The sequence below is a fragment of the Nomascus leucogenys genome, chromosome 2 (genome assembly GCF_006542625.1).
Source record: "Nomascus leucogenys isolate Asia chromosome 2, Asia_NLE_v1, whole genome shotgun sequence".
Lineage (NCBI taxonomy): Eukaryota > Metazoa > Chordata > Mammalia > Primates > Hylobatidae > Nomascus > Nomascus leucogenys.
In genome coordinates, this window is record NC_044382.1 from 32,583,388 (window position 1) to 32,834,342 (window position 250,955).

General features: G+C 41.8%; 2 protein-coding genes and 1 pseudogene across 3 annotated transcripts; 1 reads left to right on the top strand and 2 right to left on the bottom strand.

Annotated features, from left to right (window-relative positions):
- Positions 1-415: 415 nt before the first annotated feature.
- Positions 416-141,158, bottom strand: SH3RF2 (SH3 domain containing ring finger 2). Of its 2 annotated transcripts, XM_030827105.1 has the most exons (11): positions 141,043-141,158; positions 139,401-139,884; positions 77,999-78,268; positions 74,172-74,267; positions 66,187-66,501; positions 30,865-30,956; positions 29,477-29,647; positions 22,465-22,697; positions 18,573-18,931; positions 16,063-16,371; positions 416-500 (listed from the first exon to the last, which is right to left on the bottom strand). In XM_030827105.1, the coding sequence occupies exons 2-10, from the start codon at positions 139,776-139,778 to the stop codon at positions 16,096-16,098; spliced, it is 2,190 nt and encodes a 729-aa protein (XP_030682965.1). In that variant the 5' UTR covers positions 139,779-139,884; positions 141,043-141,158; the 3' UTR covers positions 416-500; positions 16,063-16,095. The 2 variants fall into 2 exon arrangements, with proteins under 2 accessions (XP_030682965.1, XP_030682963.1); XM_030827103.1 differs by lacking the exon at positions 416-500 and having other exon boundaries at positions 16,027-16,371.
- Positions 80,316-81,263, bottom strand: LOC115836991 (annotated as a pseudogene).
- A 71,297-nt stretch (positions 141,159-212,455) lies between the features above and the next one.
- Positions 212,456-225,648, top strand: GRXCR2 (glutaredoxin and cysteine rich domain containing 2). The gene is made up of 3 exons (XM_003266575.2): positions 212,456-212,791; positions 218,657-218,884; positions 225,466-225,648. The coding sequence occupies exons 1-3, from the start codon at positions 212,456-212,458 to the stop codon at positions 225,646-225,648; spliced, it is 747 nt and encodes a 248-aa protein (XP_003266623.1).
- Positions 225,649-250,955: the final 25,307 nt, after the last annotated feature.

Below are 250,955 nucleotides of genomic sequence, written 5' to 3' on the forward strand. Positions count from 1 at the left end.
AGGGACATTGTGCTAAAGCATTGGCCTCTTCAGATTGAACACCAAAGAGAATATTATGTCATCTGCTGCATCACTCTAAATCTGATCTGGAGAGACAGGCCAGACCACAGAGCTCGAAGGCATTGGATGTCCTGCCTTGTCATTTGTTAGGTGCCAAGCTGTGAGAAATTAGCAAGATAAAGTTTGGCTTTGACAACAGCAGTGAGTAACAGAGGGATAGGAGTCTGGTGTAACCTGTAGCAGCACATGACTCACTTGCTTTTCTCCATGCTGGCCCACCACCCATTAATACTGCAGGTGAAGACAGATTTGCTCTTCCTCCTATTACTCTCTGTCTTGGAGGCCAGACTATTGGTATCCCTGTACCATCCCTGGTGTTCAAGGAATATCATGCTGTCCACAAACTCTCCACTGAGCAGTTTCCATCCTGGCAGATCGTTTGCTCTCTTCTGCATCCCAGTTGTCATGAGCTCCTCCTGGGAAGATGACCAAGGCAGGCTCTGTAAAGTACAAAGGATTTCAGAGTCTGTTGTGTGCGAATGCAGCTGGGAAGAACTATAGTTCTTCAGAATTCTTACACCTTTTGGGCAGAAATTTATCTTCTCACAGAAGAGATGCTATGTTCTTCTGAGTACATCATATCAGGAGGTACACAGTATCTGTTTCCCCATTGCTGGTGATGCTAACTTTGGTGTTTTGGTTAAGATGATTATCTACTGTAAAGTTGTGATTTTTTTTTTCCCGTCGGTGACTAATAAGTATCTTGTGAGGAGATATTCTGAGACTTTTCAAGCTTTCATCCACTAGTTTTAATATTCATTCATGATTATTGCCTGAACCAATTATTACTGAGTGGTTGCCAAATTTTTTTTTTTTAATTACATAATTCCTTCTACACTGAGAGGTTGGCACTTGACCATAAGGGAGAGCTTTTCCTTCTCCTACATTTATTTATTTATATCAGTATAGGCTCAGGGATTCCTATTTCATTCTACTGGTTATCATCCGTTACTGCCAAGCCCCCTACTCCTACTCTAAACCCTGAATCTAATGATGAAGAAATAACAAACACAAATTGAGAGACATTCCATAAAATAAATGGCTTATACTATTCAAAATTCCAAGACCGTGAAAGAAAATGAATCTTGAGGAACTGTTCCACATTAAAGGAAACTAAAGAGGTATGACAACTATATGCAAGATGTGGTCTTGAAAGGGATTCTAGAAAAGACTTTTGAAATAATTTTTCTATAAGGGAAAATAGGACAATTAAAAAATAGTAGGGCAATTGAATAAGACCTGTAGACTAGTTAATAGTACTATATCAACATTGATTTCCTGATTTTATTATGGTTATGTAAGAGCATATTCTTATTTTTAAAAAATCCACACTGAAATGTTTGGGGATAAGTGGGCATTTAGTCTCCAACTTACTCTCAAATGGTCCAGAAAAAATAAAAATGAACCTGGTAAAATGTTAACTTTTGGGGAACCTAGTGGGAGAATTTACAGGAACTCTGCACTGTTTTAGCAAACATTTATAAAAGTCTGAAATTATTTCAAAAATAAAAAGTTAAAATCCATGAGCCCCCAGAATTTCTCTGAGGTCTCAAATATTGTATTTTGATGACCAAACTCAACCTGCATTCCTATGATCCTCACACATGTAATCAATATCCTCCCCTCCCTGGCCAATCTCTTGCCTCCTTTCTCTTCCTAGGCTGAGGATGCTCCAGAGGAAAGTGCAGCCAAACTCTCTGGCAGCCCCTTGTGAGGTAAGGGCAGGTAGTTTGATTGCACATAACAGGAGGTCGCTCTTTATGACTTTGTTGCATGGCTGTTGGCCCTTCTGATTATGAATAAAGTCCAAACTAACCACGCTGGAGGAGGAAAGGAGAAAGCTAAAAGGATGATGGGAAATTGGTTCGATAATTTTCTATCTCCTGTCCAATTTTCTTTCATCTAGACCCTGATTTCTTTTCTGTCCAGGGATTCGTGCTGATGTAACAGGCTAGTTTTCTCTTTGGGGAAACTTTAATAATGATCACAGCCTCATTCTTTGTGGGGGTGGTGTGAAACAGTCAGGTCTTACAAGCCGTTTGTGGAAGTCTTATCACATCAATTTGGGGAGTCTTACCTAAACTCCCAACTTACAAAGGCAGAACTAAGATCTGTGGCTCCAGAGACTGAATATACCAGAGGAGCCCCAACTTTCAAGCAGACAACCACATTTGGGCTCAAAACTGAGCTGCTCTGAGCTCCCAGGGCCTGCAAATGCAATGCAGCACTTCCTCATTAGCTAATGTGCTCCACTCAGCACAACAGCAAGTAAGAGCTGTCAGAGGCTCCAGGTGGCTGCTTTGCATTCAGTGGGAGAAGCAGGCATTCCGTGATTACGAGGATGCATTCTGTGTCTCACCATGTCAATAAATTACACAGGATTTGGAGTTATGCTGTCTTCACTACATACCACTGAACGTGGGCGGGGGTTTCATTTTGTTATTGACCAATTTTAGCCCTCAAAAGGAAGGCGGTCTGCCTTAGACATATCCTGCCTCTCCTCCCTGTGCCTAGGTTGGTGCCAGTGCTGATGCTGGGTGTCCGCCTATGGAGAAGGTTCAACCTGTTAATATCACAATGGGCCCAGAGATGGCCGCTTTGAGCTGTATTTGATCAGTCTTGGTGTCGGCAGCTGTGAGAATGTCCCTCCCAGATTACAGCATCTGCATCCCAAGCAAGTAGCAGTGGTTTGTTTGCTCTTTTTAACTACATTTATTGTGATGTAACATTTCTGAGAATAAGTGCGGGGCAGGGAAGTAACTGCCAAGGGAAAGCTGGCTGCCACATTAATCTGACCTTCCAGGTTGTGCTAAATGATGTAGAAAGAACTTCTACTCTAAGATCAACTGGCATTTTAATAGGCACCCAAAAAATCCCATCAGTGGTAGGAGGTGTGACTTTTCTTAGGCTGGCATTGTGCAGTATGAAGTAGCAACCCTTATTAGCACTGTCTACAGGCCAGGGGTTTTAGGATGAGGCAGGTAATAATTCTTTGTTTACTGAGCACTCAGAAACCAAGTCTATTTGAAGTAAAAAACAAAAACATCACCAAAACCCCCTGATGTCTGGAGATAGCTTTTTCATCCAATTCCAATTTTTTTTTTTTTTTACATGGAATTTCACCCTTGCCCCTAGGCTGGAGTACAGTGGCGCCATCTTGGTTCACTGCAACCTCCGCCTCCCGGGTAGCTGGGATTAAAGGTGCCTACCGCCATGCCCAGCTAATTTTTGTATTTTTAGTAAAGATGGGGTTTTGCCATGTTGGCCAGGCTGGTCTCAAACTCCTGACTTCAGGTGATCCACCCGCCCAAAGTGCTAGGATTATAGGCATGAACCACTCTGTCTGGACTTTCGCTCAACCTTAACTGAGGTGGAAAGCAGTTAGCAGCCACAGACTGGAGCCAGATTGCCTGGGTTTATTTCCAAACCCCACAATTCCTAGCCTTGTGACCCCATGGACGTTTTTTAATCTCTCTAGGCCTTAGTTTCTACCAGTAACATGGGGGTAGTAATAGTATTTATTTTGTCTCTTTGTGGGAATTTTAAATAAGTCGATGTTTGATATAAGTAAAGCACATAGAATAGTGTCTGATGCATAGCAGGGGCTCTATAATTGTTGGCTCAAAATTATTATTATAGATTAAAAGACCTCCTGAAGGATATTTCTTGTGATCCTGCCTCATAATTATCTTAAAGAATAGAAAATCCTACAGGTAGAAACAGGTCATTAAATAGTGGCTGTCACATTTGTTACTAGAGTTTCTTCTGCCCTAAACACCTGTCTCAGTTTCCTAAGTTGAGTTCTTTAAACTTTACTTTCCTATCTATCAAAGGATAATAATGGATAGTAACAAAGATAATAATACCTTAGTGTTTATTTTGTATGGTGTTGTGAGATGTCTTCTATTATTATTCCCTTTATATAGATGAGAAAACTGAGACTCAGATAGGTGGAGTGACTTACCTAAAGTCACACAGCAAGTCACACTTTAGGTACAACTCAGGTGTTCCAAATCTGTAGACTGGGCTCTGAAATGCTGTGCCAGAGAAAGGTTGGGGGAGTGAGGGGGAGAGAGAAACAGAGAGAGAGAGAGAGAGAGAGAGAGAGATGGCAGAGGGCTGAAGGGAGGAAGAGAAGAGACTCACAACTAGTAATAAGTATTTTCTGAATGAGTAAGTGGGTGCAGAAATTCAATAACTATACCCTAATGATAACAAAGGAAATTATATTTTATGTCTCATGTATACAATTCCAAACAACCATTTTGGCTGGTTTTTTTTTTTTTTTTTTTTTTTTTTTTAAATGTCAGTTTGCTTTTTGTTTGCTGCATAGTCACTGCTTTAAAGCACTGCGAGGGCCAGTTCCTCTGAAAGGTGAGTTCTTAAGATCTCACAGTCCTGAATGCTAGTGCCTAAGCCAAGTCCCTTGTTGTAGAGATGGGGAACAGGGTGGAGAAAAGGGCGGTAATTTGCCTTTCCGCTTGTAATAACTCCAGTGGCATCTTCCCTGTTTATCCTTCCTATGAAGGGACTTCTTGTCAGGATAAAAGGGGATTCATTTATTCTCCAATTGTTAATTCAACAAATACTTATTGTATGATCAAAAATGTTTGATAAATGAAAAAGTGTTAATGGCGGTGAAACCCCGTCTCTACTAAAAATACAAAAAATGAGCCGGGCGTGGTGGCGGGCGCCTGTAGTCGCAGCTACTCCGGAGGCCGAGGCAGGAGAATGGCGTGAACCCGGGAGGCGGAGCTTGCAGTGAGCCGAGATCGCGCCACTGCACTCCAGCCTGGGCGACAGAGCAAGACTCTGTCTCAAAAAAAAAAAAAAAAAAGAGTGTGAATGGAACCTACCCCGTGGAGAGTTTCATGGACAGGGGACAGGTTGAGCTTGTTCCTGCTGTTCCCACTATGCTGCGTGTCTGGTTCCTTCTTAGTCTTCGGGTCTCAACTCGAATGTCATCCCTTTGCAGAACCTTCCCTGGCCACCCTACGTAATATAGCTCCTGCCCCTCAGCCATTCTCTGTCTCATCACTTTGTTTCTTTCATAACATCGGACATGTAGAAATTCTCCTGCCTGTTTGCCATTTACTCCCCTTCCTGCAGGTAGGAACCTTTTCTGTGTTGTTCACTGCTGTATCCCAACTGTACGGAACAACACCTGGCATATAGCCCATAGTAGATGCTCAGTTGATATCCGTTGAAAGAAAAATGAATAAGTGAATGAAGTGACATTGATTTTTGCCCGGGAAGAAAACATTCTGCGACTTTAAATGGAGATGGAGTGAGAGCAGCACTTGCCTGGAGCCCCTAGGTCATAATGGACGCCCAGCGGGGGTTTAATCAGCATTTTCTGAATTACAAAGTGTGCCAGGGACATTTAATTTTTGTTAATTGGCACCAAGGAGGAGAGGTTGTTATCGAAATCACCAGCCAGCTGGAAGCATGTCCGTGTCAGACCTATTTGCAAATCTGAATGGACGTTTCATAAACTGTGTCAACCTTGGGAAGCTGCAAGTGCCCAGAGGGGCAACGCTAATGTGCTTGCTGGCTGCATTGTGGGGTACACACAGCCCTAAATCTGAAACCTTCAGCAGATGAGGTGGTGAGGTGGTGGGGACCACCAGATGAGAAAAGACTGTTGAGGATTATGGCATAAAATGCATTTTAAAATAGTTGTCATATTGCCCCAACCCTGGCACCATTGACCAGCTTATCTGAAAGGTCAGAGAACAAAGAAGCTGAGATTTCTCATCCTTCAGAGCTGGCCCTACCTTTGCTAATGGTTGCCCTGGACAAGGGGACAATAACACAACTCATGGGGGCTTGTGAAGATTAAATGAGAAAATGAATGTAAATAATGATAATGGTAGCAAACATTACAGTATTTTCTTGTGCTGGGCACTGTGCTAACGACTATTTACATTGTCTCACTTAATCCCCACCAAACCACTTGAGGAAAGCACAATTAATACCTGCATTTTAAAAGGGAGGGAACTACAGGTTGGAAAAGTTAAATGACTTGCCCATGATGACACAGCAAGGAAACATGGGGCCTGTATTTGGAGCCAGGTCATCTGACTCCACTGGGCTCTTAGCAACCCTGTAGTAACAAACCCTCTAAGGGATTCACTAGGTACCTGGTATTTAGTCCACAACTAATGAATGGCAGCTAGTAAGAGATTCTGTTCTTTTTTTTTTTTTTTTGATACGGAGTCTCGCTCTGTTGCCAGGCTGTAGTGCAATGGTGCAATCTTGGCTCGCTGCAACTTCTGCCTCCTGGGTTCAAGTGATTCTCCTGCCTCAGCCTCCCAAGTAGCTGGGACTACAGGTGCCCGCCACCAAGCCTGGCTAATTTTTGTATTTTTAGTAGAGACGGGGTTTCACCATATTGGCCAGGCTGGTCTCAAACTCCTGACCTTGTGATCCACCCGCCTCAGCCTCCCAAAGTGCTGGGATTACAGGCATGAGCCACCATGCCCCGCCTGAGGTTCCATTCTTATATTCAGCATTCTTCCTGCTCATCCTGCTTTCAAGCCTATGTCATCCTGCAAATTTCTCCAACAGCTACCACTTCTGGGTCCCCTTCTGCATACCAACATCTGGCCTTGTGTCACTTGATTTTCCCAATCACAGTGTGAAGTGCTGATTATTGTTCCCACTTTTCTGATAAGTAAAGAAAGGCTTGGAGAGGTTTGTTAACTTGGTCCAAGGTCAGATAGCTGACAAGTGTGGTCAGGATTGGAACCCAGGGATGTATGACTCCAGAGTCCAGGCACTTTCCTCTTCATGTCACATTTCTCTGTGCTGCTCATTTTTCAAAATCTTTCTTCTTCACAAAGCTCTCTTAACAACTAAAACACTCTCACTGTTCTCTCCTCTCACTTCTGTCTAATAGAGCCTAGCTTGCTATTGTACTCTTTGTTTTGAATTGTGCCTCTACATCCAATAAATGGTAATAGCTACCATTTATTGAACACTTCTATGTACCCAATACCATCCTCAGAGCTGGACATGCCTGAACTTGCTTAATCCGGCTGAGACCTCTACTAGGAGGTGCATGGTCTGATTCTCATTTTACAAATGAGAAAACTGAGGTCTAGGGACGTGTAACTTTTCCAAGTTTCTTTAGTTATTTGCCAAAGGAAACATAGCTAGTAACAAAGCTGTGACAAAGCCCCAGGTGATCTGGTTCCGAATCTCATCATCCCAGCTATTGTATTAATTACTTCTCCAGATCTTGTGACATTCTAGTGGACTGGGAACATAGCTGGTCCTTGACTGATGCTTTTAGTTCTCTGTTGGAGGCCCCCATAACAAAGAAGTCCTAAGCTCCAAAACTTGCCAACATCTAAAAACAACTTACGCTTAAAAAAGAATTCAGATTATAAATAGAATGTGCAGAACAGAATATTTAGAAATGTGGTTCTGATATCTAAAATTAGCCTTCCCTTCAAAACAGTATCACTCCTTCTGACTGTTTGACTGTTTTGTTCCTTGTCATGGAGGCTAGCGCTATCTAAGCTGTGACTGACATGTCCTCTTCGTGCAATGCAGTCCTCTACCCTCTCCTTGACAGAGACATAAGACATCTCTTATGGAATTGGAGAGGTGGTGGTGGTGGGGCTTGCAGGAATCTGGGTACAACCTTTTGAAGGCACTATTTATTTGAATTCCTTTTTTGGACCTCCAGGCCTGTTTTAGCTGCCTCCGTACATTTTGATTCAAGCTTCCTTTCTACTTATTTGTGAGGGTCTCCTGAATGCAAATAGCCTTCACAATCCTCTTGGATGGTCAGGGAGTTGTGATTCTCATGGGAAGGTCATTAGGTTAGTGCTAGCCGCCAGGACATGTGTGACCTACAGCAGTCAAACCCTGACATCGAAAATGGCTCTCATCAAGTCGGTCGGTCATGCTAGCACTGATTCCAAGAGCATTAACACAAAATGCACACAATGCACAAAACAGCCTCTGCAGATGTCTTTTGCCTTTCTCCCTAGGTCTTGGCTGGCATCCTTTTAGTCCTTATCAGGCTGCAGCTCTTATCCATCCAGCGGTGACCCCATTTGCCTAATTAGTTTGCATCTGTGGGTGTGTATCTACCCCCAAAAGAAATTGCATTTGAACTTCGGATAAACACCAGCAAGGAACACTGGAAGAAGATGTCAGCTCTCTGAGCCCTTTTGTTCCTGCAGAGGAGATGGAAGTGGGGGTCATTTTGAAGATCATATCCCTCTTCTTGTGGGACTCTGCTCTGTATCATTTAGAGTGAGGACAGGCAAAACCAGAAATAATCTCATGAAGAGAGAGCGACCTGGGGAATGCAAAATGATCATTGTGTTTTGATGTCAATGATCCAGAACCACATTGTAAGCTTCAGTTCTTTTTCAAGTGGCTTGGCTGTGTCTGGCAACTCTTGGAGCAGGGGTAGATTTGCTTTTTGGATTTCTCTGTGCATAAAACTCTCAGTTATCTTACTTCCCACCCCACTTGTTGGACAGCAAGACCTAACTTCATGGTTTTTTTTCTAGGAGGGCTTGACCCTGTGAGATAAACCCTCTTCCATCTCCAGCCCCATCCTAGCGAACTCAGCAGCACATCTCATTTGTCCATGCTCTCCAATCTCAACCATGTTGATAGTTGCCATTGAAGAAGAGGGATTAAGGTTTTGGCTTAGAGTCCTGGGTTCTAGTCCTTGTTGCCTTGGACAGGTCATTTGACCTCCGAGCCTCAATTCTAATCTTTAAAATGGGAAAACAGCAGTACTTCTGTCATAGGGTTGGGTAGAATTAAATGACACAATGTATGTAGCATGTAAAGTGCTTGGCATATAGTAGGTGCCTGATACATGATGGCAATTATTGCTGGATAAGGAGTCAGAGATGCTTTTTTTTTTTTTTCAGTTTCCATTACACCTCAAACTAGTTCTGTGATCTTAAGCAGGAATTGAAACATTCCGAGTCTCAGTTGTCTGATCTGTAGTCTGGAGACAAAAGTAGCATTTTCCTGGCCAGGCATGGTGGCTCACACTTGTAATCTCAGCACTTTGGGAGGGTGAGGCAGGCAGATCGCTTGAGCCCAGGAGTTTGAGACCAGTCTGGGTAACATAGCAAAACCCTACCTCTACAAAAAATACAAAAATTAGCCAGGTGTGGTGGCACATGCCTGTAGTCCCAGCTACTTGTGGGGGTGAGGTGGGAGAATCACTTGAGCCGGGGCTGTTGAGGGTGCAGTGAGCTGAGATTGTGCCACTGCACTCCAGGCTGGGTGACGGGAGTGTGACCTTGTCTCAAAAAAACAAAAAATAAACAAGCATTTCCCTGCATACCTCACAAGGTTCTTATGATAATTTATTAAAAGATTAATAGCAGCAGCAGCAGCAGCAAGATCTCATTTCAGTTTCAGATTCTGAGAAGCTGCTTTTGGTTTCTATGGTTGGCTACCTTGAGGTCCCAGGCAAGGCCCAGAGGAGAGTTACTTTAAAAGCCCCCAAATCACTTAAAAGCCTTCAAGCAATTTGGGCAGGGCCACAACCTGTATTTCCCCATTTGGAAGCAACAAGGTCTCCCAAAACAGGTATAGGTAGAAAAATTCTTGTCAAAATTCTTCCAAACCAGAAATTCTCAAAACTAGACATGTTGATGCATCAAAATCAGTTCCCAGCAGTGAATCAAAGCCTTAGAATCTCAGGCACAGAAGCTAGATGGGAGCTCAAATCTTTAGGCAGAATATCTATGGCCTTAGGTTGCAATATTTGCTTTGAGTAGTGTTTACCAACTATCTCTATGGGTTGCACTAAAAATTCCATATGGTATATGTGTGGGAGAATTACACGGGAAGGATAAGTGTGGGATGCAGGGTAGTGGTTGTGAGGGAGGTTGTGGGGAGGGGAAGAAAGAAATGGGATTGGGAGAGGCACACAGTGGACGTCAGTGGTATTGACAATTACTATTTTTTAAAAAGCTGAGTGCCAGGTATATGGCTATTTTTATGATCCTGTATAATTACATATGTGTATAGACATATATTTCATATGTGTGAGGCATTTAATAATAAAAAGGGGAGAAAAGCAGAAAGGAGGCCCCAAATCCAGAAAAGATCCCACCTCGCTGCCTTCTATTTGTCGAAGTGTAGATCAGTGGGCAGAGGGCCACCTGGGAACACTGTTTCTGCTTTGGTCTAGGACATAATCTAGGCCTGGAAAACAGTCTGCTTGATCATTTAACATTGCTCTATTTCAAGTAAAACGTCCTTGTATGATTTATTCTCCATGACACCAGTTTGCTACGAGGATATTTGGAGTTAACGTCTCTGGTTTGGTCCTGCCTGCCAAACACGTTCCCTAAGTGACTGTCTTTCATGGTCACCTGAGAGGTTGCTGGAAGTGCTAGTACTATCTTCTCTTAGCTAAAGAGAGAATCCAGGTCTTTTCTCTCAAGCTATAAACAAGAGAAGCGTCAGTGGCGGCAGCTGCTGGCCCAGCGCTGCCCCGTGCCAGCTCGCTAAGCACTTGGTCCCAGCTGGAGAGACTTGATAGGACTTTGCCGTTCTGCCTGCCACAGCTGTTCACTTCTCAGGAAGGGAGTCCAGAAGCTATGTGGCTGCCTGTGTGGTCAGACGTGGGTGAGAGGATGAGGATGGATGCTTGCTCCTCTCATGGAAACAGATAACTTCTGTACCTGCTAAACCAATGGCAGAGGAGCTGGGAGGCTCACAGGCATTGCTGAGGCCTTTGAAGGTGTTAGCTGAGAAAGGCAGACCAGCCGGCACGGAGCTGCCCTCCCTCCCACTCAGAGCCTTTCCTAGGCCAAGGACCAGGTGAAGGTGATTGTCAAGGGCTGGACAGTGGTCAGGAGTGGGCTGGGGGGAGTGCTGGGCTTGTTAGCAGAGCTCTTGGCTTCTGAGTGACCTCTCTGGGTCCTACGCTGTACTCCAGGGTCACAGTTAAGATATTTAGCAACCAGGATGGCATAGGCACCGGCCAGTTAGAATGGAGAAGGGCTTTATTGCTGGAGGTCTTAGCTGCACCTGGCCTGAGCTTTTAGGTGCTGGATGGTAGAGTGATGGGGAGGACCTGAGGGAAGGAACGGGGTGTGGGTGTGAGCAGGCTTTGGGGAGCTCAGAGCATCCACTGTTCACCTATCAGTACAAACCTCTTTCAACATTCTGCCAACCAGTGTGGCCACAATCCTGCTGGATGTCAGGGCTGAATGTTGGCTCTGCCATGCCGTATGAGAAAGGTGGATTGGAGCCTCACACTTTAGGTGAATCAGAATCACTTGGGGATATTGTTAAAAACACAGACACCCAGAACCTGCCTTCAAACTACTGAGTGAGACTCTCTAGGGCCCAGGCCAGGCTTACTACACTCCTAAGTCCTGAGTGTCCTGGATCAGCTGATCCCTAAGTATTCAGCTGTGACTTTCTAGGGGGTTATGAGGACTTGAGAGATGGGGTCCTGCACAGTCTCTGGGGGGAATATGCTTAATTCAGGGGCAGGTCACGTGGGTGAGTGAAGCCGGCTGCTTGTGGCGCAGTATGTTGAAGAATGAATGTTCATTTATTTGAAGCCGCCTTGACCCTGATCCAGCCCCCTGGGTTGCTGCTGCTGGAGAAGGCAGGCCTGGTGTGGACGGACCCCCTGACTTTTCAAGACACACTGGAGGTCACTGAGCCATGTTTTGAGTCAGTCCTGCATCTCATCAAGACACAGGTGGGGGCGCTGCTTTAAACTCTTCCTGCTCTGAAAGCCCTGTCTGTGGGATGGGTGAAGGGTGGAGGAGGTGAGGCGGGTTCCACACACAAAAGGAAGGAGCCACATCCTAAGTAAGGATCTTGATGCTGTTCAATGGGACCATTTCCTCAGGTATGGTCCTCAGAGTATGTCCCCAGCTGGGCATGACCCGCCTTCCCTACTCAGATGTGTCCCATTTTCCCCCAATCAAATCCTACTCTTAGCACTTTTCATAGCACCAAGATGCCAGAGTCTGACCACAGGGTAAAAGGGCACTCTTCCTAGGGACTGTCTGAACCTTAGTTGAGGGGTAATGCTCTCACAGGATGGAATTTTCACCTTCAGACTTGAGGGGCTGGTGTTCTACCTGGGATCTCTGGAATGTTCCACAAGGGAATAAATTCCTCTAAGTATTAAGTGAATTTGGGTCCATTGCTACATTTAAACCCAAAGGCTGAAGATCTTTTCCTGCTTGGAATACCCTTTTTCCCACCACTTTGTGTATCTGACTCTCTCTTTTCCTTCAGGACTCGGCTTAGACTGTGTTCTGACTTCCAAAACTAGTCTGTGTCAGTCTCCTTTTAGCACCACAGTCCCGGGCAGGCCCTTCTGTTAGAATTTCTTCACCTGAAATTTCAACAGCCTGCTTGCTTAAAAACATCCCAGTCTAAAATTTGTTAGGTGTTCATGATGCCAGCACTGTTTAAGTCACTTTGTATCATTACCTCAGATAATCCTCATAATAGCCCATTGAGGTTGGCACTACACTGTATTATTCCCATGTAAGAAAACAAGGCTCTGAGAGATTAAGTAACTTGCCTGACATCCCATGGTCAGAAAGTGGTAAATGAAGACCTGAATTGTGTTTGTGCGCAGCAGAGCGTTCTAGGCTCTTTCGCATTTGCAACCAAAAATGCACTCTGCTGCCTCCTGGCAGTCCAGAGTCAGCATCCTGAAGTCAAGGATGGGTTTTTGGTTCATGCAGCAAGTCCCAAGTTGGGCTCTGAAGTCAGACAGTTTGAGACTGTGTCCTTGCTCTGCCATCATCTGCGGTTAACCTTCAAGCTTCAGTTTCCTTGGCTCTGAAATGGGGACAATCTACCTGCCTTATAGGGATATGGTGGAAATTACATGATGGGATGTGTCTATCATCTTCCTTGCTGTGTCTAGCACACAGTAAATGTTAAAAACATGTTGGGGCTGGATGTGGTGGCTCACGCCTGTAATCCCAGCACTTTGGGAAGCCAAGGCATGAGGAGGCCAAGCCAAGGAGTTTGAGGCTAGCCTGGGCAACATAGTGAGACTTCATCTCTACACAAAATAAAACAATAAATTTACAAAGCATGTTGGTGGGATGAATGAGTTAAAGCTGCCAGTGAAGCCAACTTTTACTTGGAAAAAACATCCTTTGCCCCTTTCAAATCCTCTTAAAACTCCACAAAGATGGGATTTGCTTTGGGAGAGGGTGAGTTTGATGCTACACATGGGTGAAGAGGCTGGAGGGAGTGGAGGTGGCAAGTCTTGGAGTTGTTTGCATCTCTCAGAGAGATTATCCCATAGAGATAATAAATAGATGGTGGGAAGAATATTTCATTTCATTTGGAAGGCATGGACGTCTCCATTCCATCTAAGCACCCTGCTTGTACAGCCACGAAACTTAAAAATTAACTGGATACATTGCTACTGAGGAATAGACTAAATATTTGGTCATCCAGTCATGCCATATCTGTGCCACTCTGAGTGTAGAGTAGACTGCTAAACATGGCTAAACTCATTGAGAGTGCTTTTTGGGTAAAGATGAGGTATAGGTACTTATATTTTGACAAATCACACAATGCCTCCCAGCCCTTATGACTTTATATCATTTCTCCATCTGGATTATTATATTTAGTTCAATCAGGCATGGATTTGGGCATGTTGATTTTGTGGACCTAATGGGCCAATATCTCATGTTTGTTTGGGTCCACAAACGTCAGATATTGACCCAAAGTTTGTGAGATATGGACCCAAACGTGATTGAGATAGCTAGAACAATGTGCTGTCACGTTGGCTCTACCAGCCCCAAAGATCTGACACAATGGAAATATTTTATGGGAGGAGTATGGTTTTGTTTTGTTTTCTTTTATTAAGGTCTGGAAAAAGTCTGTGGACAATTCCATTTGCCGAGTGTATGAGTGGGTATGTAAAAGATACATGTTTTGAATCCCAGGACCTTCAAGAACTATCTAGGGTAAAGGTCTAATTAGACATGCCCCTTCCTCCCTCCCTCCCTCCCTCCCTCGCTCCCTCCCTGTCTTTCTTTCTTTCCTTTCTTTCTTTCTTTCTTTCTTTCCCTTCTTTCTTTCTTTTCTTTCTTTCTTTCTTTTTCTTTCTCTCTCTCTTTCCTTCCTTCCTCGCTCCCTCCCTCTCTCTTTATTTTTCTCTCTCTTTTCTTTCTCTCTCTTTCTTTCTTTCTTTTTTTCTATTTCACACCCAGCCTTAGTAGCAAATGTTATTTATGCATTGAAGTGCCCACATTGATGGGCATGCAATAAATGTTAAATCACAACAATTAAGTTTAATGAGAATTAATGGGTTGTCTCACAGCATTGCCTCGGCTTCCTGGGATGCCTCCTCTACCCTGATTACAAGGCTCTGCCTGGCTGGTCCTGCTCACGTCAGTTCCATCTTAGCGGGGTCATCTAGTTTTGCCCCATTATTCATTCGTAGGCTCTGTCCTTCTTTCCTCACCCGGTCGGGGAATGTAAGGTTGCCCCGCCCCTTGTCTCCTTTAGCCTCTTCCTGTGTGCTTTCCCTCAATCCTCTTTCACTCTTACTCTTATGCCTACTTTCTTTCCTCCATATTTTCTTTACCCCCCCTCGTTCTCCTTCTCCTCTCCCCCGTTTTCTTCTCCAGACTTCCTTGTCCTACCCTTTTTATAGCAGCTTTCCCCTAGGAAGCACTCCCGCCCCAGCCTCGGGCTGCCATGTTCGCACTGATGTTGCCTTGTGGGTGAAACAGCTCATCTGCCCCAAGTGAGAAGAAAGCAGGGAAAGTCAGGAATGTTGCAATGCAAACAATATATATCCAAATGTAGATTCTAACCCCAACCCCATATAAGGTTGTTTTTAAGCATGTTGTGCTTTTTTTTTTCTTTCTTTTTTCTTTTTTTAGACAGAATCTCGCTCTGTCACCCAGGCTGGAGTGCAGTGGTACGATCTTGGCTCACTGTAACCTCTGCCTCCTGGGTTCAAGCTATTTTTGTGCCTCGGCCTTCAGAGTAGCTGGGATTACAGGCGTGCGCCACCACGCCTGGCTAATTTTTGTATTTTTAGTAGAGATGGGGTTTCATCATGTTGGCCAGGCTGATCTCGAGCTCCTGACCTCAAGTGATCTGCCCACCTCGGCCTACCAAAGTGCCAGGATTATAGGCATGAACCACCGCACCTGGCCCACTTTGTGCTTTCTTGAAGTCATATTATATATCTAAACCCTAACCCCATATAAGATTGTCTGTAAGCACGCTGTGTTTTCTTGAAGTCAGACTATAGAGCCAGGATGAATTAATTGTCCATAATGCCATACATGGCCCTATCCACCGCCATATGTTTTCTCCTTATCTATTGCATAGGATTATATGTGGGAAAACGGATTGAGAAGCTTAAAGTATGATAATCTTTTGATATTTGGTACTCAGTGATCTCTCTGACCTTCTTAAGTGGAGCATACTCAGGAAGCTGACTCCTAGTTTTATTCTCAGAATGTTCAGAGTATCCACCTCAAACCCCTTGCAGAAATTCTCCCTTTGCAGCCAGGATTATGACTTTACAGAGGGAAAAAGATATGGCAGCTACTAGTGGCCAGTGTACAGGCCCCAGAAGATGGCAGAAGTTGTTCTAATGCTTGTTGAGGACATTGTAAGGTCAAAGAAGCAATGCCAACAATCCTACCATTGTCACACCCCTGCTGCAGCCCCCTTTAGGACACCATAGAAATTCTACACAGTAACTCAGGGACGACAAGAGGCCACATACTCCATGCTGGGCCATAATGGGCACGACAGTTTTTCACTCCTTGGTCTGAGTAAGCGAGCCTTGCGGCATCAAATCATTATGTTTGTATGTTTGGAAGGCTACACAATCTATCCTCCCACCCAGGGCAGGAATTCCTGCTCCCACCTTTCCTTTCCTGGAGTGAAATAGGAAGAACAAGGACCCATGCTCAAGTCCCCAAAGAATGGCAGGATGCCCTCAGTGGAGGCAGACTGTATTTAAATGCAATTCACCTCTTTGGGGTCTAGGAAAAGCCACCCGTAGGTTCATTTGCTGGGAAACACGGTCTGCGTGGCTGAGGCAGTGGACACCAGGGTTGTGGCCTTGCCAAGAGCTGACTTTCTCCGGAGATCTGTCTGCTGTCCGGAGTGGCAGCCGCTTCGGTGGGCAAATAGGATGGTCATCTCTGGGCCCAAGGATGCTGCTTCAGGCTGGGATGCCTTGAGGGTGGCTGGCTGTTCAGGCTTTCCGGAGGTGGGATGGGAGGTGCAATGTTTGGTGGGAGGAGGGCTGTAATTCTGAAATCTCACGGTTTTGACTTGCTGCACGAGAAAGGAGAGGAAATGGACACAGGTGAGGTGGGAGATATCTATTTCCCCATGCTTGTCCCCACTTGAAATGCCTCATTTATGTGTTCATTCTGCAAATATCTGTGCCTACGATGAGTGTCAAGTGCTATGATGGAGGAAGTACAAGATGCTGAGAATGCAGAGGAGCATCTAACTTCAGCTGGAAGTGGAGAAGCCAGGGAAGCCTTCCCAGAGGCTTTAAATTGAGAACCACAAAAGCATTAGGACTTATCTGGGCAAAATAGGGTAGGCCACCGCCTATGAAAACAGCCTGAGGCAAGAGGGTATGATCCCTTCTGGAAGATAAAAGAAATTTACCTTGCCTCTCTCCTCTCTACCTACTATTAAGGCCAATCTCAAGGCTTTCCTTTTCTTTGAGGCCTCTCTCCTGATGACTCCATTTAGAGATTTCCATAATGGCCTTATAAATCTTTAGAGCACAGTTTGTAAACTGGACACCTGCTGACTGAATTTAGCCTGCAGAATGTTTGAGGGTTTGATTGACTTGCCAACACATAAAAATTGGGAGATTGCATATAAAAATCAGAATGTCATATGTCTCTGAAAAAAAAAATCAAAGCTCTGGCACACTGGGCCTATGCCTCATTCTGACAATAGCTGGCTGGACCTGAGAAGCAATGCCCCCTTTATATGAGATGCAAGGTCTCCAATTTATGCCAATTCCCCCTCTTCCTCTTTCCTTTCACCTCTCCTAGCCTGTTATATATCTGCCAGATACCTATAGGTACATTATTTGCTTTAGCCAGTGTCTATCTTAGGGCCTAATAAAGTGTTCTGTGGTACTGCTTAGGAATGACGTCTTTCTTCCATGTAATGCAACCCTAGTGTCCCCCACTAAGATCTGAGTTTCTTCATATGTTTTGATCCTCATCATATCTAGCCAAGGTCTGGGCATTTATAGAATGCTTATAGTTGTATCTAAAAGCTTGGAGTAATGGGCAACTGGGGCCTAGAAAACTCCCAATTATTTCTATAATTCAGAATAAGAACTCCCAACCTTTATATTAGTCAATGCTTTTTCCAATGCCTTTCCCTATGAGCTTATAGCTTAGCAGTAAGAGCATGAGTTTTGGATCAGATCTGGATTCTACTCCACACATATGTGTCAACTGTGCAGTCTTGGGTAATGTTCTTTAACTCCCTGAGCTGCCATTTCCTAATTTTAAAATGAGGATGAAACTAATGCCTATTTGAGAGGGTTGTTGTCAGGATTAAGTAGATGGGACACATGAAGTACTCAGCACAGTGCCTGCCAGCTTGTTAGTATTCGGTAACTGATTAACTAATGGGGGAATTGCATCCTCTTTCCGTTCTGAGGGGAATGGACGATGATGGTGGACTGATGCTGATGGCGGTGGTGAGGGAGGTGGTGATGGCGATGATGTGATGATGGTGATGTTCTATAAATTAAGACAACAATAAGCATCACCTAACTTTCTTACTGTCTTCTCTTCCCACCATTCCTCCTGCTTCAAGGATATTATTGAGAACATAAGCCTTTTACAAAAACTCTCATGTCTTCTAGTGGGAAATGTCCTGGACTAGAAGTTAACAGATCTGACGTCTGCCACAGAGGTCACAATAAGGTAGTTGGAGTCATTATCATTCAGTGTGACCTCGATGTTACTTACATTATCCTGTGTCTCAGTTGCCTATTTTATACAATGCATAATTATGTGTCAAACCCTATGTAAGCACTTCACATATCTCGTTTAATCTCCACTCCATTACTGTGTGGCCAATACTCTTTCTACCTCCATTTTACAGATTATGCAAACTAAGTGTCTCAGAAGGGTGAAGTATTTTGACCAAAGTCACCCAGCTAGCAAGCAGCAGAGCTGGAATTCAAAGCAAGATTCATCTAATGCCAAAGTCATGCTTTTTTTTCAAGCCACTTTTGGGCCTCAGAAGATGTATAAAATATTCAGGAAACATAAAGGCGAATCAGTAACACATGTAGGGAGGGCGTGGGTGATGTGGGGATGTTGGCCATGGCTCGGTGAGGAGTTGGGGAGGAGGAGTGTTATGTGTGAGGATTCTTTCGAGGCTGCAGTTTTGGTTCCTTCTTCACCAACACTAAAATCTCCAAGCTGAGACACTACGCATAGTACAGGATTGAAAGAGTTGGGCCCCCAATGTCACTCTGATCCTACCTTTTCGATGCCATTTCTTGAGTTTTCTGGTTTCACCAGGATGGATGGTGGGGCAGACACGGGCGGTTTTGGCAGAGGCTCACTCTTGATGGGGATTTCTTTGTCTTCCATGATGAGGGAGCTGGCTGCGGAGTGGATCCGGGCCTCACTGCCCCTGCTGATGCACGTGAGGGCGGGCTCCCCCGTGAGGGCAGGCTTGGACCCCATCTCCACCACCATGGCCGAGGGGGAGGAGGGGACCCCCTGTGGCTGGTAGAATTGGAACTGCTGAGGCCGAACGACCATGGTGGGGCTGCGTCTGAGGGAGCCTACCACGAGAGTGGGGATCCCGGACTGGAGGGGTCTCTGCAGGGATCCATCTGGGGAATTATAGGACAGAGAGATCAGCAGCAGGGGTGGCCGGCAGTAGGTTGGGTGGGGCTGGGTAAGCAGTGCTTCCTGATATCCCAGAATAGACAAGCGCTTTCCTAATCTGACTGCACTCACATTCTCTCTGGGTCTTTCAAAGGTGACCTTATTCTTTTTTTAGTGCCGTTTGCTGATGCTGGCAGCAAATATCTCTCTGGCTGAATGGTGTGTGTGAGTGTGTGTGTAGCGGGGCTGTCAGAAGGTATATTGCTTCCATTTGCCTTGTGACACACACATGCGCACACATACGTGAAGCAGACACAGAGGCAGGCAGACCAAATAGGAAACAAATGACAGAATCAAAGATAGGAAATAGAAGAAATTGAGAAACACAAAGGAGAGGCAACTGAGAAGAATGAGAGAGAGGAAAAGGAGAAAGAGAGGAGGATAGAGGAAAACTCTGCCCAGCGACTTGCTGTGAAAATCTTGACAGAAGCTTTAGGCATGTGGCGGGTGGGGGTTGCTTTTTGTCTGGGGCTGCAGGGAGAAAGGGTGAGTGGAAATCACTGTGAGTGCTAGGCAAGCACAACAGCAGACAAAGGCAAATTTGGAAAGATTATTCCACAGTTAGGGCTGTGAGGATGGGCTTTGCAATGTCTCATGACAGAGGATCTGGAATCAGACCTCCTCCTGGAGAGCCTGGGATGAGTTAAGTCACGTCACCTCTCTGCACCTCAGTTCTCTCATTTGTAAGCTGGAGATAATAACAGTATATCATTGGGCTGCTGCGAGGATTACATTCTATTTGGTGTGCAAAGTATCAGGATAGTGCCTGGAATGTGATAAATGCTGCTTGTTTGTTAGCTATCATTATTTTTGGGTAAAGGATCACATATCCTAAAAATGCAAGGTCTAAGAGCTTGGTTTTGTCCCTTCCTGAGCTCATTCTTTTTCTTTTCCTTTTTTTTTTTTTTTTTTTAAATTGAGATGGTCCTGTCTCAGGAAAAGGTCATTTCTTCCCCTCAAATTCTCTGGAGGGCAGGAGATCCCCATCCATTGGACATATATCCTGTAGGTGACCTGGGGAATCAGGAGTTCATTGCATTCTGTGGGGAAGTGGAGGAGACACCCCTGAGAAACACACTGGGCCATTTCTCTATAAGGGTCCCTCAGCATTTAGAGAGCTGTAGGTTTTGTCCCAGCCAGCGTTGTTAGTCCTTTGTGACACTCCACGGACTTGAGTTTGAATCAGTCATCTGTGTCCAGCACAGAGGGTCTGAGCCAAGGCCACGTCTGCATCGTGACTTCTTATCAAGCCAGATGTGTACATGAAAAGCAGGACACTCGCTAAACACAGTGGGTGTCCTCAGCTGCTGCAAGCAAGCCAGTCACCATTTACACAAGTGTGACCCTTTCAATTTAGACATTTATTTTTCCACTGACGGCCCTGTGAGGTTCATGCAGTCATTTCTCCTGCCATTTCTCTTTGCTGTGGAGAGACTGATAGCTTGCCAGCCTCACCTTGGGAAAAGAGAGAAAGAGAAAGCCTCTGGGACCTGGGAAGTCAAAGCAGCACCAGGCAGACATGTCCTTAGGCTCTTGTAAATGTGTGAAAAATTGGCTTTATGCCTTATCTATTTATCTTGTCAATTCCTAATTTCCAAGAGATTTAATGCTTTCTTATTACATGTGCATACAATGCAAGCAGTCGAGGCTCCATGCCAATCAAGATTTTGCCAAGGTGGAGAGGGAGTATATTAAGGAAAGTGTGAGCAATTGCTTTTTCAGGATGCAACTCTGCATACCTAAGTGGTCTAGCCTGAGTGTGAACATTTCTCCTTTTTTAAATCTATCTATCTATCTATATATAGACACTAACAGCCCAGACTGGAGTACAGTAGGAGATTGTAGCTCACTGCAGTCTCAACCTCCCTGGCTCAAGCCATCCTCCCGCCTCAGCCCCAAAAGTAGCTGAGACCACAGGCAAGTGCCACCATACTTGGCTTGTTCTTTTAATTTTTTTAGAGATGAGATCTCACTATATTGCCCAGGCTGGTCTTGAACTCCTGAGCTCAAGTGATGTTCCCACCTCAGCCTCCCAAAGTGCTAGGATTACAGGTGTGAGCCACACACATTCAGCTGTGTATGAACCTTTCAATCTTAAGTGAGTTCATGCTCTGGATGGACCAAAGATGATCTTGATTGTAGTAGCAATGATAGTAATAAAAAAAACTATAAAAAAACTAATGTTTCCCGACAGATTATTATGTGCCAGGCACTGTGCTATCAGCCATATATGGGTTGTTTTATTAAGTTAACCCTGATGAGGTAGGAATTTTTATTTCCCATTTACAGAAGAGTGAACTGAAGGCAGAAGAAGTTAGTCATTTTTCCAAGGCTGTTGTGGTGGGATTACTTATTGTGTGCGTGTGTTGTGGGGAGAGGTGGAGGGGGGTACAGTTGAGTGGAATGCAGTGCCCAGAGTCATGGGACTGGTGGTCAAACAGGCTGTCAGATGAACGCACTGGACAGCAAAGCTAAGATATGTGCTTTCTTTTTAAGTGGGGATCTTTCCTTTAAAAGGGGCATATTGTCCCACATGTTACTCTTCTGCTTTGACCAATCATATTGCATTTTCATGTTAATTCATCTATAGAGATCACAGAGCTTAGTTTAATTCAGGGAACATAGAATAAATCATATTTTCTGGGCTTGGCTTGTTGTCTTCTTCTACAGAGGTATAAGAAAATAAAATGTTGATGTTTTGTAGAAGAATTGGGTTTCAAACACTTTTTACAATGCCTGAAAAGGAAATCTTATGCAGAAGTTCACTATGTGAAGAGAAAAAAGCATAGTTCTTAAGAATCTGTATGTACTGCCATGTGTGCAATGTGGATGTTATGATGGTAAAAAGCAAGGTATAGAACAATGCAGTGAGTATGGTTAACAGGTGTGTGTGTTTCCATCTATCTATCTATGGAAGAGAACTTGGGACTCAGGGTTAAGGATATGAGGGAGATTTGCTTTTGTCCAGTTTGTATACTGTAAACCTTTTAAAAAAAGTTCTATGCATTCATTACTTAAATAACATGGTGGGAATCGGGGCTCTGATCACTGCCTCCTTAATCCTCATTTCCTACTCCCACGCCCTGCCCGTCCACCCCATTCTTCCATTTCTCCTGTGGCACCCGCTGAGGGATTCCCTGGAGTACAGTTTGAGAAGCACTGACCTAGCAAATGCTTTCATCACTGTGTCTTAATAAGAGCCAGTGTCCACGTTGGCCATGTTCTAATTACATGTTGGCACTCAGGGCTGCCATCACCCCAGTCATTCAACAAGCATGTATGAAGTAACCTAGGGCCATCACCTTGAGTTGGTATGACTTCATTCAACAAAACTCATCATTTGGGAATTGTATAATACCCTTTGCAGGGGCTTAGTTTAAAGCCAAGATCCTGTTTTTGCAAAAAGCATCCTGTGTATCCCGGGGTCAGATCCCCCCATCACTTAGCTCTAGGCACGTACCTCTCTGCCACCACTTACTCTTTCTCATGCTGCTCCGCCCCTTCCGAAGAGACCCTTGTCCTAAAGTCCCAGGGCCGGCTGTGCTTCTCACAGGGTTGACTATGGCAGTGGGCACAAAGACGGATTTGAAGGGACGGCTTTGCCGTGGATCACCTTCTGAAATGCTGCCTTGGGAGGACACAGAGGAGGTGGATAACGTCCATGTGGCATAGAGACCAGGGCTCCGGGAGTCTGGAAAACTAGAGGTCTTTCTGGTTTTGGACATTTTTTTTTTTAAGAGAAGAAACAGAGAAAGAATATGTTCAGTCAAGAGTCCTATTTAAAAACCTATCAGCTCCCAACCACATACCAAATGTGGCTACTTCTCACCTTCTTCCCACCCATACACACCCATTTTGTGAACTACAGGCTTAACTAAAGTTGGCCCCACCTCCCTACACCCGGATAACTGTGAGGGTGTGCTGAGGGAAGGAAGGCGGGCTCATATCAAGGCCTTGGTGGAGCTAGAAGACTTGAATTTCGTCCTTTTTCACTCCAGTTCTGAGAGCGTCATTCCTCACCCCACATCCCTTTAGCTCTTAAGCTCAGAGCATAAGATCCTGTACGTGTTTATTTCATTTTACGGTGGCAATTTCTTGTTGAGTCAGTGACTTTTTCACAAATTCCAAAGTCTTTGAAGACAGAGATTTCATATGACTTATATCTCTGTGCTCTGCATATACTGTGGATCAATAAACATTTGTTAAATGGTTGCCATGCTGCTTTCAGCACTGACACGTCATTTTGGCTAACACATATAGAGGGCTTACTGTATGCCAGGTATTGGCCAAGTACTTTGCCCATATTTTCTCATGGGTTCTTTACAATAGTCCTCTAAGCTAGGTACTCTTAGTGCCACTATTTTATAAATAAAAAAAAAACAAAGACTTATACAGTTGGTTGCCCAAGCAGCTACTTGAACCCGGGTCTAGGCTGGCTCTCTGTTCTTACCAGTGAGCTACACCACCTCCTGGCTAGTTGGAGCATTCATCATTTGGTGGCAGGAAAAGTCCTTTATTCTGCCTGAAACAAATGAACTAAAGCAGCTGGTAGGCCCTACACATGCCTCCATAAGACTTTAATTCTTCAGCCTTGGGCTATGATTTTCAAGAATTGCATTAAAGTTTTATGAAACAACAATCCCTTATCCACTGTTTCCAGTCTGCAGCTCCCTGAACTCCATGGGGAGTGACTGTCATTTTACATGCCTTTCTTGCCCTTTTACCAATCCATTCCCAACATCACATTTCCTATTGAGCAGTCCATTAATCACCTTGTCACCCTGTTGATTAAGTAACCTCTGCTAATTTCCTGGGAATAACCAACTCAACTAAGACCCTGGCACAGAGATGCCAAGTGGTTTCCTTCTTACCAATGCCTCCAAGTTTTCCTTTAGGTCATTTACCCTCATTTGTCCTCTCTCTCTTTGTCTCTCCTTCTTTTGATTGGCAAAGTAATATGTAGTTTAACAACAAGCCAGTATTGTATGAAGATAAGTAAGACATTGTTTAATTGTGGTCAATGCTGCCCGAGAAGTATATTCAACCAAATGCTCTAGGAACTGATGCTCGCAGCAAGGGGACTTCTACCTATAGCTGTCAACCTGTTTCTGGTCCCTATGGTGGTGTAGTCAGTGAAAACGAGTAGGGCTGTTCATTAGAGAGAGGTCAGACTATATTCTGGGGACAAGGCCTGGGCAGTGGGAAGAAATCTCCAGCATTGGCTTCCATGGCAGAGTGCAACTGATCTGCCTGTCTTTTGAACAGAGGCCTCAAGGTGTTGGATGCTGCAAAGTGGATTGGCAACAGGAAAGACAAGTTCCAAATTTTTTCCCAGCAGCAGCAGTAGCAGCAGCAGCAGCAGTAGCAGCAGCAGCAGCAGCAAGGGCAGAATACAGCTAATTAGGCCCACACCAGCCTTATTCCATCAGTCCCCTTTTTGAATGACTCTTTATAGAACAAGGTGTGACCTCATTTTTCTGTGCTCAGCACTGAGCTGGATTCCAGGAACTCCTAAATCCCAAGTCTCCCATCCAACACTGAGTGCCTCTATGTCTTTTGGCAGAAAGCTCAGCACTTATCTAGCACTTTCTTCCAATGTCAAAACACTTTGCTATCATATATTAATCCCCATGACACCCCCAGACCTACAGACATTATGATCTTTGTTTTCCAGATGGAGAGACTGAAAGGCATTCTGGGCTTAGGTGGGAAGAGTGGATGTTGCCTCTGATTTGCTCCGCCGTGCAGGTCCCTGCGTCCTTTTCTCTAACTGGGATGTTAGCCCTTAAGAGCTGGCCCAATATTCAAAAAGGGCATCACAAACAGCAGCTCTACTATGTTCACCACTGGCAGCAGCCTCCCAGTAAGGAGAACAGTTGGAGCTTGACAATTTTTGTATAGCTCTGTGTAGAGTTAAAGGCAAATAAGTGGTGGCCCATTTGTCACTTTTCTCCACCCATAAGGCACCAGGTAGGCATATATGTCTGTGAAAGTTGCAAGAAAGAGGAAGATCCTGGCTAATTGAGCAGAAGGGAATTTAATAGGAGGAAAGGAAGAAGAGTAGAGGACTTGGAAACAAGATCCAAGGAGGCTACAGGGAGCTCAGCAGCAGGAAGAGTCCAATCATATGCTGTGGCTGCTGCTCTCACATTGAGTGGTCTTCAATTTTGCCCACGTCTTTTCCTCCCTTGTTCAAGTTTCCAAGTCCCAAGAGGGAATGTCATATTGGCTGAGCCTGACCCTTAGGTGTGGTGATGAGTTGAGGAGGAGGAGGATTGCATTTCTTCAGCCTCTGAAAAGAAAGGAAACCTCTGCCTCCCACCAAGACTACGCACAATAGAGGAGACCCAAAGGGATGTTGCTGCTATTAAAGGGGGATTTAGATGCTGGACAGATGAAAACTTGACAAATGTTCTGTATAACCTGAGCCAATGAAGGTCTCCAGGATCTGGGAAGAGGCAACATGGTGGCAGAGATTTAGTTGTGGTCAATAACAGCTGGACAGGTTGGTGTCATCATCTGGCACAGAGGGCTGGACCACAGAATAGCACAACAGCCTTTTCCTCTCCTGGTAGCTGAAAGGCTCACTTGCTGACTCTTAAATTGAAATCCTAGCATTCTAGTCAATTATAGTCTCGAGTTTATCCCCAAATTCTGGCTGGCTCAGTTCATTAGGTGATGATGTTAGTAACAGCATATGTTCAAATGCTCACACCTTTGGGCCCTGGCTATTTTATAAAAGGCTGCAGTATACAACAAGGGGGCTGGATGGCAGTGAAGAGCCATCACTATAAACAGGAGACAAAGGCTAGGGGGAAAAGGACCCAAACACAGAGAATCAAAGAGCAGAAAGGGGCCTTGCACATGTAGCCCAATCCACTCAGTTCTTACACAAAACTTGCTAATAGTAGTAGGAACTCAGCTGACAAGGACAGTATTATTCATCCCTGAGACATGGGAAGAAGTAAACTTCCCACCAAGGAAATGGTGGTTAAGAACAAGGGTCACGTGCACACAGATAGACGGACTGGGTATATATCATTCATGTCGTAGATTAGTGGGGATGGGAGCCTTTTTTTGCATTAGAGAGATCATCAAGGAAAAAGTATAAACACGGTGAAAGCATTGATCCTCTGCCACCTAAGAACCCTCAGGAGCATATCCTCTAATAGGCACTTATTCTTCTTGAGAATGTTGGTTCCCCATAAACAAAACCATGCCTCAATGTTAGTAGCACCTCAATATTTGCATATGTTCAGATTTCCCTGAACTGGGAGTGAGGGGAGAACTCAATGGCAATCTACTGTGCTGAAACTCTGTCTGTTTCCTGACATGTAGGCAATTCAGAAAGGGTGAGTAGAGATGCTCATGACTTGCCCAAGAACACAATAGACCGACCTTGGCCAAGGAGAGAAATGAAAACTGGAGCCTTGAAATACACTGGGATGAAATTCTGCACACACTCTATTTAGGATGACCACACGGCTTGATTTTCCCAGGAGAGTCTCAGCTGATACCTGCCCAAAAGTGTCCTAATTTGGATGATTAAGCATATGGTCACTCTTATTCTATTGAGTCTTTGATGGTATAACCAGGATTTGGGACTAAGGCCTGATGTATAAGCAAATGCCCTAGTCGTAGGGATGGGCCCTGGGGAATTCATTTTAAAGCCATGGAAGAAACCGTTCATAAATTAGGGTAGGTATCCTCCTTGCTCCTCGCTGTCAGTTCTAGGTCATTTCCCACACTCCTCAATACTTCCCAGCTTTGACTCATATTATCAGACTTGACTACCCACCACTCCACCTTCCTGCAGTCAGCATTTATTCTCCAAGTCTCTCCTCTCACTCCTTGAAGATTTCAGCTTCTGGCTCGTTGTCATTCTCTGGATACAACTCATCCCACCATGATGATCTCATCTCGTTTCAGGGCTTTAAATAGCATCTCAAGGCTGGAGCTCTCTCTTAAATGCTAAACTCATATATTCAACTGCTTACCAACATCTTTACTTGGATTATTAAGAGACATCTCAGGCTTAGTCTGCTGTGAACTAAGCTTTTACTTCCCTCCATACCCCAAAACATGCTCCTTTTATGGAACAGTCGCTATCTCATTTAAAGGCAACTCCATCTTGCAGTCACTCAGGGAAAAAACTTGGTCTCACCTTGGATCCTCTATTCTTTCACACCTGACATTTTATCTGTTAGAAAACCCTGTTGTCTAAGGTGTATTCAGAATCTAACCACTTCTCCCTACCTCCACAGCTAACACCTTGGTTCAATTCACCATCACCTCTCCCCAGGATTATGATATCTTCTTAGCTAGTTTTTCTGCTTCCACCTTTTCCTTTGTATAGTTTATTCTCAACCCAGCAAATACAGGGATTCTGGTTAAACACAGCTAAGATTATGTCACTCTTTTGCTCAAAACCCAGCAACAGGCTTAAAGCCAAACCCCTCATTATGACCTAGGAAATTCTTTATGACCTGGCTACCCCATTACCATTCTGGCTTCCTTTCTAATATCCCCCTTGCTTGCTCTCATCCAATCCTGTTGGCTTCATGTAACCTCTGCCCTCCCGGTTCAAGCGATTCTCCTGCCCCAGCCTCCCCAGTAGCTGGGACTACAGGCGTCCACCACCATGTCCGGCTAATTTTTGTATTTTTAGTAGAGATGAGGTTTCACCATGTTGGCCAGGCTGGTCTCAAACTCCTGACCTCAGGTGATCCACCCACCTCGGCCTCCCAAAGTGTTAGGATTACAGGCGTGAGCCACTGCGCCCGGCCTACTACAGGTCCTTTGTTTGTGCTGTTTCTTTAGCCTGGACATTTCCCTCAGAGATCCACATGGCTTGGCTCCTGCTTTCCTTCTTACTTCTCAGCAAAGCCATCCCTCACCAACCTATCTAAAATTGTAACCACCCCCCAAAATTCTATCCTCCTTTTCTGATTTTTTTGTTAGCCAGTATAATTAACGCATCACATAGATTACTTAAATATTTTGGTTTTAAAAAATTTGTCTCTCCCACTAGAATGTAAGCTCCTGTAAGCAGGAATTTTGTATATTTTGTTTACTGGTATTTCTCCAGTGCCTGGAAAAGTTCCTGCCATGTAGTTAGCACTCAATATTTGCCAATTAAATGAATTAAAGCATCAGTTATAGACCTCAGTTTGCCCTTGGACATTTCACAACTTTGTAACAAATTTCAAGAACTTTTCTTTGAAAGGCATAGCTATGATCTTTTATCCTGACTTTCTGCCATGTGAAGAAATCTTTTTATACAACTTTAGATCTATGAGGACTCAGGCCGATTTTGCGGGCACTCTTTCTAAAAAGAGAGTCCACCACCTCACCAGCTAGCCTGGTTGGAAAAATCTATAGGCTAGAAAAAGCTGCCTTTTATTGAACCAAGATGTTCTTGAACGCTTGGTTTACTGAACTAAGACCAGTTGCATACACTGGTCCACTCCACTGCCCCCCTCAGAACAAATTTACTGCCCTATTGACACAGTGTATTATGATCCCTCTGTCCCTTGTCTTCTACAGGTTAAATAACCCCAGTTTCTTTATCGGTTTCTCCTATGATACAGTTTGCTGTCTCCTCACCATTCTTGCTGCCCTCCTCTGGACGCGGCGCCTCACCTAAATGAAGGTCCCCAAAAGTGGGCATATGACTAGGTCTGACCCGCACAGAATACAATGGGGCTCTTTCCCTGTGATTGTGACCCTCTGGTATGTCATAAAGACAGTGTTGGATGTGTGGTGGTAGCCTCACTGCCTTGAGTCAGGGTTTGCTTGGGCTGATGGGGGGTGGAGGCAGGAGGAGTCATGGATAGTTTTGGGGTCTAGGTGCATTTGTGGCAGTGGTATGAGGTGGCAAGACAAAGAGGGGGTCAACGACATGAATAGTATGCCACACAATGTAAGAGATCGGGAAAAGCTGTGAGGGAGGAGGCCCTGCAGGGTGACTAGCATTTCATCTTGGGTGTGGAGGAAGAGGTAGGGGTCTGAGTTCATGGAAACTCTGATTAGGGGTCACTCTAGCAGCCTGAGAAGTTTCCCAAGGTGCTCTGGGAAAGTCATCTGACCACATTTTCCCATCACGCCACTAGATGGAGCATTGGGATAGAGGATGTGAAGGGGGGTTCCTGGGATTTGTGCAGAAGAAAACCTGACATCCAGGTCGTGAGCAAGTTGCTTAACTCTGCACACCATTTTCATCTGTAACGTAATATCTACCTTACAGGATTCTTGGGCGCAGCCAGTGAGCTAAGAGATACAAAAGTGCTTGTAAGCTGTGAAGGGCTACAAAAAAGATAACTAGTTTTGCTATTTTGTTTTAAAAGAGATAGGCGGGTTATAGAGCAAAAAGCGCTTTCTTGGCCTGTTTTCTGAAAGAGCACTGGGTCTTCCACCAGTTCAACCCACACAGATGGCTCCTGGCCTAGGGCGGCCCGACCTCCCGAAGTCTGGGATTGGAGGCGACGCACCTGAAAATGGGGATGACGTAATTGTTTGGGAAGATGCCAACTCGCCCGGTGACCAAGGAGACGCCCCTGAGCCAGCCGTCCTGGCACTTCCCCAGGACCCTGATGCCTTCTCCCTTTTGCAGGTCCAGCTCATCGGGTCCACGGGCTGAGTAGGAGTGCAGGGCTACAAACCTGGGAAGACACAGAGAACTGGTGAGGGAGGAAGGAAGACGTGCCTGATGGGGGGCATGGAGCGGGGGAATGGTGGAGAGAGACTGCCCAGTGGTTAGCAATAAGAACCTTCTTGGTCAAGCAGGTGCGGTGACTCTCGCCTGTAATCCCAGCACTTCGGGAGGCCGAGGCAAGTGGATCACCTGAGGTCAGGAATTCGAGACCAGCCTGGCCAACATGGTGAAATACCATCTCTACTAAAAATACAAAAAATTAGCTGTGACTGAAGTCCACACAGGAATCAGGCAGGTAATATCCAGTTATGAGTCAGAGGGGTAAAGACAATCAGGACTGATGAGGCTGTGGAGGTGAGAATAGCTACCTGATCAAAGGCATTCAGGAAACAATCCATTGGTTTGCCAGATTCAGGGGTCACCAGTATATGGCCCCCAGGCATCTCAGACATCAGAAAGTCCCTCCAGGCTCCACGGACTGTGAGACATTGGAGCGTTTTATCAAAGGGAATGGGGGAGTGTTCTCTACAAGGTTTTTCTTGTTTTGTTTTTTCTTTCTAAAATGCTATATTTATTTTTTGCTGTTTACTAAACAACATGTATTTATGACCCAACATTTTGAATCTAAAGCAAGACAATAGAAATTGCTCAATACCCAGTCTCCCAGTGATGTTGTGGTATATAATCTTCCAGTCTCTTTCTACTTTTGTAAAATAATGAGCTAAGAGTGATGTGGTTTGCTTACTTGTGTTGTCTTTTTTTTTTTTTCTGAGACAGGGTCTTACTCTGTGGCCCAGGCTGGAGTGCAGTGGGATGATCATAGCTCACTGAAGCCTCAAACTCCTGAGCTCAACCCATTCTCCTGCCTCAGCCTTCTAAGTAGCTAGGAAAATATATGTGCACAACCATTCCTGGCTAATTTTTAAATTTTTTTTGTAGAGATGAGGTCTCACTATGTTGCTCAGGCAGGTTTGGAACTCCTGGGTTCAAGCAATCCTCCTGCCTCAGCTTACTGAAGTGCTGGGATTACAGGTGTGAGCCACTGCGCCTGGCCCTAATTTCTGTTTTTCACCATTATTTCACTTGGAAGTGGTAAAGCAAGGCGACCTATTGTCTCTCTGGATGGGATGGTTTGGGAATGGTGATGCTAGATCACCACTGTACAATGGTAAAGATGACCCCTTTGTGCCAGGACTGGGGTGAAGGGATGAGCCTTTTACTCACATGTTCGCTGAGAGGTGTTGCTGGGAGCCAGGCAGACTGACCACGGCTGTGGAATGTCCTGGAGAGACAGGTGCGGGGTGATAAGTGCTGACCTGCACAGACAGAAAGGCAGCCAAGCAAAACCAGTGAATGCCACAACCCAGGCCCACAGCAAACAGAGCAGCTACACAGAAAGACCTGACACAGCTGAAAACCAACAGCCATGCCCGGTGCCACCCATTGTGCGTCCTCTCTGTGGTTTGTGGCTGTGGGCACAGGGAGGTGGGGAGGAGCTGGTTTATGGCCTGGTGGGGTGGCATGCCAGGACTGCATTCCAAAAGACTGCTCAGATAGGGTGGAAGATGAAGAGCCATCCAATTTACAGTCCACAGGGTACTACCAGGCTCCTCCTCCTGTCCCTCTCCCCACCCCACCCATCTCCCTCTATGAAAACCTGCTCTTGGAAAATGAAACGGTGGCTAATATTGATTCAGAACTGAGCAATTGCCAGGCAGTTTTAAGTGCTCTGTAAGTATCAGCTAAGTTAATCCTTATTAAAAAAACTATTATAATCCCCATATTTGGATGAGAAACTGAGACAAAGAGGGAAAGAAAGGTCACACAATTAGTATGAAACAAAATCTAAAATCAGGTAGTCTAAGTTCTGAGCCCATATTCTTATTATTGACTATTGCTAGAAACACACACACACACACACACACACACGCACACGCCTATCCAATTACTTATAGAAGTTGAATTTGAATCCCTTTCACTTTTCCAGAATAATAAAGGAAACAATAATGATAAAATGATAAAAGCTCCTAGAAGGCCGGGCTCAGTGGCTCATGCCTATAAACCTAGCACTTTGGGAGGCTGAGATGGGAGGATCGCTTGAACCCAGGAATTCTAGACCAGCCTGGGAAACATAGACCCCATCTCTTTTAAAAAATATTAGCTGGGTGTGATGGCAGGTGCCTGTCATTCCAGCTACTCAGGAGGCTGAGATGGGAGGTTCGCTTGAGCCTGGGAGGTCAAGGTTACAGTGAGACATGATTGTGCCACTGCACTCCAACCTGGGTGAAAGAGTGAGACCCTATCTCAAAAAAAAAGTACCTGTAAACCGCCTACTATCGTAGGGCTTTGGCAAACATATTGCCTTGCTTATTTCCTTCTGAGCACATATCACAGATTATGAGTGTTTCCTTGCTAGACTGTAAATTCCATGAGGGCAGGGACTATGTCAGTCTGGTTCATCATTGTATTTCTGCATGCTCAATATGTACTTGTAGCTTAAAGAACAAAGGAATGAGTGAAGGAATGAATGAAAAGGTCTTCCTACCTAGTACACCAAGGATAATGAAACCTTCTCCATGCCATCCAGAGTAAATACATTCAGTCTGTTTTCAGTCATCTACTGATAAATGATGGTAACTCTGTGTGTGCCTTTTTAGGACTATGCTTTTGTGGGTACAACTATTGTTTGTGTGTTTGTGTTTATGTAGTTGTGAGTGCATTATTAAATACATGTGTCCCTTTGTTTCGAGCAAACATGTATGTTTGCTCAAGGCCCATGGCAATTTAATGCACATGTGTGATGGCATTGGTCCCTTGCAAATCTTGTTTTGTTCACACAAGTGGACTGTGGATTGATGTGTGTATGCTGCATGGGCTGCATGGGATTGCAGACACAATTGTATAAGGGATTGTGATTATGAGATTCTGTGTGTATGTATGTGAACTCTAGAGGTGTGTACAGGTATGCCCACCAGGTAATTTTGTACATGTGTCTATGTCAATGATTGTGTAAATGTATGTGTGGTCATGTAGTAATTGTGACAGTCCAAAGATCAAGTTGTAGGATCAAAAAACCAGTTTAGTCAAATAATAAGTGTTGGTGAGGAGGTATAAAAATGGAAACCCTCATACATTGCTGGTTGGAATGTAAAATGGTACAGCCTCTTTGCAGAACAGTCTGGCAATTCCTAATATGATTAAACATAGGATTACCATATGACCCAGTAAATCCATTTCTAGTGTATGCTCAATAGAAAGGAAAATGTATGTCCACACAAAAACTTATAGGCAAATGTTTCAGCAGCATTATTCATAATAACCCAAAGAGGGAAACAACTCAAATGTCTACTCATTAATGAGTGGATAAACAAAATATGGTACAACCATACAATGAAATATTATTCAGCCATAAAGAAGAATGAAGTATTGATACATAAGAGAACATGGATAAACTTTGAAGACATTATACTAAGTGAAAGAAGCCAGACACAAAAGACCACATATTATTTGATTCCATATATATGAAACGTCCAGAATAAGTCAATCTACAGAGATAGAAAATAGATGATCATTTTCAAGGGTTGGGATGATGGGGAATATGAGGTGACAGCTAAACGGCACAAGGTTTCTTTTTGAAGTGATAGAATATCCTAAAATTGTAATGGTAATGGTTACACATCTGTGAATATACTAAAAACCACTGAGTTGTACACCTTAAATGGGTGAGTTGTATGGTAGGTGAATGATATCTCAATAATAAAGCATTAAGAAGAACGAAACCATTCCACAGTTACCCTCCTGAGGAACTCAGCACTGCATAAAGTGTTCTGAGTTTGTAATCAGATATTGTCACACTGGTTCCTTCAAAGAGACATGACAAGGAGCTGGCTTTGAGCTAGGCTGCTCGTTGCCTATGACTGGGGAAGGTTAAACCCCTAAAGGGCTTATGTGTGTGGAAACTGTTGGAGCACTGATTAAAAGGGATGGACTTCACTTAACACTCTTGGATTTCCAATATTATGTTTGAGTAAAAGAACTGCTATCCACAAACACCATTAATCCTTTAGGGAGGGGGGAAAAGGCCAGAATGCAAAGCCATCTTTTCATTACACTAGGGTCTTTTTACTTTTCTGGGCCTTTATCTGGGGAGGCCGTATTTCCCCCACTTGGAACAGTGAGCCTGGCCGGGACAGTAATCTGTGGGCTTGTGATGGCATTATTTCTAATAGGGAATGGGAAAGGATGTTAGCTTCTCAGGTTTTAAAGTGTCCTGGAGGAGAAGAGAAAGGACGACATGAGGAGGAAGAAGGAGACAGTGAAGAAGAGGGGTGAGGGGGATATAGTGGAAGACCCTGAGAATGGCATAAGGTAAAACTGGGACAGAGATACTGTGGGAGAACGATAGCTCCAAAGGGACAGAGGGAGGAAGGAAGGAGAAGATAGGGAGATAAAAACAGTTTGGAGAAACTCTCACAATACATTCATAAGAAGACAAAGAACCCAATAAAAATGGGCAACACATACCACAGAAGATGATATACTGAGTGGCCAATAAATGCATAAAAACATGTTCAACATCAATAATTACCAGGGAAATGCAAATTAAAAGCACCATGAGATACCACTACACACCTATGAGAATGGCTAAAATCAAAAATGACCAACCAGCACTCTGGGAGGCTGAGGCGGGCAGATCATGAGGTCAGGAGTTCGAGACTAGCCTGACCAACATGGTGAAACCCCATCTCTACTAAAAATACAAAAATTAGGCTGGGCGCAGTGGCTCACGCTGCTTGTAATCCCAGCACTTTGGGAGGCCGAGGCAGGCGGATCACGAGGTCAGGAGATCGAGACCACGGTGAAACCCCGTCTCTATTAAAAATACAAAAAAATTAGCTGGGCATGGTGGCAGGCGCCTGTAGTCCCAGCTACTCAGAGAGGCTGAGGCAGGAGAATAGCGTGAACCCGGGAAGCGGAGCTTGCAGTGAGCCGAGATTGCGCCACTGCACTCCAGCCTGGGCGACAGAGCGAGACTCCGTCTCAAAAAAAAAAAAAAAATACAAAAATTAGCTGGGGATGGTGGCATGCGCCTGTAATTCCAGCTACTCAGGAGGCTGAGGCAGGAGAATCGCTTGAACCCAGGAGGCAGAGATTACAGTGAGCTGAGATCATGCCCTTACACTCTAGCCTGGGCAACAGAGCGAGACTCTGTCTTAAAAAAAAAAAAAAACAAAAACGGACCAACCATACCAAGCGTTGGTGAGGATGTGGAGCACCTGCAACTCTCATACCCTTCCAATGGGAATGCAAAATGGTACAGGCCATGTTGGAAAACAGATTGGCCATTTTTTATAAAGTTAATCGTACACTTTTCATACTACTCAGCAATTGTACTCACAAATATTTACTTAAGAGCAATGAAAACGTGTCCATACAAGGACCTGTACATGAATGTTCAGAGCAACTTCATTCATTTTAACGAAAAACTAGAACCACTCCCAAATGCCCATCACCTGGTGAATCAAGAAGCAAATTGTGGTATAACCACAGCGGTGTACTCCTCAGTGATACATACAACAGCAGGATGAATCTTAACATCACCCTAAATGAAAGATGCAGGACACTGAAGACTATATACTATATAATGCCAATTATATAAAATGTTTTAAAAATAAGCCATAACTATAGTGACAGAAAACAGACTAAGGGTTGCCAAGATCCAGGGTGGGGAGAGAGGATTGATAGCAAAGGGGCACAAGAGAGCTTTTTGAGATGATGCAAACGTCTGGTATCTTGATGTTGGTAGTGATTACATGCTGTATATGTTTACCAAAAGTTATTGAACTGTATACTCAAAATGCTTAAGTGTTATTGTATATAATTAAACCTCAGTAAAGCTGTTAAAAAACATGAATATATTATCTAGTTAAGGCCACAGGAAACATCCAAGAGGCCTTAGCTTGACTCAGCTCGAGGTCTGGAATTAGGGAAGGGGATGGGAATCACTCAGCTTCATAGAGGGCAGCTGGCAAGTAACCCTCATGGTAGGGGGCCGCCCGAATAGGAGAGAAACCAAGAACAAGAACCTGTGATCAGAGGCTCAATCAATAAGGCAAAGGAAAAATGAACAAATGAATGACTGGAGAGACAGGAAAAGAGAAGAAGATAGACATAGGCAGAGAAGAGAGAAACTGGGTGGGAAAGAAGACAGGCAGAACAAGACAGAAAGGAAGGCCCCACCCGGTAAGTGAAGATAACCAGACAGATGGCCAGCTTCTGAGGAGGCAAGTCTGCTCCTGTCACTGGGATCGAAGAAGGAGGCCCAGCCTTTCTGAGTGAATGAGACTGGCCCTGGTTCCTTTCCCTGGGGTCAATTGTGACCTCAGGTGCCTGTGCCACAAGGAGTTTGTGAGGCTGGATGGGAGGTTCTCCACCAACTGATGCTCCCTGGCACAGGGTTCCAAGTACCGAGCAAGATTGGGGTAAGTGTGGGTGTGCGGGTGTGGTGGGGAAGGGCATTCTTGCTGAAATCTGAACACATTTTTTTCCCTCCCTTTTGAGGAAATGACTCATGTAAAAGAAGTCTTTATCAACCACAGCAGAATCCACAGCTATATGGCTTCTGGGAATTTCCAGGTTTTCAGGTGCTGAGTGAGGGAGGAAGAGGGTATGAAGCCTCCTGGCACAGAGTTGCTGGCAATGCTCTGCCCTGCTGGCCCTGCTGCCTTCACCATCAGCCACCCAGGTATAGAAAATGCAGCTACCTCTTAGGAGTCCAGAGAGGAGGTCTAACTTAGGACTCGGGCCGGTGGGTCTACCATCTACCAGAACCTGTGATCTTGGACAAGTGATTGAATTCTGTGGATCCTCCATTTCTTCAAAATCTATAAAATGAGGCAATAATGGTATTTCTGTCTTAGAGTTGTTATGAGGGTTAAAGTAATCCATATGAACTAAGCACAGAGTTTGACGCAATGTAAGTGCTCAATAGAGATTACTTATTTTGATCTGCAAAGAGATTAGTTACTGCGTAGGGTGGGGACAGAGTGGCTGGGGTGCCTTTTATGGGACAGCCTGGTAAGGTCTTGGACTGAAAGCAGGACCCAAGAATGTGGTGGGCATGGGGAGGAGTGTCTGTAGCAACCTTGCTCCTCTTTTCTAGCAGAAAACCTCTCCACCTTTCCAAATGTAAGTTTGTTTTTCTCCATCCCATGCCGTGGCTCTCAGCTATTTCCTCCAGGGCTCTTGCCTTTCGGTAACTTGGCGGGTATGGGGTGACTGTCTTTCCCAGCAGAGTGTGAACTACTCTAGAGCTGGTTATGGTATTACACTTGGTATTCCCCAAAACTGACAAGGGCCTTGAACCTACAGTGTTCACTCAGGGTTGAGAGAAGGGCTACATTTTATTTATTTATTTATTTTTTGAGACAGGGTCTTTCTTTGTCACCCAGGCTAGAGTGCCGTGGTGTAATCACAGCTCACTGCAGCCTCAACCTCCCAGGCTCAATCGATCCTCCCGCCTCAGCCTCCTGAGTGGCTGGGACTACAGATGTGCATCACCATGCCCAGACAGTTTTTTGTATTTTTGTAGAAATGGGGTTCCACCACATTGCCCAGGCTGGTCTCCAACTCCTGGGCTCAGGTGATATGTCCTCGGCCTCCCAAAGTGCTGGGATTACAAGCGTGAGCCACTGTGCCTGGCCTAGGGCTGCATTTTAGAGATCGAAAATTAGGTATTGGTAGTTTCTATACCCACCACTAGGGACAACCTGGAGTTGACCCTCTGACTTTATAAAAGTTAAAAGCTCATTCCCCTCTATAGACTCAAAACAAGTTAACAGCCACATTTGGTAATTGCTGTGTGTGGACCTTATTGGGTCCTAGGCACCATGCTAGGCACTGGGGTTACTGCACTAAGCAGGACACACAGGGCTCCATTCTCATGTGGAGCTCACAGTGTATGCCAGGAAGCTCCTGTAACATACTGTGTAACAGTATACTTTCATACTCAGTGACACCTATACCTATGCTGCGTACGCCTGCGCGTGTTGGGGTCGGGGAGGATCAGGATGCTCTGGGAACTAGCACGAGAGGCTTGCCTGGACCTCCAAGGGCTCCTTCACCCTCACATGCTATGACTTCAGTGCTAATTTATACGTGGGCCCCATGGTCATTATCTCCATTTTTACAGATGGAGAAACTGAGATAGAAAGATTTCACAATTTTCAGGAAGTGGCCAAATGGGTGGACAGCTTGATTCCAGAAGCAAGGACCCTAGGATCAGAGTCCTTTCTGTAGAGCCCAAGGTTAACATGTCCAGATCTCAGTGTGGCTAAAGGGGTCATATAGAGGAGGCATATGTGTTTATGCTCGTGGACAGGATGACCACCGTTCCTGTCAGGTGTCCCTAGTAATACGGAATAGGTCTGCAGGCAGGTGGAATATGAAGCTGTTCGTGCTTGTTTTTCTTTTCCTTTCCCTGGCAGGGCAGAGCTGAGGGAGTCAGAGCTCCGGCTGCCAGGAGGCTATCAGCCCTTCTCCATCTACGCCTATTTCAGAGCCAGACCTGCCCGCAACCCTCCCTGTTCTTGATGAGCAAGGAGCAGCCACCCAGAGCTATTTATTTGTCCTGAGAGTAAAAACACTGTCTGAGATAGAGAACTCATTTATGAGCTGTCAGCAGGTCCCTTTAGGTTCATCTCAAAAATACTTTTTTTTTTTTTTTTTCCAAAGTACACGGCTAGGTCTGCAGGGGTTATATTGCATAATGCTGTGAAGACTACTGAATTTACAGTTCACAAGTAGTCATCAAAATTTGGAAGATCCTCTGTGATCTGCTCCAGTTTTCTCTCCAGCCTCACCTTTCTCCATTCCCTTCCCCCCACCACTTCAGTGGGGTCTTTTCTTAGCTCTTTGAGCAGGCTACACCCCTGACCTTTCACCTCTCCTGGCCACCCCCCTACCCTGTTACTTCCCACTTCCCACTTCTGGTCTGACTGTAACTTCCCTTTGTTATTAAAATATAAAATTATAAATATATTTTGTATACAGATAAGTATATATATTTTGTGTGTCATTTAAAGAATAATAACATAACAGATACCTGCATACATACCACCCATAAAACAGACACCTGCATACATACCACCCAACTTAAGAAATAAAAATAGAAGTTGAATATTGTGCTTGGAAGCCCTCTGCATATTCCCCCCTAATCAAGTCTCTCTCCCAAGTTATCCTAGAAGTAACTACAATGCTGAAGTTTGTGTTAATCATTCCAAGCCTTTTCTATGTTGTTACCACCTTGGCATATATCCCTAAACAGTATGTTGTTTAGTTTTGTCTATCTGGGAACATTGTATGAATGGACTCACAATGTGTGTATTCTGTGACTTGCATCTTTTGCTTAACAGGAAGTTTTTGCATACATTTGTGGCTAATTTTCACTGCTGATTCTTATATTTCATTCTGTGACTATACCACCATTTAACCATTCCATCAGTTATGTGTCATTTGGGCAATTTTCAGTTTGGGGCTGTTATGAGTGATGTTACTATGAACATTTTTGTACATGTCCCCTGTGCACATGGGTAAGAATTTCTCCAGGATATACCTCTAGGAGTGGAATTGATGGGCCATAGGGTATGAGCCTGTTCAGTTTTATTGGGCAATAACACGCTGTTTCCCAACGTGGCTGTAACAATTTACACTTACACCAGCAGTGAATGACAATTACTGTTACTCCACAGTCTCACCAGCATGTGGTAAGGCCTGGCTTTTTCATACCTGCTGATTGGGTGGGTATGAAATGCTATCTCATTGTGGTTTTAAATTAATTTCTCTGAGTACGAGTGAGCCTTAGGTTTTTTTTCAAGTATTTATGGGCCATTCTTGTTATATGAAATGCCTGTTCATGTCCTTTGTATCCCGCTCCTCCATGGGGTTATTTATTATTTTTGTATTAAATTATGGAGTTCTAATATATTGGATATGAATTCTTTGTAGCTTGTATTTTTACTCTGTGGTGTCTTTTGATGAACTGAAGTTCTGATTTTTCATATAGTCAAATTCACAATATATTTCCTATGGTTCACGTTTTTAAACAGCCTTCAATAAGTTTTTTTCCTCCCAAGGTCATAAGGATATACTTCTATACTGTCTTCTAAAAGTTTTATAGTTTTGCCTTTCACATTTAAGTCTTTAATCCACCTGGAATTGATTTTTGACAAGGGAGGAATCCAATTTCATCTTTTTCCACATGGATACCCAATTAGCCCAGCACCATAGTTCATCCTTCCCTTCTGATCTGCAAAGTCTGCTCTGTCATAAATCAAGCCTCTATGCTGTGTCTGTTTCTAGGTTCTCCAGCATGTTCCATTGGTTTAATAGAATCTCTATGCTAAGTCCATGCCATCTTAATTAGCTTTGAAATAAAAATGGAAATCTGATTGGGTAAGTCCAATCAAATTCTTTTACCCCCAAGCAAATTCATCATTCCAATGTCTTCTTTCTTGTCCAGAAATGGTGTATCCTTGGCTCCTCTTGTGTTCCTGTTTTTTGTTCTTCCCATTGAGTTTTTTTTTTTTTTTGTTTTGAGAATGTTTTCCGTTTCCATGTCTACAAGGAATCATCATTTTTATGCTATATTCATGTTATTGTGCCACATTTTCTTAATCCAGTCTATCGTTGTTGGACATTTGGGTTGGTTCCAACTCTTTGCTATTGTGAATAGTGCCGCAATAAACATACGTGTGCATGTGTCTTTATAGCAGCATGATTTATAGTCCTTTGGGTATATACCCAGTAATGGGATGGCTGGGTCAAATGGTATTTCTAGTTCGAGATCCCTGAGGAATCGCCACACTGAATTCCACAATGGTTGAACTAGTTTACAGTCCCACCAACAGTGTAAAAGTGTTCCTATTTCTCCACATCCTCTCCAGCACCTGTTGTTTCCTGATTTTTTAATGATGGCCATTCTAACTGGTGTGAGATGGTATCTCACTGTGGTTTTGATTTGCATTTCTCTGATGGCCAGTGATGATGAGCATTTCTTCATGTGTTTTCTGGCTGCATAAATGTCTTCTTTTGAGAAGTGTCTGTTCATGTCCTCTGCCCACTTTTTGATGGGGTTGTTTGTTTTTTTCTTGTATATTTGTTTGAGTTCATTGTAGATTCTGGATATTAGCCCTTTGTCAGATGAGTAGGTTGCAAAAATTTTCTCCCATTCTGTAGGTTGCCTGTTCATTCTGATGATAGTTTCTTTTGCTGTGCAGAAGCTCTTTAGTTTAATGAGATCCCAATTGTCGATTTTGGCTTTTGTTGCCATTGCTTTTGGTGTTTTAGACATGAAGTCCTTGCCCACGCCTATGTCCTGAATGGTATTGCCTAGGTTTTCTTGTAGGATTTTAATGGTTTTAGGTCTAACATATAAGTCTTTAATCCATCTTGAATTAATTTTTGTATAAGGTGTAAGGAAGGGATCCAGTTGCAGCTTTCTACATATGGCTAGCCAGTTTTCCCAGCACCATTTATTAAATAGGGAATCCTTTCCCCATTTCTTGTTTTTGTCAGGTTTGTCAAAGATCAGATAGTTGTAGCTATGCGGCATCATTTCTGAGGGCTCTGTTCTGTTCCATTGATCTATGTCTCTGTTGAATCACCTTTTGAGTTTCATAAAAACAAACAGCAAACAGACCCACTGGGATTTGAATTCATGGTTAAATTTGGGGGAGAAGCAACATCTTTAAATATTAAGTCATCCCATCCAAGAACATTGCATAATTCTCCATTTATGTTAGAGCCTCTTTAATGTCTTTCGATGATGTTTTATAAATTTTCTCAATAAAGGTCTTGCATGTCTTGTTATATTTATTCCTAGAGATTTAAACAATTTAGTTGCTCCTGTAAATGGTACCTTTTTAAAAATCATTTTTCTATTTAGTGTACAGAGATGCAATTGACTTTCTTATATTGATTTGTATTCGGCAACCTTGATAGGCTCATGCTTATTCCCATTACATTTTTTCTAGATTCTTTTGAGTTCTCTATAAAGACAATAGTATCATCTGCAAATAATGACAGTTATGTTTCTTCCTTTCAAAGACTTAACCTTTTACTTCTTTCTCCTGCCTTACTGTGCTGGCCAGGCCCTCTGGAACAGTGTTAAGCAGAAACATGAAAATGGGCATTCTGTTCTTTTTTTTAATCTTAAAAGAATGCCTTCAACATTTCACCATTAAGTATGATGTTTGCCATTGATTTAAATAGATTCCATTAATCACATTAAGTAAGTTTCTTTTTATTCCTAGTTTGCTAAGAGTTGTTAATATATAATGAGTGGACATAAAATTTTATCAAACATTTTCTGTACCTATTGAAAATGTTACGTTTTTTTCTCCTTTAATCTGTTAATGTGATAAATTATATCAGTTAATTTTCTAATGCTAAACCAACCATTCAATCTTGGAGAAAAACCCAACTTGATCATGATATATGCCATTTCCCTACATTTCTGGGTTTGTTTTCCTAACATATACTTGAGAATTTTTGCATCTGTGTTCCTGAGTGAAGCAGAACTATACTTTTCCTTTCTTATGTTGTCTTTTCCTGGTTTTGATAGTAAGGCTATAATAATCTTATGAAATGAGTCGGGGAAAATTTTCTTCCATTCTTTGGAATAATTTGTATAATAGTTAAATTATCCCTTCCTTGAAAGTGTGAAAGAACTCACCAGTAAATCTGTCTGGGTCTGGAGTTTTCTGTATAGGAAGATTTTAAATTGCTGATTCTATTTCTTAAATGGTTACAGTGTTATTCTGAAGGGTTCCTAAGAGTTGTTTACCAGATATAAAATGTTTTTCCATAAGCCCTGTTTGTTGAAGAGAAGTTCCTGTGGGAACATTTGCCGGGTGGCCTCCCTGTTGGGGAGAAAAGGTGGTACTTAGAGTATCTGTATAGAGCCTTGGAAAACCCCAGCCAACGCGGACCCCCATACGTCATCAATTCAAGTCCTTAGAGCACCCAAGAGTCCCAGTGCCTTACTTAAGAGGAACCCCATGGGAGCAGTCACAGTTAGGAGGACTTTTGTAGCTTCTTGAGGCACTATTTAGCCACGGCTAACAGAATGGCATTTTGGGGGCTGTGTGATGTGGGTTTGAGTTTTGGCATTGTAACTTATTGGCTGTGGGAGCCTCAGACTTAATCCCTCTGAGCCTTGTTTCCTCATCTATGAAAGGGGGCAAGAATAGTGGCTACCTCATGAGGTTCTTGTGAGGGTTTAATCAGAACATGCAAGCAAAGTGCTTTGCATAATGTCCGGCTCACATGAGGTACCCAATAAGTGGTTGCCATTGTCACTATTACGACATAGGAGACATACAAAGCAGATGTCTGGGGAGAAGAAGCAGACAATAGGACTTCCTCAGTTGGACTGGATTTAAGAAGGAAAGATTCATTCCCTAGGATACAAAGGCCAGCCCCCATAGTCCAGATTGCCTTTGAGGAAGACCCAGTGAGGGGTGCCTTAGCCCAAGTGTGGGGACATGTATTTAGGAGTCTTTCTTCCTTTTCCCCGATGCTAGGTTGACCATTCTCATGGATCCTGAGGCTTCCATCCCTGGCACTTCCCCATAGCTATGCTCTGCATTAGCTTTTTGGGAAAAAGCAGAAAATGCAACCCACACTTCAAACCACAAAGACAAATATGCTTTCCCCTTTGGTTGGGCACAGAATGTCTGCTGCCCTGCCACTCCCCTGCTGTTTTCTTTTGTTTTTTTAGATAGAGTTTCGCTCTGTCACCCAGACTGGAGTGCAGTGACGTGATCTCAGCTCACTGCAACCTCTGCCTGCCATGTTCCAGCAATTCTCGTGCCTCAGCCTCCAGAATAGCGGGGATTACAGGCATGTGTCACCAGGTCCAGCTAGTTTTTGTATTTTTAGTAGAAATGGGGATTTGTCATATTGGCCAGGCTGGTCTCGAACTCCTGACCTCAAGTGATCCACCCGCCTCAGCCTCCCAAAGTGCTGGGATTACAGACATGAACCACCATGCCTGGCCATATAAAAACAATTTTTATTTTAAGTAGAGACAATGTCTCACTAAGTTGCCCAGGCTGGTCTCAAACTGAGCTCAAGCGATCCTCCTGCCTCAGCCTCCGTAGCTGATACCACGGTTGTGAGCCACTGCGTCTTGTCTCCGCTGCTATTTTCTACCTTATGCTTTCCTGAGCCCAAGGGTCCTGCTGCTTTCAAAGCAGGGTTTGGGCATCAAAGCAGAGTGTGATGGGGTGGGTACTGTTAGGGCTTTTTGAAATGCCAGGGTACACAGAAGTCTTAATTATAACCCTTGCCCTCCTCATCCTAACAGTCCACTTGAAGAAGTAACTGTTTGGCAGTAATTATGGTTAAATCCTCTCACCAGGCCTCATTAAAGGCCACGGAAACTTAAGTATGCAAAGTTTTTCTGAAGTCTGCTGCAGATCTGCTCATGACATTTACTCACAGAGGATGCTTGTTAAGCATCTGCCAGGTACCAACAACCGTGCTAGGCCTGGGGGATCCGTGATGAGGCCGCTGCACTCACAGACAGTGGAGACTGTGCCTGCAACCTAATATCCGTCCTACCCCAGGCTCCTGCCCTCACATTCCCCAGACAACAGTATCCCAAAGATGGGCAGTCTCTGGACATCTAGAAATTTCCATGCTCCACTCACCTCTCGTATGGACTAAAGGACCTACGCCCTTATAAAGTAGCTTTTTATGGTGGAGATATTGGTGATGGAGGTTATTTTCTGAACTAAGGAATGTGGACCCACAGGGAGTGGTGGATGAGGGAAAGCAGCAGACCAAAACAGGAGACATTGGAGCATAACTGTTAGGAACTTGGGTTCTGAATTCAGATGTCCCTGGGTGCAGGTCCCCACTTTGCTATGCTTTCACCGACTGTGTAACTCTGGGCAAGTTATTTAACCTGCCTGGCCCTAAATTCCTTCACCTGGTTTAGGGGAGCTTTAATAGCTTTTTTCCTAAGGACTTGTCAACTTTTTAAAATCTAAGGTGTCACTTCAGGGGAGATGGCTGGTGAAGAAAACTGAAGTTAGAATGAAAAAAAGTTAAAAAAAAAGTTATTAAAAAAAATCCCTCCTAAGGAATTTAGTGAGCCCAGAAATAATTTGGAAATGTCAAGTTCATCTCAGCATCTTCAGAAAATTTACTTTCTGCCATGTGTTTGTTGTCTCTTAATTTAAAATTTTCTCAAATGATATTATAGCGACAAAAATGAACATTTTTATTTTTAAAAAGAGAAAAAAATAATCACTTACCACCACCACCCATTATCAAAGAAGTTGTCTCTGTTCTTTTTTTTGAAACAGAGTCTCACTTCATTGCTCAGGCTGGAGTGCAGTGGCACAATCTCAGCTCATTGCAATCTCCACTTTTCGGGTTCAAGCAATTCTCTTGCTTCAGCCTCCTGAGTAGCCAAGATTACAGGTGTGCACTACCATGCCTGGCTAACTTGTGTATTTTTAGTAGACATGGGGTTTCACCATGTTGGCCAGGCTGGTCTCCAACTCCTGACCTCAAGTGATTCGCCTGCCTTGGCCTCCCAAAGTTCTAGGATTACAGGTGTGAGCCACCGCACCCGGCCTCTGTTCTTTTTTGAGTAATTGAGTGCCCTCGATAAATGAAGGATTTACATTCTTGGAAACCTAGGCTCCATTGCTCTCACTATTCCTTGAAACACCCCCTGATACCTTTTTGTTGGCGTGTCTGCCTTCATCTTCTGAATTATTATCACTGGATATCCTCGGGAAGACACCTCATACTGAGGCTGAGACCTTGGTTGGTCTCATAGGACAATTTTTCCTTCTCATAGGATTATTAGAATGTGGCCGCAAAGTCCACTAGGGGCCCAGTGAGACAGGCTCAGTGATCTCAGCAAGTGAAAAGGGCGTGTGTTTCCAAAGCCATCACTTATAGCTTCTTCTGGATGGCATGTTTGCTGGCTCTGTGTGGCTCTGCAGAAATCAGAAGTTGTCCTTCATGGTCTCAAATGAGATTTAAACAGTTTTAATTGGCTGTCCCCAGAGACGCACCATCCCTGCCCCGAGGGCCCAGCCTGTGGTGCCTGGAGAGGTTCAGCTACCCTGCAAGCAAGCCCTCTGCTGTCCTCTCCCATCACTGCGTGAGCCACACAAGCTCAGGACCCAGGCTGTTTGGACAATTAATGCAGCTCACTCTTCAGAGCACTGCATTTGATGGGAAATAAAGGGAGAATAAAACCCTTCAGATAATCTTTGTTTCCAGATGTCCTGATATTTTTATCTCATTGAGCTAAAAAGGAATGAAAATATGCATTTGCATTAAGAAGCGGAGAATTCCTAATTTTGGCCCATCCTTACAACAAACATAAATTTTATTTGTATCCCCACCTTTTAGAACAATACCTAAGTGGTCAATAAATGTTTGTTGAATCTGCTTTTAGGAAGATCAGTGTCTGCACCAACTGGGATGGATGTGAGAAAACCATGCTTCCAATTGTCTCTTCTTGTTGGTAATAAGACTTTCACAACAACAAACAATTGGGATATATTTGTGGGGGAGGGGTGTTACTTTTGTTCTTTACCTTTTCTCGAGATTCCCTAACTCAGAGTCTTTTTCCACAAAATGTGGGTGTCATTTTTCCCACAAAAAGGCTTAGGGCATGGCCAGGTGCAGTGGCTCACGCCTGTAATCTCAGCACTTTGGGAGGCTGAGGCGGGCAGATCACCTGAGGTCGGGAGTTTGAGACCAGCCTGACCCACATGGAGAAACCCCGTCTCTACTAATAATACAAAATTAGCTGGGCGTGGTGGCGCATGCCTGTAATCCCAGCTACTCGGGAGGCTGAGGCAGGAGAATGGCTTGAACCTGGGAGACGGAGGTTGCAGTGAGCCGTGATCGGGCCATTGCACTCCAGCCTGGGCAACAAGAGTGAAACTACAGCTCAAAAAAAAAAAAAAAAAAAAAAAAAAAAAAGAAGGCTAAGGGCTAGTGCTCACAGATTTTCACTAAGGAACTTCCTGTAACTTCTGGAGAGACATGATTTGGGAACATCTGGTCTCCTCCAATTGACAAATGCTCCTAGGTAAGACAATGTGAAAGACAAAAAAGGTTGAAAAGAAAGCATAGTCCCTGCCCTTAAGGAGTGTATAACCTCACTGAGATAAGATGGGAAAAATGAAAACAGAGTTCCAAAATCAAGAACTAATGTTTACAGAATACTTGTCAGAGGCTACACATTTCTAAACATTCTATTGTCTCATGTAATCCTCACAACAAACCAAAGGGCTAAATACCATTATCATCATTTTTTCCATTTGGCCTTGAGAATGTCAAGGCAAAAACATATGTTTAGTAACTTGCCCAAGGCCACAGAGCCAGCAAGGAAGCTGAGCTGGGATTTGAACCTACACGATGTGACTGTGACTTCAGAGCCTGTCCTCTCAGCCCTAACTACAGCACACAAGTCCGTGTGTACATTTTGGAGGGAGGATCAGGTGGTGCTGGCTCCAAGGGCTGGAAGGTTTTAGACGGCAGGAGTTGGTGAGGGCTGGGATTCTCAGAGAAGGGCTTCTTTAGCTCCCTGTGCCTCATTTGCTAGGCTAAGCCAGGAAGCGTTTGCCCCATTTCTGGGAACTCTGCAAAGATGCCAGAGAAGAGATTTCCCAGTCATTTCTGTGTTACCAGAGAGAAATGTGATTTATGGGCACACTTGTATAACTTTCCCAAGGCATGGGCAGTAGGATGTCAGGCTGGGCTTTGGCCCTGAGCTGAGGTTTGGTAAAGCCTGAAGGAGAGCCAAGATAGCATCTGGAGTGTCTCTGTCACCACACCTAGTGTCACCTGACCCCTCGGTCACTGGCCAGATGAAATTGCTGCCTCCTATGTAATAGACAAATTTTTTTTTTTCAAGAGTTGTGGTCAGGGAACTCAGGTTCATATTACCTATATGAATCTTGGAAAAATGTGAAGCCCCTTCCCCTGGCTTTAGGATCCTAGTATGTAAGAGCTGAAGATCTTGAAGCCGTAAGAGCTTCAAGACCACCTAATTTAATCCTCTGAGGGGAAGTGGCATGCTGAAGGTCATCACCCATGGGGCTTGGCCACAGAGTCAGACTTAAGTCCACCACTGGGAGAGGGTACCATGTCTTGGTAGCTGGTTCAAGAGGTTGGTTTGCTTGACTTGCTTTCCAGACTATGTTTCACTAATTTTCAACAAATATTTATTAGGCTTTCCATGTGCCTCATTCTGTCCTTATGGAACTTATATTCTAGGGAGATGGCAGGTAAAACAAGATACACATATACAAAACAAAAACCAAGAAAACAGACTAATAAAATATACACCATAAAGGAAGCAGAGATAGATGATGGGATACCTGCTTTGGATAAAATGTTTTCCATTCCATGCCCTCCTACCTGGCTGGGGGACCTTGGCTATGAAGTTCATCCAAACCCAACATGCTGCTTGTCTCTTGCCCCTGGAGCATGCATCATTGTGGGGTGCTTAGCTTTGGGGTGGATATTATATACCTAGGGCACATGGAAGGGATGGGGCTGGGGAGGCACCAGCCAAAGGTGTATTTTTCCATATATGGGAGGTACAGTCTTGGATGGTGGCTGCCTGGCCTCAAGCTTAGGGGTGCAGTTGATTTTATCCTTCTGAGAGTATCCAGCTATCAAAGCACTAAAGCATGGACACACCCTCCATGGGGAAGGGTATTGGTTACTCTCAAAATCCCCAGGCTGGCAGGACAAGAGCAAGCAAGGCAAAATGATGACACAGCAGAGCTTGGCATTGCTGCCCCTTATACCCTTTGTGGGCCTGTAGAGACCCCACGGCCTGCATTCACTTCTCACTCACCCACCCTGTTGATCCCTCCCTCCGTCATTCACTTACATACTTATTTCTTCATTAAATTCGTCATTATTATAAGAATTCCCTCACACACTCATTCACATCTTCTTTCTTTCATCAGATTCCTCCATCACTTAATCATTCATTCAGTCTATTCTGTTTATTGGCTCATGTGCATAGCTATGTATATGTTCACTGGATTTCACTCGCTTCACCACTCATTCATTCAACAAACATTTACTAACCATCTCTCCATGCCAGGCTCAACTGGGCTTAACCCTGGAGGGAGCAGGGGGACATCGGTTACCCTGTCTTTAAGGAGTTGAGGGCATTAAGGTACACTTAGGTAAATTCCAAAACAAGGTGGGAAGTGACAGAATTCCACCTGGGGGCATATGTCAATTGTTTGGAAGTGCAGATGGGATGGTGTCCTCTCAGGCATCCAGTGCTCCTTCTTCCCCACAGGGCCCAAAGTGACCAGGCACACACATTCTCACAAAGGCATTAGGGACCTCAGAAGTGGCTAGACCAGAAGAGCGTGTTTGCTTTTTAAAGGAAGAGGCCAATCTTTTAGCCCAGGGATCTGCAAACTCTCTAAAGGGCTAGAAAGTAAATCTTTCAGGCTTTATGCAAGGTCTCTGTCACTACTACCTAACTGTTTCCTTGTAGTGTGAAAGCAGCCATCGATGGTATATAAAGAGTGAGCCTGGCTGAGTACCAATAAAACTTTAGTTTTGGACAATGAAAATAGAATTTTATATAATTTTCACAGCATGGAGTTTTATTCTTTTGATTTTCACGCCCCACCCCTGCCCCCCAACAAATTCAAAATCACATCTGTAAAAACCATTCTTAACTTGCTGGCCATATGAAAACAGGCAGCAGGTGCATTTGGCCCATAGGCTGTAATTTGCTAATCTTGTTATAGCTCAAACAAATGAATGAACAGTGGATAATTTCCAGATGCCAATAGCAGAAATAGTTTAGGGGTTAGTCCTTCTCCTGGTGACCTGGTTACTGCTTTCTCTACAGACGTAGATGGGTGAGGGCCCAGCAAGGGCCTAATCCCGGGCACAGGGAATCGGATTTTGAAAATACAGGATAGGTATTCTCTGACCTCATCAGTGTCCTTTCTCCTTGAAACGAATGCAGACAAAGGATTAAAGTAGTAAACTCCCTCCGTGCTGCAGTGTGTCTGGTTCAAATCTGTTTAGGGTTTGTCACCTGAGTATATGCTCCAGGCCTAGCAAAGAATAGGGCCTCAGTAAATCTTCACCGAACGAAAGGACATGGGCACATGGTAGGTGCACCATATTTGTGAGCAGAAGCAAGGAAGCAGCAAGATTTCTCTCATCAGTACTGGCTCAGGTCAAGTCAAAGGCAGTGGGGGAAGGCACAAGGGCTCAGTTAGGCAGCTTGAGCAGCCCAGAGAGTAGGAAAGACTTGTTTTCATTTCTGACTCTGCCCTTTTTGTCCTCAGAGTTGCCCTATACTCAGGGTGAGAAAACAGGGCTTTCCTAGCTGAAGCGTCTTGGAAACAGACAAACTGGTGCTTGCAATATTCTTTGCATACGTAAGCAGTTTTTATTTTGCATTTAGTTGTGCAATTTTCCATCGGGCTTGATTGTTTTGGGATGGGAAGAGAGGGAGAAGAATGGATATTACATATCCCAAAGCTTGTGCATTGAGATACGATAAATGGTTTTTTTCTTTGTTGAAAGAAAATGGTCAATTTTCTTGGAGTTTTCTCTTTATCTTTCTTTTGTTTTCTTTTCTTAACACACTGTCGTTTATCAAAAATAAAGTTCCTGAGGCATTCACAGAGTGTTGTGATAGGGGCCCATATCTTGTTTTTCTATGAAAACAATGGAAGAACATGCCCCTTTTGTGCCCTCTGTAGAAACTCTTCCTTAGGAAGAAGGCCTGATTTTCAGCTTATGTGCAGAGAAAGCAAATAGCACAGAAGCTTGTTTGCTGAACAAATCCAGATGTACCCCGAGCCCAGCATGGCCCCCAGGGAGTGCCCAATAGAATGATATGGAATCACCGAGTCTTAGATGATCGGCCTGTGTGGGGATGGCAAACACACGGCACATGCACCCATTTCCTCCTCCTGGGCCCGCAACAGACATGGATAATTGATCCCTTTATTCCTTCCCACTGGGTCTGGTTGCTGTCCCAGAATCTCTCCTCAATCACCTCTGGGGACAATTGAGTTAGCATGTGAGATGCCCCACTACTCCCACTGCTCGGGCAGGGAAAGAGCATGGGCCCGGAAGACAACCAGACCTGGGTTCTGACAAAAACTCTGAAATGTACTTGCTAACTGAACTAGATACTTAGCCTCTCTGAGTCTCAGTTCCTCCATCTAAAACGGAAAGAAGTAACAACGATTAACAATACTCACAGAGGATGTAAGACTGTGGCACTGGGTCTGTCACAAAATGAGTTCCTTTTTTTCTCGGAGCTGAGCGGGAATGGAAAGTGGGCCTGAATTATGTATTTACTGTGCCTTTGTTTATTATTGTGGGGGTATGTTTCTCTGCACAATTTGTTTTTCTTTTCACTACATATGTATGTTTCTCTGCACAATATGTTTTTCCAACAATCCACTCAATGCACAGATCCTTTCAGCTTCTCCAGCCAGGAGCGCGTTCGTGTTTTGGCGCATTTCCAGGGACAGGGCACTGGCAAGTCTCCCCATCCCACCTGTGGAAAGTGTCAGGTTTCCCCAAAGCCCTTCTATTCTCCCATGTGTTTGGGAAGAGTGGTCTGCTGGGGCTATTCAGAAAGGGCATCTTTTTCACACAGCCCTTGACTTAACTGCCCTTTATTCTGCATTTACTACAAGCCAGACCCTATGCTACATCCTGCACATCAGCTGTTCTCAGTGGGAGGCAACTTTGACCCTGGGGAACATTTGGTAATGTCTGTTGCTGCCACAGGTGGGTGGGTGGTGGGTGCTACAGGCATCAGTGGGAAGGGGCCAGGGATGCTGCTAAAAACCCTACAATGCACAGGGTAGCCCCCACAACAATTATCTTGCTCAAAATGCCAGTAGTGCTGAGGCTGAGAAAGCCTTCTGTATGCGAGTATCTCATTCATCCCCTAACAGGTCTGTGTGGAAGACGCTATTAATTTTCCCATTTGAGATGGTGAAACTGAGGTCTTGCAAGGTTGAGCCACTTGGCCGAGGCCACTGCACCGTCAAGGTCTGTCTGTGCCTACATGTCTATATTACCCTCTTTTTTTCCCAGAATGCTACCCTGTTACATTGCTTTTCACTTTCTTTTGCCCTTCTGTTTTATTTTGTTTCTCTTGTCTTCCTTTCTCATTGAATTATCTCTGTGTGTGTGTGTGTTGCAGGCCCCAGTGGCCTTGGATATCAATGTCCCCTGCTCCCAGCTCCCAGAGCTATAGTGTCTATGTTAAAATGTCTGAGGTACAGGCTGGGCCGCTCCCTTTTTCACCCGGGCAGGGTTGGGTCTTCTCAGTGGCTCACCTGCCAGGATTAATTGGGCAAAACAATGATGTAAAGTTTAACCTCTTGCTGGAGAAATGCTGAATCAAGGAAGTAAGAAAGGTTAATTATCGAACCTACTTTAGTCACCAGAAACCAGAAAGGTTTTTTCCCCCGAGGACCTTGGGGAGGTTGGGCAGGGCTGAGGATCCAAGTACTGCAGAAATCACTGTGCCCCAGGAGTACTGGCACTTTCTGGAGTGACCTCAGTAGAAAGGCAGCTGGGCTGCAGCGCTAAGGAGAGGTGTATGCAGAACCTTAGCTCGCTTCCTTTTTTCACCTGGCTGACTGCTATCAGCTTCCAGGTTTTCACCTGAAGATCACTTCTTCCAGGCAGGCTTCTCCGACTTTCTAGACTAGGTGGACCCTCCATTACATACTCCCTTCATCTCCCATAATTGAACCTCACAGCACTTTGCACACTTCATACCTTGTAATCAAGTATGTTAATACTTTGTTTAGTTTTTGTCTTCCCTGCTAGCTTGGAGGTTCCATGACTGTAGTGACCATGTCTGTCTTGTTCACTGTATCACCTGTGCCCAGCTCAGTGTCTGGTGGGCATTCAACAACTCTGTTGACTGGTTCACTGACAGGCTGTGAAGGGCTTTGGCAACTAGGATTTGCAATGGGGTTTGGACACTTGCCAGGTGAGGACAGCGTTCACAGAAAAAACTGCGAGGTGTGTATAGGAAATGGTGGGCAGATGACTGGCTCTGCCTCAGTCTCTATCTTGGTCTTTTTTATCCAAAGTCTTTTTTTTCCTGCATTCATTTTTGGCTTCTCTCACATGGGTTCACAGGGAATTACAGCTGAGGGTCTGAACTAAGCAAGTGCAATTGTCCCAAGAGTCACACTCCTTCCCTAATTCTGGAATTGTCACTGCTTATCAAGAAAGCAAAGGGGCTTTTGGAAGCCTTTGAACTTCAAAGCAGGCTCCAACAGATCATCTCTGAAGCATGTGGCTGATCAAGCTCATTCTCAGTAGGGCCTGTTTGTATAGGCTGGCCCTGGGGCAGTGGGGTTGGGAGATAGTTTTAGCTTCCTAGCTTGACCCGATGATAATAATAATAACAGAATGAACATTTATTGAGCCATTTACCACTGCTAAACCCTGGCCATTATCTCATGTATAAGCATTGCCTTGTTTTATCCTCACAGCCATCTTATGAAAATTACCATCATTAGTCCCATTTTACAGATATAAAAACTGAGGCTCAGAAGGAGTAAAATATCTTGCCCAAGGTTATACTGTTTGGTAAGAAGCAGTGTGAGTTCCATCCTAGATCTAGCTGACCCCAAAGCCCATATTTTTATTTCCTTACTATACTGCCTGTGCTGAGAAGCTCTTTGCCTCAGAGAATAGCTCTACCCAATACCTGAGGGGCCTGACAGAACTTTGCACCAGCCAGAAAGAAAACAGGCCTCTTATGTAAATGTGTGCTTGGGCAGAAGACAGGAAGAATCACAACAATAACCATGATTCATTAAATCATAGAAACAGCTCTTCCCTGCGTTACCTATCTTCAGAGTATGCTGTTAGCCAATTAAGGCACATAATACTCTGCCAAGCCAATTTTGTCATTCCAGTGAGAAAATGGGACCCAGACAGGCAAAACCCTTTGTCCAAAGGGGACAGTTAACCCTTTGTTAACTGTGGGAGCGCTAGGATCACATTCTTTGAGGCCTCACTGGTGATGTATCTATCACCTTTCTTGTGCAAATAATGGTTACTGCCACCTGGGACTATGTGGCTCAAAGATATTATATATTGTAGGGACTGTTAGTTATATTTTAAATTATAATTCATGTATTTATTTAATTTTTGGGGGAAGACCTTGAGTCTGTTAAGGAAGTACCTTTTCCTGCCAGTGTTTTACATATAAGAGGCAAGATCACCCCCTCCTCCATATCTGTTAGTAGTTGTGAAAAACTATACCTTAAAACATTCAGATTGGAATGATCATTTAGATTTTAAAACGTTTGGCCCATTCCCTGCGTTAATTCAGGGGTTCTCCCCAGTCACACAAATGACAGATTCTAAAAGCTCCCCTTGGAGGAAAGAGGGAGAAGGTAATAGCAATGGCTGCAGCTTGAGTTATTGCTACCATTGCCAAGACCCTGCATGGAAGGAGTTATCCCAGTTTGCAGATGAGTACACTGAGGCTTAATGGGGTTAGATACTTAATTTCAATGTCATTTAGTTACCAGATGGCAAAGCCATGACAAGAAGCTTTGCCTGACTGAAAACCTTTTTGCTTGTACTAAGCTACCTTCCTCTATAGAATAAATACAAACCAAACTAAACACAGTAACAATAGAATCCATAGATTCCACTTCAGCATTGGCAGTACTTAGTTTTCAGCAGTCTATGCGATAGGAGAGATTTCTCATTGTACTTCCCCAAATCCCTCAGGTTTTGATTTATGTTCCTTTTCTCTTCAGAACACAGGAAAATAAAACTGGTATAGAAACTCAAGTTTGGAAAAATAAAGTCATCATTCAACCCCACATCAATCTTTTCTTCTCCAGGCTGAACAAACTTGGGCCTCTTTCTCCTGATCTTGGCTCAAGTGTGGGAACCAGACATCAGGAAGGCAAGGGAGGGAACACATGGACCAAGGAGGTCTGGACTGGGGGCCAGCCTAGGGCAGTGGCAAGGATGTAAACAAGGAGACTGCACAGGCAGGCAGTAAGATTAGCCCAGCTGGCAGCACCAGTGGAAAAAGGGTAGCTGTTCAGTGATGGCAAACATGCCATGTGGGAAGGTGGTGAGAAATGAATCTTGTCTTTGAGCTAGGGGAATGCCCAGGAACAAATGAGAGAGAAAGAGAGAGAGAAAGGTTAAGAATATGAACTTTGGACTCCCCAATATATGCTGAGGGATTATGATGTGTAGGTGTGGAGATCAATAGTGAGATAAAGCTCACAGTGCTCTGTCTTACACATAGCTCAATATTATAGAAGAATTATGGCATAAAAAAATTCAGGAGTGACAGATTTGGAACACCACCATTTTGCAACCCCTAATGAAATAATGTTCAAACCACCAGGTAAAAGGCTAATGGGGACCCATTTAATGGATGGAGCAGGCTGACACTTGAATAGAATCAATTTTAATACAAAAAGGGAGGCAATTAGGCATTATGTGCTTCCTGATGTGTTGCTATAAAAAGTACTTAATTTTTAACATGAGTGTAAATATAACAAAATGGGAAAAAATAGTCTTTTTCTGTAAATGATGCTGGAACAACTTCATATCTACAGGTAGAAGAATGAATCTGGATCCCTATCTCACAACATATACAGAAATTAACTCCAGCTAGATCATAAAATCTAAACATAAGAGTGAAAACTGTAAGCTCTTAGAAAAAAATGCAGTGGTAAATACTTATGAATTCTAATTAGACAATGGTTTTTAGATATGACAACAAAAACACAAGCAACAAAGGAAAGAGTAGATGTGATGAAAAACTTTTGTGCTTCAAAGGACACACCTAGAAAGTGAAAAGGCAACATGCAGAATGAAAGAAAAAATTGCAAGTCATATAACTGATAAGGGACTTGAATCTAGAATATGTAAAGAACTCTTACAACTCAATAATAATAAGAAAACCCGATGACAAAATGGGCAAAGGATATAAAAAAACAGTTCTCCAAAGAACACATGCACAATAAACGCATGAACAGATGCTCTTATTAGCCATGAGGGAAATGCAAATCAAAACCACAATAGGATAACATTCACACCCAATTGGATGGCTGCAATAAAAAAGACTGATAATAAAACAAGTGCTGGCAAAGATGTGGGGAAATTGGAACATACACCTGCATACACCAAGGCTGGGAATGTACAATGGTGCAATCACTTTTGAAAATCATTGGCAGTTCCTTAAACACAGAGTTACTATATGATCTAACAGTTCCACTTCTAGGTATATAATCAGATGAAAGCATATGTCTACAAATGTTCATAGCAGCATTAGTCGATTCATTGATGAGTGGATAAACAAAATGTGGTATATCCATACAATAGAATGTTATTTGCCATAAAAAGGAATGAGTACTAATACATACCGCAACATGAGTAAACCTAAAAACATATTCAGTGAAAGAAACCAGCCACAAAGATCCAAATATTCGAATACTGTGTGCTTCCACTTATAGAAAACATCCAGAATAGGCAAATATATAAAGACAGAAAGTAACTTAATGGTTTCCTAGGGCTGGGGTTAAAGGAAATTGTAGTTTGGGAGGTGATGGCTAAGAGGTGTGGGATTTCTTTTTGGAGTAAAGGAAATGTTTAAAATTGACTATGGTGATGAACGCTCAACTGTGTGAATATATTAAAAGCCATTGAATTGTACACTTAAAAAAACTCAAAGCAAACTAAAAAACAAGTACTTAGTACTGCCTATGAAGTATTCTTGACAAAAAATTGAGCCTGAAGATTTCAAGCCTCTAGTTCTATCAGGTTGCAGAAAGTATGGGGGAGGCCAGGCTCAGTGGCTCACACCTGTAATCCCAGTACTTTGGGAGGCCGAGGTGGGTGGATTACTTGAGTCTGGGAGTTTGAGACCAGCCTGACCAACATGGTGAAACCCTGTTTCTACTAACAATACAAAAATTAGGCAGGTGTGGTTGCGCATGCCTCTAATCCCACTTTCTTGGATGGCTGAGGTGGGAGGACCACTTGAACCTGGGAGGCGGAGGTCGCAGTGAGCCAAGATCACGCCACTACACTCCAGCCTGGGTGGCAGAGTGAGACTCTGTCTAAAAGAAGAAAAAAGAAAAAAAGAAAGTATGGGCTAGAGAGGAATGTATTATCACTGCAAAAATGCAACCAGTAATATCTAGAATTTGGAAAATTCAAAAGGGCAAGTGACTTTGTTTTTTTAATGTATAGATGGTTAAGGGAGAAGGAGGGATGTGTAGAATAAAGAAATTTAAGAGCCATATTAACTCAATGCAACGTGTTTACTTCATTTTGTTCCCATTTGAACAAACACTAAGAACATTCATAAGGCAAATATAAAAACTTGAACACTGAATATTTAATGTTTTTAAGGAATTGTGTGTGTGTATGTGTGTTTTTTTTTTGTTTTTTGTTTTTTTTGTTTTTTTTTAGACGGAGCCTTGCTCTGTGTCACCCAGGTTGCAGTGCACTGGCAAGATCTCGGCTCACTGCAACCTCTGCCTCCTGGTTCAAGCCATTCTCCTGCCTCAGCTTCCCAAGTAGCTGGGACTACAGGCATGCGCCACCACGCCTGGCTAATTTTTGTATTTTTAGTAGAGACGGGGTTTCTCCATTTTGGCCAGGCTGGTCTTGAACTCCTGACCTCAAGTGATCTGCTTGCCTCAGCCACCCAAAGTGCTGGGATTATAGGCATGAGCCACCATGCCTGGCCTGTTGTTCATTTTTTAGTGTGTGATAATGGAATCATGGGTATGTTAAAAATATTTTTAAAGAGACACTTGCTGACATTTTTCTGGATGAAATGATATGATGTCTGGACTTTGCTTTAAAATAATCCAAGAGGCAAGGTGGGCAGATCACTTGAGTCAGGAGTTTAAGACAAACCTGGCCAACGTGGTGAAACCTAGTCTCTCTTCATAACACAAAAATTAGCTGGGCGTGGTGGCACACACCTGTAGTCCCAACTACTCGGGAGGCTGAGGCAGAAGAATTGCTTGAACCTGGGAGGCAGAGGTTGCAATGAGCAAAGATTGTGCCACTGCACTTCAGCCGGGGCAACAGAGAGAGACTTTATCTAAAATAAATAAATAAATAATAAGTAAATAAAATAACCAAAGAGGGGAGCAGGTGAATGAAAGGAGATATATCTGAAATAAGATTGGCCCATTTGTGGATAATTTCTGAGACTAGGTGATGTGTACATGAAGGTTCATTATACTATTCTTTCAACTTTTAAATACGTTTGAAATTTTCTTTTATAAAAAGTCCAAACAATAACAGGATAGGGATTGAAGAGCAATCCAGCAACTGATCGCTAAGACATTTTGACTGCTAAAAAGTTTTAAAATAACAACAATAACAAAAGTGGTAGCCAAGTACTTTATATTCACTTTTTATTTTTGATCTTCCCAATAACCTTGTGAGTCAGAGGTTAATTCTCATTTTTTTGGTGGGAAACAAGCTCAGTATTGATTGGTCCTACATCCCATCATTGGGCTGGGGAAGAGGTGCCTGGGTCTAAGGCTGCCATGGTTTCTCCTGTACAACACTGTATCTCTGGGTGGCTCATGACAGTTCTTTACCCAGGGGGCTCTGGCAAAATAGAGAGAGAGGTGGGAGGCCTTCTGGTCCTTTCTTGCTTTCGGCCGTCTGCCTGTGAAACCCTGCTAAGGCCTTAACTGGTAATTTACGAGAAAGTTTAAGGGGTTATCTTTACCCAGCGGGTACATTTTCAAAAATTTAACAAACATATTTCAGACACTCAGCAGGCCCCATAAAGGGCGCTATGGGGGCAGATAATGATAACATGGGACAGAGCAATTGGAGGGGATAGGTGTTCATCTAATGGTGCCTCCTCTCTTTTCTACCCGCAACTCTTTGGGAATGCTCAGTGAGTTCTGGAGTGCTCTGACAACATCACTCATGAGTATGAATTTGTTGAGTGAAAATTGTAAAATAAAAGAAATATTTATCTTGGGAGATATCATCATAAGACTATAAACGTAGGGTTAATTTATCTCTGTAAATTACCTCAAGAAGGAAGATTAGCTAAGAATCTTAAATATAAATTTGAACTGGAAGGGTGTCCAAAGGAAAAAATATATATATTAGTGCTAAGTAAAACCATTTCTCATGGCAGCCCTGAGAACCATAAAGTTGGGTTGTGACTCCTATGAAAGACAGTAACGAAGGAGCACCCTGGGAGAAGATCTGGACTTATAGTAGTTCAAGCTCCCAGAAACTACTTTATTCAGACTATTTCAAATATGGGGTTAAAAGGACAGTCAGCTTTATAGACCTCAGAATTCCCCAAGGCATATGACAGCTCATCTTCCCAGATGAGGAGCCCAGGAAAGAAGCTTGGACTTGTCATTATCATCCTGGCATAGGATGGAGGACAGTGGGGGAAGGAATCACATTCCTTACACTGAGTTAAGTGACCCCCACCTTTTTCTCTCTCTCTTATCTTTTTTGTTCTGGGTAATCAGAAGAGGGGTTTGGAAACTCAAGAACACATACGTGAACAAAACACCAAGCCTGCTCTTAAAAGTTTTTCAATCTTACGCATGTTGGTAAGATACATATGTGGTATTTATAGTGTAAAGAGGGTGTTATATGTTCTAATATATATGTTACAACACAAGTATAAACAATGTGCTGTGAATACAAGAGAGATATATAGGAGAGAAATAATTCTGCGGAGAGCAGTGGCAAGAGCTTCCTTGAAAAACAATATGGTTATAGGGCCTTGGGGTATGGATATGAGTGCAACAGGTGAATGCAACAAAAATAAATTCCAGAAGGAACAGCAATTATTTATTCAAAAAACATTTGTTCATTGCCCAGAATAATGCAGGCATTGTTCTGGGTACAAGGACAAAAAGCAAAGAGGTGGCCTAGTACATGGTGTGTATATAGGAATGTACACACACACTGTACTTTTATGTGTATGCACGTGTGTGTGTCAGCAGACCTGGGAGACCAGGAAGTGAACTGTACCAGATCATGGAGAGTCTAGAATATCATACTAAAAACTCACTTAGGGAAGGGAGCACAGGTCTGCCCTCAAGTCTGGGCCCTGTTTCTACCCTTGGGACGTTGTGCAAATTACTTAATCTTTTTGGGAATTCATAGCCAGCACAGTCAGGCAAGAGAAAGAAATAAAGGCCATCCAAATTAGAAAAGAAGAAGTCAAACTATCTCTGTTTGCTGATGATCTTATGCCTAGAAAACCCTAAAGACTCCTCCAAAAGACTCCTAGATGTATCAGTGAATTCAGTAGTCTCAGGTCACAAAATCAATGTACACAAATCAGCAGCATTGCCATACACCAACAACAAACAAGCTGAGAATCAAATAAAGGACTCAATCCCTTTTACAATAGCTATTAAAAAAATACCTAGGTATATACTTAACCAAGGAGGTGAAAGATGTCTACAAGGAGAACTACAAAACACTGTTGAAAGAAATAATAAATGACACAAACAAATGGAAATATGTCCCACGTTCATAGATTGGAAGAAACAATATCGTGAAATGACCATATCGCTCAAAGTAATCTACAGATTCAATGCAATTTCTATCAAAATACTAACATCATTTTTCACAGAAGCAATCCTAAAATTCATATAGAACCAAAAAAGAGCCCAAATAGTCAAAGCAATTCTAAACAAAAAGAAAAAATCTGGAGGCATCACATTACCTGACTTCAAATTATATTACAAGGCTATAGTAACCACAATAGCATGGTACTGGTATAAAAGTAGGCACATAGACCAATGGAATAGAATAGAGAACCCAGAAATAAAGCCAAACACTTTTAAGCAAGTGATTTTTGACAAAGCACCCAAAAACCTAAACTGGGAAAAGGACATCCTGTTTAATAAATTGTGTTGGGAAAACTGAATCCTTACCTCTCACCATATACCAAAGTTAACTCAAGATGGATTAAACACTTAAATCTAAGACCTGAAACTATAAAAAATCTAGAAGAAAACCTAGAAAAACTCTTCTGGACATGGGCCTAGGCAAAGAATTTATGACTAAGACCACAAAAGCAAATGCAACAAAGACAAAAATAAATAAATGAAACCTAAGTAAAATAAAAAGCGGCCAGGCGTGGTGGCTCACGCTTGTAATCCCAGCACTTTGGGAGGCCAAGGCGGGCGGATCACAAGGTCAGGAGATCGAGACCACGGTGAAACCCCTTCTCTACTAAAAATACAAAAAATTAGCTGGGCATGGTGGCAGGCGCCTGTAGTCCCAGCTACTTGGAGAGGCTGAGGCAGGAGAATGGCGTGAACCCGGGAGGCGGAACTTGCAGTGAGCCGAGATTGCGCCACTGCACTCCAGCCTGGGCGACAGAGCAAGACTCCATCTCAAAAAAAAAAAAAAAAGCTTCTGCACAGCAGAATAAATAATCATCAGAGTAAACAGAAACCTATAGAATAGAAGAAAATATTTGCAAACTATGCATTTGACAAAGGACTAATATCCAGAATCTACAAGGAACTCAAATCAGTAAGAGAAAAGCAAACAATCCCATTAAAAAGTGGGCTAAAGAAGCTACACAAGATATATAAGCAGCCAACAAACATATAAAAATGCTCAATATCACTAATTATCAGGGAAATGCAAATTAAAACCACAGTAAGATACCACCTTATCCAAGTCAGAATGACCATTATTAAAAAGTAAAAAAACAGTAGATGTTGGCATGGATGTGGTGAAAAGGGAACGCTTAAACACTGCTGGTGGAAATTTAAATTAGTATAACCTCTATGGAAAACAGTATGGAAATTTCTCAAAGAAATAAAAGTAGATCTATCATTTGATCCCACTACTGGGCATCTACCCAAAGGACAAGAAGTCATTATAGCAAAAAGACAACTGCATGCATATGTTTATCACAACACAATTCACAATTGCAAAGATACGGAATCAACTGATGAGTGGATAAAGAAAATGTGGTGTGTGTGTGTGTGTGTATATATCTATATATAGATATATAGATATACATACATACATATATATACCATGGAATATTACTCAGCCATAAAAAAGAATAAAATAATGCCTTGTGCAACAACTTGGATGGAACTGGAGGCTATAATCCTAAGTGAAATAACTCAGGAATGGAAAACCAATATTGCATGTTCTCACTAAGTGGGAGATAAACTATGGGTATGAAAAGGCATACAGAGTGGTATAATGGAAATGGGAGACTCAAAGAAGAGAGGGAGGGTGAGGGTGGTTAAGGGAAGAAAAATTATCTATTGGGTACAATGTAGGCTACTCCGGTGATGGGTACATCAAAATCTCAGACTTCACCACTATACAATTCATGCATGTAACCAAAAACCACTTGTACCCCTAAAGCTACTGAAATAAAAAAATTAAAATAAAAAAAGACTAAGAAAAATACCTAATCTTTCACTCCCAGAGTTTTCCCGTTTGGTAAAATGAGCATACCAATACCTACTCTGAACAGTTTTGAGGACAGTCATATGTTTGTAAATCACTTATTATAGTTTCTGGCTTTTTGTGATCACTCAATAATGGGATCCATTAATGGTTTGGGGAAGAGAAGTGGCTGAAGGGATTTGGGTTTGCAAGAGGTCATTATGAAGCCAAGACTGGAAGTACGGATGGGGATGGGAGGGATTGGGCAGGGTGAGGCGAAGTAATTGAGTGTGGGTTCTAGGAGGCCAGTGAGGAGGCTGGAGCAATAGTCTAGGCAAGAGATGAGGACCCAGACTAAGGCAGTGAAATGGAATGGGCAATAGCAATAACTATTTAGGTGGCACAATGAGGTTACTGATTAGCTGAATGTAGGAGGTGAGGGAAAGAGAGCTTTCTAGTTGCGTAGCAGTTCTGCTACCCTGGATATGTGATACAGAAGGAGGGAGGCTTAAGGAGTAGGGCTGAAGGATTGGCAGTGGGACGGGGATGGGGAGGGGGAGGGGAAGGGGAGAAAGAGGGCATATTGAGGAGCAGAACCTCTTAGGAAAACAAGAATGCATTATTGCTCTGTGAGTGTGGGAGGCAGAGGGCGAGCAGGTTCCACATCCTGAACCAAGTCAACTTTAGAATCTCCAGGGAGGGCCCTGCACATGTGACTTTCCCCAAAGAGGCATTTCTGAAGGACTTCTTTCTAACTTGTGTCATGTGCAGTTGATTTTCTTTGTCTCCAGGACTCTCCCAGAGGCCAACTGCATTGGTTTCAATCCACCCACTTAACTTCCTCCACTGCAGTTTTCCACAGAACTTACTCAGTATCTTCAGGTCTAATCCTGAATTGTTTTCGAGTGCCATTGTTTTTAGTCTGTAGTGGCAGTTCATCTGTGAGGTCATTTCCTGATGTTCTACCCAGAAGTTTCGAGTGGTTTCCCACAGGTGGAAAGACACAATGACAAAGGGGAAAAAAATTCCTGGCTCTGGCTTCTCATTATGAAAGGGTAGCAAATGCTACCCCTTGGGGTTTGAGACTTGAGGGACAATCCAAGACTTGTCTCTACCACAGCAGGAGAATGAGGCAGCAGCTTATTCTTGGTGCCATCAGCACCATACACAATGTTTGGACACAACTGGTAATTCATAAAGAAACAAAGTGATAGTGAATGGAAGCCTTTTTCAGGTGCAAAAGACTTAGGACAAATTCTTTATTGAGGGGGTGGGTGGAGAAGAAAATGCTGGAAGGCCTTAGCATTCAAAAGGAGTCAAGTGATGACAACCAAGAAAAGGGAGGCTGCAGACATCCAGGATAAACTACATTGTCAGAATGTTGCCTAATGTGGTCTTGGTTGACAGCATAGTGTAGTGACAAGAGCTTATGTTCTAGAATTAGACAATTCTAAATTCAATCCAGACTCTACTAAATTACAAGAACTTAGCTTAATTTTTCTTTTGGGGCCTTAATTACCTTGCTATAAAGTGTTGATAATACCTCCCCTACAAAGGCTCTTATTACAGTTTTAGAATGGAGGGGAGGCTTAGGAGACTGGGAGTAAAAGACTTTTCTATTAGAGGATATCACTCTATCTATCTATCTATCTATCTATCTATCTATCTATCTATCTATGTATCAATCATCTATCCATCCATCCATCCACCTACCTACCTACCTATAGATCCGTCCATCTCATATTAGTTTCAATAAAGTTTGAGGTTATATTACTCTTCTTGCTTTGGTAGTAGAATCTCCAGTACTCATTACGGTTACTAGCACATCACAAGCATTCAACAGATGTTTATTGGCTGGAAGAGTTACACTAATCTGTAATCTTTCTTTAAGAAATTAATTCTTTCTCCAGTCTTCCCTAAGTATATGTCACCACCACCTGCCCAGATATTTACGTTAAAAGTCTTGATTCCTTGATTTATTGAGCACCTGCTAGGGTCTAGGCACCATGTGGGTTGCTGGAGTGGGGAAGGTAGGGGGAGTATGATGAGCCAGACCCAACCACAGCTCTCAAGAATGTTAGATAAAAGGGAAGAACTTGTCATTTGTTCAACTTTCTGCTCATCTTTAGATATAAGTCATAAGTGGGTCATTTCGAGTGTGTTTTTATGACCTTTGGACAAACATGTAGAAATACTTATAATCCACAGCCATCTGAATGGAGAGAAGGCTGCTGTGAAGTGATTCCCTGTTCATTGGATGTGTGAATGCAATGCCATACTGTGGAATTCTCACTATTTGTGAAAACTACAAAGGAATGATACTTGTTTTGAATCCTACTAAGCTTCTCCCACTCTAGTCCAGCCTCCGTAGATGACATAAATGCCCAGAATAAGAATTTTAAAAGCACACGGAAAATGACTCTTGGTTAAATCTTTTGAGAAGCCAACTTAGAGCTGAGTGAGCTAGCTTATTTCCACTGAGTGTGGGCTGCACTTTATATATCTATGACTATATATGAAGAATCGTTTCAAAAAATTCTGTGACTCTTTGGCTTAATTGTGAGTCACAAGGCTCCCATTTTAGAGTGTGTGTGTGTTTGTGTGTGTGTGTGTGTGTGTGTGTGTGTGTGTGTGTGAAGGAGAACTTTGGGCATAAAGCATCTATTAATATGTACTGGTAAAGAAGTGCAGTGTGGATGTAGAAAGTTTTATAGTTTTTGTTAAAGCAAGGGGAGTGAAATGGAGGAGAAAGAGAGAGAAAGTGTGTATGTGTGTGCGTGTGCATGTGCGTGTGTATGTATGTATGTGGTGCAGGTGGTGGGCAGAATTACGTGAGCAGCCAACTTCTTAGCAACCCAGACAGTGGTATAAGATATGAAGTGTTGTAGGAGGTGATTGTTTTCCTTTCAGAATAGCACACAGGTCTTTGAGGAGCCCTTGACTTTCTCTTTCCTCCTTGTTTGTTAAAAAGGGATTAGAGTCCAATTAAGCCTTTTAATCCCAAGGTAGAAATTCATGTTTAAAAACAAAATTTACAGCTCTTTAAAAAAAAGAAAAAACACATCAGTACAAGTTGAGTTTTGTCCTTTCAAGTTGCCACCTGCATGGTCCCAAAGAGTGTTTTCAGCTGAATACCCAACATGCAGCTCTTCTTAATTACTTTGCCTCGTACCTCCACTCCTTCATCTTTTAAAGTACCCTTCAACCTAAATAGCCATATGCTGCTAGAAATACTTTAGCTTCTGGATTGCCACGACCACCCCTAGGCATCTTCAGTTGGCAACACAGTGACCAGGGTTAACAACAATAGTATTAAGAGGTAACGCTTATTGGATGCTTAGTATATGGTGGGCATCATGGTGCTAGGCATTTTACATGCATTATCTTATTAGGTACTCCATCTGGAAACACCCAGGGCTGGCTTCGCCAGTTTGTGCCTTGCTTGGTTTAATGCTCTGCTGTTCCCATCTTGAAATTCTTGATCATTTTTGAGCAAAGGACTTGTATTTTCATTTTGGACTGGGTCCTACAAATGTAAGTAACCAGTCCTGAGAACATTCAGTAACCCATAGTTTCTTTTTGTTTCTTTTGCTTTCTTTCCATCTGATGTCTAATACATTGCCAGAGGATGGGATATTGAATCTCAGATTGTGATGCCAAAACTCTCTTGAGAAAATAGGTTCCGTCATCTCCTTAGAGGGAAGTTCTCTAAGGGACAGGAATGATATCATGGCACACAGCAAGGGAAAGAAAAGTATCTGTGAGAATTTGGATAAATTGTTTAACGCCTCTAAACCTAAGTTCCCTCATCTGTAAAATGGGGATAATAGTAATAACACCTAACTCGCAGGCTGTTTAAGGATGAAATAAAATGTTTATACAATTCTAACATGGAATACATATGGCATTAGCTACTAGTAGGGCATTCTGGGTGCTTAGCAAGTACTAAACAGCAAATATTGCTTGTGACATGGTATGAATCACTTGCCCAACTCCAAAGTGCCCTCATCCCAGGAGTTTCTTCCCTACCTGTCCCGCCGAGCTGGAAGGAACATCTGCTTTCTCCATGGGCTGGGTGATCACAGAGGGGTTGCTGGAGCTGATGAGCACTGGGGTGCTGATCTCTACCATATGGCGCCCCGAAGGAGAATGGACCATCCGGTTGAGAGTGTTCAAGGCTGTTGTGATGGAAAACTGCCCAGGCCCCTTCCTCCTGGACCCTGGGCCCCTACGGAGGGTAGACGTGTTGCTTCTGGAGGATGAGGGCACCAGGGACAGGTTTTTTGTGCGGGATGACTGGCGACCTTTGTTCTTCTCTAGAAGGTGTCTTGCAGTGAGGTTTGGCTGAAAAGACAAAAGGTCCAATAAGAAGTTTGTCTTCCTGATCTAATGTGAGTAGCCAGTTCCTACCCACGTCCATCTGAAGCCAGGTCAGGTGCCACCTCCTCAGTCACTGGCTCAGATGCTCATTCCTGGGTGAGCACAGTAACAGCTTCCATCTTTTATCAATGCATCCTCATGACTTCGCTCTATTAATACATTCTCACAACTTTCCTGCAAAGTAAGTATTACTCTTTTACTGAGGTCCAAAGTGGATAAAAATAAGCCATGATGCTCTTCCCTGGCTGAGAGTATTCTTTCTTCACCCATTTTCCCCAGTCATTTCTGGCTGTTTTCACCTAGTGGACTTCTCCCCTCTTCCTTTAGCCATCCTGGAATCCCCTGCTGGGTTGGCCACTTGCCCTTCCTGGTGCGCCCAGCAGCCTCTGTGCTTCCCGATCATTGTATTTTTTCACTCCAAACTGCAATCCTTTACTTACCTTTCCCCCACTAGTCTGTTAGCTATCTGGGTTGCAGGGACCTTCTACACATGATTCTCTCCTGTACCCCAGAGGAGATGCTTAGTGTTTGTGGAATAATGAGTGAATGAAGTTGCTCAAGTTCATACATTTCGTAACTGTTTGAGCCAGAATGTAAGTGCATTCAGGACCCTGAATCCTTATGCTAAGACTGACTTTTACTACTTCCTTTAAATATGTTCATGTAATCACCATTCTTCCTTGTTCTATATCTCTTAGTCAGTGATGTATTGGTAAATCAGCTGTCAAAAAAAAAAAAGTAACAAGAAAGAAAGAAAACAAATCCCTGATTTGTGGAGTTTTTCAAGCCACCAATGGTTAAACAACTGGCTGGGAAAATTCCTAAAAAGGTAAGAACCAGCTCTTGTGATCTAGTTCCAGCCACCTCCAGTATACCACTGTGTTATGTCTGTCTTCTCCACTGTATAGGTCCATTCTCACAAGAAATATATCATAATATTTTGAGTACCCTACCCACTTGAGTACCCCTGTGGGTTCATTTCCTTTGGAAATCTGAAACATGTTGACAAACAAGAGTTAGTGCAATAACTCTTAAATTTTAGGATGATTACCTAAATTTTCATTTTTATAATTGTTACCAGTTGCCCTCTAAAACCATAACTCATTCTAATCTAGAAATCCAACCAAGACGAAACCAGGAAGAAGTTGAATCCCTGAATAGACCAATAACAGGCTCAGAAATTGAGGCAATAATTAATAGCCTACCAACCAAGAAAAGTCCAGGACCAGATGGATTCACAGCCAAATTCTACCAGAGGTACAAGGAGGAGCTGGTACTATTCCTTCTGAAACTCTTCCAATCAATAGAAAAAGAGGGAATCCTCCCTAACTCATTTTATGAGGCCAGCATCATCCTGATACCAAAGCCTGGCAGAGACACAACAAAAAAAGAGAATTTTAGGCCAATATCCCTGATGAACATCGATGCAAGAATCCTCAATAAAATACTGGCAAACGGAATCCAGCAGCACATCAAAAAGCTTATCCACCATGATCAAGTGGGCTTCATCCCTGGGATGCAAGGCTGGTTCAACATATGCAAATCAATAAACGTAATCCAGCATATAAACAGAGCCAATGACAGAAACCACATGATTATCTCAATAGATGCAGAAAAGGCCTTTGACAAAATGCAGCAGCCCTTCATGCTAAAAACTCTCAATAAATTAGATATTGATGGGACTTATCTCAAAATAATAAGAGCTATTTGTGACAAACCCAGAGCCAATATCATACTGAATGGGCAAAAACTGGAAGCATTCCCTTTGAAAACTGGCACAAGACAGGGATGCACTCTCTCACCACTCCTATTTAACATAGTGTTGGAAGTTCTGGCCAGGGCAATCAGGCAGGAGAAAGAAATAAAGGGTATTCAATTAGGAAAAGAGGAAGTCAAATTGCTTCTGTTTGCAGATGACATGATTCTATATTTAGAAAACCCCATTATCGCAGCCCCAAATCTCCTTAAGCTGATAAGCAACTTCAGCAAAGTCTCAGGATACAAAATCAATGTGCAAAAATCACAAGCATTCTTATACACCAATAACAGACAAACAAGAGAGCCAAATCATGAGTGAACTCCTATTCACAATTGCTTCAAGGAGAATAAAATACCTAGGAATCCAACTTACAAGAGATGTGAAGGACATTTTCAAGGAGAACTACAAACCACTGCTCAATGAAATAAAAGAGCACACAAACAAATGGAAGAACATTCCATGCTCATGGATAGGAAGAATCAATATTGTGAAAATGGCCATACTGCCCAAGGTAATTTGTAGATTCATTGCCATCCTCATCAAGCTACCAATGACTTTCTTCACAGAATTGTTAAAAACTACTGTAAAGTTCATATGGAACCAAAAAAGAGCCCACACTGCCAAGGGGGAGGGGGAAGGGATAGCATTAGGAGATATACCTAATGCTAAATGACGAGTTAATGGGTGCAGCACACCAACATGGCACATGTATACATATGTAACAAACCTGCACATTGTGCACATGTACCCTAAAACTTAAAGTATAATAATAATAAAAAAATCCAGAATGAAGACAATGGAGAACCTCAAAATGGACAGAAAAGTAATATATGGTATTGTGAGAAAAAATGTGTCACTGTAAGTTCACAAAGAAAATGGGACCCAGAAGAACTAAAGGGAACTATCAGGGAGAGTAGGAGTGAAGTAAAATACCCAGAAAAAGAAGAATCTGCCCTCTTCACCTTCCAGACAAGTGAAAATCTACAGAATGGAGATGGAAAGCAAGGCTTACATAAGGATTGGAAAGAACACCATGCCTCCAAGTGATAAATCATTGATTATATCTGCATCTGATGGCTGAAAGTCAGGAGTTATACCCATTTTCTTGCATCAGGAAGAAATTGTTGACATTACCCTCTTTGCCAGTGATAGATCCTGCATATTTCAAACTCACATCTGCTGAATGGCCAGGGCACAAGAAAGCAGGAATTTTTCTATAAGGATCAGGTGGAGTCAGTTCTTCTACCTTAATAGAGCTGTAATTTAGAAGTGTTTGTCTTGCTTTATTTTTTAAAGAATGCTTTAAAATTATCAGCCCCCTAAGCAGATAATCTGAAGCAGTTGAATTATTGAACAAAGTATGAGTGGCTATGGAATCACTGGGAATTTTTTTCTGTCAATGAAGAATAAATTACTACCTGTGAACCAAATCATGTACAAGCAGGAAGTCAAAAACCACTAGTGTAGTTTAGATATTCCTGAAACTATATATCATATGTGGGGGTCTTTTTTTTTGAATCCTACAAACTAAGCTACCAAAACAGGAAATTATTGAAATTGTTTAGGCAAGCTCTGATGGCAGCTTGAACTAGGAACAATGACTTAGAGGCCCCAGGACACCTGCCCCTCCATTGTTCACCCAGTAAAAGGGCAATATACACTCTGAATTGAATGAGTAAAGTTCTTTATACAGCCATTCTTGGCTATAATGAAATAAGTTAATTTTTTCTGCTTCCACCTAATTGTTCTGTCCCCAGGTGAGCACCACCATCAGCTTTTCTAACATCAACACTGACAAAGGGCTCAGGGAGACTCTGCATCTGCCCTGTCCTCTGCCAACATGATTAATAGCTCTGCTGGGGAAGAATTGCAGGTCTCTTAGATTTGCACCTACTCATTTGAAACAATATTGTTGAGGCTCATTGGGCCGAACAAAGTTCATATAACCCAGGCAGGCTCTGTTGGAGGAGTCCTGATAAGAATGAGCATAGGCTCAGCCTTTGTTTTATCACCTTTTAATGCAGGTGCAATTCAATAAGTGAAATGATACATTAACAAGAAAAATCCTGTTTATGCCAAACACACACAAACATGCACACATACACACATCATGCTCATAAGAAAGCCTCCCTTCCTTCCAATTGCTTTCCATGGCACTGGTAATTCAAAGCTTTAATTTAAAGAGTTCTCAGCAAGTGCTAGTCTTAATGAAATGACTGGAGTCAAAATTTAAGTGCTGCTTTAAAAAGCACAATTTACATTTCAGGTAATTTTTGAAAATCAGGTTTCCAGATTAGAGCAACCACTTGATTATCTTTTTGCCCTCTGAGCAATTAGGAGAACAAATGAAGCACTGGCTAGTTTAATGATAATCTTGATGGTTCTTGTACTCGCTCATTTTAGAGGTGAAGTGGCAGGAAAGTGTATCCAAATGAATAATCATTAAATGGAGAAGTTTTGGGAAATGGGTTTCAGAAATGGGTAATAAGATGACTGGTGCCTTCCCCCCCAGCCCAGAGTTATGAAGAAGCATCTCAAGATAATGCAGGAGACCAGGCAACAATTTCCATAAATATTTAAGCACCTCATATGGGTCCAGCGAGGTACTAATTGCAGCTGACCTCTGTCCTTGGAGAGTCAACCATTGACTCTGAATCATCCTAACTTTCGCTCCTACCCAGCAGACGGCTCTGCCACTGACCTATGTCCATAAATCAAGAAGTGGGGCTGTCCTTGAACACTTCTCTTCTCTATGCCTGCCTCTGTCAATTCCAAAGTCCTGTGGATACCACCTCCTGAAAGGTCCGTGAACCTATGGATCTAATCCACGGTCATCTAACTGGGCAATGCAGGGGCCTCCTAACTCTACTTTCTGCTTTTTTCTCCCTCCTCTTCAAATTGTTCCTCCCACTGCAGCCAGGGCAGTCTTTAAGAAATCCAAACCTGGTCACTTAAAAACCGTTCAATGGCTTCTGTTGGCTTTTGGGTCGAATTCACACTTCTTATGATATGGCAGAGGCAATGATACCCAGTGTTTCATGTGTTCCCTTATACTTCTCAGCTGACTTGACATCACATCAGGCTATGTGACTGGTTCAGGCTAATGGGCTGTGAGTGGGAGTGGCAAGTGTCACTTCTGAAACGAGGCATTTAGTTGGTGATACAACTCACTCTTTTTCGTGCGTCCCTACTGTAGAAACTAGGAAGCCCACATGTTCCAGATGTTGCAGCTACCGGATGGCCCAGCCCTATTAGTCTGGGTTCCTGAGTGACTATGTGAGCAGAGCCCCTCATCACTCTGCACTGAACATGGAATGTAGGTGAGGAATAACGTTTTCTTTGTTAAGCCACTGAGACTTTGGTGCTGTTTATTGCCACGGCATAACCTAGCCTATCCTGACTATACAGGATGGTTTACGAAGTCCTCTGTGATATGTCTTCCATTTACTTCCCTGGCTTCACTTTTTGTTCCTCTTTTACTCTCTAAGTTCCAGCTCTGGTACTTCCTTTTTCCCCTGGCTACACCACACTTCCTCGTCCTGCAGGACTTTTGCACATTCTACCTCCATTATCTAAAATGCTCTCTGTCAGATCTTGGCATAAGTGGCATTTGCTGACCTTCTGCCCTGGTAAGTTGCATATCATAACTCCCTAATAGTTTCCTCTACTTCAGTCTTTTTTTTTTCTTTTTTGAGGTAGGGTCTTCTCTGTTGTCCAGTCTAGAGTATAGTGGCACAATCACGGCTCACTGTAGCTACGACCTCCTAGGCTCAAATGATTCTCCTGCCTCAGCCTCCGGAGTAGCTGGGACCAGTGTGGGCCACCATGCCTGGCTAGTTTTTAAATTTTCTGTAGAGATGGGAGTCTCACTATGTTGCCCAAGCTGGTCTCAATCTCTCGGGCTCAAGCAATCCTCCTGCCTTGGCCCCCAATGTGTTGGGATTACAGCCATGAGCCATTACACCTGGCTACTTTAGTCTTTACATGATTCAACACACTTGTAATTACTGGAATACTTTCTGACTTTATAGTCTCTGAGAGTAGGGACCCATGTTTGTCTTGTGTCTTTAGAACTAGGCACAGGTCCTGGCATAGCAGGCACTCAATGAAAAATTAGTTGAATAATTAAACATATGTTTAGGACAGGGTCACAGTGAATGGTTTGCTCTTTAAAAAGAAATTTTTCCCCTGGGAGCTCTGACTACCTTCCGAATTATTTTCCATTCATTCACTTGCTAAGCTATTTTTTTTTTTTTTAAACAGAGTGCCCGTTCTGTGTTAGGTTAGCCTGTGAAGTACAACTAACAAACTCATCAGATATTCAGAGGAAAGAGGCCATTGAGGGTTTAACTACTTGCTGACATTTCATGGACAAAGTAGGTTTCTATCTGAGCCTTATAAAATAAGTGAAATTTGAACAGGTAAAGAGAATTGGGTGGTGTATCTGAAAGGGGCCCCAGCAAGAGAAAAGGCATTAGGAATGAGAATTAGGAATGAGTTTAGTAGAGACAATAAGAAGACCAGCCTCTCTGGACCCTTCCTCTATCCCTTCCTTCAACACTGATGGAGTAGAAGAGGTACAGAGAACCCTGAAAGCTGTGCAATGCTCTGGGTACACCATTCATTTCAGAACCTGCTTTAGCTCTTATTACTAGAAGAATTGGTCGCTTCTCCTCAATTGCTGTCTGTTCTGTTTCAAACCCTTCAACCCCCAGGGTGGACAGCATGCCTTTTACTTCTTTCATAGCTTTCTACTACTCATTTTTAATGCTTTATGCATGTTAAGCACCCAATAAATGCAGTTAAACAATGAAACCTCTCTTTTAAATATGTAATGACTTGCTTCAAGCTAAAGTGAGGCTCATGTTAGGCACTGACAGGTTATATTACACTGGAGATATACATAGCCTAGCATGTTTTCTTTCTTATATTTTAAAGATTTTTCTTTAAAAAACAGAAGTAATAAATATGTGCTAATTTCAGAAGATTTAGAAAATACAAGTTGGCAGAAGAAAATGAAAAGCACCTAGAATCTCATCATCTAGTGATCACAAAATGTTAACATTTTGGTACATATCCTTCTCTAGTCCTTTATTCATTTATATAAACACATATATATTTATAAAGCTAGTTCCATATGGTCCAACTTATTTTTTATTGTGATAAAAGACATGCAACATAAAATTTACCTTCTGAACCACTTTTAAGTGTACAGTTCAGTAGTGTTAAGTATATTCACACTGTTATGAAACAGATCTTTAGAACTCTTTTATCCAGCAAATCTGAAGCTCTATACCTATTAAACTTTTAAAAAACTTAACAATGAATCATAAATCTTTCCATAATATTGAACACTTTATCATATTAAATATTATTCTCCATATATTATAGTATTATCCATAGAGAGACACTTTTTTCACTACAATTTAAAAAAATGAAGTCCTTATTGTTGAATATTTAGAGTATTTCTGTTTTTTCATAATTATATACCATCATCTAACATTATGGTGAACATTTTTGAATATTTTGTACATCTATCTTTGCATACTTATTTAAATATTTTCTTACAATAAACTCTCAGATGGACTTATTGACTCAAAGGAGGCACACATTTTTAATATTTTTGGTATAAGTTTATTTGAGTTTGCATATGAGAGATTTCACTAATTTACATTCCCATCAGGAGAATGGAAAAGGCTCATTTCCCCAGACTCTTGCCAGAATTGGATATTATTATCTGGCATCTTTTCTTTAGAGATTTTAGTTAGTTCTGAAATAAGCCTCATAGCAAATAGGAATTGCTCTCAGGCATCACTGTAGCACATGCATATTTCTGTGTCCGCGTAAATCAGATGTAGACTTGATACTCACATACCTCTACAAACAAGATAGGGAAGATGCCTACTTTATCTCCTAACTTGCCTTCTGCCCAGTTCTCATCCACTCGGCTGATCACAGTGATGATATCGTCCTGAAAGAGAAAGTCTCATGGTCAGCATTTACTCTCATTTTCAGGCAGTAAAAGCTCTCAGCAGAGATCAGTTTGGAGTCTCAGATGGTGGAAGGTGCCAGGAATGTAGCTTGTGCTTGATTTATTTGGGAAGTCCTTTTGCTAAAATGAACTTTCTCCATAAAGGGCAGTGTTTGTGTCACTGAGACCACAGGGGAGTAGACATAATATGGAGAATCAATGGAATCCAACAGGAAAACTTTGAAATGTTTCTAATTTTTAATCACCAGCAGGGTCCAAGCTTTTCACTTAAATTTATCTGATGGAGAAATCAAGATGGAAGCCATAGGGAGAAGCACTTTTAGCTTTGCAAAAAGAAAAATGAATTTTATGCTCATTTTGAAGAGTTTCAGAACCTATTCAATTTTTAATGCATCAAACATAAAGCAACTTTTTGTTCAGATTTTTCTTACTCACTATAAAAGGTTATATGTAAATTTGTAGAAACATTTGAAAATACAGATAAGCAAAACAAGGAAAATACCACAATAAGGATACAATCACTGTCAACAGCTTGAATAACACATTTTTTTCCAGATTCTTTTCTATCAAGACGAAACATACATACAAATCAACATACATATTTTTAAAAAACTTTTCCAAAAACATACACACATGCATACAATAAAGTGCACAAATCTTGAGAAATTTTACATTTGAATATATCCATGAAATCCCTGTTCAGATGAAGGCATAGAATCCTCCCAGCAACCAGAAGGTTCCTTTGTGCCTTTTCCCACCACCTGTTAAGAGGCAACCACTACTCTTACTTCTAGTACTATACATTTATTTTGTCTGTTCCTCTACCTCACACAAATGAAGCCATATGGGACACAGTGATTTTTTAAATTTAATGCCATTTTAGAAACACCTTTCCGTGTCCATAAACCATTCATCAAGTTCAACCTGTATATTCATCCACTAAAGAACTTCTGATGTCTCTGACATTCTGTTCCATGCTCCTCAGGAATTAGGATTAATTTAAATTTAAATCTGTTACTGCATTATACCCTTTCTTAGCTTCCTCTTACACAGCAGTACCCGACCTTTTTGGCACCAGGGACCGGTTTCGTGGAAGACAATTATTCCTCAGATGCAGGGGGTAGGAGGTGAGGATAGAGGGTAGGCGATAGGGGATGGTTTCAAAATAAAACTGCTCCACCTCACATTATCAGGCATTAGATTCTCAAAAGGAGCACGTAATTTAGATCCCTTGCATGTGCAGTTCACAATAGGGTTCATGCTCCTATGAGAATCTAATGCTGCCACTAATCTGACAGGAGGTGGAGCTCAGGCAGTAATGCGACCCATGGGGAGCAGGTATAAATGCAGATGAAGGTTTGCTCACTTGCCCACCGCTCACCTCCTGCTGTGCGGCCCGTTTCCTCACAGGCCACGGACTGGTACTGGTCAGTGGTCCAGGGGTTGGGGGCCCCTGCTCCTACACATGTGCATTTATGCATTTATAGGTCTTTCTTTTCTTTTCTTTTCTTTTCTTTTCTTTTCTTTTCTTTTCTTTTCTTTTCTTTTCTTTCTTTCTTTTTTAATTTTTAGATGGAGTCTCGCTCTGTTGCCCAGGCTGGAGTGCAATGGCGCAAACTTGGCTCACTGCAACCTCCGCCTACTGAGTTCAAGTGATTCTCCTGCCTCAGTCTCCTGAGTAGCTGGGATTACAGGCATGCGCAACCACCCATGATTAATTTTTGTATTTTTAGTAGAGATGGGGTTTCGCCATGTTGGCCAGGCCGGTCTCAAACTCCCGACCTGAAGTGATCCACCTGCTGCGGTCTCCCAAAGTGCTGGAATTGCAGGCGTGAGCCACTCTGCCAGGAGGTTATTATTTCTTTAATGTTGGTCTAACCTATCAGACCATAAACTTCATGTGTGCAGGGCCTGTGTCTGTTTTGTTAATCTTTGTTTTCCCTAGCACCTAACACAGTGGCTCCCCTTTAGTTGTCAGCCAATAAATCTTTATTGAATGCATGCATGCATGAATAAATACATGACGTTGAATAAATTACACAATTTACTGAGCTAGAAAGCACTAGGAAAAGAGCAGCTTTGGGAAGGAAGATCTTGAGTTTAATTTGGATGTGCTGAGTTTAGACCCTGAGATTTCCTAGAAGTCTGTGTATTCCACAGTCTTCCAGAATTGGTCAAATCCTCTCTTTTGGTGTCTTTGTCATAATTTCCCATTTATATGTCTGTTTCTTTTATATATATTGCCAGCTCAGTGAAGGTAAGAACAATGACTCATCACTTTATCTCCAATGGCCAGCTTGGCACATGGATGGGCTCAAGAAATGAATGAGTGTGTGAAGTAAGTGCCCCAGTTTACAAATTCCAAGAAAGGGTGAGAGAGGCAGACGATGATACTTCCTTATGTCTTCCTCCAGCTGTGTATCTAATGCCTGGCACAAAGTAAACAGTAAATATTTGTGGAATTGAACTGACTTTCCTCTAACTGTAGTCTAGGTCTACACTTTGCTGTTTGGGCTGTAGAATGACCTTCCTTAGGAGTCTCGCTCTGAGGTTCCATGGCAATAATAAAGATCATTATCTCAAAATACGGAGGGCAGAGAGGTTGTCTAGTTTGAGAAAACCTGAAGTAAATCTCCTTTCTGGTAGTGGTGGAATAAAAACATGTTGTAAAACCAAAGACTTTGCCTAAGCTATTGTAGCAGTGTCGCTTTTTATACTTACTTTTGATCTACTTATCACAAGTAGTGAAGAATGAAAATAACTCCAACTGTGGTTTCTATGAGAGATGTGAATGTTTATGGAATAACTAATACTGAATACAGAGAGTTGAAGTAGTGTAGACTTTAGTATAACTGTCATTACTTGCAAATGGTGGGGAATCATCTAATGAAAAATAGAGGCACAAGAAATCTTAGGGTAATTAATGTTTGAAAAATATATCTTGTAAGAGGTTATTTATGTAGAAAGGCACGATTATGTTATTGTGTATGTCTGGAGTGTTTTGAATGCAATGTTTACAACAAGATAGAAGGTAAATGAATAGAATTAGGTAACCATAACTTGGTTGCAAGAATACCCTGCCACATACATGATAAAGAGGTAGAGGCTGTAGTTTTACATAGCGTGTTATCAAATTGTTTGTAATTTTCTGCCCATGTGTCTGTGCTTCCCATTACTCTGCCAGGAGAGCAGAGACTGTGACTTATTCACATCCTATTCCCAGGGCCTGCAAGGAGTAAGTGCTCAAAAGTGATAGAATGATAGAATGAATAAATCAAATGTGTTATTCAAGCTGTTGACAGTGATTGTATCTATATTGTGGTATAATATTTTCATTGTTTTGCTTATCTGTATTTTCAAATGTTTCTACAATGGTTTCAGGATAAATGAATGAATGAATGAATGAATATTTTTGTAATTACAATAAAAAAGGCTTACAGACTTCTATCACTTATTCGTAGATTTCTCTAGAGATTTCACTTGCATGTGGTTTGAATTGTACACACATATTACATATATATGCACTACATATATACGTATGTAATTTATGCACAAAATATATTTTTATGAATAAAATAATAAATATTAACAATAATATAATATATTTAAAATACAATTTTTTAAAATCAGCAAATATTAAACGAGCAACTCTGTTCTGCTATGGTCTCTGTGTGGTCCCAGGTGACTCTGGTGGCCACCCAGAATCCTACCTTGAGGAAGGTCAGGCAATCCTGGTTCTCACTCTTGCCCTTGCCTCGTAGGTCGAAGTTATAGAGGGCCCTGCAGAGCGGGGGTGGCTGGGGCAGCTGCTTGATGACTTCCACGGAGCTGGCTGGGAAGTTCCCGCTGTTGCCATTGATTTCCCCCTGGTACCAATTCTCATCAAGCTGTCTCCGGAGAAGGATGACATCTCCCTTATTAAACCTTAGGTCACCAGGATTCTGCCCTCTGTAGTTGCATAAGGCCTTTGCTCGAGGCACCTGCAATGGCACAGACCAATAATATATGTACTTAGCTTAGAGTCTAGAGGAACAGAAGATACAAGCATTCCCCCTTTTATTGTACTTTGCTTTAATATGCTTTGCAAATATTGAGTTTTTTACAAATCAAAGGTTTATGGCAACCTGTGTTAAGTAGGTCTATCAGCGCCATTCTTCCAACACTATGTGCTCACTTTGTGTCTCTGTGTCACATTCTGGTAACTGTCATTAACTTTAAATATTTTAAACTTTTTCATTATTATTATATCTGCTATGGTGATCTGTAATCAGTGATCTTTGAGGTTACTATTGTAATGTCTCGGGGGGCGTCAAAAATTGTGCCCATACAAGACAGCAAACTTCATCGATAAATGTTTGTGTTCTGACTGCTCCACCAACTGGTCTTTCTCCCATCTCTCTCCCTCTCCTTGGGCCTCCCTATTCTCTGAGACACAGCGATATTAAAATGAGGCCAATTAATGACCCTACAACTGCCTACAAAGTTTCAAGTGAAAGGGAGAGTTTCACATCTCTCACTTTAAATCAAAAGCTGGAAATGATTAATCTTAGTGAGGAAGGCACGACTAAAGCTGAGATAGGCCAAAAGCTAGGCCTCTTGTGACAGTCAAGTTGTGAATGCAAAAGAAAAGTTCATGAAGGAAATCAGAAGTGCTACTGCAGTGAATACATAAATGATAAGTAAATGAATCAGCCTTATTGCTGATATGGAGAAAGTTTGACTGGTTTGTGTAGAAGATCAAACCAGACACAACAGAACCTCAAGCCAAAGCCTAATCAAGATCAAGATCCTAATTTTATTTAATTCTATGAAGGCTGAGAGAGATGAGGAAGCTGTAGAAAAAAAGTTTGAAGCTGGCAGAGATAGTCTGAGGTTTAAGAATAGAAGCTATCTCTATAACATAAAAATGCAAGGTGAAGCGGCCAGCCATCAATATTGAGGCAAGACCCACCACCAGCAAGAAGATTACAACTTGTTGAAGGCTCAGATCATCATTAAGTTTTTTTTAGTAATAAAGTACTTTAAATTAAGTTAGATATATTGCACACTTAATAGACTACAGCATAGTGTAAACACAACTTTTTTTTTTTTCTTTCTGAGACGGAGTCTTGCTCTGTCGCCCAGGCTGGAGTCCAGTGGTGTGATCTCAGCTCACTGCAACTTCCACCTCCTGGGTTCAAGCAATTCTCCTGCCTCAGCCTCCCGAGTAGCTGGGATTACAGGCGCACACCACCACACCCGGCTAATTTTTGTATTTTTGGTGGAGATGGGGTTTCACTATGTTGGCCAGGATGGTCTCTATCTCCTGACCTCATAATCCACCTACCTTGGCCTCCCAAAGTGCTGGTATTACAGGCGTGAGCCACCATGCCCAGCCAAATACGACTTTTATATGCACTGGGAAATAAAAAAAATGTGTTTGACCTGCTTTATTATGGAATTAGCTTTATTGTGGTGGTCCAAAACTGAACCTACACTATCTCTGGGGCATACCTGCATATTTATTTTTTTTCCCATAAAACATGGATATTTTATTTCAGCTCTAGGAAATGGAAAAAAAAAAAGCAGAGGGAAACACACCTTTCCACACACCATTCTAATTTAACTGACATTAATTTGGGAAAGCTAGAGCAGAAATATATGTTTATATGTATAAATATGTATGTCTTTATACATACATATATGCATTTTCAGAATTTAGTCTCACTGGAGTTCATGTCTTTTTTTTTTTTTTTAAATAAATGCCCCTAAAAGTCATCAAATTCAAGCTAATACTTCTACCTAAGTCTCCTCATCAGTCATTTAATATTGTTTGCATTGCATTCACAGTTTGTGTGTTAACCACTTACGTAATTTATCACATTGCACATTTGGAGAGGTAAGGGAAAAACTTGGTTTAAGTAATACTCTATGTATCAGTTACTCATTACATGATTTTTTTCATCATTATTTGCAACTTCACACATCTTGTAGTTTTCTATGTAATCTCTCTATGCAGTCTACTTCAGCTTCCAGTGCTGTACTTATCTACATGTTCGGGTGGGACCACCTGTGATCCATGAACTTGGGGTCAGGCATAAACTGTGTAGCACCTGAGGTGGATTCTGATTTGGTGTTTGCTTCAGAGTTGAGTTCTGTTGGCAAGGGCACTGAGTGTTTCAAGATGTGAGTTGTTTTTGCAGGTATTTCTATTTTGGTGGGGGATCCTAGCTTAATTTTTTTTCTTTAAGTTTAGGGAGTGACTCCTTTTTTGCTGCTTTTTGTCCACGATGATTTAACTGCTCCAAAAATTTGCTGGCTTTAGAATATACCTTTTTCCCTGTTACCTTAGCAATTATTACTGCTGAACTGGGTAGCAAACAGTTGCTCATAAAGTGGCCAGTCCCAGAGGATAAGTAATTTTCTTAAACTTAGAGCCTTTTCTCGCTGAAACCAAGCCCGCCAATTCTGAAACCGTAATAACTCCCATTTTCGGAAGAAAATCTCAAGGAGGATTCTTCAGGTAGACATAAGCATCTTTTTCAAATTGTACTGTATCCATTATCCCATTTTTCACAAAGACATAAACACCCTTGCACCAGCCAGTATAATGACCAGTTGCAGTGTAGATGGAAGCAAAGCCCATTTGTAAATGACCAGGCTGCTCTTCAACATGTTTAGACTGGAGCGGTGGTGCAGTATATACGGCGACCTGCTCTGGTTTCACTAGCTGCTTTTTGGATTCCTCTTCTTTGGCTGCATGTACACTTACAGATGCATATATCAGACTTGGAGGCATGGTTGTCAGTTTTCCCATCTACTAGCAGGGTGAAAATCTGAAACACTGACAATGGTAAATGCTGGGGAGAACAAGGAGCAACGGGAAGTCTCATTCATTGCTGGGTGATGCAATAACCTGCACAACAAATGCCCGTGATACGAGTTTACCTGTGTAACAAACCTTCACATGGACACCTGAACCCTGATGACCGCCATGTCTATGGCCCTTTCGGCCAAGGTTTTCAGACGACACCTGCATAATATTAATAACTAATTACTGAGCACTTCCTATGTGCTAAGTGTCTATGTGGATCATCTCATTTAATCTAGGCAGCCCTTGGAGATAGACATGCCTTATCCCCATTTATAAGGTAGGGTGACAGAGACACAGAGTGGTTTATTAACTTGCATAAGATGACACAGCTGGGAAATGGCAGATATGGGACATGAACTCAGACTACCTGATGCTAGAACCCCTTTTCTTAATCACTACGCAGGGAACAGGGCCGTGAACTTGACTCTACATCTATGAGAGGGGAGTCAGTGACTCTTTCTGGGTCTGAATACTGATTTTGAATTCTGGCTCTACTTCTTTCCATTTGTGTAATCATGGCCAAGTTACTTAATCTTTCTTAAACTGTATTCATTTATAAAATGAGCATTTGGATCATTAGGAAGCTCAACTGAGACAAACAATTAGAGATCAATCGTCAGTTTTTTAAAAAAAATTAGCTCAAGCATAATCATTTGTCAAATCAGTTGTCTAAATAATTGTTTCAGTCAAATGCATTTTTACTAATTGAAATTGTTTTTTTCACACAGAAATGGCCTCACTCCAGTCTTGCTCGAAGTCTGCTGGGTAAACTGCAAGTTCTAACAGGCTAAGGTGAGGAAGTGCTTCAGTCACCTAAGGTCGTATTTTATTTTGTGCTTTTCCAAGCAGTGGGATTATGTAATCACCTCTCATTGTAGCAGTCTTGCTATTCATAATCTTGCTATTCATGCAATGGGGTATAGAGAGGCATTAATTTAGGTCTTCATGGATCTCCTGAATCCGCAATGTTCATTTGAAGAAAGAATTCCCAGCAGCTTAGTGGTAGAGATAAGACCCAACATTACTTTGCTGATGGAATGGTGGAGGTGTCCTTTTCTGCTGGTCCCCAGATACAGTAAGGAGACCCCAGAGGTGAGAAAACCACAGGAACACAGCTCATCCCCAGGAAACTGGTGGACAAATGAGTAAAGATGTATGTACTAGGGGGGTTAACATAAGGCTGTGGAATAAACAGGGAATTGGTTGAATAAATTATTATATACCATACCTATACAATGAAAAACTGTGCAGTCATTAAAATTGATGTTTTTCTATAATTAATAACATTGAGTGTTACTGATAATATACCATTAAGTGTAACAGAAGAAGTTAAGAATAATTATGTAGGCTAGATTTTCATTATAAATACACATGTATATTTTTGCCTAGGGAAAATGCTAGATGACTATATGTCAATATTTTAGAAGTGGTTATCTCTAAGTGTTGAGATTTTTGAATATTGAAAAAACACTTTTTTTCCTAAGTGCTTAGCTGTGTTCTCTAACTTTTCTATAATAAAATAATTATATTGCTTATTAAAATTGGACAGTTAGAAAATGAATGAAGTTGGTGGATGAGAGGTAAAAGGTATGAGAGGAATTTAGAAAGAAAGTAAGCCAAGCTGAGTAGGATAAGCAAACTATGCAACTACTTTTTTTGGGGAAGGTGTTTCCTACCTGAGAAATAAGCAGGTAAAAGCTGGATGAGAATGGGTTTCTGGGGAATGACCCAAATCTGTTACACTCCTAGGGTTGGGTACATCAGGGAACAATAATGGTTCCTCCATATTTCTTCCTCTCAATTTTCCATTGTAATATCACATTTTTCTGGGTACATGACTACCTGGAATACTGGTCACATTTTTAGCCTTTCTGGTGATTAAGTCCAGGCCAGTGTGGGAGTAAGCAACCTTTAGGAAGTGTCCTTCCTGAGTTTTCTTTTCCTCTCCTCCATCTTGCTATGTGGAATGCAGACATGATCCCTAGAGCTCTAGCTGCCATCTTGAATACTGAGGATGAGGGCCACACCTAATAGGAGGGAAGGAGCCTGGGTTTCAGAGCTGCCGCACCCATCCTGGATTACTTCACATCCAGACTTTTGTCTGAGAGCTAAATAAACTTCCACCTTGCTGAATGAACTGTGAGGCTTTTTAAAAAATTATTTATGAAAAACAGAAAAAAGGAAAGAAAGGAAGAATGAAAAGATAAAGAAGAAAAGATCTAAGCCCCTTTGGATTTGCATAATGATAATGTCAATAGCTAAGCTTTACTGAGTGCTTCTTTCTTGTGCCAGGTTCTTTGCTAAGTGCTCTAATTCTCTTTGCTAAGCACTCTCTAATTCTCACAACAACCTTTGAGGTGTGTATTATTTCAAATGTCAATTTTTAGATTAAAAAACTGGGGATCAGAGAATGATATGGTTTGGCTGTGTCCCCACCCAAATCTCATCTTGAATTCCCACATGTTTGGGAGGGACCTGGTGGGAGGTAAATGAATCATGGGGGCAAGACTTTCCTGTGCTGTTCTCATGATTGTGAATAAAAGTCTCATGGGATCTGATGGGTGTATCAAGGGTTTCCACTTTTGTTTCTTCCTCATTTTCTCTGACTGCCACCATGTAAGAATTGCCTTTCACCTCCTGCCATGATTCTGAGGCCTCCCCATCCATGTGGAACTGTAAGTCCAATTAAATCTCCTTTTCTTCCTAGTCTCAGGCATGTCTTTATCAGTAACACGAAAATAGACTAATAGAGTAAATTGGTACAAGTAGAGTGGGGTGTTGCTGAAAAGATACCTGAAAATATGGAAGCAACTTTGGAACTGGGTAACAGGCAGAAGCTGGAAAAATTTGGAGGGCTCAGAAGAAGACAGCAAAATGTGGGAAAGTTTGGAACTTTCTAGAGACTTGTTGAATGACTTTGACAAAAATGCTGATAGTGATATGAACAGTAAGGTCCAGGCTGAGGTGGTCTCAGATGGAGATGAGAAACTTGTTGGGAACTGGAGCAAAGGTGACTCTTGTTATGTTTTAGCAAAGAGACTGGCAGCATTTTGCACCTGCCCTGGAGATTTGTGGAACTTTGAACTTGAGAGAATTGATTTAGGGTATCTGGTGGAAAAAATTTCTAAGCAGCAAAGCATTCAAGAGGTGACTTGGGTGCTGTTAAAGGCATTCAGTTTTATAAGGGAAACTGAGCATAAAAGTTTGGAAAATTTGCAGTCTGACAATGTGATAGAAAAGATAATCCCATTTTCTGAGGAGAAATTGAAGCCTGCTGAAGGCTGCAGATATTTGCATAAGTAATAAGCTGAGTGTTAATCCCCAAGACGACAGCGAAAATGTCGCCAGGGCATGTCAGAGGTCTTCATGGAAGCCCCTCCCATCACAGGCCTGGAGGCCTAGGAGGAAAAAGTGGTTTCATGGGCTGGGCCCAGGGTCCTCATGCTGTGTTCAGCCTAGGGACTTGGTGCCCTGTGTCCCAGCTGCTCCAGCTGTGGCTGAAAGGGGTCAATATAGAGCTTGGGCCATGACTTCAGAGGGTGCAAGCCTCAAGCCTTGGCAGCTTCCACTTGGTGTTGAGCCTGCAAGTACACAGAAGTCAGGAACTGAGGTTTGGGAACCTCTGCCTAGATTTCAGAAGATGTATGGAAACTCCTGGATGTCCAGGCAGAATTTCGCTGCAGTGGCGGGGCTGTCATGGAGAACCTCTGCTAGGGCAGTGCAGAGGGAAAATGTGGGGTTGGAGCTCCCACACAGAGTCCCTACTGGGGCACTGCCTAGTGGGGCTGTGAGAAGACGGCCACCATCCTCCAGACCACAGAATGGTAGATCCACTGACAGCTTTCACCGTGTGCCTGGAAAAGCTGCAGACACTCAACACCAGCCTGTAAAAAGCAGCTGGGAGGAAGGCTGTACCCAAGCTGCCCAAGGCCATGGGAACCTTCCTCTTGCATTAGTGTGATCTGGATGTGAGACATGTAGTCAAAGGAGATAATTTTGGAAGCTTTAAGATTTGACTGCCCCACTTGATTTTGGACTTGCATGGGGCCTGTAGCTCCTTTGTTCTGGCCTATTTCTCCCATTAGAAATGACTGTATTCACCCAATGCCTGTTGCCTGTATGCCCACTGTATCTAGGAAGTTACTAACCTGCTTTTGATTTTACAGGCTCATAGGTGAAAGGGACTTGCCTTGTCTCAGATAAGACTTTGGACTGTGGACTTTTGAGTTAATGCTGAAATGAGTTAAGACTTTGGGGGACTGTTGTGAAGGCATGACTGGTTTTGAAATGTGAGGCCATGAGATTTGGGAGGGGCCAGGGGCAGAATGATATGATTTGGCTTTGTCCCTGCCCAGATCTCATCTTGAATTCCCACATGTTGTGGGAGGGACCCAGTGGGAGGTAACTGAATCATGGGGGCAAGTCTTCCCTGTGCTGTTCTTATGATAGTGAATAAGTCTCATGAGATCTGATGGTTTTAAAAAGAGGAGTTCCCCTGCACAAGCTCTCTCTGCCTGCTGTCATCCATGTAAGATGTGACTTGCTCCTCCTTGCCTTCTGCCGTGATTGTGAGGCTTCCTCAGCCATGTGGAACTGTAAATCCAATTAAACCTTTTTCTTTTGTAAATTGCCCAGTCTTGGGTATGTCTTTATCAGCAGTGTGAAAACAGACTAATACAAAAAATTTAAAAGTTGCCCAAGTTCACAAAGCTAGAAAATAATGAATTTAGGATTTGAACTCAGTATCCCCAAGCTCAAGCCTGCAATTCTTTTTCTTTTTTTGAGACAGGGTCTCACTTTGTCACCCAAGCTGGAGTGCAGTGTCATGGTCTTGGCCTCTCTATCCTCAACCTCCCAGGTTAGGTGATCTTCCTGCCTCAGCCCCCCAAGTAGTTGTAACTACAGGTGTGCACCACCATGCCTAGCTATTTTTTTTTTTGTATTTTTTGCAGAGATGGGGTTTCACCATGTTGTTCAGGCTGGTCTCAAACTCCTAAGCTCAAGTGATCCACCCACCTCAGCCTCCCAAAGTGCTAGGATTATAGGCGTGAGGCACTGCACCAGGCCTGTTTCTTAAAATATAATCTGTGGTTTTCCCGTATAAGAATCTGGGAGGTGTTAAAAATGCGAATGCCTTGATTCCACCCCTGACTGATTTGATCAGAATCTCTTGGAGTAGGATTCAAGTAGCTGCATTTTTATTAAGCTCCCTCACCAAGTTTGATGCTACTGTAGGTCTAAGCTATATCTTATTCTAACTCGAATGGGGGCAGTGAATGGAGTTTTGACATAGGCTATAGGCTTTGTAAATTGCTAGCTTTCTTTCTTTCCTTTTTTCTGAAAGATATTTGCAGTGCAAGTAGCTTACATATTTTAATGACTTACTGAGAGAGTATATTAAACTAAAATTGCACAAAATGCTCAAATTGCTTTGAAGATGCCTAAACCTTGAAACCCTAAAATAGTACTAATTGCCTATTTTCATCTTTTCTCCATCTCCCTTCAACATAAATAAATATTGTGGAAATGGATTATATATAGATTCTATTTTTAACAAGAAGACCCTCTTTCTTCTTTCTCTCCATTTTGGATAATCCCTCCTCTGGTAGTCTCATTTCTATGTTCATACTCACAGAAAACATTGGCTTCCATAGTGCAAAGCAGGGCAGAGGGAAGCAGGAAGGGGTGGAGCGAGAGAAAGAGGGAGAGAGTGAATGACTCTGAAGAGGAAAGGAAATTAACATTTATTGGGGTTCTGCCAGCCCACAGACATTTTTCTTACATTATTGCACTATGCACTTTCCATGTGTTATCTCATTCATATGATCTCAAAACCCTATGAAGTATATAGTATTATCCTATTTTATGATGAGGAAACAGAAGTTCTGATATGAGAAATGTCACCAAACAAGGTCACACAGCCAGTGTATGGCAGATCCAAGATTGGCTGAGGCTCGTTTGACCTGAAAGCCTGGGTGCTTTTACCATTCTCATTGTCTGCCATCTAGCTGAAGTCACCTAGCATGTTTTTCCATCATAAAACTCATTTGGGGCTCTGTTTTGTAATCAAAATCTGAATCGAGTGTGAATGCAATTTGCTTGCTGCTGGCTGTAATAGCATGAATTATTGAACTCTAGAGCTCTCACATAAAAGTTAAGCATCTGAATAGACTCAGCTGGTTGATTCTATCCAGTCCCCCACTGCTCTCTCAAGGGAAAAAGATTCCAAGTTCCACATCAGCTCTCACCTGTTGTATTGTTGGCAGTAGCTTTTCTCACCCATCATTGTTTTCTGTCTCTAGAGATGCAGGGGCGAGAAGGCACGGGAATAAAGTTTGTGTGGAGATCTCACAGTCAGGTCATCACCAAACTCTTTTTCGTTGTGTATACCTAAAACGCTTTCCTTTTCTGATATTAAAAAAGCTCAAGACTCTATGCTCTTGTAATTCGCCTATTCATTTGTCTCCTCAGTAGGGTCTGGAAGCCACAAGAGGAATGATTTTGATAGAAAGATAATGCATAGGCTTCAGAGACAAGAGCTTGCAGGCACTTTAGTAATAAAATTATGTTGTTGCTTTGCCAAGCATCCCCTTCTGTGAGGAACCACCTGTTCTCTCCTTACCTTCTGATGGGCAGGTTATTCACCCTGGCCACATCATACACACAAGGGTACGTGGGCCAGGCTAGCCAGTTAGAATATCCCAAACCCTCAGCACAGTGATGAGGCATGTGCCTCAATCAGGGATAATTAGTATTTTCTCTGAGATTTGATATACAGATGCTGAGAAATAATCTCTATTGCTTTTGAATTATGAGCCTTCAGGTTGTGGACTTTGGACCACCAGTGCAATATAGTGTAGTTCAGTGTTGGCTATAATATTGGTGATATTTCCCAACCAGTAGACGCACTTTCCTGAAAGAAGCTGTAGAAGGCAGCAGAACTAGATATAGCAAGCTAGACAGGTAACTAGATAGCTAGAGCCCTGACAATAAAATCTGAACTCCTAGATTAAATGGTTCCTGGTTATTCAGTTAGATGAGATCTCCAGTTCTCTATATCCCTAATTTACTGTTGATTACTTAAACTACTTGGAGTTATTTTTTGACACTTGAAACTGGACCAGTCCTAAGCAGTACATATTTGAAACCCAGAAACAACAAACTTCAGAAAAATGTAATATCCAAATAGCAAAATTCAGAAACAGCAGGACGTTCAGCTGCCAGTGAGCCCTGAGTTTATTTCCAATTTTAAAAATAAAGGGAGGTAAAGGCTGATAACAGGGTAAGAGAAAAGGAACATAAGTGGAGTAGAATCAACCACAGTGACACATACAAAGGAAAAAGCAGAGCTGAGATGAGAACTCAACCTGTTACTGTGTAACGAGCTCTTTGACACACCCTGGCAATGCTTCCCACCAATTTAGAAAGGTTGGCGTGGTTCGCTCTTCTCTTCACATCAGGTGGGACCAACATCAATATGCTGAGCTAATGGCTTATCAATGGTTTACTTCCCTGAGCTGGTCATGAGATTGCCCATCACTGGAGAATGCAGCCCCAAACCGAAACCATCCTGGCCTTTGACTCAAGTTATGTATCATTTCCCAGGCTAAGTTCTCTGCTGCTGGAGAATTCAGGATTTGTGTCTGAAGCATCTCTGCCTTTCTATCTTTGAATACTGTACACAAATAGGTGTTTAAGAAACTCTTCCTGAATGAATGAGTGAATTACTCTGAAAACATTCAGGAATTACTGTTCTCAGATACATAGAATGCATGCAAGGTTAATACAAATGGCTGATAAGAATTACTCAAGTGCAGATCTATTGGATGAGCTAGGGAAAAGAAGGATTGTTTTCATCATATTTTCTAAACTTCCCCCAATGTTAATGATTTGATGTCATACACACATACACGAAGTTTCCATACTCAACTAAAGTTAGGCATCACTGAATCAGCAAAATCACACAGGTTTCTTTGCTGACTCGCTTTTCAGAAGTTTTATTTTGTGAACTTAATTTGCATAATCGCATCTGGGGCACTTTGCAGGAAGAGCCCATGCGTCTTGGGAATGCTGGGCAAGGGAAATGTAACTTTCCCTGGGAGTTCACTCTACTGATAAGGTAAGGGATCAAAAATTGTACTGTACCCTAACTTCGTAGTTGCTGCTTAACCAACGAAGCCACCGTGCCTCCCTCGCTCATAGTGATAATCTTTTTGGAGCAGATTTGTTGGGGGAAAATAAGAGTAAATATTAGAAAGGGCTGGTTAGCCCTTGTGTACGTTTTCTCTTCTCTGGTGAGGAGGGAGACAATACGCAAACCCCAGTGCTCGCCCAACAGGAGGATCAGATCCACCTGGCCTTGGCAAATCCCCGATGATCCACTGCTGGGTGCTTGAGATCAGCAGAAAGCTCACGGTGATCTTACCAAGTGGAAATCCCTAAATCCGACATTCAGATTTGAGACCAGTTTTATAAGACACTCTGCGTGAGTTTTTTGTTTTTGTTTTTTTTTTTCATAGAAAATTTTACTTCAGGAGAGGTACTAGGATGCAATAGTTAAGAACACATATGTTAGAATCAAGTGGGATGTTGGTTTGCATTCTGGCTTTTGTAACTTTGGCCAAATCATTTAGCATCCCTGATCCTTAGTTTGGATCATCCACAAATTGGGGCTAATACTATTATTTCCCTGTGCAGCAAACTCAGCGAGTCTGGGTTATCCAAACCCTGCATATTCTGACAAAAGTTTTGGCTCTTGCCTGGGAGATAACCTCTAAGTCCTCAGAATATTTTGGCTGATCAGAGAGACTTTGTCTACGTGGAGGCCTTGGGTCACACGAGATAGTCTAAGTTAACAATGGGATTTATGGTGGGGGCTTTGGGCCAAACAGTAGAAGCTCGACCGCTGGAGGGGCTGGAGACTGAGGGCAGCCACATGGGTGGACTGAGGTGGTAAATGTCATCAAACAGTGAAATCTCCAGTAAAATCCTGGACAGCAAGTCTCTGGTAAAAAGAAATGCTCTCTGCATGACTCCACTGGGAGAGGACAACTAGAAGCTTTATGGAAGCTCCTGGACTCTGCCCTAATGTGCCTTTTTCCATTGCTGACTTTAACTTATATTCTTTCACTGGAATAAACTATAACCATGAGTATAATGGCTTTGCTGAGTTGTGTGAGCCCTTCTAGTGAATAACTGAAAGTGAAGGTGATCTTGGGACCCCTGAGCACACTTCCTCATGGTTTTGGAGACGATTAATGTGATAAACAATGTAGAGTACTTAGTGGAATGCCTGGAAAATAATAAGTGCTCAATAAATAAGGATGCTTAGGAGAGGGGGGTAATAGGCCTGCTGTTATGGCTTCTGGTCTGACTTCCCAGCTCTACTCATCATTCATTCCTTTTTTGCTTCAACAAATATTTTCTGAGTGCCAACCATGCCAGGTATGGTGAAGACCCTTCATGGAGCTTACAATCTAGTTGAGGAAACAAAGATCAGACTTATAAACACACAAATAAATATATAATTGCAAGCTGGAGTAAATGTTATGAAGGAAAAGAACTATGTTATGACCTCATGGGAGGTCAGAGACTTGAGGGATGGAAAGGAACCCAACGTAGAGAAGATTCTCTTTATTAGCTGCTTATTTATATCTGAAATTCTATTATGTTGTGTGACTTTTGTTATGTGTTTCTCTCTTTATTTATTTTAGTGTTTTCTCCATTGTATGTTCTCACTGATATGTGGGAGCTAAGCTATGAGGATGCAAAGGCATAACAATGATACAATAGACTTTGGGGGCTTCGGGGGAAGGGTGCGAGGGATAAAAGACCTCAAATAAGGTGCAGTATATATTGCTCGGGTGATGGGTGCACCAAAATCTCACAAATCCCCCCTAAAGAACTTACTCATGTAACCAAACACCACCTGTACCCCAACAACTTATGGAAAAAAATTAAAAAAAAAGAAAAATTATTTTCCTGTTTTCTCATTCCTGGACTATATTAGCAAGTGTCTCTCTCTTTCTCTGCCCTCAGTCTTTGCTTTGGCCTCTCTTCTTCCAGTCTTTGGTAGAATGCTAAGACATCATAGGCTCCCTTTTCCTTCTTTACCTAACTCCTGCCACTTTGAGTCTGTGGGCGTGACATCCCTTCCTTCCTCCTTCAAGCAAATATTAATCAAACACTCAGAATATGCCAGCCTTTATCTCTTGGTCCCTCCTTCATCAGTTCCAGGGGTTCTGCAGCAGGGAAAAGGGAAGGAAGCAGAAGTTTACCCCACATGGGCAGAGAAAGAGCTGCTTATAGTCAGCAGTGCCTTTTCAGGGCTGCCATTCGCGTATTTTCATTTTCTCCTCCAAACATTTCCCTGAGATTTCTTTGAGGTGATCTCATTTCCCTGTCCTAGGAGGTAATCCAAGATATGTCTAGAGCCATATCCCTGGTTCCAAACATAAGCTGGTTCTCAATAAATAGCTTGGGATTGTTTTTGAAATGGGCTAGATGCCAATGCCCAGAGCTGTTCAATGGGATAGGACTGAACTCCCCAGGGAAGCAAAAGATTTCCATCACCATCTCTCCTCCATCAGGGCACAGAGCACCTGTGGAGAAGGGCACGGGGTATGTGGGAGCCTGAAGGATGAAGGAAAGCACCATCTCATTCAGCCTGGGAGACAATTCTGACCTCTTTCATTATCCCCCTTTCCAGAGTGAGCTTTTCCAATAGGTGTGGCACGTGGTGGGTGAGTCTTTTCCATATGGTTTGAGAAACTGAGCCAAATACACCATGCAGAGTGAGAAAAAATGAGTCAAACAACCCTCCCACCACTACTTCTCCCCTGGCTTAGAGGAAAAGCAAAGCTCTGGTTGCTCTACCCGGCTTTCTCCTCTGAGAGTTTTTTGGAGCTGAAGGAGGAATGACTAATGACGTGGAGGTTTCTCCTAATGCAACTAGCTGGACTGGGGGCTGGAGGTGGCCTCTGAATGTGATTTACAACTTATACACTGTGTCCTTGAGTGAGGCACTGAACCTCTCTGGGCCTATTTCCTCAACTGCAAAGTGAAGAAGATGATTTTTACCATTCTTCCCAACTCTAAAGATAACAGACATTTATTTATTTATTTATTTGAGACAAGTCTTGCTCTGTTGCCCAGGCTGGAGTGCAGCAGTGCAATCACGGCTCACTGAAGCCTCAAACTCCTGGGCTCAAAAGATCCTCCTGCCTCAGCCTCCAAAGTAGCCAGGACTACAGGCAAATGCCACCATGCCTAGCTAATTTTTATTTTTGTTTTGTAGAGATGGGGTCTTGCTATATTGCTCAGGCTGGTCTCAAATGCCTGGGCTCCCTCTTCAGCCTCCCAAAGTACTGGGATTATAGGCATGAGCCACTGTACCAGACCCAGAGCTTTTTAAAGGTGAATTATGAAAGCTCCAGGAGTATCTTTAAAATACATCAGAAATAAAGATGACAGGTGAGATGAAACCAAATTGGCAAAATGGTAATAACTGTTGAAACTTTAGTCATGGGTAGAAGGCAGTTCATTACATTCTCTGCTTTTCATTATTCTACAGAGTTGATTATTCCCTCCACTTTTGTGTATGTGGTCCTCCTCAAAATTGCCGGTGAGGTAAAGGTGCCACAACCTGATAGGCTGTCATGTGAGGAATGAAGTGACTGTAAATACTCCCAGGCCCTTGGGGAAAATGACCTTGAAGAGAAGATCTCAAGGGGCTGGGCTTGTCCTCAGTTGTCAAAAAGTTACATCTTGATTTCAAGTGGTTTACTTCTTAATTAATCTCCATCTTTTAAGATTTACATGTTTGTGTGTGTGCATATTTATACTTATTTGCAGTTTAATTTTGTGATACCAAAAGAAAAAGCCTAGAATGACCCTTGTTGGAGACCACAAGCCCTGGGAAGTTGGACTTCTTCCCTCTCAGTTCAGTTGTCCCTGAAGCCAAGACTTTTTTCTTTTTTGAGACAGGGTCTTGCTCTGTTGTCCAGGCTGGAATGGAGTGGTGTGAACATGGCTTACTGAAGCCTGGTCCTCCTGGGCTCAAGTGATCCTCCCACCTCAGCCTCCCAAACAGCTGGGACTATAGGCATGTGCCACCATGCTCAGCTAATTTTTTAATTTTTTGGAGAGACAAGTTCTTGCTATGTTGCCCAGGCTGGTCTTCAACTCCTGGGCTCAAGCCGTCTTCCTCCTCTGCCTCCTAAAGTGCTGGAATTACAGGCATGAGCCACCATGACCAGCTGAAGCCAGGATTTTTAATCACCAAGACCTTCTGCAAATCTGAAGTTTGACTCTTTCAAATCAAAATTCAGAGCATTCTTCTCATTTATACCAAGTGAAATAGACATGACCTTGGAGAAGAAGTGCCCTGCCTGCCTATAGAGCTGAACTTCATGGAAGGAGAGAGCGGCTGTGCATCAGAGGGGTGCTAAAGTCTCACATACCATTTGTCCACTGGACATAAGGTCATTTCTTTCAACAAGAAGTCTGAACTTAGGGAAACCTCCTGAAAGTCTCCAAGAAATGGAAAAGATCACTGATGGGTAAGTTACAGAAGTTATTTGCAATCATTTTTCACTCTGAGATAGAGCCAAAAATCTTCCTTAGGAATATGAGATATGGTGGAATATGTGACAGTTCTCTTTCCCATAAGGTTATATCCACATAGGTGCCAATATCTTTGGCATTGTTCGCTGGGTCTTTCATATCTTTATCTTCAGAAAGCCTTTCCTGTCTCCTTCCCCAAAGGCTGGGTTGGGTCTTCCTCTTTTGTGAGCCATTGCACCCTATACTTCCCCTATCATAACACTCATCACCCTGCGTTGCAACTGCTGTTTTACTTGTCTGTCTGCACACCAGATTGTGAGCTCTGTAGCAGCAGGCTCTATGACTTATCCATCTTTATACTCCCTACATCTACTCATTCATTCAACAAAAAAGTACTGAGTGCCTACAATAAATGAGACATACACAATATTTGCCTTTATGGGACTTACATTCTAGTAGCATCTAGTAAGCACTCATTTATTTGTTAAACAAACAAATGGATGAGTAAATCAATAAATGAATATTAAATCACACTATGCCAGTTAAACCCAACCCAAACTTTGGTATTTAGTCAACGCTACTCTTAACAAAAGAACTCCAACATACCCAACTAGTTATTTCCCCAAGATTGGGGAGTATCCAAGCATGCTAGCCAAAGATAAATATAGTATTTTTCTAGGCCATCCTTTAGAAAGGCTCCATTATTTAAAACATGCCTTCAGCTATATCTACATCCTAGTTTTTCCAGTGGGTACTTGCCTTGGAGACTCTCGCTTGTTGAAGATTTTTTCTTTCCCACATGCCCTCTGCACTGAGTGTATAATCGCCACTGCAGGCAACCATGATGAGTGACAAAAAGTGCCAGCTGGAAGCTCCAGCAAAGGGAACAAGAGAGAGCAAGGAGGTATCCTTTTCTGCCTATTCAGAACATTGAAACCCAATTTATCGCTGGCCTCATGAGCCAAAGAAAGCAGCTCTCAGCAGCTGTTGATCTGAGAGGCTCCAATCTCATTTCCATGAGCTGGGTGTCATTGACACTCATCTGGCTTGTCTGGGAATGAATTGGCATGAAGGAGTCTTCCTCTTTTCATCCCTGAGGCTTTGGGTGGGCCTGTTACAAATGGCAGAGTTATATGGTCACTCTTTTGAAAATCATGCCAAAGACTTTCTTGTTTTTGTTGTGGGTGGACATTCCTTAATAACTACTGCCTGGGGGATTCTACTCTTCTCATTGCTTTCACCCTCACTCAGTAAATGCTGGTTTTCGCCCTCACTCAGTAAATGCTGCTAAGTCAGCTCTCAAAAAAAAAAAAAAAAAAAAAAAAGGATCTGGTTTGTAGCATTTTAGCATTTGCCAATTTCCCTGGTATAAATACTCCTATTTTGGCTACCACAGACATTGCTGAATGTGAAGTTAGGAAGAGATGTGCCCTATTACCTGCTAAGAGCTGGTAGAAGCTGGCTCCAAAACACCACTACATAGCTCTCTAATTCACACTTGCTCCAGAGTGAAAGATTGCTTCTGGCTAGCACCATTGCCTTTCTACAACTGGGATTTTAGGATACAGTGTATTCTTTTGCATCTGCTATGTCACTGGGCTATAATCATGACATTGTGGGGTATTATTATGCCTATTTGGTGGATCTAGAATTCTTAAGATCTAGAATAGATCTTAAGAATATTCTTTCTACACTCCACCCTCTCCCTCTCCTGCCCAATCGCTACTTATCTTTTAGGTCTCAACTTAAATATCGCATTCCTGAATGTCCATGTCAGGGTCAGGTATCCATGTGCTTTTATGATGCTCTCGCGTGCTCTCGTGGTGGAATTTGACCAGTGGTGTTGAAGGGGCTTGCTTGTTTATCTGCCTCCTTCACCAACTGTAAACTTTGTGAGGACAGAAACTTCTACCCAGCCCACCACTGATCTCAGTGCCTAGTGCATTGTCTGGCCCAATAAGTATTGTGAGAAGGAATGAATCCATGAATGATAGTCTAATTTCAAAATTTCCAAATATGTCCTACCAGAAACCCCAAATATCAGTTTCTTCATAGATTGGTTAAGGTTTTCAAGAAAAGGGGGAGGCTCCTGCTAGAATGCATGGTCAGCCAGGCTTCTCTGTGGGCTGGGTGCAGGTACTTGCCTCCTCTCTCTCGACATGGATACTCTGCTTTGCCAAGTGTCACAGAAGCAAGCTGAGAAACCTGTTTGGTGTGCTATGAAATGTGCTCATTACATGCATGCCAAGACAAAGACATAGTCAGGAAGAAGCCTCCAGAAGCACCTGCACCTTGATGGAGGATGAATGTTGATGAATATCTGGGAACCAGCATGTCCTATAATCATTGCAAGACTGAGCCTTATGGATTACCATGGATTCCCTCAATTTTCCTCCTAGGAGGCTAGGAAAGGGTCGGGCTGCTTTGCATGCTGGGGAGCTGCTGACCTTTTGTCACCACAGAATGTCATACGTACCTGAGGCACTCATGCAAATACTTCATCATCTTCTGTAAACACAGCCACTGCCACTTAAAACAGGCAGAAGTAGAGTCTGCCACACATTAGTTACTCCCCTTACATTATGTAAGCCTGCAATATAGACTAGTAATGCAGATTCAGGGTGTTCAGCTTTGTTCTTGAGCGCATATGAGAAAAAATAACAATTATCAGAGGATCCTATGATGCCTGTAGAAGCACTGCTGTTCAATAAAACTATCTGCCATGGTGGAAATGTGCTATTCTATGCTGTCAAATACAGCAGCCACTGCCCATCTGTGGTTATTGAACATGTGCCATGTGCTAGTGCGACTGAGGAACTGAATTTCAAATTCTATTTACTTTTAATTATTTAAATTTGAAGAGCTGCATGTGGCTAGTGGCTACTGTGTTAGCATAGTTCAAGATCTAACTATCACAAGAAACACAGAGACTGATGAACATGTTAAATGACAACCCAGGGATGCAATAGGAAAAATTCAGAAAGTGGGAAACTATAAGGCAAATGACCCAATCTCTCTAATAAATAAACTGCACGGGAAAAAGGAAGAGGAGGTGTGTGTGTGTGGGGGGAACCTAGAGCTCAAGAGATTTAGGAAGTTTATCAGCCGACTGCAATGTGTGGATCTTGGTGAATCCTGATTCAAACAAACCATCAAAAAATTGTGAGACTGTCTGGGTGCAGTGGCTCATGCCTGCAATTCCAGCACTTTGGGAGGCTGAGGTGGGAGGATCACTTAAACCTAGGAGTTCAAGACCAGCCTGGGCAACATGGTGAGACCCTGTCTCTACAAAAAATAGCCAAAAAAATTAGCTGGGTGTAGTGGCATATGCTTGTAGTGTTAGCTAATTGGGAGGCTGAGGTGGGAGGATCAGCTGAGCTCAGGAAGTCAAGGCTGCGGTGAGCCATGATCATGCCACTGCACTCCAGCCTGGGTGACAAAGCGAGACCCTGTCTCAAAAAAAGAAAAAAGAAAAAAGAAAAAAAATTGAGGAAATTTGGACACTGACTGCATATGTGATGACATCAAGAAATTTTTAGATGTGATAATGGTGTTGAGGTTATGCTAAAAAATAGAATCTTCATCTTTTAGAGGCAGCTCCTGACATATTTACCAATGAAAGAGTATGATGTGTGGGCTTTGCCTCAGTTTCATCCAGTAGGGGGAGGAAGTGAATGGGATATAGATGCAATAAGATTGACCTTATGTTGATAATTGTGGAGGCTGGGTGATAGGTACATAAGCGTTCATTGTTATTATTTTCTCTATTTTTATATTTAGAAATATTTATAATAAGTTTGAAAAATCAAATCATCAGAGTAATCCTAATGTTGGTGTGAGAGTATGGGCAAAAAGGCACCTTCCTTGAATATTGGGAGCTTAAAATTTCACAGTGAGGAGTAACTGGGTACATAGGTCAAGATTTACATTACGTGTTTTCTTTGCCTTACAAATCCTAAAAATCCTAGTTTTAGGAATTTCTCCCATAGACATACACTAGGATCTATGTAAAAGATTGTGGAGTGCAGGATCATTTATAATAGTGAAGAATTAGAAATAGCCTAAGTGTCCTTCTGTCGTGGATTAAATAAATGATAGCAAGTAACTACTGTGGAATGCTAAGCAGCTTTAGAGAGAATGAGATAGATTGGTGTGGACTGTCATGGGAAGGATTCATGATCTAGTCTCAGGTTAAAAAGAAAAGCAAGTTGCAAAAAAAATATGTACACCCTAATCCAATACAAAATACATATGTGTATGTGTGCACAAAGATAAGGCCTGGAAAAACATACACCCAATTGATTTGGGGAGGGGAGGAGCTTACAACTGCCTCGTTACCTGTGGGTGTCAATTAGCTTCAACTCTTGTCATTTGTTACTATGAATAATCAACAGCTGGTCCTCCCATCAGGCACCCTGGCCTTTCTCCTAGAAGAAAATGAATGTGTCTTCTGGGGCTGAGAGGTTTCATCCAACACAGACTGTTCATCCCTACTTCCAAAGTAGGGCACGTTTCAGAAGTTTATTTATCTTATGATAATGGCTCCCAATTACTGAGCGTTGCCCCGTGCTGAGCATTGGGCTAATGTCTCTGTCACCTCACGGGCTCTGGAATAAATTCAGATTCTCCCACTTGCCACGGTGTCACTTTGGACTAGTTACTTCAGTTCAACTTCCTCATGTATAAAATGGAAGGAATATCAGTACCTATTGTATGGTTTTGAGAAGTCAGTGAATAATGCATGCTAAGTGCCTGATGGATAGATATAAATACTCAATAAAAGTCCACTATCATTTTCTCACTTCAACCTTCCAACAATCCTTATGGGGTAAACACTATTATTCATCCATTTGACAGATGAGGAAATTGAGTCTTAGAGACAGTGGTGTGCTGGAGCCAGCTTCCATGGGCTTGTGAAAGCCAATTGTTAAATTTTCATAAGTTTTTCGAGTTGGCCGACATCATGTTGATAGTTTGAAAGTAGCTATGATGGGGTATTTCTGCCATGAAAATGATCAAACCCATTTCCCCCACAGAGCTGCTTGTTAAACATTTACCAGCACACCACTGCTTAGAACAGTAAGATAACTTATCTGAGGCCCCATGGCTGGTGAGTGGCAGAGCCTAGTTCTAGCTAATTCCAAAGGTCTTGTTTGGATATTTGTAGATATACTTTGTTTGAATAAATCCCTCTTTAAAAGTAACTCTTATCTCCTGGAAAGGCTCTTTAACATCACGTCCCTTGACAGTGATTCTCAAATTTTTAGGGTGCATTGGAATCACTTGGAGGGCTTGTTGCAGTAAATTGCTGGGCCCTACCCCAAGAGTTTCTTCTGCAGTAGGTCTGGGGTGGGGCCCAAGAATTTGCACTTCTAGCCAGTTCCCCCAGGTGATGGTAATCCTGCTGGTCTGGGGACCACACTTTGGGAACCATTGTTCTAGTGCAAAATCAGAAGTTTTGTGCTATAAACCTTGCCATAATCTTACTTAGGGCCAGGACTTTATCAGTTCTTTTCCAACAGAATTTAGATTCTAGGCCCTGAGTTTTTCACAGGTGACCATTTGGTAGGATATCTGTGTTCCCAGAAGTTTGAGCACAGGAAAACAGGAACCCAATCTTGGTGCCTGTTTCTCCAGTTGGCCCCCATTTAGCTCTGGCGGGTATCCCAGGAGCCAGGGCCTCTCCCCACACACAGCAGGAGGCAAATGAAAAAAGGAAGATTTCAAAGTCTATCTTTAAAACCTGGCAGAAAACTGCCCTATAATTACCCTAAGTGAACTAGTTACAACTTCTCTCGTATTGATGTAGGATTATTATGAGATTGTTCACACAGTCTGGTGGAATTCAACTAATGAATTTAGAGGTGTTTTTTTTTTTTTTCCTTAAAACCACCCTCCTAACTAACTCCTGCCTCCTAAATATTGTAGAAAACAAAACCAGGAAGGAAAATGAGGTAAACCCTGAATTAATGTTCCCCATCAGAAAATGTTTATTTACTGAAATGATTGCTGCTTTTGGAAGTACAACTTGCTAAGTCTGGTTTTCTAACTTAAGTATTTCATTTTTCAAAAACACTTAGATGGGGCATGAAGAGTAGATGAAGCAGGAGGGCATGAAGACATATATAAAAACACCCTGTGGACATCGCTGCAAAGGAATCTAGAGAAGCTAGGATGGGGCATCGGCCATCCCAAGTTTGCAGAGATTTGACTTATCTCTGCAACCAGGTTCTATGAATGTGCTGGCCAGTGTTGTAGAAGGAAATAGACCAGGGTGAGGGCTCTGGTGGCCGCTTTTATAATCTTAGGTTTGGGAGGTAGGAAAGGTACCCTTGGCTTAAAATGTACCAAGGGCTTATACCATATGGACTTGCTTTCATTTAGGGAATCTGATTTCAGGAATATGATTTTTTGCAGATAATTGGAATCCCAGTTTCTTGAGAGTAGGAACCAAATCTTACAAATCTTTCTGGCCCTAATGTTCCAGAGCACAGAATTAGTGTGTAAGAATCTCAATAAATGCTTATGAATGACAGGATGTTAATTTGGAAAGAATAAGGGTTTTAGAGTCAGTGATTTGCTTTCAGATCCCATCTATACTTTCTATCTGTGTGACCTTAAGCAAGTCATTTAACTTCTTTGACACACAGTTTCCTAATCTGTGAAACAGGGGTCAATCAGTCCACAAAATTTACTGAGTGCCTGTGTGTGCCAAAACTGTTCTAGATACTGGAGCTATGTTAGGGAACAAGGCAGTCAGAATTTCTGTCCTTGTGGTATTTGCGTATGTAGCATTAGAGCCTATCTCAAGCTGCTTCTTGGGAAGACTAAATGTGAGCTAAGGGCCAAATCCTGGGTTCAAGTTCTGCCTCTACCACACACTAGCTGTGACATCTCAGCAAGCTGATAGTAAAAGGACCAGCCTTATGGGGATACTGTAAGACCCCCACCACATGTCCATATCTGTCTTTGTGTACATTTGGAAAAGGCATATTTTTGGGCACAGGAGTTACATGAAAAGGCACTCTTACCATGGGGCTGATGTGGTCCCATTTCAGAGCTTGGTAAGCAGAGGCTGAATTCAGCCTACAGAGTACCTCCTTGGCTGGGTACCTTGTACAAATACATGTAAAGCCCCTAGAACTGTGCCTGGCGTATAGTAAGTACTCAATAGGTACTAGCTTTTATTACTGTATGTGATGAGAATTAATGTAAGCAAGGCATCGATAGTATATGGTTGGTGTTCAATAACTGTTAGTTCCCTTCCTCAGGGTCTGTGGAAAAATAGTAACCATGTATGTCAGAACAAAGTGTAAGTGATAAGTGACCATAGCTTACCTTGTCTTGTCTTTTGTTTTAGCATGTGCAGGAGGTAGTTGGGCCTAAGAAAAAGAGCCCTGGACTAGGAATCAGAAGATATCGCTCTTGCCCCAGCTCCCCCTTGCTTGGCCTCTGCTGAGGCAACCTTCACCAAGCCTCAGTTTTCCCATCTGTAAATGAGATGAAGGTGTGGACTGGCTGAGGTCATGAGCTGGCATGATCACATGAGTGCATTTCACTGTAACAATTTCTTACTTTGCCTAGAGTGTATATAGACAAAAAAGGGCATGAGCCAGACTCGGGGAAGGGGAGACTTTATGAGTAAGTCTTAGAAGGACTTCCTCTTCAAACATGCCTTATTATACAGGCTCTAACTGAAACGACAGGACTTGCCCACACAGTGGGTGACCTCTATATGGTGTCAAATGACCTTTAACTGAGAACCATGGGGAGAACTGGCTAGCAAGCCCAGCTATTAATCGATGGCTTAGGCATGCAAGATTTTGTATCATGTTCTAGTCTTGCCTGGGCTAGCTATGTGACAGTGGCTAAGTCACTTCTGGTCAGTATGGTCTAAGATTCTATCCAGCTCAGATATTCTATCAGTCAATGACTAATACCTTCCGTTTTTCTTGACTTTTCTAGTTAGAACTAGATTATTCAAATTCCTAATCAGGCACTTGAATGAGGCATTCTTTCTTTCAATTTAGGGAGTGAAACTACATGGTGCTTTCCAAGCAGTCAGTGTTTTAGCCTTTAGGCAAGTGCATTTCCAAACCCCCCCACCTCTTTTTTTGTTTTTCCTTCTTAATTCCATTAGTCTGCAAAATAGCTAATAAAAGTCATCATTTATTGAGTTTGTTGTGGGTCCAGAACTGGGCGAAAGTGCATTTAGATACAGTATCTCACTCAGTCCTTACAACCAGCTGATGAGACAGGTATTACTACCATTTTACAGGTAAAGAACTGGAAGCTCAGGGAGGTGAACTAACCTGCCTAAGGTCACACAGCTGATATGTAAGTGGTGGGGTCTGAGGGCAAATCCTGGCCTCTTTCCCCTGCAATATCTTGCATTTGTTAATTATTCCTCTTTTTGTAGCATTATGTGAAGTGGCTTCTCTATTGCAGTTGTTCAATATTCTAAGTCAATTTATGTTCCACAAATATTTACTAAAAACCCACCTCGTTACAAAAGAAGGTTCTTCACTGGTGTGTATGTGACCTGTCATTATCTTATGCAAGCTGTATAATGATGTATTTGAGGCAACACCATTGATCTCTTATTGAGTGCCTACTGTAAGTAACATTTATTGGTCAATTGATACCATGTCTTAATGTACTGTCTCATCTAAGCCTTACAACAATCCACGAGGCAGGGCCTCTAATTATCTCCAGTTTACAGATAAGGGGCATGAGGCGCAGAACAGGTATTTGTCTACAGCCCTACAGCCTTACAGCTCCACAGCTAGGCACTGCCCCAGTAGGGGAATTATTCAACATCTTCTGTTTCCTTTGGCTCTCTGCCAAGGGTCCAGTGGTCCTGTGTTAAGTTTGAACTCAATACGGTTCATTGCTTGGTTAGACTCTAGCAGGGTTGACTGTGAACCACCAAGATCACAGATATTCTTGCTCATCTCCCACTCTGGAAAGATGGGCTTGGAAGTGCACAGAGGGAATCAGCTGGGGCCATTATCAAGTCAAAGAGTGTAGGCAGCTGGGGTGGGAGCTAGGACTAGCACACCTGCCTTCCCTCACTTGGTGGAAGGGGGATCTGATATCCAAATACCTTTTTTTCCTCTCCCTGCTGTGAGTCACATTGTGTCTGCATGAGGAGGCTTCCCATGATGTCTGCAGCTGCCCCTCTAAGATGAGAGACTTGGCCAACTAAGACAGGAGTCAGGGATGTGCCATGTTCAGCCAGCCTTCTTAGAGTAAATGTTGGAAAATTTTGGTTTCCAACGACTAGTGCTGAGTGGCACTTTTGGAGCCATTTTGTTAAACTGGCTATTGGGAAACTGAGCTCCGGTGTCAGTTGGGAAGGATGGAGTGTCCAGAAATAGAACGGGACATTGCAAATGAGCCATGAAAAACAAACCCAGGCCCTGGCCTGGCTGCCTGGGCCCAGATGTGCTCCCACAGAAGCTTGGCAGAACATGCGTGTAGGGCACTGCCTGGATGAGCCTCTCCAAGGTTCTGGACACAGCTTGGCTGTAGTGTTTGGCTCCGGGTTCTGAAACTCAGGTGGGCCAGAAAAGAGTTCAGACGCATAAGACTCATCTGTGATCCCAAAGGCTTCAGTTCTAGATTCTATTTTTTTAATTGGGTGGTTCTTGGGAAAACCAATTCAATATATTGTAGACCTACAGATTTCCTTATTGATTGTCATCTCTTTTAGGAACAACTTTGCATGTGTTTGGAAGCTCTGTTATCTCTCATTTCTCCATCTCTTTCCTTTTCTCCTTTTCTCTTCCTTCTCCCACCTCTTTTAAACTACAATGTAGTAGGTAAAGCTTGGGCTATAGAGTCTAGTAGAAACAAGTGTGACTCCTAGTTTTACTTTTTGCACTGTACGACCTCAGGAAACTTGCTTCATGTCTCTGAATTCTAGTTTTCTTTTGTAAATGGTTATAATAGTAACACCTACCACATGGGGTTTGGAGAAAGATTACATAATAAAATGCATGTGAAGATAACTGGCACAGTACCTTGCTCATAATATATGGTTAGTGAATGTTATATATACATAGATACATTCTTCTCCTCCCTCTATTTTTCTTTTCTTCTTGCTCTCTTCTTTTCCTTCCCTTCCTATCCATCTTTGGCACACAGACTCTAAGGTGGCCCCCATGATCCCTACCATGACCAAAGGTGCTCATGCCCCCATGAAATTCCTTCTCCTTGAATGTAGGTGGGATCTGTGGCTTGTTTCTAATCAATGGAACATAGCAAAGGTGATGAGATATCACTACCCTATGATTAATTCATGTTATATAAGATTCTGTCTTGCTCGACACTCTCTCTTGCTGGCTTTGAAGAAGTGGCTGTGTTAGGACGTCATACAGCAAAGAGCTGAGGACAATCTCTAGAAGCTGAAGGCAGCTTCCAGCCAACAGCAGGCAAGAAGCCTGGGTTCTCAGTGTTACAGCCACAAGGAGATGTTCTGACTACAACCTGAGCAAGCCTGGAAGTGAACCCTTCCTCAGTCAAGCCTCTTGATAAGAATCCTACCCTGACCAACCTCTTGATGGCAGAGGATTCAGCTAGGCTGTGTCAGACTCCTGACCCACAGAACCTATAAGATAAGAAATATGTGTTGTTTTATGCCTCTAAATTTGTGATGATTTGTTACACAGCATAGAAAATGAATGTCCCTTCTTTTCCAATTCTCCCTCACCCCTTTTTACTCATTCACGACTTCCATAATTCTTCCTCACCCCTTTCAACTCATTCACTAATTCCATAATAAAATTACATGTCTAAGTAGAAAATGCAGTAGAACCACTTCCATATATTACTTACTGAATTATTTAAGAGAAAACGATTTTGTCTTAAGGTCAAAAACAAAAATAAACAAAAATAAACAAACCACAAAGAACAGAATTGAGTTTGGTTGAATGGGCTCAAGAATCCTTGGAGAAAGACATAGGGAAGCTGCGGTCATTTTTATGGCATAATGGAAGCACTATCTCTTTCTTCCTATATGGACCAACAGAGAATTCAATGACTTCTCATCCTTCTTAAAAGGATAAACCTGTTTTGGGACATTTCAATATCCACTGCATAAATGACTCAGAACTTGAAAGAGTGAAAGAGCCTCAAAATACTTAACTTAGAGAGAGAAGTTCAATTGGTTTCTGACCCACTGTTTTTCTTGGGTGGTGTGGAAGATACTGTTGAAAATGCCCAGTTCTGAAACGATCATATCATTTTCCCATGCAGAACTCTTTAGCAGTCTCCCCACTGTCCCCAAGATAAAGTCCAGACCCCTTAATTTGGCTTAAGGGTCATTGCCAACTTCTTCAGCTTCATTGTTTCCCTTTCTGCCTCTGATTTCTGAGTTCTGTCTTACCTTAGAGCCTTTGCACATGCTGTTCCTCTGCTCTGAGACCACTTTTATTTTTTCAACTGGCTAATTCTTAATCATTTCAAGTCCCAGTTGAGGGTGTCATTTACTCTAGAAAGCCTTTCCCGAGTCCCGAGCGTGGGTCAGGTGTCTTTCCCTTTCTTTCCCCAGTTGTAGGCTTCATTACACTGCATTTAAATTGCCGGTTTACATGTCTGTCTCACTCCAGTAGACCTTAAAGGCAAGGTTCATAGCTTGGTTCTTCTTGTAGCTCTATTGTCTACTTGTGGGCCTGGTACTGTGACTGCAACAGCAAATAGAACAAAGTACTTCCCTCATGGAGCTCAAACTAGGATCAGGGTATTGCACACTGCCAGCCCAGCTCTACAAGGCCCTATTTACCCTCAAGGTCCTTTTACCAAATAAGCCATATGACTTTCCATGATGCCAAATCAGTAGGATTAAAGATAATGTATGCAGCCTCTGTATCTCCTGGAAAGGCATAAAGGATATAGGAGCAATCACCTCTGGGGTGATGGGCCCAGCAGACGCTTGCTCTTCCTGTGACACTCAACTCTTGAGTCAGTGTTCAGTTTAAGAGGATATATCACATCTAGTCCATTGCCTCTCCTCTGGCTCTGGGCCATCACTGATGATTGCCGTGTAAATGGCACCCTGGAGCCTGATCTATGGGGAGCAGATCAAGTACTACGAGTGGGCGAGTGGGTGGTGGTGGTGGTGGTGGTGGTGGTAGTGGTGGTGGTGTTAGTAGTTCTGGTGGTGACAGTGGTGGTGGAGCACATTCTTCAAATGCCTTTGCTTCTGCACTTGCTCCCTTAGGAGGTGGCAAACCCCTCTGTTCTGAAGAGTAGAAACAGAGCCTTTGCTATTCTGATGGGATGCTGGAATATTCCCCATCCTCTTCACCTATTGTGGTTAAGGGCATGACCTTCCTTTTCTTTCTTTAATTTTTTTTCAATTTTTTATCAAAGGTTTATTTTATTTTCCAGATGAATTAATGCTAAGCTAAGTTAAATAACGTGCCTAAGATTATCAGATAGTGAGTAGTACAGTAAGGATTTGAACAAACTATATTTGTTCTGCATTCCAAGAAGCATATTTTTTGAAGAGAAAAAGATCTGGATTCACATCCCGGCTTTTCCACTTACAGCTGCTGACCTTGGCCCAGTCTCTTCTTTGAAATGGGAATGATAATAACATCAATCTCATATCATTGTTGTGTGGCTAAATGAGATGATCCACGTACCATGCTTAGAACTAGGTAAATGCTTACAAACTGTTAGCCATCATTGTCATCATCATCATTATCACTGTTATTTCTTGGCTATTCCAAGTCTCATGTTTCACCTTATGCTTTAACCTTGGGGCTTCATCTTAGTCTGGTTATTCCAGAGGAGGTAGCTTTGTTTACCAATACTCTGCTAGGGTTAGCTAGGACTGTGACATTTTCTTCTTCGGCATCTGCCATAGCAGTTACCACATGCAGGCCACAGCTGGTCAATCCTTGTGGACTGACGGATAGAATGACTGAACTTCATTCATTCCTACCTTGGCCTGCATGCTTTATATTTCTGCTGGGCCTTTCCCATCCTAGAAAGCAGCACAGTATGTGTTGAGGAATAAACACTGTATTTGGCACCGTTTGCCAGCTTGAAGGCATTAGAAAAATAATCTGTTTGTTGTAAGCTTCAGTTTCCACATTTGTCAAGTGAAAATAATAATCCTGACACTGTACAGCCATTCTGGAGGTGAAATGCCCACAGGTAGGGAGCCCCACATGTGCTGGTCCCTTCTCTTTTTCCTCAACTAGCTCCAGTAACCAGAACAGGCACCTGCCAGAGGCTGGATCCAGAGAGGAGGGAGAGAGGCAGACAACTGTTATTGGCTTGTTGCATCATTTCCTTACAAACCAATACAGCCAGCTGCTCAGCTTTATTCAGGTAGGAAGAGTTTCCAAGCCCAAGGGCTCAGTTTGTGAATGGAACAGACATCGGTCCTTGCAGAGTTCTCAAGTTCAGAGGCAGCCATGCAGGTAATATTCACTGGTTGCTTTGGGCAGGATTTCTAAGTTCTTGCAGGGTAAAGTAGAGCCCTGATCAGGGAAGACCTAGCCCAATGCAAAGGATGCCTCAAGATTAGAGACTTCTTAGGTTTGGAAGGCTTTGGAATGAGGTTCCCACTAATATTACTTATGACCCCCAAATGACTCAAAGTTTCATAAAGAGGTTGCTTTACTCCATTGTTTTTCAATTGCTTTGAGAATAATGTAGAGATCAAATTGCATTTGTGGCCGTATCAGTGAAAATTACATGTTGATAAATTATCAGAACCTCTTCTGAAATACACCAAGTCTATAAGGTTAACTTCCTTCTTAAAAAAAGTATCACAGCTCTAAACTCACGTAGTTTTCAGTGTCTTTTAGACTGTCTTTTCAGTTTACTAGGTGTCTTAGTCTATTCTGTGCTGCTATAACAGAATACTACAGGCTGGATAATTTATAAATGATAGAAGTTTATTGGCTCATGGTTCTGGAGGGTAGGAAATACAATGTTAAGGGCCTTTTTGTTGCATCATAACATGGTAGAAGGCATCACATGCATGTTTATAGCAGCACAATTTGCAATTGTAAAAATATAGAACCAGCCTAAATGCCCATCAACCAATGACTGGATAAAGAAAATGTGGTATATATGTACCATGGAATACTACTCATCCATAAAAAGGAATGAAAAATGGCATTCTCAGCAACCTGGATGGAGTTGGAGACCCTGATTCTAAGTGAAGTAACTCAGGAATGGAAAACCAAATATTGTATATTCTCACTTATAAGTGGGAGCTAAACTATGAGGATGCAAAGAATAAAAATGATATAATGGTCTTTGGGGACTCTGGGGGAAGGGTGGCAGGGGTAGGTGAAGGATAAAAGACTACAAAGTGGGTACAGTGTACACTGCTTGGGTGATGGGTGCACCAAAATCTCAGGAATCACCACTAAAGAAATTATCCAAGTAACCAAAATCACCTGTTCTCCAAAAACGATTGAAAAAAAAAATAAAATGGAACAATAATGGTACATCTGTGAAGATTAAATGAGTTAATACATGTAAAGTTAACATGAGTAAGGGCTTGTCACAGTCAGCCATCATCATTATTAGGCAATATGAGTAGGTTTATTTCGCACCCGAATCTCTTCTTTCTTGGGAATGTAGAGAATTTTCAGATTAAGGGAGTGGGAAGGGAATAATGTAGAGCCCAGGGAAAATGTACTCATGTTCAAGGCTACCTCATGAGCAAGGTCACCAGCAGGCCAAGGAACCACATACTGGCACTGCAGTGTATATTGATCACCCTCATCTCAATTTATCTGGTATTCTTTGCCAACTCATGGCTTGGATCCCCCTTTTTAAAAATAATGATTTATTTGTTTGTACACTTTATTTTTTTTTTGGAAACAGTGTCTCACTCTGCCACCTAGGCTGGAGTGCAGTGGTACAATTACAGTTCACTGCAGCCTTGAACTCCTGGGCTCCAGCAATCCTCCAGCCTCAGCCTCCTAAGTAGCTGGGATAACAGGCGTGTATCACCACGCACGGCTGGATCTCTTTTTCCTCTAACATGTTTTGCCCTCTAATGTCTGTAGCTGTTACATAAACCAGGCAGACATTCAGGGGCTGTTGGAGTCTTCCCTCTGCCTCTTTTCCATCACCACTCAGTGATGCAGGGGTATCTGGGATCTGCCTGCTCCAATATGCTGATAGTGAACATCTTCTGTTGTCTTCTTTCCTCCTCACCTTTCTTCTTACTTCCCACCAATTCCCCTTCTTTTTAATTCTGATTGCACTATCAACTCTACACTGTTTATTTGGTGATGACATTTAGACATGAGAGTTTTTTCCTTTAAATGTTTCATAAATAAGTCTTTTCTTCCAGTAAAATTCTAAACTCAAGTGCAGGAATTGTGCTTCATTCCTTTTCATAGCCTCTGTAGGGTGCAGCTGACGTTGTAAACTTTTAATACACACTTGTTGGCTTGGCTTGTCTGTTTGGCAACAGCATGTAAATATTTGCACACCCTTGGCCATGAGTCCCTGATAGCAAGTAAGTTCTAGCCTGGGTGAATTATCTGGTGGGACCTGAGAAGCAAATTCAGATACTTACAAGTTGCTCCTAAGAGTTCTTTAAAAAATATATGTATATAATTAAAAAGTAAAAAAGCATTATATGTTCTCTGTATAGAGATCTAGACACTATAGAATATATAAAGAAAATATACATATCTCATTTCCTTTCTCTTCTGATTCCACTCCCTGGTGAAGACAACCTGTGTCCATAGTTTGAGGCATATACTTCTAGATCACACTGTCCAATATGGTAGTCACTAGTTCTATGTGGCTATTGAGCATTTAAAATGTGACTAGTCAGAATTGTAATGTGCTGTAACTGAAAAATACACACTGGAGTTTGAAGACTTACTATAAAAAATGTAAAATATCTCAATAGTTTTTGTATTGATTACATGTTGAAATAATATGTTGATATATTGGATTAAATGAGTTATTAAAATTAATTTCACCTTTCTTTTTACTTTTTTTAATGTGGCTACCCAAAATTTAAAATTACATATGTGACTCACATCATATTTCTATTGTAGAATAATGTTCTGGATTTTTTTCTATGCCTATATAAATCCACATACATGCACAAACACATACAGACATAATTGTTAACAAAAATATGTCGATAGGTTCTGCCACTTGCTTTCCTCACTTAGCTGTACTTTTGGGACATATTTTATTAGAATATTTAGAGCTAACTCATTTAAAAAAATGACTATAATACTGTGCCATAGAGATATATCATTGTTTATTTAATTAAGTCCCTATTGATGAGATTTGGGGTTGTTTCCAATGTTTTTTGCTATAAACAATGCTGCAATGTTTGAGCATCTGGGCATAAATATTGTTAGCCACTCTACCAGTATTTCACAGTGACATTATTAAATCAATAAGTGCATACATTGTACATTTTGATAGATTAGGCAAACTTTTTAACATTTAGGTATCATGGACCCTCTGGAGAATCTGATGAAGGCTACAGCTTCTCCCAGGAAACTATACATAGGCAAATATCCATACAGTTTTTTACAGTGTCAGGAATTCATGGATATCCTAAAAGCAAAGTTAAGAAGATCTTTTCTAGAGAAATAACTCACCACAGGGCTGGGCGTGGTGGCTCATGCCTGTAATCCCAGCACTTTGGGAGGCCAAGGTGGGTGGATCACTTGAGGTCAGGAGTTCGAGACCAGCCTGGCCAACATGGTGAAACCCTGTCTCTACTAAAAATACAAAAATTAGCTGGGTGTGGTGCTGCATGCCTGTGGTCCCAGCTACTCAGGACGCTGAGGCAGGAGGATTACTTGAACCTGGGAGGCGAAGGTTGCAGTGAGCCAAGATTGTACCATTGCAACTCCAGCCTGGACGACAGAGTGAGACTCTGTCTCAGAAAAAAAAGAAAGAAGAAAAAGCTCACCATAAATTCAGCTTCTGAGTGTTCTAATTGTTGGCTAGAAAAGATAGAGACAGTCCCACGTTGTGGTCAAGAACCTGCACCAAGCATTAGGCAGACCTGGGTTCACACTTCTAATCTTTGTAATCACAGGGATTTACCTGAAACTCAACATGCCTCAGTTTCCTCCTCCATGAAATGGAGGCATAATACCTACTCATGGGATCGTGGCTTATGGCAGGTACTGAATAAATACTGCTTTCTTTTCACCACTTCTGTGGAATTTTTTTTTCTTGAGGTATCTTACAGTTAACAGGATGCTTTCAGTGCTTAGCTAATGGTCAGAGACTGACTAGGGCAGGATTCATAAATGGGCCAATTAGAGGAGTCGCTTGATATCTAGATAGAGAGTTTACTTAAACATTTGCAGCCATTTCTTCACACAAAGCTATCGTTTTGAAGCATTTGCCCAAACGGGAACTTTAAACAGCCTCCAACTCATATTAGGATTTCTGTTCTAATATCATTGTTTCAATAGGATGATTTTCACCTAAATTATAAAAGCTAAAGAGTTCTTATTCCTTTGAAGGGTCTCTGGGTCCCTACTTATAAAGTAATTATTTCTTTTTCTTTTTTAAATCTTGAGACAGGGTCTCATCCTGTCACCCAGGCTGGAGTGCAGTGGTGTGATCTTTGCTCACTGCAGCCTCTACTCCTGGGCTCAAGTGATGCTCCCACCGCAGCCTCCCTAGTAGCTGGGACTACAGGAGTGCATCACCATGCCCAGCTAATTTTTGTATTTTTAGTAGAGACAGGATTTCAACATGTTACCCAGGCTGGTCTCAAACTGCTGGACTCAAATGATCCACCTGCCTTGGCCTCCCAAAGTGCTGGGATTACAGGCATGAACCCCCAAGCCCAGCCTTATAAAGTAATTATTTCTATTTTTTCCCTGAGTATTCTTCTTATCATCTCTTTCTTTCCACCCACAAAATTTGGATTGTTCTGAGGGACAAAGAGGTCTTTCTCTTGTTTTCCCCCACAGCATTTGGTGCAGTGCTGGATATAGAATGTGCATTTTAATTCTCGTGAACTAGAACCCGTCTTGACAGTTCTCAATAACAGAAAAGAAGTGAGTTTTTATTCAAATGATTCCCATTGGCCTGAAAATAATAAAAACGACAACAATAGCAAACATTCATTGAGTATTTACATCATGTCAAGCATTGTAGCAAACTCATTATATTCATTGTTTGTCTCCCTTTATTCTCACAACCCCAGGATGTAGGTGTTATTGATTTCACCTACATCAGTGAGGAAATTGAGTCTCCAAAATCTATCTCAAATTAGTCACTTCACTCTGTCTCTGCTGCCACTGTGCCATGTTCTCCGGATAGGTTTTCCCATTTCCACTTTGTCTTCGCCCAATCCTTTTCACCAAGGCAGCCAGAATGATCTTTAGAAAATATAAATTGATCAGACTGCTCCTGGTTTCATCTTCCTAGAGGTTTCCTATTGTGTAAAGAACCTAATGGGTCCCTGCCTCCCTCATGCCTCCCCCGTGTCTCCTTACCCCTTCTGCACAGGCGTGAGGTCATGGCTTCTAACAGCTCCACCTCCCTCCTCCCCCTTCTGCACAAGCTACTGTTCCCTTTGCCTCAAATACTCTTGCCCAACTCTTTGACTGGCTCGTTCAGACTCATCCTTCACTCCCTTAGGGAATAGCTTTTTCTGATAAAATGCTTCTCATTTTAATGAAGTCTCTTTCCTCAAATAGGTCAGAGCTTTCAGGCTTTTTTCTTCTTATTACCAACCACACTTTAAATATTTATTTGTGTGTTTTACTTCTTAACTTCTCTCTGATGAGACCGCACATTCTATGAGAGTGCCTACATTTTTCTGCACTATATACCCAATGGCCTAGTCATCTGGCTGGCTGGCATACAGTGGCTGGTGTTAATAAATAAATATTTGTTGAAAGGATGAATGATGCTTCAAGTAGTAAGTGTAAACACCAATTACCTCTGTTCTTTTCCACTTTCAAAACCTCATAATACCTACTCTAATACTCTCTGTGCAAAAGGCAGTGTTCGTTGAAATGAATATAACTGAACTTCAACTTTTTTTTTCCTCTTAGTTTAACAGGAAATTGCCCTACCCTAGTCCAAAACAGTGATGGCTCTAGATGGCAAAAAAAATGATGATGGCTCCGAACAGATTTAGGAGGATTCATAACACAGCTTATCAATTACTCTGTGCCTAATAAAGCCCTAGATAACCAAGTGAACTCACAAGACTCTTCACTTAGTGACTACCTACAGAATCAGACATTGCCTGAGGATAAACACCATTGACAAATCAGGCCTTGCCATTTCTGGGAGAAAAAAACAAAAAATTGCAGTGGGTGACTGAAATACAGTTCTAGGTTTTTTTTTAATTTTAATTTTTTTTTGAGACAGAGTCTCGCTCTGTCACCCAGGCTGGAGTGCAGTGGCGTGATCTCAGCTCATTGCAACCTCCGCCTCCTGGGTTCAAGCAATTCTCCTGCCTCAGCCTCCCGAGTAGCTGGGACTACAGGTGCATGCTGCCATGCCTGGCTAATTTTTTGTATTTTAGTAGAGACAGGGTTTCACCGTGTTGTGCAGGCTAGTCTCGAACTCCTGAGCTTAGGCGATCCATCTGCCTCGGCCTCCCAAAGTGCTGGGATTACAGGAGGCCACCACGCCTGGCCTACAGTTACTAGTTTTTGCTTTTTGAACAGCCTTGTCAGAAATAACAAAAGCCTACGAAATGAGTTTGCCACTTCATTTAATTAATCTCAGGACATATGAGAAAATGATTTTCTGCTGGAGTGTGCTTTGTGAGCACCAAAGGGAGCCCTGTGGTGGATCGTTTAAGGATCCACAGTCAAAATGGACACAGGGCAAATCTCTGCTCACCTCTCATTTTTGCTGTAAATGTAACTTAATTATAATTGCAGTTTATGGACTTTCTGGTAGTATGGTGATGCAGCAATAAAAAAACCGAAACTGGCCGAGCATGGTGGCTCACGCCCGTAATCCCAACACTTTGGGAAGCCAAGATGGGTGGGTCATCTGAAGTCGGAGTTTGAGACCAGCCTGGTCAACATGGCGAAACCCCGTCTCTACCAAAAATACAAAAATTAGCCGGGCTGGTGGCGCGTGTCTGTGGTCTCAGCTACTTGGGAGCCTGAAGCAGGAGAATCACTTGAACCCAGAAGATGGAGGTTGCAGCGAGCTGAGATGGTGCCATTGCACTCCAGCTTGGGCAACAGAGCAAGACTCTGTGAAAAAAAAAAAAAAAAGAAAGGAAGGAAGAAAGAAAGAAAGGAGGGAGGGAGGAAGGAAGGAAGGAAAAGAAAGAAAGAGAAAGAAGAAAAAGAAAGAAAAGAAGGAAAGAAAGAAAGAAAGAAAAAGAGAAACTATTGAGGGAAACTCCAAGAAATCAAAGAGCTGGGGCTGAGGGACAGGGTTGCAGAAGGTTACCTGATGCCATTTAATTCCGGTCTCTGTCTCCAGGGGACTTGGAAACCAGTTATAAATGATGATGGGAGGAATTTGGGTGTCTAATCAGCCTGACAGGACAGTAATTTTTTACATTAAAACAAACTTTCTTGTGCAATAGTTTAAATGTATTGTGGTCCATCTGTTTTCAATATGGTTATAATACCTTCCAGTATAAAATTTTTCATCCCTCACTCAACTAATCCTAATCCCTTCATTCTTTGGAACTCTTACTTATAGGGACAAGAGGAAGGTTTTGTTATTGTTATTGTTTAAATAAAATGAGGTGGAGTCTCACTATATTGCCCAGGCTGATCTTGAACGCTGGGTACAAGTGATCCTTTGGCCTTGGCCTCCCAAAGTCCTGGCTGGCCAAGGGGAAGGTTTATGTCAGAAACTACAGCTAACTCTATAAATGTATAGTTATTCATCCATCCATCCATCCATCCATCCATCCATCCATCCATTATTTATTTTGTGCAAGCTATTAAAAAAAAGTGGAATAAGACCGGGTGCGGTGGCTTGTGCCTGTAATCCCAGCACTTTGGGAGGCCAAGGTGGACGGATTATGAGGTCAGGAGATTGAGACCATCCTGGCAAACACGGTGAAACCCCGTCTCTACTAAAAATACAAAAAATTAGCCTGGTGTGGTGGCGGCTGCCTGTAGTCCCAGCTACTCGGGTGGCTGAGGCAGGAAAATGGTGTGAACCTCAGCTCTGCTGAGGCAGAGCTTGCAGTGAGCCGAGATTGCACCATTGCACAACAGTCTGGGCGACAGAGCGAGACTCCGTCTCTAAAAAAAAAAAAAAAAAAAAGTGGAATAATACAGTGATTGCCCTTAAGGAACTCTGAATTCAGAAGGAGAAACAGATAAGAAATAGATGCCATTAAAGGGAGATAGGTGTCACAATGGACGAGGTATGAAGTCCTAAGGGGGTCTTGACTCAGACAGCTCCTTCACTTCTTGCTTCTCTTGCTCCCTTACTCTCTTCAAGAATTTTCTGAGCTTTTAATCTGGTGGAGGGGTGGGAGAGGAAGGACGGCCTAAGGCAAAACCATGCATACATAAGATATAGAAGGGCAGGATGAGGTCGGTGCCAGGCAAGTCCTGCTACAGGAACTGAAGAGGGGGACAGAATCAGAGACCAACTGAGAAGATTTTCCAAAGAGACAGCGTTTGAGCAGAACACTAATAACTGTGGACAGGATTTTGAGAGATTGGTTTGTCGAATAGTGGAGAGGTCGGATAAAAACTCAAAGAGTTAAGAGAATTAATAAGGCATTGGGAAGTACTTTGAATTTTGGTTTCTTTTTGCTTTTAACGCTCATGTGTAAAATGTTCGTAATCCTAAAAATGCACTTAGGACTTAAATGTGTTCTTACTGAGATATTTGTCGCACAGGATCTCTTCAGTTTGTGAGCCATCTCTCCTTTACTCCCTGGTAATTTTGCTCAGGCCATGTGTTGCAGGACGGCTGATTCTGCCCAGACCTCTGGCTTTAGGGGTGGCCACATGACCGAGGTCCAACCAATCAGACTATTCTTTATACCTTTTGTACAGCAATTGCTCTGAGATGCATACAGAACCCCAGGTAAGCTAATTGAAGTCTCCTTGGCAAAGCTGTCATGAAAAACACCCATAATTTCTCTAAGATTAAGAGCTTAAAGAATGATGTAGGCTTTGGCTGTCAGTATATCGCTTCTGGAAAGAACTTGCCTGGGAATGAAGAAAGCGGTAGGTAGAGCTGAGAGATGATGAAAGATACAGAATCCAGATGACTGTGAGCCCATGGATCCTGCTGGGTCTGAGGTCTAGCCTCCAAATCCCCATGAAACTAACTCTCCTGCCTTTTTATTTCTTAAGCCAGTTGGAAGAGGAATTTTGCAAATTACAACTGAAAATGTCTTCCTACACAGAGCAGATAAACTGTATTGACAGAAGGGAAATAATTTTCCTGGATAAGTTAGTCTGATCAGTATTAATAAAAATCCACACCTCAGGCTCACATCTGCCCTGATCAACTTATCTTTCTTGCTGAATTGATGGCCTCTATTCACGACTTCAGTTAAAATGATAAAACACCACTGTGGTTATAGAACATGGCCAGGTGGCTGCCTAGACTACTGTTTTTCAGATCAATCCTTTTAACAACTATTCACCATGATTATGTCCTGTATTTTAGGCATATGAGTCCTTTCATCCCAAAGAATCCTGAAATCGTTTCCTATGTGTACCAAGAATCATATGAGTGTTAGTCACTTTATTCATATCTGAAATATTATCTCTCTCCTCAGCTCTCTCCCTTCCCTCTGGACAGAAAGAAGCAGTGGTTCTTAGAGAAGAGAAATGTTAAAGAATGTACCTTCTTGAGAAGGAAGAAAATTCTAATTAGTCACCACGTTCTCATTTCTATTACAAAATAAGGGAGATTGTCATAAGTGACAACTAAAGATGACCCCTCAGAACTTTCCCCCACTACAAACTCTTTGAAGTTGACATGAGGCAAAAAAAAAAAAAAGGAGGATGCAGGAATGCAGCAGCTCCTGAAAAATCCCACTGTCTTCAAGAACGTTATCAATTTGCCCTCTTCATTTTATCTCCATGGGCAACTTTTCAAGAGTCAAGGCTGGGTGGTGTTCACTGTAGGAGTATGTGTTAGCAAAACTAATTTCAGCATATGTATAAAAAATTTCCATCAGCTGCTTGCTGCTATCAGATGTCACACTACCTGTGAAAGCTCTTTGAGGAATTGCATTTTAACTTCCTGCTCTGTTTTTCAATGAAACTGAGATCTCTATTTGCTAGCTGCCTTGCCTGTTGGGTTCTTTTTGATCCCAGTTTTGACCCTGCTAATGTGTCTTTAAGTGCCAATAGCAATTTTACATCCTGTTAATATTCTTCCTAGGTAAGAATCTCATTTTCTATCTCTGTAGACTTCCATGGGTAAAAATGCCAAGTTTCCATTTTTCAGAAATATTATATCCTCTTCCACCCACCACAGAAAGAAATTAGACAGCCATAGGAGTTAAATACAAGTGAGGCAGGTCAGCCTACCCCTTTTAAACAAAAGTTCAGGGAAGAAATATTTCAGACACTAGGAACCAGGGGGCACAGCACTTTAGTTCCATCTTAGTTTTGTCAGTATTAGATACAAAGGAGTCTTAGGACTTAGAATCAGGCCTTTTTTGGGAAGCTTCTGGATCATTTAAGTCAAAATATGTTGAACAAGGGCCAGGCATTGGACTACATGATATTGAAAGAAACTTGCCTTCTTTTCTAGGCCGGTAGAGCTTCTTTTCTGGGTTGGTGGAGTATGTAAGTCTGAGCTATCTGTTGCAATATTGTTTTTTGTAGTAAATATTTGTGATTCTTTTGACTGTTCCACATTTCAATCCCTTTTCCATGTTTGGGAACTCATCCAGCTTATAAGTTTAGGTAGGTGGCAGAACTTGCTTCAAAATTTAGAAGTTGAACAGCTGGGCATGGTGGCACATTCCTATAGTCTCAGCTACTCAGGAGGCTGAGGCAGGAGGTTTGATTCAGCCCGGGAGCTGGAGGCTGCAGCGAGCAATGATCACTACTGCACTTCAGCCTGGGTGACAGAATGAGACTTTGTCTCTAAAACAAAATTAAATACATACATACATACATACACACCCAGAAAAGTTGAAAATGCCAGCTTTAATAGCGTTGCTTTCAGCCAGGGATCTAGGTTTTGTTAATTAGATGTACCTGACTTGAATTTTGAATTGGGAGTTAGTGACCCAAAGAGAGGACCTGGGAAGACTCCTCTCCACCTCTGTGTGATGCTGGTGGAGGCTAAAGCAGGTTGACCTCCAACTACAGCAATAGAAGGGGGACCAAGGCAGACCTGGAAGTCAGCACTTAGTCATTTGGGGCATTGTTCCTGCAAGGTGGCCTCAAACCAGTCCTTCAGCCCTCCTAGAGGTTCTGTGAACAACTTAATATTCTTTTTATTATCCTGCCTCTGCTGATATATATATATATATATATATATTTTTTTTTTTTTTTGCAGTAGATTTTATTGTTTGCAACTAAGAAGGCTGGGGATCTAAGTCATGGAGAGTGCCCTTTGGAAATGGAGAGAATGAGGTCAATTCATTTAAAGAAGTGGAGTTAAGGCAGAGGGGGGTGAATCTGCCAGAGCTATCTGGGTCCTTGTAGGCTGTTAGTCTGGCTCTCACTCTAAATTTTCCAGCCTGTGAGCTATCAAATACCCAGTTTTCTTTGAGCTGGTTTGAGGTGGTTTCTGTCACTTGCAACTAAAAGAGTTCTGGCAAACACAGATGAAAGCAAATTAATATTACATATCAGGAGTCTCAAGAATGTTCATCCCTTTGACCTGGTAATCATTTTTCTATTCTTTGGAAATAATTAAAAATGTTAAAAAACAAAACCAAAATAATTGATGGGATTGGGCAAATGGTTGCATAAAAAGTGCCTTTAGATGACAATATCCACAAAGCTGGAGATACTTGCTGCCAATTCCATGGTTGCCTTTTTCATCCCTTTCATGTTACCTTTTGGAGACATTTTCATTGCTGCCTTAGTTTTATTCTGTGTCTCTCTGGAGAGCTTTTCCCTGCTTCTCTACCTGGAGTCTTTGGAAACTGCTTTTTGAGGCTCAAAATTGCCATAAACTGTGAAACCATGTAAATGCTTATTTGCTTTCAGACCAAATTGCTGTTGAGCGCCAGAGGTCTGATAGTGCCCGAAACAGGCCACGTTGTAAAACACCACACGTGATCTTGGATGTGTTCATGTTTCTAATGGAATTCTTTATGCTGCAGCCTGGTGTGGAGGCTTCTGACCCAAGCCCAGCAAACTGATTACAATGGCCCAGGCAAGAAGCAAGGCAGTTTGGTGAAATATGAAGTGCATGGACCGAGAGTCAGGAAACCTGGAGTTTGGTCCTTGTGTGTGTTCCTTGCAAACTGGGTGACCTTGGAAAGTTCCATTTTTCTCGTTAGGCCTATGCTGCACATTTGTATAAGAAGACATTGGACCAGATGTGTTTTATGGCCCTTTAAAGCTCTCAGCACCTATGTTTTATGATTCCTTATATGGTGGCATTTTAAAAGAAAACCCGTGATAAACTTGGTTTGGAAGTGCCTTTGATGTACTACTCAATCCAGATCAAGCCTCAGGCAGAGTCATGAGAAGAATTTGCTTCAGTGCGTTCCCCTGGGATGAAAACCTGTCACTGAGTGCTTAGAGCTGAGTCCCCTGAACCAACTCGTAAGAATGTTGGCCTGACTGCACCTCAATTCTGCTCCCAGCTGGAGCCATTCAGGGAGGTGGTCTGAGTTGACTCTGGAACAACTAATGATTCAGCCTTACAGGGTTCTGCCTAGTCTTGAGAAAAACCATCTGAAGTAGATGTTATGGTTTTACAGAGGAGGAAACTGAGGCTCCAAGAGTTCTAGTGACATCGAGCACGTGAGAGACCTGGATTCAAACACAGGTTTTTTTTTGTTTGGTTTTTTTTGTTTTTGAGATGGAGTTTTGCTCTTGTTGCCTAGGCTGGAGTGCAGTGGCATGATCTTGGCTCACTGCAACCTCCGCCTCCTGGATTCAAGCGATTCTCCTGCCTCAGCCTCCCAAGTAGCTGGGATTACAGACATGTGCCACCACGGCTAGCTAATTTTTGTATTTTTAGTAGAGACGGGGTTTCACCATGTTGGCCAGGCTGGTCTCAAACTCCTGACCTAAAATGATCTGTCCACCTTGGCTTCTCAAAGTATTGGGATTACAGGCATGAGCCACTGTGCCCGGCTGGTCTTTTGGTTTTAATTCCTGTGATGTTTCCCTGCCTGAAAACATCCTGCAGGTGAACATTGTTGAAGTGAAGAGTGAGGTGCTCATTCAGAGAAGGTGACATTAGACAGACCCCCACCCCAAGTTTTTTTTAATGTTATAGTATAGCACCTTCAGAACATCAGCTTTGGCCAAATCCAGGTTTGTCTCTTGCTCTCTGTGTGCCTTTGAGCAGGTTAATCTTTCTGAGCCTCAGTGTCCTTACCTGTAAAATGGGAATAGAGATAATAGTACCCACCTCACATAGGGGCTGCAATAGTTAAACAGAAGTGCTTAGCATACTGGGTTTTCAATAAGGTTAGCAATAGGTAAAGGGTTCAATGTGCATGTCCAATTTGCAGCAAGTTCTACTGCAAATTTACTCTTCCACTTTCAATTTACTCTTAAATTCATCCACTTCTCTGCATTACGGCTACTATCTTAGTCCAGGCCACCCACCCAGAAGACCAGAATTGGTCTTCTACTGTCATTATTGTTTGCAGAAATTCATTTCCCACACAGGAGCCAAAGTAGGGTTTTTTTGTTTGTTTCTTTTTAGATATTAACAATATTTTGTAATTCAAGATCAATGCAATATCTGTTCAAAGTAACAACTTTGGTATTTAGGGAATAAATTTTATGATATGATTGTTTCTAAAATTGGTTTGGTATATCATGTTGCTCTGTAAAGGACTTTTATGAAACAGCTGTTATATAAAAGAATTGGCTGTCTCAAAAGAAAAAGACAGCCAAAGCTTTCTTAGTCAACTTAATTTCATTTGATTAACTCATACAACAAAACTTCTATCTTTGCTGCCTGATAGTTATGAAGAGGAGACATGAGTTGCTACAGTTTACACCAATTCTAGCACAACCTTCTTCTCCAGTAAGATCTGGAGCAGAAATAACCCAATCTTTCGTTTGAGAGCGGATATACTGAAGCCATCTGAAGTAAGCTCTGTCACATTTCCTTGTCTTTAACTCCCAAATTACCTAGGTAACTTATTTCTTTCTTCCCTCCTTGCCCCTTCACAATCCTTCTTTCTTTACAGAAGTAACCTCCAGATCTGTGGTCTTGATCCTTCCCCTTCTACAAGCTTTTCATGGATTATTCCCATCACTTCTTTCCTTTCCATTTAACAGTAGTATACATCTATAATTTCTATATCTTAACCCCTTTGCTCCTTCCCCTCTACTTAGAAACATGCTTAGACATTAAAGCAAAAGATGGCCAGGCGCAGTGTCTCGTGCCTGTAATCCCAGCACTTTGGGTGGCTGAGGCAGGTGGATCACTTGAGGTCAGGAGTTTGAGACCAGCCTGGCCAACATGGTGAAATCCTGTCTCTACTAAAAATACAAAAATTAGCTGGGTGTGGTGGCGCACACCTGTAATCCCAGCTACTCGGAGGCCTGAGGCAGGAGAATTGCTTGAACCTGGGAGGTGGAGGTTGCAGCGAGCTGAGATTGGGCCACTGCACTCAGGCCTGGGTGACAGTCTCGCTCTGTCTCAAAATAAAAAAATAAATAAAAATAAAAAGGCAAAAGAATGCTTTCTATTAATCTTGTTACATCTTGAACTGTTATTTAGTGACTCTTCTTCCAGCTTTCTCTATGACACCTATACCCTTGCTACTCTGGGTGTGGTTCGAGGACCAGCAGCAAAGGCATTACCTGAGAACTTATGAGAAATTCAGACTCCCAGATCTGCCAAATCAGAATGTACATTTTTAACAGGGTCCTCAGCTAATTTATTAAAGTTTGGGAAGTTCTGGTCTATTCTGCACATGCTTCCACACTCCTTTATCTTCACTTACCCTTTTGGAATCTGGCCTCAATTTTCTCCCTATCCTGTCTCCCAAACATAAACTTTATTCCAAGTTATAAAGTTTGAATGGCCTTTTTATCAGACTACAGCTTCCTTGATCTCCCCATAACTAAACCTACCCTGTGTTTCTTTCCAATTCTCTTCTTTTGGACTATATGATATGATCACACAAAGTAACATTTTATATGACATTGAATTATAGACATGTATGGCTGACCATATATGCTTATGTTCATCTATGGTAGATAAAACATAGCTCTGCATGGTCAGGTACTTCAATCCTTAATGCCCTTCCGACAGGGAGAGTGGGAAAATTTTGCTCTACTTCTCTGACAAGTTTTGGTACTGGAAGCTCATTTTATATTCTTCCCACCTTTCTAATACCCTGATCTTCCTCTTTCTCTTCAACTTTTATTTTAGATTCCTGTCCATGTGCAGGTTTGTTACCTGAGTATATTGTGGGATGCTGAGGTTTAGGGCGCGAATGATCCTGTCACCCAGGTACTGAGCATAGTACCCAATAGATAGTTTTTCAATCCTTATCCCCCTCTTTTCCTTCCCCACCTAGTAGTCCCCAGTGTCTATTGTTGCCATCTTTATGACCGTGAGTACCCAATGTTCAGCTCCCACTTACAGGTGAGAATGTGCAGTATTTGGTTTTCTGTTCCTGGAATAATTCACTTAGGACGATGGCCTCCAGCTGCATCTATGTTGCTGCAAAGGTCATGATTTTGTTCCCCAACTGAAAATCAGGTCAGTTTTTGAATGAAAATCAGGTCAGGTTATTCCCTGCTTTAGTCTTTCTCATTACATCTAGTACCGAACCCCCTTCATTACTGATATAGTCTGTATATTTGTCCCCACCCACATCTCATGTTGAATCATAATCACCAGTACTGGAGGTGGGACCTAGTGGGAGGTGATTGGATCATGGGGGTGGATTTCTTATGAATGGTTTAGCACCATCCCCTTGGTGCTGTCCTCATGAGATCCAGTCATTTAAAAGTGTGTGGCACTTCCCCCCACCTCTGGTCATTTAAAAGTGTGTGGCAACTCCCCGACCCTCTCCTCTCCTCTCTCTCCCTCTCTCCCTCTCTCTCTCTCTTGCTCCTTGCTCCTGCTTTCACTATGTGACATGTCTGTTCCTACTTTGCCTTCTGCCATGATTGTAAGCTTCGTGAGGTCTCCCCAAAGCTGATGTTGGAGCTATGCTGCCTGGACAGCCTGCAGAACCATGAGCCAATTAAACCTCTTTTCTTATAAGTTATCCATTCTCTAAATGTAAAACCCCAAACTATAAAAGTCCTGGAAGACAACCTAGGTAATACCATCCTGGACATAGGAACGGGCAAAGATTTCATGACAAAGACGCTAAAAGCAATTGCAACAAAGGCAAAAATTGACAAATGGAATCTAATTAAACTTAAGAGCTTCTGCACAGCAAAGGAAACTATCAACAGAGTAAACAGACAACCTACAGAATGGGAGAAAATATTTGCAAACTACGCGTCTGACAAAGGTCTAATATTTGGCATCTATAAGAAACTTAAATTTTAAGAGAAAAACAAACAACCCTATTAAAAAGTGGTCAAAGAACATGAACAGACAGTTTTCAAAAGATGACATAATGCATCCAACAAGCATATGAAAAAAGCTCAATGTCGCTGATCATTAGAGAAATGCAAATCAAAACCACAATGAGATACCATCTCACACTAGTCAGAACAGCTATTATCAAAAAGTCAAAAAATAACAGATGCTTGCGATGTTGTGGAGAAAAGGGAATCCTTATACACTGTTGGTGGGAGTGTAAATGAGTTCAACCATTGTGGAAGGCCATATGGCGATTCCTCAAAGAGCTAAAAGCAGAACTACCATTCCACTCAGTAATCCCATTACTGGGTATATACCCAGAGAAATATAAAGCATCTACCACAAAGACACATGCACATGAATGTTCATTGCAGCACTGTTCACAATAGCAAAGGCATAGAATCAATCTAAAGGCCCATCAATGACAGATTGGATAAAGAAAATGTGATATATATACACCATGAAATACCATGCAACCATAAAAAGAATGAGATCATGTCTTTTGAGGGAACACGGATGGAGCTGAAGGCTATTGTCCTTAGCAAACTAATGCAGGAACAAAAAACCAAATACGGCATGTTCTCACTTATAAGTGGGATCTAAATGATGAGAACACATGGACACAAAGAAGGGAACAACAGACACTGGGGTCTACTTTAAGGTGGAGGATAGGAGGAGGGAGGGGAGCAGAAAAAGTAACTTTTGGGTACTAGGCTTAATTCCTGGGTGATGAAATAACCTGTAAAACAAACCCCTGTGACATGTGTTTACCTGTATAACAAACCTTCACATGTACCCCTGAACCTAAAATAAAAGTTAAACAAGTAAATAAATTACCCAGTCTCAGGTATTTATAACAATGCAAGAATGGCCTAACACAATTACCATGGCTTCTTGGTCCCTCTGCATCTTCCCTTGCAGCTTATCTCATGCCACTCGCCTCAGTGCTTATCACCCCTCAGCCACGTGGGTTTTCTCTCAGTTTCCAGAACTCAGAACTTGCCAAGTCCTCTCCGCTCTCTGAGAACAGGGTCAGGATGTTCTCCCTCACTGGAACCCACTTCCCTGCTTTCCTCTCATCCTTCAGGTATCAGCATAAATGCCTCCCTTAGAGAGGTCTTTTTCTGACCACGCTAATCAAATATCTTTTCTTTTATCCTCCATTTCATACCCTTGTCTATATTTAGTTTATATAGCAGACATATTGCAATTTGCAATTATTTTTATGTGTGTGTGTGTGTGTGTGTGTGAGAGAGAGAGAGAGAGAGAGAGAGAGACTGTTGGTGTTCTGCCTATATTTCTTCAGAGCCTTTACCATTTCTGTGCAATTCAGCTTCACTTCCAATAGCTGGCACTTATGATTTTGTTGAATGCCTTCTATTGAGCTTCTAGAATGTACTTTGCCTTTGGGGGCAGCTCTTAACCAATGACTAACAGGTATGAGGGTATAAATACCCCAGATCTCTCATCTCTTGGCCAGCATAGTTCTAAGGTCTGGGTTTTATACTGTTTCCCAGAGTTTCCTCAAAAGATTAAGCTTTATTGCCCACTGCAGTAGCTGGCCTCATAACACAGCTTTCTTGGCCACCCTCTCTTCCCTATATGATGCCACCACTCCCCTGCCAATGTCCTTACACCTCCCAAATAATCTATAAGCATTCAATCCTCATCTCAGGATCTGCTTCTGAGGGGAACCCAGCTAAGATCATAAACTTTTTTGTTCTTTTTATCTATCCCAATAGAGTATACATTACACGTCTGTCTTGTTCATGGTTATATCCTAGAGCTTAGTTTAGTGTCTGACACATAGTGAGCACTCAATATACATTTGTGCAGTGAGTGAATATTAGTGGTTATTATTATTGAAATGTAGAATTTCTTCCTTTCACTGAGTTGTGTTACACTGGTAGCTTACCATACCCCCACAGAATGTGAGATATGCCCTGCAGAACTTAGAGGAAGAAAAGTTTTTTTTTTCTACAGTGCTGTTAAAAGTAGCACTACTATTAAGATATTGTTTTAGCAAGGTTTGTTATGGCTAGCGGCTCTTTATGAGAAGGAATCCTAAGAAAGATTCTCTAGGATTGTGGCCATTCTTCCTGGTATGACCTGAAACCCCAGCATGTGGATACTTTAGAGATGTTTTAGGCAACAAAACCCCATTATGCTTATTTGCGGGTGGTTTAAAGAGAGCAACTGAACCCTGGACCAGGGACCCTCAGTGGAATAAGACGGATACTTATGCAGAGAGAGTGGCAATAATAATATTAAATAATAACAAAAATAATTAACATGTGCTAAGTGCATTTATGGGCCAGTCCTCAAGTGTATTTGTTAATCTCAGAACCAATGTAGGTGGTAGGTTACACATAATTCCCATTCTTGATTAAGAGATTGGGGCTCAGGGAGGTTGACTTATCCAAAGTCATACAGCTATCAAAAGGTAGAACAGATTTGAAACTAGCTATTATAACTTCAGAGCCCCTGTTCTTACCTAGTCCTCTATCTCGTCCCCTGGGTTAGGAATACTTAAAACCAGTTCAATAGGAGAACTAAGTGAAGTAGTCCAGCCTGGAGAAAATAAGATTGAAAATAAGTTGTTAAAATAAGATGCAACCCAACTAAGTTGACTTCAAAGAGTGGCAGATGCCCATGGAAGAGTGGGCAGATGTGTTTCATGTGGCTTAATTTCAGGGAGACTTTTCTAATATTGCTGTTCAGAGGTGGAGGAAATAGTATGTGCTCAGACACAGAAAACTTCCCCAAACTGGAGATTCAAATGGACTGGGTGTGTGGGCCTCTCAGTGGGAAGTCAGTGAGAGGACTGAAGCATAGGAGGGGTGGCTTGGAGGACCTTCAAGATGTCTTGCAGATGTGAGATTTTAGAATGCAAAGGAATTAGAAGACTCACTGAGTCCCTACATATGTGGCTGGTACTATGTAGTTTTAGAGAACCAAGATTTAAACTGGTAACATGACCTGGGAGAAATTTACTAATGCCATGTTAATATAATAAAAAAGATATGTGCTATGTATACTCTTTGCATGAGGGAGGCAGAGCTACTGTGCTGCAAGATGAGCCAGCATAAGTGACAGTCAAGAATGTGTGCTTAGAGTCAGTCTACATGGATAGCTTGCCCAAAGTACTCCTGAGCCTCTTGTCTGTAAACAAGTGTTGCTCTGTGGATTAAATAAGCTTTTGTGGGTAAAGGATTTAGCACAGGCTCTTGAAGATGGTAAGCATTAAAAAATGTTAGCCATCTTCCTGAGAACTTTTAAATTTATAATTTTTTCTTAAAAACATAAATGCAAGTATTTCCATATCTTCTTCATACTCTATAAAATATGAAAAGAGAAAGTTTTAAATTTGGGTTGCTGGAATATTGAGACTCAGAGAATTTGAAACTTTTTCCATAACCATAGTAAGGCTAAGATTTATTAAGCACTCAAATACATTTCATGTCACATGGTTGGTTTTCAGCTAAGACAGGATTGGAAGCAGAATTTCCTGAATTTCAGGCTCTATTTTTCCTCACCTACAATGAACCATTTTGCCTGTGCACATAATGGGTTTCTCTTAGGAATGAAATATATTTTGTCCTGAATCTGTTTACATTTCAGGAAAAGCAGATCAGTTTTGGACCAGAGCTTGTCATATTCGAGATAAAATCTCTCTCCCAAATATCCCTCCCTTGCACATTTGATTTCTGATTGGCTTCCCTCCCTTTTCTCCTCCTTCTTCTCTGGTTTTTATTTCTACTGTCCAGATCACATGTGTACCTTTTCTGCCTTTTTTCTTCTCTAGCTCCCTCTTTTCTCTCACTGAATTTCCCCTTCTCCTGTTTCCCTCTCTATTTACCTACACTGATTTTTACTGCTTAACGTTCTTAAATTTCTGACCAAGAAGTACCCAGTGAAGACACAGCATATAATTAACATGGAGTTAGATTGGCTAGGGATTAAATCATGCTCCAGAAGCTTATCAACAACATTAGAATGGTAATGTTGGTGCCAAAGGATTCAACCAGCAATGGCAGCTAGTGCAGGGCTCCATGAGGTTGCAAAAGGGAACAACACACCAGTCTTGGTCACCTTGGTTAGAACCCAGCCCTTGGATTCAGGCAGACCTGGTTCAAGTTCTGACTCTGCACTTCCTAAGAGTTTCCTCATCTGTAAAGTGGGAAAATACCACAGACCTCCAAGGACAGTTGAGAGGATTAAAGAAGACATGTTTCTTTGGCTCAGTTCTGGGCACATGGTGTGAGCTACATGATGGTAGTAGTTATGAAGGTGATGATTAGCAACTATATCCACCTCTTCTTTGGCTCCTTTCTTTTCTGGTCCCTCCCTCCGTGCCCAATCAGTGAGAATAATCATTCCACTTGGTTATGTTGGCTTGATTCTCCAGGCTTTGGGATAGCAACTGGAATGGGAAGGTAGGAATCCCAGGAGTATCTCAGCTACAAAACTTTATGTTGTGAAAAAAAATCCCAGTGTTTGAAAAGCTGCAGAAAACAAGAACAAAACAATAAAAAGAAATATGTTTAACTGCAAATTATTTTTCTTTCTAATACAAAGAGAAGTAAAAGAGGGAGATGGTAAATGTTTCTTTTTCCCCTGTTAAAATACAGCCTCCTGCATCCTGGATCCTTTTTAATCACCTCTCGATAGGAAGAGAACACTGCTGTCTTCTTCCATTGTTCTCTCCCTCTATTCCTCCTTCCCTTATGCATCAAACCAATCTACTCGGCTTTCTGTCATCCGTGGGAATTCACCATTCCCAGGAGAAATTTGGAATCCAGAAGATTACCTCTCCTGCTTCTCCAGAGAGCTGGGAAGGGAAGTTTTCTCTTCTGTCCCTCCATTTCTCTGCCATTCCTGTTTATTAAGCAAAAGTCCCAGATAAAATTTACTGCCACTTTGCCTTTCTCATATCTAGGCAGCTCGTTAATATCACAGACTAACAGCTTTCCCGAACACAGCCCTGCAGAGTTCTATTCCTGCTCTGTGCCCTGTGATTCTGCTGTATCGCCTTGGCAACCAATTAAAATACTTTAATGTGTACAGCGATATCATTCTTAATTCTGCAAAAACCAGGGCGACCTGCTCAGAAGGCTTGGGCATGCCGGTCAGTTGGTGTTCTCCTTGGTATCTGGCTGCATTCTGGTTTGACTTCTTTTTTCACCTCCCAATTACCTCTGAATCCCCTGCAAGCACCTACGTGTCATTCCTAACACACCTGGCCTCAAGTCAAGCAACACCCTCATCAACAAGGCAGGGGCTGGAAGAGATCCTAGGGACGAAAATGTTGATATGTCTCCTTTCGTTTAGCCTCAAGGGAAGATACCAGGAGCTCAGCCACGAGGCTGGCTAATCTAACTGCAGTTTCTTCCAATATGGCAAACATTATGCATTCAGTAATTAAGTATTTAATGAATGCTGATTGCATTTCAGGCCCTGTGTTAGGTACAAAGGAGGACAAGACACCTCCTTACCCATGGAACTTATAGTCTAGTAGAAAAGAGACATGAACAGACAGCACTGTACAGTCTGATACGTGCTGTGGAGGCTGGAGGGTAGCACTGGAGACTCTGGGAGCCTGCGGAGGAACCTAAGACCAACCTGGGTTTGGGACAGAGGGCTGACTTCCAGAGGAACAGAGGCTACACTGGTACCTGAGGATGGTTGCCATCAGCCACATGGCGAGTTTCCCAAGTAGCTGGACAGTTTTATTCCTGCCTTCTCTAACACTGGCAGTTTGTCTGATGCCCTCAGCTAGGTGGTCTTCTTCAGACACCCTGGGATTATTTGCCTTATTTCTCCTGTCTCCAGGCTAATGTTTTCCTAATAGCCTTTCAGGAAAGGGTGACAGTGAATGATCCACGTTCCCTTACATCTACTCTTGGTCCCTCTATGCTGTGCATTCAAGTGGCACCTGAGAGGCACATTTTCCAAAGTGAGCGGTGTTGGGGCCATGAGGCCAGGACTCACCACCCAACTTATGTGCCCCGCAATGCATTCTGAGGTTTGCAATCCTCAGTGTCATGGGTTTCTGTTGATGCCTATTTTTAAAAAGTACAACCTCAAAATCTTCCCTAAACATTCCCACACCTAGAGGGATGATAAATTTTGATGTGTAATATTTTCCTATTTTGTTTTATTAATATTTACACTTACAGAACACAAACCTCTTGTATAAAGTGGAGATACCAGTAGCACCATTCTCGGTGGGTTGTATGTAGAGTTAAATGAGATTCTGTAGGTAGAGCCCAGTGAATGACACATAGTAAGTTCTCCATATATCTACTCTGTTTGTAGAGTTAACCAGTTCTTCATCTGTGCTCTTGTAACGCATGTGAACACCTTTATTTTAAGATTTATTAACTGCATCATGGATAATAAGCAGGATGCAGTTAATAAATCTTAAAATAAACTTTAAAATAAAGTTTAAGTGGTATGTGGTTTACATAAAAGACCACAAGCTATTTGAGGACATGGATCCTGTCTCTCTCATTTTTGGAGCCCAAGCAAAGGGATTTTACCCATCAAAGGCATCTTATGTGTGTCTGTTGAACAAGTGAGACCTGGGAAATATTAATAATAACAATGCCTGACATTGATTGCCGCTGAGCTTACTATGAGTCAGGCCCTGTGCTATGAGCTTTATAAGAATTACCTTGATATATCCTCCAAGTGATGCCATGATTTTTATTATCCCCATGTCTATAGCACAGAGAAATAGCAGTCCAACTGTGGTGGGCATAATAGCATGTGAAAAGAGGAACCTACCTGGAGGAGTACAAGCAGATAGCTAATCATACTGGGAGCTTACTTGGTGCCAGGCCCTGTGCTAAGTACTTTATAGGCATCATCTCATTAAATCCCCCCAATAACCATATGAGGTGAGCCTTACTACTTCTATTTCATAGTAACAACGATCAGAGTCACTAAGTAACTTGCCCAGAAACACACAGCCAGTACTCATGAATGGACAGCATTATCTTGTAAACATTTAGTAAACATTATCTTGTTTACTTGTATCATCAGATGTCTAATGTTAGAAGCAGCAGAAAATTGGAATACATATTTTAAAAATAATACTAAATACCTATTCCTATTATTCAGAAATAATTTAAATACATATGATCTTATTTTAAATATATATATATATATACACACACACACACCAGAGGCTGTGGAGAGGACAGAATGGGAAGTTATTGTTCAATGGGTATGGAGTTTCAGTATGGGGTGATGAAAAAGTTCTGGAGATGGATAGTGGTGACACTTGCATAACAAGATCAAGGTACTTAATGCTGCTGAACTGAACACTTAGCAAAGGCTAACATGGTAGATTTTATGTTATGTGTATTTTACCACAGTAAAAAATATAATTGTTGAAAAAACTGATAAAATTAGGCTTTGGCAGCACAAGTACAGGGGCCATGTTTCTCCTGGAAACACTGTCTTCCCTTCATATTGGAGGCCAGGTCAGTTCAACTCATAAACTCAGTGGCAAATTCTTTCAGAGCCTCTTCCTTTCTGTCACTGGTATCCCTATGACTAAGTGTCAGTTAAGATGAAGTGTTTCTCTCAAGATCAAAGAGCACATGAAATTTGTGGTGTACGATGTAAGAGTTTAGTCATATGCAGAGTGGCACTGCCTATCTTCTTAGGGTTAGCGACTCATGAGCTAAGAGATCTTGAAGCTGGCCCACTGTATTTTCCTGAGAATGATGTTCATCACCCAAAAAGGCATTTAATAAGGTGATTCACAGCGACAATGTTTCAGTCACCACATGACTTTATGCCTAATATAGTGTGCCACTTGTTTCTCAAATAGCTCTGTAATGGCTCAATTCATAAAGGGTTGATTTCTGCATAATGAGGAGTTATTTCATGATCCCATGAGGTCTACCACAGGCATGATTGTGTTTATTTATTTACTCTTCCATTAAAAAAAATTCCTAATATGGGCCAAGCTGTGGGCTGGGTGCTCTGAGCACAGTATTCAGAGATAAGATGAGTTGCCTGTTCTGTATGTGCTCGGTAAAAAGATCGAAGAAATGACAGAGATCTGAGATGAACTCAGCTACTATTTGAGTACTGGTGTGAGCTTTCAAGACAGAGCCTGGTACATAGCAGGCACTTAGAAACAGTTTGTTGAATGCTCTGGCTTCTGAGCTGGGGATCTGGAGCAGTGTGACCCTGGGGACTGGCACAGGCCCCAGATGCAGGAAACAGCTCATGGTGAACAGATTTATCTTTCCCTGCCCATGTTATATCACTTGCTTTGGATGTTCTTGCTGGTGTTCATGTGTGCTAGGGGTTTCAGGTAACCTGACCATTTCAATGGAAAAGAATGGCTTTGTCTGCCAGGGACATGGAGACTGCTCCTCAGTTACCCAGTAAGCTCGGTCACCTGCTTGGAGTAGAGATAACTTCTTGTTTGGCTGCACCAAATCCAAGAAGTTGCTGTAGATACAGCTGATAGTCCTCACAACGGCAGGCAACCAGTCCGGCATGAGGGCTGCTGGAGAGACTTTATTACAGAGAATGCTTAACATGCGTCTTCCTGGTGGTAACTAGTCACCCTGATAGGAAGGCAAGTATCTAGTCACTCTGTCTCTCCTCTATCTGTTTCCTTCCCTTCTTGTTCAGCTTCAATTCTCATTCAAGATATCCCTGCCCTATCCTGCCTTTTCTAGGTCCACATGCCCAGAACAGACCCTGACTTTTCTTCCCTTGACCATACACTTCCTGACTTTTAAAACATCTTTTTGTTTTTCTAGGAAGTTTCTTTTTATCAATCAAACTTCATTTTGTTCAAACTAAATTGCCTCGCCACCTGATATTTTCATAAATCATCATTTCTTGAGTCTAAGAATTCTTTGTCTTTATCAAGTTTATTGGGTTATAATTTACATACAAAAATGTACCCAGTTTAAGTGTCTACTTTGATGTTTTGGTAAAACTATATACCATTGCATAAAACATTTGCATTATCCAAAAAATCACTATAGTTTATGGTTTTGTCTTTTCTACAATTTTACATAAGTGGAATAAGACAGTATGTACTCTTTGGTAAGACACTTCTTTTTTCACATCTTAACATTTCTAAAATTGGATGCATCCTACAGTGAGCATGTAACATAGTAGTGTTTCTCTTTCCCTCTAAGAACTATAACTAAATAGACAATACGTCTTATAATGAATACCCTAAAATCAATATCAATATGCCTAATTTTGATACATGTATGTCTATATATATGTATGTTTGTATACATGTATACTGTCTAGTTGGTTTACCAATTAGTCTTGACGGGTTTCGGCACTGAGGAGGTGAGAATCTTTGCTTTGCCGTGTAGGTTACCATAGTGCCTATAGCTGAAAACTGGTAGGAACTAAATAAATACTGCAGAGGGTGGCAATAGTGAGTTTCCAACAGTTTCCTAAAAATATCTTTTGCATTATGACTGAGCATGTGAAGTCTGAGACAGCGTTTCTCAAATTTTGTTCCATGGACAATTAATATTACTAAGAGGCTAATATAATAAAAGGGAGAAGAAAGGGGTGTCAGTGCCATAGAAATTTGGGAAATGTTTCTTATTAAGCTCTCACTTAGAAATTCACAATTCATTAGCATGCTAAAACTTGCAAAAAGTCCTGCAGCAAAGGGAAAATGTTTAGTTTTACTTTAATCTCAGGTTTGTTTGACCCTGGCACTTTGTGGCACACCCATTACAGAATTCGCCATGTGAAAGGCTGGTCTAAAGTACAAGCATGAACAAATAGAAGGAGAAAGAAAGGCAGAGCCAGGTGTGGTGTGTGCCTGTAGTTGTAGCTACTCAGGAAAGGATTGCTTGAGCCCAGGAGTTCGAGGCTGCAGCAAGCTATAATCGGGCCACTGCACTGCACTGCACTGTGACAGAATGAGACCCTGTCTCTAAAGCATAATTTTTTTTTTAAAGGGAAAAGAAATTGAGTAAAGGTTGAGTATCCGTTGGGACCAGAAGAGTTTCAGATTTCAGATTTTTTTTGGATTTTGGAATATTTGCAGAATACATACCAGTTGAGCATCCCAAATTGAAAAATCTAAAATCTGAAATTCAAAATGCTTTGATGAACACTTCCTTTGAGCCTCATGTCAGCGCTCAAAAAGTGTTTAGATTTTGGAGCATTTTGGATGTAAGATTTTCAAATTAGGGCTGCACAACCTATATTTGAGCTGGTCCCAGCTAAGCCAAAGTGATGTAACAGTGCCGGCAATGGGCCAGATAAGGATGCTCTTCAAGAGTCAACGGCTGAATAGGCACTTTTCTTCTCTCCTGAGTCTTTTTATAGTATGAAGGGACAGGTGGGCAGGCAACTTTTCCTAAGGGGAAATGAAACAACACAAAAATATATATTGCTAATCCCTTAGGTAACATGTCCCTAATGCACATGGCAGATAATTGAGGTTGAGTAAGAAAAACCTTATGCCCCACCCATTGCCTCAGAGCTTAGGCCGTTCTGTGGGGAGTGAGCTGTTTGTCGTGTTTGTCCACTGCTTGGCCAGACACCTATAACTTATAAAACAAAAACGAAAACAAAAAACTGAAGTAGGTAATGGAATGGCTGCCTACAACAGGGAGGAGCCCACTGCAGGGATTACCCTGCTCACTTAAATGATAGTGAAGTTTTTCTCAGAAATAGCATTGATCGAATACACATAGAAGTGAAAGGAAATCAGAGTGGGTCAGGTGAATATCAGGCAGAGACTAAAAGAAATGTGCAAGAGCTTACTTTCCTTTCTTAAAATATTGTCATACAGAAAAATTGACTTTTTTCTCTTGGCATTTATTTATATAAATTTTAACACATACATAGTTTCATTTAATTACTACCACAATCAGGATATGTAACAGTTCTATCACCTCATTCTGCCCTTTTTTGGTCACATCCCCCCCCAATCCACAACCCCTGGCAACCGCTGATCTATTTCTCATCACTACAGTTTTGTCTTTTTGAGAACTCCCTTTCCTTTTGCAATACTCTTTGGTTGCTTTTTTTTTTTTTTTTTTTAGTGGGGATCCCTGCATGTTTCTGTGTGTGTGCCAAGAACTCCAGTGCCAGCTGACTTTCTCTTCTGTTGTAACTCTTTTGTTATTTACTGTTGCTAATGTTTATTAGCTTCTGTTATATGCCAGGCACTTGTGCTAATCTCTTTATATATATTATCTCATTTTAATCTCACAATAGCTGTATGATATGTGTATGCCTTTATTATTTTCATATACAAATCTAGAAACTGAGGATCAGAGAGGTTAAGTGACTAGACTAAGGCCTCACAGCTAACAAACAATTGAATCCTGGCACAAATACAGCCCACTTCACCATAAATCCTTAAATGCTACAGTAAGCAATAAAAGGGAGGAGACTAACTAGAAAAGGGGAGGTACACTGAGAGAGATTGAAGGCAGTGCCATTGTGGGGCCATGTGGTTATTAAAAATGTTTGTAAATGTTTGTGAAGCTGGAGAACCATCTGGGTCTCTTGACTTCTCAACTTTATTTCCTACCTTTATGTCTTCCTCCACCTGCTGCATATGGTCCTTGCTGTCCCAGATGGCACCTATCTGCTGTTTTCAGGGGCCTGGGATGATTTTAATCCCCTTGCAAATTTAGCAAAAACCCCACTGTCTGTATCACAGCTATGTTACAGGACACAACCTCTGAGACTGAGGAAAGGGGCTGGCCCACCTTCTGGTTTCTACCCAACCTCATTCCCTGATGTGCTTTCTGACCTCATTTTTTTTCCCCATCAGTTGCTTGCAACACCAGCTGAAAAGTTTCTAGGACAAAGCCACCTGGTCTGTGTGCTGGAGGTGGCAGGTGTGTTCTTGCTGATAAGGGGCAAGTAAGACAGAAATGTGTGTGACTGGCACGATGCTAGCAATGTAGGGAGAAAGTCCATCCCTACAGAACCCATGGCAACATTTGTGTTGGGGAATAGAGTAAGAAGCAGGAAAAAACGAAAGATAGAAATGTTAATGAAGAATTGATGATGCGGAGGAAGTAGACCAGGTTCTTGCCCTGTGTATGGTTTTCCTTTGAAGGTGCTGTTTGGGGAAAGTGAAGTTAGTTAGGGAGTTTTCTCCTAGAATGGATCATAGCACCTTAAGGGTTCTGGAAGTGAGCTGTGAAGCCAGCACATGCTGGGAAGAATCACACATCTGAATCACGGCCACGGATCATGTGGAGGCAAACAAAACAATGTAAAAATCAGGGTACCAAGGACCGTCTCTGGATGGCACTTGCTTAATAAGGGGCTGAAAGGGTGTGTGTAATTTAGAGTAGAAAGTATTGAGTCACTTCAACAACAACCACAGCTAACATTTACTGAGCACTTAATATGAGCCAGTCTCTGTGCTAAGAGCTAAGTGACATGAATCATCTCACTTATTTCTATAACAACCCTCTGAGGTAGGTACTACCATTATCTCCAATTTACAGATGGGGAATTGGAGGACCTGAGGTTTAAGTGACTCACCCAAAGTGCACAACTGTTGAGGGGCAGAGTCAGGATTTGAATTTGGCTATTTCTCAAACCCAAGTCCACAGATTCTTAACTTCTCTGCTTTACCACCTATCCTAAATCAGAAATATTACTAAAGTGTAACAGAATGAGGAAGAAGAGAGATCAGCTATTCAGGAACGTACAGTCCTTTTGAAGGCTTGCCAAGTTCCTTTGCTTTAACTGTATTAGGGAAGGAATAAGAAGAACCAGTGGAATTTGCACCACCAGGGCCTCTTCCTGGAGGAGTCTGGTGATCTTGCCTGTTGGTTTGAAATAATTGCACACTGTAGAAATCTACAGCTGTTTCTCAAGTTTTCTTTTTACACAATCATCTAGGGAGGGTTTTAGACATGTAGGCACAATAGGCAATTTTTTTCTCTCTATGGGCTGGCACCATGAGGTGTGACTATTGGTTCCACCCTAGAACACTGGTTGGCACAGGATGCATCAGGCCTCTTTGAGCCAACAAAAAGAGCTTGATGAGCTTGTTTTTTAGATGAGTCTAGGTGAGCAGAACAGATTTTGGGCTTCAAAAGCTCATGGACATAAAGTTAAAAGCTTTCTGTTAAAAGCTTTTTAAGAAAGTTAAAAGACAGAAAGTTAAAAAGCTCATGGACAGAAAGTTAAACTCTTTCAGGGTGCCAGGTTATTGGCAAGTCCTTTGAAAGAGGTGTTTTACAAAATGGTGCCCTGTGACAATAGGTTATTTATGCTCTCTGAGGGGAGTACTTTATACTTAGTATTATCCTGGTCTGAGCTCATCATAGAATCAAGTTCAATAATAATACCTATTACACTCTCCTGCAAGGGCTGTAACTCCTTCTACGTTTTGTAGCATGCCTCATGCATGGCAGGGCATAATAAACAGTAAATAATAATGTTCACTGTGATAATGATCTTCCAAATGTCTTTCATCTAAGGCTCTCAAAGTGTTTTGGAGATACTAATTAGTTAAGCCTCACAGTAGCTGTCTGTTTTTATAAAAGACATCTTCCCATTTTACAGAATTTTAAATTGAGACCCAGCAAACATAAGTGGCTTGCCCAAAGTCATACAGCATGTCTAAATGAATCTTAATGATGATGCTTTGCATTTACATAGTAGATATTTTCTAAGGCAGTAAGAGTATGTTGCAAAGATAATTTTCATGCTATCCTGGAGGAAGGTGGGTAGCAAGTAGCTTTTGACTAGATTGGTTGAACTGTGGCAGAGAGGGCAAGGAACTCAGGAGGATTTGATTGAGGATGTAAGTCCATTCCCCTGACTCTCTGAACAGACTGTGGCATCCAGACAACCCTCAGTTCTCTTAACTGTGGGATGCATGGTTGCTTTCACAGTTGCAAAAAAGATAGGTAATATTTTTGGGAGCAGAGACACGTTGCAGAACAACAGCCATATTGACATCCAGAAATAGGTTTGTTCATATCCCCATTGAGGAAGGCAAAAGGGATGAGAGGAGTCACTTCGAGAAAGGATAGTTAGGACATAAAGGAATTGGGAGGTGGGGGTGCCAGCTTTGCTCTCTTGCAGAGCATCTTTCTAGCCCAGGTCCTGCCTGAACACAGGAGCCCTTAAGTTTCAGCTTCACGACGGGACTTGGTCCAGAGCAGCTTGGAGGGTGGGCACAGACGATAGTCTGATGTTATAAGTCCCTGCAAAAGAATTCCAGAGAGACCCAGTATCTTAATGGCTGTCTCTTATGTAGCACCAGCTCTCACCTCAATTCCCTGTGCCAGAAGGGCCCTGGGAGTCCGCTATAGTTCAAAAACTTGGTAGCTGTGGATCCATTCATCGCTACCTGTCCTTTGCAACACAGCCACATTGAGAAAGATGTAAACCACAAAAAAAATATTCCAAGCTGATAAGGGAACTGCATCCTCCCAGTGTGACACTGTTTCCTGAGTGAGTGATGATACTCCGCTGAAAGGCAGGTCAGACTTCTGCAAGGTGGGGAAGGGAAGAGGTTGCTAGGTCTTAGGAATTCAAGGGGGATTTGCTGACCCAGAGATAGAGCTCTTTTCTCTACAAACAAGGCATGTTTGAGAACAATTTGCTTCCCCACCCCCACTCCGCCATTTCCAGACCTGTGGATTCTGATTGGTGAATAGACCAGGGGTAGTGGAGGGACTTAAAAAGAGTTCCAAATCCTTTTCTGGAATGTGTTCACTTACAAGCACAATGGCAATAAAAAGCCTACAGTAAAGAAATCAAGAGTCTACAGTGAAAAAATGTCCTGCTTCTTCCCACCCTCATTGTTGAATGTTTACACATGCCCCATGGGTGGTTTAAAGATGCAGTGAACCCAGGAAGGGGTAGCTCTTAGAAGGAAAATTTCGGCTAGTTGTTCCAAATGCGTATCACAAGCCACTCCTCACTCCTGAGTAAGGAAGCAGTCCCGCAAGACTCTCCCACACGTTGTTCCTCTTCAGAGCAGGGAGATGTGGGACACTGCTGCCAGCATTTAGACTCTAACGCTTGCTCTATGTAAGACTTCAAGGAATGCAGCTTTGATTTTCTAAGTATGCCAATGGCCCAAGCCACAGCTTTCCATGTCCACTTTGTTACACTGACTCCAGGAGTGACAGTGCAAATAATTCTGCTGGACTCACAAGGACCATGTCCTTCTTTCCAGATGTGCCCTCACACATTATCCCACAACAAGGCTCCTAGCCAGGTCAGATGAAGTCCTCGGGGTGTGCTTTCAGCGCTGGACAGAGCGATTCCCATTATCCAAACATGAAAAGCATTAATCTCCTGCGAGGCTTAACTGGGTCTGTTTGGTTTTTTAATTGCAGCCCCTGCTGTGTATCTTCTGTGTATTTCATTCATTTTGCAAAATGAGACACATCTGCAGAGCTCCTATACACAGCTGAAGTACTTCACAGCCCAGCCTTTGCTATCAATCAGTCCACCCACATAGACGCTTCCCTCCTGCACTATCTCCTGCGTCAAGTATCTTGATAGCTTGGAACGGATTATGAATGAGTATTGCCATAATAGCACTTTATGACTAGGGGTGGGAAGATGGATTTGGGTAAAATTCAAACAAAACCTGACATTTGGAAATTTCTGAGAGATCTCAAAAGCAACAAGCAGTTGGATTTGTTTTCTCTCTTTTTTTCCCCACCCTCCGTGCATTTCCCAGGCACCAGTTTGGCCTCAGAACAGCAGAAGTGAAACAACAAAAATATAATCTAAAAGGCTTTCCTTGTTCTATTACTTTCTGGACAAGAGGAAAGGAGAACCTAGGAAGCCTTAATAGTTCTAAAGATAATTCTTAGATGGATTAGATAGGCTCAGGCTTTCATTGTATTTGAGTAAAATGATCACTGCCCACAGAAACGTATCACTGGGAAATCACCAGCAGCACTCTGGAATGTAAATAAAAGAAGATAATCTCTAGCTCCTTGTATACACAAATCCAACCTCCATGTGGACATGATATTAACAAATAAGATCTCTCTTACCCCATCCATGTGGATTCTGATATTAGGCACTAGCCGGAAAGGACTGGCCTGCAGACGTCTGGGGTTGGTCCTGCTTTTCCTGCCATCCTGCAAGGTCATCGTGCCAGGCCTGCGGAAGGAGCCCCCTCTCCCGGAGCTCTGCCCTGAGCGCACTCCATCCAGAAGGCGCACGAGCAGCAGGTTGGCCGGCAGCGCCTCGATGTTGGAAAACACGGGCGTCCTACATTCGGGGCACCGCAGCTCTTTGTGGGCCTTGAAAACCCGCTGTAGACATGGTTTGCAGAAGGTGTGCTGGCAAGGGAGGACTTTGGCTGTGACATCGAGCTTCTCAAAGCACACAGGGCACTCCAGAAGATCAAGTAATGTCAAATCATCCATTTTATTTCAACACTCCAGTTCCCACCTGGAGGGGCAGCGTCCACATGGTAGGGTCAGTTGAGCCACGGGGGCAGAGCTGGTCTCTTGAGAACGTCAGAATTCTTGCCTGCTTGAAGGAGGGAGAGGAAAGAAAAAAAATGTGACTGCTCCGAGAGGTATATCCCACCTACATTGAGGCAGTGTCTCATAAGGCAGTTTGCAAGTACTTTGTTCCGGCACCCAAGTTTCAAATGACTCATTCTGATTCAATGCTAGCAGGTATAAGACTCAACTCGTGCTTGCTGTGAGGATCAGAGGGAACATTCAGCACAAGACTGACTGCTCATTGCCTGTGTGGACAGGAGAGCAGAGAAATAAACTGGCCTGCTGAAGTGGCCCCCCAACCCCTCTCTACCAGCCAGGGCGGGAAGAGGTGCTTTACCCGCTGCCTGGGGAAAGCTCCTGGACAGTCTCAATTCTTACAACAAAGCCCCTTCCGAACGCAATTTCTGCGAAGCCATCTCCTCCTCCTCCTTCCCCTAAATCTAAGTGTATCTATTATCTGCACCACATGCAGATTAGTTTAGGTGGGTAAGTTTATCTGAATCTCATGCAGATGTAGAATTATTTCCTTCACAATATGCCTTCCCACATGACTCTAGCAATGTACAAGAAAAATTTCCATTAGAAACCCATTTCCAAAAATTGTTTTGTTTTGCTTTAACCACAGATCAGGGTGCTTGGAAGCTTTGTTTCTTTTCTTTTTTCATCTTTTTTTTTTCTCTCCTCATCCCGATTACCTTAGGCTCAGAGACAGTATTCCTCCCACAAGGTAAAGTAGTGCAGCCTGTTTAGTTACTTTGACATTGTTCTCAGTTTCAAATGAAGCAGATAGGAATTCTGGATTGTGGTCACGACCTGTAAAAACCGTACTGGGGCAGCATATACAGCTAGGGGTCGTGTGTGTGTGTGTGTGTGTGTGTGTGTGTGTGTGTGTGTGGTCTGAAAACAGTACTTGTTCCAGAAACAAGTTTCCTTTTGGATGTATGAAAAGAAGCCACCAGTTTAGAAACGTCTGGAAGAAGTCAGCTGTCCCTCACAAGTGGCAGGGCTTCGGTGAGCACCGAGCCCAGAGGTTTGGCGAGAAGGCCAGTGGCCCCACTAGCGACTAGTAAGCAGGACAGACACGACGCGAGAATGAGCGATGGCGCCTCGTCTTCCTAAGCCTCCTCTCCAAAGATGTCAGCGCGGCGGCAGGCTGGGGAGGCGTGTGGGGGCCACTAACCTTGTGCGTGTAACTTCTGCTGAATTCAGCTCAGCCCCCTCCTCCGCGCAGCAGGGGTGCGCTGCTCCCACCAACAGGCTTCCTTTCCCCCAAGCGCCGCTGCTGCCACCGCTTTGAAAACTTTAACCACTCAGTCTTACTCATTTCAAGGGATCGCCTTACCCAGCCCTGTTAACGCTTTCACTGCCAGGCTGCTGCCTACTTACCACGCTTTTGTTGTTGCGGTTGTTAACTTTATGATCTTTCCTTCAGTTTACTGAATTGTTTCTGGGAAAAGATTGTAAGAGGTAAAATATAAGCCAGTCCCTAAGGCCGAGTATTTACAAAGTTCGTATTTTCACCTTCCCCGTTTTCTGTAGTATCCAAGGAATCAGAACCTGCTCCATTATAAACATACCAAAGTGATTGTGTTTATTTTAAACCTTCATAAGGATTTCCTGGGAAGGTCAAAAGTAAAAATCGTCAAGCTATGAAAAGAAGGATAAGCCGGACACCTAGAAAATATTGCTCTTTGAAAATCATAGTCAATCTCTGAATTTAGAGATAAGAGGGACTTTAGTGATCTTTTTGCTCAATCTGTTTAAATTAAGAAACTAGTGTCACACATATACACATACATGAAAAATCAAAGCACAGAGAAGCTTTTTCAAAAAAGGAAAAGCAGTGGCCTCCAAGCTCTCCTCCTGCCTGTTATCCACTGTAGTCTTTTCGTATCCTCAGATTATGCCTATATTTCTATTTTTTGATTTATCGATAATACATTTCATGTAAAATTACAAAGGTATCTGATTAAGTGAATAATAACAATCTTACTTAATGCCAGGGTAGTCCTTATCTGTGTCAACCACTGTTCTAAATACCTTACCTGTGTTAGCCCTTTAACCCTTTAACAACCCAAGGAGACACTAAATTATCCTTTACTTTCATTTTGCACATGAGGGAACTTGAGACACAGAGAGGATAAATAACTCATCTCGGGAGTCACAGCTAGCAGAAGGCAAGTGGCCTGTGCTCTTAACAATGTCATGGAGTGATATAACTTTAAGAGGCTGGCCAGGCGCAGTGGCTCATGCCTGTAATCCCAACACTTTGGGAGGCCAACGTGGGCAGATCACGAGGTCAGGAGATCGAGACCATCCTGGCCAACATGGTGAAACCCTGTTTCTACTAAAAATACAAAAATTAGCTGGGTGTGGTGGCACGTGCCTGAAGTCCCAGCTACTCAGGAGGCTGAGGCAGGAGAATCGCTTGAACCCAGGAGGCAGAGGCTGGAGTGAGCTGAGATCGTGCCACTGCACTCCAGCCAGGGCGACAAAAAAAAAAAAAAAAAAAAAAAGGGAGGTGAAGAGGTGGTTCAAGGGAGCTAAGCCTCCTCTAAGAGGGCAAGAGGACAAAAGATAATGGCCAAAACTGGCTACTCACTTTCTCTTACAGACGAGGCAGCTGTGCCCAGAAAGATCAAGGGATTCTTTGAAGTTGTCCAGTGAGTTAGGGGCAGAATTGGGACTAGAAACTAGGTGTTTGAGGCCAGGTGCAGTGACTCACGCCTGTAATCCCAGCACTTTGGAAGGCTGAGGTGTGGGTGGATTGCTTGAGGTCAGGAGTTTGAGACCAGCCTGGCCAACATGGTGAAGCCCGATCTCTACTAAAAATACAAAAATTAGCTAGGTGTGTTGGCTGGGAGTGCTTGGGAGGCTGAAGCACAAGAATCGCTTGAACCTGGGAGGTGGAGGCTGCAGTGAGCCGAGATTGTGCCATTGCACTCCAGCCTGGGTGACTAAGACTCTGTCTCAAAAAAAAAAAAATAAAAAATAAAGAAACTGGGTGTTCTTTTTAAAATTATTGTTATTACTATATCTGCTCTCTAGATGTAAGGATGACAATTATTTATTATGCCGAGAGTGTTCAGATACAGCTCAATGGGAAAATCTTAAGAGGAGACCAGGAGGTCTGAAAACATTGTTTACATGTTTTTCCACATTCTTTCATGTTAGTTCCAAAACATCAAACATGCATGTGGCCCAGAACTTTAGGATGGAGCAGATGGTTATCTATTTTCTGAGCACTGAGGCCTAATTTTGATGTAGGTCAATTTCAGAGACCACTTTCAACTATTACTTTTCTAACGTCGCTTTTGAGCTTTGATAACATCACATCCCATTCTGCTTGCCTGTCTCCTTCTATTAATTCCTACTTTTGAGTCTGCGCCACTAAGGAAGCTCCTTGCGGTTTACGGTCCTCTTACTCTGTTTCCCACTTAGTGAAGCTGAGTCAGTTTCCTTTGTGCCCTGCAGTGGTCTCACTCCTTAAAAAGGGACACTCCTATGCTGGAACTCCTGTTGCAGAGATTGGCGATATTTTTCATTATTCCTTCTCTTGTTCTTAAACACACTCTATCTCCCTTACATACTCATATCTGCACCTATACGCACATGCATGCATACACTTGTGTAAGGGTGCACACACACATAATCTTAATAGTAGTAAGCACTTGCTATGGAGTAAGCAAGTGCTATGGAGCCCTTGCTGTATGCCACTGACCAATGCTAAGGTTTTAAACATATTATCTCATTGAATTCTCCCAACCACCCCATAAGATACTGTAACTTTCCCGGGGTTACAAACCTTGTGATCTGAACTCAGGTTGATCTAATCCCGGGGCCTTTGTTTCTTTTCATTTTATAAAGTCATGTACATATCATAAGCACACCCATATATCTTTACTATTTAAATCTGGACATGTTTACACATATGCCCATATTGTACACACCAGCTGATCTCAGAGCCAACCCAAGACAAAATATTGATGTCAGAAAAGGAGATTGGGCCCCTCTGGGTTGTAGTCTACCCATCTCATGGCCCCTCCACACCCCTGTATGGTCAGTGGTCTTAAAAGCTTCGAACCCTCCCATCCCTGAGAAAATGCAGTCAAACCAGCTCAGTCCCAGGAAGGCAGACTAGATCCAGGGGGTTACTCTTGTAGCAAATCTGGCAATTGAAAATCCAGCCAAATAGAATCGTGATGGTAGAATTTCAGGTTCTAATGGAGGACAGAGAAAAGGTACACTGAAGCGAGGAGTGGTCTTTCAGCACCTCTCAAACGACGCCCTGTAGGTGGTCCCCAACACCACCCACATGAGGTTAGTCTTGAAGAGAAAATTTCTTTTGAAACTTTTAAAGAAGGGTGAGAGTTTTAATGGGTATTTGTTCTGGCTTACCCAAATACTACCTTGGCATCAAATCAGATGAACATGTAGTCTTTAAAAACAAACAAAAAGGTGAACTATGCATACCTCTTCAGACTCCAGGCCACCTCCCTTCTCCTGCTGTTCCCACCCCACCAACACTCCTGTTTCTATCTGTATAGTTATGGGGTGATGATTGGCTGCATTCTTTTAAAAAATCTGTATGATATGTCTGACCTTCTGCTGTGCATATTTATGACTACATTTAGATTTATGTATGTAAAACACACAAACAAGCAAATCTGGTCATATTGTTTCCCTAGTCAAAACTCTTCAGTAGGTTTCCATGACCTTAGGATAAAATCAAATCCTTCTTCCGAACTGTCAGGCCCTGCGTGATCTGGCTCTTGCCCACCTCTCCTGCTTCAACTAATACCCCCATCACCCCCTCACTCAGCACACTCTTGACCTACTGGGTTTCTCTTCACTCTTAAGATAGTGTTTTTGTCATCAAGTATTTGTTCATGCTCTTCTTTCTGTCTTCAACACACCCTCTTCCCCTTCCTCTCTTCCTAGTTACTCTCTTCCTCCTTGCTTTGCTTTTTTAATACCCTTATCTGCAAATTTGAGCTTTAAAAAATGTCAATTCCTCCAGGAAGGCTTCTTTGATTTTCATGAGTAGAAAGTTTGTCATCCTACTTCTCCTTTATAACAGCTATCACAACTGTAACTCAGTAATTATTTTATAATGATTTATTTAATGCCCAACTCCCCCAAATAGACTGTAAGCTCCAAGAGAGGAAGGACCTTATGTGTCTTGTGGCTCTTCGGTTCCCCTGTATCTAACACAGTGGCTGGCATGTGGTTGATACTCACTAAATGTTGAATGGGTTTATTGATGACTAAATGAATGAATGATGTTCTTAAAAATTTGTGTTTGGGCAGGCGTACCCCAAATGGTTGATTATGGTTTTATATTAGACACCTCTTGAGTGTCACTTTGAATGTTCTCAACCACACCTCTTATTTAAGCTAAGAAGTTTTCCCAGATTCAGGCCACATGCAGAGATTCTACTTGGCAGTGTCTGTCCTCAAGATCCAGCCACGTACTTCTTGCCTCCTGCCTTGGAGCTTCTCTGATGTTGCAGCATGGGACACACATGAGAACTTGCTTCACACACACATGAGCATGATCCAGAAATGTGGACCATCTTTGACTAATGGAAAGTCTGTGGATACATTTTCCCCTTTTATCCTCTGGGCAGGAAGTCTTGAGATGTCATAAAGTTCTTCGGAAGGTCTCGTGGGATGAGTACCATTCGTCCATGAGGGCTAACACAATAATGCATCTTTGTGCTAGCTTTCTCTCATTCTGTTTCACTCCCCCATCCTAACTCCTGCTCCCAAATAAATCACTTTCAAGGAAGCAAGCCTTTGTCTCAGGCTAAGACAGTTTCTTTCCAATTAAAAATTAAATCACAAACAAGTGTGCAGATAAGTTTTGTCAATCAAATTTACTTATAGGAATTATGATTTTAGAGGTGTACTATTTTCATTTGACTGGCTCTTAGCTACTTGGTCGCAGGCTCTCTGCCATAAAGTTACTCATTTGTAAAGCACTCCTTAAATCCATCAAAGAGTTGAGATATTTGGAAATCTAAAGTCTTAGAGCTGCAGGGTCATGAAACCTCTCTTGATCATCAATGGACCCTTGTTGCTGAAGGCCATGTTTTGCACATCTTTGCTCTCTTCACTTAATACTTAGTATAAATCTAGATATGTTTTAAATATTTAAAGAGACCTATGTTATCTGTTTCTGTGATGTTGACCTTGCTCATATGATTTGATTTTTCTAGTGATACTGAGAAATCTTTGGGACAATTAAGAGGAGGCATGACTGGAGGACAACAGTAGAAATGTGAAGAAAATCAGACTGACAGGGGTTGAGTGGCTACTAAATACTCCGTCTGTCTTTAAAGGATACAGACCCGGGATGAAGTCAGATGTGAGATATCCTCTCCAATCGAGGGGATGTTTGCAGTTGAGGAGTGTACTTTAAAATATTCTCATACAATCACCAGGCCCACAGTAAAACGACCCAGACTCCTGGCCAGGACAAAGAGGCATTGTAAATTTTCTGGAGATGACTTATGGTTCTTAAATTTAACGGGAAACAGTTTGAACCAGCAGTCAAGAGCATGGTTTTGGACTAGGTGTGGTGGCTCATGCCTGTAATTCCAGCGCTTTGGGAGGCTGAGGCAGGTGGATGGCTTGAGTTCCGGAGTTCAAGACCAGCCTGGGCAACATGGCAAAATCCTGTCTCTACAAAAAATACAAAAATTAACTGGCTGTGGTGGCACATGCCTATAGTCCCAGCTCCTAGGGAGGCTGAGGTGGGAGGATCACTTGAGCCCAGGAGGTTGAGGCTGCAGTGAACTGAGATCGCACCACTGCACTCCAGCCTGGGTGACAAAGTGAGACCCTGTCTAAAACAAAACAAAACAAACAGACAAAAAGCCCCATGGTTTTGGAGACTAACAGACCTGGTTTGAATCCCAGCTCTGCCAGTTGCTAGATAGATAGATAGATCACTTAGGCAAATTACTGTATTCCTCTGTTCCTTGGATTCCTCATGGATAAAGTGAGGACACTAGTAGCCTCACTTTATTGTGAGGCTTCATTGAGATGTTCTGAAGAGTCAGTTGAGATGATGTATATAATAGTGCTTAATAGATGTAGGCTTCTTATCTTCTTTCTTCTTTTTCTGTAAGCAGATCTCATAAAAGAACCAGATGCCAGATGGTTCTCATTCCAACACAAACTAATCCAAAGAAAAACATGCTAGGCCATGTGATTGTTCAGTTCTTTATTGATCAAAATGCTCTTATACAATGTATCCCTAACCTCCATCATTTGCATTTTATCTTTATGCCTTTTGCCATAATCATGTACTTTTTTAAAATGTCAAATCATTTCTTACTTGAATTAATTTATTTTAAAGGGAAATTTAAAAAATACTACTATAAATGGGAAACCGGTTTCATTTGCTGCAATTTGAAGGTGAAAGTAAATGCACGTTTGATTAAAATAATAAAATATCATTGAATCCCAGTTAAATGCTATTGGCTGCCTAGATCTGAACTTGAGACCTGAGCAATTTGTGTTAAAAAGAGAGTAGTGGCTCATGCTTATAATCCTAGCACTTTGGGAGGCCAAGGCAGGCGAATCACTTGAGGCCGGGAGTTTGAGACCAGCCTGGGCAATGTGGCAAAACCTCGTCTCTACTGAAAATACAAAGATTAGCTGGGTGTGGTGGCGCATGCCTGTAATCCCAGCTACTTGGGGGGCTGAGGCAGGAGAATCAGTTGAATCCGGGAGGCAGAGGCTGCAGTGAGCTGAGATTGCACCACTGCACTCCAGCCTGGGTGACAAAGCGAGACTGTCTCAAAAAAAAAAAAATTGTTTTTAAATAATAAATAAATAAATAAATAAATAAAGACTAGTCCAAAACTGAGGCTTTCTCCTTGGTGTTATCAGAAAAGTGAAGGAAAAATGAAAAGAGAATAACTTTCTCCTAGTGTGATTCGGTGTTATTCCTTTTGGGTTAGGGTACCCCAGGCTATAGGATACTCTGATCTAGTGTATCATAAAGAAACTGAAGTGATTGTGAACAACCAAAAGACAGAAATCTCCCCATTTCTGTGCCATAAATGGGGGTTTACCCACTCTACATCTGGTGAGAGATTCTTCAGTGCCTTTCTTCCTCTTGATTGTCAATAAAAAAGAATAGTCTACCAAGCATGTTTGTATTCTTTCCTCTACAGATTAGAAGGAAGTTCTTTTTTTTTTTTATTTTTTATTTTTTATTATACTTTAGGGTTTTAGGGTACATGTGCACAATGTGCAGGTTTGTTACATATGTATCCATATGCCATGTTGATTTCCTGCACCCATTAACTCGTCATTTAGCATTAGGTGTATCTCCTAACGCTGTCCCTCCCCCCTCCCCCCACCCCACAACAGTCCCCGGAGTGTGATGATCCCCTTCCTGTGTCCATGAGTTCTCACTGTTCAATTCCCACCTATGAGTGAGAACATGCGGTGTTTGGTTTTTTGTCCTTGCGATAGTTTACTGAGAATGATGTTTTCCAGTTTCATCCATGTCCCTACAAAGGACACGAACTCATCATTTTTTATGGCTGCATAGTATTCCATGGTGTATATGTGCCACATTTTCTTAATCCAGTCTATCGTTGTTGGACATTTGGGTTGGTTCCAACTCTTTGCTATTGTGAATAGTGCCGCAATAAACATACGTGTGCATGTGTCTTTATAGCAGCATGATTTATAGTCCTTTGGGTATATACCCAGTAATGGGATGGCTGGGTCAAATGGTATTTCTAGTTCGAGATCCCTGAGGAATCACCACACTGACTTCCACAATGGTTGAACTAGTTTACAGTCCCACCAACAGTGTAAAAGTGTTCCTATTTCTCCACATCCTCTCCAGCACCTGTTGTTTCCTGATTTTTTAATGATGGCCATTCTAACTGGTGTGAGATGGTATCTCACTGTGGTTTTGATTTGCATTTCTCTGATGGCCAGTGATGATGAGCATTTCTTCATGTGTTTTTTGGCTGCATAAATGTCTTCTTTTGAGAAGTGTCTGTTCATGTCCTCTGCCCACTTTTTGATGGGGTTGTTTGTTTTTTTCTTGTAAATTTGTTTGAGTTCATTGTAGATTCTGGATATTAGCCCTTTGTCAGATGAGTAGGTTGCAAAAATTTTCTCCCATTCTGTAGGTTGCCTGTTCACTCTGATGATAGTTTCTTTTGCTGTGCAGAAACTCTTTAGTTTAATGAGATCCCAATTGTCGATTTTGGCTTTTGTTGCCATTGCTTTTGGTGTTTTAGACATGAAGTCCTTGCCCATGCCTATGTCCTGAATGGTATTGCCTAGGTTTTCTTGTAGGATTTTAATGGTTTTAGGTCTAACATTTAAGTCTTTAATCCATCTTGAATTAATTTTTGTATAAGGTGTAAGGAAGGGATCCAGTTTCAGCTTTCTACATATGGCTAGCCAGTTTTCCCAGCACCATTTATTAAATAGGGAATCCTTTCCCCATTTCTTGTTTTTGTCAGGTTTGTCAAAGATCAAATAGTTGTAGCTATGCGGCATCACTTCTGAGGGCTCTGTTCTGTTCCATTGATCTATGTCTCTGTTATGGTACCAGTACCATGCTGTTTTGGTTACTGTAGCCTTGTAGTATAGTTTAAAGTCAGGAAGCGTGATGCCTCCAGCTTTGTTCTTTTGGCTTAGGATTGACTTGGCGATGCGGGCTCTTTTTTGGTTCCATATGAACTTTAAAGTAGTTTTTTCCAATTCTGTGAAGAAAGTCATTGGTAGCTTGATGGGGATGGCATTGAATCTATAAATTACCTTGGGCAGTATGGCCATTTTCATGATATTGATTCTTCCAACCCATGAGCATAGAAGGTTCTTCCATTTGTTTGTATCCTCTTTTATTTCATTGAGCAGTGGTTTGTAGTTCTCCTTGAAGAGGTCCTTCACATCCCTTGTAAGTTGGATTCCTAGGTATTTTATTCTCTTTGAAGCAATTGTGAATGGGAGTTCACTCACGATTTGGCTCTCTGTTTGTCTGTGATTGGTGTACAAGAATGCTTGTGATTTTTGTACATTGATTTTGTATCCTGAGACTTTGCTGAAGTTGCTAATCAGCTTAAGGAGATTTTGGGCTGAGATAATGGGGTTTTCTAGATATACAATCATGTCATCTGCAAACAGGGACAATTTGACTTCCTCTTTTCCTAATTGAATACCCTTTATTTCCTTCTCCTGCCTGATTGCTCTGGCCAGAACTTCCAACACTATGTTGAATAGGAGCGGTGAGAGAGGGCATCCCTGTCTTGTGCCAGTTTTCAGAGGGAATGCTTCCAGTTTTTGCCCATTCAGTATGATATTGGCTGTGGGTTTGTCATAGATAGCTCTTATTATTTTGAGATACGTCCCATCAATACCAAATTTATTGAGAGTTTTTAGCATGAAGGGTTGTTGAATTTTGTCAAAGGCCTTTTCTGCATCTATTGAGATAATCATGTGGTTTTTGTCTTTGGTTCTGTTTATATGCTGGATTACATTTATTGATTTGCGTATGTTGAACCAGCCTTGCATCCCAGGGATGAAGCCCACTTGATCATGGTGGATAAGCTTTTTGATGTGCTGCTGGATTCGGTTTGCCAGTATTTTATTGAGGATTTTTACATCAATGTTCATCAAGGATATTGGTCTGAAATTCTCTTTTTTGGTTAAGTCTCTGCCAGGTTTTGGTATCAGGACGATGCTGGCTTCGTAAAATGGGTTAGGGAGGATTCCCTCTTTTTCTATCGATTGGAATAGTTTCAGAAGGAATGGTACCAGTTCCTCCTTGTACCTCTGGTAGAATTCAGCTGTGAATCCATCAGGTCCTGGACTCTTTTTGGTTGGTAAGCTATTGATTATTGCCACAATTTCAGAACCGGTTATTGGTCTATTCAGAGATTCAACTTCTTCCTGGTTTAGTCTTGGGAGGGTGTATTTGTAGAGGAATTTATCCATTTCTTCTAGATTTTCTAGTTTATTTGCATAGAGGTGTTTGTAGTATTCTCTGATGGTAGATTGTATTTCTGTGGGATCGGTGGTGATATCCCCTTTTTCGTTTTTTATTGCATCTATTTGATTCTTCTCTCTTTTCTTCTTTATTAGTCTTGCTAGCGGTCCATCAATTTTGTTGATCCTTTCAAAAAACCAGCTCCTGGATTCATTAGTTTTTTGAAGGGTTTTTTGTGTCTCTATTTCCTTCAGTTCTGCTCTGATTTTAGTTATTTCTAGCCTTCTGCTAGCTTTTGAATGTGTTTGCTCTTGCTTTTCTAGTTCTTTTAATTGTGATGTTAGGGTGTCAATTTTGGATCTTTCCTGCTTTCTCTTGTGGGCATTTAGTGCTATAAATTTCCCTCTACACACTGCTTTGAACGTGTCCCAGAGATTCTGGTATGTTGTGTCTTTGTTCTCGTTGGTTTCAAAGAACATCTTTATTTCTGCCTTCATTTCATTATGTACCCAATAGTCATTGAGGAGCAGGTTGTTCAGTTTCCATGTAGTTGAGTGGTTTTGAGTGAGTTTCTTAATCCTGAGTTCTAGTTTGATTGCACTGTGGTCTGAGAGACAGTTTGTTATAATTTCTATTCTTTTACATTTGCTGAGGAGAGCTTTACTTCCAACTATGTGGTCAATTTTGGAATAGGTGTGGTGTGGTGCTGACAAAAATGTATATTCTGTTGACTTGGGGTGGAGAGTTCTGTAGATGTCTATTAGGTCCACTTTATGTAGAGCTGAGTTCAATTCCTGAATATCCTTGTTAACTTTCTGTCTCGTTGATCTGTCTAATGCTGACAGTGGGGTGTTAAAATCTCCCATTATTATTGTGTGGGAGTTTAAGTCCCTTTGTAGGTCACTGAGGACTTGCTCTATGAATCTGGGTGCTCCTGTCTTGGGTGTATATATATTTAGGATAGTTAGCTCTTCTTGTTGAATTGATCCCTTTACCACTATGTAATGGCCTTCTTTGTCTCTTTTGATCTTTGTTGGTTTAAAGTCTATTTTATCAGAGACTAGGATTGCAACCCCTGCCTTTTTTTGATTTCCAGTTGCTTGATAGATCTTCCTCCATCCCTTTATTTTGAGTCTATGTGTGTCTCTGCACGTGAGATGGGTTTCCTGAATACAGCACACTGATGGGTCCTGACTCCTTATCCAGTTTGCCAGTCTGTGTCTTTTGGTTGGAGCATTTAGCCCATTTACATTTAACGTTAATATTGTTATGTGTGAATCTGATCCTATCATTATGATGTTAGTTGGTTATTTTGCTCGTTAGTTGCTATAGTTTCTTCCTAGCCTCGATGGTCTTTACAGTTTGGCATGTTTTTGCAGTGGCTGGTGCCAGTTGTTCCTTTCCATGTTTAGTGCTTCCTTCAGGAGCTCTTTTAGGGCAGGCCTGGTGGTGACAAAATCACTCAGCGTTTGCTTATCTGTAAAGTATTTTATTTCTCCTTCACTTATGAACCTTAGTTTGGCGGGATAGGAAATTCTAGGTTGAAAATTCTTTTCTTTAAGAATGGTGAATATCGGCCCCCACTCTCTTCTGGCTTGTAGAGTTTCTGCTGAGAGATCAGCTGTTAGTCTGATGGGCTTCCCTTTGTGGGTAACCCGACCTTTCTCTCTGGCTGCCCTTAACATTTTTTCCTTCATTTCAACTTTGGTGAATCTGACAATTATGTGTCTTGGAGTTGCCCTTCTCGAGGAGTATCTTTGTGGCGTTCTCTGTATTTCCTGAATGTGAATGCTGGCCTGCCTTGCTAGATTTGGGAAGTTCTCCTGGATAATATCTTGCAGAGTGTTTTCCAGCTTGGTTCCATTCTCCCCATCATTTTCAGGTACACCAATCAGACGTAGGTTTGGTCTTTTCACATAGTCCCAAATTTCTTGGAGGCTTTGTTCATTTCTTTTTATTCTTTTTTCTCTAAACTTCCCTTCTCTCTTCATTTCATTCATTTCATCTTCCATCAGCGATACCCTTTCTTCCAGTTGATTGCATCTGCTACTGAGGCTTCTGCAATCTTCGCGTAGTTCTCGAAACTTGGCTTTCAGCTCCATCAGCTCCTTTAAGCCCTTCTCTCCATTGGTTATTCTAGTTATCCATTCTTCTAATTTTTTTTCAAAGTTTTTAACTTCTTTGCTATTGTTTTGAATTTCCTCTCGTAGCTCAGAGTAGTTTGATCGTCTGAAGCCTTCTTCTCTCAACTCATCAAAGTCATCCTCCATCCAGCTTTGTTCCGTTGCTGGTGAGGAACTGCGTTCCTTTGGAGGAGGAGAGGTGCTCTGTTTTTTAGAGTTTCCAGCTTTTGTGCTCTGTTTTTTCCCCATCTTTGTGGTTTTATCTACTTTTTGTCTTTGATGATGGTGATGTACAGATGGGTTTTTGGTGTGGATGTCCTTTCTGTTTGTTAGTTTTCCTTCTACCAGACAGGCCCCTCAGCTGCAGGTCTGTTGGAGTTTACTAGAGGTGCACTCCAGACCCTGTTTGGCTGGGTGTCAGCAGCAGTGGCTGCAGAACAGCGGATTTTCGTGAGACCACAAATTCAGCTGTCTGATAGTTCCTCTGAAAGTTTTGTCTCAGAGGAGTACCCGGTTGAATGAGGTGTCAGTCTGTCCCTGCTGGTGGGTGCCTCCCAGTTAGGCTGCTCAGGGGTGAGGGACCCACTTTAGGAGGCAGTCTGTCCGTTCTCAGATCTCCAGCTGCGTGCTGGGAGAACCACTACTCTCTTCAAAGCTGTCAGTCAGACAGGGACAATTAAGTCTGTGGAGGTTCTTGCTGAGTTTTTGTTTGTCTGTGCCCTGCCCCCAGAGGTGGAGCCTACAGAGGCAGGCAGGCCTCCTTGAGCTGTGGTGGGCTCCACCCAGTTCGAGCTTCCTGGATGCTTTGTTTACCTAAGCAAGCCTGGGCAATGGCGGGCGCCCCTCCCCCAGCCTCGCTGCCGCCTTGCAGCTTGATCTCAGACTGCTGTGCTAGTAACCAGCGAGACTCCGTGGGCATAGGACCCTCCGAGCCAGGTGCGGGACACAATCTCCTAGTGTGCCGTTTTCCAGGCCCGTTGGAAAAGCGCAGTATTAGGATGGGACTGACCCAATATTCCAGGTGCCGTCTGTTTCCCCTTTCTTTGACTAGGAAAGGGAACTCCCTGACCCCTTGCGCTTCCCGAGTGAGGCAATGCCTCGCCCTCTTTGGCTCGCGCACAGCGCGCTTCACCGACTGTCCTGCACCCACTGTTAGGCACTCCCTAGTGAGATGAAACCGGTACCTCAAGCAGAAATGCTGAAATCACCCGTCTTCTGTGTCGCTGGGGCTGGGAGCTGGAGACCGGAGCTGTTCCTATTCGGCCATCTTGGCTCCACCATCAAAATCCGATTAGAAGGAAGTTCTAAAGGCAGATTTGTGAGAGGAGAAAGTAGGAAAGTAAGTAAGAATGCATCTTTCCATTCTATTATTATTAGAAAATAATTCTGCTGGTAAAATCCAAGTAATTAGATTTTAACTGTAAAACTGTAACTGTATTCTAGTTAATTGTATTGTGCCAATGCCAGTTTCCTAGGTTTTACAATCTATTATGGTTATATGAAAACTTATCATTGGGGGAAGTTGTGTGACGGGTAAAAGGGACTTCTCTGTACCATTTTTGCAATGTCTTATGAGTCTTTAATTATTTTAAAATGAAAGTAAAAAAAAGTTTAAGTCTAAAGCCTTAAAAATATGGTCTTACTTCTCACCTTTTGATCCTAAAATACTACTTCTATGAATTTATAGTAACATAACAGATATATATCCAAGTGTGTTCCTCATAGCATTACTTTTAAAAGTGAAAAGTTAAAGAAAAACAGCCTAATGTCCAACAATAGGGGAGTGGGTAAATAAATGGTGATATATATATAGGGGGGAATATTATGCAACTATTAAAAATGATAAGGAGATGCATATTTAATGATGTGAAGGATCATTCACAATTAAATGAATATTGAAACAAGTTATATGAGTTCAGGTTATTTAAAAATGATACACACGCATACATATATATAATATCAAGACTAGAAGAATGTATGCCAAAATGTTAGCAATGGTTATTTCTAGCTACTGGGCTTATTAGTTTATTTTTATTTTTAAAAATTTTGATCATGTGTATTTGTAATTTTTCTATAATGAATGTATAATACTAGTGTAATACTTTTTTAAAATTATACTTTAAGTTTTAGGGTACATGTGCACAACATGTACCGGTTAGTTACATATGTATACATGTGCCATGTTGGTGTGCTGCACCAATTAACTTGTCATTTAACATTAGGTATATCTCCTAATGCTATCCCTCCCCCCTCCCCCCACCCCACAACAGGCCCCAGTGTGTGACGTTCCCCTTCCTGTGTCCATGTGTTCTCATTGTTCAATTCCCACCTATGATTGAGACCATGCAGTGTTTGGTTTTTTGTCCTTGCAATAGTTTGCTGAGAATGATGGTTTCCAGCTTCATCCATGTCCCTACAAAGTACATGAGCTCATCATTTTTTAGGGCTGCATAGTATTCCACGGTGTATATGTGCCACATTTTCTTAATCCAGTCTATCATTGTTGGACATTTGGCTTGGTTCCAACTCTTTGCTATTGTGAATAGTGCCACAGTAAACATACGTGTGCATGTGTCTTTATAGTAGCATGATTTATAATCCTTTGGGCATATACCCAGTAATGGGATGGCTGGGTCAAATGGTATTTCTAGTTGTAGATCCCTGAGGAATCGCCACACTGACTTCCACAATGGTTGAACTAGCTTACAGTCCCACCAACAGTGTAAAAGTGTTCCTATTTCTCCACATCCTCTCCAGCACCTGTTGTTTCCTGACTTTTTAATGATGGCCATTCTAACTGGTGTGAGATGGTATCTCATTGTGGTTTTGATTTGCATTTCTCTGATGGCCAGTGATGATGAGCATTTTTCCATGTGTCTTTTGGCTGCATAAATGTCTTCTTTCCAGAAGTGTCTGTTCATATCCTTCGCCCACTTTTTGATGGGGTTGTTTGTTTTTTTCTTGTAAATTTGAGTTCATTGTAGATTCTGGATATTAGCCCTTTGTCAGATGGGTAGTTTGCAAAATTGTTCTCCCATTCTGTAGGTTGCCTGTTTACTCTGATGGTAGTTTCTTTTGCTGTGCAGAAGCTCTTGAGTTTAATTAGATCCCATTTGTCAATTTTGGCTTTTGTTGCCATTGCTTTTGGTGTTTTAGACATGAAGTCCTTGCCCATGCCTATGTCCTGAATGGTATTGCCTAGGTTTTCTTCTAGGGTTTTTATGGTTTTAGGTCTAACATTTAAGAGGGAATCCTCCCTAACTCATTTTATAAGGCCAGCATCATCCTGATACCAAAGCCTGGCAGAGACACAACAAAAAAAGAGAATTTTAGACCAATATCCTGGATGAACATTGATGCAAAAATCCTCAATAAAATACTGGCAAACCAAATCCAGCAGCACATCAAAAAGCTTATCCACCATGATCAAGTGGGCTTCATCCCTGGGATGCAAGGCTGGTTCAACATATGCAAATCAATAAATGTAATCCAGCAAATAAACAGAACCAAAAACAAAAACCATATGATTATCTCAATAGATGCAGAAAAGGCCTTTGACACAATTCAACAACCCTTCATGCTAAAAACTCTCAATAAATTAGGTATTGATGGGACATATCTCAAAATAATAAGAGCTATCTATGACAAACCCACAGCCAATATCATACCGAATGGGCAAAACTGGAAGCATTCCCTTTGAAAACTGGCACAAGACAGGAATACCCTCTCTCACCACTCCTATTCAACATAGTGTTGGAAGTTCTGGGCAGGGCAATCAGGCAGGAGAAGGAAATAAAGGGCATCCAATTAGGAAAAGAGGAAGTCAAATTGTCCCCATTTGCAGATGACATGATTGTATATCTAGAAAACCCCATCATCTCAGCCCAAAATCTCCTTAAGCTGATAGGCAACTTCAGCAAAGTCTCAGGATACAAAATCAATGTGTAAAACTCACAAGCATTCTTATACACCAAAAACAGACAAACAGAGAGCCAAATCATGAGTGAACTCCCATTCACAATTGCTTCAAAGAGAATAAAATACCTAGGAATCCAACTTACAAGGGACGTGAAGGACCTCTTCAAGGAGAGCTACAAACCACTGCTCAATGAAATAAAAGAGGATACAAACAAATGGAAGAACATTCCATGCTCATGGGTAGGAATAATAATATGAAAATGGCCATACTGCCCAAGGTAATTTATAGATTCAATGCCATCCCCATCAAGCTACCAATGACTTTCTTCACAGAATGGGAAAAGACTACTTTAAAGTTCATATGGAACCAAAAAAGAGCCCGCATTGCCAAGTCAATCCTAAGCCAAAAGAACAAAGCTGGAGGCATCACTCTACCTGACTTCAAACTATACTACAAGGCTACAGTAACCAAAACAGCATGGTACTGGTACCAAAACAGAGATATAGACCAATGGAACAGAACAGAGCCCTCAGAAATAATGCCGCATTTCCACAACCATCTGATCTTTGACAAACCTGAGAAAAACAAGCAATGGGGAAAGGATTCCCTATTTAATAAATGGTGCTGGGAAAACTAGCTAGCCATATGTAGAAAGCTGAAACTGGACCCCTTCCTTACACCTTATACAAAAATTAATTCAAGGTGGGTTAAAGTGTAATACATTTTTAAAAGATATTAAAAATGCTTAAATCGTTATAGATTTACTAAAACATCTGCAACAGGGGGAGTCAAATCCTATAACCCTAATAGCTTATGCATTACAGTTGATAAGATAGCCATTAAAAAAATAATAAACTTCATAGCTCTGAAACTGCTGTAAGTAGATGTTAATCCATGATAGATACTGTGCCTTACTAAAGAAAAGTAAGTGATAAATCATTTCACTCCTAACCTGTCTTTCTCCCTTTCTTTCATTGTTTCCTTTCTGATGAAATCAGTAAATGTTTTGATTCAAAACCAGGAGCAGGATGCAACCTTAATTCTTATTAAACTCAGGGCAAGTCTGTGCAAAAGCTGACAGTTTGCCCAGGCAATTGGGTAACCACAATCTTGGGTTTTTTTGTCACACAAGTGAGAAAGTTGCAAAATTCAGTAATTCCCCAAGTGCTCTGATTAGTGCTAGATGTCTCTTTTTATGAGTAGGCCTTCCAGGATAATGTGAAATACATGAGAAACAACTTTTTTTTCTCTTATTAAAAAAGAATTAGAATGATTTTCTATAACTGACTGTAAATAACATCTGTCAAAGCAAGTAGACATTTTTTAGGGTGCCATGTGATGGTGCTAATTATGTATTAGTTATATGATATGCATTATTTACTCACTTGTCCTTATAAATTGTGTCTCTCTTTCACACAGTCTACATCCCATGGTGCAGGAACCATGTCTGTGTCATTAATTTGTGTCTGACACAAGTAGGTGCTTAAAAAATATTTGCTGAGTGATGAGGATGACTCATTTGTGTTTGGAATTCTTATTGCATTCCTAGGGAGAAAGCTTGCGACTTGGAATCTGGATACATGCTTTAGAAACCCAGTAACAGCTCTGTGACCCTTTGTGTTCAAAAACTCTAGGCCCCATCCATAAAAATGCAATCAGTAACAAGTACTTCCCAGGCATGTCATAAGGAATAAATTTCCTAATACATGTTGGTAAAACAATGTCTGGTACATAGAAAGTGCTCAAAAGATATAGATATTAATTGACAATATCTGAATTCTTTCTGTTTTAGCTATAGTTTATCTCTTTCTGGCATCATTTCTAACTTATGGTAGTTATGAACATACACTCTGGAATCAGATGGCCGGTGCCATCTTATTAAATAAGAGTGTGACCTACAGCAGATTACTTACATATGCTGTGCTTGGTTTTCTCATCTGTGAGACCGGAATGGTAATAATAGCACTTGCTCCAAAGGATTATTGTGAGCACACACTTAGAAGATGCTTGTAAATGCTTCAAAGAGTGTGACAGGAGTAAGTGCTCGGTAAAGGTTAGCCATTTTCTCCTTATCAGGCCCCTTATCTATTGTGTTGCATCTAAAGTACAGTTTAAAATTGAGCCCAACTGCTGGCCTCTCTTCCTGAAGCAGTTATTTATTCTGATTTGGCCATTTCATGACTGTCAGCTCACAGAATGGCTGCCCGGAGGTTTACGTGGTCTGGACATTGCCACACCCTGTAAAACTTTTAAGAGGGGGTGGGATTGGCTACTGTGCTAGAATAAATAATAACAATTAACACTGTTTTGTGAAAGATGCTGTGCAAAGAACCATAGCCCTGTAATTACCCCCATCTTACAGATGAGGAAACAGAGGCTGAGAGAGGTTATGTATTATCCCAGCCAGTGCATGAGGAACTCGGAACTTACACTCAGGCAGTCTGTGCTCTTAATCTTCGTGTCATCCCATTTGCCACATTTATTAAATAAAAAAGTCAATACTTTATTGCAACTTTGATCTTAGACTTTTATTTTTGGTTCCATTCAGTAGAGTTCAAACCTTGGCAACATAAAGAGCCTTCTCACAGTAACATCAGGTTAATCTCCAAGAAACACAAAGGGAAATAAGCCTGAAACAGAAAGGGAGAGAGCATAGGGGGAGTTAGTATTATTATTGAGATAAAATAGTGAGAGAAATGTCAACAAACCAGACATAAGCATTTGGATAAAAATCCCTTTGGTTTTCGGTAACAAATGGAGACTTCTGTAATATAACCAGAATTATCTCATTTTGTTTTTATGCTCAATTTATGATGATGAATGAACTGTTCAACTAGGATTCTAAAATAGATTTGCCTTGCTAGATTTAGCTCTGCCATTTGAGATATTGCCTTTGTGGCAACAACTGTAGGTACACTAGGAGTACAGGAGTGTGGTTGCTGAAGAACAGGGCTCAGATGATGGGCATTTCATCTCTCCATGCCACTTTCCAAACTCAACCATTCCTTGCCCCCTGCTTGGTACTAACCATGGCTTGTATCCTAACTAACTTCAGCATTTTGGCATTATCTATCAAAATTGTTAAGTATGCATTTCATTTCACTCAGTAATTCTACATCTAGAAGTTCATTCAAGAGAAATGCTCACAAAGTATGCAAAGAGATATATACAAGGACATTCACTGTTTCGTTGTTCGTCATGGAGAATAAATAGCACTAACTTAAATACCCATCAGGAAGGGATTGGTTATATATACCATAATGTAATCATACAGAGGAATACCTAGGTAAATTAGTATATATTGATATGGATATAATGGAAAAAAGAAGATGGTAGGCAGTGCTCATAATACTCATAACATTATAGAAGGATTTTGTAAGGATACATACCGTGATACACAAACTTAAATGCATGCAGGGGATCAGATTTTGGCTTTGTGAGTAGGGACTGTGACAACCTTGAGAGCATGCCTCATATTAAGCAACTAGCACCACTCAATTTCAGCAAATCATTGCTAACCTGGTGGCAGGTCTTTGGATGTTCCAAGAAAAGCTGGGAGTCAGAGTACTTTTTGTGCTGGTTTGTGGCATCTATTTACTTCTCTGTCACTTCCAAAACTGGGAGCTCCATGAAAGTATTCTAGTCATGTGAAACCGCTTGATTTTCATTTTGAGACAACAAATAAAAATATTTTAGAAATATATTGCATATGGTCATCTGTTAGCTGCATTTTTTTCTTGCAGGCTCATTGCTTATCACCCTCTAAAATACTCTTAGCAAGGGCTATCTCTGGAGAATCGTATTATGGGCCAATATCAGGGTATGACACTTATTATATGTAAAGTAGACAGTTCTCAAGTGTAGTCCCCGGCCACCATATCAGTGTACTGGAAACCAGTTAGAAGTGCATAGGCCCCATCCAGACTTATTGAATCAGAAAACCTGGGGATGGCACCAACAATCTGTGTTTCCCCAAGTGCTTCAGGTGATTCTGATGCATTCTAAAGTCTGAGATTGAGTGGGGCTTATGCATTTCTAACTAGTTTCCAGGTGACACTGATGTGGTGATCCAGGGTCACCTTTTGAGAACTATTTTATACATTGCTTTATGTTTGAAGTTCCTGGAATGCTTGCACAGCTTTTATAATTGCAAACCCCACAAGTACACAGGACATACTTACACTGGCCTTACATTAGGAAGTTCTGAACTAAAGTGAGTTTCCAGACCATTACAGACTAGGGCTAGTTCTGGGAGTTTGGACTAGCTTTGGTTTTGTTACCAGTCTTCTGGGCTCAGCTAGACTATGTTTTAGACTAAGGTTTCTGTAGCCTTGAAATGCTTCTGGCTATACTGGACCATATGAGTCCCTGGGGGTAGAAACAGCTTTTTAAGGGTGTTGAGAGAGAAAAATTACATCTCTCATTTCCATGGTATACCTGGAGCCTGTGGGGAAAATAAATACCTAGGTGATAACCATTCATTCTTTGATTCATTCACTCATTCATTCAACAACAATGTTGCGAGTGCTTACCATGTGCCTGGCATTGTGCTAAGCCTGATGACACTGAAATACCTTCATGGAGCTCCCAGCTTAGGAGGTGACACAGAAGTAAATAGAACATCATGAACCAGTGTTAAAAATAGTGTGATGGGCCGGGCGCGGTGGCTCACGCTTGTAATCCCAGCACTTTGGGAGGCCGAGGCGGGTGGATCACGAGGTCAGGAGATCGAGACCACGGTGAAACCCCGTCTCTACTAAAAATACAAAAAAATTAGCCGGGCGTGGTGGCGGGCGCCTGTAGTCCCAGCTACTCGGAGAGGCTGAGGCAGGAGAATGGCGTGAACCCGGGAGGCGGAGCTTGCAGTGAGCCAAGATTGCGCCACTGCACTCCAGCCTGGGTGCCTGGGTGACAGAGCGAGACTCCGTCTCAAAAAAAAAAAAAAAAAAAAAAAAAAAAAAAAAAAAAATAGTGTGATGAGGGTCAGCACATGGTGCCTTGGAAATCCCCACTGGAGATGAGGGAAGACTTTCCTGAAGAGGTGGCACCTGGCTGAGGTTTGAGAGATGAGCAGGAGCAGAAGAGATGAGGAGGAGTCAGCTTGGTAAAGAAAGGGAGGGGACATTCCAGGCTGAGAGCCAAACAGATGCAGAGACACAAAGGGTGGGAGGACCCAGGACTTTCTGGGAAATGCCTGTACTCTGCCTAACCTGGGCAGAGGGTGTGTGGCAGGAGTGTCAGGCTTTGGGGCTGGAGTATGGGCAGCTGCATGATCACAAAATGCTTGGCAAAGCAGTCTGGGACGCCTGGGCTCCATCCAAAAAGCAGCCAAGAGAGCCAATGGCAAGTTGTAACTTAGGGAGTGACAGAGATTCCCTTTAGATTTGGGGGCTGTTTATATATTTTTGACAACAAATGTTTTCACCCAGAGTTTTTCATTTTTCATTTTATGTCTCCTTGAATCTATAAATTAAGTGCCTTTAAGTGAAAATAAATAGCAACTTATTTAAAAAATAAAATCTGCAAAATGATGGCTGGGAAACTTAATACAAACATGGATTTAAGTTTTGTACTTTCCCTTGCTACTTGGTTTTAGAGATGTTTCATGACATGTCATACACAGCGTGTGGGTTAATTAAGCTATTGATTTGGAAGGTTGCTGGTAAATCCCAAGCCAGTTTCAAGGGTGTGTATGTATTTTGGGTGAGGAGCTAGTTAAAGGCATTCATAACATTATTATAATCCTCACTGAATGTTGCTAGGGCTCCAACTGGCAATGCATCCCATTCCTGGCATCATTACCCACTAAGGGCTTTGCTTCTCTGGAAAGGTGGGTGAATACTCAGTTAATAGGAATTGAATCAACATGTTCAGTTTGGTAAGAACTTGTCTTCCTTCATCTCACAGGAAGAAAGGGAAAAGTCAGTGGCTTTTCAAGAGGGAAGGAAGGAGGGGAGGGAGGAGCAGACTGGGGTGACTGGTGAGGCTGTCAAAGTCCTACAATTGCTGTAGAGGTGGATTTTCAGCCCGGGAGCAGGGTGACCTCATTTGCTGCTACATATGCATTCACCCTTGGTTTCCTGGCCTTTTTGCCATGACCACATGTATATCTGCTGAATGTGTAAATGTGCCCCCAGAGAGGCTGTGAGGACTTTAGAGACAGACTAAACAGGATTTAAATACTACCCTGCAACTTACTGAGTGTTGACAGCTTGGAAAAATTGCTTACTTACCTGATGTGTGATTTCAGAATGCCTACCTGACATGGGTTTTTGGTGAGAATTAAATGAGATAAGATATTTATGTTTAGTGTCTTAGTCTGTTTGGGATGCTATAACAAATCCCCAACACTGGGTGGCTTATAAACAACAGAAATTTATTGCTTATAGTTCTGGAGGCTGGGAAGTCCAAGATCAGCGGGCTGACAGATTTGGTGTCTGGTGAGGGCCTGCTCTGTGGTTCATAGATGGCATCTTTACCTTGTGTCCCCACATGACGAGAAGGGTGAGGGGTTTCTCTTGGGCCTTTCTTATAAGGTCTCATGGCCGAATGGCTTCACAAAGGCCCTGCCTCCTAATAACATCACCTTGAGGGTTAGTATTGCTACATATCATTTTTAAGGAGACAGAAACATTCAGACCATAGCATATGGTGACTAACCTGTAACTGATGTTCAGCATTTCTTTCCTGACCTGGAACTGAAGCTGCGTTTTCTGGTTTCCATACGAACAATTGTTTGTCACCCCCACCCTCTGTCATGCTTGGTTTTCAACAGTAGGTAAACATGTTTGGGGAAGAGGGAAGTTGAGTGGCAGAATGACCTGCATTCCAATCCTGGTATAAGTACTCATTTCAGACAATCACTCAATATTTTTGAGACTCAGGTTCCTTCTCTATAAAATGAAAACAATAGTGCCCAATAATTTCCATACCTTCCACAGTTATTGTGAGGATTCAGTGAAGTAAGGCAAGGGTGTTCAAACTTTAGAGAGCATCAGAATCACCTGAAGAGTTGGTTAAGACACAGATTGCTGGGCCCGTCCCCACGGTTTCTAGTTCAATCTGGGCAGGGCCTATGCATCTCTAACTAGTTTTCAGGCGACACTGATGTGGATCCAGGACCACATGTTGAGGACGGTGCCTGGCAACAGTAAACACCAGGCAGATGTGAGTTACTATCACTTTTACATTTTGGAGCAGGAATAATAGTGTAGACACCCCCACCTGGCTGCAATTCTAATTTTAGGGTCCTTATTTTGGCTACATCAATAACTGCTTGATTTTCAATTTTTGTAGCACTACTCTAAACAGTGAGGAGGAGAGACTCAGTGTTCTAGGGGGTTAGGATCCACGAGTCATTGCTGCTGCACATCCAAGTGACCCAAGCACAGGAATCAGGGCCCTGGGTGCCTCGGTTTCAATGTAGTTTTGTCAGCCTGGGACAAACTAAAAAACAAATTTCTGGAACATTCTCCTACCTCACAAGACCCTCTACTATGTGTTGAGGACATGTTTTGGGGAGGTTGGGGCAGAAAACAGGAGACTTCCACAGCCCAGAGTCTTCTCCTCTGTTGTCTTCTTTGGTCCTGCCCTCCCCAGGGGTTTTAAGCTTGCGAAGGATGGATCTTCCCCCTGAGAAAATCACAGGCCCTGACCCTTATTTGAGAAGGCAGATGACAAAGATAAGGGGCACGGTGACACCTCTGTCACCTAATGATCAGTCTGAATTACATATCTAAAATTAACAGCTTCTCCTCCTCCCTCCCACCCACCCGCCTACCCAATACTTAAACTCTCCTTTGTCATTGTTTCTCCGAGCAATTGATTTGCAAGAAATACCACCTGGATCTGCAAACCCTTGAAACTCAGGGAGTGGGACTCAGCATTGCACTGAGGTTAAGAGTTGAGGGGCTGGGGTCATCTCCTCACTTTGTTAGCCTGGAGAATGAGGCTACCATTTTCTTATGTAAATTGAAGGAAGTAAGGGTACTTGCATCACAGCGTTCTTCTGAGGGTTAATTAGATATGCATGCAAGGTCTCAATAAATAACAATCGTGGTTTCTGTGGAGGATTTTTAAGAGTTCCTCATTGGGATCCTCTTCTGCATGCCCTCCCAGGGCTGTCACTTTTCCAGAACTATCCAGCAATGTTCGGTTGGTTTTGGGGGTCCAGATTCTCCACTTTCCCTGATTTGTCTATGTGACTTTGGACTGAAGGAGAAGGGAGGAGGCTTTGGAGTGGGACCTCGGGAAAGAAATGAGGAGACAGGGACAGTGCAAGCTCTGATGAGGAGTCTGCCCCCACCTGACCCCAAGAACAGATGCTCAGTCCCTGTGAAGCAGGAGCCGTAAACTGGAGGATCTGTTCTCCCCAGGTGATGCGGGAAACTTAGTAGCTCAGAGTCCAAGTGGACAAAATACAATGCAGCATTTGGGGAGGGGCTCACACACAGCACTAGGCATGCACTGAGCACAGAAGGAAACCGAGTCTGTTTGGCTTTTCCAGGGTGTGACGTCCCAGGCAGGAAGGTAGTGTTTTAATGGAGGCCATAGTATCACAGGGATGCCAAGGTAATTCCCATAGGGGCTTGTAAATGGGCAGTAAATATTAATGGAGAGCATGAGGAGGCTTGTTCCTGAGCTTCTGCCTCTAGATGGGGGGAAATCCCTAAGTAATGGGGTGGGAGGGACTACAGTTACATAGGCGGGAGCAGGTGAAGTCAGGGACATTCAGGTGACACAGCTGAAGCCTGCTTACAGCAGAGTGCTGGGCATATGGGAAGCACCCAGGAACTGGTCATAATTACCAGCTTTTCCAGGACACTTTGACCTTTCCCCATGCCCACAGGACTGGGCAGTCTCTGCTGTGAGTATCGAAGGATGTGAGAACTCTCAGTCCTTCCTTCCAGGGAACTACAAAATATTTACTTTTAAGAGGAAAGAGTAACTTACGTCTAAGTTACTAGGGGATAGCAATGATCTTTGGCTGGCTTTGCTGAGCCATAGACTTGGAGTCAAAAGACTCCGTTCACCTCCCAGCTATTTTGCCTTCGAGCTGTGAGACCACAGGCTAATTATTTAGCTTTCTCATCTGTAAAGTGGGAATGAAATCGCCTGCCCTACTACCAGATCATAAACATGAAAATGTTTTGTAAGTTGTAAAGTTCTGTTAAGGGAGTTAGGGAAAGGGAGTTTGTCGTGGCTGATATCGAGGTCTCCTAGAGATACCAGCATTCAACTGAAAAGTGGCAATCATGGGAAATGGCATTCTCTTCTTCTGAAATAATGAGGACTAATAAGAGTTCAGCCGGCTGGGCACAGTGGCTCACACCTATAATCTCACCACTTTGGGAGGCTGAGGCGGGCAGATCACGAGGTCAGGAGATCAAGACCATCCTGGCCAACATGGTGAAGCCCCGTCTCTACTAGAAATACAAAAATTAGCTGTGCATGGTGGTGCACACCTGTAGTCCCAGCTGCTTGGGAGGCTGAGGCAGGAGAATCGCTTGAACCCGGGAGGCAGAGGTTGCAGTGAGCCAAGATCATACTATTGCCCTCCAGCCTGGTGACAAAGTGAGACTCCATCTCAAAACAAAACAAAACAAAACAAAACAGAACAAAACAGAGTTCAGCCATGGAGACAGGTGAGGGGTGGGGAGGTATTTGGGTTATTCCTGGATGTTCACCACCTACTCTTGAGGCTGGTCCATGGGTCATGAACCTAATAATCTCATCAGAAGGTGTCACTGGGACAATCTTGAGGATGCGACAGGTGCCGCTCCCTGCTCCACACCCCTGGGGTCATTCCTCACTGTCTTCCAGGCTGTGAACTTCTAGATGAAGGTCTGCATTCTCTTCTCCTTGTTGTCCAGCACTGAGCACAGGACCTGACACTCAGCAGACATTCTGATGGTGTTTACAGAATGATTCAGTGAGTGGGAGGCTGCGTTTTCTTTTTTTGGATCATGGTCTTTGTCTATATTCTGCGCACTTACTCTCATTCTCACACCTCTTCTATTTCTGAAATGTCCTTACACTGATCCCCAACTGTGGGGAGATTGGAACATGAAAGTTCAAATATTTGGGTCTAAAACACAGGAAAGCCTGAGAAAGAAGAACAAGAATTGCTTTCCTTTCTGAGCCATGTGTGCCTTTGGAATCCACTTTGGGGAAGAAAGAAGACTTGCGAATTAATCTTGGGGGGCGAGTGGCAGTAATAGGCAAATACTTTGGAGAACGTGTCCATCTTGACATAATACTGTTTTATATCTTAAAAGGAGATATGGATTCTGGAGGTTTCCTACCCTAGAAATAACTGCTTTTCAAAAAAAAAAAAAAGATACTTAGGAAATAAATCCGGCAATGGCTCCCATTGTTATTAGGGTTGAAATGCATGATTTGTATGTTTTCTGGATGTGGCTATGATTTTAAGTCAGGGAACTTCTTGATTTTAAGTTGGTTTCCACGCTTGCTCCTATAACCTCTTAGCTGTGTAACAACAATGACAATGACAAAAAAGGTGATGACAATCACCAAGGGCTTGCTCTAGACCACCATTCATGCTTGTTCCCTATCTCACAATGATCCTCTAAGGTTTGTCATAGTCTCAATTTTATTTTACAGATTGGGAGACTAAGGTTTTGAGGGTTCAGTGATTTCCTGAAGGTAATATAGGAAGTCACCTTAATTTGAATCTTGTTTGAATCCAGGCCTGATAGCTATGTCTATACCCTTCTCCATGCCCTAAATTGCCTCCTTTGAAAAGCATAAGGTTGAATTTATGATGAGATTATATAGATCTGTGTCTGAAGTATTTTCTAGGCTGTTCAAATGAAGCTCTTCAAAATACAAAGTGCCCTCTGTGACAAGGAGGCCTTTCCCTTCCCAATGCCTTCCTTCAAGAGCTTTTTCATAGACCCCTCAGGGTTCAGCCTGGGGCCTAGTGGAGAAAATGGGGCAACAGAACACTAAAACAAAAGAAAGCAACAGACCCTAATGCCTGTAACTGATCTTGAATGAAACAACACTTCCCCAGCCTGGAAAAATGTCAGTTTGATGCTCTTTGTTCTAAAAGCTCTGGTTTCACAGAGCATCAATTTCCCCTAATAATAAGCTTTTTTATTCCTCATCTAATGATGCAGCCTTGTCTTGAGGATTCTTATCATCTTTATTGCTCATCCATGATGACAGACACATGCACAGTTTGTCACTTCCCTTCTTTTCTTTTTCTTTCTTGTCACACATGATTCCCGCCCCAGCAGAAGCAGGGGCTCTGAGCAGCGCCCCCCCTTCCTCCACCTCCTCGCTTCCCACACAGCCATGCACAGCTCCTTGAATTCTCTGCAGAGCATCATCTGCTTCCCCATGAATAAGCTTGTCTTTCTTTTCTTTCCTCCCCGCATGGTGACTCTGTGTCAGTTGCGTGTGCATGGGTACCCTGCATTGTTGACCAGTTGTGCATTTGAGCTAATATTTACCATGCATTAATTCTGTTCCAGGCCTGTGCTGAAAGCTCTGAATAGGTTATCTCATTTGCTACCCACAAGTTGAGTCTTAGAGGTGAACCCACTGTGCAGATGAGAAAAACTGAGGCACAATGAAATGTCCAAAGACACACAGCCCTCTAATGTCTAGATCCTAGAGCCTAACTTCTTTTTTTTTTTTTTTTTGAGATGAAGTGTTGCTCTGTTACCCAGGCTGGAATGCAGTAGTATGATCTGGGCTCACTGCAACCTCCGCCTCCTGGGTTCAAGTGATTTCAAGGTAATTTTTGTATTTTTAGTACAGTCGGGGTTTCACCATATTGGCCAGGCTGGTCTCGAACTTCTGACCTCAAATGATCCACCCACCTCGGCCTCCCAAAGCATTAGGATTACAGGTGTGAGCCACTGTGCCCGGCCTGAGCCTACCTTTGTAACCAGCAGGATTCACTGGCTTGAGGTTGTTCTGGAATCTACCACATGAAAGTTGGAGAATGTGGAGAATAATCTCCGGCTTTTGAAGTTCTCAGCCCAAAGGGCCCTACAGAATCAAGGTGGACAATAGCCTCAGGAAAGGTCAGGCCAAGCAGGAACAAAAACTAGAAGGGTTTGCAAAACATCCACAGACTGATTAACACTACCCAAAAATAACCATTCTCTACCTGTAATGAGTGCACAGGAATGGCCTAATAGGACATGGCCCCCTGCACCTGCTCCATCCTTCACCTTCTGTAGAACCTCCTTCCAGATCATTTGCATATTCCCCACCCTTCACTCTCACCACAGCCATCCATAGATGGGTGGGGAGCCTGTGGGACAGCAGCTCTCAAGGTTTCAGGTAGGTTAAGATCACTTAAGGGGCTTACTTAAAATACAGATGCTGGAAATTCCACTTCAGGATGCCTGGAAGAGAGATCCAAGATTTTTCATTCTTACCAAGAACCTCTGGTGATCCTAATGCAAGTCCCCACGCCACTCTTTGAAAGTAACCTCTGCTTCTAAGACTATAGCATTAGGAAAAGGAAGTAAAAAGCTCCATTGTCGGGTGGCCCGACTTTGCCTCTGGCAGTCTCTCACAGATGCCCAAGGACATAATTCTGCAACCCCAGCATCACTCAATTGCAGTGGCCTTTTTCTCTTGACCACTCCGCTGCTGGTGAGAAGGCAGTGGAGGTACTGCCCATCTTCATCTGCTGTGCTTGTTGTAGAAACTCAATCCGATTTTTTTTTTTTTTGAGATGGAGTCTTGTTCGATCGCCCAGGCTGGAGTGCGATGGCGCCATCTCGGCTCACTGCAACCTCCACCTCCAGGGTTCAAGTGATTCTCCTGTCTCTGCCTCCTGAGTAGCTGAGATTATAAGCACACACCACCACGCCTGGCTAATTTTTGTATTTTTAGTAGAGCCAGAGTTTCACCATGTTGGTCAGGCTGGTCTCAAACTCCTGACCTCAGGTGATCCACCTGCCTCGGCCTCCCAAACTGCTGGGATTACAGGCGTGAGGCACTGCGCCTGGCCAGATTTTTTTTTTTTTTTTTTTTTTTTTGAGACGGAGTCTCGCTCTGTCGCCCAGGCTGGAGTGCAGTGGCGCAATCTCGGCTCACTGCAAGCGCCGCCTCCCGGGTTCACGCCATTCTCCTGCCTCAGCCTCTCCGAGTAGCTGGGACTACAGGCGCCCGCCACCACGCCCGGCTAATTTTTTTTGTATTTTTAGTAGAGACGGGGTTTCACCGTGGTCTCGATCTCCTGACCTCGTGATCCGCCCCCCTCAGCCTCCCAAAGTGCTGGGATTACAAGCGTGAGCCACCGCGCCCGGCCATTGTTATTTTTTTTAAATCTTCTTAATGAGGATCAAGATTTGTATCATTTGCCCTAAGATTTCCTACCAAAGGATCCCAACTTAGACCAAGTGAAATGATCAGGAAGAAGTAGGGAAGAGATACTACCATAAAGACAGCTGCTTGTTGAGGTGTAGACACAACTGACGTTGCCCTGAAACTTGGTTTCCTCTGACTAAATCATACTGGAAGTCCCAGCTTTGATAGGAGGTTTTTTTTCCTTAAGAAGAGGAGTGGCCAGCCGTCCCATCCCAGGGATGATCCCCTGTGCGGCACTCCTCGGTTGCTGCGCTCATCTTACAGCCAACACAGAAATGTGGAGTTGCCTTTACTCACCAGCTCCACCAGCTTTGTAACAAATCTCTTCTGCAATTAGACATTTGATTTTCTTTGGTCTGTAGCATGATTCTAAAATCAAAACTCCTGAGTGTGTTTCGTAGTGCTTGACACATAGAAGGTGCTCAGTTAGTATTTGCTGATTAAGCAGTTGTAATTCTGCGAATCCACTTTTTTATTTTATTTTTTTTAAAGATTATTGTCCCCAGCTAGGCATGGTCTCATGCCTGCCTATAATCCCAGCACTTTGGGAGGCTGAGGCAGGTGGATCACTTGAGCCCAGGAGTTCCAAACCAGCCTCGGCAACAGGACGAAATGGTGTCTCTATTTATTTAAAAAATTTTTAAAAATTAAATGAAAAGATCATTGTCCCCAGAAAAGCTACTGTGGGCTGGACCAATGTAAGTTCATATAAATTTTCATTCTTCTCAGAAAAATGAGAAAATTTCCGGCAATGTATTAAGTTTTTCATAAAGCTAAATTTATCCAGCATAAAAGACTTCTATTTTGAGGCTGTTCTTTCTAATTTGGGGTATTAAAAATACCTTTATTTTATAGTAATTGATGTGACTGTATAAACTAAGTTGACTTCCCACCCCGTTTTTTTGAGTGGGCCCTCTCATCTCTTGCCTAGATGACTCTAGCAATATCCTTCCTGAGCCCACTCTTTCCTGCTTATCTATCAGGACTTTTAGTAACAAGAAAGAGAAGTGGATCCTAGATGATGCAGGCCTTTCCTCAAATATAGAAAAACTATTTGGAAGACCATGGGTCTAAATGCAATGTGCTATCCTGAGTTGGATCCTGGAACAAAAAAAGGACATTAGTAGAAAAACAGGTGAAGTCCACAGTTTGTCTTTTGGTTAGTGGTAATCTACCCACGTTAATGTTGCAGTTATGATGAATGTACCATGTAGATGTTAACAATGGCAGAAATTGGGTGAAGGGCATGGGAAGTCTCTACTGTACTACTTTTGTCACTTTTCTGTAACTCTAAAATTACTCTGAAATAAAATTTTGTTAAAAACGGATAGATGCTAACAATCTATGCATTCGACAATCCATTTGACTAGGGTTACTGTTTAAAAATGTAAATCAGAGCGTTTCCATATCCTCCTTAAAACCTTTCAATGGATTTCCATTGCACTGTGGATTAAATCCAAAACCTGTACCAGGCCTCCATGAGCTGGCCCTGCTTCTGTTTCTGAGTTCATCTCTGCTTGTCCAAGCTGCCCTTGGTGAGTTACTGGTCACTTTACTCAGGTCACTCTGGCCTTCCTACAGTTGACAAGGCCAGGCTGGTGCCACCTTAGGCCTTTCCACAGGCCTCTGCCTCATACCTCCTCTTCATCGGCCTCATCTTCCTATTTAGAGCTCTTCTATGGCGTCTCCACTGCCCACCCACTCCACAGTAGCTCTCCTGCTCTGCCTGTCGCTCTCCTTCGCTTTGTTTTGTCTTCTTCAAAACACTTATCACCATCTATCAAATTGTTTACACTATTGATTTGCTTATTACATATCTCTGTGTGGTCTTTTCCCTGCCCCTGGGATGTCAGCTCCACAAGGGCAGGAGTTTGTTGCTCATTGCTGTAACTTCAGCACCCAGAGCAGTGTCTGGCCCATAACAGGGGTACTGTAGTTATTTGCTGAATGAATGAAAGAGGGGTCATTTCATCCAGGAAGCCTTCCCGATCTCTGGTCAGGGCTAAGAACCCCCTTTTCAGCTCTCGTGGCCTCTCAAAGCTCCCTCTCCCGCAGCTCCTGCCCCACAGGCTGTAACTGCTGGTTGACCTGCTGTATTCTCCACTGGGCTCTGGGCTCTGTGGGGTGAAATGGTATTATGACCTTTGTCTGCCCAGCACTGGCCGAACACCTGGAGCAAAGCTGGCACTCAGTGCCTGGGAACTCATCAGGGCTGCTGCCTGGACACTTGCTGATTGCCTTCTGGGTGTCAGGTGAACCTGAATTAATTAATTATTTTTGAGATAGGGTCTCACTCTGTCTCTCAGGATGGAGTGCAGTGGCACGATCACAGCTCACTACAGCTTCAATCTCCTGGGCTCAAGTGATCCTCTCACCTCAGCTACCTGAGTAGCTGTGACCACAGAGGTGTGCCACCATACTGGGCTAATTTTTTTGTTGTTGTATTTTTTATACAGATGGGGTCTCATTGTGTTTCCCAGGCTAGTCTCGAACTTCTGGACTCAAGTGATCTTCCCAAATTGGCCTCCCAAAGTGTTGGGATTATAGGTGTGAGCCACTGCGCCTGGTCAGGTGAAACTATTTAGAGGAGGCCAGTCACTGGCCACTTCATTCTCTTTGTGCTGTCAGTGCCAGGAGTAGAATACACTCTATGTGACCCTTCTGAACGAATTAAAGGAGGAAATGGGAAAAGTAATCTGGCTATGGGATCTGAAGGGGATTTCAGAAATGGACTTTGAAATCTGGCCAATATCTGAGTTCCACCTGCTCAGTGGACCCAAAGGAAGTGTGAATTTGGGGACTCGAATTCATCTGTCTTGGCTTCGGGTCAGTTCTTCCAATGTTTTCATCTCCTAGATATTTTCTTGGACCACTTGTCAGCCACATTTTCTACAAGTAGTGTTCTTGGCTTTGCTGCTTTCCTTTCATTTCAATACCTTTCACCCCTTCTCCCTCTGTGGTGGAGCAAGAGCCTTTTCCACTCTGCAGATCCATAGCTGCACAACTGCAGCTGCCCTGGGAACCTTGCTCAGCCATCACTGCAATGCACAGGGGACGCCAGATGGTGACACCTGACCTCTTTCTCCAGCTAAGCACCAGTCCTCTATCTTCTCTGATTTAAACAAGAAACAGCATAGAACTGTGGAAAGGGTGTGTAATTCAGAGTTTGACTAAACTAGTTCCTAAAATGTTAACCTGAGGTGCTGATAGATGTGTTGATTAATGTATGGTGATCAGTACACAACATATACATATACCAAATCATCATGCTGTACACCTTGAACGTATAAAATTTTAATTCGCCAATTAAGTTTTTTTCAATAAAAATATATAACCCCTTTTTAAAAATGAAAATAAAAATAAATGACATATTTAAATTTGCTTCTAAAAAAAAAACAAATACAAAAGAAGCCCTGCCTCATAACATGGGAGTGACCTTGGGCAAGAAATTTAACTCTCCAGGGCCTTGGCATCCTCATCCACAGAGTGGGGATGTGCCTGTAGTTGTACACACATGTGCATGCATGCACGTGTACACACACACACACACAAACACACACTTCACATAGTTCCCCTTCTTATCTACCCTTTGATTTTAGCTTAAATCTTATCTGCTTCATCTAAAGTAGATTTCCTCCTTCAGTCTCAACCCTATATGAGTTTTCTTCATAGCACTTACCACAATGTATAATTAATTGATTTATATATCTTTTATGTCATCTTCCCCATGAGAGTGCAGATAGGAGGTACAGCTATGTGTCACTACTGTATCTCAGACACTGAAATGGTGGATAGTATGTAATCATATGTACTATAAAAGTATATACAAAGTAGAAGTAGCTATACTTATACTATTATAAGTATATACTTGTGCAATATAATTATGAATAATTTTAAAAGGTTAACAGTTGGTCTATAATTATATTGCTATTAATGCTTTCATTAGTTTTATGAACAGTGGGGAAATTGTTGGAAAGAAGGAAAAAGAAAGTCTCTGGGCAAGAAGGTCCCTTTTTGTTGGTTAATGGGGAAGGGTAATGCAGATTCGCAAAGGTCAAACTGTGGTCTCCGGTCCTGGCCAAGAGACTCTTATCTTCCAATGAGAGGTGGCATGTGTTTCAGAGGTTGTCAGTTTATGACTGGACCCCGAGTTTCAGAAGTTAAAGTTTCTTGGAAATCTCTTCCATTTCAGCCTACTCGTGTAGTTTCGACTTATTTTAGTAATGAATTCAGTTGGCATTTTCCCTCTGGAACCTTGGTATTAAAACAAACGTGACAGAGACTCCGCTTGCAGGTACAATAGCGTGGGAACAAAATGAACTTCGATGTACAATATGACTCCCAATATTGGTTCAGCCACAGCGTGACAGTTCCAATGAGTAAGAGCAATGGGAATCTCGTTAAGCCTCACAATTTAGCACCAGCCTTCAGGAGAGGAGAAATCATGTCTGATCGTAATGTCCTGTTAGCCTTGTAAATGTGCAGGAGAGAGGAATTGGGAAGCGAGGGGTGAGGGTGGGGGGTGGAATATATAAATCAAGAGAGGAGGAATATTTATCCCAACTTTTTGATTGTTTTCTGATGGATCTGAAGAAAGACTAATTGATTAAAAAGGATTTATAAGAGAAGTAAAATGAGGTCATGGTCAGAAGGCTCAGACAGGTGGTGAGAGAATTGTTATCAGTCAGTAATCATTCTATTATTGAGCATCCGCTATGTGCCAGGCACTATTCTAGGCATTGATGAAGAAGCCAGACAAAGTCCATGCTTATATTCTGGTGGAAGGAGACAGACCACAACCAAACAAGCAAGCTAATGGATACCTTCTGTAAAGAATATAAAACAGGGTAACATTACAGGCAGTTACACTGAGGGGGGCAATAGAGACTGCTTTAGTTCGATGGTCAGGAACGTCTTCTCTGAAACTGTGACATGTGAGTGATAACTGGATACTTGGATAGAGGCAGCTGCAGAGAGATGGAAGTTAATAGCATCTCAGCTGAGAAACAGAATGAGCAAAAGCTGAAATCAGCTCAACATTAGGGAAAAATAGAAAGATTGACGAATCTTTCTAAATACAAAAATACAAATAATTACCACTTCTACATTCTTTACTATTTACTAGTGATGTTTATTATTTACCAGCTAAGTGCCTGGGATAAGTTATTTGATCACTCTAACTCAACGGCTATAATATGGCAGTAGTAATGACTGCACGCCTCATAGCCTGTTATGAATTACATATGATGGCAATAAATGCCAATAATTGTTGAGTGAGTATGATGTGCTGGTTACTATGTTAAGTGCTTCACATTTAATAGCTCATTTATTTTTTTGATAATGTCCTTAATAAGACAAGAAGTGTTGTAATCTCCATTTTGTAGATGAGGTGATTGAGTACAGAGAGGATGAATAATTTGCTTAAGCTCACCCAGCAAATGAGTGGCAGAGATGGGATTTGAACCCAGACACCCTTCTTCCAAAGTCCTCAACCTTAACCCACATCTTCCAGATGCAGAAGTCTTGGGTCAGTGCCCATAATGTACCTAGCCCAGTGCCTGCAGTGGTAGCCCTCAATGCTTTTAGCTCTATCATTACTACATACGTTGCCTTTCTTCTACACGTTCCAGCAGCCTTGAGTAATCTTGGAATCTGCATTTTAGAATGTGACATTCAGAAGTCAATGATTGCCAAAGAACTGGAGCTGGAAGCCAGATCTTCTGATTCCAAATCCCCAGGGTCTTTTTCCTACAGTGAGCATCCCTGGAGTTTTTGCTTATTATAATTGAGCATATTTTGAAAGGAATCCTCAGAAATACACACTGAAATTGCTTCAGTAGATCCAGCTGTTTGCAAAACAATAGGTCCAATTTTCTTCCTTAATACTGCTTCTATTAACATTTAAAAGATCCCTCCATATTCATAGTTCCTATTTTAAGCCAGAAATAAAATTGTCAGAGCCTTTCAGTATTCATCAGCTGATAAAACCCACCAGGATTCTGAATCAACACCTCATCTGCCACCTGTCAGCCCCAGCGTCACTCTGTGCCTGCCTTGCTCCTCCTTGTGTACATCCTAGGAATTTCCAGATTTCTTTGAGACTTCATAGGTAGGACTCTTTGTTCCTGGGGAGTTTGCTTTTATTTTCTTGTACATGGTCATTCCTATTCTCTTGGATTCCTAGAGCTGAACTTTAAACTTGAAAACTGTTTTTTATAAATAGTCTTTTTGGTTAGGATTGTCAGAATTTAAAATCAACTTCTGAGATTGGAGAAAAGTGCATCTCATCTCATTGTCTTATAAGGCAATTACAGTTGGAAATAGGACAAAGAAGATGTGACATTGGAGAGGTAAAACAGCTAGAGCATCTTCCTCATAGAACTGATAAGGCTGGAGCTTCCTCTGATCTTTCTCTGAGGTTGGTGCAGACTTACAGCTGCAATCCAGACCTTTTCTTTTAATGTGAGACTCTGATATTCAACCACCTACTCTGTGTCTCCACTTAGAAGTCTAGCAGGCACCACAAATCTAACATGATAGAAACAGACACCGGAACTTCATCCTTAAATTTGCTCCTGTCTATCTTCCCCACATCTGCTAATAACAACTCTGTCCTTTGAGGCACTCAAGCAAAAATGTTGCTCAAGTAAAAAATGTCTAGCTCCTCCACCACTCTGTCCCCAATACCTATTCTTCTTCCCCAACACTTCTCTCTTTCTTCCAGGACCCCATGTCGGATTCACCAGGAACTCCTATTGGCTTTTACCTTCAAAATAGATCTAGAGGCTGACCATCTCTCCCACCACAGGCCGAGTCACCACCCTCTCTCTTGGTTTCTGTGGTCTCCCTTCTTTATACTCGATGTGGCAGCCAGAGAGATCATTTTATTATTATTATTATTACTTTTTTTTTGAAAGGGAGTCTCACTCCATTGCTCAGACTGGAGTGCAGTGGCACAATCTCAGCTCACTGCAACCTCCGCCTCCTGGGTTCCAGCTATTCTCCTGCTTTGGCCTCCCAAGTAGCTGGGCTTACAGGTGCCCGCCACCATGCCCGGCTAATTTTTGTATTTTTAGTAGAGATGGGGTTTCCCCATGTTGGCCAGGCTGGTCTCGAACTCCTGACCTCAAATGATCCTCCTGCCTCAGCCTCCCAAAGTGCTGGGATTACAGGTGTGAGCCGCTGCATTCTGCCAGGGCGATCATTTTAAATCTGCATCAGTACATGCCCCTCCTCTGCTCAAAACTCTCCAATAGCTTCTGTCTCTCAGGATGAAAGGCAAATTCTTAAAAAGGCTTCTAAGATCCCCACCTTCTCCTATTATCACTCTAATCTCATCTCACCTAGCCCCTTGTCCTCCATGCCTTAGCCACCCTGGCCTCCTTGCTGCTCCACGGACCTTCCAGACATGGTCCTGCCTTGGCAACAGAAGTTCCCTTTGCTGGAAAGCTTTTCCTCTCCACCAGGCTGACCCCCTCACCAACTGCAAGTCCCTTCTCAGCCAAGCCTCCCATGATAATGTTATATAAAATTGCGAACTTGCTTCCAGCCCATGCTTCCAGTTCCCTCCCCTGTTTCATTTCTCAGACCATGGATCACTATCTCGCATACTATATATTTAACTCACTGATTTTGTTTATTGTCTGTCCCCCACGACTTCAACTAAAATGTAGGCTCCATGAGGGGAGGAAGTTTTGTCTATTTTTTCACTCTATTTCCAGTGCCCAGAAGAGTAGCTGGCAGCTGGCAGACAAGGAAACATATGTATTAGGTGAGTGAATGACTGTTTAGGGATTAACACAGTGTCCGACTCTATCTAGTCAGGAATCATTCCTTGACAAAAGGGCAGAAAAGCAATTCAAGCCGGAAAGGAATGTGATTGGATTACTTCCAATGCTGTTGGAAATTCAGGGGAATGTTACTTTCAGGGCGGCTCTATCCAGGAACTCAAATGAAACCATCAGTCAGGGACTTCCTTTCTCTGCTGTCTCTAATTTCTGCCCTGTTAGCTTCATACTCAGGCAGGTTTTTATTGTCCCCATCAACTTCAGACATACATGCTATTGGATAAGCAATGCCAGTGGGGGAAGAAAAGCACCCCTTTTTTAAACATTTTCCCCTAAAGTCCAAGGACACCATCTCATTGGCCTGGCTCAAGTCAGGTGCCTATCCCTGGACCAATCCCTGTGATGCAGAGGAACGAAATACTCCCCTTGGCCAGTTGAATCATCTGATCATTCCCAGAGAAGAGTGAGAGAGTGGGGGTATCAGGCCCACCCACACTCCACAGACTGAGAAGGGAAGGAGGGGTGCCTCTGTAGGGAGAAACATACATAGGTGCCATTACCAGGCTCATCCTGCATTACCACCAGAGTGATTTCTGTAAAATATGGTTGTGATATTGTGACTATTATGCTCCAGAATCCTCAATGGCTCCCCATTAAAATAAATGCTGAAATTCTTGGTCTGGCTTTCAAAACTCATCATAATGTAGCCCCAATCTATTCCTCTGGTTTTCTCTCTCACCAAGCACTCCCACATTCTCTTTGCTTTGTGAACACTGGACTGTGTGCTATTCTTGGACTACTAGTTGTTCATTCATTTATTTACTTATTCATACATCTATAACACTTATTAAGCACTTACTATATGCCTCCCAGGCTTTGTTCATTTAGTGACTGCTCTCTTGAATGCATTTCACCTCCTCTATGCGTATAAGAGCCAACACTCTCTTCATGTCTCAGGTTAAGTGCCACATTTTTGAAGATGTCCTCATTCCTCTCCTATCCCCTCCATGCAACTCGGAATTATTTATTCCCTCCATCTCTCTCTATAATACTTTATTTCCTCTCTTGAAGCAGGATTTTTGAAGGTGCCTTGGTTTAATGTTATATATGTAAATACCAATTTCCTCTTTTGGACTCTACATTCTTTGAGGGCTTAGGCGTCCCCTCTACACCATACAGGCATTTAAAATATATTGTGTACATAATACATCTCTAATAAAAATGAATGAATAGCAAACCAAATTGCCTTAAACTTTCAGTTTCTCTTTTCATCACTGTGGTATGTTTATTTGTATAGCACACATTTGGATTTATAAAGTGTTTTCAGGCCTTACATGTTATTTACTTTTCAGAACAGTATTACTGGGTATTATCTCTATTTTAAGGATAAAGAAACAGAATCTCTGATAAGCTCGGCAACTTTTGGGCTGCATAGCTAATAAGTGGTAAGGATAAGAACTGAATTCAGATCCAATATTGACTCTGTATGAGTCAAGGATATTTTGGTGACTGTGTAAGCACAAAAAGTAATTTATTGGTTAATTGGCGGTAGTCAAAGCACCATGCTTTTTGGTAATCACTCTCTTGGGTCGTTCCCCCCCTCAGTGGCTCTGAGCATGGATGTGTGACTTGTTTTGACCAATAGGACTTGAGCCAGCATGATGTAAGCAGAAGCTGGATAAGTCACTGGTACATGGGGACTTGCTTGTTTGGACTGCTTCCTTTTGGAACCCAGCTGTTACACCCTAAAAAGCCCAAGCCATGGAGGGGAGAAGAACCATGCACCCTTCAAGAGCCCCAGTTAAGTCCTCAGCTGCTACCAGTACCAACAGAGCATGTGAGGCTCATCCCATCTGGAGGCAACTGGTCCAGCCTCTAGATGGCTGAAACTCCAGCTACAGAACCATGAGAGGGGATACAATGATTGTCATTTAAAGTCATTAGGTTTTAGAGCAGTGTGATACTCAAAAATAGGTAACAGAAACATCAGGCCAGCATCTGACTTACTCTGTCCAACCCCAAACCAATCACTGTGGCTATGACTGTGGGGTCTTCTGGCTCCTGCCAGGACCACACGGAGCAGGGGAAGAGATTCTCAAGGAAGGAGTATGAGGATTTGCATGTGACAAATAAAACTGGTGGCTCCAGAGCCAACTCCAGGCTGCAGAAAGGCAACCTACCTCCTCAGCGGGTTAGGAGGGTGTTCATCTCATTAAGGAACCGCAGATTGTCAGAGGTTAAAAACTTCAAGTCCAAGTCTTTCATTTTACAGATAGTAAAATTAAGGCCTAGAGAAAACCATTTCCAGGCACAAGATCCCATCAACCATCAGGCCAGATCCGGGTTACTGTGGGCCCTACTCTGGATGTACTATCCCACGTTTCCTCAGCGATGCTGGTTCTCAGGAGAGGGTGGAGGTGGGGTGTGAGGATGTATGTGTGTGTGCATTTGTATGTTTCCTGGTGTCTGCCCTGGGGTGGGATGGAGGAGCCTTGGTGTGAGGGATGTCATCCTCCCTGAGCTCTGTTTTCACACCGTTCTGGGCAGAGACCCACATTCACACACAAATCTGGGGTTAGTCACACCCCACTCAGCTCCAGTTAGGAGTTCTCCTCAGCCTTTCCCAATACAACTGATTGTTAAACCACTTCAGGGCATGTCTCTAAAGTGTTGTGAAATTTTCATCAGAGAGGAGTATTTACAGTCAACATTTGGGACCTCAGGCTTCATGTAACGCCCTGCTTGGTGTGAATTTGTGGCTCTTTAGATAATTCAAAAGCAATTTTTGTGAAATTTCCCAGAACACTTTGTTTCCTCAGGCAAAAAATGACTTTCACTGCATCAGCAACAGTTGTGTGTCTGCTCCAGAAAAAGACAATGAATTGTGGCCTCTGACACATCAATAAATATCGGTAGGGGGCCAGATTCTTTGTCTTCACTGTATCCATCATTCTCTTCCTTCCCATAACTTCCAGAGTTAGAGTTGTAGGATGTTCATCCTGATACAGAATTCAGAGTTTATTTACTCAAACCCATGATTTTAGAGATGAAGAAACAGAGGCCCAGAGATGGCTAGAGGTTTGTTTTAGTTACACAGTAATTCTCATGAACTAAGTTGGGATCTGAGCTCTTTTTTTTTTTTTTTTGACTCTGAATCAAATCTTCTTTCCACAGCGCTGCAATGTTTTGGTGACTTCAGTGGCAGCTCTGATGAAGGATAGGGAGTAAGTTTTGAGGAAGACAGATAGGGAAGAAACTGAGTTTCAGAGGAAACTGCCTCTTAGCAGGGAGGCCCCAGAGAGTGAAAAGAATGATCTAGATTTCTCCAATAGAGACTCTGGATTGCACTACCTGTCTTCAGCCACCAGCAGGACACTTGGATATAACATCCTGAAGAAGTTTTTAAACAAGTCTCCACACGAAACTAGCCATGCTATGTCTCATTTTCTCAGGGTCCTGATATGTGTCTCTGAGGTTCAGAGAGGTTAAGCACGTTACCCAAGATCACACAGCTAAAAGTTGATTTCAAAGCCTGCAACATTTGCATTACCCTGTACTGTCTTTTAGGGGGCTAGGCACAATCTTTGCTGACAATGCAACTGAAAGTATTTAGTCAGTGCTTATTTGTTCTAAGGCAAAAAATCACAGGGATATGTAGGAGTTGATTTGTATTTAAAAGCTGCATAATGCAGCTGGTTGAGGATGTGAGCTCTCTAAGGTTAGACTGTCTAAGTGCAAATCCAAGTTCAATCACTTATGCCTGTGTGACCTTGGGGGCGCACTCAACCCCTCCGAGGTCTCCTTTTACTTCTTATCTATACAATGGACATAATTTTAACATATGCCTTATAGTGTGGTCATGAGGGTAAAAGGGAGATAATGCTTGCAAATCACTGAACATCATGCCTGACACTTAAATGCTCAAAAATGTTTGCTGTTATTTGATTTTATAATGCACAGTGTAATTGGTGAGCAGGATGAATCAGGAAGGGAAAATGTAAAAGAGAAAAGACAACCTCTTCTTCATGTTTAACTTGGCGTCACTCACTGATTCCTTTGCATGTCTTGAGCACACATCTACCCCCTCTGGTTGGTTTGATTAGATCAGCTCAGTTCATTCATTCCAGAGGAGAGAGACAGGTGAAATTGTTTAGTGGGAAACCCAATCAGATGTGCACAAAGATGCATATAAGAGTATAGCTTTTGCAGAATTATTCATAGTAGAGAAAACCCAGAGTTCATCTATATGTTAGTTTATAAAGAACTGGTTTGGCCGGGCACATTGGATCACATCCTATACTCTCAGCACTTTGGGAAATCAAGGCAGGAGAATCACTTGAGGCCAGGAGTTTGAGAGCAGCCTGGAAAACCGTAAGACACTGTCTCTACAAAAAATAATGAATAAATAAAAATTAGACAGGTATGGTGGCATGCACCTGTAGTCCTAGCTACTTGGGAGGCTGAGGTGGGAGGATTGCTTGAGTCGGAGTTCAAGGCTGCAGAGAGCTATAATCACAGCACTGCACTCCAGCCTGGGTGATAGCGCAAGATCCTGTCTCTCTAAAAAAAAAAAAAAAAAAAAAAGACTGGTTATATCAGCTATGGTATATCTCAGTAATGCAGCACAGTGCTTTCAAATGCTTAGGACAAAAACCTCCAAATCATCTTCAATTCTTTTCTTCTCTCACTCCCTCCATGAATACCATGAGTAAATCTTGTTGACTACCTGCAAAAATATATTTAGAATCCACCTACTTCTCATTACCTCCTCAGCTCCCTTCCTGATCTTGAGACACTGTCATTTCTGCAGCAGATGTTTGCAATCATCTTCCACCTGGTTCCCCTGTATCCACTCTTGCTCCTTCCAGCTACAGTGGCATCCTTGCTGTTCCATGAACCTGTTAGTTACATTCCTGCCACAGGGCCTTTGCTCTTACTGTTCCTGCTGCCTGAAACATTCTTCCTCCATGTTCTCCTAGCTCCCTCCCTCATCTACTCAAGGATGCTTCTCAGTGGCACCTGCTCTATCCACCTCATTTTTAGTTGCAATTTACCCCACTCTGAGTTTAGTACTCCCAATCCCCTTTACCCTGCTCTGTTTTTTCCACAGCCATTTATCACTTTTCATACAATATATGATTTACTTAACATATTGTGTTTCCCTCCACTAGAATATAAGCTCCACAAATGTAAGAATCTCTGCGTTTTTACCTCTGCTTTTGTTGTTTAGTGCTGTATTCCTAACACCTACCATAGTTTCAAGCACATAGTAGGTACTTAATAAATATTTTCTAAAAGTATAAATAAATGAATGAATTCTTTATAATGGGTTAGTAAACAAACCTTAAAATCAATGAAGGAGATCTATATGTATTAACATGGAAAACTCTTCAAGACTTTTTTTTTCATTTCAACTTTTTTAGATTCAGTGGGTACATGTGCATAATATATTTGGGTATATTATGTGATGCTGAGGTCAGGGGTATAAATGATCCTGTCACCCAGGTACTGAACATAGTACTCAATAGTTATTTTTTCAACTCTTGCCCCTCTCCCTCCTTCCCCCCTCGAGTAGTCCCCAGTGTCTGTTGTTGCCATCTTTATGCCCGTGAGGATCTGATGTTTACCTTCCACATACAAGTGAAAACATGTGAGATTTGGTTTTCTGTTTCTGTTTCTGTGTTAATTTGCTTAGGATAATGGCCACCAGCTGCATCCATGTTGCTGCAAAGGACATGCTTTGGTTCTTTTTTATGGCTGCATAGTGTTCTACAGTATATATGTACCACCTTTAAAAAATACAATCCACCATTGATGGGCACCTAGGTAAAATCCATGACTTTGTTACTGTGAATAGCCCTGCATTGAGTGTGATGAAGTGCATGTGTCTTTTTGGTAGAATGATTTCTTTTCTTTTGGATATATACCCAGTGATGGGATTGCCAGGTCCAATGGCAGCTCTGATTTAAGTTCTTTGAGAAATCTCCAAACTGCTTTCCACAGTGGCTGAACTCATTTACATTCCCACCAACAGTGTATAAGCATTCCCTTTTCTCTGCAGCCTTGCCAATATCTGTTGTTATCTGACTTTTTAATAATTGCCATTCTGACTGGTGTGAGATGGCATCTCACTGTGGTTTTGATTTGCATTTCTCTCATGATTAGTGAGAATGAGCATTTTTTCACATGTTTGCTGGCTGCTTGTATATCTTCTTTTGGGAAGTGTCTGTTTGTATCTGTATTAGTCTGTTTCCACATTGCTGTAAAGAACTACCTGAGATTGGGTAATTTATAAAGAAAAGAGGTTTAATTGGCTCACAGTTCCTCAGGCTGTACAGAAAGCATGACTGGGGATACCTCAGGAAACTTACAATCATGGTGGAAGGCAAAGAGGAAGCAGGCACATCTTACATGGCCAGGAGGAAGAGAGTGAAGGGGGAAGTGCTACACACTTTTAATCAACCAGATCTTGTGAGAAGTCACTATCATGAGAACAGCAAGAGGGAAATCCGCCCCCATGATCCAATCACCTCCCACCAGAACCCCTCCTCCAACATTGGGGATTACAATTCAACATGAGATTAGGGCAGGGACACAAACCCAAACCATATCAATATCTGTTGCCCATTTTTAATGGGGTTGTTTTTTGCTTGTTCAATTGTTTAAGTTTCTTATAGATTCTGGTTGTTAGACCTTTGTCGGATGCAGAGTTTGTGAATATTTCCTTCCATTCTGTGGGGCTGTCTGTTTACTCTATTGATAGTTTCCTTGGCTGTTCAGAGCTGTTTAATTTAATTAGGTCCCATTTATCAGTTTTTGTTTTTGTTGCAATTGCTTTTGAGGATTTAGTAATAAATTCTTTCCCAAGGCCCATGTCCAGAATGGTGTTTCCTAGGTGTTCTTCTAGGATTCTTATAGTTTGAGGTTTTACATTTAATTCTTCAATCCATCTTGAGTTAATTTTTGTATATGGTAAAAGGTAAAGGTCCAATTTCATTCTTCTGCATATGGCTAGCCAGCTATCCCAGCACTATTTATTGACTAGGGAGTCTTTTCCATGTTGCTTATTTTTGTCAACTTTGTTGAAGATTATTAGATGGCTGTAGATGTGCTGCTTTATTTCTGGGCTCTTTATTTTGTTCCATAGGTTTATGTGTCTGTTTTTGTACCAGTACCATACTGTTTGGGTTACTGTAGCCTTATAGTATAGTTTGAAGTCAGGTGATGTGATGCCTCTGGCTTTGTTCTTTTTGCTTAGAATTGCTTTGGCTATTTGAGCTCTTTTTTCATTCCATATGAATTTTAGAATAGTTTTTTCCAATTCTGTGAAAAATTGTGTTGGTAGTTTGTTGTAAATAGTGTTGAATCTGTAGATTGCTTTGGGCAATAGGGTCATTTTAATGATAATGATTTTTTCAATCCATGAGTATGGAATGTTTTTACACTTGTTTGTGTCATTTATGATTTATCTTAGCAGTGTTTTTAGTTCTTTTTGTAGAGGTCTTTTATCTCCTAGGTTAGATGTATTCCTAGGTGTTTTATTTTTTGTGTGGCTATTGTAAATGGGATTGTGTTCTTAATTCGGCTCTCAGCATGAACATTACTGGTGCATAGAAATGCATAGTACTGACTTTTATACATTGATTTCGTATCCTGAAACTTTGCTGAAGTCAGTTCCAAGAGCCTTTTGGTGGTGTCTTTAGGATTTTCAAGGTCTAGAATTATATTATCCACAAAAAGAGATAATTTGACTTTCTGTCTTCATATTTCGATGCCTTTTATCTCTTTCTTTTGTCTGATTTCTCTGGCTAGGACTTCCAGTACTATGTTGAATAGGAGTTGTGAGTGTGGACATCTTCCAATTGTCAAGGGGGATGCTTCCAGTTTTTGCCTATTTAGTATGATACTGGCTGTGAGTTTGTCATAGATGGGTCTTATTATTTTGAGGTATGTTCCTTTGATGCCTAGTTTCTTGAGAGTTTTTACCATGAAAAGATGTTGAATTTTATTGTCCTTCCTGTGTCTATTGAGATAATATGGTTTTTGTTAATTTTTTTATGTGGCGAATTACATTTATTACTTGTGTATGTTGAACCAACCTTGCATCCCAGGAATGAAGCCTACTTGATCATAGTGGATCACCTTTTTAACATGTTGATGAATTTAGTTTGCTAGTATTTTTTAAAGGATTTTTGTATGTATATTCATCAGGGATATTGGCCTATAGTTTTCTTTTGTCTGCCAGGTTTTCGTATCAGGGTGATGCTGGCTTTGTAGAATGCATTAGGGAAGAGTCCCTTCTCCTTGATGTTTTGAAATAGTTTCAGTAGAATTGATGTGATGCCAGCTCTTCCTTGAACATTTGGTAGAATTTGGCTGTGAATCCATCTGGTCCAGGGCTTTTTTTGGTTGGTAGGTTTTTTTTTTTTTAATTACTGATTCAATTTCAGAACAGATTCAATCTTGGGAGATTGTGTGTTTCCAGGAATTTATCCCTTTGCTCTACATTTTCTAGTTTATGTGTGTAGAGGTGTTCCTAATAGTCTCTGAGGATCTTTTGTATTTCTGTGAAATCAGTTGTAATGTCACCTTTGTCATTTCTGATTGTGCTTATTTGGATCTTCTCTCTCTTTCTCTCTGTTAACCTAGCTAGTAGTGTCTATCAGTCTTGTTTGTCTTTTCAAAAAGCAAACTTTTGGTTTCATTGATTCTTTGTAAGAATGTTTGGGTCTCAATTTCATTCAGTTCTGCTCTGATTTTAGTTATTTATTTTCTTCCTCTACCTTTGCGGTTAGTTTTATCTTGTTTTTCTAATTCCTCTAGGTGTGATGTTAGATTGTTAATTTGAGATTTTTCTAACTTTTTGAGTAGGCATTTAGTGCTGTAAACTTTCTTCTTAACACTGCCTTTGCTGCATCCCAGAGATTTCGGTATGTTGTGTCTCCGTTTTCATTTATTTCAAATAATTTTTTAATTTCTGCCTTGATTTTGTTGCTTATGAAAAGTCACTTACTAGCAAGTTGTTTAATTTCCATATTATTATGTGGTTTTGAGATATCTTCTTTGTATTGATTTGTATTTTTATTCCACCGTGGCCTAAGTGTATGGTTGGTGTAAGTTTGATTTTTTTGGAATTGATTGAGACTTGCTGTATGGCTGAGAATGTGGTCAATCTTGAAGTATGTTCCATGTACAGATTAGAAGAATGTATATTCTGTGATTAATGGGTGAAGTATTCTGCAGGTATCTATTAGGTCCAGCTGGTCAAGTGTTGAGCTTAAGTCCAGAATTTCTTCGTTAGTTTTTTGCCTTCGTTATCTGTCTAATGCTGTCAGTGGTGTGTTATAGTTCTCCACTATTAGGTGTGGCTGTTTAAGTCTTTTCATAGGTCTAGGAGTACTTGTTTTATGAATATGGGTGCTTTAATGTTGGGTGTGTATATATTTAGGGTAATTAAGTCTTCTTATTGAATTGAACCCTTTATCATTTACGCATTGTCCTATTTTACTGTTATTGGTTTAAAGTCTCTTTTATCTGATACAAGAATAGTGAGTCCTGCTTTTTCTTGATTTCTATTTGTGTGGCTGATCTTTTCTCAGCCCTTTACTTTGAGCCTATAGGTGTCATTATGTGTGAGATAGTTCTTTTGAAGACAGCAGGTGGATGAGTCTTTTTTTTTTTAAATTCAACTTGCCCTTCTGTGACTTTTAAACGGGGTGTTCAGACCATTTGCATTCAAAATTAATATTAACATGTGAAATTTTGATCATATCATGAAGTTGTTAGTTGTCTGCTTTATATTTCTATGGTGTTTTTGCTCTAAGGATCTGCAGGCTATGTGTTTAGCTGTGTTTTTGTGGTAACAGGTATCATTCTTTTGCTTCCATGTTTAGAACTCCCTTAAAGATCTCTTATAAGACTAGTCTAGTGGTAACAAATTCCCTCAGTGCTTGCTTGTCTGGAAAATATTTTATTTCTCCTTTATTTCTCTTGAATTATTTCTTCAAATATACTTTCCAGGTTGTTTGCTTTTTCTGCTTCTCTCTCAGGAATGCCAATAATTTGTAGATTTGGTGAGTTTCCGTAATCCCATATTTCTCGAAGTCTTTACTCATTTAAAAAAATTCCTGCCAGGTGCAGTGGCTCACACCTGTAATCTCAGCACTTTGGGAGGCTGAGATGGGCAGATTACTTGAGGTCAGGAGTTCGAGACCAGCCTGGCCAACATGATGAAACTCCATCTCTACGAAAATTACAAAAATTAGCTAGGCATGGTGGCACGTGCCTGTAATCCCAGGTATTCAGGGGGTTGAGGTCAGGAGAAATGCTTGAACCTGGGAGGCAGAGGTTGTAGTGAACCACAGTTACATCCCTGCAATCCAGCCTGGCAACAGGACAAGACTCTGTCTCTTTAAAAAACAAACAAACAAACAAAAAACTTTTGTCTTTATTTTGGTCAGATTGGTTTAGTTCAAAAGAACGGTCTTTAATCTCTGAAATTATTTCTTCTGCTTAGTCCAGTCTATTGACAAAGATTTCAATTGTATTTTGAAACTCCTTGCATGAGTATTTTAATTCCAGAAGCTCAGATTGCTTTCTTTTTAAGACGTTTATCTTTTCCTTCATTTTCTGGACTGCTTTGGAAGTTCCTTTCAGTTGATTTTCAAACTTGTTTTGGATCTCAGTGAGCTTTCTTGCAACCCATGCTTTGAATTCTTTACCTGTCATTCCCGAGTTTCCATTTTGTTTAGGGACCATTGCTAGGGAGCTAATGCAATCCTTCGGTGGTATTGCCACATTCAGATTTTTCCTGGTGGCAGAATTCTTGTGCTAGTTCCTTCTCATCTGGAGACACTGGTACTTCTAATTTTTGTATTTATTTTCCTATGGGTAGATTTTTTCCTCTTCTTTCTTTCCTTCAAAAAGTGAGTAATGTGGAGAGCAAAACATGCCCAGAAGTTCCCAAAAGCTTGGAGATGCAATAGCAGATGACAGCTGGGAGTTCTAAGACATATTTTTATTTATGTATTTCATTTGCATAGGTTATTGGGGTACAGGTGGTAGTGGTGATTTGTGAGATGTTGGTGCACCCATCACCCAAGCAGCATACCTTGTACCCTATTTGTAGTCTTTTATCCCTTGCCCCGCAACCCCAACACTTCCCCCCAAATCCCCAGAGTCCATCGCATCATTCTTTTTTTTTTTTTTGAGACAGAGTCTCACTGTGTCACCCAGCTCAGGCTGGAGTGCAGTGGTGCGATCTCAGCTCACTGCAACCTCTGCCTCCACCTCCCAGGTTCAGGCGATTCTCCTGCCTCAGGATTACAGGCGCCTGCCACGATACCTGGCTAATTTTTATATTTTTAGTAGAGACGGGGTTTCACCATGTTGGCCAGACTGGTCTTGAACTCCTGGCCTCAAGTGATCTGCCTGCCTTGGCCTCCCAAAGTGCAGGGATTACAGGCATGAGCCACTGCACCTGGCTCATTGTGTCATTCTTATGCCTTTGTGCCAAGACCTATTTTTAAATAAAAGGAAAAATGAAGTCGTAAACCTATACAAACACAGAGTGTATAACTTCATTTATGTTTTTAAGAAAAACCAATAAAATTATTTTTATCTTGCATACATATGTATATAAATGCATAAAATGTTGAGAAGGACATATTCTAGATTTATAGTAATAGTTATATTTTTAGGAAAAATGAAGACTTTTTTGTTCTTTACCTGCATCTCTAGTTTTTCAATTTATACAAAACACTGTATTCATGTAATACTTTTATATTTTTATGTAGATTTTCTAAGCCAGTATAAATTTTTATTATTATTATTACTATACTTTAAGTTTTAGGGTACGTGTGCACAATGTGCAGGTTTGTTACATATGTATCCATATGCCATGTTGGTGTGCTGCACCCATTAACTCATCATTTAGCATTAGGTATATCTCCTAATGCTGTCCCTCCCCCCTCCCCCGACCCCACAACAGGCCCCAGTGTGTGATGTTCCCCTTCCTGTGTCCATGTGTTCTCATTGTTCAATCCCCACCTATGAGTGAGAACATGCGGTGTTTGGTTTTTCGTCCTTGTGATAGTTTACAGAGAATGATGGTTTCCAGTTTCATCCATGTCCCTACAAAGGACACGAACTCATCATTTTTTATGGCTACATAGTATTCCATGGTGTATATGTGCCACATGTTCTTAATCCAGTCTATCGTTGTTGGACATTTGGGTTGGTTCCAAGTCTTTGCTATTGTGAATAGTGCCGCAATAAACATACGTGTGCATGTGTCTTTATAGCAGCATAATTTATAGTCCTTTGGGTATATACCCAGTAATGGGATGGCTGGGTCAAATGGTATTTCTAGTTGTAGATCCCTGAGGAATCGCCACACTGACTTCCACAATGGTTGAACTAGTTTACAGTCCCACCAACAGTGTAAAAGTGTTCCTATTTCTCCACATCCTCTCCAGCACCTGTTGTTTCCTGATTTTTTAATGATGGCCATTCTAACTGGTATGAGATGGTATCTCACTGTGGTTTTGATTTGCATTTCTCTGATGGCCAGTGATGATGAGCATTTCTTCATGTGTTTTTTGGCTGCATACATGTCTTCTTTTGAGAAGTGTCTGTTCATGTCCTCTGCCCACTTTTTGATGGGGTTGTTTGTTTTTTTCTTGTAAATTTGTTTGAGTTTATTGTAGATTCTGGATATTAACCCTTTGTCAGATGAGTAGATTGCAAAAATTTTCTCCCATTTTGTAGGTTGCCTGTTCACTCTGATGGTAGTTTCTTTTGCTGTGCAGAAGCTCTTTAGTTTAATTAGGTCCCATTTGTCAATTTTGGCTTTTGTTGCCATTGCTTTTGGTGTTTTAGGCATGAAGTCCTTGCCCATGCCTATGTCCTGAATGGTATTGCCTAGGTTTTCTTCTAGGGTTTTTATGGTTTTAGGTCTAACATGTAAGTCTTTAATCCATCTTGAATTAATTTTTGTATAAGGTGTAAGGAAGGGATCCAGTTTCAGCTTTCTACATATGGCTAGCCAGTTTTCCCAGCACCGTTTATTAAATAGGGAATCCTTTTCCCATTGCTTGTTTTTGTCAGGTTTGTCAAAGATCAGATAGTTGTAGATATGTGGCATCATTTCTGAGGGCTCTGTTCTGTTCTATTGATCTACGTCTCTGTTTTCATAACAGTACCATGCTGTTTTGGTTACTGTAGCCTTGTAGTACAGTTTGAAGTCAGGTAGTGTGATGCCTCCAGCTTTGTTCTTTTGGCTTAGGATTGACTTGGTGATGCGGGCTCTTTTTTGTTCCATATGAACTTTAAAGTGGTTTTTTCCAATTCTGTGAAGAAAGTCATTGGTAGCTTGATGGGGATGGCATTGAATCTATAAATTACCTTGGGCAGTATGGCCATTTTCACGATATTGATTCTTCCAACCCGTGAGCATGGAATGTTCTTCCATTTGTTTGTATCCTCTTTTATTTCATCGAGCAGTGGTTTGTAGTTCTCCTTGAAGAGGTCCTTCACGTCCCTTGTAAGTTGGATTCCTAGGTATTTTATTCTCCTTGAAGCAATTGTGAATGGGAGTTCACTCATGATTTGGCTCTCTGTTTGTCTGTTATTGGTGTACAAGAATGCTTGTGATTTTTGCACATTGATTTTGTATCCTGAGACTTTGCTGAAGTTTCTTATCAGCTTAAGGAGATTTGGGGCTGAGACAATGGGGTTTTCTAGATATACAATCATGTCATCTGCAAACAGGGACAATTTGACTTCCTCTTTTCCTAATTGAATACCCTTTATTTTCTTTTCCTGCCTGATTGCTCTGGCCAGAACTTCCAACACTATGTTGAATAGGAGTGGTGAGAGAGGGCATCCCTGTCTTGTGCCAGTTTTCAAAGGGAATGCTTCCAGTTTTTGCCCATTCAGTATGATATTGGCTGTTTGTCACAGATAGCTCTTATTATTTTGAGATACATCCCATCAATACCTAATTTATTGAGAGTTTTTAGCATGAAGGGTTGTTGAATTTTGTCAAATGCCTTTTCTGCATCTATTGAGATAATCATGTGGTTTTTGTCTTTGGTTCTTTTTATATGCTGGATTACATTTATTGATTTACATATGTTGAACCAGCCTTGCATCCCAGGGATGAAGCCCACTTGATCATGGTGGATAAGCTTTTTGATGTGCTGCTGGATTCGGTTTGCCAGTATTTCATTGAGGATTTTTGCATCAATGTTCATCAAGGATATTGGTCTGAAATTCTCCTTTTTGGTTGTGTCTCTGCCAGGCTTTGGTATCAGGATGATGCTGGCCTCATAAAATGTATTAGAGAGGATTCCCTCTTTTTCTATTGATGGAATAGTTTCAGAAGGAATGGTACCAGTTCCTACTTGTACCTCTGGTAGAATTCGGCTGTGAATCCATCAGGTCCTGGACTCTTTTTGATTGGTAGGCTATTGATTATTGCCACAATTTCAGAGCCTGTTATTGGTCTATTTAGAGATTCAACTTCTTCCTGGTTTAGTCTCGGGAGGGTGTATTTGTAGAGGAATTTATCCATTTCTTCTAGATTTTCTAGTTTAGTTGCATAGAGGTGTTTGTAGTATTCTCTGATGGTAGATTGTATTTCTGTGGGATGGGTGGTGATATCCCCTTTATAATTTTTTATTGTGTCTATTTGATTCTTCTCTCTTTTCTTCTTTATTAGTCTTGCTAGCAGTCTATCCATTTTGTTGATCTTTTAAAAAAACCAGCTCCTGGATTCATTAATTTTTTGAAGGGTTTTTTGTGTCTCTATTTCCTTCAGTTCTGCTCTGATTTTAGTTATTTCTAGCCTTCTGCTAGCTTTTGAATGTGTTTGCTCTTGCTCTTCTAGTTCTTTTAATTGTGATGTTAGGGTGTCAATTTTGGATCTTTCCTGTTTTCTCTTGTGGGCATTTAGTGCTATAAATTTCCCTCTACACACTGCTTTGAACGTGTCCCAGAGATTCTGGTATGTTGTGTCTTTGTTCTCGTTGGTTTCAAAGAACATCTTTATTTCTGCCTTCATTTCATTATGTACCCAGTAGTCACTCAGGAGCAGGTTGTTCAGTTTCCATGTAGTTGAACGGTTTTGAGTGAGTTTCTTAATCCTGAGTTCTAGTTTGATTGCACTGTGGTCTGAGAGACAGTTTGTTATAATTTCTATTCTTTTACATTTGCTGAGGAGAGCTTTACTTCCAACTATGTGGTCAATTTTGGAATGAGTGTGGTGTGGTGCTGAAAAAAATGTATATTATGTTGATTTGAGGTGGAGAGTTCTGTAGATGTCTATTAGCTCCGCTTGGTGCAGAGCTGAGTCAATTCCTGGGTATCCTTGTTAACTTTCTGTCTCATTGATCAGTCTAATGTTGACAGTGGGGTGTTAAAATCTCCCATTATTATTGTGTGGGAGTCTAAGTCTCTTTGTAGGTCACTCAGGACTTGCTTCATGAATCTGGGTGCTCTTGTATTGGGTGTATATATATTTATGATAGTTAGCTCTTCTTGTTGAATTGATCCCTTTACCATGATGTAATGGCCTTCTTTGTCTCTTTTGATCTTTGTTGGTTTAAAGTCTATTTTATCAGAGACTAGGATTGCAACCCCTGCCTTTTTTTGTTTTCCACTTGCTTGGTAGATCTTCCTCCATCCCTTTATTTTGAGTCTATGTGTGTCTCTGCATGTGAGATGGGTTTCCTGAATACAGCACACTGATGGGTCTTGAATCCTTATCCAATTTGCCAGTCTGTGTCTTTTAATTGGAGCATTTAGCCCATTTACATTTAAAGTTAATATTGTTATGTGTGAATGTGATCCTGTCATTATGATGTTAGTTGGTTATTTTGCTTGTTAGTTGATGCAGTTTCTTCCTAGTCTCGATGGTCTTTACAATTTGGCATGTTTTTGCAGTGGCTGGTACCGGTTGTTCCTTTCCATGTTTAGTGCTTCCTTCAGGAGCTCTTTTAGGGCAGGCCTGGTGGTGACAAAATCTCTCAGCATTTGCTTGTCTGTAAAGTATTTTATTTCTCCTTCACTTATGAACCTTAGTTTGGCTGGATATGAAATTCTGGGTTGAAAATTCTTTTCTTTAAGAATGTTGAATATCAGCCCCCACTCTCTTCTGGCTTGTAGAGTTTCTGCTGAGAGATCAGCTGTTAGTCTGATGGGCTTCCCTTTGTGTGTAACCCGACCTTTCTCTCTGGCTGCCCTTAACATTTTTTCCTTCATTTCAACTTTGGTGAATCTGATAATTATGTGTCTTGGAGTTGCTCTTCTCGAGGAGTATCTTTGTGGCGTTCTCTGTATTTCCTGAATCTGGATGTTGGCCTGCCTTGCTAGATTTGGGAAGTTCTCCTGGATAATATCTTACAGAGTGTTTTCCAACTTAGTTCCATTCTTCCCATCACTTTCAGGTACACCAATCAGACATAGGTTTGGTCTTTTCACATAGTCCCATATTTCTTGGAGGCTTTGTTCATTTCTTTTTATTCTTTTTTCTCTAAACTTCCCTTGTCACATCATTTCATTCATTTCATCTTCCATCACTGATATCCTTTCTTCCAGTTGATTGCATTGGCTACTGAGGCTTCTGCATTCTTCATGTAGTTTTCGAAACTTGGCTTTCAGCTCCATCAGCTCCTTCAAGCACTTCTCTGCATTGGTTATTTTAGTTATACATTTGTCTAATTTTTTTTCAGAGTTTTTAACTTCTTTGCCATTGGTTTGAATTTCCTCCTGTAGCTCAGAGTAGTTTGATCGTCTGAAGCCTTCTTCTCTCAACTCGTCAAAGTCATTCTCCGTCCAGCTTTGTTCCATTGCTGTTGAGGAACTGCGTTCCTTTTGAGGAGGAGAGGCACTCTGCTTTTTAGAGTTTCCAGTTTTTCTGCTCTGTTTTCTCCCCGTCTTTGAAGTTTTTTTCTACTTTTGGTCTTTAATGATGGTGATGTACAGATGGGTTTTTGGTGTGGGTGTCCTTTCTGTTTGTTAGTTTTCCTTCTAACAGACAGGACCCTCAGCTGCAGGTCTGTTGGAGTTTGCTAGAGGTCCACTCCAGACCCTGTTTGGCTGAGTGTCAGCAGCAGTGGCTGCAGAACAGTGGATTTTTGTGAACCACAAATCAGCTGTCTGATCGTTCCTCTGGAAGTTTTGTCTCAGAGGAGTGCCTGGCCGAGTGAGGTATCAGTCTGTCCCTACTGGGGGTGCTTCCCAGTTAGGCTGCTCGGGGGTCAGGGACCCACTTTAGGAGGCAGTCTGCCCGTTCTCAGATCTCCAGCTGCATGCTGGGAGAACTACTACTCTCTTCAAAGCTGTCAGACAGGGACATTTAAGTCTGCAGAGGTTACTGCTGACTTTTTGTTTGTCTGTGCCCTGCCTCCAGAGGTGGAGCCTACAGAGGCAGGCAGGGCCTCCTTGAGCAGTGGTGGGCTCCACCCAGTTCAAGCTTCCTGGCTTGTTTGTTTCCCTAAGCAAGCCTGGGCAATGGCGGGCGCCCCTCCCCCAGCCTCGCTGCCGCCTTGCAGTTTGATCTCAGACTGCTGTGCTAGCAATCAGTGAGACTCCGTGGGCATAGGACCCTCTGAGCCAGGTACAGGACACAATCTCCTGGTGTACCGTTTTCCAAGCCCGTTGGAAAAGTGCAGTACTAGGGTGGGAGTGACCGGATTTTCCAGGTGCTGCCTGTCACCCCTTTCTTTGACTAGGAAAGGGAACTCCCTGACCCATTGTGCTTCCCGAGTGAGGCAATGCCTCGCCCTGCTTTGGCTTGCACACAGTGCGCTTCACCGACTGTCCTGCACCCACTGTTTGGCACTCCCTAGTGAGATGAACCTGGTACCTCAGATGGAAATGCAGAAATCACACATCTTCTGTGTCGCTCACGCTGGGAGCTGTAGATCGGAGCTGTTCCTATTTGGCCATCTTGGCTCCACCCCCGCGAGCCGGTATAAATTTTGAAAAAAATTAAGCATATGTGCCAAAACCTTGGTACCCTTGTTCCATTCTCCCAGATCAAGTAACCTGCACAGGTTGTTAGTGGGGAGGTTTGAAATGGATCAGGGGGTCTCTGACCAGTGGATTGTCCTTGCCCACTTGGCCTGATCCCTACTTCCCCAGACCCACATATTTTTCTGCGCTCCACTGTGAGCACCTTGGGAGAAGGCTCATGTTGTTTGGGTTGCTGCTGTAGCCCTATCTTCCAGGACCCCATGCTTTAGACTTAGTAGATACAAAGTATGTATTTGTTTAATTGAAACAGCTCTTTCCTGTCCTCTGGAGCCACACAATCACATCCTTTCCCCGTGCATTCCGTGATGTAGCCTGAGTTCCCTCTCCTCTCTGCAGGTGGCAGTCTTCATCAGCTTTAACTAGCCGTGCTTACTAGAGCAGTGGCTCTTAATCCATCAGACATAAGGGATGCTTTCAGTAACACTTACTTCCTAACCTTCTGCACTATTCTGGAATAAAACTGATAAATTAAACAATTACCGGCCGGGCGCGGTGGCTCACGCTTGTAATCCCAGCACTTTGGGAGGCCGAGGCGGGCGGATCACGAGGTCAGGAGATTGAGACCACGGTGAAACCCCATCTCTACTAAAAATACAAAAAAATTAGCCGGGCGTGGTGGCGGGCGCCTGTAGTCCCAGCTACTCGGAGAGGCTGAGGCAGGAGAATGGCGTGAACCCGGGAGGCGGAGCTTGCAGTGAGCCGAGATTGCGCCACTGCACTCCAGCCTGGGTGACAGAGCGAGACTCCGTCTCAAAAAAAAAAAAAAACAAAAAACAATTACCTACAAATATAACTTCAAAAAACCAATATAATGCCATTGCTCTAATATAAAGAGAAATAAAAAGAAAGTAATTGATGTAAAATACTACATATTTTAAAAACAAATGCTTGGATGTGATTTCCCTAGAAGTTATTGTAAAATAGGTGCTCTGTGTATGTCTAGGATCCCTGTGTTTGGGATGGCCACAAATGCTTTCTGAAACAGTTACGGTATTTCAACCAGTGAAATAATTTTACAAAATGGTGGACAACTCTTGGTAGAACTCTGAACAAGACAAAGCACAAAATTTCTTTAATTTATGTGCATTTTCAGTTCCCACAAATGTGCTATATATCGAAGCTAAGCTCCCCACTCCCACTAATAAAATAAATAGACAAACAGCTATGTTCTAGGCACAGATAATTATAAACAGGTGTTTTATCTTCTCAGAAGTCTGAGGTGAGGGACAATTTTTGTTGTGTAGGAGTGCTCTTCATATTGGAGGATGTCTAACATCCCTAGCCTCTCACCCACGAAATGTCTGTGGTGTTCATTGATTTTAAGTACAAAACTAAAAAATAAATGTTTCCACAAATTTCCATAATGTCCTCTAGGGGGCACTACAGGCCCCATCAAGAACGTTTGACTAGCTGTCTAATAGGGTAGCCACAAGTATTAAGTGACTACTGGCCTTGAAATGTAGCTAGTGGGACTAAATAACTAGAATTTTAATTTAAAACTGGACAACAGGGAGACACTATGTCTATAAAAAAAATTTAAAAATAGCCAGGTTTGGTGGCACACATCTGTGGTCCCATCTCCTCAAGAGGCTGAAGCAGGAGGATTGCCTGAGCCTAGGAGTTCAGGGCTGCAAGTGAGCTATGATCATGGCACTGCACTCCAGCCTGGGCAACAGAGTGAGATCCTGTCTCAAAGAAAAAATTAAAATAAAATTTTAATTTGATTTACATATAAATTTTAAAATTGATGATCAGTTCAGTTATTGAAAAACTTTTAAATATGATTGGAACAACTTGGGTATGTGAATCTACTATGTCAATATAAATTTTATGAAATCTGAATAGAGATCAAATACTTCTAACAGAAAGTCTAGTAAATGAATTGAGATGCTAAGTAAAATACACAGGAATTAAAGGGTTTAGTAGGAAAAAAAGAACGTAAAATAGCTAATGAATATCTTTCTTATACTGGATTACATGTTGCAATGATAACATTTTGGATATATTGATTAAGTAAACGTTAATAAAATTAATTTCATGTGTATATTTTTGCTTTCTCAATGTTACTACTGGAAAATCTAAAAATACGTATGTGGCTTACATTATAATATTATTGGAGAGGGCTGGAATAGAGAAAACTCAGGGCCATTTTTCAGCCTCTGAGATCTCTTTTTGCTTTTCTGTGTGATAGGAACGCATGGTAAGTTAGAAATGAAGGAGGAGTTAGAAAAATTTGTCCCTTGTTCTCTAGTAGGCAAACCAGGGGCCCCCGGGACAGGGTTTTTGAATAGTAGAATAATCTCAAGTGATGATTATTTTTTAATGAAGTCCCAGATTTTGGCCTGTGGTTTCTGACAGGGTGGATGTTTTTCCACCACACTCCTCGTCTGCTGGGTCCTCTGGTAACCTTCCCTTTACATTCTGACGTGGGGAGTTTGGCCTGTGATGCAAAGACTCCTGCCAGTGATGCTCAGAGGCAGTGAGGAAAAGGCATTTCAAAGCACAAGGAAACTGGCCTATCTCTCCATTCTGGAGATTTACAGATATTGCAGGTGCTACCTTTCAAAGCAAACTGTGGGATATCCCCTGAGGCAGAGCTCAGAGAACCAAACGCCATAGGTAGCTAAGTGACACCCAGCAACCAAGAGGCTGCACTGATCGTATATTCAGAAGCCTGTTATGGATTCTAGAATATGATGAGACTAGTTAAAATCATTTTCTGCCTCATTTTAAAGGAATTATCTTTTGTTTTCCAAATGGTCAATTTCATGATGTGAGATAGAAGCATTAATGACGAGAAGCATGAACTTCGGGCTCAGATGACTGACATTTCATGACTGTGGGATGCCTGGCAGATAACTTAACCTCTCTGCACTTTGGTTTTCAGTTTTCCCAACTGTGAAATACCTTTTCTTATGTAGAACATGCCCAGTAAGCAGTAGCTGTTTTTCATTATGAAGGGGTATGAATGGGAGGTGGAGGGAATTTTTAAAGAGGGAAGCCTTTCAGAACAGCATCTCCTAGACTATTTTCCTCAGAATACTGACCTCATGAAATCAAATTCCAAAAAGAAGAAAAGTTTTGTGTGCACTGCATTTTGGAAATGGTGTATTCCTCAGTGGAGATTGACAAAGTATATTAGTATCTTAAACATTCTAAGAAGTCGTTCAGTAAAGAAATCAGTTTAATGTGGCTTAACTCAGCATTTTCCAAACTTACATTATTAGCATTTTCACCCCAAAATAACTACTAGCTCTGTAAGTTGTACTTTGAGAAAATGTCTTACCTTCTAAGCAGAGCCCCTTGATCGTACACTTTAGATGGGCTGGACTCCTCATCAGAGGGAGAAACATGGAACAAGCCACCAGACTCTCTCCCATGACACCTAGGACCACAATGAAACACCCACTCCAGAAGGAGCTTAGATAGCCTTGGGAGAAAAGAAAAAAAGTGGTGGCGAAATATAATAGTCTCTTGAAACGTTGCCCTGGAAATTTCTGAGGGGTGGTGGTGGAATAGAGGCAGACTATAAACTTAGATTTTGTTCTTCATATTTTAATAAAGTCCTATGAACTCTTACAGCTCTCTACAAATGATCAATAACTATAATAACCTTCTGCCATAACAGTATTTCAAAGAAAAATGCCATGCTGGAGTTTAAATACACACACACACACATACACACACACACACACACACACAGACACACACACATGCTGCATGATAATGTATGAGCAGATTAAAAGGATATGTTTAATTTATAAGCCCTACTCTGATTAGAAATGTTAGATGTGGAAAGATCGCTAAAGGATAATGTTCATACTCAATTTGCAATAATTGCACATTTCTTTCATCAAGACACATATCTAATATAATCTCCTAAATCCCAAAATACACATAAAAATAGCGTCCAGTAAATGATGTCAGACAGATAGGATACAAATTCTACTCCTAAAAAGATTCAGAATACACTAGGGTCTAAATGAAAATGCAAAAAAGCAAATCTAGGTATCTGTGAATATTTTTTTCCCAACTCCCAAGTGCTTGGAATGTGAGTATTTTTAAAACAGCATCATTTCTCTTCAATTTTTATTATAAACGTTTCAAACATACAAAAATTGGAAGAATAGTCAAATAAGCAGCTATCAAGCATTGTGAACACTTTTTTCATTTTTACTTTGTATACCATATATGCATACATTATTTAAATAGGCATATATATTGAGGGGATAAACTTTTTAATAATAAATTACAGACATAGATATTTCACCTTAAATATTTCAGCATGTATGCCCGTCTCCCATATAATTACATAACATTATCTTGCCTAAGAAAACCAACAATAATTCTCTAGTTCCTTCTGATATTAATACCAGCCCTAGAGTAAAATTTCCCCAGGAAGAAATCTAGGTTGATATATTGCACTTGGTTATTTTTCTTTATTCTCTTTAAATCTAGAATGCTTCTTCTATCTGCAACATTTTTTCCTTGATATATTGACTTTTTGATGAGACCTGTGTCTTGTAGGATGTCCCACAGAGTGGTTTTGTCTGGTTGCTTCCTTCTGGGCCACTTAACCATTCCTCTATTCTCTGTACTTCTTGTAAACCAAAACCTAAGCTTGCTTAAATATTGAAGATTTTTGTCCAGAATACTTCATAGGCGGGGTTTATTCCACTTTGCTTCCTGTCCTGCTGTAATTGTAAATAGCACCCCTCTCACCATCAAGATTTTTATGTGTTTGTAAATGAAGCATCACATCAGGAGACATAATACGTTTGTCCCACCATTAGTGATATCAAGTTTAATCACTTGCTTAAATGTCCATCAGAGTTTTACAAAAGTATTGTGCTCCATACTGAGATTTTATGATGAAGGATGTTATTACTACATAAGTCAACTTTGGGTCTCACTCTGTCACCCAGGCTGGAGTGCAGTGTTGCGATCTTGACTGACTACTGCTGTGACCTCCTGGGCTCAGGTGATTCTTTCACTCCACCTCAGCCTCCTGAATAGCTGGGACTACAGGCATGCCAGGCTAATTTTTATATTTTTCATAGAGATGGGGTTTTGCCAACTTGCCTAGGCTGGTCTTGAACTCCTGGGCTCAATCGAGCTACCTGCCTCAGCCTCCCAAAGTGCTAGGATTACAGGCATGAGCCACTGTGCCTGGCTGTCACCTCTACTTTCAATAACCCATTGAATTTTTTTGCAGCTAGGTACAATCCTGAGTAATCAGCTCCTCCATCAGTTTGGCTTAAGTTAAAGTCATTTCTTTTTGCATTAAAATGGCACCCAAAATATATTTTTTACAATAAAATTACATGATTTCCTATTATTGAATTCAGCCAAAGGAAAAATGCAAAATGTTGAGGATTTAAGTTTTTCCCACCAATTGCATAAGTTTTAGGTACAGTTTACTTAACAAAACCCATCATTTTAATATTAAAATTAGTACTTGCTCATTATGGAAAATTTAGAAAAATACAGAAAAATGTGAAAAGGTATAAAAATCACCCTTAATCTCCCTTTTAAATAGAACCACTGTTAGCATTTTAATATATTTACTTTTAGTCTCTTTTCTATACAGGGTTTTTTCTTTTTCTTTTTTTTATTATACTTTAAGTTGTAGGCTACAAGTGCACAACATGCAGGTTTGATACATAGGTATACATGTGCCATGTTCGTTTGCTGCACCCATCAACTTGTCATTTACACTAGGTATCTCTCCTAATGCTATCCTTCCCCTCTCCCCCCACCCAACAGGCCCTGGTGTGTGATGTTCCCTGTCCTGTGTCCAAGTGTTCTCATTGTTCAATTCTCAACTATGAGTGAGAACATATGGTGTTCGGTTTTCTGTCTTTGTGATAATTTGCTGAGAATGATGGTTTCCAGCTTCATCCATGTCCCTGCAAAGGACATGAACTCATCCTTTTTTATGGCTGCATAGTATTCCATGGTGTATATATGCCACATTTTCTTAATCCAGTCTATCATTGATGGACATTTGAGTTTGTTCCAAGTCTTTGCTATTGTGAATAGTGCCACAATAAACATACGTGTGTATGTGTCTTTATAGTAACATGATTTATAATCCTTTGGTTATATACCCAGTAATGGGATTGCTGGGTCAAATGGTATTTCTAGTTCTAGATCCTTGAGGAATTGCCACACTGTCTTCCACAATGGTTGAACTAATTTACACTCCCACCAACAGTGTAAAACCATTCCTATTTCTTCACATCCTCTCCAGCATCTGTTGTTTCCTGACTTTTTAATGATCACCATTCTAATTGGTGTGAGATGGTATCTCATTGTGGTTTTGATTTGCATTTCTCCGATGACCAGTGATGATGAGCATTCTTTCATGTGTCTGTTGGCTGCATAAATGTCTTCTTTTGATAAGTGTCTGTTCATATCCTTTGCCCACTTTTTGATGGGGTTGTTTGCTTTTTTCTTGTAAATTTGTTTGAGTTCATTGTAGATTCTGGATATTAGCCCTTTGTCAGATGGGTAGATTGCAAAAATTTTCTCCCATTCTGTAGGTTGCCTGTTCACTCTGATGGTAGTTTCTTCTGGCGTGCAGGAGCTCTTTAGTTTAATTAGATCCCGTTTGTCTATTTTGGCTTTCGTTGTCATTGCTTTTGGTATTTTAGTCATGAAGTCCTTGCCCATGCCTATGTCCTGAATGGTATTGCCTGGGTTTTCTTCTAGGGGTTTTATGGTTTTAAGTCTAACATTTAAGTCTTTAATCCATCTTGAATTAATTTTTGTATAAGGTGTAAGGAAGGGATCCAGTTTCAGTTTTCTACATATGGCTAGTCAGTTTTCCCAGCACCATTTATTAAATAGGGAATCCTTTCCCCATTTCTTGTTTTTGTCAAGTTTGTCAAAGATCAGATGGTTGTAGATGTGTAGTGTTATTTCTGAGGCTTCTGTTCTGTTCCATTGGTCTATATATCTGTTTTGGTACCAGTACCATGCTGTTTTGGTTACTGTAGCCTTGTAGTATAGTTTGAAGTCAGGTAGAATGATGCCTCCAGTTTTGTTCCTTTTGCTTAGGATTTTCTTGAAAATGTGGGCTCTTTTTTGTTTCCATATGAACTTTAAAGTAGTTTTTTCCAATTCTTTGAAGAAGGTCATTGGTAGCTTGATGGGGATGGCATTGAATCTATAAATTACCTTGGACAGCATGGCCATTTTCACTATATTGATTCTTCCTATCCATGAGCATGGAATGTTCTTCCATTTGTTTGTGTCCTCTTTTATTTCGTTGAGCAGTGGTTTGTAGTTCTCCTTGAAGAGGTCCTTCACATCTCTTGTAAGTTGGATTCCTAGGTATTTTATTCTCTTTGTAGGAATTGTGAATGGGAGTTCACTCATGATTTCGCTCTCTGTTTGTTTATTATTGGTATATAGGAATGCTTGTGATTTTTGCACATTGATTTTGTATCCTGAGACTGTTGAAGTTGCTTATCAGCTTAAGGCAATTTTGGGCTGAGACGATGGGGTTTTCTAAATATACAATCACATTATCTGCAAACAGGGACAATTTGACTTCCTCCTTTCCTAATTGAATGCCTTTTATTTCTTTCTCTTGCCCGATTGCCCTGGCCAGAACTTCCAACACTATGTTGAATAGGAGTGGTGAGAGAGGGCATTCTTGGCTTGTGCCGGTTTTCAAAGGGAATGCTTCCAGTTTTTGCCCATTCAGTATGATATTGGCTGTGGCTTTGTCATAAATAGCTCTTATTATTTTGAGATACATTCAATCCATACCTAGTATATTGAGAGTTTTTAGCATGAAGGGCTGTTGAATTTTGTCGAAGGCCTTTTCTGCATCTATTGAGATAATCATGTGGCTTTTGTCATTGGTTCTGTTTATGTGATGGATTAGGTTTATTGATTTGCATATGTTGAACCAGTCTTGCTTCCCAGTGATGTAGCCGACTTGATCATGGTGGATAAGCTTTTTGATATGCTGCTGGATTTGGTTTGCCAGTATGTTATTGAGAATTTTCGCACTGATGTTCGTTAGGGATACTGGTCTAAAATTGTCTTTTTTTGTTGTGTCTCTGCCAGGCTTTGGTATCAGGATGATGCTGGCCTCATAAAGTTAGGGAGGATTCCTGCTTTTTCTATTGATTGGAATAGTTTCAGAAGGAATGGTTACCCGCTCCTCCTTGTATCTCTGGTAGAATTCGGCTGTGAATCCATCAGGTCCTGGACTTTTTTTGGTTGGTAGGCTATTAATTATTGCCTCAATTTCAGAACCTGTTATTGGTCTATTCAGAGATTCAACTTCTTCCTGGTTTAGTCTTGGGAGGGTGAATGTGTTCAGGAATTTATCCATTTCTTCTAGGTTTTCTAGTTTATTTGCATAGACGTGTTTATCATATTCTCTGATGGTAGCTTGTATTTCTGTGGGATCGGTGGTGATATCCCCTTTATCATTTTTTATTGCATCTATTTGATTCTTCTCTCTTTTCTTCTTTATTAGTCTTGCTAGTGGTCTATCAATTTTGTTGATCTTTTCAAAAAACCAGCTCCTGGATTCATTGATTTTTTGAAGGGTTTTTTTGTGTCTCTATCTCTCTCAGTTCTGCTCTGATCTTAGTTATTTCTTGCCTCCTGCTAGCTTTTGAATGTGTTTGCTCTTTCTTCTCTAGTTCTTTCTATTGTGATGTTAGGGTGTTGACTTTAGATCTTTCCTGCTTTCTCTTGTGGGCATTTAGTGCTATAAATTTCCCTCTACACACTGCTTTAAATGTGTCCCAGAGATTCTGGTATGTTGTGTCTTTGCTCTCATTGGTTTCAAAGAACATCTTTATTTCTGCCTTCATTTCGTTATGTACCCACTAGTCATTCAGGAGCAGATTGTTCAGTTTCCATGTAGTTGTGTGGTTTTGAGTGAGTTTCTTAATCCTGAGTTTAAATTTGATTGCACTGTGGTCTGAGAGAAAGTTTGTGATTTCTGTTCTTTTACGTTTGCTGAGGTGTGCTTTACTTATGTGGTCAATTTTAGAATAAGTGCAATGTGGTGCTGAGAAGAATGTATATTCTGTTGATTTGGGGTGGAGAGTTCTGTAGGTGTCTATTAGGTCTGCTTGGTACAGAGCTGAGTTCAAGTCCTGGATATCCTTGTTAACCTTCTGTCTCATTAATATATCTAATATTGACAGTGGGGTGTTAAAGTCTCCCATTATTATTGTGTGGGAATCTAAGTCTCTTTGTAGGTCTCTAAGAACTTGCTTTATCAATCTGGGTGTTCCTGTATTGGGTGCATATGTATTTAGGATAGTTAGCTCTTCTTGTTGAATTGATCATTTTAACATTATGTAATGGCTTTCTTTGTCTCTTTTGATCTTTGTAGGTTTAAAGTCTATTTTATCAGAGACTAGGATTGCAACCCCTGCTTTTTTTTTTTTGCTTTCCATTTGCCTGGTAGATCTTCCTCCATCCCTTTATTTTGAGCCTATGTGTGTCTCTGCATGTGAGACGGGTCTCTTGAATACAGCACACTGATGGGGCTTGACTCTTTATCCAATTTTCCAGTCTGTGTCTTTTAATTTGGGCATTTAGCCCATTTACATTTAAGGTTAATATTGTTTTGTGTGAATTTGATCCTGTCCCTATGATGTTAGCTGGTTATTTTGCCTGTTAATTGATACAGTTTCTTCATAGCATTGATGGTGTTTACAATTTGGCATGTTTTTGCAGTGGCTCGTACTGGTTATTTCTTTCCATGTTTAGTGCTTCCCTCTGGAGCTCTTGTAAGGCAGGTTTGGTGGTGACAAAATCTCTCAGCATTTGCTTGTCTTTAAAGATTTTATTTCTTCTTCACTTATGAAGCTTAGTTTGGCTGGATATGAAATTCTGGGTTGAAAATTCTTTTCTTTAAGAAAATAATGTTGAATATTGGCCCAACTAAATGTTGAATATTGGCCCTCACTCTTTTTTGACTTATAGGGTTTCTGCGGAGAGATCCACTGTTTGTCTGATGGGCTTCCCTTTATGGGTAACCTGACCTTTCTCTCTGGCTGCCCTTACCATTCTTTCCTTCATTTCTACCTTGGTGAATCTGACAATTATGTGTCTTGAGGTTGCTCTTCTCGAGGGGTATCTTTGTGGTATTCTCTGTATTTCCTGAATTTGAATGTTGGCCTGCCTTGCTAGGTTGGGGAAGTTCTCCTGGATAATATCCTCAAGAGTGTTTTCCAGCTTGGTTTCATTCTCCCCATCACTTTCAGGTACACCTATCAAATGTCAATTTGGTCTTTTCACATAGTCCCATATTTCTTAGAGGTTTTGTTCGCTTCTTTTTACTCTTTTTTCTCTAACCTTGCCTTCTTGCTTCATTTCATTCATTTGATCTTCAATCACTGATACCCTTTCTTCCACTTGATCAAATCGGGTATTGAAACTTGTGCATGCATCATGAAGTTCTCATGCCATGGTTTTCAGCACCATCAGGTCATTTAAGGTCTTCTGTACACTGTTTATTCTAGTTAGCCATTCATCTGACCTTTTTTTCAAGGTTTTTATCTTCCTTGCAATGGGTTTGAGCATGCTCCTTTAGCTCAGAGAAGTTTGTTATTACCAACCTTCTGAAGCGTGCTTCTATCAACTTGTCAAAGTCATTCTCCTTCCAGCTTTGTTCCATTGCTGGCGAGGAGCTGTGATCCTTTGGAGGAGAAGAGTGCTCTGGTTTTTAGAATTTTCAGCTTTTCTGCTCTGGTTTCTCCCTATCTTTGTGGTTTTATCTACCTTTGGTCTTTGATGTTGGTGACCTACAGATGGGGTTTTGGTGTAGATGTCCTTTTTGTTGATGTTGGTGCTATTCCTTTCTGTTTGTTAGTTTTCCTTCTAACAGTCAGGTTCCTCAGCAGCAGGTCTGTTGGAGTTTGCTGGAGGTCCACTCCAGACCCTGTTTGCCTGGGTATCACCAGCAGATGCTGCAGAACAGCAAATATTGCTGCCTGATCCTTCCTCTGGAAGCTTTGTCCCAGAGGGGCTCCCACCTATATGAGGTGTCTGTCGGCCCCTACTGGGAAGTGTCTCCCCGTTAGACTACATGAGGGTCAGGGACCCACTGGAGGAGACAGTCTGTCCATTCTCAGAGCTCAACAGCCATGCTGGGAGAACCACTGCTTTCTTCAGAGCTGTCAGACAGGGATGATTAAGTCTACGGAAGCTGTCTGCTGCGTTTTGTTCAGCTATGCCCTGCCCACAGAGGTGGAGTCTATAGAGGTGTTAGGCTGTGCTGAGCTGTGGTGGGCTCTGCCCAGTTCAAGCTTCCCGGTGACTTTGTTTACCTACTCAAGCCTCAGCAATGGCGGACGCCCCTCCCTCAGCCAGGCTGCTGCCTCACAGTTTGATCTCAAACTGCTGCATTAGCAGTGAGTAAGCCTCCATGGGCATGGGACCCGCTGAGCCAGGCATGGGAGAGAATCTCCTTGTCTGCCAGTTGCTTAGACCTTGGGAAAAGTGCAGTATTCGGGCGGGAGTGTCCCATTTTTCCAGGTACAGTCTGTCATGGCTTCCCTTGGCTAGGAAAGGTAAATTCCCTGACCCCTTGCACTTCCCAGGTGGGGCGATGCCCCGCCCTGCTTTGGCTTGCCCTCCGTGGGCTGCACCCACTGTCCAACCAGTCCTAGTGAGATGAACCAGGTACCTCAGTTGGAAATGCAGAAATCTCCTGTCTTCTGCGTCGATCACGCTGGGAGCTGCAGACTGGAGCTGTTCCTATTCGGCCATCTTGGAACAGATCTCTTTTATACAGTTTTATAATATAAATTCTATGTCACAGAACATAAAATCTGTTATAACTTTAATACTTAATTTGTATCATAAACCTGTTTCCATATTATTTTCTCATTATTTCCATATGAGGCAGGAGAATTGCTTGAACCTGGGAGGCAGAGGTTGCAGTGAGCCAAGATTGCACCACTGCATTCCAGCCTGGCAACAGGGCAAGACTCTGTCTCAAAAAAAAAAAGGAATAGTGAAGAGGTAGGATCAGAAGATTTTTTTAAAATCTACCTTTCTACTAACGACAAGTGTCTCCTCTCCTTTTTTTGTTTACCTTTTAAAAATGACTACATAATTTTTCATATTGTGGCATTCCTACTGTTGAACATTTAAGTTGTTTTCAGTTTTTTTCCCAGTATGAATAATGTTTTGGGGAGTATCTTTAAATAAATATCTTTCTTTCTTTAAAATGATTTTCTGAAGAGAAATAATTGGGTAGAAAGGAATGGATCTTTTTTCATTTATTTTATTCTTGCTTATCAAAGTAAGACAAACTTATCACAGACAAGTAAAATATGATTAAACTGGGAAAGAAAAAAAAACACTCAAAATCCTCCACCCAGTTGCTAGAGTCAACTGATATTAGCATTTTGCCATGATTCCTTTGGATATATGGAGCTACAGTATTTTCTTTCTTAGGAGGTTTCAAGGATATAAATATTTTTAAGGCTTTTGATAATACTGCCAAAATTGCTTTCGATTTATCAATTTGTTCTTCTTCCTGAAGTGTATTTGTGACTATTCTGGAAACATCAACATCTAAACATTTTCAGATGAACATGGTTGTTTCAAAACTCCCATGATTTTAGGTTGGCTCACTGAAAATCTGTCTGTGAACATGGGAAATGGCATAAAAAAGTGTTGAAGAAATGTTACTTGGAAAACTCACCTCCAGCTTTGTTTTTGTTGTTGTTACTGATATTCATTTTTGGGCAATTGAAAATGTTTACTTGACAAGTAGTTATTTTACTTGACAAGAAGTCAGCTCACTGGTTTTTCTAGATGAAGATAGGCTATTGGTTATTTATTAATATTTGTTTCCTGGGAGAGATAGAAGAAAATATTCTTCTAGTTAGGAGTTCCCAATCTTTTTCATGGCATGGCACACCTAGAAAATAATAATTGTTGCATGCCTTGGTCTCAGCTACTCAGGAGGCTGAGGAGGGAGGATTGCTTGAGCCCAGGAGGCAGAGGTTGCAGTGAGCTAAGGTTGCACCACTGCACTCCAACCTGGGTGACAGAGCAAGACCATGTCTCAAAAATAAAAAAAAAAGGAAAATAATAATTGTTACGTTTATATGTGTGTGTGTGTTTGTGTGTGTGTGTGTATATGTGTATATATATGTGTGTGTATATATATGTATGTATATATATATACAATTTTTTAAGAGACAGGGTCTCACTCTGTCAACCAGGCTGGAGTGCAGTGGCATAACTGTAGCTCACTTTAGCCTCAAACTCCTGGGCTCAAGCAATCCTCTTGCCTCAGCCTCCTGAGTATCTGGGACTACAGAGATGCACCACTACGCCCAGATAATTTTTTAAAAACTTTTTGTCGAGACAAAGTCTCATTTTGTTGCCCAGGCTGGTCTCAAACTCTTGGGTTCAAGCACCCCTCCTGCCTCAGCCTCCTGAGTAGCTGGGATTACAGATGCGGGCCACCATGCCTTGATATTGTTCTATATAGTGAAGTAAATGAATAAGGCTAATGTAGTCCTGGGGGCCACCTGGCTGCCATGAGGGCTGAGAGATCAAGGTCTCAGTCTCCTGTAATTCATTGATGGTATGTCCCAGACAACTCTGCATCCTGGGGGAGTTACAATGTTATGAAAAGTGTATCTTTCTTTTTCTTTAAACATTGTTTCCCTAGTTCTTTTCTCCCACCCATTTCTGCACCAGTTACACAGGGAATTTACAATGGTGAGACCTCTCCTTAGTAGAAAGGTAGATTAAAAAAAAAATCTTCTGATCCTACCTCTCCCTATTCTTTTTTTTTTTTTTTTTAATGGAGTCTCACTCTGTCACCAGGCTGGAGTGCAGTGGTGCAATCTTGGCTCACTGCAACCTCTGCCTCCTGGGTTCAAGTGATTCTCCTGCCCCAGCCTCCCAAGTAGCTGGGACTATAGGTGCCTGCTACCACGCCCGGCTGATTTTTGCCTGCCACCATGCCCGGCTAATTTTTGTATTTTTAGTAGAGATGGGGTTTCACCATGTTGGCCAGGATGGTCTTGATCTCTTTACCTCGTGATCCACCTGCCTCGGCCCTCCAAAGTGCTGGGATTATAGGCGTGAGCCACCCCGCCCAGCCCCCTCTTCACTATTCTACACAAAATATGCTCAATTCCTTTTTGAAAAACTTTGTGTATTTGGTTTCTTTCACTTGAAGTCATTCATTCAACAATTACCAAGTTCTATTATGTACTGGGCACTTTGATAAACACTGGGAATAGATAGATGGTAAGGACAGCTTTTGACTGCAAGGTGTTCACAGTTGAATGGAGGGAAAGATAGAAAAGGCAAGGGAAAGTGAGAAGCACCTGAATGGCGGTATGTCTGAAAGTCCCATGGCACTCTCCCTGGGGCAGGTGGGAAGGCTGCCCAGAAGCAGCGACATTTGAGGTGTGACTTGAAGGAGGAATGGAAGTTTGACACTCTAAATCAGGAAACAGAGTACTGGATAAGAGACAGAAACTTGTGGGTTTGAGAAATGGGTAAGCTTGTTGGTGTAACTGGAACACCAATCCCAGGCAGACCTTGGAAGAGTGACAGAGGGCAAGGCTGGAAAGGAAGGAAGGCGAGGCTGGTTTTTGAGGGGCTTTCCTGTCGCATGGAACAGTTAAGACTTACGCCCTGATCCACTGGAAAAGATTTTTCAGCAGGAGACTGACACCTGCGGATTTGTTGTTTTGGACTATCACTCTCACATCAATGTGGAGAATGGAATTGGGGGTGAGTAGGGAAGTCCTTGGGAGACAGCTGCAACTTTAAAAATCAAAGTGATGAGGGTTTGACCTAGGGCCAGGGTGATAGGGGTGGATGAAAGAAGGCGGTGGTGAAAGAATCCATGTGAATGGGATAGGCGCGGTGGCTCATGCCTGTAATCCCAGCACTTTGAGGGGCCGAGGCAGGCAGATCACGAGGTCAAGAGATCGAGACCATCCTGGCCAACATGGTGAAACCCCACCTCTACTAAAAATACAAAAATTAGCTGGGCGTGGTGGCATGCGCCTGTAGTCCCAGCTACTTGGGTGGCTGAGGCAGGACAATTGCTCGAACTCCGGAGGCGGAGGTTGCAGTGAGCTGAGATCGTGCCACTGCACTCCAGTCTGGCAACAGAGCGAGACCCCGTCTCAACAACAACAACAAAAAAAAGAATCCGAGTGAATGGCTGTAGGGGAACAGGAGGGGTCAATTTGGGCAACTCAGTAAATGGTGATGCTGGTAGCAAAGACAGGGAGAAAGGCTTTACTCCACTTTCAGCTCCGCACATCCAACCTACCCTTTTCTACCCAGCCCAAGGGCCCTTTTCTTTACAAACCTTCTTCCATCCTTGTCTCCTTAGAGATCACTTCCTTCCCAGAGTGGCTATTCTGGGATTCAGCTGTGGGCAGTTTGCTCTCTAAGCGTGAAGTTATTATTTCACCTGTGTTAGGTCTGTATGGGATTGTAGGACTGTTCTCAGGCCAAGATCACATGCTTCGGTGCTATTCACCCCAGCCACTAGTTCAGTGTCGGGCATTTACAAAGTCCAACAGGCAGTGGGGACTCGTGCTGTGCTTGCAAATGAAATCTTAAATATAAAATACATACCAAGTGGAGCTGCTCTGGTTAGTGTAGGGGGAGAAGGCCCAGAATCCAGGACCCTTGGCCTTCTCCTGTTCTTAGCAGCAGCCCCCAAGAACCTCCACTGTACCTAGGACCTCATTCCTTCTTCTAGAACCAGAACTGGAAAACTTCTGGTTATGTGGACTGATCTTGGGTTTTGGAGTCAGATAGATCTGAGTTCAAATCCCCGCTCTGTCACTTACTTAGGTGTAATAGAGCAGACAAATGATGAAGATAAATGACAAGTGGCTCTAAGCCTCACTTTCCCCTCTTTAAAACAAAGATAAGATTTTCTTTGTAGGGTTATTGTGAGGATGAAATAAAATAATGCGTGTAACAATCTCTGGCACTTATGAAATGCTCACTAGATTTTAATTGTCATCGCTAATAGCAAGAAGACACTTGTTAACTGATTGTCTGATCCTTATTGAATTGGCACATGTTCAATCTAAATAAACTTCTTCATCCTCAGGTTGAGAAAAGCTAGGGTTCGGGTGAAGTCATGGTGAGCTTGGGATTATGAGAAGAATTAATCTTGTCTTATATTCCATCCACTCCATCAAACCAGAATTGCCTGCCTTTTCATGAGGGCCTATCAATATTTAACGTATGGGTGTCAGTTGCTGTAAACTGACCATACCCTAGCAACAACTTGAATTAATTATATGCAGGAGGAGAGAAAATAAAATGCCTTTTTCTCAGAGGCCAAAGTTTCGCCAGCTGCACGGAAGGCTGGAGACCACAGGGTGAACTTTCTGCTGATGGAGGACCCTGAGAAAAAGCTGAATCAGAAGAGTGATGGCAAACCCCGGAAAGTACGATTTAAAATCTCCTCCTCCTACAGTGGTCGAGTATTGAAGCAGGTCTTTGAGGATGGGCAGGAATTAGAGTTACCAAAGGAGGAATACCCTCACAGTTTTCTGCAAGAGTCTCTTGAACCAATGGATGGTGTTTATGGGTCTGGGGAAGTCCCCAGGCCCCAGCTGTGCTCCCCTAAGCTGACTGCTCAGAGGATCAGTGTATTTAGAGAGGGTAATGCCTACACTTTGGCAGGCGGCCAGCCTCGGTTCAACGATTACAAGGCGAATGACCATAAGGTTGGTATTGTGCATGGCATATAGGCTTTAAGGGTAGGGCTTCCTAAAACGTGTTTAGAGAAACCCCTAAATGGTTCAGATTTGTGTCTTACTCCCACTCCGGTACCAACCAGGACTATTGGTGCATCAAATGGGAAGCTGTTGTTAGACTAATATTTCTGGGGTAAAAATAACATGCTTGTTGACTACTAATTGGCAAGTGGAATGAGCATATATAGTATTCAAATTCCAGCCAAGGTAATACATTGTAATTGGATCTTTGACTGAGTTTTCCTGGAATGTAAATTAAATAGAGGTGCAGTGGTTTTCAGGTTGTCAGACTGCGGTTTTAGACAATTATGCAGTCGTTTTGTTTCCCAAAAGAGCTGAGTATTTGAAAGTGCTCATTTTACTCCAGCCAGTTACTCAGCTTGCAGTTTATCCATGTCTTGTTTTTACCCCTATTGCCTTCCTCCTACTGCCTGCTTTGTCTATTTATTTTTCCTTTCCATTTCTCATTAGCATAAGCTCTGGGTAGTTGGAGTCCTGGGAAGGGATGGTGAAATGCAAATCAGCCGGAGGACATGTTATGTGAGGAAGAAGTTTGAGCTAATGGTTCGATTGAAACGTGTTTAATCTATGAATTTCAATTACTTCCCAGTACCACGGATAGTCAAAAGTCCATACGTGATTTTCTTTTAAGGTAGAACCTGGAAAACATTCACTGATATCCAAAAATTCATAGGAGATGTATATATGCTGTCAGTGGGACCATGAATGCCTTTTTAAAAAAGATAAAATACAATTATATAATGTATCCATGTTATTAATGAATAGCATACCAGGATGTGTTCTCATCTTTAAAGTGTGAAAGCCAGATAATTACTCTTGAATTATTTTTATTGTTAGTTTCCTAAGGGAATAGATAACACATCTATTGCAGACAAATGTATTACTGGCTTTACTGGCATTGGTAAAAGTATAATTATGGGCATGTTCACAATTACCAAAGATAACACTAGGCTTGTTTTTGATATTAAAGGGGGCTGAAATGAATGACCTCTTATCTTAATGGGGTGACGTATGCATTACAAAATGTCATCGCATACTATCGCTGTCTGTATCTATTGCATTGGGTCTTTACCATAACCTTGGGGAGAAAAGCCAAAGTATGGTCATTCCCATTTTGCAGATGAGAAAAATTGAGTGCCAAGTTGTTAAGGGATCCATCTGATACTACAGGGTCATTGGGTACAGAGTCAGAATAAGAATCCAGATCTTCTGATTCTACAAATGTTTTGCTTTAGGGCATGTTCCTTTTTTTTACAGAACCATATTATTACATGATAATAATAGCTACCATTTGTTGAGTGCTTATTAGGTTCTAGGTCCTTGGCTAGTCTTGTACTTCTACTATTTCTTTTTAACAATACCTTATTTGTAGATTTAGAATTTAAAAAGTCACAGTTCATGCAAACCTTATACAAGGCCACAGTAGATAAATTTTGGGTTGCTTGATCTTCATAAGTCATGTGCTAAATTTAGCATTTATGTAAATGTATAATTTTTTTTTTCTTTTTTAGAGACAGGGTCTCACTCTGTCAACCAGGTTGGAGTGCAGTGGTATGATCGTAACTCACAGCAATCTCAAACTGCTGGGCTCAAGGGATCCTCCTGCCTCAGCCTCTCTGGTACCTAGGACTATAGAATTTATAAATCTAGGTAAATGAGTCTTCATGGCAGCATGGCTCAGTTGGTTAAAACACAGTACTCTGTGTGTTTTAGAGGCCACGTTGAAGGTCCGATTCCTGCTTGGCCTCATTATCTCTGTTTTCTTTGTTTCCTGATCAAGTGCCCCATCCCAATCATAGCCAGCTTCTGAGCATGAGAGTGGCCAGGATGGATTCAAGCAGCTCCACACCCTGGAATCACTTGTCAATGTGGTATTTATGAAAAGGAAGAAAATGAGAGCTAATGTCATGACTTTTCAATAATGAATCCAAATGTAAAACACTTCCTAGTAAATCATGGCTATGAGACCACATTGGGTAGCAATTAAGTGCAATAATTCAAAGTCAGGGCTCTGAACTCAAACAGGTATATGTACACCATTGTTCATAGCAGTGTTATTCTCAATTGCCTAAAGGTGGAAAGAACCCAAATGTCTATAGACTGATGAATGGATAAACAAGATGCGGTATGTACGTGCAGCACAATATTATTCAGTCTTGAAAAGGAAGGCCATTTTGACACATGCACAACGTGGATGACCCTTGAAGACGTTATACTAAATGAAATAAGCCAGTCACAAAAACACAAATACTGTATGATTGCACTTATTTGAGGTACCTAGAGTAGTCAAAATTATAGAGACAGCAAGTAGAATGGTGGTTGGCAGGGGCTGGGGGCAGGGGAGAAGAGTCATTGTTTAATGGATACAAAGTTTCAATTTGGGAAGAAGAAAATGTTCTGGAGATGAATGGTGGTGATGGCTGCACAGTAATCTGAAGGGACTTAATGTCACTGAGTTATACACTTAGAAAGGGTTAAAATGGTAAATTCTATGTTATGTACAGATTACCATGATAATATATATATATATCTTTTAAAAAAACAAGGACTTTGATACCTGTCAAACCTGAGCTTGATGTTCAGTCCTACCCATTTACTGGGTAACCTCAAACAAGCTAGTTAACCCTGTTGACCTTCAACATCATTGTGATATGAGGGTAATCAAAGGAGTTGCTTAAGAGAGTTGTTGTGATGATTTTAAAAGATAACACATAAGAAGCTCAGGCCAGGCATGGTGGCTCACACCTGTAATCCCAGCACTTGAGGAGACCGAGGAGGGCAGATCACGAGGTCAGGAGATGGAGACCATCCTGGCTAACACGGTGAAACCCTGTCTTTACTAAAAATACAAAAAATTAGCCAGGTGTGGTGGCGGGCGCCTGTAGTCCCAGCTACTTGAGAGGCTGAAGCAGGAGAATGGCGTGAACCCGTGAGGTGGAGCTTGCAGTGAGCCGAGATCGCGCCACTGCACTCCAGCCTGGGCGACAGAGCGAGACTCTGTCTCAAAAAAAAAAAAGAGAGAGGAAAAAAAGAAGCTCTTAGCATTGTGCCTGGCACATTTTATGTGCTTAGCGAATGTTACCCACCATTGTAATAATGAGCATGTTCTCATCAAAGAAATGTTGAGTCTTTTAAATTTTAAGTGATGGGTAGAGAAAAAGGTTATAAATAATAAAAATATTTTAAGCAATTAAAACTGAAGTTTATAAGGTTCAAAGAAAATGGAAGGGAAAAGGGAGGTAACATTTACTGAACACCTACTTTATACATATTGCATAATTTCATCTTCACAACATTTCTATGAGAGTTTTACAGATTGGAAAAACGGAAGTTCATAAGGGTTAACTAACTTGCAAATCTCATACAGTTGTCAAACAACATTTTAATACAATCTGAACTCAGGTCTGTCTATCTCCAAAGCCCACTGAATTTCTAGTACCCAATAAGGCATTTCTGCGTTTAGAAACAGAGCAGTGGAAAGATTTAATAGTGCCTGATCAATAATCTCTAGGCATGTTGCCAGAGACAAAAGAGTATTTACAGGTGCTCAGTCACACAGGTTGCCATTCTGTGCACTAGAAAGGAAATGAAAAATTCTTGGCTCTGTCCTGGCCCTCTATGATGTAGGAGTGGGTGTTCCTCATTGACATTTGATGTAACCACATTACATTACACCCAGAAGGTTTCCTTAGACACAAGGAAGAATTTGCCTATCAGGGTAACTAAAACTTAACCACACCTTAAAAGTGATTTGAGACCCTCCATCTTTGGGGTACATCAAAAATAAACTTGCTATCTTGGGTGTCTCAGACATTGAGCAGCTCAGAAACAGGGGTTTGGAGTAGGTGATCTCAGATTCTCTTAGCATATTGAGAGTTTTGTCTTGAAAAAAATCAGCTTTAGAGATGAAAAGCTTCCTAGTAACTGAACCTCGTTGGCTATTACTGGAAGTAGAAATGGAACCTTCCAAAAGTACCACCAGCCTTATCTTCTGATATTCAGAAACTGATAGTCCAGAGTGTGAAATAAGAATCCAGCCTGCATAAAACAATAGGAAATGGAAGCTGCTACACGATCCCTTGAAGAAAGGGAGAGAAAATAGGGCCAGATAGGAAGCTTGTGGCTTAATAAATAATTATTGAAAACTCCATGGGTGTTTCAAGAAAGAGAGCCTGAATATTGAAGTCTTGCTCAAGCCAGGTTTTGGCTGAATATCTTTTAAATACAAGACTGCTTAACTGTAGCGTATAAATAGATCTGGTTTATACAGTCCTATAAGCAGGGCAGAATACTTCATGCTGAGGTATTTAGTTGTGTAGTATGATTGTGCATGCACTACAGAAGAATAATTTTAAATAATAACAATGGAAACAATTCTCACAATCTGCATAGTATCTCCAGCTTTTGTAAACACCATTTTATGTTTTTCATGGCACCTCCCACCCCCAGAAGTTGATATAATTAGCCTCAGGGATGAAAGTAAAAATATTTAACCACAGGAACATTGCTCAATCAGCAGAAAAGCCAACAGAGTCTTGGAGAAGGGTACTGAGACTTGGGTCCCTAAGTATTAACTCTTACATCACTAGGTTTAGGGAAGTTAGAGGCTCCCTGAAGGGAGGCTGGGGTAACTGGAGGGCACTCAGGAGTCTCAGGACAACACGTGTTTACCACTCAGTATGGAAGCATTTCTGTATTTTAATCACTAGCTTGATTGTGGTGATGCCTACCAGCTGGATGTCAGCCCCTTTGCAAACAAGCAAACTGAAGTTGAGAGGTTACATGACTTTCCTGTATGGCACAATCACACTACACAACTAAATACCTCAGTATGAAATACTCTGCCCTGCTTACAGAACTGAATAAACCAAATCTGCTTAGATGCTGCAGTCAGGCAGTCTTCTATTTAAAGTAATTTCTAAACAGTTACCCTCCAGTCCTCTGTACTGCATTGTGGTATTGTCCAGGTTTATTCCTGAGCAAATGATTAAGTAACTCATGACAAATCCATGCAAGAGAACAAAAGCTATTAATAATGATGCTTTAGAAGTCTATTTATTGGCATAGAAGATTTTCATATTATATAGCTAATGAAAAAAATAGGTTGCAACAGAGTATATATTATGATCCTTTTTTTTGGGGGGGAAATACTTTTAAATAGTGTGATATAGGTGGTAAAAATGTGGGCTTTAGGGTGACAGACTTGGGTTCCAATTCCAGTTACAGTGCCCGAGTAACTCTGTCACTTTGGTGAGGCACTTAACCCCACTGAGGCTCAGTCTCCTCACCTTAAAATGTGGAAACCATAGCATCTGCCTCATAGGAATGTTTGGGGAGAAACTGAGGCGATGTTGGTAAAATGCTTAGCATGATGCCTGAGACACAAATAGTGCTCAATAAATGGTATCTAGTAATATAATTATTTATGCTTATAAAAAATTGGAGAGATATTTATATAAAACAAAAAAGTGTCCCTCTGTATTTATTAAACACTCATTGTACCCAGCCCTGCATTGGCTGTTGGGGTATGCAGTACAAATAGAAGCTCTAGCCACTGCCCTCCAGACTCTCATACTCTGAGTAGTTCAGCTTTGATTGGTCACCATCAACAGGAAGAAGGAAGCTGGCTTTCATGGCTTTTAGGGAGAGCAAACAGACCAGGGAATGAACTGTGACTTTGGGGTCTGATGGGATCAAAAATGCTGGGTGGTAGAAGTTCCTTCTCTGCTGTTTCCTGGTATGTTGGACAGGTTCTGTAGCCCTCTACTTGGTGATTGGTGGTAAAGTTTCCATGCTTATTCTCCATTTCTCTAGCCCCTACCTATTATAGATTTTGGAAAGATAATCATCTACACTAATAACCTGAAAATCATTCGAACCCCAATGGACAAGAGAGATTTTGTGAGGAAAATTCTCCAGAAGGAAGAGGAGGCTGAGGAAGAGTCTCTGATGAACAAAGAAGAAAGCTATGGAGGCAGGGACCAGCACGATAGACCTTTGGTGGAGGCAGAAAGCACATTCCCCCAAAACCGGTATACACAGGTGCGTTGGGGAGCTTGACTGTCCTGCTCAGAGCTGGCCTTACGGCAATGGTCTCCAAGCTGGCTTGATTGTGCACTGCTTAAGTAAAACCTTTTGAATATGAATACTTAAGATACCTAAATTTGAAGATATGAGGAATTTTAACATTTGTTATATTTTAATGGTACATTGTTAGCAATAGCAGTTGTAAGTCCATATTTCAGATACTCTAAATTTTTAATTTTTTGGCTGACTTCTTTTTAGATCTGATTAAATATTTATTGTTTTCACTGTGCAATGTGGTTTATGAACAGCTGGTTCTAGAGGTGGAAAAAATATCAGCCCTATATTTTCTTTTTTCTTTCTTTCTTTTTTTGAGAAGGAGTTTCACTCTTTTTGCCTGGGCTGGATTGCAATGGCGTGATCTCGGCTCACTGCAACCTCTGTCTCCTGGATAAGTGGTTCTCCTGCCTCAGCCTCCCGAGTAGCTGGGATTTCAGGCACCCACCACCATGCCTGTCTAATTTTTTATTTTTATTTTTAATAGAAATGGGGTTTCACCATGTTGGCCAGGCTGGTCCCGAACTCCTGTCTTCAAGTAATCTGTCTGCTTCGGCCTCCCAAAGTGCTGGGATTACAAGTGTGAGCCACCGTGCCTGGCCTGGACCTATCTTTTCTTATGGGTTCACTTGTTCTTCTATTATTGGTGTTATCCTTGATCCATAGTCCCCTGGAAGACATCATGTAAAGTCATGATTCCATTTGGCAGATTAGTTTAGCTAAAACTAAGGAGTATCCTTTGTAAATCCACTAGACCAGGCACAAGTAAACCACAACATGTTGCAATGTGCTGAAAGTGAACAAGTGAGCTGGACGCTACTGTCAACAACATTTGAACATCACTCTTACTCCAGGGTCCCTTGGGTACCACACTTGTCTAGTGACTGCCTGACCTAATATGGCTGTCAGTGTCCACAAGTTTATTAAAAGTTAGTATAAAAATTCTTTTAAAAATGTTAATAAAGCTTAATATCTGCCTAATTTTAGATAAAAAGTAAATACAAATATTCCAATGTTTTCCTCTCATACCCCTTAGAAGTGTGCACACACCACCTAGGAAACCATAGCTCAGACATGCTTAGACCAGGGGGAGGAGGGTTGATATTCATTAATTCACAGTGTGAGGTTGGGGGTGGAGGAAGCAATTTTGATGCATTTAAGCCAAAAGATTAAAAGCTTGGGTAGCTGGATAAATGAATTTTCTCTCTCTTAGATTCCATCTTTTGGGACTTGATGTTTTCTGTGGGATTCACTGTAATCTCCTGGGATTGCTATGAAAAAATTGGTCAGGGGCTTTCTAGAACTTGAGTGACATCTCCACTCTGGGAGGGTTCAGATGATGAGAACAACAAGGTCATGCGTGGGCTTTGAGTAATGGCCTTAGACAAGAGGCACCAAAGGCTCCTTCTTATCTCATTTCTCCCATATCATGAGTCTACCTATCTCTCCGCAATTTCTCTAAAATCTACTTTTTTCTTTCTTCCTTTCTACCTCTCCTTCCCTTCCCCTAGAGCATAAGCAACTGGGACTCTAGCAAAAGGTTCTGAAAGTTCCGCTCACATCCATTCAGGTACTTTTCCAACCTGCCCCCACACTCAAAAAGATATTTTTAAATGTAATCTGATTAGGTCACCCCCTTTGTCACTGTATTAGTCCATTTTCACACTGCTCTAAAGATAGTACTTGAGACTGAGTAATACATAAACAAAGGAGGTTTAATTGACTCACAGTTCCAAATGGCTGGGGAGGCCTCAGGAAACTTACAATCATGGTGGAAGGGGAAGGGGAAGCAAGGCACGTCTTACATGGCAGTAGGGGAGAGAAACAGAGAGAGAGAGCTTGAGAAAGTGCTATGCTTTAAAACCACCTGCTCTGGTGATAACTCACTTATCACAAGAACAGCATGAGGGAAACCACCCCGGTGATCCAATCACCTTCCACCAGGTTCCCCCCTTGACACATGGAGATTACAATTCAAGATGAGATTTGGGTAGGGACACAGAGCCAAACCATATCAGTCACCCCCTCTAAGCTTTCAGTGTCTTTTCATTTCTTGGGATAAAACCCCAAACTCCTTACTTGTCCTAGAAAGCGCCGTGTAGCCTGGCCTCTGCCGGCCCCTCCAGCATCATCTCTTACACATCTTTTCTCATGCTCTTGGCCCCAGACACGCTGCCCATCTCCCCATCTCCACCCCTCATATATTATTTTCTCTTTCCTACCAGAGGCCAATCCCCTCTGCCTGGAATGTCCCCAGACTCCCCATCACCTTGCCTTCAGCTTCTGAGATCTCAGAGGAGGCATCACTTCCTCAGAGGGATCTTCTCTGGCTTCCATGAGGAGAAAATCCTCTATGATTGACCTGTCAGGGCACCTTACACCCCTCATCACAGCTGCAATCTTACTTTTATTTGTGTGATTATTTAGTTGGTGTTTGCTCTTACCAATTAGGTCACCATGAGGGCAGGCCTGACCATGTTTATGCTGGGTGCAACATTGTAGTTCCAGTATCAGAAAAATACAGCCTGGCATGTAACAGGTAATCAGTGAATATTAGTTAAAGGTTTGTGGAAAGAATACTGGAATTTGAGACCAAAGTGCCAGCTGGCAAGAAGTCTTTGGCCATTACCTTCTCTCATGTTCTATGCAGAACTATTAAGAACCTAGCCTGGGCCGGGTGTGGTAGTTCATGCCTGTAATCCCAGGCAGAGGAGGGAAGATCCCTTGAGCCCAGGAGTTTGAGACTAGCCTGGGCAACATAATGAGACCTGTCTTTACAAAGTTTTTTTTAAAAAAGAACCTAAACTGGCAGCAGGCAGATGACTGAACATGATGATCCAAAGCGCTACCTTCTCACTATAAAATTTTTTAATTCTATTATCTATCATACTATATTGTAAGTTGTAGGAGAATGTATTTTCAGAAGAGGACCAGAAATGATAAAAGGCAGGTCATACTGCAGGCCTGAATAAAAAAGCGAGTAAGCCTGATATGACAATTACCTTTAAGTTCAATTTGGAGAGATCTGTGTTTCTTAGCTGTAATGCTATAAACTAGGACAGAGGTGTGCAGCAGAAGTTTGCTGTGAAAGGTTATACTTCACTTGTCTGTCCTTTAAACTCTGTTTTAAATTGCTATTTGTTTGCCCAATCCCTCATGCAGTAAATGCCCAGACAAGTTTTATTTTAAAAGAGAAGGTCAAAGAACATCAAGGAGCCCCTTCTGACCAAGAGCCTCTTTGTTCTGTTAGATGGAACGGGTCAGCAGTGAGAATCTGATGAAAGAGTACGGCAAGGCTGAAAGCTGGGCCAGGCTTGAGCCTCTGTATTAACTATCAAAGAAGAGAAGAGGAATAATTGAATCGAGGCACAGCAAAAGGTGGAAGGGGAAAAATTTGGCTTTGTGCTCAGTGAATTTGAGGCCATAAATCATCTGGGCTTCTTTATGCTTTATGTGATCTCACTTTGAGATAATAGCAATAATCATCTCATCATAATCATAGTCATAATAGCTGCCATTTATTGAGGACTCATGATAGCCAGGCACCATGACCAATGCTCCATGCAATAGTTCATTTAACTCTTTCAAGAACCCTGTGAGGTAGATATTATTAATAGTCACATTCTGCAGCTAGGGAAACTGAGGCTCAGAGAGGTTAAGTAACTTGCCAGAGATCATTAGAGCCAGTAGTCAAATCTAGGTCCATCTGTTGAACAGTCTCTTGACCATAACCACCCTATTATGCAGTCTCAATTGGCATTGGTTACCATCTTCAGGGCTCCACAAGCCTTGGAGTCTGCAGTAAAAGATCAGGCCCCTCTTCTTGGTCATGGAGCTGGTAAGTGGTGGATTGGTGGGTCTGTTGGGTTCTAGAACCTAAGCTATGCTGTGCAACTATGTTCTATATCCTACTAAATATTTTCTGAGAATAATTTAAAAGATACAGAGAAAGGAAGAAAGAGGCTTATAGTATACAAGTCTTATATAGAGTGGTGCTTATTAAATAATTGCTGAATTAGCTGAATGATTAAAAAGAGCATGTTGAGGGTAAGTGGTCAGAGAGTGGTAACCCAGAATAAGAATGGAAACTCCAGTGAAACTTCTAATAACATAGTGCACCCTAGAACTCTATGACATTAGATGTAATTTGATGGAAGACTTGTTCTTATTCTCTACAGAAGGCTTACTAGGTCATTTCATTAATCTTTCAATATCTGATCTGGCATTTTATGCAAATGAATTTTTGGATCACATGTATAGCATTATGGTAGGATTTTACTGTACTTTCTCTCGCAGCGTGGACTTATGTTACTAAAATCTCACTGGGATGAAGTACAAAACATAAAACCTAATGGATTTGGCAGGAAATGAATCGTGGCAATTTGCTTTAAGAATATTTTTGCAAATACGTAGTATTTTGAATACTTTAAGAAAACAAATTCTCCATTGTTAATATACTAAAATATGGTAGCAATCAATAAAATATTAACAAAAGGGTACATAGAGATGATTTGAGTTTTTGTCAATTGGGTAATTACTTTCATTCCTTAAATCTAGAATAAATAAAATTCAGTATCTTCTTAGGCAATTTGCGGCATGATGGAGCTATTTTCAAAACTTATGCTTCCCTTTTCAGGGATTATTTTTATTCTTAGATTATAAAAGAAAGCTGAATGAGTTGGGTCGAGCTACCCAGTGGACTCCTGCTGTCTTGCTGGTCCCTAGAATTTAAGAATAGGAAGGGTTCTCCAGATATTATTGTTCATTTGTTTATTCATTCGGCACAAGTAGTGTGCCAGGCACTGCACTAGATGTTTGGGAAGTGATGATGAAATGGTACAAGTCCAGAGAGCTCCCCGTCTAATCAACAGGAACTTTCATTGGAGTACGGGATACCTGTCATGCCAGGGGCAGTACAGGTGGCCATGGGGGTGGGGGGACTCCTGGTCCAGAGCTGTGGGTGGGAAAGTCTTCTTGGAGGAATTGCTGCTGAGCTGACTTTTAGGGACAAGCAGGAGTTGGCTGTGTTGGGAGTGGGGAAAGGTCCCTGGAGACCAAGTACAGAGAGGCCCATGAACAAGATCCTGATGAAAGAAGTGACAAACAATTTAAATCAGCTAAGGAGACTGGATTTTATCCTGAGGTTTTATCTGGAGGGCAAGTGTTCATTAAAAAGGTTTTCTGAGTGCTTTCTTTGTGACAATCACTACTGCAGGCAACTTAATGAGCTTGGCATCAGTGGGGAGAACATACCACAAGACCAGAGGCATGGGTCCACATTCAGTTCATGCCAGAGTCAGTGGGCAATTGGGCTAGGATTGTAGTTGTGGGACGAAGAAAGCAGGATGGATTTGAGATTTTCAGAAGCTGAAATGGCCAGGACTTGGTACTGGATTTACCAGGTTTCGATCTAGTATCTCCCCTTATTTCTGGGAAGGTTCATAGTCTATAAGGAGTACCAAGATCACCAATTTCCTTAAGATAGCTTTAAGGGGGAGAGCAAGACAATAGCCAAGGAACATTTTCTGGGGAGTGGGAGTCAAGAACTGGAGATTTGTTAGCAAGGCTTAGAAGAAGGTGAACCTATGATCTGACAGATAATATTGCATTACATATATTCTCTCATGTAATGTTCCAGCTACTCAGAAGGGTAAGCATTATTATTCAATTCTATAAATAAAGAAACAGATTGGGAGAGGCTAAGGGAACTATTCAAGTTGCACAGCTGATGGCAGACAATAGCCTCAGTCCTAGTCTATTGACTCCAAAGTACAGAGCTCTTAATCACTGGGCCTTGGCTCTCAAAGAGAATAAAGATATAAGTACTGCAAGCATTCAGAGCTAAGCTTTGAAGGACTGTAACATTTATCGATTCATTCATTTCTCCACTCAGTCTCTCAAGTCACACAGAACAGTCTTGGGCACTTACTATGGACAACTACAATAAGGGGCTGTGTACATAAGCATTAGGAGCATGAATTCTGGTGTTCAAATCGCTGAGATGAGAACCCACCTCTTCCTTTTTCAAGCTGTGTGTGTGACCATTGGCAAACAACTTCTCAGTATCTCATTTTCCCATCTGCAACACAAGTATAATAATACTTACACTATCTCACTGGGATTTTGTGAGGATTAGATGGATGATATATAGGAAGCACTTAGAACAGCACCCGGCACCTATCAGGCATGCTACAAGGGTTCACTTGTGGTATTTGGCAATAAGGAAAATAAAGTCCTTGCCCTTTATGGAGCTTACAGAAAAAACAGGTCAGAGATAGTGACAAGGGCAATGAAGATCATGAAGTCTCGGAATGCAAAGTATGGTGGCAGGGATGCTGTCTTAGAGGTGTCCACCAGGGGAATCCTCTCTGATAAAATTGCCGTGACTGTTCTGGGTCCCAGATTATTCTCACTGACATTCGTGGGAAGCATTTTCCTCTATTCTGCCCCAGCCTTTGCTGTAGTCTAGTGCTGTTTTGACCTGCTTGTGAACAACGGACTTGAACTGCTGCTTTAACTAAATCCTAACCTGTCTCTTGCAGGAAGGGGATATTCCCGAGGACAGCTGTTTTCACTGCCGAGGGTCGGGCAGTGCCACCTGCTCTCTGTGCCACGGCAGCAAGTTCTCGATGCTGGCCAACAGATTTAAGGAGTCCTATCGGGCCCTGAGGTGCCCTGCCTGCAATGAGAATGGCCTACAGCCTTGCCAGATTTGCAATCAATAGCCCGTGGCTTTTGTATGTCCACTGTTACCTTACCCTCCTTAAAGTTATTTCTAATAAACTGCCCCCTTCTCCTCCTCCTGCCTCTCCCAACAAGAAGGCCACGGTGGCTGCAGTTACTCCCACTGCTGGCAAAACTCAATTATCTGATGACATTTTGTGAGGCTGGTAACATCTCTGTGTGGGTCTCAGTGGCAGGGGCATTTTTGAATTATAGTCTGCTTTGAAACTGGTTCTAAAATTATCCTTCCAGGATGGTGTGAGTGTATCTCACTTGACTTAGCTCAGTTTTCTCCTTGCTTCAGTGAGCAAATACATGTACACTTCAGGCATCAGGTTGGGAGTTATTTTGCAAAATTATGTGGTGAGAAAGGAATAAAAAAGGCACGTTTCTGATGAACTGATTTCTTGTTGCTTATAATGCATCTCAAATGATTATTGGTCAAACTGAATTCTGATTAAGCAGAAGAGGAAAGGGACAGCCAATTCCGAATGCACTAGCAGGCCATAGCAAGCAAAATGGGATGTTCACTGTGGAGACAGGCGAGCCAAGGAGCCCTCCCTTTCAAAGTCCTGAACCTCTTCCATGCGGTGTGCTTGGATAATATTCATGCAGACAGTGAGCAATACTATTTCTTAAGTCAAGATGAGATAAGACATTTTTGTGTGCCTCTAACTACTGAGGTTATAAGCCAAGTCAAAGCTATTTATGATAAATTTGGTGCTCAAATATATGTGTATGATATAACTTTTTCGAGCCCCTGAATTACTACCAAATAAATAAATCCACTTTAAGTCTAGAACCTAGCCATGATCTCTTCATAAAGGACTGCAGGTATTTTATAGATTACCTACTGGAAATCTCTAAAAGAAAAAAATTAACCAAGGCTGATTTTTAGCAGTAATGTTTCTACTATCCATGAATATGCATAGTAAGGATGACTCTTTCCTCTTGAGGTTGGTTATAAAATTAGAACATACTTTTGTTAATGAGCTTTTATAGCTCTAACACTCACTCTCCAAGTCCCTTAAGAATAACACTGCAAAATTTATCTCTTGAGACCTGCTGCATTCTGTGATAATAATTTTGATTTCATAACTTAATAATTTCTCAAGATTTGTTTGTTATTCTCTAATATTCAGCATTTAACATAATTTAACAATGGAATGCTTTTCAGGCAATATAAATACTTCTAATAAAAAAGATTAAAATATTTTTGAAGCCATGATAGTTTTGCCTGTTCTTTCATACTCAGGAGTTACCATATTGCTCACCAGCTTTCTTTGCTTCTGTCCTTAACTATTATACCTCCTGCCTCTGTTTATGTTTTCTCACAGCTGTTGGCTCTTCTGACTTTTCAGAATACTAGAGGAAGGAGGGATGTCGAGAGTGTATTCTGCTTTTTTTTTTTTTTTTTTAATGGGAGACAGAGTCCACTCTGTTGCTCAGGCTGGAGTGCAGTGGCGCAATCTCGGTTCATTGAAACCTCTGTCTCCCGGGTTCAAGCGATTCTCCTGCCTCTGCCTCCTGAGTAGCTGGGATCACAGGCACACGCCACCACTCCCAGCTAATTTTTGTATTTTTAGTAGAGACGGGGTTTCCTCATGTTGGCCAGGCTGGTCTCCAACTCTGACCTCAGGTGATCCGCCCATCTCGGCCTCCCAAAGTGCTGGGATTACAGGCATGAACCACTGTGCCTGGCCCTATTCTGCTTTTTGACAGGAATATTCCATCACAAATATTGTTTGAGCCCCGCTACATACAGGGCAGTATTCCAAAGTGCCTGATGTATCGTGTTACCCAGAGAGGCATCATCTCTTTGGTATCTCATGGAACTTAGTTTTAGAGGAGGAGATAGATACATAAATGGATAATTGCAATGCACTGTGACAAGTGCTAGGATAGGATAATTACAGGGAGCATTTGGAGCATGCAGAAGGGGCATCTAATTTAAGCCTTAGTGGGGTTATGGAGGTTGCCCAGAGGAAGAAGTGTGAGCAACCTCAGCTGCTGTAAAGAGCCTTTAATGTTTTTCATCACATAATAAATAACCTACTAATGATCGCATTTATTGTGTTCATTTCACAAGTATTCATTTATTATTGTGGTAGGAACACTTAACATGAGAACTACCCTCTTAATGAATTTTTAAGTGTACAGTATGTTATTGTTGACTATCCACAAGTATTTATGGAGCACCGAGGACGTATCAGTAGACAAAACAAACTAAATGCTCCTGCGAGCTTAAATTTTGGTGAAGGAATATAGACAACTAAATATATAGATTTATGGGAATAATATATATGTTTATGCAATAAATATAGCCTATAGAACAAAATATATACATTTATATATAGTAAGCTATATATATAACACATACATTACATATATACACACATATATGTAACGCATAGTGGTGTTAAAAAGGATAAAAGGCCGGGTGCGGTGGCTCACAACGTAATCCCAGCACTTTGGGAGGCTGAGGCGGACAGATCACCTAAGGTCGGGAGATCAAGACCAGCCTGACCAGCATGGTGAAACCCCCCTCTCTACTAAATACAAAAAATTAGCCAGACGTGGTGGCACATGCCTGTAATACCAGCTACTTGGGAGGCTGAGGCAGAAGAATCGCTTGAACCCGGGAGGCGGAGGTTGCAGTGAGCCAAGATTGTGCCATTGCACTCCAGCCTGGGCAACAAAAGCGAAACTCCGTGTAAAAAAAAAAAAATATATATATATATATATATATAGGTTGCAATTTTTAAATTAGCTTGCAGGGAGGCTCCTTGAAAAGGTGCCATTTATCAGGTTGAGATTGATGTCTAGGAATATAAATTAAAAATCAAAATAAGAAATAAGAAAAGGTGTCATTTAAAGAAAGGCCTAAAGGAGTTGAGGAAGTGAGCTGGGAAGGTGTCCTGAGTAAGGCTATCCCAGGCAGAGGAAACAGCAAATGCTAGACTCGGAAAGAAGAGCGCCCGCACCTTTAAAGAGCAGGGAAGGAGCCCGCGTGGCTGGTCTGGGTGAGCATGAGGACAGCAGCGGGGATGACGTCTGAAGGGAAGGTTCGTTCTTGTGTGTCACGGCGGGGGCGCCTCCCTCAGATGCCACGATGAGAACTCGGGTTTTACTCTGAGTGAGGGCCTGCTGTGGATAGTGCCTGTTTTCTGTTACCGCCCTCCCCACTCCCTTTCAACCCCCCGCCCCCTTGCTGCTGGGGCAGGAGACGTGCAAACTACACTTTCCGGACCCCCGCGCCCGCTGGCTTCCTGTTAGGTGCGCCGGGACAGTGGGAGAAGAGAGGGAGGAAGAGCCTTCCTTTTTTTGAATCGGGTTCCCGGCAGCCTTCCCATAGGGCAGCTGCAGAAGCAGCAGCAGCAGCTGGGAATGCTGGCCGGCTGCTTGCTTCCACCAGTAGCTGCTTTACTGGCTCTGGTTGTGGGCTCGCTGAAACACCATTTTCCCTTTTGTTCCTCCTTCCTAGGGGTGGTAGTGGCTACCTGCAGTCACTAATCTTTGTAACCAGTTCCCTATATTTCCTCTCTTGGAAATATCTGGAATGGTTTCTGTTTTCTTGATTGGACACCGACTGGAGCAGAGGAGGGTCATGGTCTGATGATTTATGTTTTAACAGGCCACTCGGGCTGCTGTGTTGAGAGGAGACACCACTGGCAAGGGCAGAAATGGGAGGCCAGCTAGGAGACTATTGCAATAATCTTGGTGGCAGCTAATAGTGCCAGTGTGGTGTCAGTGGATGTGGTAAAAAGTGGTCAGACTATGGATATATTGTGAAGATAGAATGACAAGCTCTATTTACCGTCCTTTGAACTCAGGAATATTGCTATGACCCCTTGTATGCAAAACATACATACTTGAGTTCTTTGCCTATTGCTGGAGACAAGTTTGCACTAAAACATCCACTTCCTGATTTGTGAACTGTAAGTATTTGCCAGTGGGTTGGGCAGGGTTAGGGATAAGTTTAAACAAGGTTAGCCAACTGGTACTCCACTAAGACTACAAGAATCCCTTCAGAGCTAGAAACAAACACGAAGGTTAAAAAATATCATCATAATGATGCTGTGATTAAAATAATACTATATCCTTAGAAAGCTCAAAAAAATTTTTAATAAATACATGTCTTAAAAATGTAACATTTATCCATTCATTTATTCATTGAATAATTTTTTGTTAGATTTCTACTATGTTCTGGACATTCGTACTAGGTCCTCAGAAGACAAAGATGAAAAAGGATTTAGTATTTATTGTTAATGAAATTACAGTCTTGGGCCTCTAGTTCACATAGTAACTGAGTTTCGCCCCACAGTTTGGGGAGGACACTATAGCTACCCTTTGCTACTTACTCTAGTAATTTCATTCGCCTGCTTGAGGTCAAGTTAGATTGGCCTGGTTTGGGGGCTGTGTTTGTTAAAGAATGTATGTATGCATTTATTTAAATTAACAAGCACATATTAGCCTTAACTGCACGTAAGGCATTGCTCTAAGCAGTTCACACTTAATCAGCTCCTAAATTGTCTTAAAGTTGAATTAATTCAGTTTATTGACCATCTCTTGGGCTCACTCATACTGTTCCTTTCCATGCCGTGCTCACCCAGAGTAAATACACAGGCCCTTTCTGTGATCCTCACAAACATCTTGCCTTACTAGGCCTTTGTGGGTGCAACAAACTGTACTGAAACTGGGGATCCATCTAGGGGACTGATACTGCATCATAGTAATGAGAGGACTTCACAAGACTTCTTCAGACTGTGCCAGCCACTTAGCACCCTTCTGCTGGTTCCTCCTTCCCTTGCTGCCTTCCCATCCCAGCTGACCCTTATTCTTCTTACTCTGTTGCCAGAATGACTCATCTTTATGGCTCCTATTTCCAACTGTGGCTCAGCCTCAAGGCTTATCTATTCTCCACACACAAAGATCTGCAGATACCAGGAAGCTTCTTTTTCACAGACTCCACCCTCCTTGAAGGACACTTGTGGTTTGAAATGGCAATATGTTTCCCTCCCTACCTGTCTAAGGGGCTCTGTGCAGCGGGAAGGGCAGAGTCCATAGGCCTTAAACCTTTGCCCCTATAGCAACTCTACTTTTTCTTCCTTGTTTTCATTTTTGTTTCCAGGTAAGATCCCTGCTAAAGAGAGCATAGTACATTAAAAAATTTTTGAAAACAGAGTTAACTGTTTACTTTGTGATCCATACTTTACTTTTCCAAATTAAACTGGCCAAAGACATCATTTAAGCTTCAGTTCATAGATAAGATGATATTTTCCTAGTCTAACTCTTCCACAAATATAAATTGCTCTGGTAATATATTCATTTAGATGAGTGCTGGCAACATTTATAAAAAAAATTCTGTGGTTCACTAGAGCTTAATCGGAGTGAATTTTTTTGCTAAAGGTAAATTTGAAAGAGATGTTCGCAGTTGTTTTTTAATCACCTGTCCTCATTAGTTGCATCTCCTCATTTTCTAATTAAACACAGTAATTATAGAGAGTCACATTCATGCAATTATGTGAGAGAGAAATGGAGTTATGTCAGTGTCAAAATTATGGCATATAATTACTGCCTGTGTGAAAGAACACATAAAACCAAGAGAAGAAAGAAAAGACCTAGAAACATAATACAGTAGTACTTCCTTATTGCTTGAGAGTTGGGGAAAGGAGGGAGGAAAGGGGCAGTTAAATCAGACCTTGACAAAACTAAAATCTATGTTTATCTCCTTTTGCACTATGAGTTTCCTCTGTGTATAGTCCCCTTAGCGTCCCTTTTATCCAGCTCCCAGACACATTTTCCTCCATCAGTGATTATTTCTCAGAAGATTAGGGCCATTAATTCACACTAAGTTATAGATGACTAATAGATAATTGACCATGCCTGCTTTCTTAGGTTCAAAGTGTTATAATTTTTGAAGGCCTCCTATGTGTCAGGCCATGTGTAAGTCACAGGCAGTCACACAGATGAAAGAGACATAGTATCTTCTCTCAAGGACATCATGGTCTCACAGGGAATTAGAGAATTAAATGAACACTTGCAAAATAAAATAATACATGCCATAGGAGGGGAAGAGAATAAAGATTGGTTAACTCTCCTTTCATTGTTGGTCTCCCTCATTCAGCTTTGAGCTTCTTGAGGTTAGGAACTGTGGCCATGCATCACTGTATCCCCAGCATCTACACTGTGCTTGGTGCATAGAAGGTGTTCTATAAATATGTGGTGGTTTGGTGTTTGCAGAGACATGACATTTAATTGCACATACAGAGCCCTCAGTGTATTGTTGTCTTATGGGCCAATGCCTTGTGAAAATTTCACCAGCGGACAGCCTCTAAAATGCCTCCTAATGATCCCCACCTCCTGGTATTCCTGGCCTGTGAAATCCCTTCCCCTTGAGTGTGGAATGGACCAAGTGACTTACTTCTAACAATAGGCTATGGCAAAAGTGATGCGATGTCACCTCAAAGATTAGGTTGTCAAAGATTATGACTCTTTTGCTGGCTTTTTGCTTGCTCACCTGTTGAGGCCAACTGCCATGTTGCAAGGTGCCTTATGGAGAGGTCCACGTGGCAAGGAGCAGAAGGTGGCTTCCAGCCAACAGCCAGCAAGGAACTGAGGCCCTCAGTCAGCAGCCTGCTGGGAACAGAATCCTGCCAACAGCCACATGAGTGAGCTTGGAAGAGGGTCTTTCCCCAGTTGAGCTTGAGATGACTGCAACCACAGCTGATAACTTAATTGCAGCCCATCAGAGACCTAGAGTCAGAACCACTCAGCTAAGCCGTGCCCAGATCTCTGACCTGTGGGTTACAAAACTGTGAGATAATAAATGCTGTTTTGAAACAATAAATTTTGGGAAGATTTGTTACATAAGAATAGATAACCAGTACAAGATAAGACCATCTTCTGTCCAGGTCTTTGTTGATGGAGCCTTATGCATCTGAAGGTTTTTCTCATGGAGAATAATACTAGCAACCATTTGTTCTTTGTTTAATGCTCAATTTATTAAGCTCATAAATCTAACACCAAAAACTAGCAACCAATTTTTCTTGGGGCCTTTAAATACTGATCACAAATTTTTTAAGCAAACCGCTGTAAATAATTTAAACAAACTGCAAGTATATGTTTGGAATGGCTAACCCTTTTAAACACTTCAAAACCGTAATTCACAAATGTATAGAAACAAAGACTACAGAATATATTGCTATAGTTTCACATAAATCTACTTTAGGACATCAATATCATGGGTTTGATGCTTTTCTTATTTCTGTGCTTGTTTTTCTATGCTTATTTTGATGTACCCTCAGGATTTCAGTATTGTTATTTTCATTTCTTTCTGGGCTCACACGATTGTTAGAAGGCCCAAAGAAAAGATTATCTTATCACAACAGCCTAGATTGCAGGACTTGGTTTATTGACTGATTAATTGTTGGTTAGATTTGTTGCTTCTCCCAAGGTGATTCTAACCTAAACCACCTTTTTATAGTAAGCTTTTCTATAGTTCAATGATATCTGTTATGTCAGCAAGACTATTTCAGGCCTTATCTTATGCCTAGGGTTTAATTTTGCAACCTACTATCTACCCCTGAAATTGTTTTTGTAATTATCACTTGGCTGTTCTTACATAACTGATTCTCCTGTCATAATCAAGTATCGATTTGGTCTCTTAGCATTAAAAACTGACAACTTCCTTATTAGCACTGAGATTTAATCTCCTAGGAGTTGAGGATTGAGTGAGTAGTTAGCCTTCCTCTGGAGGTCGTCTGGTAATTCATTACATTGGCAAACACTGCAAAACCGTCTTTCTGGTGGGTTATTGTCAGTGTTCACTCAAACCGAATAGTCTTTTTGGCTTATAGTTCCCAACATTTATTCTCCTTAAACAGACATAGAGAGACAGATGACTATGTGTCATAAACACATAAAATTAGTAGAAGAAATATCAAGCCCTCTTCATTGTTAAAATCAGTAAGAAAATAAGTATGCTCTATTATGTTAACTGTTTTCTGTTACAATGACCTTTTGCACAGACTTCATATTAACGTTTCTGTTTTGAGTTATTTTGAAGTCATGGCCTTTGATAAGACTCACCTTTTTCCTGTTAATTCATGATGATGATGGTGGTGGTAATGATGATGGTGGTGGGAATAGTGATTTTGATGCTCACATTGTAACTTAATCTTAAAAGGCGTATTACTGTTTTAAAAAAATTGGAGAGACTAAACTATAGTGTTTAGGAGTGCACATTTGGGTGATAATACTATAAAAACGACAATGAAGTCATTACTATTTGAGTGACGATATGCAGAAAGAAATGGGGATGTGGTTGGGATGAGGCTCATGGAAGGGGCTTATGGGGTGGGCAGCAAAGTTCTATATTTTTGACTTGGGCCTACATTTGACTTTTTTGGGGGCGTATGTGCTTTCTTTTTGTAATACAAACTTTATTTTTAAAAATTGTCACCATATAGTTAGTGAGGGGCCCTGTATGCTGGCTCCCTTATTCTTTAACCATTGTCCCTGATGTTCTTGAAAACATTCTTGCTTTTTGGCAACAATAGAAGATTGAAGAAATGTTCTGATTTATTTCCATCTTAAATAGTGAAATTAGCTATTCTCCAAGGAATTCTTTTTCCTTTTAGCAGGAAATAATTGTAAAGTCCAGGAGCTGGGCTCTGGGAGTTGCACATGAGAATGTGTGCTGAGCCAGAATGCTATTGATGTGGCTGTTAGGCCACTCAGAGCTGAAAAAAATACTTCTTAAGCTTATTATTTTACACTGATATTTCCAATTTAACTTACTATGTTGCTATTCCATACTTTTTTATACTTTATAAGGTTTCATCAACTACAAATCTTTCTCCTGAATTGACAATCTTTTCAGTATGATGAAACTTCTGGATTGAGCTAAGACATGCCTTCTATCAATTCTCCTCTCTGGTATAGTAATTCATAAACTTCTGTCATTCACATAATTCATATTTTTTGCCATATTTGCCAAATTTCTAATTTTGTACCACCTGTATTGTTGTTTTCTTAGTATTCTTATTTAATCAATTAAATTGAACCTCTTAAAATACTTAGCTTTCCATTAAGCAATAATCTCTGTGAAATTGCAGGGTTTAATTAACTAGTCATGTATTGTTCCAGTGCACATTAAGATGAATATATAAGTATTGAGATTTGAATAGACTCAATAAATGTTAGTTTCCCTTACTCAAGTTCTGCACCATCTCTGACAGATAGATGAGAATCAGGAAGGTGGAGCTCAAAATAGTAGCTTCATTGCTAGTGAAAGTTGGATTGGGGGAATGTGGCTTAGGTGCTGGACAATTATGGGCTCCTTAAGAGTAAAACCCAGGTGTGGACAGACATGTACATCCATAGGTCTTCCCTGCAGTGGAGTGCTATTTATTTCACAGCCAAGAATAGTGCAGAATTTGTCATCCCTGAAGGAGATAGAGTCAAAAAGTACAAGAAGTGAATAACTGACTACTATACTCAACTTTGTTATTATTATCAATTAATTAACTTATTTTAACTGTCAAATAAAAATGATATATGTTTATGGTGTACTATATGTTGTTTTGAAATATGCATACGTGGTGGAATGGCTAAATCAAGCTAATTAACATATGTATTACCTCGTGTATTTATCATTTATTTGTGGTGGTGAACACTTAAAATCTATCCTCAGCAATTTTCAAGTATACAATACAGTGTTATTAACTACAGTCACCTTGTTGTACAATAGATCTCCTGAACTTTTTTCTCTTGTTTAACTAAAATTCTGTATTAAAAAAAATTGAGACAGGATCTCACTCTGTTGCCAAGGCTGGAGTACAGTGGTGAGATCATGGCTCATTACAACCTTGAGCTTCTTGGCTCAAGTGATCCTCTTGCCTCAGCCTCCCGAGTAGCTGGGACTACAGCCGTGCACCACCATGCCAGGCTAATTTTTTAAATTTTTTGTAGAGATGGGGTTTTACTATGTTGCCAAATGTCGTACTTTTTGACCAACATCTCCCTAATCCTTACCCTCACTCCTAGCCCCTGCTAGCCACCATTCTACTCTGCTATGAATTCAACTTTTTTAGATTCCACATATAAGTGTGATCATGCAGCATTTATGTTCCTATCCCTGGATTATTTCACTTAATACATTGTCCCCCAGTTTCATTTATGTTGTTGCAAATGACAGGATTTCCTTCTTTTTAAAGGCTAAATAGTATTCCATTGTGCACATATACCACATTTTCTTTATTCATCCACTGATGGCCACATCTAGTTATTCCTTCAAACTCACCAACTGGGCAGGTGTGACATTAAGCTAATGAACATTCCAGTAGTTAAAATGCAAAATCAGGGAATAACTACTAAGAATACATGTTTGTTCATGTATTGTGTCAAAACACCTCAAGTATACTTTTTGGGAATTTCTGCTATAGTGAACAGTGCTATGATAAAGTGCCTGTGAAGTTCCCCTTGTCAAATGTTGCTGGGTACCTTTTCTGCATCGCAGATTGCTGTATATAGAGGAACAGATCTGATGTAGAAGAATCTGTCTGAATCCAAGTCAGAGTGAGTCACGTTGACAATGTGTCACATATACCATCTTGGCCATTTTCCAGATGCTTTTGTTAAAGAAACCACCACTACAAAATCATAATCAAAAGCTTCTAGTCCTCATGTCACTGAGTGTTATTTTACTCTCTTCATTCACAAATTGAGTAGACTATGGCAAGGTCTTGTGGGTTATCATTCCTGTATTTCCTTAATTGAGTCAGGAACATGTATCCCTTTCAACTGTTTTGATGTGGTAGCTTCCTATGATAAGCCTCCATAGAATGTCAGTGCTTAAAGGAAAAGGAGAGACACCTCTAAAGTTGGGGGAGTAGGCTCCCCCTTAATCACAGAGCTGAAGAAGTGAAGGTCTGAGCAGGCAAAAGACTTGTCCAAGGTCACATCCTACTTATTAAGCAACTTTGCCCCAGTACTGGAGTCTCTTTATTCACAGCTTATGTTTTTGTATTCTCCCCCCTGACCTTTTAACATAAAGTCAAAGTGAGAAACAATGGGTTTTGGCAGAGAAAAATAATTTCCTATCATTTTCTTTCTCTAAAATAAAATCTCAATCTATCCATTCTTTTCTATGTTTCCTAACACTATAGACATAATCAACAACACCTGGACCACTGCAATAGCCTCAAAACAGGTCTTCTCCATTTCAACCTCCAATTCCATTTCTTCCTCCAATTCAGTTGCTTCCCTTCACATAAGTTCTTCACTGGAATGCTTTCTCTTTCATTTTTAACCACTTTCCTAGTACTCATTATATGAGTTAGGGCTTTTTCTGCTTCAAAAGGCAGAAAAACAATTGAAACTGGTAAATATAAGTCAGCATGAGCTAGGTTATGTTGTGGTAAAGAACAACTCTAAAATATCAGTGCTTTCATTTCTCCATCTTGGTTGATGGGGAACTCTGCTCCATGTCATGCTCAGTCAGGATCTTTAGGTTGACAGAATCCCCACCATTTGGAATCTATTTGATTGCCATTCAGGGGTGGAAAACATGGTGGAGTGTGCCCCAGCTCTTAAAGGCTTCTGCCCCAAAATGATACATATTACATCTGCTCACATTTCATTGGCCAAACCAAGTCCCATGTCTACCATCAAGGACTGAGGAAGTGCAGTCCTACCATATGTCCAGAGGAGCAGAACCAGAAGAAAAAAAAATGACTAGCACTAATGACTACCATGCTTTATGCATAAGGGAATGTGTGGTGACTCATGGCTGAACAGTTCATGGGTGGATATGGTCAGGCAGAACTTAAATCAGAGCTTAAATGACGGCAAGATGATATATTTCTTGACTAAGCTATCCTTCAGTTATATGTCATTCTTTTCTTTTAGTGTCAAGGTTGTATCTTTACAAGACTCAGTGCAGTGAAGAAGATAATCTGCTTCCCTGATAGATTAGATCAAAGATTCTAAATGGAACCTTGCTGCTGTTATTGGCCTAACAGAGGTCACATGGTCATCTCTGAATCAACGGAATCATTACTGTGGCCAGGGAGATGGAATACACTGATTGGCTGAACCTAGGTCTTGGCCCCACCCTAGCAGCCAGAGATGGAAAAAATAGCTCCAAAACACAGAGGCTGAGAATGTGGTAGAGTATTTTCTCCAGGAAGACTTGGGCTATGTTTATAGAAGAATGTGAATGGATGTTGGATAAGACAAAACACAAGACATCTATGGGTCTTTTCTTTTATGTCTCTGTTTAGTGTCACTTCCTCAGGTGTCCTCCTTGGGCACACATGGAAACTGAATTAGATACATCTTTTATTCTCCCTCAGCATTCCTTTTATTTTTCTTTCAAGGCAAAATATGTAATTTTGTATTTACCTGTGTGATGATTTATTTAGTGTCTGTTTCCCTCACTAGAAGGTAAGCTTCTTAAGGGCAATAACTCTACCTGTTTTGTTCATTGATGTCTGTTCAGCATCTAGAAAAATGCCTAGAATGGGGTAGGCTCCCAGGAAATATTTATTGAAAGAAGCAATAGTAAATACTACCTATTTTGGATATCTACTGGTTTTAAGATAAAGATGGGAGCATGTGATGGTTAATTTTATGTGTCAACTTAAATGGATTAAGGGATGCTCATATAGCTGCAGATAGCAGGTCACTGGGCATCTTGGCCTGCATAACCATATGAGCCTATTCCTAAAATAAATCCCTGTTATGTATCTCTCTATATATCCTATTAATTCTGTTTTTCTGGGGAACGCTGACTAATACAAATTTGAATATTGGGGGTTTTAGCTCAAAGATACATGGCGTAGTATGTCTAGGTTAACAAGTAGGTAAATTTTAGTAAGACAGTAAAGATAACAGATTGGGCTAATAAAAGTATGTATTATTAAATGCTTCTACAATAACCTGTAGACTGCAGCAAAATGAAAAAAATAGGTTTCCAAGAATCTATAAATCAACATGACATATTAAAATGTTATAAAAAACTAAGCAAATCTATATTTTTCACCCTCCTATTTTGTCTAGAAGATGAAACACAATCTTGTTATGAACTGGCTTAAATAAGTCCTACTGGTTGAGGCATGAGACTTTAAGATTCTATTTTTGTAAGTTATTAGTTATCTAACTACTGAGCCCTTTTATCTTAAACAAGCAAACTATTCTATATCTTAGTAAATGTGTTGTGCCTCAGCTTCCTAACCTGTAAACTATGGATAATAGCTATACCTAGCAATTGTGGTAAGAGTTAAATAAACTAATACACGTAAATTACTCAAAGCAATTACACAAATAACAGTGCCTGCCACATGTTAAGTGCCCAATAAATTTTAGCTGTTATTATTAAGAGCTTATTTCCATTATTATTTTATTTGAATAGCAGCTTCTACTGCCAGAACACTTACTTTCACATTATCTTATCTGAATTGCATGAGATGTTCAGCATTTAGTATTTGTTGAGTGCTAGAGATACAAAGAAACATGAGACCCAGTTCCATCTTTCAGAAATTTGCAATGTAGTTCCAACAGTATTTTCTGCTATGGCTTGATTTTAGAAAATACATCTCCAGGGAAGCTAAATATAGACTGCTAGCTTTTTACCCATTAGGATTCTTTAGGTTGCAAGTAACAGAATCCAACTCAAAGTAGCTTAAACAACAAAGTGGACTTGTTAGTATGGGGCAATGAAAAGAGTGTGTCTTTTAGGAGTGGTTGGTCCAGGATCTCCACAGTGTTCACTGAAAGCCCAACTTTTCCCCAGCTATTGGCTTCTCTCATCACAGGGATGACATCAAACCAAGGCTATCTACCCATAGGATGTCTACTAGCCTCAGCTTGGGGCATTTCCTTGTTTATATCTAGGGGAGGGGAGCTAATTTCCAGAATCCCCCAGTAAACCTCTCTTCATGTCTCATTGGTCCAATCTGCGCCATATGCCTGTTCCATTGCCAGTCCCTGGGAGTGGAGATTATCCTTGGATCAATCAGGCCCACCTTGGAAATTGGGAGTGAGTCAATCTCCTTTCAGGTCCCTGTGCTAGCGCTTATTAGGGCTATGATAAAAACTTGAAGGCAGAATGAATGATGACCAGATAATCAACAATTCCCAGTCTACTCTTTGCGAGGAGAATGATATCTTACTTTTATGTTCTAACATGTTCTGAGCCAAGTGTACAGAAAATGCTTAATAAATACTACAGAAAGAGTGGAGAGTAAATAGACCTACCAAAGAATTATTTTTCCACCTTACATAAGTCTCTGAATCCTAGAAATATTTGTCCTAGGAACTGGCACTACCAGTTTTTTTCTTGTTTAAGTGCCCTCTCTCTCAGCAACATGACCGTAGACTCCATCTAGTCCCAAGAGTGCTGGAGGAGCGGTTGGGATTGACCTTTTCTTCTGGAGTCCCCCTTGTTGATTGATCATAAGCTGTGATATTTGTAATTCATTCCCAAGTCAAGGGGCACATTTTGGCTGCTTGGTATCATATGTTGTAGTAGATGAATGAATCTTTTAAGGTTTGTGCCCAGAAAAATTGGCATTTAAGCTTTCTCTTTACTCCAGCTCCGAGGTTAGGGAAACAGTTATTGATGGACTAATGAGCATTTTAGGGGGACTAAGAATGATCTCCTATCCTTTAACAGTTGAATAAGCAGTTGTCTCAGGGAGATTCTTAGAGCATCACTGGAATATTATTTCATGCAGAACTATATGCTGGCCTGACTCCTGGTCACCATATATAACACAATGGCAATAGCTATAGTAAAGAAAAGCAAGTTTGTCATGTCTGGTCATGGGAAAGGATAATGGTAGGGTGCATTTGACATAGGAAAGTTGTAACTTCTCAGAAGTTAACCCTTCGACTGTCATGCTCAGCATCTGTTTTTTCTCACTTCTAAGAGAGGGTCTATGTCTTAGGAGTAGATGCAGGAAAACCAAGTACATACAATCAATGCATAATATCACACACAATAGCCATTCAGGATATTGGGAAGCTGAAGCAAAATCAGGAACTACTTTATTCATTCTGAAGCATTACTACTGTACCAATTACCAGTTAGCAACATTCTTATTGATAAGAACGGTTGGTTTGGTGAGCTGACCAAGAAAGGAATCAGGCGGTTGCTTGAGGTAAATCTTTTCTAAAAATTTTGTTTTATCTCAAGCTCCAACATGATGAATGAGGTTAATCTTATGTATTCACTTATTTGCTTTACTGCTCTGAAGGCGCATCCACATGAGTCAATTTTTTTTTTTTTTTTTTTTTTTTTTTAAGACAGGGTCTCACTCTGTAGCCCAGGCTGGAGTGCAGTGGCACAGTCACAGCCACTGCAGCCTTGACCTCTCCAGGCCCAGGTGATCCTCCCACTTCAACCTCCCGAGTAGCTGGGACTACAGGTGCACACCACCATGTCTAGCTAATTTTTCTATGTTTTGTAGAGACCGGGTTTCACCATGTTGCCTAGGTCAGTATGAAACTCCCGAGTTCCTCTGCCCTCCTCAGTTTCCCAAAGTGCTAGGATTATGGGTGTGAGCCACTAAGCTCGCCTGGTTAATCTTTTATTATTATTATTATTTTAATTCTGGAACAGATTAAGATGAGAATGGCTTCGTTAATCTTGATGTGACCATTTTATGAAAATAAATTTTTTTTCAATGGGAAAATAATGAAAGTCCTTACGTGAATCTTCTATTTCTAGGTATAATTTCCCCAATATCCATGTTTACCTATTGAATGTTATTTTCCCATTATTTCATAGTGGCCAACACCTCTTCTGACTGCCTTTTCTTTTTTAAGGAAACATCAATGTCTTTAATCTGGATACTCTTGTGTGTTCTGGTTTCAAATAATTCCAGTTTTCATGTACTGACTTTGAATCTATTAGTTTACATCTTTGCAAATAAAAGTTTAGTGAAATGGGAGTCTACTCCCTTTGGATGAGTTAATTAGCCTCTCCATGCTTCAGTTTATTCATCTGTGAACTGTGGATAATAATGGTAATGAATGTGGCAGTGCTTCACTCATGACCCCTCTTTAGGGCCTGTGCTCCCCACCCTCCTCAAAGCTGTGCTTCTTTCTGAGGCTTGTCACTCAGCCTCCTTACCTCATTGGGGGCCACCCAGCTCCAGGGATTTCTATAGGATTGGTTGAGGCCTCAACTGGCACCAAATTTTGGAGCAGATTGTCTTGTTGCCCAACACTCCATTCTTCACTTCCTCAGGGTTGTATCACCCTAAAGTACCCCCATCCTCATCCCTGTATATAAATCCTTGTCTCATAGTCTGTTTCCAAGGAACCCAATCTGAGACAAATACCTACTTCTTCAGATTGTTGTAAAGACTGAGTGTCTATATAAAGCCCTTCAGACAGCACTTGGGTTTGGGAATAGATTTATTATTTGATAGCTGTCATTATTCTTGGGTTGTACTTCACTGATTGATAATATTTCCATTTCTGCTTATCTCATCAATCAGATAGTCCTTTGGAAAAATAATGTAATAACTAGCCCAAGCAAAGTTGTTAAGTTTGCTATTTTTCTGTTAGTTTACTCTTCCTTTGGCCTGGGGCCCTTCATGGCTGCCGCCTTCCCTGCCCCCTTCTCTCCTTTCCCCTTCTCCTACCCATTCCAACCCTTCAGTATCTGACTGCTCATGGCTTCCCCCGCTGGAAAAATATGTAGGAAAGGAAAGGACTTGTTAAACTTACTCACATTGGAGGCTCAATGTGTTATCCCCTAACTTTCTAAGTTATACTTCATCTGAAATTCTCTCTGTATGCCTTTGGTTTTATTATTACTATTATTATCTGCAGTACCACCACAACTGCCCTTCTGTAATTTTTGGCCTTCAGTCTGTTGTGAGATCATTTTTTAAAAATTGGTCTTCCCAGATAAGAAGCATCTTAAATAGATGCTTTTAAAATGCATGCCATTATGAGCTTCAAGTCAGTGAAATTTTAAAAAAAGAAATAAAACGCATGCCATCAAGATAAAATAAAAAGCATGCCACTAATTGCTACCTGCTATTACAAAGAAAATTTCCCCTTTTGTACTCACATGGTGAGGCGAATTGGCCTTAAAGGATGCAATTTTACCAAACAAACAAGATGAATAAAATTCTTATTGGATTTCTAAACAATCAAGGTGAAGAGGGTAAATACGGAGAATTGAAAACATCAATGTAAAAGGCAGCTCAACTTTCAAAGATCTCAAGAGCTGGGCTGATTTGGAGATGGAAAAAGAGTGGGCAATAAAGAATCTTTTTTCTTTCCTTTTCTGTTCTTTTTCTTTGGACACATGAACTCACAACAGCTAAATTTTTCTTCCACATCATACTAGATAGGAGTCTCAGTTCAAAGTGCTAGAAAACTCAACTCAAATTAAGCTAAGCACAAAAGGAGATTTCCTGGGAGGATCCTGACCAAGCTTAGAGAATCCAAGAAGGAGCTGCAGGAAACATGGCAATTCATGGGATTCAGGGACCAGAACTGGAGGTCCAGTGCCTCCAGAATCTCTCTTCATCTTTCGTCTCTGCTTGTGCCTGATATTACTGGTTAAATTGTGTCCTTCAAAAAGACGGTGAAGTCCTAACCCCCAGTGCCTATGAATGTGGTCTCATTTGGAAAGAAAGTTTTATCAGATGATCAAGTTAAAATGATGTATTAGCTTGCTAGGGCTTCCATAACAAAGTACCACAGACTATTTGGCTTAAATAACAGATATTTATTTCCTCACAGTTCTGGAGCCCAAAAGTCTGAGATGAAGGCATCAGCAGGATTGATTTCTCCTTGACTTGTTGGTGGCCTTCTTCTCTCTCTTTCTTCACATGGTCTTCCCTCTGCATGTTTGTGTCCTAAGCTCTTCTTCTGATAAGGGCACCAATCATATGGGTTATTAGGGCCCAACAATATGACCTCATTTTACGTTAGTTACCTAGTTACCCTTTCAAAGCTCCTGTCTTTAAATACAGTCACATCCTGAGGTACAGAGCATTAGTACTTCAACATATAAATTTCAGGGACACAATTTTGCATGTAACAGTTGAGGTCATTAGGGTGGCTCTTAATCTAATGTTCTTATAAAAATTTGGACACGAAAACAGACAAGCACAGACAGAAGACAATGTGAAGTCACAAGAAGACCATCCACAAGCTAAGAAATGCCTGGGGCTATTAGAAGCTAGGGGAGAGGCATGGACAGATTCTCCCTCTGAGCCCTCAGAAGGAGTCCATCTTGCCAACAACACCTTGATTTATGACGTCTGGAATCCAGAGCTGTGAGACAATAAATTTCTGTTTTTCAAGCCATCCATTTGTGGCACTTTGAAAATGAATACATCTGGCTTTATTTCCCTCTGCAGTCAGACAGGCTTTCTCCAGGTGGTGGCCAGACTGGGCCTTGGCTCTTCCTCTTCCACTTCTGATCTTTCAGCACACCTTTCCATCTCTACCTTCACAACGGATCCAGAACCTAAAAACTGATCACCACTGATACCACTGTGGTCTCAGCCATCATTTCCTCTTATCTAGATTATGGCAATCACCTCTTGAGGGGAGAACAAGCTCAAATCATGTTTTTTTTTCCGGTGCTCTCACACCACAAAAATCATCGACACAGAACACGTTCTATTTTTTGTAGACAACAGGTTTCACCATGTTGCCTAGGTCAGTATGAAACTCCCGAGTTCCTCTGCCCTCCTTCAGTAATGGCAATTGTGGTGAGAGTTAAATAAACTAATACATAATATTGTTAATAATAATATTATTATCTGCAGTACCACCACAACTACAATTTTTGGCCTTCATGTATAATGAAATATCTCTGTAAGATATTTGGTATCTTAAAGACCAAATAAGGTCATGAAATTCTAAGGTTTGCCAGCACACATACAAATGTGTGTGTGGTTTCTGCCCACACAGCAAGCAAGCACTCAGGTCTGCAGTGGACACCAGCCAGGTGTCCTCTAATTCAATTCTGACACTACCTGGAAATAATTCAGATCCCACAAGTTGAGGACTCAGTCCCACAAGATCACTCCGCTGTCCCCACCGTCCCCCATTCAGATGCTAGTTGCAAGTCCTGGCCTCCAGAACTTCTGACTGACCCACTTCAAGATGGGCTTCCCATGACCCTCCCTTTGGATTCAGTTAATTTACTAGAGCAGCTCATAGAACTCAGGGAAACACTTACTTCCATTTACCAGTTTATTATAAAGGATAGTACAAAGGATGTAGCTGAAGAGATGCATAGGGCAAGGTATAGGGGAAGAGGTGTGGAGCTTCCATGCCCTCCCTGGGTGCACCATCCTCCAGGAATCTCCATATGTTTGGCTACCTGGGAGCTCTCTGAACCCTGTTCTTTTGGGTCTCTTAGCAAGACTCCATTGGATAGACATGATTGAAGACAACCAGGTAGAAATATGATTAGCCAAAAAAGGGTACGATCTCATACTAACAGACTGAGTCGGGAAACCTAGTAAGGCCCGTCTGTCTAGATTCTTCTTGGTCTTCCCGTGCAGCATTTCTTCCTGCAGGGTACGGGGCAGGATGCTCTCTGGAATGAGAAATCAATCAGAAAAGCCAGGAAAGATTAGAGTCCTGCCTTGGGCAGGTGAGGGGAAGTCAGAAGAAGGTCGGAGAGAGAAAAGCCTGCTTCTGAGGCCTAAGGTGTCCCAATATTATAGCAAAAGACTATAGCAAGGGCTATGGAAGTTGTGAGCCAGGAACCATGAATCTATATTTGTACATAGACGGAGGAGTGGAGTTTAGTGAGGAGTGGGAGTTGGGGAGGAAATTTTACATACATATATGTAAAATATCATACCTCTTAATTGGTCTCTTTCTTCGCTTTGCCTCCCCATAGTCACTTCTCCAAACTATAAGTAGCCAGAGTGATTCTGTTAAAATATACAGTTGAGATCATGTCTGTCCTCTGCTCAAAACTCTCAATGGCTTCCCAACTCATACAGATAAAGCCAACATCTTTACCATGGCCTGGAGGACCCTATGTGACCTAGATTCACGTTTTCTGATCTTATATCTCAGGAACTCTGCAACAGCCATACTGGCCTCCTTACAGTTCTGAAATGTATAAGGAGAATGCCTGTTTCAGGTCTTGGAACCTGCCATTCCTTCTACCTGGAATGATCCTCCTCCAAATACGAGCGTGACTTGCTCCTCCTCTTCTTGCAACTTTTCTACTTTAATGTCATTTTCTCAGAGAGGTCTTCCTTAGCTCTTTTAAAAAATTTTAACACTGCTCCTCTCTCCCCTGCCCTGCCATCACTTCTCATCCTTCTTCTCCAGTTTATTTTTTTCTCCTTAGTACCCACGCTTACTTATCATACATGATATTTTATATATTTGAATCTATTCTGATATTTTGCTTTGTTTTCCTTGCAAATTCTCATTCTGTACCCTGGTTTCAATAACTATATCCCTGTTCTCTGCCTTGGCTTGTGTCTCTAGCTCACATCTCAAATGTCAGGTTGCTGGATTTTAGAGACAGTCTTGGCCCACTCAGTTTCTGCCCCTGCATTTCAGTTTTTGTTGACGGAAAAACTGAGCTGCAGGGGCAGGAAGGATTTTGTTCCAGGTCATATTGTATATTAAGTACATTCATGAGTTTATTCAACGTATACTAGGTGCCAGGCATTTTACTAGGCACTGGATAGAGAGGAGTGAATAATATATACAGTTCCTCCAGTCTTGAGAATGGCACAGTAACAGTGATTTATATATACAGATAATTATAAGATTGGACACAAAAAATCAGTGATGGAGAGATGGTCAGGATGGTCAGAAGAGGGAATTGAACCAACATGAAGAAGGTGAGAAAAGCAGAGAGACAGGGTCAGGGCTGGAGTTCTGTGTCACTTAAATCTTGCAGCATTTACAATCATTCATTCATTCATTCATTCATTCAACCTAAATGTATTGGACGTCTACCATGTTTAAACTATTGTGCCTCCCTGTGAAGATACAAAAGGTATTTGATATCTTACAAAAGTCTTTAAGATATTTGGTTTCTTAAAGACCAAATAAGGTCATGAACTTCTAAGATTTGCCAGCAAATTTCCATCCTCAAGTCCCTGCCCAGTTAAGCCAACCAATTTCAAAGCAATGGAAATTTGTTTCACAGTTTCTTCTTGCTCCCTCAGAGGACCCAGCAAGTAAGACTACTGTTGTGCAAACTGGCTGTGATTCTGAGCTACAAGATTATAGGCTCATGTTGTCAAGTCTGGCACACGTTTCAGAAAGCCCCAATGTCCTTGGAATGGGCAGGTCACATTTGTTCTTATACAAGTCACTCAGCCAACCAGCCCCAAGTAGAGGTTGCAGGTGGTGGGGCCTTTAATCTTTCAGGACACACCATTGGCCTTTCATGGTTACTTAATCAGGAGATTAAGTCCTGCTTAAAGATGCACTCTGGGAGAAACTGATGGTCAGGGTGGATTGAGGATACAGGGCCCAGGACCTATGCTAGCAGGGGGTTTGTATGTCACGTCTCGTCTCCAGCTACTCTGGTAAAAGAGGCAGAGACAAAATACCATAAACTCTGCAGGTAATTGACCTCTCCTTTGTGGGCCTGTGTAGTCTCCCTGGAAGACTGCTTTTTGTTTTCCAGTAAGGAGGGATTGGTGATATAGTGGAGTGGCTTTTAAACATGCATCCAACACATGTAAGAGCGTTTGCATGTCATTCTCCTCTCCACTCCTCCCTCTGTAGTTCAAGGAAACGCTGCTTACAGGCTTAGTAAGGTGGGGATTAAGAATTAATTATTGGATTTAGCAATTTGGTCATTGGTGACCTTGACAACAGTCGTTTCAGTGAAGTGGTGGGGGCAAATACTGATTGGAATGGGCTCAAGAGATTACAGGCAGCTCTTTTGAGGAACATCGGTGGACCAGAGACTTGGAATACAGCTGGAGGAAGATAGGGGGTTAAGAGTTGTTTTTTTTGTTTTATTTATTTATTTATTTATTTATTTTTTTAGATGGAAGAAATTACAGTGTACTTGTGCTGGCTAGAATGGCCCAGTAGAGACAAAAGCTGATGATACAGAAAGGAAGGGGGATATTGCTAGAGAGATGGCTTTGAACAAGAAAGAGAACAGGAACTTTTATTGATGTACTGGAGCTGGCCATTCAACACAGCTATTATTTTATTTTATTTTATTTTTTTTTTTGAGACGGAGTCTTGCTCTGTCACCCAGGTTGGAGTGCAGTGGCGCCATCTCGGCTCACTGCAAGCTCTGCCTCCCGGGTTCATGCCATTCTCCTGCCTCAGCCTCTCCGAGTAGCTGGAGTCCCAGGCACCCGCCACCACGCCCAGCTAATTTTTTGTATTTTTAGTAGAGACAGGGTTTCACCGTGGTCTCGATCTCCTGACCTCGTGATCCGCCCGTCTCGGCCTCCCAAAGTGCTGGGATTACAAGCGTGAGCCACCGCGCCCAGCCAACACAGCTATTATTAAAGTATATAAATTTACAATCACATATAAAAACGTAATAAATATTTATTTATTTGAGATGGGTCTCACTCTGTGGCCCAGGCTGGAGTGCATGGCACGATCATAGTTCACTACAGCCTTGAACTTCTGGATTTAATAGAGCCTCTGGCCTTAGCCTCTCAAGTAGCTAGGACTACAGGTGTGCACTGCCACACCTGGCTAATTTTTTATTTTATTTTTTGTAGAGATGGGGTTTCACTATATTGCCCACACTGGCCTCAAACTCTTGCCCTCAAGTGATCCTTCTGCCTTGGCCTCCCAAAGTGCTCAGGTTACAGGCATGAACCATAGGAGCCTGGCCAAAGAGTAATAAACATTGAAAACTCATCCCTTCCATATGAGGAGCACCTCTGCCCGGCCGCCCCGTCTGGGAAGTGAGGAGCGCCTCTGCCCGGCCGCCCTGTCTGAGTTGTGAGGAGCACCTCTGCCTGGCCGCCCCGCCCGGGAGGTCTACCACAGAGGCCAGAAGCAATGTGGGGGCTGGATGTGGTGGCTCACGCCTGCAGTCCCAGTACTCTGGGAGGCCCAGGCAGGTTGATCACTTGAGGCTAGGAGTTAGAGACCAGCCTGGCCAACATGGCGAAACATATGAAAAATACAACAGACAAACCAACCAACCAACCCAGCGACAACAAAACAGGTCTACCCTGGAGTCATACTCTAATTTTTTCTATTTTCCTCCCTTTCTGACCCTTTATCCCACTTTCTTTTTCTTCCTCTTCCTTCTCCTTCTTCTTTGTCAAATAGAGGATTGAGTTATTATCATTGATCCATACAAAGTCCCTCTCTCATTTATTCTCTTTAATTCCCACCCCCCATTTCTATTCCCCGTCTTCCCATGTGCAACCTTTCTAATATGTTTGATATGCATCTTTTTGTTTATATGTACTTTCAGAAAATGTTTATTGTTTTGTGTGCAAAAAAAAAAAATTAATAAAGAAAAAAAGAAGGCAGGAATGTCAGGCCTCTGAGCTCAAGCCAAGCCATTGCATCCCCTGTGACTTGCACGTATATATCCAGATGGCCTGAAGTAACTGAAGATCCACAAAAGAAGTAAAAATAGCCTTAACTGATGACATTCCACCATTGTGATTTGTTTCTGCCCCACCCTAACTGATCAATGCACTTTGTAATCTCTCCCACCCTTAAGAAGATTCTTTGTAATTCTCCCCACCCTTGAGAATGTACTTTGTGAGATCCACCCCTGCCCGCAAAACATTGCTCTTAACTTCACCGCCTATCCCAAAACCTATAAGAACTAATGATAATCCACCAAAAAAAAAAAAAAAAAAAAAAAAAAGAAAACTCATCCCTTCCTACTACATTTTCCATTATTTATGTTCTTGGTTCTTTATGGCTGTCGTATGTGGGCGGTGGAAATACTATGTGATGGTGTGCTTCTGTGCTTCCCTCCCCAACTACCACTCCTCACTAAACTCCATGTTGCTAAATCCCCAGCTTGTGTTTAGTGACATCGAGTTGGCATCTTTAAACATGGTAGGAGTATTTACACCACAGGAATCAGCAACCTTTGGAAATTAGGGCTTTGCTTGATTTATACTTTAAAGGACAGCTGTTTGTTAAACATTTTTCACTTCACCTCAGGATTCAGTGGACAAATGGAGACACTGGTGCTAAAACAAAGTGCTGACAGTTCACCCACAGGAACAAGAGTGAAGGCAGCACATTTGGTCTGGTGGGTAGAGAGGTGGCAGAGCGATGTGACCTATTGACTAAGTGAAAATGGAAGTAAGGTAATGACTGGAGTATAAGGCTGGGAACAAAGGTATCAGAGGTGTGAGGTGAGAGGAATGTGGGAGAGTAAGTGGATTAGAGAAATTCAGTACTTTCTGTTTTTTTTTTTTTTTTTTTTTGAGATGGAGTCTTGCTCTTGTCTTGTCGTCTAGGCTGGAGTGCAATGGGCGATCTCTGCTCACTGCAACCTCCGTCTCCCAGGTTCGAGCGATTCTCCTGCCTCAGCCTTCTGAGTAGCTGGGACTACAGGCGCCCGCCAACACGCCCGGCTAATTTTTGTATTTTTAGTAGAGATGGGATTTCACCATGTTGGCCAGGCTGGTCTCGAACTCCGGACCTCAGGCGATCCGCCCACCTTGGCCTCCCAAAGTGCTGGGATTACAGGCGTGAGTCACCGCACCCGGCCAGAAATTCAGTACTTTCATAATGTATTTGTCTGGCACCACTAAAAGGAGCCATAGGGTTAGTGGTTATGAACTTAAAAGATGCCTGTCACAGTGGGTGTGTATTTTCCTCTAGCCCCTTCCGGTGGCTTGGGTAGAGACAGTCAGAAGAGACCTAGATTTACACAAGGCTACGGTTTTGCCAGACCAGTGTAACTGTGTATGGCAGGGGCGAGCGAGATGGCAAAATCGTAAAAGTCATCACCTCAGAGACCCTCCATAATCACCCTCGCTAAAATCATGCCTGCGCCCGTGTCACTTTAACCGATTATTGTTTTTATTTTCCCAGCTTGTTGATTGGGTGTGAAATCAGCCCGCTCATCAGCAGGGCTGGTGTTTCCTCCCTGCGGAATCCGCAGTGTCCACTACAGCGCTGGAGCATACACGGATTAACGTGCTGGTTCTCCTAACATCTGTGGGTTGCAGTAAATAATAATACTCGCAACTCTTTTGTATCCTCTAGTTCCTTGCTCCGTGGTGTTTAACCTTAGCGAGCAAAGGAACTTACCTGCAGGGTTTGGTGCACTAAAACGCGGTTCTTATTCCCGAGGCAATCTTTACCTTAC

Bases quoted from the DNA above. Each gene is read 5' to 3' on its own strand.
- SH3RF2 (XM_030827105.1), bottom strand. From the start codon at position 139,778: ATGGATGATTTGACATTACTTGATCTTCTGGAGTGCCCTGTGTGCTTT. The intron at 74,268-77,998 runs GTAGGATTCTGG...TTTCTCTTTCAG, and splicing joins ATTGCCTGACCTTCCTCAAG to GACGATATCATCACTGTGAT. The intron at 22,698-29,476 runs GTGCGTCGCCTC...GTCCAAAACCAG, and splicing joins TACGTCATCCCCATTTTCAG to AAAGACCTCTAGTTTTCCAG.
- GRXCR2 (XM_003266575.2), top strand. From the start codon at position 212,456: ATGGAGGACCCTGAGAAAAAGCTGAATCAGAAGAGTGATGGCAAACCC. The intron at 212,792-218,656 runs GTTGGTATTGTG...CCATTTCTCTAG, and splicing joins ACAAGGCGAATGACCATAAG to CCCCTACCTATTATAGATTT. The intron at 218,885-225,465 runs GTGCGTTGGGGA...TGTCTCTTGCAG, and splicing joins CCCAAAACCGGTATACACAG to GAAGGGGATATTCCCGAGGA.